Source organism: Oenanthe melanoleuca, chromosome 5 (genome assembly GCF_029582105.1).
Source record: "Oenanthe melanoleuca isolate GR-GAL-2019-014 chromosome 5, OMel1.0, whole genome shotgun sequence".
In the NCBI taxonomy this organism is placed as follows: Eukaryota; Metazoa; Chordata; class Aves; order Passeriformes; family Muscicapidae; genus Oenanthe; species Oenanthe melanoleuca.
In genome coordinates this window covers 47,020,864-47,302,142 of record NC_079339.1, presented here as the reverse complement: position 1 = coordinate 47,302,142, position 281,279 = coordinate 47,020,864, and the positions used below count along the sequence as shown (strand labels likewise).

General features: G+C 38.4%; 6 protein-coding genes across 17 annotated transcripts; 1 reads left to right on the top strand and 5 right to left on the bottom strand.

Moving 5' to 3' along the window:
• Window positions 1–79,117: 79,117 nt before the first annotated feature.
• On the bottom strand, window positions 79,118–122,471 carry PAPOLA (poly(A) polymerase alpha). 4 transcript variants are annotated; one of them, XM_056492690.1, is made up of 22 exons: window positions 122,186–122,471; window positions 113,646–113,816; window positions 112,986–113,052; window positions 111,743–111,824; window positions 111,153–111,262; window positions 109,150–109,203; window positions 105,943–106,054; window positions 104,623–104,712; window positions 104,389–104,527; window positions 102,848–102,920; window positions 101,259–101,379; window positions 100,237–100,321; window positions 95,774–95,827; window positions 94,901–95,020; window positions 93,361–93,470; window positions 90,655–90,776; window positions 89,514–89,656; window positions 88,098–88,198; window positions 85,439–85,659; window positions 85,003–85,068; window positions 83,392–83,466; window positions 79,118–81,307 (listed from the first exon to the last, which is right to left on the bottom strand). In XM_056492690.1, exons 1-22 carry the CDS (start codon window positions 122,191–122,193, stop codon window positions 81,212–81,214), a joined length of 2,220 nt encoding a protein of 739 aa, XP_056348665.1. In that variant the 5' UTR covers window positions 122,194–122,471; the 3' UTR covers window positions 79,118–81,211. The 4 variants fall into 4 exon arrangements, with proteins under 4 accessions (XP_056348665.1, XP_056348666.1, XP_056348667.1 ...); XM_056492691.1 differs by having other exon boundaries at window positions 85,003–85,065; XM_056492692.1 differs by having other exon boundaries at window positions 88,098–88,195.
• Window positions 122,472–123,005: 534 nt separating this feature from the next.
• AK7 (adenylate kinase 7) lies at window positions 123,006–151,422 on the bottom strand. Its single transcript, XM_056492700.1, has 18 exons — window positions 151,279–151,422; window positions 150,550–150,732; window positions 149,326–149,434; window positions 148,256–148,350; window positions 147,425–147,535; window positions 142,690–142,773; window positions 142,014–142,102; window positions 141,413–141,503; window positions 139,201–139,278; window positions 138,319–138,468; window positions 136,770–136,898; window positions 136,298–136,460; window positions 134,248–134,376; window positions 133,133–133,210; window positions 132,242–132,439; window positions 128,169–128,389; window positions 125,946–126,104; window positions 123,006–124,225 (listed from the first exon to the last, which is right to left on the bottom strand). Exons 1-18 carry the CDS (start codon window positions 151,351–151,353, stop codon window positions 124,172–124,174), a joined length of 2,196 nt encoding a protein of 731 aa, XP_056348675.1. The 5' UTR covers window positions 151,354–151,422; the 3' UTR covers window positions 123,006–124,171.
• Window positions 151,423–152,194: 772 nt separating this feature from the next.
• On the bottom strand, window positions 152,195–156,066 carry GSKIP (GSK3B interacting protein). 3 transcript variants are annotated; one of them, XM_056492255.1, is made up of 3 exons: window positions 155,798–156,066; window positions 154,716–154,974; window positions 152,195–154,100 (listed from the first exon to the last, which is right to left on the bottom strand). In XM_056492255.1, exons 2-3 carry the CDS (start codon window positions 154,971–154,973, stop codon window positions 153,939–153,941), a joined length of 420 nt encoding a protein of 139 aa, XP_056348230.1. In that variant the 5' UTR covers window position 154,974; window positions 155,798–156,066; the 3' UTR covers window positions 152,195–153,938. The 3 variants fall into 3 exon arrangements, with proteins under 3 accessions (XP_056348230.1, XP_056348232.1, XP_056348231.1); XM_056492257.1 differs by having other exon boundaries at window positions 155,911–156,066; XM_056492256.1 differs by having other exon boundaries at window positions 155,915–156,001.
• A 427-nt stretch (window positions 156,067–156,493) lies between these two features.
• Window positions 156,494–197,359, top strand: ATG2B (autophagy related 2B). Of its 5 annotated transcripts, none has more exons than XM_056492254.1 (42): window positions 156,494–156,739; window positions 160,216–160,378; window positions 162,225–162,377; window positions 163,336–163,438; window positions 164,300–164,462; window positions 164,791–164,970; window positions 165,902–165,998; window positions 166,993–167,175; window positions 167,837–167,991; window positions 168,669–168,780; window positions 168,933–169,194; window positions 170,074–170,224; window positions 170,764–170,856; window positions 171,024–171,212; window positions 172,335–172,608; window positions 173,724–173,829; window positions 174,885–175,077; window positions 175,249–175,391; window positions 176,475–176,632; window positions 176,884–177,056; window positions 177,363–177,510; window positions 178,288–178,487; window positions 179,229–179,309; window positions 180,955–181,061; window positions 181,307–181,399; window positions 182,207–182,277; window positions 183,236–183,312; window positions 183,544–183,714; window positions 184,214–184,355; window positions 185,086–185,288; window positions 186,218–186,444; window positions 187,070–187,178; window positions 188,053–188,247; window positions 188,771–188,872; window positions 190,486–190,564; window positions 191,393–191,597; window positions 192,499–192,568; window positions 193,415–193,497; window positions 193,941–194,062; window positions 194,235–194,389; window positions 195,420–195,569; window positions 196,388–197,359. In XM_056492254.1, the coding sequence occupies exons 1-42, from the start codon at window positions 156,578–156,580 to the stop codon at window positions 196,616–196,618; spliced, it is 6,234 nt and encodes a 2,077-aa protein (XP_056348229.1). In that variant the 5' UTR covers window positions 156,494–156,577; the 3' UTR covers window positions 196,619–197,359. The 5 variants fall into 5 exon arrangements, with proteins under 5 accessions (XP_056348229.1, XP_056348227.1, XP_056348223.1 ...); XM_056492252.1 differs by having other exon boundaries at window positions 177,360–177,510; window positions 187,073–187,178; XM_056492248.1 differs by having other exon boundaries at window positions 177,360–177,510.
• Window positions 197,360–222,418: 25,059 nt separating this feature from the next.
• On the bottom strand, window positions 222,419–230,198 carry BDKRB1 (bradykinin receptor B1). Of its 3 annotated transcripts, XM_056493455.1 has the most exons (3): window positions 226,930–230,198; window positions 225,187–225,342; window positions 222,419–224,377 (listed from the first exon to the last, which is right to left on the bottom strand). In XM_056493455.1, the coding sequence occupies exon 3, from the start codon at window positions 224,321–224,323 to the stop codon at window positions 223,238–223,240; it is 1,086 nt and encodes a 361-aa protein (XP_056349430.1). In that variant the 5' UTR covers window positions 224,324–224,377; window positions 225,187–225,342; window positions 226,930–230,198; the 3' UTR covers window positions 222,419–223,237. The 3 variants fall into 3 exon arrangements, with proteins under 3 accessions (XP_056349430.1, XP_056349428.1, XP_056349429.1); XM_056493453.1 differs by lacking the exon at window positions 225,187–225,342; XM_056493454.1 differs by lacking the exon at window positions 226,930–230,198 and having other exon boundaries at window positions 225,187–225,993.
• Window positions 230,199–230,208: 10 nt separating this feature from the next.
• On the bottom strand, window positions 230,209–253,868 carry BDKRB2 (bradykinin receptor B2). The gene is made up of 2 exons (XM_056493452.1): window positions 253,766–253,868; window positions 230,209–233,616 (listed from the first exon to the last, which is right to left on the bottom strand). The coding sequence occupies exon 2, from the start codon at window positions 233,612–233,614 to the stop codon at window positions 232,472–232,474; it is 1,143 nt and encodes a 380-aa protein (XP_056349427.1). The 5' UTR covers window positions 233,615–233,616; window positions 253,766–253,868; the 3' UTR covers window positions 230,209–232,471.
• Window positions 253,869–281,279: the final 27,411 nt, after the last annotated feature.

Sequence of the window (281,279 nt, the reverse complement as noted above, 5' to 3'; positions counted from 1 at the left end):
AAGGAAGGGGGGGAAAGAAAGAAGAGGAGGGAAAGAAAAGAAGACAAGAGAGCTGTGTTGTGTTATCAAATTTCAGTTACTTGGATGCAGCTGATATGGACTTTTCATCATGTACATGAAGCATGTAGTAAAGTTAGGAGCACTGTGATTTAAGAAAATCTCAGAGAACATCATCCTTTTATATGCCTTGTTCCTATCATATCAGCATGATTGATGCTTCAGTGCATTGTACCTAACACAATGCTTCCAAAAATCAAAGACTAACTGTAATTCTTTTAGATTTGTTCTTTTACCTTGATCATAGGTACAAAAAAATTCTGAAATGCGCAAAAATGTGCAAGACTATAACTGTGGAAAAATAGCACAGTGCTCTTTGCCACTGTTTACTTTTGAAGTTTTCCCAAACAAGCACAGAAATTTAGCAGTCAACTTCAGTTAATAAAGCTACTTATAAACAGCATAAAACATGCAGCTATGGATTTGTGCATGCAAGGATAATCTATGACATCCATCCTGATTTTGCTTAGAGTAGTAGTCAAAACATTTTTGCTTCTTGCAGGTCATGCTGATCTGTGGCATAATTTGAATTCTCAAGCTGTTATCCATACATCATCCCCAACAACTTTCCAAAATAGAAAATAATTTCCACTTCTTTAATTAATACATGGAGCTACAGTGTGCATTTGGCTGGGTCCTGAGTTGCTGCTGGGAAGAGACTCGAGTTTAGGGGTCAGATCCTCAAGATCCTCAGCTGAGATAAACTGGTAAGGCTCAGCTGGAATTAATAGGGCTATCTCAGTTCACCTAACTGAGGATATAGTCGTTCTGAATTTCTAGCATCAAGCACTGCCAACTGTTTTCAAATACACCTGAAGTGCCTGAGTGTCATTTTTCCTAATTGGTATCTATACAGCACCTTTGATGCAGATGGATATAAAGCTCTTTACATATTTTTTGTGCCAGATTCCACCCACAGGAAAACTAGATTAAATCAGGAGGAATGCTACCAAAAAAAGGCAGAGTGAAGAGAGGGAGCAGCACATCTTGAAACAGAAAGTGCATCTGGCTGTTAGCAGAGTGGGTTTTTGAACACTGTTTGCAAATATAACCAGTTCTAGGGTAGAACAAGGCAGCAGTTCAACTGTATCCATGTACAACTAAACAAGTTGTGCATGGTAATAATTCCTTGATTTTACTTATGACAAACAGTAATTAGCTGGTGATTATGTAAATATATTCTTATCCAGGTAACATTTTTCACTGCTTGTATTGCAGACAGGAGCTCTGCAGCTAAGAAATGTGCACAATTAGTAGGAAAAAAAGTTTTAAATGATGATAAAGAGCTTCTAAGATTTACTGTGTCACAAAACCTCCCAGTGTTTCTCCCAGTTTCCCGTTACCTATACAGTTAATCAAGCAATAATTGATCTGTAAAAAAGCCACAAGGCATACTGCAGTATGATCAGAGTGAGACTTTCTGCTGAGAAAGATTTTTCTGTCCTGGAAGAGAGGTTCTTCATCATAACCCAGAATGGCTGTATCCATTTCCCACGCAATTTATTCAGAAAGGACTTGGCTGCATGATTGAAGAGGTGCATAGCTCTCACTCCCCAAGAGATATTCTTCATACAGAGGAGCATTAGTTGAGGATTTACAGATCAAAGCCTGAGCTGATGCCAACCACAGTCCTAGAGAAAAGAGTGGCTGTACAGAGCCTTGCTACATGTTCCACACTTGTCCTGGTGGAGACCTGGGCCACTGTATTCTGCAGTGCTATAATCTGTGTTGCTACTTCATTTAGCTTTGCATGCAGTGAATGAAAGTAACCCACTTCAGATTTGATAGACTAGTTTCAGTGGCCATATCCTCACTCATGATGGAAGAGGTGCAGCCTTTTGGCAATGTTCTGGGTGTTTCTGTATGACACATGTGCTAGTTCTGCTGCCCTGTGGGCACTCATGTCAGCACAGTCCTGCACATGAGCCAAGGGAGCAAGGAAGTACAGCAAAGAATGCAGTATAGTGTATATGTATATGCATATGTATATGTATATGTATATGTATATGTACATATATTTCTATTTCTATTTCCATTTCCATTTACATTTATATTTATATTTATATTTATATTTATATTTATATTTATATTTATATTTATATTTATATTTATATTTATATTTATATTTATATTTATATTTATATTTATATTTATATTTATATTTATATTTAATCTATATCTATATCTATGTATGCATGCATGCCAGGGATAGTTCAGAGCTGTAATCACCAAAGTCCACGGAGCATTTGGCCAGACACCCTGCATGGATGGTCTGGTTAACCCTCCAGAGTTCTTCCACCCCAGCTAGCTGCATAAACATATTAGTAACACTAATTTTGTGGCTGGCTTAGCAGAAGTTGCAGAGATGGAGTAATGTAGTACAAATGCCTGAGAGCTGACATTTGTACTACAGCTAGAAGCCAGAGGTCAAGAAGTGACACTCAACAGTCAAGAAAAGCTTGGGCCAAGAGCAGAGCAGAGAAGGAGCTGCAAGAGATGGACTGAAAATTATTTCAAAGCTGGTATTTCTGGTGCTATTTTATTTTTGTAAGATATAAATGGAGCCTGACGTTTTAGAAAACACTGTGACAGTAATGGCTGTCAGAGTATGCAGCTGACTATTTTCAATCTATCAGACCCCCGTAGCATCTGTGACTAGTTTAAAAGGCCTGTTGTAGTGTGTAAATGTGGGACACTGTGATGAATGTGTGTCACTTATGAAATGGTGGACTAGCCTGAGAATTATTTCATAGCAGAGGCTTGTGCCAAAGAATCACTGATAAGTAAAGAGCTGTTTTCTGTGTTGAGCTGTCACTTGCTCCAGCATCCTTCTGGAACACAGAGGCAAGTTTACCTCCTTATGAAATAGCCTTTTTTCAAATACTTCCCAGAACTCATAAAGAGCATTACTTTTAACAAAATGCTCAATGATATTGAAAGTAGGAAGCTTGATTCTCCTTATGCTGGGTTGAGCCTTAGGACTAAAGCAACAACACAAAACAATTTGTCTGGTTTGTAAACTGAGAACATTTTCCATGTGACTGACTGGAACAGGAAGCACATGTTGAGAGCCCCCAAGTACCATTTCCGCAGAAGGATTCTGTTCACTGCAATGAGACCTTTAAAAAATATCCAAGATGTGAAAAGATATTTGAGAAATTTTCATGCAGAATTTTTAGTACCCTCTGCTGTAATAAGCAGAAGGTGTTTAATAAACATGATATGCAGCAGTTGCTAAGCAGAATCTGATTTATGTACAGTAGCAGTTCGAAGCATCTACACATCAGGGTTGTACACTTTATTTGACTGTGAATTCTGATTTTCTGATGGAAGCAATTCTGCTGAACTTTATTTATAATCAGCTTACAACATGGGTAGCAGTATTATAAATGCTTCTCAAATTACATAGCAAATCTTGTTGTCTTCTTGGGCAAATAATCATGAGCTTTAATTGTAATACAGGTCGTTGTCAAGGGTATAACACTTTCCAAACCCTTCTGATAGTTGAAATCATACAGCATTTTTAAACAGAATGCATGTCAACTCGGTGTACCTGAGATGGCATGGCATCTGCTCAGTTCATATATTTCAAAACAAATTGTTCCTAATTTTTAATTCCCCCCATTTAAATTAATTATTAAAATTCAGTGGATTGCTATATGGATCACATTTGGGTTTGTGCAAGTGAGGAAGAGGGAGCCAGGAGCCCTAGTCTCTGCTCCATCTGTGTAAACAGAGCACAGTTTCCACACCAACATAAACCTGTTAGCTGTGTATCAGGGAACAGAGATCAGAGCCTGACCCAGAAAGAGAGCAAGGGACAGAAGTACAGGTTCAGTTAGTGGTGTTCAAGAATCAAACATACGTTTTGTCTGTAGACAGAACAAAAATGAGGATGTAAGCTGTGCCTCATATGGTGCTCTATCTTTATCTTACTAGAAGTCAGTTAAATCAATGGAATAATGTTTACTTGCATCAGATTAAAAATCTGACAAAGAGAAAGCAGACTTATTATAGGGAAGTCTCCAAACCTCTCTTCCTCTTCCACTTCCCTTTCCAATTTCCTTTTCCTTCCTCAATATATCAGAATTTCTTTAATGAAAGGAGACTTAATAGAGCCCCACAATGAATTTTCAGTGCCAGCAAGTAGATAATGACATTCATATTACTCAAGTCAAACAGACAAAAAATTCTGCTTTAGAAAGGTTCCTAAACCCAGTGAAAACATTTCTAGGCATGAATCTGTTTGGCATGTTGGAAATAAAGAAGTAACAGAACCCTATCAAGGAATAATTTCATCTGAATTAATTTGATGTTTTCAGATGGCTATCATAATAATATTATATGTAAATATATATACACATGCTGGTTTACCCTTCTAGACTATCTTTCTTTTTTTGGTTTCTTTCCATTCATAAGATTCCCCAAATTTTCCAAGTAGGCCACTCCTGTAAGCCAATTGATGCACAGACCCTAGCAAGCCAAACTCTCCCAATTGAGGGACTATTCAAAAAGCAAGGGTTCTGCAGCAGAGCACTTGCACACTGCTACTTCTCAGGGTCACAACACCATGGACAGAAATAAAAATTAAGGGGCTTCAGGAGACAGAATATGAGGGAGTGGAAAGGATTCTTGCTTGAAGTGACCTGAGGTTGAATCTTAGGTCTGTGGCCAAGTGTTCTGTTTTCCTTTGTAGATGCAGAAACTCAGATGTTCCCTGCATCCTGCAGGCTCCAGGAAAATCTGTTCTAATGCAGTGACATGAATGAACACATCCACAGCCATGGGAGAAGAGCACTCCTGTCTAAACCCAGCCAGACCTAACTATGGCACATGCAAAGGTATCACACATCCCTCTCTGACAAGGGCACCAGTGCTGCCACACTATACAGGAGACAGACAAGGATCTTGCCCCATACTTTTCCTGAGTTAGAGGATGTTTATTTCTTGAGCAAAATGTTTCCCCTGTCAAAATCTGCAGGATGGCCATTGATGAGGACACCTCCTTCTTGCACATGCAAGGTGTGCTGGTGTTCCACCTGTGCACACACAGTGTAGTCCCCTCTGTTGGTGTCCCACACCAGGACAGATCCTGCTCTACAGCACACAGTGGTTGTACATAATAACCTTCAAAGTCCACTTTGTTTACAGTGTTAATGTGTTATGTCAAGCTAAATTCTCACCCTTTTTCCTACCAGCCTGAGTCTGTGAGGTTTGTATTTCCCTCTCTCAATCAATAATTTCTTAAGTAGCAAATAGAGTTCCCATCCCCCAGCACTAATAGACTCTCATGCAGTCAGGAAGCATCAGAATGAACCCTCAGTTACCACTGTGCACCCTGTTTAATGTATGCATTTTTATAGCCTCTGATGTATATGGTTCCATTACTGTCTGTGAATTCAGAGTACTGGAGCTAGTTAATGTATTATTTATTTTATTACCCCTTTGTATAAGCTGGTATTTGCAATTTGGAATTTTATATACTTTGGTTCTATAATGGTTTCATAATGTGTACACAGCTCAATAATTAAAAAAATATATCTTACCACCTCACCTCCAGAGCCAAGTGTGTTTGTGCTGCTAACTGCACATTCTGCACCAGTCCCACATCATCTGCCAGTCCCTCTGCTCCTGGCCCCAAAGCCTTGCCAGTCCCACTGACAGGACACAGCCCTAACCTCACCCTGAGAAATGCAGCACCATTTTGTTCTTCCTCTTTGGGACCAGAGGGAAGTGTTTTAGAATTTTAGAATTTTCAGATTTTTAGACCTAATATGGGGTTGTCTGGCACGTTCCTAGGATGGAGCCCCACAAGCACAAGGGCTGCCTGTCTGCCCCAGGCTCAGCCCCATGCAGGATTTCACCTGAGCAGCAGCAGAGCCAGTTTCCCTCACCAACAAAGCAAGTTCCTGCCAGTGCAAGCCATCATGCAGCACTGGGAACAAGGACTGAAAAGAAGAGGCAATTTCTTTCTCCTGACAGGGTGATCAGCATGTCCTACACCCAGCTCCAGCTGCTCATTCCTAGCCTGGGACTCCTGCAGCACTGCTGGTTTTCCTGCAGGCTTAGGATGAGGAGCTTGTCACTCCTCCAAGTATCCTGGAAGTTCACTTTCAAAGTTTACAGCCATACCCATTGAGATATCACAGCCTTGCTGCACAATTGTGGTTATGAATTTGATTAAGTACTTTTTGCCTGGTTGGAATTTTCAAGCTAAACTATGACTTGTCCAAATACATATGTATAAGAAAGCATAGCACACTATTATTTTCTATCTTCTTCCTCATGGATGCCAGCCATAGAACATGGCATCTGCACAGGAGCCCTTTGGTTTCAATATTGGGTCTGCAAAATGCCACTCTGCTACCACAAAGGGTCTCTACCAGCTCCTTGGCTGGTACAGGTCCTGCCCTAAAACCAGCTTGTCCACTGGACAGGGAGTTAAATATTAAGGATTGTTTGATTGTGGTTCTCTGCAGCAGCACAAGCAGATGTTGGCTTTGGCTAAAAAGGCACCAGTAATTCAATGTCTGCAGAGGATTGTGCTGGGAGCAATTGGAGGCATTGTGAAGCTCTGTGACAACATATTTAAGAGGGGGGTAAAAAAGAGAAGTTATTGCACAGAAGTAATTGTGGCCAGAGAGGAGAGGAGTAAGAGTATATGAGAGGAACAGCTCTGCAGGCACTCAGGTTAGTGGAGAAGTGGGAGGAAAGGCTCCAGGTGCTGGAGTGTGCTTCCCCTGCAGTCTGAGGTGAAGACCTTGGTGGAGCAGCTGTGCCCCTGCAGCTCATGAAGGTGCACAGGGGTGCCTGCAGCCCCTGGAGGGTCCACAGAGATCACCCACAGCCCCTGAGCAGTTCCTGGAGGGCTGTCTCCTGTGTGAGGGACCCCACACTGGAGCAGGGGAGACTCCTGAGCAGGAAGCAGCTGCAGAAATAACAGGTGATGAACTGACCATAACCTGCATTCCCTTGCACCATTGAGAGGGGAGAAGGTGGAGAATTGGGAATAAAGTCAACTCTAGAAAGGAGGGAAGGGTAGGGAGAAGGTGTTTTTAATAACCATTTTACTCCTCATTATCCTGCTCTGATTTGATTGGTAATAAATTCAATTAAGTCAGTTTTGTCCATGATGGTAATCAGTGACTGATTTCTCCCTGTCTTCATCTCAACCCATGAACCATTCATGAAATTTTTTCTCCCCTCTCCAGATGAGAAGTGGTAGAGCAGCTTTGGTGGGCAGCTGGCCTCCAGCCAGGGTCCAACCAGCACAGATACAATCCTAAAAACACCAAACTGACACAGAAAAGATTAAGGAGCATCAGGATCAGACAGCCTGGCACAGGTCCTTGCACCAAGGCAGGTCACCAGGGGCCACTTTACCCCAACAAAGACATCAACAGTGCCCCTGTGCATGCACAGAGCAGGGGCCAGAGGAGGGAGCTGAGGTGCTCAGAGCACAGCTCAAATCTGAGGAAGAGCTGTGGGCAAGTAATGAGACTGGGAAAGATTGAAATGAAGAAGCCTCAATCGTGTCAGTGTTCAGCACACAGAGAAGTGTGAACACTCACTTTTTTCTCTCCATTGAATAAAATAGCAAAGTTAACAGTACTCATACAAAAGGAAGAAAAAACCAAACCAAACTTAATTATGCAGGTCTTTAGGAGAAAGAAAAAATGACGATGGAGTGAGGAGAGTTCCAGGGTATATGGCACCAAAACAGGGAAAGATATGAATCCAGACCCCATAAGCCATAAAAAAGGACTGACAACACCTGGTAGAGAGGGTTAGACAGCAGAAAGGATAACACTCTGTCACAACTATCAATATTTGTGTCAGAGTATTATGTGGAAAGAGGACTGGATGAACTGAAGCAGAGGACTGGTTTTGTGCTGAAACCCGTGGGTAGGAGCTGTGGGTTCAGTGTCTCCTGTACCCTTCCTGTGTGAGCCTGGCCTCGTTCTCTCTCTGCTCACCTTCTCCCTGGCTCAGATGGTGAGTGCCACAGCACAGAGCTTGCCTTCTGTGTGTGTTTACAGTCCTGACAGAGCCCACTCTGCTGTCAGGTGGGGCCAGCAAGCACAGCAGCTCAAAGAGCTATTGCCAGCCATTAATTGTTTTAAACCAGTTTCTACACCACAAAACTGAGTGGATGTAAATAACCAGTGCTAGTAACAGGTGATAGAAGCAGCAGAGTGTTTCAGAAAGAAAGCAGCTTTCCCTGTTTAATTTCACCAAGTACACACACACACATGCAAACGAGACAGTTTTTCAAAAATGAGGATGCAGATGAGAGACTCAAGGACAGTTCTAACTTGCCCTCTGTCAATTTACAAGAGAATTTATTCCAGACTATTCATACATGAATATTTAGCATGGCAACAATTACATCCAATGACACCCATGAGATACATAGTACTGAAGACCCTCTCCAAGGAACATGCACAATGCTTTAACTGGACTGAACATTTGATTTTTAAGAATTATTTTTCTTTAGACCTTTCAATAATATTTCCTTTAACTATTATATTAATTTCATATATATTGCTGCCATATTTTATAAATGAGAGGTATGATTGATTCACATGAGTAGAAATGGATATGTGACAGGAAGTAAAGGGGAGAGACAGTGGCTGCTGAGGCATGTTAAAATAGCCTGTGGTCAATCTTATTCTTAATGCAAAGACCTTGTTTTTGTTGTATAAAGGAAAAAGGAGGGGGAAGGGAGAGAGTCAGTTAGGAGCAATCACTCAGGGCTTAAATAGCACAAACCTAAAGACATATAAAAAAGAAAAGTCACTTCAAGTCCACAAATAAGACTTAACACCAAAACCACAAAATAGCAAACATAAGGTCTATATATGGCCATGCAGAATGCTTTTCTGTATAGATAATTCGTTTATTTTCAATATGAAGCTCTCTGATTATCAAGCCCTATTATAAGCTCTTGCTGTGGAGCACATTATTAGTTAGGGAGAAGAAAAAAAAAGGCAATGAATATTCATGCTAACATTCCAAATACAAACTCTGACAAATCCAGTAAAATGGAAACCAGGGAATACTGAGGTCACAACACATGCAACTAGAGTTGCAATGGCTTATCTTGAGAGCTTATTTAATTCAGGGTCTACATTAAACTGGACACCATTCCAAAGAAAATGTTTACCCAGATTTGAGATGTCCTTTGCTGACCATGGAGCGTGCTTCCAAAGCAGGCAGTACAGTGTGTGTGATCTTTAATTTCCATGGGTGCTGACTCCACTGCAGAAATAAATGCAACAGGCACAGTCCCAGACCAACACCTGGAATCAGCTTTCTGGTTAAAGTAGAACCTTTCTCACTCCCAAGAGTTTTCTGGTAACCCCTAAAAGTGCCATCCAGAGCCTGGATGTCCACCCATCTCTTTTACATTGTGCCAAGGAGAAAAGGTTTTGCCAGGAACAAAGTGGATTTTAGCAGTTTTGCTAAGTACTGGCATGCAGTGAAAGAGGCATCTTAATCTTCTGCTGGCCCACATAACTTGGTAAAAGACATTTATGGTAGCCCACTTGATGTTTTTCACAAAACACAGAAAACTTTATAACAATAATCCTTGGTTTAGAACAATTAAATTTCATTAAACTCTCTAATGAGGTTTTACAGCCTTCTGAAAATGTGTTCTTTAGGGGAATGACAAGTTGCTTTACCTAAAAAAAGTGGTCCTGGAATCCTTTCACAACGCATGGGAGTGTATCTGCATCTGTGGCCTGAGAAGTACAATCCTCAGAGAAATCCACTCAAAAGTCCACCTGCCAGGTGCATGGTTGAATTTGATAGTGTAAACCCCAGATGCTATGGGACTGTCTCCTAGGCAAAAGTATTAGGTTGCAGCACACTATTCACTGAGTTAGAAAAGAACAAACATTTAATTATTGCAAATTTAAAAGCAAAATTCTGTAGGACTGGGATAAGGAGAGAAATCATTAAGGGATTAGATACTGCTGAACAGAATAATGCAACGAGGTCAGGAGATGAAACTAAGCCTTTGGCTCATCAGCATTCCCCTAAAAAAGCAATGGCATTTTCTCTCTGAAATTAATTTAGCCCTGTCCATGCCACCACTTAGACATTGTGGGAGAAGTCAGATATTTTCCTCTGTTCACTCATTTCTAAAAGAGTTTGTTTGGTAAAAAGTCTGCATCTCTGGCCTGTCCATCTGAGAACCATGAGATTGGTGGCACCATTTACCAAAAATATTCAGTAACATTCTCTTCACACATTACAACTAGTTTCTTGTTTTCCCACTAATAGTCCAGATGGTGAACACTCCTTGAAAGAGGACTCTTTCTTAGTTTTCTGCAGGCAAAGCTTTCGTCTGTGGTGGACATTTGAATTTGGGACTATGTTACCTGTAGACTGTTTGCCACTTACAGTTTAGCCAAGGCAGCAGAGACAAACATGAATATTTCAGGATTAGACTTGTCTCCTGCCTCCCTAAAACCTGACAACTTATCCTACAGCATGCAAGCCTTAAAAACTTTAAAAATATCACAGCAACAATCAGGACTAGCTGAAGTCTCAGTTCTTATTGGGGCAATACCATGAAGTCATACCATGAGGCAAAGGAGCAGCTGATTTGGGCTCAGCAGCAGCACCACCCTTTCCCAATCAGGCTAATAACAGTGTCGATAAGGTCAGAAGACAGAGATAGAAAATTATATAAATTTAAAGAATTCCTGTCTAATGAGGATTATGCAATTCTGCCCACTATCTGTGAGCTCTCCACTTTAAATGGTTATTGTTTTCCTGAGCAGGCATTAATCCAAGATTGGAAAAAATACAAAACGCAGTTTATTTTTAATATGATGTTTTCCTATCAGTCAAAAAAGTCCCCTCTGAGGTGAGACTCTATTAACACTTGCAACTCTTTTTGAGGTGCTGTGGCCAACCATGTGCATTGTGGCTTTTGATGTCCTGAAGGAGAGATGCCAGGGATGATTAGGTATTTTGAGGCACATTGAAGCTTTCACAGAGAAGCCTAAAATAAGGCCAGAGCCTATTCCTGGCTCATTCTGGGTTGTGGAGGAAGGGGATTTGGGAAGTGCCTCCCAAATGTAATTTATCCCTTGAGATCTCAGCCACTCTATAGAATTGTGTGTCTGTTTCCACTTGGTTACTTAGAGTGCCTTTGGCAATTAGGCTCTTTCTGTAACTCAGATGTGTAAATTTAGGGACCAACTCAAGGCTTTGTGCCTCAGGGAAGAAGGTTAATGTATGCAAATGAGATTTACTTGAACTGTTTTGTCAGAATTTTCATTTGGGCAATCAAAATATAATAAGGTTTTACTGGGCACTTAGGTTACAATTCTGGGAAGTTTACAACTGCCTGAATATAGAGAAATATTTGTGTATTTGTGCTATTATGGTGCACAGAAGCTTTCTGATTTTGTTGCATAACCCTGACCCTATTACATCATTTTGAGGTTTTATCTCTCTGCTCAGCATTTCCTCCTCTCATGGAGCATTAGCACTCTTGATTCACTCCCTCAGTGACAGCTCACTCTGCTCAGTACAATTCCTGGTCTTGTACACTTTATATTGCTTCTTCTTTCTTAACAGAACTTCTCTATTTATTTCTAATCCTGAATAAATGTCAAATAACTTGAGCTATTCTGGACAAATAAACGATGAAGTCTTCAAAAGTCAAATAAAACCTTCTTATCTCTTCATCTATTACTGTAAGGAAATTGAGATTATTTTATTTTTATTTTTGGAGCTGCAATGTTGTGCTGTGCTGACAATCATCTTTCTCAATTATGTTTGAAATACTGATTTCCTTGACTGTAAAACACAGATTCAGATCCTGTTGAATTCACTTAGAGGAGTGGCTGAGGGAACCATTTGGTGCAGCGTCTTTCGTGACTCATGCCAGGTCACCCTCCTTCCCAGTTGTAACCACAATCCTGCAACCACTTAGGCAGGCTCCTTAATCTTCATGAAAGCTCACTGAAGACCTGTTTTCAAATGAGGAATTTTCCTGTGCACTGCTGTTTGTAAGATTGGGGCCACTGTGAAGCTCAGCAAGTCCTATTCGCTTTCTGTGCTTCAAAATTTCCTGGATTTATGTTATCAGATAGAGAACAGCTTCTCAAGTACAGCTCTTGTGTGCTGAAATTACACACTCATACACAAAGCCATCACTCATACAATGAATTCAGGAAAATTATGATTTAAAAAAAAAACACTCTCAAAAATATTTTGAATACACAACAAAATAACAATTCCACTGGTAAAAGAAAGGTCATAAAACAGGGCAGGGATTCAAGGCAAGAGTCAAGAAGTAAGAAGTTATACAATTAAATTCAGAGGTTTACATATGTCTCTGCAAATGCAAAAATTTGCATCCAAATATTTTTTTGAATACAGCATACTGACAAGAACAGCTATTTCAAGGAGCACATCAGTTTTTTCTCCTCCTTTTCTTAAGAAACCTTTCAGTTCAGGAACATTGCACTAAAGTTCTTACCCATGAAAATAATCCACTCACACCCAAACAGCTGATGGGGAATCAGAAAGGGAGGACCACTTTCCTTTGGCTCACCTCTCTCTGAAGGTCCTTGCATTCCCACAAAAGGCCCTTTATTTTCCATCTCACTTCTCAGCAAATCCATATCCACAGTCACTCCAGCCCAGCACCATCCTGGCTTCATCCCAAGCATGAAGTTCCTGTCCAGCTGCTGTAATTGGACATACTCTCCCTCCCTTATCTCAGCATTAAAAAAAGAAAGCCCTCCAAAAGTATACCCTCTGCTTTCTTTAGGTCAGGTAGACAATTGAAGATTTGCTGATGGTATTTCCAGCAATTCCCCCTCCCCCCATACCGTGAAAACAATTACAAGTGAACAAGAGGTACCAACCAGCTCACACTGAAACCTGTGATTCAGGCAGACAGCGTCCTTCCAGAAGTCTGTGGACTGTAAAAGCACACGTGCAGTGATTCAATAGAGCCATGCTGTGAATAGCTGGCATTGTAAATATGGAATGCATGGCCTTTCTAGCTATGATTTTTCTAACAAGCCTTTAGCAGTGGTTACTCATGCTTTCTTTGCATCTTTCAGTCTGGATTTATCTCAAAGGCAGAAAAAGGCTGGGGAAATTAAAAACTGGGGCATCACTAGGCAGCCTCTTGTGAGACCACAGGTTGGAAAGCCAGGTGCAAAGGCAGTGGGTGGAAGCATTTGCTGTGTGAGAGGAGAGCTGGATAAAGCAGCTCAGCATGTCAGAGGTGGGGATGTCCCCACTGCCATGAGTGGCAATTATCACAATTGTGAAAAGTGAGGCAGAGATACAGAGTGCTATTTCTTGCTCTGTCCTTTGTATGAGGTAGGCAGAAAAATTAGTCCTTGCAGATATATTTGTGCTGAATCTCTTTCTCTGTAGTGTTTTCTTTCTGGCAGGGACCCTGGCAGTCAGCAGCATGTGGAATTCCTCTGGCTCAGAGGGGCAGCAAGCAGCAGGCACTGCTCTGAGAGGCCTGGATGTGTCCCCTCTGCCTCCCTACCTGACAGGAAACCTGCATCAGCAGGGCTCTGCATTCCTGTGCCTCATCCTGCCCTGACCTGGGAGCTTGAAGGACCCACCACTGTCTTGGCTTGCAAAGCAGGATGTAACCAAAAGTATGTATTCTATCACCACCTGTGGAAACCAGGTGGTGCAGGGGTCCTTATCTTTTCCAGAACCCCTCCTTCCTCCAGGAAGATATCCTCTGTTAATGGGCCATTGATTCCCACTGTATGACTGACAAAATCACATCTTCCCATCGGGAGATGCTCCAGCCAGAGGGAGGAGCCAAACATTTCCTACCTAGATAACAACTGAGATTTGGAACATCAGGGCAGCCTTTTTCCACTGGATTCCAGGGGAAAACCAGACCCTTCTACACCATCACTAGACCTTTGGAGGAAAACTGCACCTTCTACAGGAGCTCTGCTTCAGCTGAACCACATCTGCCACTGCAGGAGGATGCAGCCACCGTTGAATGGGACTGCTGCCAACACCCTGACTGACTGACAGGGTGTCAGGCTGTATTCTGACTCTGTCAGTGTTTCAGGTTTGTGTTTTTCCTCTATTACTGTATTTCTATTTTAACTTTTCCTAGTAAAGAACTGCTATTCCTATTCCCATATCTTTGCCTGAGAGCTCCTTAATTTCAAAATTATAATAATTTTGAGGGACGGGGTTTACATTGTCCATTTCAAGAAAGGCTCCTGCCTTTCTTAACAAACATCTGTCTTTCAAACCAAGACAGCCTCCTTCTTGGCATGTTTTGCCAGAAGTCTTGCTGTGTACAGCATGGCAGTATCCAGGCAGCATGTGGCACCTTCAGCTTCACCCCAATCCCCTAGATATCTGCCCAAATCTCAAGGCCCATTAAGTTCTCTGGTTGCCCAGCTCTTTGCTCTCTACCTCTTTACACCATCACTAATTTTGCTCCCATTTCTGCCAGATTTGTGTCAGAAAGGGAAGGAGACAAGATTTCTGAGCCCCTCAAAGATCCCAATGATTGATGCTACAAAAATCATATTAAAAATAAAAATGTGTACTGTACATGCATTCTAAATATTGTCCAGCACTGGATCAATGTAAGTATATTTTTCCTGATTAAAATTATTGGGAAAAGAACAGCCTTTTATTGGAGCTATAATGATTTACACCAACTGATGTTCTGTCGCTTTATGCTCTTCTTATTTTCAGAACAGCAGGGAAAATTTCACTATTATAGAAAACCCCACAGATGCTGTTATTAATTTCCTGTAAGTTCTGGGGGCTAGTAGTTGTGTTTTCTTCTCTTTTGCTCTCTCACTCTCTCTCTCCCAAGAACAATCAGAATAATAGAAAAATATACAATGTTGTTATGATTACATCTTTTTTTCTTGCCTTGGTCTAATTTTTCCTACACTTTTGTTTATACTCCTCTGGAAGAAGGAATTCTTTGAGCAAGAATCCTTACAAAGAGAAATTATAGTCATCTTACACCTAATGTATCACTGAAGAAGAAAGAGGATTTATTATCCTTCAAGTATCTTTTCATGAAGAATTTATCTCAGCAGGTGGACTCAATCTTTGTAGGGTAGGTAAACATAAAATATGGTCCACAGATTTTAGAACTGCTTTAAAATAGCTATTTATGCTGTTACCTTTACTAATAAGTGTTTCACTTTGTACTGAAAGAGATTAAATTGAAGTTCCTCTACTCCTTGATGAAGTATACTGTGGCAAATAAGTATTAAAACTATTCTGTGGCCGGAAAGGCTTATTTTCTTACACAAAACTAATAAATGAAAAAATATTTTTCCTTTTTGCATTTCATTTTCTTCCTCTGTTCCTTCATCTTTCATTCTTCTTAAATTCTCCTCTGCCCTAATTTTCACACACACTCTGTTAGCTTCACATTTTTTAGATTATCATCTATAAGCAGAAGTAGCTTACATGTTTGAAATACTGGTCAAGGATAACATTCATACCCTTGACAAGAGACTCTCTCAGCTATAATCTACTTCAATTCTAATTGCTGAGTTATTAAAGCCAGAGACCCTCTTGTGCTCTGTCAGTACCTACCACTGCTGAAATACCAGCAGTGATGATGCTGCTGCCAGCTTTGGGTTGCATCACATCTGCCTTGGAATTGTTTGGGAAGGGTCAGCAATTTCACATGAGCATGAAGAGACTCCCTTTGTTTGAAACAGTTAGGGGAAAATTCTATGTCTTCCAAACAGTGTGTCTGCTATGAAGGAATAGCTGGTGTAAAATATTAAGTACTCTTCAGCTACCAAAAAAAAAAAAAAAATACCTCTTATAAGGAAAATTGAGCTATCTACTTACTTGAGCTATTAAATAGCCTCCTCATTGATTTGAAAGTGCCTGACAATAAACATGACTATCTGAGGATAGTGTGTCCTTCTCATATCCAAGCAATACTCAGATGGGCCCAGGATTGCAGGATCTGGGTGTGGTCAAACCTGGTTTTCATACCCAGGAGAGCCATTCCTCATCGTGCTCTTGCATGTGCACTGGAGTAAAGCACAGACTGGAAGGAAGCCAAGGGGGCCATGGATGTGCCACTCCTGCAGCCTGCTCATAAAGGCCCCTGCAAGAGCTCAAACTGCTCAGCATCTCCTCTGTCTTCAGAGCTTGCAACTGATCTAAAACAACAGAGACCAAACAGTGTAGTTTGTTTGCCTGGTGCTTGACTTTCAGTCCCTTCTGGACCCATTCATGGTAGCTGGAACAGCAGTGAAATTTGTGATATCACATTATCTGTAGGCATTGTAGGAAATGCATTTGTGCCATGGTATTGTGTGGCAAGAGCATTCTCACCACCCTGGTGACCTTTCAAGTGTAAACCAAAATTACCTTAGTCTTAGCAAAGCTAATGTTAGTATTGCAAAAACTGTTTTAAGCTTATTGTTTCTATGTTTATTTATTTTTTATTTTTTTAAAGTGTTTTCTGCTGGCCTTAGCACCAGAAAGCACTTTTTTTTTTAATGAAACCTATAATTTGAGTCTAATTTGACCTGACAGAGTCAACTGACCATGCAGTTACTCGGCACCTGCTGAATGCCTCCCCATTAAGCCAAATTTACATTAATAAACAGCAGTCATCACCATTCACTGTCACTGGCACAAATGAGTTACCTGAGACACCTCCCAATCAACATAAATCTTGAGGAGGTACATTCCAGTTGAGAGCCAAATTCTCCATCTCATCCCTTTTCACTGCCCATGCCCACCTGGCAGGTGGGATGCTCTCGTGGCTCCTCTCTCCTGGTGGATGGGGGCAGAGGGAAGGATGTGCTGCTGACACACCAACAGCAAACTGGGATGGTTTTCTGGCCTTGCCAACCTCATCTGTGCTGCCCTGCATCCCCACCATGTGCAGAAAAGTGGGATCCATTGCAGACTTAGTTAGAGCCTTCCTTTTCCTTTTCCTTTTTTTCCTTTTCATTTTTTCCTTTTCCTTTTCCATTTCCTTTCCCTTTCCCTTTCCCTTTTCCCATTCTTATTTTGTATAGGAGTATAGAACGTGTTCTTATTTTGTATAGAAGTATTTTGAGCTCATTTATATTTCCAAAAGTTCTGAAACCTACCTGCTTAGACTACAGTGATATTTTATTTCAAGATTATTTTTGCATTACTTTAGGACATGCCAGAAGTAGAAATGCATAATATGATTTATACAGTTCAAAGCTGTTCTGCTGTATTCTGTCCCAACATGATACAATTGTTAAAATGTTAACATAATTTATTTTATGATTTATTGGTTTTAGCTTACTGTAAGAATAATGAAGTCTAACTACTGCATAGTACAGTTTGAAATGCTGCAATTTGCTGATGAAGATGTGCCTTATTGGATGGCAAGGACATTGCCTGACAATTTGCTTATATTTTGTTTGGAAGTCAAATGGTTTGCAGGATAAGTTAATGTAAAACTTTTGTTTCAACACAAAATTTGATGTAGGAAAGAAATATTTATATAGGTATTATATAATTTAAATTGCCTTAATTATTTAAAAAATAAAATAGAGGAAAACATGATATAAAGTGGCAGAATGTTTCAGCTATCTTCAAGTTAATATTGCATCAGAATTAGCAAGGAACTCTGACTTAACAAAGTGACAATAAATTTTAGTGTTTTGGGGTTTTTTTCCATAACACTAAGTCCTACGAGAGGAAAAAAAATTCAAAACATTAGCTTAGATGCAAAACTTTGTTGAAAGTGACACCAAACACTCAGAAAACACATATGTTTCCCAAAAGACTTTTTCTCCCAGTCAAAGATTTACAGGCACCTCCAAAATCTTTCCCTTACATGGAGATAGAAAGAGGCTTTTTACTCTTACTCTTTACTAATATTCTTATGTTTTGACTGAGACACCCAGTGGTACAGGCCCACATCTCCCTCCTCTAGGTGACAGTGTTGGAGTTGGCACCATCTATCCCCTTCAGTAACTCAATGAACTGGTTGGAGTTGAAATTTTTCAATCACATACAGCTGGGGAGATGGTTCACTGAGGTGGGAGAAAGCAGCTGGAGTCAAACACATGTGAATTCATCATGCATGTGCAGGAGGGGCTTTGCTGGGTTATGGAGACACAGTGATAAGCACTAAGCATGTGGTCTCTGTTCCCAGGGGAAATCTTTGCCAAGAGTCATCAGATGGTTTGGACTGGAAGGAACCTTCAAAGGTCATCTAGTCCAGCCCCCCTGGTACAGGCTGGGACACCTTTCACAAGATCTTGTTCCTCTCAGTCCCATCCAATCTCACCTTGAACACTTCTAGCTATGGGACAGCCACAGATTCTCTGGGCAACCCTTTTCAATGTCTCATCATCATCATTGCAAAAAAATTTCTTCCTTAAATCCAGTCAAAATCTATTTTCATTCTAAAACTATTGTCCCTTATGCCCTGCAGGCAGTAGTATAAAATCCCCCTCCATCAATCCTCTAAGCCTTCTTTAAGCCTTCAAAGGTCACAATAAGTGCTCCACAGAGTCTTCTCTCCACCAGGTGTTAAAGACCTCAGCTCTCTCAGCCTTTTCTTCACAGACAAGGTGTTCCAGCCTTCTGACAGTCATCACCAAATCTGTATCTCTGCAAGTTAGTGGTAAGAATGTGGGGGGCTATATCAAAGGCCCTGCAGAAGCCCAATTAGATGCTATCAGTAATCCTTCATTTATCCAGTGATGCAGTCACTCCACTCCTATGCAAGGCATGGGAAAAACAAATCCTAAATTCTTTGTCTTTGTCAATATGGATTTTCAGATACGCAGGAGATTTTTTTTTATCTTGAGTCTGAGGAATTTTTTTCCATCATCCAAGACTTCCCATGGGCTAGCCAGAGAATAGGTGTTGTGTGTTCACTAAAAAAGTGCAACACCTCAGAAACACTGAACCTAATGATGTGGCATGGGCATGTTTCTTTCCAAAGAAATCTTTGATATAGATATGGAGGCCCTTAGCACAGGCATGTTTCTAGTAGCACCATCTCATCATGTTTTTCCAGGTAACCAAGCAGTTTGAAATGACAAAGCCTCTTCCCTAATGACCCAATTAGCACACAGGACCACAGTAATCCTACAGCTAAACACATGCACCACTTCCATACACAAATTTAAATCCTTTCAGTATTAGCAATAGTACCTGGCTCCTAGGATATCAGATCTCTGCATGCTTTACAAAGGAGCAGTATCCATCTCACAGCTTTTTGGATGGTGAAACAAAGGTATGTATCACAGGGCAAGATGACTTGTCCCAATTCACCCTCAAGGCCAGGAGCAGAGCTGGGAACAACAATTCAAGTCCTTTTGATGCTAAGATTCCCACCTTCTCAAACAAAGCAAATGACCTCATTGCCATTTGTGAAGAATACCTCATTTATTGTATACAACGAATGGAGCATTACAGCAACAAAAATCTGTCATTTTCCCCTGTAGTGGATTCCTCTTGGGCTGTCATGAAGAGTCGCTTGAAAATGCTTTTTTTTTTTTACCCAAATGTGTACCCAGGGTTAAAATTCTCTGTATGCAGATGTTTATTTTTAGGTATCTTCTGTATGCATTGCTAGTGAATGCTTAACTTTCATAGAGGGTCACAAAAGGTCATCACTATAGTAAAGCTTTGTATAAACTAACAACACTGTTTCTTATTTAAAGGGAATAATATATTGCACAAAAAATACTCTGAAAGTGTTCTGTTACAAAAAGAGATGAAAAATCTATGTTTATTCAAGCCTGCAGCATGCCATAAAAATTTGGGGGTTTTGAATATGCTGAATGACAACACCCATAGACATCAGATAATTTACACAGTATGTAATGGGAGCAATAATGATCTTACATCCTCAGAAAAAAAGCTTTGTTAAAGCAAAGTGCATGCATAGATCACAATTGAACTAAAGAGCAAGCCTGGCTCTGGTTTTAAAAAGAAAACATTGGCATACATGGAAATTCCCTGTTAATGCTCAATTCAAATTTTTAATATTTGTAGGTCAGGCAGTTCATTCTTTAGGTTCTGCTGTCAGTGAGTGTCCCTTCCTGCCTGGCACTGATCTCCACAAGGCATTTAGCTCACTGTAGACAAAGGCCAGACTTCGACTTTGCAAATGCAGAATATCACAATCACACATGAACTTGATTCCTAGTAACTGCCTGCTTGTTGTGTGTTGCCTGATATTCTTACAATCCCACCAGGAGGGTGTCTTGAGCTGCTGGGGGCATGGAAAGACATTTTATTAGTATAAACTCTTCCAACACGTCTGGAGAAGGACTTTACAAATTTCTTTAGAAAATAAATGGAAATGCCATTTGTGGGCAAGCTTATTTGGAACCTACAGGTCATGAGTCTCTTCTACAAAGGGACTCTGTACTGAGCTGGAAATTTCTATCCTCTTCTATATGTGGTGGTAGGGCTTTCTAGACCATTCTGGATCTTGAAGCCAAAGGCTTCAAGTTTCCAAATTACCTACTCAGATATCTGTGCACACTGCAGCTGCATGCACTGACATTCTGAAGGATAAAAAGTGAATTATTAATAGCAGCTTAAGTCTCAACAACAACTAAAATATGAACACGCTTTTGTGGTCCTTGTGTGAGATGAAGGAGAGAATATGGTTCTGTGATCTGGAAGATGGTTATTTGGAGTAAGTAGAAAAAAAATTCATGGAGGTTCAGGATTAGGCAATCCCTGGAGTTGTCTTTATGGTTGCAGGTTTATACTGTTGTGCTTATTCAGGGCATTGCTTTTGAAGAGGCTTGAATGATCAATAAGTTCAGTTTAGGTGACATGTGGCTGAGCAGTTCTATGTCAGCTTGGAAGGAGCAGGGACAAAGGCACAGAAAGTCAAACCAAGGAGAGTTATTTGGTGTAGGGCATCATTTGCACTAGAGTTACTCAGATTGAAGGAACTTCTAGAATTATACCCAGTCCTATTCTAGTTTCTCAGATTCCCCACTCAAAAGCATTTTATACTGCTGCAGCTGAATGCTTTTCAGAGGAATCAGACAATTTTGGACACAGTTGGACAAAGTAATTTTCTAGTTTATACTTCTGTACAAGAACACTTGGAATGTACATGACTTAGAAGAAGGCATGTTGTTCAGTGTTCCTTTAAGGAAGGGGAGGAAGAAAAATAAACCTTGTCAGTGCTGAGGATTTTAAAACACTTAGATTTAACTGACAAAAAGAAGTTATTTTTAAATGTTGCCTTTTGTGAAATCTCTAGTTTTTTCTTCAAGCTGTGTCAAGTGGCATAATAAAGTTGCCTCAGACATGAGAGGCTGTAGCAATTTCCCCCAGCTTTTCTTTTCCTTTCTATAGCAGCCCTGGGCACTGTTAGTTGTGCTCATTTTGTAGCAAAGCTTCTTGCAGTGGGAGGGAAATTGTGGGAGAGCACTTGTGGAACAAGAAAATTAAAATAACAATGGAGTCATGTTGTGAGGTGCAACCTTCTGTCACTGACTCAGCACGTTCTTGTACATGTGGGTGTTGGTCTGCATGACCTGTACTGACCTAGTTGACTCAGTCAAGGAATTTGAAATAAAATGTTACTAACAACTTTTGGATTTCAAGGGTTATTAAATGTGTCTACAAAAATTTTGGGCACATTGGGCTGGAAAAGGAAGGAAATAAATGTAGAAGCACAATGTGAAAGAAGGATTCAAGAGAGAATTATAGAATAAGCATGAATACTGTTTAGTATTTCTAATTTTAAAAATTAGAAATAATGGTTAGACAAAAACTTGTTAGAACTCATAATTTTAGTATGGCTCAATGTGTAAAATTTTTTTAACAAGGATTAGGTTCTTCAGTTGCCTGAAACTTTAGCAGAAAGTATGGGGCAATGGATACCTTTTCTCCACACCAATCAACAGCAGAAAAAACAAGTTGGGGAAACATCTGGAATGGTGGGACTGTGAAGAAGGGATGTGGTATTAACAAAAGACAACAAGCAAGCACATAATATAGGAAAAACACTCCATCAGTTTGAAAACATGGTGAAACAAAGCAACAGGAGAATATTGGTTTTGGAATAGTCTTCTTCTCCTGCCTCCTTCAGCATTCTGATTTTCTCTGTCTCTCTCAGTCCTTCTTCTCTTACAGTGCTGTGTTTATCTGACTTTAGTAGGAGGCACAGGGAGAGGCAAAGAAGGGAGTTTACCCTGTTCTGTGAAACCAGGCAGTCATCTGTCCCCAGTAGTCTAGAGAAACACACAGCCCAGTGCACTGCAACACACCTACATTGTATTGGGGGAAAAAAAGGTGGAAATCACACTTCCCAAGCATCCCAAAGTAAGGGCAGGTTGGGATGGCCATTCCTTGTAGTGCTGGCAGAGGGTGCTCAGCCACCATCCCACACAGACCTGTTTGGTGTCACGGCACAGAGGGCAGGGGGAGGAGCACAGAAGCAGCTGTAAGATTTCCATCAGCTTTGCCCCTCTGCAGCCTTGCAGTGGTGAAAGGAAGGCTGGAGGTGTGCAGAGAGCTGGGCAATGCAGAGCCACACTGAGACCTGTCCTCCCCCTGCTTTGCTAGCAGCCCCCTTGAGCAGCATAATGCCAGGTCCTGCTGTGCCTGTGCACGCTGGGGGTGAGCACTGAAATCCTCAGGCATTCACAGGGCAGTGTGAGCCAGAAAAGAGAATCTTTAATTGCACCTCTCTTCCAGAAGCTACCTAGCTTGCCTTGAGGAAATTGTCTGTAGAAGCATGCACAGTACATACCTGTCTCCTTGCTCAGAGAGAACGTGTAGGGAAGGATGTAGGATTTGTGGGAAAGGGGAAGGAAAACATCAGTGTGACTTTATCAGTCACTTTTATGAGTTTAAAGGGAACAGATTTGGATTAAATACAAAAATTATTCAGGTAAGGGAGAAATGTACCTTTCACCAAACTTATATTTTTAGCTGCTCTTAGATTCAATTCTTAGTCTGGCTGGGGCATGTGAAAACAGAGATAGAGAGTCTGTCCTGAGTTCTGTTTGTAAGGTTTCACTGCAGCCAGGAATAGATGGGTTTTTTTGTTTGTTTGTTTGTTTAGTTGGTTGAGGTTTTTTGTTTTGTTTTGTTGTTTTCTTTGGTAAGGAAAAGAGAAACACTGTGAAAATTACTAGGCTTCTAAGGAAGTGTAGCTAGTGGAATACAGTTATCAGCAGATTGCATGCTTTGATTTGGTCTGAATAAGTTAGGTGCATGAAAAAAAAGTGATTTACAGATTTCTCTGCAGTTTGCCTCTTTTGTGAGGTTGACTCATGTGCAGCAGATTAGGTTGGCTTGGAATAATCACTCTGGAAAAACAAGTTACATCTTTAAAATACCTCACTTTGAAAAAACACTGTACAATACACAAGTTGGAGCTGAACTAAGTGTTCATTCTGAGTAAATCATTGTTAATTAGATGTATCCTTTAGTTTTGTGGATTAGTGACCAACAGAAGGACATTTCTCTTCATACAATTTTTTCTTAAGCTTCCATTTTTTGTAAATGTATTTCAATCTTGATTTTGCTTTGCTGAGATCATTGCTGTTAGGAAGCATTTGATATCTGCAGCTCTAAATTCTAAATTGGGCTGTCAGAGACTCAGGCTATTGTTTATATTCTCTGAATGTAAAACAGCACATTTAAAGCTGACCTAGTATTCTGTAACATTCATACCCTTCCCTATTCTGAACCCTTGTATAAAATAGATTATTACTATATACATGTATTTCAGAGTTTCATACATCCTGTGGTCCTTCCAGCCATTCCCTGGCTTCCATCCTCATCTAGAATCTTTCCCTCTCTGTTAAATGGCCAAACAATTGCATTTATTTTCCAATTATTTTTTTGCAATGGTTGATTCTTAGACAGATACTCCAGGAACTATAAACAGGGGCTCCAGGACTAAATGAACTGGTTTAGCATATGGCTGAGAGCTCAGACCTTGCCAATTCCCATCCTCTACAGATCTCAACAGGGCTTTCAATTCACCTGAGGGTTTTATTCTCTCTCATCCCACTTTCAATATCATTATTCTTTGATATATCTTCATTGTCTCTGAAAATACATGTGGTCTGTTTCTATTAACAGGAGCCTTGCACCACAGGTGCCTTCCACCACATCTGCCCTTGTGTATTTCTGTAGTGGATTGACCCTGGCTGCATGCCAGATGCCCACCAAAGCAACTCTGTCAGCTGGAAAGCTGCTTCCTCAGTTGGATAGGGAAAAGAAAATATAAAGAAATTATGATGGTCGAGATAAGAACAGGGAGAGATCCCTCACTACCTACTGTGACAGGCAAAGCAGACTCAGGGAAATCAGTCTAACTTATCAACAATCAAATCTGGATAAGGTAATGAGAAAACCAAACCTTAAAAACAACTTATTCCAAACCCCCCCTTCTTCCTGTGCTTAACTTCACTTCCAAATCCAAAGTGGCTCAGGGGACCAAGGACTGGGGGATGTGGCCAGTTCATCACATGCTGTGTATGCTGCTCCTTCCTCTTAAATGGGACAATCCTGCTCCAGCACAGGACCCCTTCTACAGGAGACAATCCTCCACAAACTGGCATGGGTGCTTTCCACAGGATGCATCCTTCCTTCAGGCACAGGCTGCTCCAGCACAATCCCTTCCACAGGATGGAGTCCTTCCTTCAGGCACAGGTTGCTCCAGCACAGCCCCTTCTACAGGATGGAGTCCTTCCTTCAGGCACAGGTTGCTCCAGCACAATCCCTTCCACAGGATGCATCCTTCCTTCAGGCACAGGCTGCTCCAGCACAGCCCCTTCTACAGGATGCAGTCCTTCCTTCAGGCACAGGCTGCTCCAGCACAATCCCTTCCACAGGATGCAGTCCTTCCTTCAGGCACAGGTTGCTCCAGCATGGGTCCTCCACATGGTCACAAGCCCAGGTAGCAAACCTGCTCTAGAGTGGGCTCCTCTCTTCATGGATGTATAGGTCCTGCTCCAGTGTGAGCTTCCCATGGGGTCACAGCCTCCCTCAGCCATCCCCCTGCCCATGTGGGGTGCTCCATAGGCTGCAGGTGGATCTCTGCATCCCGTGGATCTCCATGGCTGCAGGGTGCAGCTGCCTCACCATGGCTGCACCGTGGGCTGCAGGGGAATCTCAGCTCTGGAGCACCTCCTGCCTCTTCTACACTGACCTGAGTGTATGTGTTTCTCTCACAGATCCTCACTCCTCTTTTCTGCTGCAGATGTGAAATGTTTTTCTCCCCTTTTTAACTGAATTATCCCAGAGACACTATTGGTGTCACTGAGTGGCTCAGCCTTGACCAGTGGCAGGTCCTTCGTGTCTGGCACAGAAGCCACCCCTACTACTAAACCTTGTCATGCAAACCAAACAGAATTTGGCATGACAGCAATCTAATGAGGCATTTGAGTCTGATTTGAGCCTGGGGGTGCCATTTGACAGCAGCTGGACATGAGCCAGCTGTGCCCAGGTGGCCAAGAAGGCCAATGGCATCCTGGCTGTGTCAGCAATAGTGTGGCCAGCAGGAGCAGGGCAGGGATTGTCCCCCTGTACCCAGCACTGGTGAGGCCACACCTTGAACCTCTGCTGTCCACCCTGGGCAGTGAAATCTGTCCAGTGGAGCTGTGAAGGGTCTGGAATTCCTTATGAGGAGCAGCTGAAGGAGCTGGGGGTGTTTCTCCTGGAGAAAAGGAGGCTCAGGGGGGACCTTATTGTACTCTACAGACACCTGAAAGGAGGCTGTAGCCACATGGGGATTGGTCTCCTCTCCCAAGTACCAAGCAAAAGAACAAGAGGAAATGGCCTTAGACTGCACCAGGAAAGGTTTAAATTGGATCTAAATTAAGAAAAAATTCTTCACTGGAAGGGTTGTCAAGAACAGGTTTCCAGGGAAATGGTGGAATCACCATCCCTGGAGGTATTTGAAAGATGCATGGGTCTTAGGGGCAAGGTGCTTAGGAACATGGTTTAGCATTGGACTTGGCAGTGCTGGGTTAATGGTTGCACTTGATGGTCCTAAAACATTCTTTTCCAATCTAAAAGATTCTATGAGTCTATTCTATATGTGATTTTATGATATCCTGGTTGTCTCTTAAAGAGAAGAAAATGATGAGACATTTTCTAAGACAAGACCCTTTGTGCCAGAAGGTGAAAGTTGACCTTTGGATGCTAGAAACTTTATTCACAGATAACATTCATATTGTATTTGCCCATGAACAGGTTTTCCCTATTTTGGAAAAAAATCTTTTCTATCTCAGTATTTTCTGAATTTATACAGTTCTTTTGTTAATGTAAAAGCTTTAGCAGGGGCTCACACACTTTAGTGTAAACACTCAGTGCAAGTGAGGACCAGAGGTGTATGCTTCCATGAAACTGCCCTCTTCAGTTTTCACTTTATCAAATAAATTAAAGGTGCTTCATCTATACTTATAAGTACATCATTACTTCTAAGTGCTATATTATTATTATCGAAGTGTTCTTAACACAGTCACAGGGAGACCTTGACATGCTGTAAATAACTTTGCCTCTCGCTTTGATACTACACAGACTCCTGCAATTGTGTTTATTGTCTGCAGGCATTATGGAAACCTAATATGAAAGAACTGGAGAGCTCACACTCAAAATGAATGGATATACATTCTCTTTCTATTTAAGCTGATTTGCTACCTCAAGGAATGTTTGATACATCATCTTGGGCTTTGGGACTGAAAAGGCAGAAAGGGAAAGGGAAAAAAGCCCATAAACTGAGACTTTCAGAGATTATTTTTCTTTACCACTCCTTCAGTAAAAGAAGGAGAGGCAAAGTATTATGGAGTTAGCAGTGGTTGAACTTCAAAAGCTTCTTAGGTACAGGGTGGATGTTTAATTATCCACTCTTGTGGAGGAAACCCTCTGATCACTAATCTTGTACTAAACTCTCATGATTTGTGGTAGTTGCTGTGTTGATCTGGGCAAGGCAGCCTGCAACAAGCATTTGAAATATTACAGTAATTCTGATTTTGGTGTCCAGTACAAGAGCAGAGAAACAAATAAACAAAAGTCACACCACACAAATGACACAATAGCAGATCAAATTGCAAGATACATTAAATATCAAATAAATTTTAATCTGTGAGTACAGTGTCTTTAGCTCTAAACAAAATCTATGGCAGCAGAAGAAAGAATGCCCATAACCATGGTGTCTAACTAGGGAACAAAACAGAGAATGCACAAATGAAAAGCCACATCATCTTCCACAAAAGTCTGAAAACTTTTCTTGGGGAAAGAGCTTCTTCCTAGCACTGAAACTTGCATCTATTCCCACAACTGCAGCCAGAGACTTATGAAGCCTGTAAAAGCCTTTATTGTACTGCACACTGTTTGCAAACGAGACAGATATACAGAAAAACAATGACATAAAATCCCTAGAAAGAGAGTTTGCATTATTTCCAGCAACCAGAAAATTTTCACAAGATATTCTGTAATAAGCTGTACATTATAATGGAATCATGTTCCAGCTATTGAGAAATCAGATATTTATATGGAGTGACACAAAATCCTTGAACCTGTTTCTTTCACCAGCTGTTGTTGCTATCTCTTCCTATTAATGGCTGAGTTTCTGTTATAACCATTCCTATATTTTAGCTTCCATATAAACCAGATGTTGAGAGAAAGACTGAAAACAACAACAGCATTAGATGTAAGAGAAATATCCATGCTGGCTTTATATATAAAGCCACCCTCCCCACTGCATCAAGAAAAGGCTACATTTACAACTGACAGTGATTAAAATACCCAAATGATATATAAAGAATATGAAAGAAGTTGCTTATAGTGACTTCTAGCTGCCAGCTCTAGAATAACTTTCCAGTATAAGAATCATGTACAAAACCTCCAGGCAATTAGTTTTCTAATGAAGCTTGATACATACAAGAACAGGATTATACAGCTTCACTGCTTGTAACTGGGGGCCTGCTGATGACCTGAAGGGTCCCTTCTGGTGCTGTATCCTAATTTGCAACTAGGTTTGTTTCTGCTCAGATAGCAGAGCCAACCCAGGGCTTGAAAAGTTGGCTGGTTCAGATCTGCTTTCCTTTATCAAACAGCAGTTGCAGAATTTTTGTTGTTACTGAGATGTGAGCCAGAAAGAAGTCCCCTTAGGAAAAAGAAAAAGGCCACTGTGCTTTTACTTCTGTTTCACTTACTGTGTGTGTGGGCAAAAGCTGCTCCTAGAATATTTTTTATTGAAATGTACTGATTTATTAGATTATGTGTTGGATTGAAGTTTAAGAAGTGTAATTAGTTTAATCCTACCTTTATCCACCTTTAATTGCTGTGCCCATCACAGGGGTATCTGTGCACTTTGGTAACTGAGTTGCAAGCTAGAAATCATCATCAAAAAATGCTGACTTTGACTTGCCACTCCAAAAGATGCCACAATTTATTAGGAAGTTTGTCTGAGGAAAACCTGAGTGACATCATTAGAATTTGGTATCTCTCCCGCTGATTAATGTAGAGAACAAAACTTAATTTTTATGTGAATAGAGGATCATCTGCTTTCAAAAGTGAATATGCCTGAGCTGCACTGAAAGTAGCTGGAGTTTGTGGTCACATTGGACAGAAAAAATTATGCTGCTCAGAGGTATATTGATCACACTAAACAAATATCTAAAATATTGCCTTTTTCAGAGCCAAAATTTTAATTCCATGCACTAATGAGGTACAAATCTCTGTTCCAAAAGACTTAAATGACTTCCTCTGTAATGCCTGCTGGAGTGGTGGGTTTTTCAGATTGAAGGAGGTAGAGTGCAAACCTCTGCATGGCCTTCATAGGTCTATGGAAAATAATTTCAAATTTCAATGGCAATGCACATTATATGATCACTACCACCTAGGCAATGACATTAGTTGCCATGGTAACCTCAGGTTGCATCATTAAGAATTTTAAATGTTGACAGTTGGGAAGCATAGCTTGAAACACTGGGAGAAGAGCAGGAAAGAGGCAGGTTTGACAGAAGTGTACAAAGCAATCAGGGGCATGAGTGCTTTCTGTTGTGCCAGGCCTGGAGAGGGAACAATGGAGGAAACCAGTGGCATGGGTATATCCAGTGTCTTTTCTGTTTTCTTCCCAGATCATTGAAACAGAGAGAAGAAAAGCTGTTTTCCAACTTGCTTATTCCTCTCCTTTTCAAGGAAAAAAAAAAAGAAAGGCAGCATGTCCATTTGAAACTGGTTTCTGATTATCTCATTTTTAATTTTAGACAGGCTAGAGGTACATGTCTGTCTGGCTAGGGAACCACATCTGGCTTCTCTGGACATGGTGTTGTTTTTTAGAACTTGGTTATTCTGAGTCACAGATCTTTTGCACTGGTGTTGCTGTGTTGGTTCAGATCACTAATACAGTAAACTCTCCTTTAACCAGGGCATTTACACCATTCCCTTTGCCAGTAAGTGTCAGGAATATCTAGCTGTCACTTATAATAAGCCATCTCTCCATCAAATCTCTCTTCAGCTACTAATTCACACAAGCATCTGAGATTTTAGAAGTACATTCCATCTAAACTATAAGTGAACAGATCCAAATTAGTGTTTTCAGATGTAATCCCATTTGATCCCTCATTCCAAAGCTCTGCTTTTCCCAGTGGTTTTGTGGTGAAATAGGGGAACATCAAGATGAGAGCCAGAGGAGCTGAATGAGGAGCTGGTGTTGCAGTGTTCAGACCCTTATTATACCCTGTCCCTCCTGGCTTTTTCTCCTGTAGAACTCAATAACTGTTAGTAACAGACTGACTTTGGAAAAGTATACTGGAACTTGAGTGTTTGTCCAGGAAAACCCTGAAAGAGGTCAAGGGCAGCAGGAAAGTTTCATGTTTTCATTCTTGAGTTACTTGGCAAACAGGAATGTGATTATGTTTGAAAGCTATAATAAACATGTGAAAGATTGTCCAAGTTCCAAACACAATTTCTGGATGAAATATGAACAGCTCTCATAGCTTACTGGGGCATGTCATACAGAATGTACTTCAATTCTTCTTATTTATTTATTTATTCATTCCTTTTTATTTCTGCATCTTTTTTTCCTATCTGTGTTCCAAGTATCTGTCTGTCCTGGTGAATAGGAACCTCTCACCTCACCTAGCCCTAAAACTTTCCACATGACAAGGAATAAATGTCTTCCATGAAGCTTCCTGATACAGCATTACCTCCTGTATCAGAGAATGAAGTGCCCTGTTGTCAAGACCAGCTGTTTTAGGTGCAGATGTCAAACTCCCACGCCATGTCCCCAGCTCACAGCACAGACAAGGCTCTCTGAGTGCATCACTGCCTGCATGCCTTCAGGAAGGTTCCAGCACTCTGCCAGCCTTGCTCAGAGCTGGCTCTAACCCATTAAAGTAAACTACTTTTAAGCATACTTTTGTCTTGGCATGAGCAAAAGAGTGCTCGTGTTCCTTTACCAACTCCCATAAAAACTGGGCACTTCTGCTAAAGATTTATGGTGAAAGACAGACCCTCCCCCAGGTATCTGCACAAGTGTTTCCTGTAACCACCACTAGTCATTTGCAGTTGTTCACACAGCTGAAGTCACACTTCATTTTGATGCTTTAGGACTATAAAATATAAATTTCCACCCTTGATTTATCACTAATTTGGGATATAAGAATCCAAATGGGACATTAGACAAGCATATCAGTGCAAAACCTAGGTGCTATGAAACGGCTATTAGAGATTACCTTTAAAATATATTTTACAGCAGATATGCTCATCTTGTTGTTGAATAATCAATATCTGCACCTCTGTGTTTAATTTATTAGCATATCTAAAAGGTGCAAGTGAACTTTCATTACAGAAAAATATACTGGATGGCTATTTTCAAATAAAGAATAATCACATGGTGAGATATATTAAGCAAAATGGAATTGGTATTATCACTGATGTGTCACATACACCACCATTTGGTTTTGCATTAGAAAATACATTTCTTTGCTGTTGGTTGAGGGTTTTTTAAACACTAAATTGGCTGAAAAGCATATGCATTTCTATGAGTCCTAATAAATTATAAAATCTCCCCTGGTCAAAGTAATTCTTGACTTTGTGTGTTTGCAAATAAGCTATATACAACTGAATCAGAAAATCAGGAATTTTGTGCTATTCCTGACAGACAAACATGTATTGTGACTAAGTCAACATATTCCACCATAGGTACAAATGTGCAAGTTCACTTTAATAATTGAGGTCTTAATTGAAATTGTTCAGATTAAAGGCTAAAGAAATAAAGCAATCCTGTCAATTGTTTGCTGTTAATAATGACTAATGTTTACCATGGAAGTGTAACACACTGAATGAAGATGTGTTTCTCATCAGATTCTGCTTTAAAACTCTACCAGTCTCTTACAAGAAAGTGCCTATGAAGAATGGCAACATCCCTGTGACTCTTGTCCCAGTCCAGCAACCCCCTGGGCTATGCACAGCATTTTTCTGGGAGCTATCCAAGCCTCTCATGTCCAGGAATGGGATAGTGTGACTCACATGCCAGCACTGTCCTAAGTATGGTCCACAACAGCCATATCCAAAGGCCAGTGGGAAGTGGTTCTTCAGCTGGCTGAGCCCACATATGGCACATGGCCTTACCTCACCCCATGGACCCTGGCAAGGCAGGTCTCTGGGCCTGGGTCCCATGGTCCGTGGGACCAGCCTTGCCCTGGTGGCCAGACAAGAGCATGTCCTTTCTGGTCCCTTCAAGCAGCTAGGACAAGGAAGAATCCTAGAAGAGCTCCCAGATACATTTTCACATCAATAGGCAGGAGGTTTCTCAGTGGGCTTAGTAAGAAATTACTTCCTGATGTGTGTCAGACCTGTGTCTGAAGGAATGCAGATAACTGTTGAGGGTCTACACATCAGATTCCTCATTCTTCAGTTTTGTTGTAAGGCAGTGTTTCTTCCACACTTTGAGAAAGTGTGGACTAGACTTCAGGGTCCACTCTCTGACAGCTGGCTCTTCCCCTTGCTGCTTGCAAATGACAACAGGAAAGCAGCAGCAAAGTAGTTGTTGGATGGGTTTTTGGGGGGTGGGAGGATATAGTGTGATATCTATTTAGTGTTATTCATGGGACCTCTACAACCAATAAGAACACCCCTCCCAGGACCCTCTGTATGTGTTCCCTACTTATCCAGATTAAAGATGTCTTTCTGTGGTGTCTTTACAGCATCTAGCACAATGAGATCTCATGGACCATGACCCCAGGTCTGTGGGCATGCAGCTGAAGGACACCTTGATCCTTGAGCTGAGGTTCATGCACAGTGCTGCCACTTGCACCATTTCCATTACAGGGACCATGTCCAGAGAGCCTGAAGGCACTCCTTCTAGAAGGACTCTGATTCTCAGCCTCATGTGATGACTACTGTGACATCTTCTTCAGTAGTCAGTGATGACAAACTGATAATCTAGGTATCACAAAAAGACGAACTGATGGAAGGGAGTTGAGAATGCAACTCCTTGTGAGCACTGTGGTTACTGAGATAATGCTGGATACAGGAGCATCTTGTGAAGCCATGCCCCGTTAATGCACAGTGGGTGCAACAGGGCACAGTGCTCTGAAATCTGAGATGAAGTCTGTGGTAGAGTGAAGGATGCAGGAGAATGGTGGCTTTCCAGATCTTCTTTGTACAGGTCAAACTGTGGATGGCCATCACTGGGAGTGGTCTAACAGAGAAGTATAGAGGCACCAGCAGCAACTGAGCTCTTGAACAGACTTGGTGTTGGGCCCTGACACAAGGACTGGAGAGCTGGCCCAGTGCTCCAGTACACAGGGCACTAATATAAATGTAAAAATACTGTGATGGGAGAATAAATATTATCTGAGGGATATGGCTGACCCTGCCCTGACAGACACTCCTGAAACCATCTCTCCAGGCAGGAGAGCTCTTGTACTTGGCTCTGCCTTGGGAAGACAGTTCAGTTCTCACACTGTTTTTTTTTTAGTCTGTTAATGAAAGTGCTTTCCTAGGGTGCAAAAAGTACAAGGCAACAGGACATAATAACATCTATTAGCAGTCTCTGATATTAATAGTACAGATTGTCACATGATATGACAGTGATTAAAGTGGGCATGGATGGAGGTCTCCCTTTCTTCTGGGAGGCACTATTCCCCTTTGCAAACAGAAAATAAACACAGCCCTTCCAGAGCATAAATGCCAATAACTGTGAAATTTTGATTAAATAATAGATATGTGTTCAGAAGCACTTTTTATAGTATGTGATTAAGAAAGATAACTAGACATCCTTACAGCTATAATGATAATAATTACTGCAATGTATAAAGTGCAGAATATGACACTGGAAAGGCCACTATTAACCTTTCCAAGGGTTATTTTTGTTGTGGTTTTGACACCATGGACAGCAGTGTTCAGAGAACTAAATAAAACTGTAGCTGTGACAGTTCTTTCCAGGCATTCTCTGGTATGTTAAAAGGGAAGTGTAGAGGGGAGTGAAATACCTTCTATTCAAAACAGATGTTTGTTTAATATCTAACATCTGTGTAGTCTTAGAAAAACTGTTTTGCTAAGACTTCTGCAACTCTTGGTAATTCAGAAGACTGACAGCAGTGTTTCCCTCTTTAAAAGAAGCAATAAATAAATAACAGCCCCATGCCCTGGACCAAAGGCTTTTTTACTCCTAGCAAGCAAATTTGCTGTCCCTAAAGTGTGATGTCACATTGTCCAGCAGATCACATCCATTATCAGGTAATGCTAATCTGTGAATCCCATGTTGAGACATCTCTGTGCCTTGCAGCTCTGGTGGAGAATTACATCTTACCACAATTACTTGGTGTCAAAGGGCTGTAGGTTGGGAAAGGCAGAAGAGATGGGCTGTGATGGCATCAGGTTTTCCTGTAATAACAGAGAGAGTGGGTAAATTCCAGAAGTCTAAACATGAGTCAAAGCAGAACATGTTAGCAGAATGAGTAAGTAATATTGGTAAAAATCCCCTCAAAATTCCTGTAGCTGGAAGAGGGGAGTTGGCTCTGGAGCTTTGTAATTCACCTATCTGTAATAGAGTCTGGTCTCTGTACATCAGTCAAGCTTGCAAACATGCCACTGATGTTCAGTTCTGCTTTCTATATGATAAAAAAGTCCCTATTAGTCAGAGTCTCCACAGCTGCAAAAATTATTTTGTATGAAGGCGAGAGGAGGCCATTATTTCAAATGATGGCATTGCAATGTAATAGATGGTGTGAAAGAAGGCTGTAAATTCTGGGTCACTGCTCTCTGTAAAGGCCTGCAAATAACATAAGCAGACCAGTAGTCCAAGCTGCTCAGGATACAGTTTTTTAAACACATTAATTAAATCATATTAAAGTAAATTCAGCTAAGCCAAGATTTCTTCAACAATTTATTATTGAAAACACAATTAGCTGGAGGCATTTGGAGGAGTTTTGTGAAATCAAAGGCTGCACTGCAACTGAGAGTAAGTTCTCCAACCATCAACTCATTAATAGCAGAAAATGGATGTGCTGCTGCAAGGCACCAAATCAGAAGTAAAAATATGGAACTTGTTTCTGTGATTTCAAGAACAAATTCTTTATGTTTGAATATTTTCAAGCTGCTGTTGCCACTTCCCTAACTTCATTCTTAAAGCTGAAACTCAGAACCCTTATACCCAAAATTGTCTTTAGGGCAGATTAAGGAGTTAATGGATACAGCTACTGGGTTCAAATCTTTTTTGGCAACAGAATTGATTTTTCAGGGCTGATTTTTCAAGATCACTTTCCTGACTGCAATTTCTCTCAATTTCACTATGATTTCCCATGTTAATCACATTTTGCTGGATGCATCAAAAATAACTGTTACTGGAATAAGGGCATGTTAGCCAAACTCAGGCCATAAGAAAGGAACCTGCTGCTCTCATGCTTGCCACCCTGGGAACCAGGTACTCTGGCAGCACGACTTCTCTGTGAAAGGAGCTGAGAGTTCAGTCCACAATAGCTGCTGAAAGGAGCAAATAGCAGAGGCAGCAAAATGTTCTTTAACCAGCAGAGCAGGGCCTGACACTCTCTGCAGGAGAGAGTAGCTGCCTGGGCACAAAGGAAGAGCAATTTTGCATTAAATATCTGTGGGTAGTGAGGACTGAAACCACCATTCCCATGTTAAGGCTGTAAGAGTGCTCCAAATATCCATGGTCTCATGAAACATTTGTCCAAATAGGAAGAAAATTTAAACTCAACTGACCCATTAGTATCCAAACCAAATTTTTTCCATTCATGCTCAGAATGTAAAGGAAATCTTGTCCATGTAGACATGGATCCTACTTCATTTAAAGCTGGGAATTCTCCTCTGTGCTGCTTCCTTGGCTGTATTACATTGAAATCAGAAGTAACATGATTAAGGAATTTTGCCTTCCCACCTTCAGATGCTCTTAAATGAATCAACCCAGAACAAAAACCCAGAACAAAAACATAAAAGTACTTTACTTTTAAGTCCTACTGACTTTCACTGCTATTTGCTTTCAGAATAGATGCAGAAATGCAAATGTAATTTAAGGAACTCAAAAGATTGCCTCAAATGACTGAGTAGGAAGTACTAGAAATTACAGGCAAGGCCTGATAAGGTTATATTTATTTAATTATTTTGTTGAGTTCTGTTCTAAGTTCTCTTATTGAATCCCAGCTTAACATCAGCTTTGGGGTCATAGCAATGCAGGATTTGTCTTAGTCTGATTTGCCAAGGAAATTAGAGTTAAGGTGTTTGTGACATGGCAACTTAGAGGTCAGTTTCAAGCAAAATTACTTAAAAGATCTTATCAACTATACTCTCAATGAGTTCTGTGGAAATAGCTGATCAGAGAGAGGAACAACACTCATGCATATTCCAACAGGATATAACAGGATAGTCCTCCCACCAAAGGACAGATACTTTTTACTGCCATGGATGTGTGGGCTCCCCTCACTGATTTGGGTTATGCTGTAGTTATATGTGAATCTCTAACACACTCAATTCTCAGAATAGGTGGTTTAGCACATTTAAGCAGGCATCTGCTACTACCCAGGGCTCTGGGTACTTTCCTGTAGTTTATACAAGGAATCAGGATGAAACAGGCAAAGACATCAAAGACAGCAGGTGAAAAGGATATATTAACTTTTAATGGGGTCCTATAGAAAGCACCATGCATGTGAAAAGTTAGGAATTACATAGTTCAGCAAACACACATACATGTAACTTATTTTTCAGTCACAGATGGTGATGATTGCATTAAGCACTTATGAAATGGCCCTCACCAAATCATCCATGACTATTTGCAGAGGTGCCTCACAGCCTGCAGATGATACAAGTCACATTTAGGAGCCAGCTGAAGTAAGCTAAAACAAACTGGATGCATGGCAATGATTGGTTACAGAGCTCTTCTAAATTTCACTGCTCACACACCCACCTGATAAAGCATTTTTTGATATGTCACAATGAAACCATCAATTTTCACTGATACAATACACAGAAACTGCTCTGATCTCTGAAACATCCAAAAAGCAGTTAAGAAACTTCTAAGAGCACATCCATGAACTTTAGGCAACCCCATAAAAAGCAAAGCCTGAGCAATAAAGAGTAAAAATTAGCCTGGAATTATTTTCATGTTTTCACTGGTCTCAATTCTGACCCCCTGGAAGCTGCTAGAAATATTGTCACTGGCAGTATTGAAACATGAGAAGACCTCAAGCTGCTCTTGAAATATTACTACTGATTTCCTGATGTGAACTCCCTGACTTTACAGGCAGCAATGGAATTTAGTTATATGTGTTTAAGCTGCATTTAAAATTTCTAAATGTGAGGTACATCTGGAAAAGAATACATCCACATATGTACACACAGGTATATATCTCAATTTGTAATGGAAAAATTTGCTTTTTTGGCAAAGTTCAGCATGGTGAGACTTTTCTGTCTCCTTTATCAAATTCTAAAATGTCCACATAAAATGTATCAGTTTATGCCAGGATGTGGCATTTACAATACATTATACAGGTGTTTTCCCTGGGCAGAAAATGGGGTGGAACAGTAGCCATGCCTATTCTTTGTTACTCCTTAGGTCAGATTTCAACTCCTGAAAGTGTGTTGTGTTGACAGCATTGTTGTTGGAAAGACAGCTGTAACAGAATTTTCATATTTAGAGGAAAAGTTTTCTGCTGTCTAATTTCAAGAGTTTGAAAACCTCAAGATCCAAACAAGCAGATGAGAACCGTTGTGTATGAAGTATGTACATGATATATAAAATAATTTGGGCAATGTTTTCTTGCTAGAAAAGTGGTTGTGGTTTTTTGCCCAGCTGGAAAAAAGCATCCCAAAGCTGCTTGCTCACTTACCCTCATTCTGCTGGGAGAAAAAGTGAGAAAACTAAGAGATTGAAGTAGGAACAAGTAAAGAATAGAAATAAATAACAGCAACAAGAACAATATTAATCATAATAAGAAAAATTAACTATACAATATAATAAAATAGTAATATAATGAATAATAAAATAATAACAATGTAAAGGAACATAACACAGAAAGAAATCAAACCTAAGAAGAACAAGGGGTGCAAATGAAAACAATTGGTCGTCACCAACAGGCTGATGCCCAGACAGACCCTCAGCAGCACCTCCCAGCTGACCATCCCTACAGTTTTGTTACTGAGCATGGCATCATTTGGTGTGGGACATTCTTTTGGTCAGTTTGGGTCGGCCATCCAAGCTGTGTCCCCTCCCAAATCCTTTGCACCCCCAGCCCACTTGCTGGGGGGATGAGAGGGAGAAAAGCTCTGCTCAGCAAGAGCTAAAACATCTCTGTATTATCAACAGTTTCCAGCACAAATCCATAGCACAGCCCCATGCCAGCTACTGTGAAGAAATTTAACTCTACCCCAGCCAAAACCATCACAAAAAGCAGCCTAAGTTTGACAACTCCCTTTTGTGAACTCCAACAAAATTGTTAAGAAATTGTATTGCTAAAAGGCTCTAATTGTTCATGACTTGTGAGCTTGCCAGCTTTGGGTCCTGCAGTCATGGAGAGGATCCTGCCCTGCACAGCTGCTCTGGTACCCATGGCCTCTTTCACCAGCACACTGCACGTGTGCTCAGAGGGTAGGTGCTGTGAAATTAGACAGGATTTTCTGATCTATGTACAGGATATATTTCCTGATATGTAGAGGAGAGTATGAGCACTCTCCCTTATTTCATGGTTTGCATTTCTAATGACAGACAGTGAGCACTGCTGAGTGTATTGACATCACTTTTAACAAAACTCAAACTGAAAACCTTCTGACCTGAACCTCAGTTGTGGAGTTAGTTTGGATCCAGGCAGACCCCCAGAGCACTTGGGTGTTTGTTTAGAACAGTCCTGGACACTTGACTGTGTGAGATTCCAAAAATATCACAAAGCATCAAACTGACTTAAAATTTCCATTGGGGACCTATTGCTCCCTTGTCTAAGATATTCATAACAAAACAACAACATCAACAACAAAACCCTACCCAAAAAAAGTCCTGCAGGGATGACTAAGTTGCATTAGTTCTCCCAGAGGTATAACATATACAAATCAAATCAAAATATAAACCATTCCACCCTGTTGTGGGGTTTATGCACAGTTTCTTTTAATAAAATATGCAAATATTTTGCAGTAAATTGATTTCCCAGTTTCAGTTCTCTTATCTCCATATTTATTATTCATGATTCTTCTACTCCCCTACTTGAGCAGATAAAAAAGAGGGGAAAAAAAGGGGGGAAAAAAGCTGTGTAGAGTTCACTTGCTTTTAGGAACTAGCTTTATTATTGTTATTATTAGCACAATTTTATACTCCTAGGAGTGAAAGATAAATGTAGATATTACTTCTAATCTCAGCCAAAGCTAAGAGGTAATACAATGACACTCTTTAATGCAAATCACTGCAATAAATGACTACACAGCCCAAGTGTTCTGCTGCATTACAAATTGTAATGAAAGTTTGAATTGCTGAGCAAAATGACTGTTGTTTAACCTGTGACCAAGCTGGATGCTATCAGTTCTGTTGTTAAAGGTGTACACACCATGACTGTACAGGAAATAAACCCAAATATTTCAGATATCTAAAGTTGCTGCCAAATAGGCTTTATGGTTAAAAAAAGTGAATTGCTGGTCAGTTTTCTATTAGCCAATGCATGCAATTGGTGTTTTCCACCACTCTGTGGTTTACAAGTTCTGCAGCACAGAATCAAAACTGATGAAAGGTGGGTGCATTGTTGTGGTGCTGGAGGTCTCTGTGGGGTAAAGGACACAGAGAGGAGGAATCTGCAAAGGTCAGGGCAGCAGAGCAGACACAGCTCATCACATGCCAAGAGAAGGTCAAAGACAAAGTCAAGACAAGGGAGAATGAGGCTCCAGCACCAAGCAAGTGTTGGGTTTCACTCCTGTGCAGAGAAGATTCTGTCACAGGACAGGTATAAATTATTGCAAGCATATGCTCCAAGTAAGCTCCATTTTCCTGCTACTTTCAATTTAATTAGGTATAATGATTTCTTTCCATTAAGATCCTCAGTGGATTACAGGTCTCATTTTTAAAAATGTGTCTGAGATTTAGCAATCCAATTGCTTTTTGAAGGATTTAAAAGTTTTATTCCTTTATGAATGAAGAATCAGGCCTGTAAATATTCCAATAGGAATTACCATTGAGTAACAAGCCCTAGAGGAGAAGAAAGAATTTTTTGCAGATATTCTAGGTTTGTTGGACAGGCTGAAGAATTAAACTACATTTTGTTCTGATAGTACACTGCTTTACAGGAGTTTGGGTGACTATAACCATGAATTTTGATCTTCATAGAAACAACATATTCATCTAAAAATTCCTCAGAAGAAAAATTCCCAACAAGACCCTAAGGTGGGCTATTTGTGAGAAGAGGGTTCTGCAAGATTTGGCCCAAAGGGCTGAAGATCAAATTCTCTCTCAAGTCAAAGAAATTGTGTCAGCACAGAATCTGGCCTTAGGTATAAGCAGTGAAAAGAGACTGCATTGCAACTGCATTGGCATTGCAAATCAGATGGGGAAAGAAGGAAAATTCACAGAAAGACCTTCGATTTCTTACTAATTATTCCATTTCTTCTCTGCTTAAAAAAAAAAAAAAATTTGGTTTGTCTCTGCACTTCAGCATCACCTTTCACCTGGCATAAATCCCTCTTTAAATGCAATAACATCATTAAACTAACATGATGACATGAAAAGCTGCATTCCTATCTCCAGAAAAGACTTGCAGGTTTATTCAACAGTAGAAAAACAAAGTAGGCTGAAAGCAAGTTATTTTCTGTAGGCAGGTTTTTCAATGTTTACTTTCTTGACAAGCAAGTAAGATAGTTTTTCATCAGAGAACCTGACACATTATTAGAAATTATGATTGGCCATCTGCTTGCTCTCTTCAGTCTCACTCATAATGCTTCCAAGGTTTGTCTTCTCTGTTTGGTGCATGCCAGGACCTAAAGCAGAGGTCAGCATGGCAATGGGTCAGGGTGGAAGGGGGCACAGACTGCTGGATTTCCTACTGCAGCCAACTATTACTCACTGCTGCTTGGTTACATCCAGTGCAGTGGTTTTTTATTATTATTTTATTAAGATGTAAATTAAATCTAAAAAACTCTGGGAAAGAAAAGTCTGCTTGAAAAAGTTTGTTCATGTTGCAGAGTATTATCTGTAAGTCCTCCAGCTAGGCTAAAAGCCTATCCCACTGCTCCTTGGGATTTCTAGTGAATTAATAATGTCACTGATGAATATTCAAAAGTAGGCAGCTATTGTGCCTCCAAGCACATAATTAATTATTCATTACACATTTTTATTCACTGAATTAAAAAACACAGGGTGCTCTGGGAAATGAAGTGTAGTTCACTGCAGGGGCATGAAATTCTACACTGCCCCTTTAAGGATTATTACTCTGTATTTATAGTTGCCAGGGCAACATAAATGCTGGGCAATTAGATCATGGGTTGTCCCCGAAGACTGATGGGATAATAAGCAGTAGTCAAGTATTAAGTTGACCCAGTAAATGTCCCACATGAATAAACCTGGGCTAGGACCACAGCTGGCATCTTTCAAATAAAACTTTTACATTAATATAGTTTAAAAGGTGCATTTATCCGGGAATCGAGCATGCATCCACAGTGGGAAGGCTGCACACAGGACTAATGCCACTTCCCAGGGGTGGTCCACAGGCTTTGTTCCTCAGGATGGGCTTTGTGCAAAGTTAGGAGCACATTCAGCTCTGAAAAGCTCAGAAATGGGGAGAGCCCCACATTTACCCCCTAAGAGCCAATGTTCTGTGTTGGTGGAAGGTATTTTTTTATCCTTACTTATTCTGAAAAACTCACCAGCAGGGGAGGAAAACCAGTTTGGTTCTGAGCTGTGAAAAAACAGGTATTAAAATTTGACAAAAAAGCAAAAAACAAAAAACAACCCTACAACTATTTAACTGGGTATGATTTTGCCTTAAAAACAGTTTAACAGAAACATAGCAACAAGATAACCCCTGTAAATTATTACCTGTGAAATGTGTTACCAAGGGCATTTTCCAGACAGTAAAGGGCAATCTAAAAATATGAAATTAAAAGGATCAGAGAGATTCCCTTAAACTACTTTTTTTTTTTCTTATTTTTTCACAAATATAAGCTTCAAATTCTTGCTGGCTACTGGCCATGCCTTTTTTCACTGAATTAATTTTCTGTGAATCCTGCTCCAGAAGCTCAGAAATTTATCTTTCTCTCAAAACTATTTTCAAGTTTAAAAAATCCCCCACAAACCATGGAAAACACACACACATATATTAATATATTATTCAATTTTCCATCATTAATACTTGTTATATTAATATTTTTTTAACTTAATTCTTTCCACTATCCCTGCTGGTGACTTGAGGTGATGGTTTTATTGTGCTTTTAGATCACTAATTTTGTAGAGAAAAATGGGAAATCATAGCTTATCTCTGCCTGCAGACACTTGGCCATGCTAAAGCATGAAATAGTTCTCAGCTAGAGATATAGTAATGCTTTCTATATTTTTGTAATACAGAGGAGGAATATACATCCCTCAGTGTAAGAGAAAAGACACATCAGTGTGTGTGTGCATAGATTTATCCTAACATATAGATACACATCACACTGCCCCAGACAGCTGAATGCATTTGGTCATTCATTAAAATTATGGTTGTATATAATGAAATTACTAGCTTTGTAGAGAAAATATTTTGAGGAAGAAAGTAAGTGCTTAGACACAATTTTTCTATGATAGTATTATTTGTCACAGCTTTCAGCAGGCTACACATTTTAAACTTAATTATTTGGGGCATAATTCTGGCTGGCAAGCAGAGAAATGAACTTTTAGTCTAAAGGAGAAAAGGATGGGCAGCATAAAGAGCTGAGGGGACAAACATGCACAGATTGCTTGGTCAGACACTGGACAATGTGTGCTTGAGACAGTAGGACTTTCATGCTTAAAGTCAAGCATGTGCTTAATTATTTTTATGGCATCAGATCCTGGAACCTGAGCAGTTTATCAGAACCCTGAGCCTGGTCACAGGTGTGGGTCACCTCTGCCATTTGGGATGACATTTGGGACACCATTCTCATGTGTTCAGGCAGGAATTTGTTCAGAGGATTGCCCCTCAGCACAGCCAAAACCCTTGAGCTGCAGGTTCAGGACACATTCAAGGACATTCACCCTGCCAGGGCTCCCCTCCACATAACCAGTCTTAGGATATCACCTCTGCTGCTTTTACTCCTCACTGTTGAGCACTGTGTCTATTTCTCAATGACAAGTCAAAAGGTACGTGGGAATATTCCTAGGTACAAAATATATTCATTTTCATACTTATAAATATGGATGTGGTTATATTTTATATATGTGTGTACAGACACTAAAATGGAAAATGTCTAGTGCGAATTAATTCGTTTGCATTTGTGGATTTGAAATATCAGCAAAATATCATTTCTAGCAATTATTTTTAGCTACAGGTAAATGATAGAGGACTGGCTGCTTCAGCAGCTTGTATCTGTTTATTAATTATGAGAATGCAAAAAATTGACAAAAGCAATTGAGATTTCTTTCATGGCATTGTGAATCTCAGGACAATATCCTGCAGAATTAGTCAGTAATTCTCCACTTGGACATAGGCCATGAGAAACCTGACAAAAATCAGCTGCAATGGATGTTTCAGCAGCATTCTGGACTGGTCTGCCATTGTAGGAAAATGCAAAACAATACAATTCATGGGGAATCTCTGTCTTACTTAATAGTTAGAAAAATTAGGAACTGTCCTAGCTGCAAGACCTAGCTAGAAAAACAGCATGATCAAATAGAGATGTTGATTTTGCTGGAAGGAACACACTATCCAAAGTTCAAAGTAGGCTCATGAGGAGATAATCAATCACTGCACTAACAGCAGCACCAAGAGAAGTGATTTACAAGGCTGCAGCTTTGGCCAGAGAGGTTAAAACGAGAAATCTCCCAAAGGTTACATTTTAGCTTCATGACCTAGCAGATCTCACCCCAAAGTCCCAAAAAATTCAGCTCTAAATGAGGAGACATTTTCACCACTATTTCTAGATTTCCTCCAAGAAGGGATGGGTTTTGTGGATAACACTTCATTGCTGGTGAAACACATAGATGGGCATTGAGTTCTCCTGGTAACATTCAGCTCAAGACAAATTTCTTGGCATTTACACTTTCTGCATCAGAAAGAAAATCCTCTTTCAAGGCTGATATACCCATTCTTTGGTCCTTCTCCCACAGCAGTGCACCTGAATTAATTTTAATTTATATTAATTCCTCTGCCACTTCAAGGAGTTCGAGAATTTAACTGGGCAGGTTATTGTGGGGTGATGTGTGGGCAGATTTGCTCCATTGAAGACAATCTTGATTTACAAAGGAGGAGTTTACAAAGGATACTGAGAAAATTGCATCCCACAGTCACTGTGTTATATAGATTAAAGCAAAAATGGTTCTGGAGATGCACATTTGCCTTCTAGGGCATCCACAGTGCAGCATAAAGGGGGCAGAGGATAGAAAGAACAGGAGGAAAGACTGAACAAGGGAAGGGTAAATTCTGCTGTACTAAAACAGCATTACAAAAATTATCAGGAAGGTATATTTATATTCCAGGCAATGTAGAGCAGTCAATTTAGTTCATATAGTTGGTTAGGAGCACTTGATGAAATACTCTACTGAAGTGTCTATTATATGATTTAACAGACCTGGTTATGTACAATCTAATGCTAAATATATAGACATATATGTGTGCATGTACCTCTATATGTATATTGAGAGAATAATAAGACATTTTTTACCATCTGTTTCAAGCAATGCATCTATATTAAACACTAGAAAAATGAAGTGGAGAGAAGAAAAGAATGGGAAAAGAAAGTGTTATCTCCCTCAACTCCCAATCTTTAATTACAATACACAGGTAAATAAGGAGACAGGCAGACGAGCAGGCAGAAGGGCACAGATAAAAGGCCATGTATGTTCAAAGGAAACATAATTACCTGCTATTCCCTTGCTCTCTGGAAAAAAGTTCAGAGTTTCAATACTGACAGAAGCTAAAAATTGATCCACAGAAAAATGTTCACTTCACTAGAGGCTGCAAAAGAGCCTTAGCAACTGACACAGAGGAAAGTTGTTCTGAATTCCTTCAGGCGGGTTGGAAGGCAGCTCTGACTTGAATAACGCAAGAGGCCTTTGAGGCATACAGATGCCCTCCTTTCTGAAAAGTTTTTCTTGGAAAGCAAACTTCCTCCTCTCAACTCACACTTGGCAGAGAGGATTGCAGTCCAGACTTGATGTGCACGTTGTTTCCTTCCAGTATCAGTGGACACAGCTCAACAAAATTAACATCTCTTTCCTGCTTAGAGCTTTTTATATCAAACACAAGTAATCAGCCAATCTGCCCCCTTCCCCCTTCCATTCTTCTTAATCTCTATTTCCTGCCCATGCTAAGTAAATTCTCCTTCTCTACTCTACCTTCAGACAAACTCAGCCTGAGAAAATTAAATATTTATTCCTTTCCAAGACCCCTCATAACGTGAAGGATGCAATGCAGCTGGAGGTGAACAGACTACAAACTTTCATCTCTGCAGTGTAAAGTGGTATTAATCCTTCTGCCCCTCCCCATAAATCTCTCAATGGGACAGGGAATAGCTCTTTCCCCATGTTTCATCAACACCCAGCAAGATGAAATCCCGACTGCGTCTTTGGGTGTATTGGTGGACCCAGGGCTGGGACAGAGCGTGCAGTCAGCAGAGCCCTGCTAGCCCTGCATGTGCTCCTGCTGCTCCTCCTCTCCTCCAGCTCAGCACCAAGCTTCTCCTAGCTGTCAATGTTCAGGGACAACTTCTACAAGGTAGTATTAGAGGTTCTTCTCCGTCATCATCTTCAGCCACGTCCATATTTTCTTTAGAGCAATAATTAAAACAACATATTCAGCAGCTGGGTTATTTTTTTCCCTAGATTTAATCTGTTCAGGCTCTGATTTACATATTAAAAGCACTAATTAGCCCCTCAGAGTGTCTGAGCACGGATAGTGCAATAACTGGTCATGTAGTCACTGGAGACCACTCCCTGGTGCTTTTGGTGAGATCTCATGTATACAGCCTCAGTCTCTGGATGGCAGGAGTGGCCATGTGTACAGGGTTGTCTGCTTTGTTTCACAGCATTGAGGGACCCGAGTGCTGGATTGCTTCATTCTTGCGTTTTCTCTTCTCTTTGAAGTGCTGTGTTTGATCTGTCTGCCTGTCTGTCAGGTTCCCCTTCCCCCACTCCCCATTGCGTCATTGCAAGAGGATGGACTGCCTTTGGCCAATGCTGGTGCAGGAAATTCCAATCCAATCAAAGGCACAATGGCCTTTTCTCTCAGCTTCCATGCAGCATTCAAATAAACAAGAACTGTGCATTCAAAAAGAAAAAAAAAATCCAATAACCCTCTGAGCCATTCTTCTGGCTAAGGATATTCGAAGGAATCGTTTAATTTTCTTTGCATGTTTAGAAGTCACCTACAAAATTGCTCAGTGGTCTGGAAGCAATGTTGCATAGCCCCAGGTGAGAGGCCTGAGACTGAATCCTGATTGAGCTTGTTTCCAAAGCTGCCAGAAGCTATGAAGCCTCCAGGGTGGGAAGAAAGGCTCTCCAAACCCAACTAACAGAGTTTTGATACACAGCTTCTTCCTGGAAACGTGTAAAGGCAAGACAAATACCTCATCCCCAGCAATCACTGTGAACACCCCATGTTTTTGGGAGACACAGAGGGTCCCTTTACTCTGGAAAAGGTACAGGGCTTTTTCCTCACATGTGATGCTGCAAAATGAACAAGACATTTTTGCTTGGGCACTGGGAGATGGTATCACCACATAGCATTGAACTGAATGAAGGTGCATTGCCTTGTAGCACCTGGCCCCTGGGAGGGATGTTTGCACCGTGTTTCCTCAGTAAATTCCTTTGGGAAGCACAGCAGAGCAATTGGGCACCAGGCAGGGGCACTTCCCCCTCTTCTGAAGAAGCTGTGCCATGGATCAAAGCGGTTTTTTGAACCAAGGCTAGGGAGGAAGCAAGAGCAAACCACCTAAATCAGTGCCAAGGGGCTCAAGAAGAGATTAAATTCTCCCCATTGCTCCACTCATGCATCTTAAATAATCTTACATGAATATCCTAACTCCATCACAAGGAAAACCAGGCAAATGATTTTCAGAGCAAGAAACACTTGAACATCAGTTTGAACAAGCCTTATAGAATCATAGAACCATTAGGGTTGTAAAAGACCTCCAAAATCATTGAGTCCAACTAGGAAAGTGATTATTGGACAATATTCTCCTTGCTCTCTTTGCCAGCTAACCATAGAAAGACAGTGTTGTTGTTGTGGTCCCCTAAAGCAGGTAAGTCAATGTGAATGGGACTCCTGGGCACAAGAGCCCAGCTCAGCACAGCAATGTTACAAGCCAGGGGAAGGTTGCATTTAGGTAGGAAACAAGCCTGGGAAGAACAGAAGAGGAAAAATGAGTATTCCTTGAAGTTGTTGTCCTGAATGAAAGTTAGGGCTGTGATTCAAGTAATGATTTTTTGCAATTATGTTTCTGTGCCTAGAAGAACCTAAAGCCTAGGAGGAGTTGCAATACCATAGAGAAAAGATACAGATGGCATCTACATAAGTACCAAAGGGTTTGGCCAAAAACCAAGGGGAAATTGTCTTGGATGTGCAACCATCTTTGCTAACTCTTTGCTCCATAACAACACTATACTTTTCCAAGACTCCCATTTCAGAACAGGTTTTTTAAAAAGCTTGGATTCCTCTGTTACCAGGAGCCAAACCTGCAAGAGAGCCCAGGAGATGGTAAAACTATAGCTTCTAAAACTGTTGACTTCTCTTCAGGTTAAAGAGAGGAAATCACAGTGGGATGTGGTCTGGTGACACAACTGTGTAAACCACCCACCCCCTGCTTCCAGCAGAGGCAGATACCTCTGACATATTTAGAAACTTCACACACAGAAAACGAGTCAACAAAATCCATTTGATTTAAACTATAGGCTCCCTGAGGCTATCAGAACAGACCCTCTGTCTACTGAGGGGAGGGAGCTGCTTGGCTAATGCCAGCTCTTGTGAGATGCCTCTCCAACCTTTAAATGGGTTGGGAATGCTCACAGGTGCACTGTTCTGATTAGAGCTTTGAAATTACAACTGACTTTGGCAAACACCATCATCCACAGTGTGTCTCAGTGATTTCAGTAAGAAAGTCCCAGTCACAGCTGGCCATAGCTCACAAAGAAGTAGAGAATGATTGTATTTAGGAACTCCTTCTTCAGGACACAGCAAATATTGTCTTGAATAGATGAGAGCTGATGAGGGCTTTCCAAGAACATCCCACAGTTTTGCTGTCAAATCTTTGTAAAGCAGTAGCTCAGAGACCTCTAGAGGAGAGAAGACCTTCAGTCCTCAAAAGACATAATTTCTTATTCAAATTTCCTTTTAAAGAGTGTCTCAAGAATTGTTTGTCAGGTCCTCTGATAATCCAGGCAACTAATTTTTCCCAGACTTCTCAATAACTGAAGCCATATGTTTTGCTTTGATGCAAGTTCTACCAAATGAAGATTTCTCAAGAAACATAATTATGGCCAATATTTGCTGTTAACTAGAGAACAGCTGAAATTCAGAGTTTTTAGTATGTGCATTCAGTTTGTATTGGTCTGCTAGAGCAGTAGGCTGGAGTGTTCTGTGTAGCCAATTCCATTTGCTGGTGCAAAAACTCCAGGAAGCAGAATCACAGACTCATAGAATGGTTTGGGTTGGAAGGGACTTGAAAGATCATATAGTTCCAATCCCTGCCATAGGCAAGGACACTCTCCACTAGACCAGGTGGCTCAGGGCCCCATCCAATAATAATTTTCTTCTTTAAGAAAAAAAGCACCTTTGTGCTTGTCTGTGCACCTGCCTCAGAAGCTCATGGTCTCGTGCTTCCTCCTTCCTCTCCTTCCCTCATGCTTTTATCACCTCCAGCTGTCAAATGAGATATCCTCTCCATTCACAGACCATTTAAATAACTTCTCCACTTCTTCCCTGCTCTTTAGATCTTTCTGCAGTCACTCTACTAATATCCTCTCTTCTTCCCTCTGATTTCCCACATAGAATATATCTGGATTTCCCCTAATTTCTCTATATTCCAAGCCTCTGCAATCTCAGTGTTCATTTTCAGTGTCCAGATGCTTTGTGAGACTCAGTATTTCATGCCCTTTTTTCAGTCTTCATAAATGCTGGACTTCAGGAGACAATAAAATAAACAGAAAAGCATGTTCCATTTCCCATTGCCAAGGTGTCACAGCAGGCTGTCCTTCCCTGCTGTGCATCAGGTCATCATTCTTGGTGTACTGTTGTCTGTAAGCACATTATGGGTGTGTAACTTTGAGAGGGTAGAGGACAGAGGCTCATTAAAGGCTTCTGTGCTTCTTGTGGAGCCCAGTACAGAAGCAGCAATCATCAAGTTTCATTTTATAGCCATACTTTCAGTCTTCCTAAACTGGCAAAGCAAAACTCAGCTGCCACCATCAAAACCACACAAATTCTTGCCTTAATGGTATAATAGTACAAATTCTCAGCTCCCAGACTCACAAACTGCATCAATGTGACTTACTGCAAAGAATCCACAACAGCCACCACTGTCTTGGCAGAGCTGGCCTGACTGTGATGTTTGTGTTCAAGTAAGACCAGCTGAGCATCCTGTGATGTGAACTGTGCTGGGAATATTTTCCCAACAAATGAGCTCTGTGGTCTCACAACCTTCTCTAGATCTGCAGAACTGTTTCTCCATGAAATTTTCTCTTTGCTGTGTTAATGGAAGTCCATGCACATCCAAAATTGGGATAACTAAAACCTTGAATCCCATCACCTGTTTGTAGTCTCGTCCTGAAGAATGCAAGGCTTTTCTTCAACTGCTTACTGAAGTTACATGCAGCATGTGTGGAATTTGGTTAAAATAAAACTTGGGCTTAACCACTACCACTGCTAATTGCTGGTTGAGACACAGCCCTGTGCTGATGACCAGGGCTCTCCTGATACCCTGCTCTCCATGCTGTGCAGGTCTGTTTCAAGGCTTGCTGTCTGGACTGTGCTCATCACTGAGCTCACTGTGCATTTCTCACCAAGCAGGCCAAAGTCCACACTGACACATTTTGGTAACAGAAAGATGTTGCTGAAAATAATTGGGCCTGGCAGCACTTAATTGTTTTCCAAAACCAGTCCATTAGTTCCAAAGCTCACTGAGTGTTTGGTTGCTCTGTAAACCAGCCACATGCCTAGATTTTGTGCCCAATTCATCTGGAATGAGTTTGATTTAACAATGTGTATTTGAGTCAAGCTGCTTCTGTTAAAAAAAAAAAAAAAATCCTTTGTTTTATCCCAGTTACACCTTTTTCCCTTTCTCTCAGCTGTGTGGCTGCCAGTGCCCACAGGTATTCCTCAGGGATGTGGCAGGAGACAACAGAACAACTGGCTTCTTGACAAGGAAGAGGTGGCTTGCCAACTGCTACCCATTGACTGGAGTGTGTGCTTGGCTCTGGGAGGCAAACACTGCTGCAATATGCTCTCCCTGGAGAAATCCATCCTCAAAAATCATGACTTTTGCTGAAATATTCAGAGACCTCACTGTGATTTTAAAGCATGGAAGTTGAGCACCAGACGAACCAGATAAAAAGTGTGCATTTAAGTTGTTGGAAACAGTTATGCTGTGCTTCCTCCCAACACCATTTCTGCAGGTTTTGGGTTGGTTTTCTCTGCACTGAGCCCTCCATCACCAGAAACTGCACAGGTAGGGTAGATCCAGGGTCCAGGTGAATGCAGTGTCCTGCTTGGATTTAAAACATACTCTCCTTGGAGGAATAAGAGTCTCCATTAAAATAAGTTTGCAGATATGTGGCAATGCAACCTTTTTGCTGTTGCTTTGCTGGACACCTCCTGCCCATAAGTTCAGTCACCTGTAAATCAGTTCTGCTAGCATTACACATCCACTCAAGATGTGCAAACAAGCACATCCTCTATAACTTGGAACATGGACTTAATGGTGTTAGAGGTGTCTGATTTAGTCTAGTGACCACATTCATCAGGCTGTGGGTAGCACAGACGCCCTGATGTAGCTGCAAGCCCACCGCCCCACTGGATATAGAGAAATCCGAGCTAGTTACTAACACGAGTTGTTTCTGAAAGGAGCTTATGGTTACAATGATTCCTAATAGTCTCCAGCGTTGAAACAGGCAGAATCTACCTGCATGAGAGAGGTTGAAGGATGCCAGAACACAAACACTGGGCAGCATTCTTGCATCTCAAGTGCACTATGTTTCAGCAGCAGGGCTGCACAGGCTTTGCTCATCGCCTCTATGACCTTGAGAACAAAACAGAGGAAAGTAGATTTAGTTTCTCACTCAAGAGGACACTAAATTCAGGCTCTATTTTTCCCTAGCCTACTTCACCTTGCACTTTTAGATGGAAGTATTGGTCAGAAAAAGCAAGAATATTGCATTACTGAGAGCATAAAAGAATTAAATTACTTAATGCGTTATGCCTCATGAGACATCAGCAACTTTTAATCAGCATGTGAGATATTTCTTTGCACTTGCTAACTAGTTTGGGAGGAAGGAAGCTGGATTTAAATACAACTGTCTAAGTTCAGCCTGCCAGCCTTAATTTCTGAGCAGCATTACCAACCCCTCCCAGTCAATGCTCAAGGAGTTTTGTAAATTGGCTGCTTCCAAATCCTACATGCTCCAAACAGCCCCCACTTTCCTTCCAGCAGACAAAGTCTGGAGTGGGGAGTTTGCTTCTATCGTTTGGCTTGCACTGTAGCCAAAAGAGACAGCACAGAGCACACACCACCTCCAGGCACCAAAAGTCTCCTTCTCTGTGCAAGTGGGACTGGAGCAGAAAGGGGCTGGCTTTTGCATGATTTCCAGACCAGAATTTCCTTGCAAGGGAGGGGGATGACAGTGCTGGCACACAGTTATCCTCTTGGAGCATTTTATCCTTTCACAAAGCCCTCCCCAAGCTGTGCATGATCCAGCCCTCCAGGACAGCTCACATTTCTGACCAGATTGTGCACGAGGTTCCAGCAACCGCCTGGAAAGTCACTCCAGCAATTAAGTGTTGGTAGATTTTTTTTTTTCTAATACGAAGGATATGGCCCACTGTGCAGGGTATTGCAGCCACCCTCCCTGTCAGGCCGTTTCACAGTAGTATTGTGGCGCCATGGAGAGGAGCTAATTGGATTTGTTGTCACCTCCCAAAGCTGCCAGGAGCTCACGTCTGCTCTGGTTACAGATGAAGACATCACGGTGACAGGCTTAGAGATGGCTCAGCTGGCATCCTAGGGCCACTAATAGAGCCATGTTGATTTAATGTCCGAGTGGAGAGGTGCAGACAAGCTGTTCAAGTTTTCTATTCCAAACAAAGCAGAGATCTGTTATCAGTTGTCTGTGGATCAGTAAATAAACTTCCATGTGGCTCTCACAGCACCTAACCATCGCTGAAGAAGAATGACAAAGTATTTTAACATTGAGATGGTACTTTTAAATGAGAGCACTGTCTCTATGGTTTATATTGCCCTCAGGGAAATCAGTTAATTCCTTCATACATAAATTTTACTTAACTATGTAATTATGGATGAATCCTATTAGTCTTTAAATTGCTCACTAGTTAAAAGGTGTGTGTGTGTGTTTTCTACAGCTCTTTTTTGTAGAATGTACAGATCATCTGCACTTATGAAGATTAAAAGCCTATTTGGGGATTTTTGTTTGGTTGGTTGGTTTTTCTGCTTTTAAGTAAAAGTATAAAATTTATTAGAAGACTCAAGCATAATTTTTTTGCCTTTTCTGTATAGTGCTATCTACTCAGAGCACAAAACTGGGCTCAGGCAGCGTTCCCTTTATCCTCAGCACTCTCAGTATCTGTCAGCACTCACCCTGGCCCCTGGCTGCTTCACGTGGTATCACCCACCTCTCTGCTGTGCTCCATATTAAGTGATCACTCGTGCCAGCGTGATGAGCCTGTGAAAGACAGCTCAGACACAACAGTGTCCTTTGATGCCCATTTTCACAGCTCTGAGCCACGGCTGAAGCACAGCTCTGAGTCACATTTTCTCCTTCTCAGCACCCAGTGCCACATCAGACTGTCTCCCAGCAGCACTCAGGTGCTATTCATACATTTCAGGATTAGGTTTCTTGAGAGCACCAGAAGTCCTGCTCTTCCCACAGCCACATTTGCAGCCAGAGTTTCAAAGGAGCTCAGCATCTCCCATCTTAGTGCCAAAATGAGAATTTTCCTTGATGACTTAAGGCTAGTGGGACACTTTGAATAATCCCCTCCTGCCTAAATCAGCAGAGATATAGGAAACAGGTCTGTGTTTGTTAACATTTCTGGCACTTCCATTGGTCCTTGCATACTCCAAGGTCACTTAGGTCTGAACAGTCCAGTTCCTGCCCAAGTGATGACTCCATAAGAGAAGGAACCACAGTCCTGCAGGCAAGGGTGGGAAGTACGGCTGCCTATGTACCCTCAAAGATGACAAATATGCAGCTTTTGTGGTGGTTTAACCCCAGACAGCAGCCACTTCCCCCACCAGTGGCACTGGGCAGAGAATCAGAAGGGAAAAAGGTAGGAAACCCATGGGCTGAGATAAAGACAGTTTAATAGGGAAAGCAAGAGCCATGCACACAGACAAAGCAAAACAAGGAATGAGGCAGGTGTTCAGCCATCTCCCTGAGAGCAGAGCCCTGTCACATGTAATGGTGAAGACAAACTCCATCACTCCAAATGTCTCTCCCTTCATCCTTCTTACCCCACTTTATAAACTGAGCATGATGATCATATGGAATATCCCTTTGTCAGTTTGAGTCTCCTGTCCTGCCTGTGTCTCTGCCCAACCTCCCAGGCAGCCCCAGTCTCCCCCCAGCATCACAGCACAAAAAGCAAAATAGACCTTGGCTCTGTGTAAGCCCTGCTCAGCAAAAACAAAAACATCTCTTTGTTATCTAGATGTTATCAAACATCTCTTTGTTATTTGTTCAGCACAAATCTGAAACACATCCCTGTGAAGAAAATTACTCCAGCCAAAATCAGCACAATATTTAATTTGGTACTGCTCAGACCATGTCCCACAGACTCCAGTCAGATTATGGGGCCAGTGAGTGGTGGAAGGTTGGAGAAGCTCAGAGATGCAAACACAGGGGAGATGAATGGTCACCAAATGAGGGCTAGCACCTCTTGTTAGTGAGGATCTGCCTCTTTGCAGAGACAGCTGGGCAATTACTTATCCAACAGACATATGGAGATAATGGAGGAAGAGGCCCACTGGAAAACCATTCTGAAAATTTACATCTGATTAAAACAAGGTTGTCCTCTGCATGTTGTCTTCTGAGGTATGGATGGAGATTCCACATAGCATGGAAATGCTACAACATGAAAATAAAGGAAAGCCAAGCAAGTCCATGCCAGAAGCCATTTCAGGAATGGTTTGAAGGGCATGAGCACAAGCAGGTTTTGATGGCTTTGAAAACTCAGCTGTGTTCCTTCATTTCTAAGGAATGCAGACTGAGTTTTTCTAACTCAAGGAGGGACACTTTAGATTTGGGTCATGAGGATAGGACAGGCTTAGACTGAATCCTCCTCACCCAGTGGGCAACTGCTGCCTAAAGCCTGTGGAAAGTCATCCCCTCCCACAAGCTGACCTCTTACACTTGCAAAGTGCCCTTTTCATGTGGTATTAGAAGCATCTTTTACTGGCCAGGCAATAAATTTTCATCTTGAACACATTTTCATTTTTCTGGCACAGTAAAATCTGTACTTAGAGAAGTCTCCAAAGAAGGGACACCACTTCCTTTTTTTTTCTAGAGGGAAACCTCCTATGGTTACCACAGTCAGTAATTTCCACTGACAGTGATAGTCTGGAGAATTTGGACAGATTTTCCTTCTTTTCCCTCTAGGCTCCAGTTCTAGTTCTTTTTGATAATCTCCCCCAAAGCTGTTAGGACAAATGATTCCAGCTTCCTCTACATTGCCTGATATTAAGTGAGCTAATTTGTGTATTGTAGAGTCACTGAGCAGATTAAACAAAGCCACCCGGCTGGAGATATGGTGCAGCACTCCAGATTTTTCAGGCTAACCATTTCTTCTGAAAAAAATAATTCAAAAGAATTTGGACTGAGGTTTGGACTAACTGAGTTAAGATAATTCTGGCTCCCAAGGGCTATATGAGATGTCTCCTTTTCAGGTGTAAGGAAAAAAGAGTTTTAAAAAGAAAATGTTATGAAAACTACAATTCTAGATATAGTACACAGGAAGAAGGGCAAGACATAGGGAATGTAAAATTAGTATTTCAGCATCTGCTTACTGGTCACCACAGCAGATGTAGACTTAGCTGAGAGAACAGTTAGTAGTATAAACCTTTTCCAGGGCTGCAGTATTACCTCTATTTGCTGTTGCTTTATTCTTGGAGCTGACCCCATACTCCCAGTGTCACCTGTGTCCAACCAGTCTCTGTCTTGGACAAATGGCCAGCACAATCCCTCACTGCAGGGGACACCTTGCTCTCCTTTCATTTGTGCCCACTAAACCCCAAAAATCTTAGCAGGGAGCAATTAACACCTAGAAAGTAACTGTTTGTATGTGTGCTGGCACAGACTGTGCTGGCTGTGTCTGGAATTTGGTTCAAAGTCCAGTAAGCCAACTTCACCAGTGAGAAGGCAGGACATGAGGAACACTGAATGAACAAAATGACCCAATATCATTCCTCATGCTACAGGACAGCATTTCCACATATTGACAAGGAAGGTGAAACCAGTTCATTTCCAACTTCCCAACTTTAATTCTATTAAAAAAGCAGTGAAACAAAAGACCATGTGGTCTTCTGTCCTAGCTATGCTATTTCATGTCTATCTAGATTAACTTGCTTTTATTCCAGTGATGTCTGGCTCCAGAGCTCTGCCTCGTAATGCTGCACCATTGTTCCTCCCTTCTCCTGGGGATTTATCACTCAGGGCTCCCCTAAATTTCTCTTCCCTACTATCACAAAGGGCAGGCACACTTTGCCAAAAACTAGGACAAGTCTAAAAAGAGACTGTTTCTTTTCTACCCAGGTGGTTCAAACAAGTGGGTTAAGATTTAATCACAGCAATAGCCAAGTATATTTCATGCATTTACTCCTACAAGTTCACTCTAGAGCCAGAAGCAACAAAAAGTTGCCTCTCTTAAACAAAAATGGGTTTTCACCTCCCCAGATGCTTTTATCTCAGATTTAGCAATTAATCCAGTGTTCACCAGGATAAGGTCCCAGTGGATCTTGTAGCCACTGACATTTTGCTATCCACTCCAAAGAAGTCAGACCTGTCTGCAAAGAGAATAAATGTAGTAACCAAGAGCTCACTGTAGCAGCCAGCACTCACAGTGTGCAAGAAGCAGGCTAGGGCAGCTCATCAAAGCACATCACTAAGTGTAAGTGATCATGAGCTGAAGCCTTGAATAACAATTACTAAGATGAAAATCATGGGGAAAAGTATCCCCATGGTGGTGGTGGCAGAAGAGCACAGTGCACCCCACTAGAGTGTTCAAATGTAGGCTGGTAGATTTTCTTACAATAACAAATGACATAAAATTTGGATCTTTAGCCAAATCATGCTCAGTAAACTGAAGTTCAATTTCAAACACTTGCAATTCATCCATCACTGAAATGGAGTCGTTAGTGCCAGTGAAGATCAATGTCCAAACAGGGCAGAGCAGCATGGCACAGCAACATGCCACAGAACACCAGGAGTATGTTTCATATATGCTCAGCATGGTTACCTGAATCAGTGGCCAGGAGAAGGATGCAGCAAAAGTCCCTGTTCTTACAAGAAAAACCATAAACTGTCAGTGCCAAAGGGCCTGGCTGTGCCTCACACAGACACCTGACTCTGAGTCCTTTCTGCCATGAGGGAGAATTAGAAGGTTCTAAATGGGTAGAGTGCCCTTGCTAAGCACCAAAGCCAGTGTATATCACCCTGGGAGCCTTTCTGTGTCTTGCCACAGGGATTTGATCAGGTCACAACTTGAGCTGTCACAGCACCAGTCAGTTCCAGTCTGACTTTCTGTGCCACAAATGCTCTAACCCTGCCATTGTTGATTATCATCTTTATATAATGGCAGAAATATGCATGTTTTTCATATTTGGGGACACTAATCCTAAACTGAGTCATCAAATAATTTATGGCCGAAATAAAAATGTGAGAGCCAGTAACACAGGGGGTGTAAAAGAAACCCCTATCCTACTCCAGCTGTTATTTATCTTTATAGATCACCTTTAAGCAAAGTTCATTCATGATATTTCACAGTCAGGACCTCTGTGCAAGCATTCACATGCTCACCTCTAAGCCAGGAGTCATTTTATATCAGACCCAGCACTGACAGTGCAGTGAAATATGAGAAAAATGCTGCACTTCACCTTCACAGGCACAACCTCTGGGCTTACTAAGCCTCTTCCAAAAGTCAGAAACCTGTTTTTCTCTGCAGAGAAGGACACCTGACAGCAAGCCCAGCTGCTCTGAGAGCACCTCAATAACTTTGGGAATGGGACACAGCAAGGCCCTCTGTGGCTAGGAGAGGTCTGGGTGTAGCAGCTCCAGCTAAGCTGAACTTTTGCCTTTCTACTTTTAAACTTCTGCCTTTTTAAACTTTTGTCTTTAACGTAGTGGAAGTGAACAATGCTGGGAAAGGGCAAGGACAAGCCTGGCTTTCCCTCCCTGCTGACCAGCTGCTCATATGGAGCAGCTGAGCAGCACCTGAGGCTTTTTGTCTCTCAAGGTCCAAGGTGTCCAGCACAGACCTGCCCTTGGCCCTGGTGCTTCCCACCCAGTCTGAGCACTGCTGGGAGTGGCAGGATAAGTCCCTGCATGCCTCTGGCTGCCCCAAGGCCACAGATGTGCCTGCACAGACCTCAGCACTCCTTTCACCACGCCCAGCTTTGGTGAAGCTTGCAGAGAAATTAAGGATTTCATAATTACACTTTGTTTCTCTGTCAAAAAAGGTGAATTTCAGCTCCATAACTCACATCCTCTCCCACTTCACTCAATTGTTCTGCACCTCAGAATGGGCAACAAACATCCCTGATTAAATTGAAAGGCAGGCCCTAAGGAAATGCTCAAATTAGTCCTGGCCAGTCTGAGAAGCTGTTCTTGTTGTGCAAAATCCTTATACCTGACACTTGACCCAAATCTCCACTTAAATGTGACTATGACTGTTATTTCAGTGCCCTGAGCCTTCTGGTGGTTATTTTGAAGAAAATACTCAGACTTTTATAAATGTATATATTGTATGTATAATATCTAATATATCCACTTTTTCCCAGTGTTAAAAAGAGAAACTTTTGAAACTCAGTTCTAGCAATATGGCTTTGTGAAGCCTAAACAACAGAACCTGAACTCTTATGCTGACATTTGTATCTGTAACTACAGCCAGTTAGAAGTAACAACACACACACACAATATCATGCTGTTCTGTTATGTCACCAAAGGCTCCCAGTAACCTCATTTACCTCAACTTTTATTTTACCACTCCTCTCATCCCCCCTTCATATCCACATGTGACCTGGCATCACGCTGTTCAGTGCCACCGTTTCCCTTCTGCAATGTTGCAGTGTCCAGAGCAATCATAAGAAACCTTTGAGCTGTTTAGCAAACAAAGAGAAGTCCAATGCAAAAGTCTTTCTCATGTCTTTACTCTTCAGTGGGTTTCCCTTAGCTCCAGAAAGTGAGTTTGCTTTCAGTAGTACAGCTATCCCTGGCAAAGCTGTGTTTTCTGTGCTTTGCTGAACTCCTGAAGACAGATGTCCCATTTGTGTTTCATTAGTACATCAGCCTCTCTGAGGCTTTCGACCTCTGCACCAGGCAATAATTACCTGGCGCAGACCCATTCCCTCGCCAGCTGGCCTGGGAGCTGCTCTGCTCAGACCAGGGCTCTCTCTGCTGTCAGCCCTTTCCAGTCAACTGGACAGCTCAATCAGCAGAAAATATCAAATATGGTTGTTGTTTAAGCTCAGCCAGCACTATTTCTAGTTGATCTGACAATCTCCAAAGGAAGATTATGCTTCCCAAGGTCTACCCATGAGACAGCAGAGTTAAGGTGTCTGACAGACTTTGATGAGTTTAGAAGCTCTTCTGCCAGCACTTTGGGCTAATCATGTCCTTCCCTTTCTGCAAGTGGTGTTGTAGATGCCTCCCTCTCCCAGGCCCAATGACTATTTAATTATTTGTACAAAGCAGAACAGCTCTGAGGAGAGCAAGAGAGGTGGATGAGCCTGACTTTAGTCTGGGGCTGAGGGCACTTGCCTGGGATGTAAGCAGGCAGTTTGCCTCTGGTCCAAGTTTTTGTCCCCTCCCACATATTCAGGGTGATAGGCATAATTTTGCTTTTTCAAGGGAGTTGCAGACTTGTCTCATCACAGAAATTAAAATGTTGGCATTGGTCCCAAGCAATCCTTGCCTGCTGCACCAGAAACTACACACCATAGCAAAGGGAAATCCTGAGCCCAAACCAGAGCATTGCTGGTCTCCCTGTCATGCCTATGGCACAGCAGCCCTCATTTTAAGGGCTCTGCTACATGTACCCAGGGAACTTGTAGGAGTCAGGATTAAGGATCAGTTTTTATTGAACAGTCATGTTTTCTGCCACAGGACAGTGTAGACTAAGAGACAGGAACAGATGAAATGATGGAGTAGCCGACACAGAGTCACAGACAAACCTACATTCCAAGACATGCTCCCAGTACATTTTAGGGCATATGAGACTGAGCAGCACCCAAAACCAGAATGAGAACCGTGGCTGAAAGGGGAAAAGAAACAAGAAAAAAAGCAGTAGGGCTGACTGGAGACTGTGCTCAAAGAGTACATTAAACACACTGTCAATTCAGTTGAAAGGAATAACAAGGCATGGTACTTCCTGACTTGCATGATAGCAGCACTGCAGGAAGAGTTTCTGGATGAGCTGAAACATTCTGGGGAATTCCTATTTCTTGTTTCACTCAGCAAATCCACTGCCATCCATAGAAGCAAAGGAAGATTTCATAGAATCAAAGAAAACTGCTAAAAGAAGGCAAAAATATAGTTCATGATGGTGATCCAACAAGAGAGGGGTATTGGAGGCCAGGTGGTCAGGTAACTTCTGCTGAGGGTTCTGCTGTGTTCAGCAGGTAAAGCCACAGACTTTAAAGCAGATTTTACTTCAGCTAAAGAATCAGGAACTGTCACCTTGCTCAAAGACTGTTGTGTACTCTAAATTTTAATATTAAAAAAGAAGGAAACATTCTCAAACAAAAAGTGAATCCTTTATTTATAGAAATATATGGTGTTTATGTGAGTATCCTCAAAAGCAGAAAGGCAGAAATAAGCCAGAGGAACAAGAGGGGAGAGTGAGTGATGGATAAAATTATCTAGTCAAATTAATTGAAAAATGGTAGGGTGAGATTTATAATTGAAGTACTGATATTGATGAGTTCAATCTGTACAGTATAAGAACAACAATAATATTTAGCAATGATGCAGCACTTTTCATCTTTAGAGCTCATTAACTAATTAATCTTCACAACACCCCTGAGAGGCAGGTAAGTATTATTATTATTATACCATAAGAAAGATAAATCCACAACAGAATCAGAGGAAGGTAGAATTAAGAGCTAGAAGTGACTTTGTAAGGGGGAGGAGGGTGGAAAATAACTCCCTTGTTCAGTCACAGTAAGGGGCAATTCCATTACCAGAGGAAGGTGGCCTGGCACAGGAAATATTCATATAGGAGAACCATCCTTTATTCCACACCAGAGTAAAAGGCAGAAAAGATGAGGCAGGAGCTCAATCAGTGAAATAAAATTCATAAAAGGAAAGTAAGGTGAGTCCAAAGGCAGCAGAATGAGAATGCAAGCCAAGAATGGCAAAAGGCAACAAGAAACTTTGAAACCTAATGCCAAAGCAGTGCTATTTCATGCTGGAACTGAGCTATTGGACAGTATTGGAGTAGGAAAAATAACAACAAGGACTGTGTTTGTAGACACTGAAGAATTAGCAAAGGCCTTGTTGATAAAGCTAGTGATAAAACACAGGAACTTGGCTGTGCTGAATGGCAGGCTGGCAGTAGGCTCCAGTCACAGAACCCCACATATTAAAATGAGATAATTCTTGACATTTAATTCTTATTCTTCTGTGTGACAGAAAACAGAAATATTAATAGGAATCAGGCATAACAGTAATCTCCCAAAGAAGGTAGGAGCTTGTGTGAGCAAGATTGGAAGAGCCCTGGATCGAACTGATTTGTCTTGGTTTTTGTGTGCTGAGGGCCTTGTATTTTAGAAGTTAGAGCAAGCACAGATACAGTTGGAAGTAACAAAAATGCGCAATGCATCGAAATTTTGCCATAGAGATCTGCCCAATTTTGGCAGTTAGAAAAACAAAATTTAAAAGTCACTAAATTGTTTGACCAATTTGAAGAAGTTCTTCTTATTACTTCTCTGCACTTTTCTGTCAGTAAAAAGGATACAGATCCAAATCTAACTTGAAGTTTAACTTGATGGTTACTATGGTGTTCCTGTGAGCCTACAAATTACCAGTCATATTATTTTAAAACACAGAGTTTCTCAAATTTACAAATGGGTATTTGCTGAGGCCAGGATTTCTGTTACAAACAAACCAGAGAGCATAAAGACTGGCAAATGACCATAAGGATAAGAGGAAATCTAATGAGATAACAGGACCTCTCTAGAAAGTTTGGCAGTATTTAGTCTGTAGGTCAGAGCAAACTGGGTGATTCATTAAATTTTTCTATCAAAGCAGGAAAAGAGTGTGATGAGGAATTCCACAATTACTTATAGAGATAGTTAGGGGAGAGACCTGGGAGACTGCAGGTTCTCCTTCACATTGACATCAGGACTGGATTTTTCCACATCCTTTTTGTACATTTTCCATCTTAAACCTAGTTGAAGCCCTATATATGCTTTTTCGATACTGTGGTTAACAAGGAAAAAAAAAAATTGCACTTTTTTTTTCCACAGAAAATCATATGCATATTTTATTTACATGCAGATCTTATTTCTTGTCACTCTACCTCATGCACAGAGGGGTCACCTAAGATTTTTTTAAAAAGCAAAACTTTCCCTGGGATGTATCCAAAGCAAAAGGCCTGGTTTGGACCAAAGGCATATATAACATACAGCCTTGCAATTTTCTCCTTTAGATGTTAAAATCTAGCTCTTGAACTCCTTTAGCTTTTTGGGTTTTGTGGGGTTTTTTTGTTGTTGTTGTTGTTGGTTTGTTTTTTTTGTTATTGTTGTTGGTGGGTTTTTGTTGTTGTTGTTGTTTTTGTTGGTTTTGTTTTGGTTTTTTTTTTTTTTTTGAAGGAAAAACTGAGTACTGATTTGTTTTGAAGCAGCAGGGGAGGAAGTTCCTCCCCGTACACGAGAAGAATCACAGCTGGGGCCAGCAGTTAGAGGTCTCCACAAAGGCTGGAGCCTTTTGCACAGTAAAGGTGTGCCACCAAGATGCCCACAGTGTTTTTTCAATCCACGTGTTTTCGTGGCTGTGTCAGAGATGTTATAAACCCTGACACGTGGCTTATGCAGCAAATTCACAACTTCACAGCGAGTGTGGTCACCCAGAGTGAGAAGCAGAACTCCTGCCCTCGAAATGAAGCTGTTTTAAAGGTTCATGGAACTCTCACCACTGTCTGCTTCTCCCAGGGGTCTCATTGTTCTGCCCTTGTTTCCCTGAAATATAAAAAATGCTTAAAAGAACGTTTGTGTTTTTCGTTGCAAGAGCCAGACTTTGGAAGTGAATTTGTCTTTAGGAACACTTTGGCACCCTCACTACAGGGCTGATCCTGGCAGTGTGCAGTTGTATCCTTGCTGTGCCATGACACCTGCAGAGCAGCTGGAATAAGTTTCTGCTAGAGTAAGAAACTGTGCAACCACTCACAGAATATGTAATTTCCACAAAGCATGCTTTTAAAAAGTGGAGGAAAAAAAGGAAAAACACACTATCCTGTGTGCTTTGGCCCTCTATGGGACATGGTTTGTTTATTCCTGAACCAAGGATGGCAAAGAAATCTTTCTGCTTTATTCCAGAATTTCCATGTTTCTTACTCATTATGAGAATGACTTTTCATTTAATAAGCTCTTTTGCTCTGCAACAGAAATCTTTCTGCTAAAGAAGAAGGAATGGGGGGAGGCATTTCTGTGCTTTTTATTGAGTAAGCCACATGTAAAAGATCTGAATAATCTTTGGAGGGGAAAAAAAAAACAGGACATGAATTTCAGAGCATGTGCTTTTGTGTTATTCAATATGACTGATAAAGAAGGATAAGGTTGAAGTTCAAGGCAAGTATGGAAAGTAATTTCTCTCTGCACAGTCACAAATAAAATGAGTCACAGCTCTATAGGATTAAATTAATTAAAGATGGATCTTGTGCTTGATGCTAGTTTGATAGAACTAGAGTTTGTAGTGGTTGTATCATGAGCATAAGTGGATATCTCTAGTGGTTAGCTACTATTTTCTTTATACTCATGAGTGTTTACTATGGCACACAAATGCTAACCGGTTTTATCACACCATCATTATCATATCTTCTTCCCTTTCTCTCTACTCTTCAGGTGTTGCTGCTACAAAATGATTTCATATCAATTAGGAATTGCATTTCCTTCAAGGGGCTACTGAAAGAACAGCACCTGTAATGCATGCTGTTAGACTTCAGGTGCTCTCTCTCCTTACATCAAGATCAGTGATTTTAAAATCTATGTTCCAAAATGCAAGCATTAGCGGAGTATTTTTCCTATTAAAAAGAAAATGAAAAAAATCACATTTTCTCCAGAAAATTTAGTTCTTATGTTCTTTAGTTCTTATGCAATATACATTGCAAGAAAAATCTAAGATTACTTTAACAATAAAAAGTTAAAAATATATCAGACTTTTCATTCAAAGTGAAACAATAGCAATGAAGTACTACAAAGTTTCAGCATTTCTGCTGAAAGCAAAGGCATTTCATTAAGCACAGTGTAAAGATGACAACTGCTTGTCTAGGGAACAGTGAGAAGAAACCAAACCAAAAAAACAAGTTTCAAATTATTTTTAGGGGGGGACCTCTAGTTTCTGTGTAATTTCACAGAATAAAAACTATTTTTTTTCCTTCACTTACATAAAAAAAATCCATTTGAGAACAAGCATTCCAAGCGTACCTTAGCACCAATTCCTAAGTAACATTAAGGGGATCTGGCATTTGGAAGGTTAATTTTCTTATCAAAACTATACAAAATCCTAATTTTGCAGAGTAGCAATTTGGAAAAAAAAATCAGCAATGGGAAAATGTTGGTTATGCAGCACTAGACATTCAGTACTCAGGGGATCAATTATAAAAACACTCATTCAGCTATTTCTATTCAAATGAACACCTGAAGAGGAGGTCTCAATGGTTTTAAAAGTGTGTGGATATTAGTGGATAAATGTTAGTCCAATAAAAGAGATCATCATCTGCTATTTGTGTGCATTTAAGTTGACACTAAAAAGATCTTTGTGGAATATTGCTGCTTCTTTTTCTTTTTGTGTGTGTGCATCTTTTATCTCATATTCCCTTAACACTTTGTGAACTGAAGAAAATAGACCAAATGAGCTGTTCTTTAAGATTAAAGGGGTAGCATTTAGTTGAACACACCTGAAATGTGGAAGGAGTCTATTTTCCTCACACTTATGAATATGTAATGATGTGCTTGGAGGCACAGTCACGAACCCCTAATAAGAATGCACGAGTCTGTGTTTGAAAACAGACATTTGCATTTGCCCTCTGGTCACAGTACATGGGTCATTCTTATTCAAAAATTTATTTGCTTTATTTTTCTACTCCCCCTCCCTTTCCTACCCACCTCAAAATATTTTTTCATTTCTAGGTTTTGTTTAGAGAAAAATTAAAAAGGGAGGGCTAAATCCCTCCAGAATGGTCAGGATTCAATTAGAGTGAGCTTACTCAGTGATATATACATTCATTTGTGCAACTGAAAAGCTCCATTGTCTGCTTTGAGGAAGGAGTATTTTTCAGTCTCACAAATCTTTTGCTTTAGCAGAAGATTTTGGCAGGATTCGAGAAGAAATGAAAAAAAAATCCAACATAGGTGCGTAATACAACATTTTAAAAAGTGAAAAGTGGGAATAAGGTAATAGAAATAAAGTGATCTAGACAATAATGCATTAAATTGTAAAATAGTTCAGGAAAGCTACTGACAAGAAAGAAAGAACAAAGCATCATAAATGTTAATACAGGGAGCAATCAGTGTCATGCACCACACTACCAGTGTTGAAGGCATGGTATCCAGGTGGGGAAGAACAGGCTGTGGAGATTGGTACTTAATGAGAATATTGCATTTCTCTTAAAATTTCGTTTAAAAAGCTATTGAGGAGCTACTCCAAAATACACTCAGAATTGTTGTGTTTTTTCGCTGCTTTCTAAACAATACAGTAGCTTCAAATTAGGCATCAAAGAAGAGTTTGCTAAGTTTATAATTCCCTTTCTTCAGTTCTTTCTCACTCCCTCCTTTTCTCTTCAAAGAAGAGTGAAGGGGAAAAAAAGGAAAAGTAATTAAAAAAAAGAGAAAGTAAACTTGCAGCACTTTATTTGTTATCTGAATAAAAATGCTGGGAGAATCAGGCCTGTTCACTCAAAAACAAGTAAGAAAAATAAAAATAAATAAACAGAAAAAAAAAATCAGAATTATTTAGCTACTGCAAATCACAGTAAACAATTTCAGCTGCTGACTATATTAAAGATTTCATCATCACTTTGCTAAGGGTCAGAGAAGTTAAGTATCTCTTCTTAAGCACGAAAGGAATCCAAAACATTCGGAACAAAAGTTGTGAGCCGGATTTGCAGGGGTGTGTGAGCTCGTTGCGGCTGGGACGGCTCCCGGGGGTGTGCAGGGCAGAGGTGCCCTGCCAGGGCCGGTGTGCAGGCGCACACACCGGCACTCACACAGCCGGAGCCCGTCACACCTCGCTACACACTTTCCAGATTTTACATCGCATCTCAAGTGCGACTTCGGTAAGGAAGAAGAGCCCATTGTGACTGCAGCCGCAGCCACGAGCAGCCCATTATTTGAGATCTAACAGTGACACCTGCAGCTGAGCCCCGCGCACTGACACCAGCATCTCCCTTAGAGAAACTGGCTTTGAACCCAGCGCATCTCCTGCTTCATTATCCTCGTGTACCTCAAATTTGCCTCTCCCACTGGCAGCACAATCAGCTTCCACACCAGCATGAATCAGCTTTTCCACTGCAAAAGCAAGCAGCCTGCCATAAAGTACATAAATAGCCCGCAAAATCTTCCTAGGTCTGCTTGGTGGGAGTAGAGCTGCCCGTGCAAATACACACACACAGATCTCTCCTCCACAAACAGGCATTTCAAAAGAACCACCTGCAAGTGTGAAAGGCTCACCTCCATGTTTCAAATATTTAAACACTTTTATGTAAATTGCAATACAAAATTTTATGTTTGATATGAATAAATACCAGATAACCTGGCGATTTGGACGAATCCCTTTGTTGTCACTGCTCCCTCCTTGATTTTGGTTACCAGCTTGTGAGCATCTGCAAAATGGTCATTCTGTCTCCCTTCAGTCCCAGATAATCCATGAGTTTCCACACTTTCACCATTATTTAAAGCACTTTGTTTTGTTCAGTTTGTTTGTTTGCTTTAAGAGAAGCAGTGTTGTACTTTGATTGCTGCTCTGAAGGCTACTTTGAGAGGCCTGACTTTCCAGTCAAAAGAAATAATATGTAAAGGTCTATAATTTTTTCCTTTTCACTATTCTCACAATTTACCACTTCTTCAGCTTCCTTCAATATACTAGAAAACAAACTCCTCTTTCTCTCTTATTAGCAGAAACTACAACTGTAAGTTCTTCTTTGCTGTAAGACAATTTTTTGTATCACCAAATCTTTTGACCCACTACAACAATTTCTAACCAAGATCAGTACTGGTACTTCATGCAAGCACAGTATGAATTTGTTTTTTAACTTACAACTCTTGGAGATACTTCTTTTGTCATATAAGTTTTTAGGCCTCAGATATAAACACGTGTTCACTTGAAAAAAAAAAAAAAAAAAGATTTCTTTATAACTTTTGTCAATATTCTGCTGATTGCTAGTTCAGTACCAGATGTGCTATGCTTAATGGTGCATATACAAGAAGCATTCCCTAATCCCTAAATGAACTTCTTATCTCTAAATATATACAGGATAAGCTATCTAAACTCAATTTAGCAACTACACTATTAAATCTACCAGAACCAAATAGTGAAAGAATATTGCTAAAGCCAAGTGCCTGTTAGCAAAAAACCAAAGAATCCTCCTGAAACAAAACATGGCTAACCATAGATCAAAATCAATCAGACACAGATTAATTTCTCCTACCACAGCATCTTGAACCCCCACATCTTCATTTTACCAGTGCATACACCCAGTTTTAAATGCCTCTTGTTTTGTTAGTACCACACTCTGTCAGTCACAATTTACTGCAGAGAAATGAGTTGTCATCAGATCAGACTTTTTAGCTGCATACAAATGCAGATGGATCCATTATGGGATTTAAGAGAAGTGCACCAAACCAAAAAAAAACCAAACCAAACCAAAAAAACCACCTGTTATCTGCTGGTTGGATTACAGCACCAGAAGCATTGAATCACCAATTCCCTTTGTGACCCTGGGACACAGGTTGATACAGCACCTGGATACCTTCACTGATGAAACTACAGCATTTTCACCTTCATTCACAGCCACACTCCAGCCTGGCCCACCAGGTCCTCAGCAATAGCCCCTCCTGTCCCTAGACTGTGCAGAAGAGAAGGCAGGGGATGCTGGTGACAAAAGGGAAAAACTCCCATTCATACTTCTGATGTCCCTGACCCCAAAAAACCTGGACACATCTATTTTACACCACACAAGGTTTCTTAAAATAGATCACTATCTGTGAAGGCAACAAAAGTAAGAAAGTACACATGAAGCAAGAAGGGGAAAGTTGCACTCAGGCCCACAAAAGAGATGACTCCTGGTGTTTTCTGCCTATTGGATGTTACATGCTGTGGTGGATAACTCCATGACAGTCCACAGGGTTGTCTTCTACTTTCCCTGCACTCCCTTATTCCCTATTATTTCTCCTTCTCTCACCATGAAGGGTACCCAGTATCAGCTGGGTATACCCAGTATACAATGGACCTTAAAAATCCACTTTTTCAACCTTTGGGACTGAAAAGGAGCACAGGAACTTTTAGGTTTGCAGAGTTTAGTCTAAAGTACAACAAAATACTAAGCAAAATGGTTGACTGTCTTCTCAGAAAAAGTTGCACCTGGAAGAACAGAATCTCATGTCAGTAAAAGAAGAGTTTGGAATCAGAGAAACGGATGGAAAGTTGTCACAGAGGTGCACATTCAAGATGCATTTTGTGGCATCTGCCTATGTTTTCCTCCACTTTCGTTCATGTTATTGTTTTATTACCTTGGGAAAAGTGTTACAAAATCACTGCATTAAAAAAAAAAAAAATAGAAAAGAAAAAGAATGAAAGAAAGAAAGGAGAGGGGTGAAAAAAACAGGGGAAAAAACCAAGGAAAAATATGATTTTAAAAGAAAAGGCTATGCATATGCAAAGTTGATTCAAATGCTTTCAGATTGCGCCATAGAAAAGCTGTGGCCTAGTTTTGGAAATACATATTTCACTTTATTTTGCACACAGCTGGGTTTATATTGGCACTCACACTAATATGCAAAATGCAGTATCTTATATTCATGAATGACTCTTTATAAAATGCCAGGAGGGCACCTGCTTTCTTTTCTTTAAGTCTATATCATGACAAAGAAGCAGCCTGTATAAATGGCCAGCTTCCAGCTCTGACCACAGCCTGGAGGGATTTATGCCAGCTGTACACAGGTTTGGAAGTAAACAACATGCCCCGGTCAAAAGGAGTTTCTTACACTCCACGGAAAGAGACTGCTAATGAGATGCAACGGACTGAAGGAGGGAGCACCCGGCAGCACTGGCTGTGCAGGGAGCTCTCACAAACCAGTCCATGAGCTCTCAGGTGTGCTGCATCCTGTCCCCTCCACAGCACCAGCCCAGTATCTTACATGCAGCATCCAGCCCTTGTAGCATTGCTGCAGACACAGTAGCCAAACACCTTCCCCTTCCAGTGGCTCTCAAGCTCAGGCTCAGTAAGTGCCAGAGCATTCAGCAAACTAATAGAATGTACCCTGGCCAGTAGTAGGTGTTGGCATTTCTCTCTTTTCAAATAGATGTATCACGTCTCCGTGGTTTAGAAGGGAGCCTGTTGAAACTACTCCTCATCTTAGGAAGTTGCTTTGTCTGCCATCCAAATCTGACAGGATCTGTATGCTTTGAACTTCAGATCATGATGCAAAACTCATCTCTCAGGATTTTGCCCCCCAAAACAGAATAAGATATATGAGACAGCTTGATAAAGACTTTTCTTTCATGCACTTCAGAAAAAATAAGTATCTAAATGAGACATGGACAACAAACATAAGATAAATTTCACAGATATTTCTGCAGGTAATTAGAACTTCAAATCAGAATTTTTTTAATTAGATTGATGTATACTCATTATATGGTCATGTTAAGAAAAAACCAGATATTTAATTCTAGTTTACGAACTAGAGTTGGTTAAAAACATATTAAAATCTTTATTTCTTTTACTATACAAGATTATTCCTACCACATACTTTCTGGGTCTGATTAGGGTTAATTCAAGGCCACCACAATAACTTTCGTGTGCACTTCTGAGTTAAGAAAGGTACTGTAAAGTCAAATCAGCCTGAGTTTGCACAGGATGTTATTGACCTAATAGCTTTCCATCATTACTGCACTGCACTTGATATACTGTTTGATTGCCATACTAGAAATAGCTGTGTTTTGCCACATATCAACTTTGCCAAGTGTTAAAAGAAACTGAAAAGTAACAACAGACACAATGCACCTATAATGAAACAAGTATGTGCATAATACTACATCAAATTCCTTAACCAAACCTTCAAGAAAATTATATGAAGACAGAAGTGTATCTGTGATAGAAAATATTCTTTCTTCCACTTCCCAACACCAGACTTAAGCTATGTCCCTATTCCTGCACCAGGAATAGGCAGAACCAAAAAGCAAGAGAATCACTGACTGGAGAACAAAACTTGTTAAATTGAGCTGTGTTCACACATTTACCTTTGTCTCCCAAGGTCCCGCAGCAGCCTACAAAATGCTTGTCACCAAATGCTTTGCCATTTTCAGCAAGTATCAGAACAATTGGAGGTGTTTATTCCTGGACTGGTACACTGCATACCAAGTATGAATCTTCCTGCAGAAGCTAATTTGTAACTGCTTGGAGATCTCCCTCTGCAGTCTGCACTGCAAGGTGCGAGTTTAGCAGCACAGCACCTACAGTGATCTCTTCAGAAACACAGCAGCAGAGCTAGGACACTGTTCACTTGTTCTTACTGATGCAGAAAGCAAAAATTTATTGATGAATTAAGTTATCACAGAATTAACTAGCAGCATTAACTATTCTACTAGTAACAAGAAGGATCAAACCAGAGGCTACAAGTCTGACACATCCCAAAAGGACATTTCATGCACTGAAAAAGCTATAAGAAATAAAGTCACCCTGCTCAAGGCAAGAGCAGTGTCCTGTGTGAAGGTAATGCTGTGACCTGCTGTATCATTCTGTACATACAGTGTTTGCACATACTGTAAACTGCAAGCCAGATTTCTGCCTTCAAACTAGCAGCAAAAGTAGGTACATGCTTTCTGTATTCAGGTGACAAGGTAGTTCCAATAAAGTTCTGATGAGAAACTAACTCACTGCAAGTACTAAGCTTAAGGTCCTCCGAGTTCTATCTCCATTTTTGTTTATTTCCTCATTCCTCTTTCATATTCCTGCTAGTCCCATTCTTGGTATGAAATGTTTGTAAAGGATTGGATAGCCTCCTCTTAGATGCAGATGAGCAAGTCATGAAGAGACATGTTTTACACGCCTTAAGAGATATTAGATAAAAACAGGAAATATTAAACACAGAGAACTACAGTTTTGAGTCATGACTTTTTTAAATTGCTATTTAATTCTTTCACTGGGCTACTTGCACAAGGAATATAATTGTTTTTGCAAAGACTAGGAACAATTTAGTATTGTAGAAAAGCTCTGGTCATTGTCAGAATACAAATTACAATGAGGGTGCTGTATGTGTCTTTCTCTGTGTGAAAGTCTGGTTGTTGTTTGCATTTATCTAGAGAATCTGATTTAACCCTAGCAATAGCAAAGGGGAGTCAGGCAGACAGTTCCCACCCCTGAGCTCCACTGCTGGATTAGCAGGCGACCTTGCACAAATCAACTACCCTGTACCTTCGTTTACCCACCTAAACCACAACTATTGTATTTATTTAGCTCACAGGGGCATCAACAGGCTTAATTAATATTTGCAGAAAGCTTTGAGATCATCAGATGAAAGGTCCAAAATATTTTAAAGTCAATGAGAAAAAAATGGGTAGGTGCCAAGAGAGTCAATTGGACTCTCCTATCAGTATTGTCCATATTTCAGTTTCCAGTTTATCAGTGGAATATACACGGCTGTTTAAATAAAGTCTCACCCATGTTCCATTGTGTACAGAACCAGCCACCACAGTTCGTAGATCCGAAAACAGAAAGCTCTAAAGAAGACATGTATTGGGAAGATATATATTTCAACTCCAACACAAAAGAAGTCCTTTCTCCAGAGTGTTTCTGTACTCTGTAGAAAAATTCCCAGGGGCAGTTAGCAGCACATACATGGAGTTTGATTTAATATTTTTATATACTGTAATTTTTTTATCAATGGAGACTGAGAAGCATCTTCTCTTGACTGTTTTATGAAGTAGAGCTTGAATTTAGTATCTGCAGACATATAACCAGTGCTTAAATAAATAAGAAACTCCCCTTTCCCCAAGGATCCTAATGCTATAGCATCTAGGTCACTGCTATTAACCTCTTCCCTAAGGATTTAGAAATAAATCCAAGATCCCAAGTAAACTATATTCCTCAGCTGACTGCATCCCCATCAGATGACACTGTTTTCATAATTTTTCTTCTAACCTGGTGATAAGCAGTTTTAGCTTAGAAATTGCTCACAGAAGAGATCTAAGATATTGCAAGACTGTCCTATTCCAGGAGGACCAGGCCAGAGGAAGATGGACTTGCTGTATTCATGGCATATCCCCTCCCACCCACTCTGAAGCCAAGCCCATCTTTTGTATTCATAGGTTTTAACTGCAACCTGCCTCCCAGAAACAAAGCTTTTAGACACACTCATGTAGGAAGGGCAAATGCTGTGTTAACCTCCCCCACAAAAATATGCCTAAAGAGGCCAAGCTTTGCACTTTGTGGTGCATCTTACTGAGACAAGCTAGGATGATAAGAAAAAAGACATGGATATCAAGCAAAGCATTACTGGCAATTAACATAACTCCCACTAGGTTTAGTTTTTGCAGCCTCAGTTCAGTTTTCCAGGTAGAATAATGTAGGAAAAGTTATATCAAAATACCAGGACTAGTTAGAAGAGTGCTGAAAGCAAACAACAAAAAATTGGAAGGTGTTCAGAAGACCTGAGGGAAAATGGGACCACCATAGGGCACGTCTTATTTGCTAGTACAGGAGTACTGACACTTGTTTCTGGATTAAGTCAGCCAGCCTACACCTTGTTGTCAAAATGACAGAGGAATCCCTGTGTCACTTCCAGATCTTCTTCCATGGTGCTGCGCAGGCTAACCCTCAAAAGGTGGTGGGTTTGAACTTCCAATCTTTGCTTAGGCTAACGTCTATATAAACCAAGGTAGTGCAGTGGCACAGTGGTGGGGAGCAAAGCACTGCTGCTCTGACATTCTACATTAGAAAACATATGGGCTTGAGTTTTCCTTCTTTTTATCAACAGAAAAAAATAGAAATGGTAGGTTCTTTTAATATTTGCTATGTAAATTGCATTTCAAAATTAAGCAGGCCTTAAAAAATATAAAACCCTTTACATTGTGAAGTACCTAAACACAAGCAGTGAACAGACTCATACAATAATGCCTTCTCCAATTTTCAGACATATGCTTCCATATGAAAAAAAACTAAGCTTGGACAACTAAAAAAACTTGTAAGTTGAACATGAGAAGCCAGTCTTCCAAAGACATCCACAACAACTTCACTGGATGGGTTTACAAGATCACAGATCTGCATCTGTAAGGAAAGGGTTAATAACATTTGGAGTACTGCCTCAAACACCCACTGGTGGTGAAAGTTTTTGCAGAACACATTGACCTTTATGGGGAAACTTGTTGCAGAGACAGAGAAACAAAGTTTCAGCTTTGGCCTTGATACTTCTTGCAGCAACCTTCCACTGGGTGTGTCATCAGACAAGCGCAAACCTCAACAAGTAGGACACTTGACTTCGGGGGAATTGGCCTTGTACGACCATTTCCTGCTTGCTCTCTCTTGCTTTCTCTTCTCCCTACACATTCATCATTACAAATAAAGTCGGTATCATAAAGCTGGTATTTAGTCTCATTTGCTCCTTAATTTGGGCAGAGGACTTTAACATCAAATCACAGTAACATCTTCAGTTTGTATTATCAGAAGCTGAAAAAGGAAGTAGCTAAAATTTATTTTCACATAAGTTACACTCAATACACATCACACCAATGTATCAGTGAGCCAGAGAGCCTTCAGACCATACACATGCAAATGGAAAGAGGATAAGATCAAGTAGCTGACGATCAGAATGGAAAACACAGAGCTTTTAGGATCTAAACCTCTATTTTTCCTGGGGAAAAACCACTAAATGTGAGTGTGCTTATATTAAAATACTTTTTTTTGAAAGGCAAAATAGGATGCAGTGTGTCTTCAAAAAACATCACCCAGTCACCAAATTCCTGTATTGGAAGACTGTTCTAATAGCATGCACAGGAACCCTTTCTCCTTCATGTTCGTTACATGAATTTACAGCAGGATATAAAGATGATATATCCACTACAAAACAAAGATTGGAAAACTAGTGTACGAGCTTCAAGTGGTGTATGATTCATGCCTACAGGAGAATCCAGTGGAACAAAGTATCTACTATACGAAAATCCCAAGACATTCTCAAATGGTAATAGACAGTCTCTGAAATTTCTGATAACCACTAATCTCATTTCTTATATAAAAACGTTGGAGCAAAGAGTCACTAGCCCTTCCAAGGTCACACACACTCAAGTCAGGATCAGAATTTAGGTTTGGCTTTGCTGTGAGCCAGCCCTTCGAACACACTGCTTTGAACTACTGTAGTGATGAGTTATTTTTGGGATTTGTGTATTTGCTGACACATTATGTAATACTTCTTATACAGGAAAAATAGTTTCACCTTTAAAACAACATGCGTATGTTCCTTTTAATTTTAAAGGAAATAAACCATTAGAATTATTTCATAAGAGGAAGCATCAAAATGAGGCGATACAGCTGAAGAACAAACACACTGATGACACAGGACATTGATGAAATGCACAACAATGGACAATAAATTCTTTGAAAGTTTTTGATATTGTTAGGTAAGGCATGTTTCATTCAGTTTGACACATAATAGTGAGTGCTGAAAATAAAAGTTAATGATACTGGAACACTAAATAATAATAAAAGCTAAAGACATCTCTATTTTAAAAAAACCTAGAAGCCTATTTCTCTAATGAATGCTCAGATTACCCTTGAAAATCTAACAGGCCAGAAAGGAAAAGTCAACACACTAGGGGCGATTGTAACAACCCAAAGTGTGGCTTCCTTGCGTTTTTTAAAATACTGCTTATAGTAAATCATAAAAGCACTCTTTATGCTTTTTTTAAAAAATATCCTAATGGTGCTAGATGAAACTTGTATTTTGACTTTATCTGCAAAGATGCAACATCTGGTGTGCTTCTGGCTAGACAGCTCCTATTCAGAGCAACCACTGTTGAGGCTATCAACCAATTCCTGTACCTTTGAACAAACAAATGCAAGTGTGGTAGCTTATATCCCTACATTAAAACAAACAGACAAACAACCTCCCCACCCCTGTTAAAAAAAAAAAAAAAAAAAAAAAAAAAAAATAGAAAACCAACCCCAAAACCCTAAAAACAACCAACCCTAAAAAGTCTCCTTAGGTCAATTTATTCCCAGACTTTAGATTCTCCAATATTAAGCCTGCATTTTCATGGAACAAAATTTGCTCCTTTAAGTAGCCTAAGTCAAAACTCAAAGTTTAAAAAGTGGGGGGAAAGCCTTTTGCCCATACCAGGCACTAGAAAAATGCTACTAAATTTACTGAACTTTTTATTCACAGCAATTACTATAAATACTATTTCAACCCTATTGAAGTCAAAGGCTCATTGAACAGAAGCAGCTCTTTTCTTAGTGTTTTGCTGTTTGAGAAAGAATACATCATGAATTAATTAGTACACTACTAAAAAAAATTAAAATTATGTCCTGTGGGAACTATCCTGCAAAAAGTCTACACTAATATATTTGTAAAATTTGTCCACAGAAAATTATCTACCACCTCTTTAACTGCCATCAGACCAAAAAGATTGATCTTCCTCCCATAAAAATGTTGAAAAGAAAAACCCTGAAACTGCTTTTTAAGCCATTTTTCTTGACCCAGATTGTGAGGATCTTATCTCACTACCTACAAGGACTAGATGCTACAAGAAAAAAAAGTTCTTCCAGTTGTGATACTGCATTTAGTAATCAGTGAACAGAAAATCCACACACTGTTCTGGGTGATGGTAACAAACAGTAGGAACAATCACTAAGAACTCTAATATACTGTGTGAGCAGATGGCCTAAACTAGCAAACGTTTTATCAGTCTCACTGTTTTTTACATTGTAAGGGATAAAACTTACAGATGATAAACTGTGTCTGAGACAGTGAGTGCTTCCATCCATCATCCTGGGCTTCTTATTCCAACCATGTGACTGAGTTGAATCAAGTTTATGATATCTTGGCAGGAGATTCCTATAGAAGCTAATATCTAGACTGAGTACATGTATAATTCATTTATTCCCCATAAAAGCAAAAAATGTCAATTTTAAGAATCTCCATTTCACTTAATTGAACCAGATCACAATGAAGTATTTTAAAAGGCTTAGAAGATCATCCTCAAAAATTTCAGCCTTTATATCAATGCTAAAACTGTGTTTATTCTCAAGAGGACATCAAGTTGTTTAAAACTTGCATGCTGATCCTAAATAAGAGAAATCTCACTTTAAGAGCAGAGGCTCAAAACCTAATTGAAATCCTTGGTAAAAGCTGCAGCTCCTCTCCCCACGCGCTGAACGGGCTTGGCACAGCGTCCAGGCATGGCCGGCTCTCTGCTGGGGGCAGCATTCTCGGCTGTGAAGGCAGAGCGTGCCCTCTGTCACTCATGGCGAGCAGTCCTGTCCAACTGTCTCTTCCCGACAACTTGATCATCAATCTCTTTATTAACAGCTCCGCTGCAGACTGAGAACGCAAACAAGGACAGCGCGCATGCCAGGTTTCTGGAAGCACACGGCACGGCTCAGGGCAGGGCAGAAAACTCCTCCGTGCTCTTTCAAGAAGTAGCATATTTATTATGCTTACCCAGAACCAAATTTCTATTTGGGGAGAGATGGGGGGACAGGGAAGTTGCTTCTCAAACATCAAGGATTGCCCCCCTTGTCAGCAGTTTTATCTTCATGCCATTTGAAGCCTAATCAATAAAGGGTACTCGAACCAACAATCCATTCAACTTCAGTAATTGTATGTGCTTTAGGTCTGTGTTTTACCCTCACTGAAGCAAGTGCCACAGAAATAACCTCTAAAGTGTAGACTTTAGGCATGCAAAAATTTACTGAACTGAAGTAACCTTATTCAGGCGATTAACTTCTACAAACAGAAAACAGGAATGCTAGATCTTAGACAGGAGAGCAAAACAGGCGTTTGTACTTGTAAGCTGTCCAGTATCTGTTTGGGCCACAGTCATCATGGGGCAGTTTAAATGCATTAGCTAGTTTCTTAAATAAATAAATTCAGCTTTTCTTACCTAATAAGCTGGGGCTTTTATCACCTTACATCAACAATAATTTTCCTCTTTATCCTTTCTTACTACTTTTATGGATTCTAGCTCTTATTTAGAGACAGTAACTTATCTCAAAACCAAAGCTTAATAATATCTACATATACCCTAAAATATTTCTCCCCAGCAATTACTATACTCTTAAATTTGACTTTAATATAGTGTGTAGGGCATTTCTCATTCTTCATTTACTTAAAGCATTGCACTAGAATACAGATCATAAAAATACCAAGGCAATTAAGTTGTCCAGACTTGCTGATAAGACCTGTGATCTGGTTAATTCATTAATATAATTCATAATGAAATGTGGAAGGCAGAAAAATAGTTACCTAAAGACAGCATTCCAGAATTTAGTTAGAACAACAAAAATAAACCTAAACTTTATTTTTAAAAATCCTTACTTTAAATATCCAAACCACAGATGGAATATCCATCAGTGGTTCACCATATTATCTTTTTTCATAAAACGTGCCCTCTGAAGTTTAATACTAAAGTTTGCTTTCTTTTTCTGACAGTATTAGCCAATGTTTGTAGATATTTCAAATTATTAGTTTGAACTTTGTAGATGCTTCAAACTGCATCTGCCTCTACCAACAAAACCAAGATGGTTTGTTTCTACTGAACAGACATGTTACTATGATTATTAAACTAAAAATCACTTTACTGATCTGTATGTCTATTACTGACATTTTTCCAATATGAATACTGGATCTGTAAAAAAAAGAGAATCCACTAAGCATTCAGCTAACATATGTATATTTAGACATCTGACTGTACCATCAAGACCTGCAAAATAAGTGAGGAAATTTGGTAAGTATTGTTCAGCCACAATGAAGGTGGAGAGATTAATCATAGCAAAATACTTGACTAGTGTGTTCATAAACTTACATAAATGATGCCAGCATCACTACAACACGCAAAATACCTTTGGTAGAAATGCACACAACTTCCAAATAATATCTATTATGAGGATAAACATATTCTGCTTCCTCAGTAAGCATCACAGTAGTTTTTTATGCACTAAAGTATAGGTTCTGGCTCAGAATCAATATTAGGTGTTCTTGTTATGATTAATTACTTTTGGTTATTCTAGATGCAGAAGAATTGTTTCATGTTTTAATGTTGATAAAATTCCTTCTCCCATTAAGGTACATTTACTAACAATTGACATTCATTACTAGTCAGTTACCATATACTTGCAGTTACAAGTTTAAAAAAACTGCGGTTTAAGAAAAACCCAAAACAAAGAAAACCCCCACCAAAACTAAGAAATGCACTACTAACTGCTTTTAATAGCAAGTAGCATGTACACACACTACCTACAAGGATGCACAACTTCAGCTAGAACTCATCAACTCAAATGTCTGATTCCAATCAGTATGTCTAAAGCCATCTGTTAAACCATGGCTTATTAATGTTAATTATTTTGGCTACAACAGTAATTTTCAGCTTCTTGTTTGCAGATCCTCATGAGTCAGTGAACTTAATTCAGGAGGTTGATGATGGACAACTCAGAAAAACAAGCTATTGAAACCTATTGCCAATAGCCTGAAAAACATTGAACAGAAATCTGTGTATCTACTAGCAGATTTTTATTGGTCAGAGAAAAATAAAAGACAAATTAAAGCCATAAATATCATCAGCTGTGATGAAAGGGAGATGTGGTGGGCCGGATATAAAAATGATGAATCTGTTTTAAATAAGACAAGCAATTGCATGCTGTGAAAAATACATACAACAGAAAGGTTTATTGTTTTAAGCAGGGCAATTATAATATGAAGACCATAATCATCAGTGATTTTATCAGTTAAAGAAATTTTAGTCAAAAGGAGACTACTTATTAAAGTTAACTCACATCAAGCATTTGGAGGATTGGGCTCATGCTGATACAAAGATCAATCAAGTGATGCACAGCTACTTAGAATTTTTACTTTTATTTCAGGATAACTTAAACTACTTAACAAGAAGAGAAATAGTGCCATCTGCTGACATAAGGAATAGGCACTTGCAAGAAAAGCCCGAGGTGCCAAAACTCTTACAGCCAGTGTTTTTAAAAAATGAAGTTCAAACTTTTGCAGAATATAGTGTAGCCCCAAATTGTTTAGGCACATGTTTCTTCTAGTTTCATCCAATTTAAGAATTTAGGATGGAAAGGTGGAATGGATGCCCTTATAATGTATCGTGTGTTTTTGGCAACTCTACCCCTGGCAAAACAGTGCACAATTAACAAACTTTACCTAGAACCCAACATCCTTCTGAGTGTTACTTCCACTTACTACAGCAAACATAAATGAATGCTCCCTAAAAAAGCATTATCTACTGTATTTCCTTTAGGCAATACTGTATTTTGCCTTAGCAGAAAATTTAAGAGCTGAGTAAGAATTAAGAAAGTAAAACTAATTTATTACATTCAGAAAAATCAGACAACCATGGGATTGTGCTGTTTTTTATTGTGTTTTCAATGGAGAAATACATCATCTGTTTACAAAATAGCTCTTGAAAAATACAAGGAGTACAGATACTATAAAACAAAGCAAACTCCAGTCATGAGACACTACGTACATCATGCGAAAGCAACAGTCTGATCTCCAGGTTATGAAAACTAGAATTAAAAAGTCACTATACAGAAAGGTTCCAAGTTTCCAGCTTGGCAAAACTTGGGTGCAGTTACATGAAACGTTTAATAAAATGAAAAAGATTTTCCGATGTGTAAACAAAATGACAAGACTAAATTTGTGCCTGGCAATTTCGATCTAAACTCCATAGCTACACAAAATACACAGACAGCTTGTACACTTCAACTGTTAAGATATAACCTTCTTTGGGGGGTGGACGACAGCAGGCTGCACAGGGCAAGGAAAAGAGAAATATTGTATACTAGACATCTTAGACAAATGGCAAAAAAAAAAAAAACCCTTCAGTTACTGCACAGCCTAAGTAAAAGATAAGCTACACTCTGACTTTGGAGAATTAATTTAGAAGGATAAGGGGAAGAGTGTAAGTAATTTAACTTGTAACATGAAAGATGCATGTGTAATAGGATGGAGCACAATGGGAGAAGGGAAGTTCATAAAACATGCTAATCAAAGTATGGGAAGTATGATTTGACATCCCACATATTTCAGACTTAAGTAATAGTAACATGAAGTTTGTTATCTACATCTGGTATTACTGTTGGTATCCCTCATGTTCCTCAAATACTGCTGTTCTTTGTCATGAGAGCTTCAGTTCTTTCAAAAGAAAACGTTATTTTTTTAATAGGACTACAAGAACAAAAAAAATAGGAGTAAGAGAGCTTACTAGATGTCAAGTGCTTACTAGAAATATGATTTTTAAAAATTTGGTGTTGTTCAGTATGTAAAACTGCTTGTGATGAACTATCTAAAAATAAAAAGGTTAAAATTCTTAGGGAAAAATCTTTTTGCCTTTATTTAAAACTTTAAGCTTTTTAATGCATACGGGACTTTTATGGAGTGTAGAAAAATCATATTTAGTGATTCAAAGGCCATCAAGACAGGTGGTGTATTTCACAGGCACACAATATTGACCTGAACACTTTAGTCATGGGACAAATTTTGAATTTGTGCCTAGAGGCCACAAGGTATTACAACTAGATAAGGGGGAGGGGGGAACCCAAATGAGTACATGGCTTGTTCTTACTTTGTATAAATAACTACTGTTCTATATGGTGCATACAAGCTGAAAAAATAACTTTAACAAAAAAAAAAAGAAAAAAAAAAAACAAACCCCAACATTAAATGCAAAAGCTTTCCCCAAGAAATGAAGGGATAAAAAAAAGGGAACAAGGAGTTCAATTAGCTCAAAAGAAAATTTACTATTTGATTGCTGATTTGTATGCACCTTAAAACAATCCTATAAATAAAAGTAGACCACATCTTAATCATGTCCCACCAATACCAAAACTTCCCAATTACTTCCTCAACTTGCATCTTATGACCCCAAGATTGACATTTCATTTTAAAGACTTACTGCTGCTTGATGGCAGTTGAACTAAACATACTATACACTTGGTTTTCAGTGTATAGCATATCACAGAATGTCATCCAATTTGCAAATTACTACTATTGAAGAGATTCTTCAATAAAATGAAATTTATCAGCTAAATATCTAAAATTAGTCATACTCCAATAAAAAAGTACATAAAAGTGCATTTAAGGGATTCTTATGCCAGTTTTATCTCAATTTTGAAACAATGCATCAAACAAATTCAATCAGAATGTCAAATATGGCTACAAATAGTGTTCATGTTTTTAAAGGCAGTAATCCTTTGAAATATTTAATGTAACTGTTGCTAACACATTAATTGTACTCCTGGCTTCACATACTAACCTGGACTTCCAATCAAGCGGCGACTTTAGTCCAGAAAGGGAAGTGCACAACATATACCTAAATCCATTTGCGATTATGTTCTAGTCTTGCACCCTCCGTTCTCCTTTTTTTTCTAGCATTAGAAGACAACAGGTTGAGTTGGCAGATACTGTTTATGGACCCCTGAGGTGGTTTTTACCGGTTCAATCTCAATTTTATTGAATTCTTGATAACAGGAATAGGATTTGCAGGAAGAGCAGGGATATCTGAAAGGTCTGTACTGGGTGTTTTCTGAAAAGAAAAAAAAGTTTGCTTCCATTTTAATGTCATAAAATATAAAAAGAAAAATATAGTAGTCATTGGAATTAACTTTCAAAACAAAGATCTTTAGAAGACTTTTTAGGAATATATGAAGATAACTGCAGATTATAAAGAGAGAAACAGGCATTTCCTTTGCCTACACAGTCTTTACTAAGGAAATTTCTGCTAGAATCTTTGTGTGCTTTTCCTTTTCTGACAACTGCAAGAAATTAGCAATTGCTGCAGATAAAGCTGGACCTACTAATAACTGTATTATAGTAGAACACCCACATAATACAGGTGCTTGATCAGTCACATCTACTATCTCATCTACATGTTTAGTATTTAAAAATGTCTCTTAACAATTCAGTGTTAAGTCTCTGTCCCTACAGAAAAGTGATGAAAATCAGTTCCCAATCCAAAGTGTGTCTTCATACATTGACTGTAGTTTTTCAACAGTGTGGAATGTGAAATTTCCAATTTTTCATATTGGTTCAGATTTACATGGAAAAAAAAAAGTATAATAAACTCTAAAAAGGTACTGTATAAATGTGTTAAGAATTCCACCTTAACAATAATCTGAACATTTTTTTCTCACTTAAATACCATTCAGCAAAATTATATCTAAAATAAACAATGAAAACACAGAAAAAAGAAACACTCTCAAGATTCAGTGAGATTTATTAATTTCTCACTTGTCATACATACCTCTAAGGTTGGGGTGGATTTTTTTTTGTTTTTTTAAAGTATTTTCACTTCCACTTTGGCACATTATTTGCCATCCAAATAACCCAGTTATTGTGCAATACTTCACATGTTTTCTCATAAAATGTTTTCTTACATTGCGAATGTTCAAAATTGATTTAAGGTATATTTGATACATGGGGAAAACTGCATCAAAATCACTGCTCTTAATTGATGCTTTATTAAATATAAATCAATCAAGTTAACACTGCAGTAGAAAGCACAAAGTAGCAAGGACCCAGGGCAAAACAGCTCTGAACCTTTCATCACTTCTGCCCTGAGTAACCTGGTTAGTGCTGATCTGCAGTGGGACATGTTTCTATTTTCTGCAGCATGGCAGTGTGTTAAACAAAGCCAACAAGAACACTGAAAAATGACAGAGGAGGCTCACCATCCTTTGTAGCTTCCAGATTACTTTTGTCAAAGTAACAACCACACAATCTGTAAAAAAGCTACAAAGCTTTATACAATCCCTCACAACAGACAAAATAAAATTGATGCACTTACTAAATTATCTAAAAACTTTCCTGAAGCAGTTTAGGAAGTCCATGTAGCGTCTGCAGTTTTTGCCAAACCATTTTGCTATCTTTATTCAGTACTGCTCATACAGTTCAAAACGTCCAGTAACAAATACTGTTATTACTATTACAACAATCTCAGTTTTCAAGCAACACATTCACTACACATATTTTAAGGATTCGAGTGTGCATAAAGTGCTTGACAGTGATACTGTAATCAGGAGAGCACTAAGAGATGGTTAAAAATGCTAGAAAGAAACAGATGTGCTCTCTAAAAGTTGTTACAATACTAGAAACAAAAATTGAAGTGAATGGAACAGAATTCTTACTGTTTTCCAAAGAACCTTACACCGCTAACACCAGCTGACAAGCTTACAACTTGACTCTCATACAAAATATTAGAATCTGAAGCTGCATTTCAGACATCCTCAACCTCTACCTGGATATCTTTGAGCAGCCACTATTTAAAGCATTTGTTTCCTTGTTAGAAAGGATTATTCGGTGATGTGCAAAGCACAAAGGAATAAACTGAGCCCCTTACTTTGAAGGCACAATTCAGAAGAGCGAATCCAGCTTCGGTCAGTTTGTATGGCAAGCCATACATGTTTAGCTACAATGCACATTCAATAAGATCAATGACCATCTAAAACACAAAAATTGTGACAGTAACAACAAGTAGCTTTCCATATAATGGATGTATATTTAAAATTACACATTTATTTTTAACATCTGGACTCATTTCAGTTTCAATTCTTTCACCGCACATTAGCACACGAACACACTGCATGGAAGTATTGCTTTTAAAAACAGTACCTGAGGAGCTTGCAGAGAAGTTGTCTGAAGAGTTTCTGTTTGAGAATTGACATTCACTTCTGTCTCAATCTGCTCCTGAAAAGAAACCAAAAGCATCACCAGTTACATCACTTCCAATGAGCTACTTATATAGAACACCTAGAACTCCAGAATGCTTTATATTGTGTACATACAGCAGAAGAAAAAAGCAATCATCAGTGCTTGCTGCACTAACACCCTTCCTTTTATGATGCAGGAATCACCACACTGAAGAATTATTCACTTATTAGGGATTTGACATCAACACAAGATATATCACTTATCAGTTGTCTCTTGTTTAACCAATTAACACCTCTTATGCAGAATCTATAGCAAAACATTACATATCATTTAACTCACTAAAGGCAAAAAGTGTATTATCAAGGAAGTTCATGTGAAAAGCTACAAAATTTGTTTAAAAATTCAACAGGTTTTCCACAGCTTTTGCCATTTTGCCAGGAAAGTTTTCCTGCTGCTTTAATGGGTTGAATCAGCTTTCTGAATGAATGAGTGTCAAGAGACTGATTTTCAGGTGAACAGTGGGACTACAGGACTAAAGCAGGACAATGACACGTTCTCATTTTACTAAAAGCAGTCTGCTAGTTCCAAGTGTACCATGTAGTAAACACACCCTAAAAAAGCAATGCATTTCAATGGATGAAAACCTATGTTTATTCAAATTGAAAAAATTTAATTCCACTATTTCCTTCCATAAATATTAAGGACAAAGTCTTAGAGGAGACTGTCAATAATAACTAACAGGATTACCTATGTCTTTTTAACAATCTTTATCCAGTGGATCTATTTCTGAAGTGAGGATTAAGTGCTTACATCTATTTCTGCCCTTACCTATCTTAAGTTCAGAGACACTGCAAGGTGACTGCCTAACAAGATACAATTCCTTGCTTAAGGGCGTTGAAGCTATAAACCAAAGAACTTACGTTTAACTTCAAGCATAAGCATAATTTCTAGTGTGTTCCAGAGACAACAGAATGTACCCCATAAAAACTGCAAAATGCCAACTGGAGAGCTGCTATCGTAAGGCTAAAGAGTCTGTCACCCTTTCTGTTCACCACTAAGCAGAAAAATTGCCTGTTAATTACAAGATACTGACGGGGTACATTTAATCTCCAAAGTTCCCTAACAGTATGCTGTAACTTCACACAGTAATTTCACTGCCAGAGAAGATTTACTTACTATCACTTGAAATTTCTTTATCTAAAAAGTGAACAAGGTGGCTGGCTTTAGGATTCTCAGCCCAACGTGCAAACTCCAAATAACATACATAGGACAATTGTTCTTTTACTAATTAACACATCAGATTTGGGATGCAGGAAAAACACAGCATATTGATATACTCTTGATCTAATTTAACAAACTGAAATATAAATATCATGACTAATTTTTTCACCATGCATAATACCATGTGAATGACCAGCAAAGAAATGACTGACATAACCATTAAAAAAATAAGGTATCATTTTGATATATTTACTGGAGAGTTTGTATCTAGACACACTCTTAATCATTCCTAGAGAGAAACACAGTAATTTTCCCAATTAATATTGACAAAAATAGTCTAGGCATAGATACCTTAGTTTCCATTTTTTCATGTTCATTCAAATCTATACAGCTAGTATCTTCACTTATTTCATCCTGCTGAAAAGCAAACACAGAAGCTATAACAAATCATAAAATCATATTTTTAAAAAATCAACAAAAAATAAGGTCTAAGTGTTTAAAAGGACAGAATTAGTTGTAAGACTTAGCATATTATAGGCTTACCAAAATAATTACTTTTAAGACAAGAATTTAGATTCAAGCATTTGTGCTAATGCAGTTCATGTGTCACGTGATCAGTATCAACAACATAAAAATACTAACACCTTGGCAAGCTGAAAACATCAAGCAGCAATGCAATCAGAATACGAAATATCTGATACTTAGAGTACGAGAATCAGCACTCTGGGTGAAATGAATATTCAAAGTTTTGAACATTGCTATGGTATGATCTCAAAATCTCAAATACCTCTTCAATTTTAATTTTCTTAGGAGATTCTTCTTTATGGGGAGAAGATGTCCTTTTCACTGCTGCGACAGGGCTAGGCATTTTTGTTGCAACATTTCCTGAACTTCTTGGTGATGGATTTAATAGATACGCTGAGGGAACAATTCTAGAGATGGTAGGCTTTGGTGGTGGAGAAATGGCTGGTTGTGTGGCAGTTTGAGGAATGCTTTCATTTGAAGTACCTATGAACAAATAATTTAAAGATCTTCAACAAGAGGAGTCGACACAATCATTTCAGTTCAATAACTGGTATTTTTCCTCTCTAATCAAAACCCCTGACATCAAGCAGGCATCAAGGAAGTGGTACAGTTAATGGTGTAAGCATCATGTTTGGAACAGCAAGTGTGCATACATTGCACAGTTTAGCTTCAAGCTCATTCCTGAGCTTGAGTGCACCCTCAGCAAGTTCACTGATGACACCAGGCTGTGTGGTGCAGCTGACACACTGGAGGGATGGGATGCCATCCAGAGGGACCTGCACAGGCTGGACAGTGGGGCAATGCAAACCTCTTGAAGGTCAGTAGAGTGAGTGCAAGGTCCTGTGGCTTGGTTGTGGCAATCCCAAACACACCCACAGACTGGGCAGAGAAGTGACCTTCTCTGAGGAGAAAGACTTGGGGGCAGTGGTTGATAAACTCAACATGAGCTGGCAAATGTGCTCACAGCCCAGAAAGCCAAACGTGTCCTGGGCTGCAGCCAAAGGAGTGTGGGCAGCAGGTCAAGGGAGGGGATTTTGCCCCTCTACTCTGTTCTTGTAAGACCCCACCTGGAGTGCTGTGTACAGTTCTGGTGTCCCCAATGTAAGAAGGGCATGGAACTGTTGGAGCAAGTCTAGAGGAAACCATGAGGTTGACAAGAGGACTGGAGCACCTCCCCTACAAAGACAGGCTGAGAAAATTTGGGCTGGTCAGCCTGGAGAAGAGAAGGTTGCATGGAGAACTCACAACAACCTTCCAATACCTGAAGGAGGCCTACAGGGAAGCCAAAGAGGGGCTCTTTGTCAGAAACTGCAGTGATAGGACAAAGAGCAATGGGTACAAACTGAAAGAGGGGATGTTTAAATTAAACATTAGGAAGAAATTCTTTAGTGTGAGGTAGTGAGATACTGTAACAGGTTGTCCAGGGAGGTTTTGGATGCTCTGACCATGGCAGTATTCAAAGCCAGGTCAGTTAAGGCCTTGAACAAACTGGTCTAGTGGGAAGCGTCCCTGCCCATGACAGGAGGGGTTGGGGTTAGATGATCTTTTAGGTCCATTTCAAGCCCTTTACACATGATTCTGAGAAAGAATTCCTGTACCAGACACAGGGTAGCCATGGCAATGACACTCTACTTAGCCTAATTAACTCTGCTTAAGGCAGGCTATATAAGCCCAGACACAGCTCTGTGTAATACAGCTGTAGTATTTGTGAGACCTGAAGAAATTTTACTGCTTCTGTACTCAGCCACATACATGCATTGCCAAGACTGTATTAAATCAAATCCAAGAGCAATCTGATTCTCCCTTTTTCACTCAAATATAAAGTTTATCACTTCTCAGGCTTAGATTACCCAGTGACAAATATGAAGTTGTCACAGAGCATCAAATAAAGAATTGATATTATATACATCCTTCTGAAAAATGCTCCATATGACAAAGCTCTATCTCATCAATTGCCTACCTCAAACCAATAAGCGCACATAGGGAGATGCTCCAGGATGAGAAAAAATACACTGAGGAAATTTTTCATTAACAACTATCAGGTGATTAACATTTTGATTAACCAAAATATAAGAATGAACAACTTCTGATATGCTTCCAAATCCAAAAACCAGTCACGCCACTTAAGCTCCACTTAGTGCTCATGGACAAACTTACTCATATTGATGCACCTGTGACACGATAAAAATCAGAGAGAAGTAAGACTAAACCATGCCACACATCAAGAGTGAAATGAGAGATTTCATTTTGAAAGGCTAACCAGTCACTCCCCTTTTCCATCTATTTCTGACTTGCTCCTTGTACACAGCTAAAGCTCCATGAAAAAAGAAGAGTAGCTGATTCTAAGAGAATATTTTCACAAGATGCTTTTATTCTTTGACTAAAGACTCAAATTTTTAAATTATTTTTAAGTAAAGTGTACCTCTTCTTGCAGAAAATGGAGGATAAAGTCAGCACATACAGTGGGACATATCTGAACAGACATAAGGAACATGTGTTTCTGCTTACATCTGAGTCTTCTGCATTCTCACGAATCACAAGAGAGCACAGACTACATACAGTACAGAACCACCTTAAGTTTAATTACAAAATGAATTAAAAATAAATATAAAAATTGTTCTTCCAGCTTTAGATAGTTTTTTCCTCATTTAGCTAACCAAACTACAGACCTACATTAGGCCATTGTAACACTGCTGCTCTTGTGAATGGCAAATATAAATTTCGAAGAATAAAAGAAATAAACATCACAGCAAATACTCCTCTGTGATTTTCTGAATCCTTAAGACACTATTGACACGTGTATGAAGAAGAACACATTACAGCATGAGTTAAAGACTAGAAGACTCAAGCTGGAAGAAAAACTGCCATATAAACATTACCAAAAATTCAATAGAAACAATATGCTATGCCATTTTCCTTACCCCCTGAGCTTTCACTGGAATTTATTTGTGGCACAGTGACTTCAGAAGCCTGTGTGTTGGTCACAGATGCTGCTGTTACAGCTGGCGCAGGACTGCTTCTGCTAAAAAGAGAAAAATTATGAAATGCTATGAAGACATTAGTAAAGCTATGGTGTTACATGATCTGCCTTTCATCACATCATATGTGTTACCAGTAATCACAGCTGGAATTTTACCTACATGACAGGTCAGAACTTATGTCAGTAAAATGGCAAAAATGAGCATTGGCAATCTACTGTCAAACTCAAGCAATGGAAGCTATTTCAAATACTTAAATCACTCAATGACAGCCTTGAGACCAGAAAAGGGCTGTATATGAAAGACAGGCAAAAATTAAGGCAGTGTCCACCCAAATAACGTGCACAGGAAAATACAGCAACTATTTACTGAAGGGTGAAACAAAACCAGCGTAGAAGGACTAGAACAAAAAGTTTGTTTTTAATTTACACACACTGTTACAATGATGATTTCAGCCTAAAATCATCCCAAACAAAGGCCTGGGGCTTTAAGTGACCAACCACAAAAATTATTCTTTTTCCATCTTCAAGACATTGGGAGGCACTGTGTGTCTAAAAATCAATCAAGGGCAATTTCTACTTTCCCTGTGATATCCTAGGTAACACAGACTTATTTCAATAGCACAGATAGTGGTATCAACTACTGTTAACCACTTCCCAAGGAACTCTAACTAAATCATTTGTTAAGTCAAGTATTTCACCCTACACAACATCCTATAATATATGTGCAATACTGCTTTATTGTAGGAGACTTGATGATAACTTCTGTGTGTTTATCAAAGAGATGAATATGAGACTCTTGAAAGAGGAGAGTGCACTCATTTATTAGGACAAACTTAACCTTGAGTTAAGGTAGGAAAAGACAATACAAAAGTTCATATTAAGAAATTTAATATGTACACTTTGAAACTACAGTGGGAAATTATGTTCCTAAGCTTAACTTGCATAGGTATCATCAGTAACAGCAGTAGCACCACTGATTTCCCAGACAGAAAATTTAAACCACTCTACTGTCTCACACTCGGATCCAAAACTCACAAAATACTTCCTCACCTTCACAATTATCTGCTCACTACTTCTCATAGCTTCCTACTGCAGGGCCCAAGTTTTCCAATCATTGTGTTCTTCTAAGCATTTTTACCCTACTTTATAATTCCTCATCTCAAGTCCAGCACCATGCTCCCTATCCCCCAGATTTTACTCTAGTGCTCAAACCGAAGTAAGAGTGTTTACAATCTCCATCCAATTTGGAACATTCCCACCTTGGTAACGGTGGTAAGACATGTGTGCAGTATTTGCCATGTGTTTAACATGAGTAACTCAGGAAGAGAGCAGCAACAAGACTGAAAGTCTTCATTACCCCTGAGAACTTCCAGAACTGTTCAATGGACTTGTCTTCATAGCACTGGTAGGCGAAGGCACAGACGTGCTGTTATCACTGTCCATAGACAAGTCTAGGCTGCTGTCATTCAGAGCTGTCAACCTGATCCCTTCTGTCGAGTGCTGCAAGCCACAAGGCAAAGGAAAATTCTGTTAGTCTAATTAAAGGTTTAAAAAGCAACAGAAATTCAAGTTATTTCAAAATGCAAACTAAAATGGACAATTTTCAAATCCTTTTACATGTAAATAATCCACTATCCTCTCACTACAAGCATTTACATTTTCATGTTCACAACTCAGATTTGTCTGACTCAATCATGTTCAAAAATAAACTGTTCAAACTATTACTGTATGTAATGACTATATTTTCAGCTTTATTTCACATTTCTTTGGTGTCGTGGACTTAGAAATACTTTCATTAACTTTAAAGTAACTGATGTACATCAAAACAAACCGATGTACATAAAAAGAACTGAACTTAGTCCGTGGAGAAGAAAAACCCTTTTTTGACATAGTACTACTACTTAAAGAGATTTATATTTACACTGTTCTCTTAAACTGATCTGCACCTGGTGTCAATAATGACTTCCTATTCCTTAAAACAGCATTCAACGTAAAACAGCTATAGAAATAAATGTTGTTCAGCTATACTTAAAGATTACGTAGGAGTGGTTTTGCTATGAAAACATCCAAGCAAACCTGTATTGCTCTCAGATTAAGCTAATACAAAGCAGCAAGGATTTTGAAACAGACTGAATTGTTCAATTCTAAGCTCTATCCCTTCTTCCTCCCTTAAAATTAAACAATAATCCAATGAAGCAACTTAATTAAAATCTAACGCTACTATTCTCATATGGCCACAGGTAAACTAGCCACTCAGACAGCATACTATCCACATTATTGAGAGATTGTTCTGAGAAATGTATTAGATTTAGTGCACCTAATAATACTGCTACACTCAAATGAGATCACTTGAGGATAAAATTAAGATCTCAATATGTGATTATAATTCTTTGATTATTAAACCTAAAAATCTAAGTAAACTTAAATTAGTACACCAAAAAATCAAAATTTAAGAGCAATGGCAATTTTCACTGGTTTCAAATATTAGTGAAGTTTACCTTTTTCTTTTTCTGAAGCACGTGATTAGGTAGCAGTTGGTGAAGTTGCCTACGTTTCACATGCCTTGCAGCAATCTTCATATCCATCTCAAACATCTTGCTGTTTATTGCTTGCCTATAAACTACACAATTAGAATAACATTAAGACATACTGAAGCATTCAGCAAAGTCCACTTACTTGCCCAGGCAGAAACAATTTGCATTTCAGAGCACTTATTACCCTCAAGAACAAGAATAATGTTTCCTTGTTCTGGAGGAAGAAAGGGAACTGCCTACCATGCCAGCACTGATAGTACAAACACAAACATTAGTTTGGAAACAGGTGACCTGTTTTTCAAGAAAAATGTCTTGAATCTACACAGTTCTCTGTATTTCAACCAGTTTTAACTGCAAGAGCTCTGAAGCGAACTCTTCCTTTCATCTCGAAGGGACTACACATAGTAATAAAATTTCCTCATAAGAATTACAGCATTTACATAAAATTATTTTCTTTGCAGTTTTATTTATGCAGCTCCTGAAACAAATGGGTTTTAATTCTGGAGTTAAGTGGTCTTGTGCCACCTAATGTATTAAAGTTATTCTGGCAACTCACATTTTGTTGGGCTTTTTTGTTGCTTTGGTTTTTGTTTGTTTTGTTTTTATTTTTAAATTTTGTATGGTCGTTTTGGTGGTTTTGTTTGGTTGGTTTTTGCTTCTTTTAATTTTGTCTAGTATAACAAAAGAAGTGATTTCTCTTCACCTCAGAACATCTGCTTCTGGTAAGTCACCATAGTAAGTGCTAGCACAAGAACTGTGCTGGAACCCAGGATGCTGGGTTCAATTAAAGTCAGGTAAAAATGAAATTCTTTCACACTGACTGGTCTCCACAACATTGAACAAAAGCTGGGAGAGATGTATGAAGAAAAAAATGGTTCTGTAGCTCTTAAATACAAAAACTCAAGAGGTATCTCTCTTATTCACTGTCTATTCTACAAACACGAAGGAATCTCACTGAATAAGCTCAGGAGAAGCAATTAAAAAGGTGTTAAGAGAGAGGAACACAGAGCCCAATGAATAATGACTATTAAAGTGAGTACCATGCTACTTCTTGATATTGAAGAAGCTCATAAAGCTTCTCTGTAAAAAATTATACAGGCTACAGCTAAAGCAGAAGCATGCTCAGTGAAACCAGACATCGTTAAAGCATTCCATATTCCTGACACTAGGTCTTATCAAAGTTCTCATACATTGAAAACCTAGATCACTCTTCATGTCTCTCTTCCTCCCCTTGTTTCCACTATAAAGCAAGCTATTTTAAATTTCATCCTGGAAAACAGTTAGTTACTTTTGATAAAAATCTTAGGATCTATTCCAAAAGACAAGGCAAAGAAGTCCTTAGGATGCATTAAAAACAATGAAGACAGACCCTCTCTAATTTCAGATACGCAAAAAACCCCGTGACACACAAACAAATTTTTTACTATATTGTTACTTCTGGAAGCATACTCACAAATCAAAAACTCTACAACACAGTCTGTAAGGATCTTGACGAAATGCTACTTCACTTCTAAGTGCATATATTCAGACAAACTTCAGGAATGTAGTGCAAATAAACCACATCAAAAATTGTAAATCCAAGTTTTAGACTTTTCATATGAAAAATTTCTGACAAGTAAACTACTGAAATACCTGTTTATAAACAATCAAAGACCTGAGAACCTAACTTCTGAATTCCTTCACTCTCTCAAAGCAGCATTGTCTTTTCTAAATTCTCAAAAATTAGAATGATTTTCCTATATTTCTCTATCATTAATAATTACAAGAAATATTTCAATTCTCAAGAAAGAGATGCCCCTCTCCAGCTATACACGACAACAAAGAACTTTGAAACCTTGGCATGATTCATAAATATGCCTATATATTTATTGCATTCACAGGTGTGAGGTGGAAGGGTGGGTCAAGGTATTCAATTCCCTTGCTTCCTCAGACTGAGTCTTAGAAATTCAGAGACCACGACTGCATTAGGTAATACCTGAACCTATTCCTTCAAGCATGTAAACACAGAATATTTGAGCCTCAACAGCTGTTTGTTTAAAAAAATAACAACCTGTAAATTTATTAGATAAATCTGTCAAAGCTACTGTTCCTGATACTCAGGTGTCACACTCCATGGCCGTTACCAATTCTTTCCTTACGAAATTTCCTATGTGTATACTAAGCTATTTTTGTGAATCAAAAAGTAAACACCAGAAAGCCAAAAAGCTCTCCTTCACTAAGTGTGGGACATGAAAGTAAAGGTTACTGAACCAATTATCTAGTATGAAACATCACAGAGTAAAAGACTGATAAATTTAGTTCCACCAAGTAACAAAAATATTTCAACTATGCTCAAAACTGAGGATAAACTTGCTAGCTCATGTATGATAAATAATTCATCTGTTTAATAAAGATTACAAACTAACATACCACACTGTTAGTGCGATCTGCAAAATGTGTGTATAATTTTTATCACTTTTAACGAGAACAAACAAAGTGATTAGTCTGAAGTATTTATGAACATTAAAACTCATTGAAAATGTGTTTCACCCTAACTCCTCAGCTGAAACCGTCCATGTTGATACAATTCTGCTATTATTATGAGCATTAGGAATAAAGACTACATTTTGAGCAAAGTCAGTAACTTCAACAAGTTTATTAATATCGGAGCACCTAGAAAGCAAAACTCACCTGTGTCTGTAAAAGACTGAATGTCGTAGGTAAGATCAACACTTAAATTTTCAGAGTTTTCAGTTTTCTTAAACACCAACCCAATCACCCACATCGTACGGTATTCTTCCCTGGAAAATTTTATGCAAAACAGTCATGTAATACTGACAGAATTAAATAGCTTATTAAGTTATTTGTTGCAATAGACAACAGTTGTACTTTTCAGCTCCAGCAGCAACAGGAAACTGGACACAGAAAGACAAAAGCCAAAGCTGACTAACAATATTCCTTTTTCATTAACAATATAAAGGTCATTAAACATTACACATTTACCTCTAGCAAATGAACTAAGATCATCAGTAGATTACTCCATTCAACTGTGCTCCCATATAGATTCTCTCATGTAGCTACTAGCATGAGAGTAAGCAGCTCTCAACCAACCACAGCAAGTATAAAGGCACTGAAAGTAATTAGATTAATTAAGCTATTTCCATTTTGCAACCTAAATGTGTCCTCAACACTCAATTTTCTTAGTTGTAACTGATCTCAAACTGCAGATTTCACTTAAAATCCTCCCTTTTGACAGATCCCCTTCACATGGGATGGTAAAAGAATGTCCTTTGTATACACTGGGAAGACAACCTTTACTGGAAGTATTGCCTGAATCTAGTTCTCTGAAATAAGAGCTAATTGGAGCCTCTGATTATGCAGGCAGTTGTAGCTATACCTCAAAATGATGCTGAGGAGGTACTGCCTGCTTTTGTCCAATTTTATTTGGAACACGCACGTAAGGATTATACAACCTCTTAAAAAAACAAAAGTAGCTCCATACTGTACTTTGAAGCAGTTCATGTGTGGAAAAGACCCTGTGCAAGTCTAAAAAGGCTCTTCCTGTATCTCAGTAAGGACGAACTTCTCTCCCATTCTCAAACCTCACACAAAAATATGATTCCTTACAAATTAATTACGTTATCTTGGAATAAAATCTTAAAAGAGTTTTCAGCCCCCACACACCTGCAATCGCTGTTTTCAGTGGGAGAGGAAAAAGTCAGAAAACATTTCAAATCCTCAACCATCTGAAGCATTTGATATTCACTCCACTGTTTCCACAACCTGATAAATTCTAACCAGTCATTATGATTTCAATTATATTCATCCCAACTGCTAAATTTTGTAAAATTAAATAAACTTAGTTACTCAAGAGCTCTGCTCTACAGTGCCTGATGTTCCCCCAGATTCTCAGTGCTTCCTCACAAATAAAACAGCATTAACTAAGTAGCAGTAACTTATACAGGTTGGAAGGAAATTATGAAATCAATAGTTATTAACAAAAATACATTTCCCCTTATTTTCTGATTTATAGACATTCCAATACAAAATTAAAGGGTACCTAATTTCACAAATAGTACTTAAGGAGAGCTGAGCATCGTTTGCTTGCCTTTAGGTGCTGTCATTAAAAATCAATTAAGATGCTATAAAAACGTCCATTTATTTATTAATGAGATTGTATTTTAGTTGAATTAGATTCTCCCTACTAAATGAAGAAAATGGGTTTGCTTACTTGTCAGGATTCTCCTTGGGTGCTGGGAATGACTGTGGATTCACATGAGCCAGTGTAATGAATTCGTTCTTCTCCAGGTTTCCAACTAGAATACGGATTTTTGATTCCACCAAGCCCACCCTGTATAAATGTCATTTATTAGCAAGATCTCATTAACTGGAAATAATAGAAGTATCTAACATCACGTATCAGGATAAAATCTTCAACATTCTCCTTATACTAATACTTGACACTACTAATGAATTAGTGCATGCCAGATTAATTCAGATCAATAACTTCAGTTAAGGCGTTACAAAAGCTAACAAGGGAAGCTTAAGAATGCCCTGCAGCTCTCTCTGCAGTCTGAATTTACAAATGGAATTAAATACAAGACATTACACATCAAGTAAAAGGCAGTCAAAAGAACCACCATATATTTATCCAATATTGGCTTCAGGTGATGAATTTTAGAGATGAAGAAATTCCCAATACCTGCCAATCTTGAAGTTTCACTAATAAGAGAGAGCAGAAACATGGGAAAGGGGAATTTTAGTTTGGAGAAACAGCACTTCAAGTGACTGAAAACGTACCTCCTCACACTGATTACTAAAAAAAGTGCACAAGGCATTTGTAAAGAAAACCTGATACTGCTATTAAGGAAAAATTCAAGCAACAACCTTCACTCTCCAGTTCTTCACTTTTACTGGTTTTTTTTTCAGAATTCTACAATCTTTATTCATTTAATTTTGAAATGCTGAAGCTCCAATTCCATTCATTAAGATGACACCTGTGTCCAAGATTGATTGGGGTGGGGGGGGGGGGAAGGTGGTGTTCTTGTTCTTTGGCGGGGGGGGGGGCGTGTTTTGGTTTTTTGAAATCTCAAGGATTACTCACCATTCTAGTCGCTGTTTTTCTGTCGGTGCACTTGCTAGGAGTACAATATAATGCCTTTGGAGATAAAGACAATATGCTATTCTATATGTATTTCTAAAACTAGACATTCAAACCTTAATATTAAGACTTTGCAGTAAACTCTACATTGTAAAATACAGATTATTAACTTAAATATATACCTTATATTAAGTTAAGCTTTGCTAATTAGAAAAAGGGGCTATGTCCCAAGTGTATGATTAACAGACTTCAAAACATTTTGGAGTTCAGGGCCATTTGCTGCAATACCAGTAACCTTAATAAAAGGTTAGGAATGTAGCACCAGTTGAAATATTTCAACGCCTGATGAGATCAGGGATTTAATTGATTACAAATCAGGAGAAAAGTTATGCACAACTACCTTTACATGTCAGATGCCTTAGTTGCAACATTATTTCTGAATAGTGAGAAGAGTGGTTAGCACATGCACATTTTGTCAAAATCCGAAATAACGCTATGAAATGTGGCTTAAAAATCTGTATCTGAATTTTGGAATTCTCTGAATACACTTATCTGACACTTCAAAAGAATGTTTCCTTTGATGATAATTCTTAAAGTCTCAGTTATTTTCCGGGATATTCAGTGTATACCCACTGTAAGTAGATTTCAAAGAGACAGTATACAAAACAGAAATGGTATTTTAAACAAAGAAGCCCAAAGACAGCAGAATGGGAAAAGATTACTTTTAACTTGAGTTCAAATGAGGATGCCAAGGCAATCTCACATGCTTACAGGCAGGTTTTTCAGCAGCTTAGCTAGGAAGTCTTTAACATCTAAATCACCCAATGCCACACTATTCTGTACAGGTATGGCATCCCTTCACAGCAGGATTTAAAGAGTAGTAACACAAGAGACTTGTCCCTAGCAAAGAGCTCATGGAGACAAAAGCAAAGTCAGTGACACTGGAAAACTATGGTACAGAGTGCTCTGGCGCCAGAGGCCTTCAAATCACAATAGCAAACCCAAATCAACAGATCAAATTTACAACTACGTGCCTCTCTACTTATCTTTAGGTGGCAAGTGCCAAAATCCTGCTACATGCTACAGTCCTCTGATTTCAGTCAGAGAATGTCAATGAAACAAGAGAACCGCAAGGGAGAAAACTGGAGAAACTTTTTTCCTGTTCTAAACAATACAGAAATAAAATAACCTATTCATTTCACATTTTGGCAGTATTAACTGCTTCACAAGAAAATGTAATGGAAAAAGATAATAAGAGACCTTAATTCTATATGAGAAGTTACTAATTACTAATACTGATTTATTCTAAGGAGCACTACACTTTCAGTAAGATTCCTACACCACACACATTGCATACTTGCAGAACTTTTCATTCACTAGGCAATGTATAAACTTTTTGAAATTTTTAACCATGTCTGAATTGAAAAAGACAAATTTCAAACCTGCAAATATTTGAAGAAACTGATTTTCCAGCTACTTATTAAAATCATTCCTGTGAAACAAACTATTAAAAAAAAGTAATTTGGCTATGTCTAAAAGCCTCAACTAGCTGGTAAGCACCTACAAAAAAAACCTCTAAGCCTTATTTATGAAAAAAGTAAGTGTTGATTAACTATCTCTGCTCAGATAGTGTTCGCTGAAAAAACGGATCCAATTTCTCCTCACTCAACTACCAGCTGTTAGTGCTGAGAGGGAATTATTCTCTAGAAATTTCCTACTAGTATTTTCAATAAAATTGAATAATTTATGTAAAAAACTATGGTTCCCTTAGTTTTAAGAGTCCATGGTCTCACTGCTAAATTTTGCTACGACAAGATTTTTTTTATCAGTGCCTCATTCATAATTTTATCACAAAGCACATGTGTAATTGAGAAGTATCTATCACTACATTATAAAGAAAAAGTGGTCTTAGCTTAAGCTTCTGCCTCTCAATGCTGACTTTTAGATTCTGGGTATTATTCAGAAGTATATCAGAAAATCAGGGGTTTTGTTTGTTTGGGGACTTGGATGTTTTCTCACTGTACTCCTTTCAGCATTCTTTTCATAAAAATAACCTACGTAGAATCTACAGAATTGTAATTCACCACTAACACAAGTACTTCTGAACAAAAATACCCAGTCATATTACTTTTTAGGGTAAAAAAGCCAAAAACAAAACAAAATAAAACCCAACCCAAAACACTAAAAACATCAACTGAGAGCACCTGAATGTGCTGAATGTTCATTTGAATTTTTCTTTATTGCCCATCTGGGAATTATACTTGAATTCAGTACTTTAAAGTCCTATGAAGCCAAGAATTTAAACCAGGGTTTTAAAAGGTGTATCTATATTCTACTTATTTAGCAGAATTCTCTCTTTTAACAACACAGGAAGAATATGCTAGAGCTCATTAAATGAATGCTATTTCTCTCAAAACACTGTTCTCTTGCACTTAAACTGCAACACTTCAAACTTATATTCTTTGAAATTCTTGTCACTTTCCTGTAAAACACTGTATCTACACGTTCTTTGTTGCTGCTTTCCCTTTCTAAAAACTTAAATCTAGACAAAGGGCAGGTAATACATATTTCAACTCTCTAATTCCAAGTAATTGCTGACATTTAAAAAGAAAGAAAAAAAAAAAGTAACTAAAAGCAGATGTCCTAATTTTCCTAGTTTCTAACCTGCTCCTACTATGCAGGTATGCAGTAAGCTCTAGACTTCCTTAGCTACACATCACCGAGGTTTATTTTAAACACAAACTGCAAGTCAGAAGTTCTTATGAACTACAGATATTCAGCAACTAATGGCCATTGAGAGTGATAGATTACTGAAGCTATGCTTGCAGAGATTATAATAAATGTTTGTCTCAGAGCAAGGATCAGATGTTCTTTTATCTGGCAGAGCATTACACACTGCTATGAACTTCAGCAGAACATGCCAAGGCATCTATAACTTAAACAGGAGAAGAGTTTGAAGAGGGGAAAAAAGTTTTTCAAAATACCTTTTAGAGGGAGATCTGACCAAGAGAGCCACATTTACTGCATATAATTATTTACTTTGTAAAGGCTACTAACCAAAAGAGTAAAAGTATCCTACTAAGGGAAAACAGAGAAAATCCTGAGTAATTTAAATTAAAGCAGGCTCCATAATACCATTCCACACTTAAAAAATAAAATTAGAATGAAGACATCTTGTGCAAAACAGAAAACCTGGATATATAATGTTGAGCAAGAGAACCTTTTATTGCTACACCCAGTAAAATGGCTTAAGCTGGTACACAAAAAATCTGCATTAAAATGGAGATTATTTCAAATGACATTAAATGCTTCCTATTTTTTCTCTACTTTTGAAAAAAACAAAGAAAAGTACTAGGGAACTTATTAGGAACCTCTTGAATGGAAACTGATTCATCTGAAGCCCATTTTTTACTTCAAAAAAATAATATAATTTAACAGTGTTTTTTTAAATGTTTTCAATGTTAAGCTCAAAGGAACAACATAAAAGCCATCCAAATGTCTTAAAGCTTTTAACATGCAAAAGGTATAGAAACAAAACACAGACACATTATTAAGGTCATCAGTCTCTTTTAATGGGGGAACTGTATATTTCAATCTTGTTTAGATTAGTACAAAACCAACCAACCACCCAACACAAACAAGTGTAAAATATATTTGATCTTGACTCAAGAAAAATGGGTCTCCAATTTCAACTGAGGGCAAAGAAGATGTAGTCCATATTTTAATAATCCATATTTATTATAAAAATACAGCTTTCAGCAAGTCCATGTACATTTAACAAGCTTCTGCCCCACAAGCATATTACTAGAAACCCTAAAAGTGTGAAGTGTGAATTTCAGTATTTCCCTCAGAGACATTACAAAATTAGAAAAGCTAGGTGTGAGTTAATAAAGATTCAAGAGCCTTAAGCTTTAATGAAAAAAAAAATTTGGTAATAACTAATACAACTGGTAGTTAGTCAACACAATTGCAAAAATATCTTTATTATCAGAGTAAACTGTTGACTATATTGACAGAAGAAAATACAGTTTCAAGTACTTATTCATCTTATGTACTGACCTTCAAAATAAGTTCTTTTAACATCTCTTTTCTTGGGAAGACCCATTTTTAGAACGCTTACGACAGGACTAAAGAATATTTCTATTAGTGAAACCAGATTACACTTCTTCAATGTTACTGGTAGCATACCAATTCTAGAGTTAACTGGTTACATCCTAAATACCTGGTCAGGAGCTAACTGGTTTCTAAAATACAGGTTTAAGACACAAAAAAGTACCTGAGGAGATAATATACTTTCCAAGAGAGGGGACAGTAGCGTATTTTTCCCACACTATACAAAAGTCCTTACAAAACACTTTCTGGACCTCTAATGTATGTATATTTATGATGCTACATATGCTACAGAGCATTATGAGGTAGTTCAACTGATAAACTTAAAATATTCTCCCATGCCATAAAATACATACTTGTACTTCTGAAAGAAGTTTGGAGCTTCAAAAAGTTTGGACCACTCTGCCTTACTCAGCAAAATTTCATCTGTGATAGCAAGACCTAAATTACAAAAAAAAAAAAAAAAAATTTAAACTCTTTTTTTAATACAGTTGAGTTTCTAGAGTAAAGACAGTTTATTAACTTAGCAAAAATGACGACAAATTATTTTCTCCCTACAAACTCACAGCAGTTTATCAACAAGATTTATAATTCAGTCATACTTTTATTGGTCATTAGTTAAACAAACAATATTAAAAAAACGTCATAACCTGTGTAGAAATGTATGCTGATTTATCAGACTGATTATTTCACATATTTTTGCTCTGTGGTATAACACAGCTCATTTAGTTTTTTGCATATGCCACACTAACTATTCGGTTCAAAGATAACAGATCTTTTTCCTTATAGTATTTGAATCACCTCTTGTTCTTGTACAAGGCATTTTACAAGGCAAAAAAATAGTGAGACAATAAGGTACTGCTGTGTCTGAGAAAGCTTCTTGTAGATTCAGTTCTTCTGAATCAAATCCACTTCTTGCTTTGAAAACATCTTCTCTTATCTGCTATAATTTTTCAAGTACATTACTTGGATAAATCCAGGGGGCTCATCCTCAAGAGATGATACTGCCTTATATTAGGCCTAGAAACAGGCATCAGGCAGAACTACTATTGCTAATCCTTCATGTAACATTACACAATCCAAGCCATTAAATAAAGTTATTATACCATTAGTTCTAATTTTCAGAGCACAAGGCATTCTCTTTCATTACCCTCAGTTTCTATGAGTAAACACAGACCTGCAGAAGGATCTACTAAGTCTGCAGTGTTAAGTAACATTAAGTGTAATAGGCCAAGTTTTACCTCCCTCAAAACAGTCTCATGTCAATAAGCTTCTTAACATCCACCCACCTCCCCCTTTCAAAGTGTACTCAATAAAACTATTTCAAATTTGTCTGAAAACATCTACATAGAGAGCTATATAGTAAGATGAGACTTACCTTGTTTAAATTCCTCAACCATGACCATCCGTGTGGAAACGGACACATTGTACGTAGAGTTCTGCTGTGGGTATGCTGGTGTAATTATAGGCATAAGATGGTACCTATCACTGGGGTTTACCTACATATAACAACAGCCAATCAGTTTTCTTCAAGCATACACATCAGTTAACAAATTTGGATTTCTCCCTTTACTACAACCAAGTCTTAAGTTCTAAGAGACCTTAGCTTGCGGACCGAGAGTACAGAGATAACTCAGGAAACAAGAATAATGCTTTTACAATGGACATCTTTCTGAACAACACTGATGTGGGAGGGCTGTAACCTATCAGCACATCAAGATCAACTTGCAGGCATTTCTATATCCAGAAATGCCAACTAAACAGAACAATTTCCCTCTTTAATAGAAACTGGTTTGTGTTCACATGAAACCAAGGACACCTGATCACAATACGAACACCCTCTGCAGAATGACTGTCTTCAGACCTTGTGAAAGGTATTTTATACTTTATTCTGTAACACTACTGAAAACTAAGAGCCATTTTAAGAAAAGAGGCTCTGTGCTACCTGACAAGCATCACTTGCAGTAACATAATTTTATTTAACAGCGACAGGGTAACAAAAAAGAAAGGACACAACATACACACACAAATTACATTAAAATACTATTAGGGTAACAACCCTATAGAAGGATATAGAAGGATAAATCCCTGCCATTATCTTAGCACACTTCGATTAGCTACTACAACAGTTCCTGTCACACACTGACCTCAAATCTCCTATCTCAGGAATAAAAGACTCAAGAATGTGTTTTCAACTGTTTCACATATTTAAATGTGAACTTTTGTCAATCAGAAAAAACAGCTTTGAAGTACAAATGGGAATACATCTCAACCTCTGATGCTTACAGTATTCATCAAAATAAAGATCAGTTGAATATGAACTGTTCTATGATTGACAAAACAGCATTGAGCACACTCATGCTACATCCTATTGAAAGCTCACAGTGGGAGCCACGCATCTGCTGCAAACTGTTTCACTGACTGCCTGAAGGACAATCATGTCCAATGTCCTTAATGTAAGTGCTACAAAGATGGAGATGAAGTATTATAAACAATACACAAAACAACTGAAATACTTAAGTTATTCTCTTCTTAGGTGCAAGATTAAAAGACATTTTACTACAACTGCATCCAAGCCTATCCAGCTGTAACTTGCACTGAAGTGAATTCAAGATACTTGCAAAAGTAATGAGTTTTAAATAATAAGCAAACTGTTTTAAGATTAGCAATTTTCCAAAAATGCATCACTTTAAGACTTAAATATAACTATTTATGCTGAATTTTTATTAAGCTCGCTTATTGCAAAAACTGGGAGAAAAACTACATTGTTTAGCAAGTGTGCTTCAAGAGGTCAATTCAGAAAATTGGAGAAACTTTGTTTTATACAGGAGAATCAGAGGTTACTTATGAAGATATAACACCACAACATCAAGTTCAATAAACCCAAAATGAAGTTCACCTAGAATTTTTTAAGCAACCAAATTTATTGTACAGTGTGACTTAGAGGGGAAAAAATAACACACTAACCCTTGGGTCCCATACAGGCAAATTAAGATTGCATTCTTCTGGCTGTTTCAATAGCACTGGATTTGGCCATTCCCTGTTCAAAAAGATTGTAGCACTGCATAAGACTATTGGATACAACCATGTATGTTACACAAACAATACTTTTGAATGTGATCCTTCTTAAATCTGCTCACATAATAAAGCACCATTTCCTCATGACTATGCTGGTCTAACTGGGGTTGTTTAAATAAGATGTGTTGCTGAACTACAATACAACTGCAATTAGCTTCTCCAGGGCATCAGAACAAGGAATTTTCTGTAGTCTTGAAGGTTTAGAACCACGGTTTAGGTAACTAATTTAAACTCCTCTAAATTCTTCCTGAAATATACCAGTCAAAGAGAAAGTCCTCTGTGAAGATTGACATTCGGTCCATCTTCAAGCTAGCTGTTTCATGGACAAACTACAGAACAAACAGCCAGCACAATTACAGCATATAGCATCATTAAAAATCACATGTATTAAAAGAAAATTATAATCAAGAGAGAAAGAAACCTTGTTGAATTGAACACTAAAAAGTAACACTTGTTCATCAAACCATCCTTCCCCCTGAATAAGTTACCTTCCAATAAAGAGCAGAATTGGAATTTGTAAACTATGTTCCTATGCTATGCATGTACAAACTGGAGAGAAGCCCAAGAAACACATTAAACAGAGACTGCAACCAATTCCCCTCTACTACCTTAGTGTGGCAGAGTATTACTAAACACTACATACCTCAAGGAGGCTATAAAGCCTATGAATACAAGACAGTGAAAGTGTGCAAATTATCTTCACATTAAGAAGACACTATATTTGGAGTAAAGCAACACTATGGTAAATGATTCTTAAAGTCTGTCAGTGTCTAATGAAGAAATCCAAATATGGATTTCCAAGAAAAACTGTATTCATTTGTAATCTGCAAAGTTCACTTTTGTCTCGTTTCTTCTAAATTTACCTGGAATGTTCCCGTTAAGAGTTATTCAAACCATCTTTCTGAGCTAACTAGCTCAATCAAGAGCATGAAATGGCATGTAATTTCAGAAACATCTACCACTCCACACTGACAAGATGAAAACCCAGATTTTTGCCACTGGTCCTCTTAAAATGTATTTAAGCTATGTGCCAAAACCAGATACTGGCACACCTCCTTTATCCATTATCCCGTTATCTGAATATTAAAAGACTTGAAACTTTGGGATATATGCTACTATATTGTACTATGTAAGTATTTTATCTGGAGAGTATTGTTGAATTACAAAAAATACTTGAGAAAATTTTAATTAAAAACTGTGTGGTTTTGGTTTGGATATTTTAAAAACAAGACATGTTGGATAACTTACTGAAAAACTAAACTGACAATTTCTGGTGGCAAGAACAATGCTTCTAATTTATCTTAATCTGGTAACAGCTGAAAATGGTACCATAAAAACAGGACTAAAATTTAGTGTCTACAAACAATTTTATTTTAGTTTAATCTAAATTAAAAACAAACAAAAACAAACAAACAAAAAAAAAAACATACCATTTAGAAAATACCAAGAAAAATTTATGTACAAGAGTTGATGCTATTGCATTTGGATAAAGCTGGCAAGTTCTTGCTACTAGCATAGCCCAGGACACACCGCCAAGGAAACCTAGTATATTGGAATAGATGTTGTGGCCTGTGGATCGAGAAGGAAAGAGACAAAAGGAGAGAAATGTCAGTAACTGAAAGAGGTAGTGAAAACTTGACCAATTTTGTAATAAAACTGCTTACGTTTTGCCCACAGTTTGATAGCTCTCAGTGTTAACCTGAAGTTGTCAATGTTTGGTACTAGATGCAGAATTTCATCGGTTACCCGGCAACCTGCAAAAGAAAGAATTAATTACAGTTGCTGCTTCCAAAGTTTTTTGCTTGCTTATCCTCCCCCACCGTCAACAATACTAAACTTTTTAGATAAGCATGCTGGAAACTCATTTCATATTCTGATCACTTTTGTTTTGGATTAGAAAGTTTAACATATTTTCACAGGCTTTTTCTAATTTTTAGTGTTCTAGGGCAACAATCAGGTAACCAATTAATGATAGCATGATTACAGTTTTGGACAAACACTTGATATTTTTGTTAATATAAGCTCCTGAAGAAACAAACAAGTTCTGCTGTTATATGAATACATGCAGTGTATCACGGCATAAGCAGGCAAACTAAAAAAAGTACAAGTATTCATGAACCTACAGAAAACCTGCCAGCCATAGGTCAAAGCTTTTAAGAACAGACTAAAAAGAATAGTTTTTAAAGATACTAGCTGTACTTCTACTTTGATAGCATATTTTCAGGCTGTAACATTATAGACGGCAATATTAACTGCTTGATTTCATAATAAAGAATAAGTAACACTCCATTGTTTACTAAGTAGCTGCAGAGAGCTGTTTGCAAGAAAACATTATTATCTGAGACTACATTTGAATTAAGAGGCAACTACAAATTCTAGAGATTGCACAGACGGGAAATTCACAGAACACTTTAAGTAGCTGTGATGATCTCAAAATATCAAGTTTTCAGCTTGTAACAACAATCACTGCTCCTCATGCAAACATGCACTTCTTCTCCATCAAGATGCAGCCAGGCTGAAGCCCCTACCAACCTGTATATAAATAACCATTTTTAAGCAAATGTATTATAGAGAAGTTAAGGGTTACACAAGCTAGTAAGCTACTAAAGAACTGACCTAAAATTGACACCATTTTGATATCTCCAATTTATCACTGAAGCAATTTCATATATGTTTATGCAAACCAAATTAAAAAACAAACACAACTTTATTTACAGAAATAGGTAATGCTCCACACAAAAGTCTTGCAAGTCCCATTAATTTCTACAACCATATACCAGCCAAACAAGAGAAAAAAAAAAAAATCAAACAGTCTGGCCAACAAGCAACAATTCTTCTTCTCCAGGAAGGATATACAAAACTGGCAATGACTATTTCCAGATATGAAGTTGCTGTATTTTCAGTCAAATCCACAACTACTGTATCAAAGAACCCAGGACAGTTAAAGATTAGACAAGCTGATATACAAAGCAGTATATACATACCATTAAGACTTCGTATGCATCTAATGTCTAAATTTTTAAGTAGGCTGTCGTCTCGTAGATCTAAGTCCTCAGGAATAGTTTGCAGTGCTAATCTTGCAAACAAAATATCAATCTTAAGAACAAAAAAAAAAAAAAGGGTAAAACATTAGAAAACTGTTCTTTCTTCTGTAGTATTCCGTAAGTCATTTTCATCAAGTTTACTAATAGTAGTCTTACTAGCACAAAGAATCCCTTTTAAAAAATACATACTAACATCCTTCACAGACACTTAAAGAAACACTTTCAGGTGCTTCATCTATCTTACAGCTCCTTTTCCAAGAGGACAAAATACACATTTATAATACCAACCAGCACACACACAAAAGCTATGCTGACTGCCAATGTAAATAAAATCTTTTAGCAAAAAGCATCACTTCTAGGTCCATAATACAAAATCCTACCAACATGAGAACAATATTCTAGAGAAGAATTCTAGAGACAACTGAGGGGAGTCCTCATTGCATCCCCTCAGGAGGAAGTTGAAGATGACGAAGGGGCAGGTACGAATTCCTTCACTCTCGTACCAGTGACAGGACTCAAGGAAACAGCATAAAGCTGAGCCAGGGGAGACTTATATTACATACAAAGGAAAGCTTTTTCACCCAGAGGGTGGTTAGGTACTGAAACAGGCTCCCCAGGTCAGTGATCACAGCCCCAAGCCTGACAGAGTTCAAGAAGTATTTGGAAAACCCTCTCAGGCTCATGATGTGACACTTAGGATGTCCCACACAAGGCAGGAGTTGGACTTCGATGTTCCTGATGGGCCCCTTCCAACCCAGCATATCCTATGATTCCATGAAAATGACCATAGGAAGAGTAGGATACCTTTCTCCATCCCCTGTAAAGCATAAGTGCAATCAGTTGACTGTATGGAACACCAGTGTCTACCTCTGAAGAGTCTACATACCTGATTACAGAAAACGTTCTGAAAATTCAAGCTGCTGAGCAAGCATATACATTTTGAAATCACATCCAATTTCTTTGCTATTACTTCTGCAATACTTAAACATAACAGCTTTTCTAGGCCAAGAAATCTAAAATACTATTCAGCACTGAGTTAGTTTTACATTGCCCCACACACAAGGACACTGCAGAGTGCAGAAGTCAGTTGATGAGAATATCAAGTGCATATCAGCAGACTGTCTGCAAGGCAACAAAGGCACTTCACCAAGTGAGGCTTTTAACCAAAGTTGTTATCACTTGACCTACAAGACGATGAAATACCAAGTACTGTTGCACCAAGAACAAAACTGGTTTAGTTACATTAAAATTATTTCAGATAAAGCAAAGCTGAAGACAACTTAAAGACTTTTTGTAAGTACTTAAAACTTTGCATCCATTTGTTTTAAACTATGAAGCTCTTCTCCACAGAAAAGTATTTCCAAAGTATTCAGTACATTTTGTATTTCGAAGTCCTTAATAGCTGATCTTATCAACAGTCTGGATTACATACAGAAGTTCCTACTTGAGTCAAAAGTACTACTTCTCAGTATAAAACAAGTTTAAAATTAACTTCAGCTTGAAATTCTGCTCTGATCTCTAGAAGATCTAGCACCTCTAAAGATTCAAAGCTCATTGACATTTATTTTCAAATAAAGAAATTAACAGCCTGTCTTATGTAACTTTGGGAGAGGTAGCTGGCAATCAAATATGAAGCACTCTACCCAAAGAGCAAAAAAAAATGAAGAAAGTTATTTATTTTAATCAAAAAAATAAAATGGCCATGTAAAATCTTATTGTCAGAAATTTTTTAAGTTTTAATAACAGGACCACCACAAAACTAAAGTCCTTATCTTCAGTTCGACCTTCTGGCATGTTTTGCCTGGGTTAGCAAAAGGAAAGTTAAATTAAAATCTTTTAACACTGACATACCTGGGCACAAACACAACTACCAGAAACTGTGGCCCAACAACACTGGTATATACAAAGACTGTGCTTATGACATAAGAAAAAGAACTCTCATGTACTGTCAGCAACATGAGTTAAGTCTCTGTAATAAACCTTAGCCCATCAAAGCCCATCATAAATTACTATATTGAACAAGATATTACTTCTTTTAAAGCAGTCATTTTTTCCCCCTATTTGGTCTTATAATTCAAATTTCATTTTTTAAAATGCTTGAATGAGGAAAAAAAAAAAAAAAAAAAAAATCCAACATACAAAAATCAAACTGACCAGAGGACAGCTACGGCAAATTTCAACATCTAGAATGAATACCTAAGCTATGTAAACAGCGAACAGATTCTCCAGAAAAATGTTCCTTAATACCCAACTGCATATGGACAGTATAAAATGGCTAACAGATACAAATTCACGACTGGAAGAAAAGAAATTGCCAGTCTTATGTACAATACTACACCATATCATTTGCCAGAAGATAAGCACAGGAATTCCTTCCCCTGGCACTTACTGGTTGACATAATCCAACTGTAAGTCTCATTAACTGTGTGTATAAATAGTTAATGTTTTTGTCTTGTCACCAAGAGATGACAGTTTGACTATATAACAGTCTGAGAAGAATAAACAGAGTATCTTTTGAAATCACCATTCCTGTTTCCTTAGCAAAAATCAAATTAAACAAGTTCAGTGCTCCAAGACAGGTGATCCATCAGGCTACAGCCACCAAAACCATTGTTTTGGTCACATGTTTACCAATATGCTAAGAGATCAGGACAAAAGGAATACCCAGCTTGCCTTCAGCAGCACACTTCTGAGAACTAGTTAAAGACACAACTTTCTATAATGTACGAAAACAAAGTAAATCTTTCATGTTTGGACAGTTAATCACTAGCAGTCAAAAAAAAAATTCTGAAGCTGCATTATTTACAAATATAATTTCTATTAAATGTTAAGCCTAAATAATTCCTATACTGGTACTCTACAGGTCAGTAAACTAATTGGTACAAGCGGGTAGCAGGGCCAAAAAAAAAAAAAAAAAAAAAATAACAGGGAGATATTCTGCATACAGCTCTAAGTCCCTCAAGAAAAACAGGTCAATCTTAAATCTCCACCTTCAATTATACGACTGAGGACTGTTGAAAAAAATTAGGTACAAACTCTGGAGAGTCATTTTAATAGCATTCCTATTGATGAATAATGACTTATTAAGATCATAAAAGTTTTGTTTCAATCACATTTTACCAAAACAAATGAAAATAGGATCTTTACCTCTATTCCATCAAAACAAAGTTTAATAACTGGGACAAAAGCTTCTTCAACAGCCTGGGGGGAAAAAAATTGGATTTTATTTTCAGTATAGAGAACATTTATAAAAAATAACTACCATGTCTAGACAATCATAGTGAAATGTTATTTATATCAATGCTTTTCTGTTTTCAGGTTTATTCTTGTCAGAAATATCTTTCTTTCTCCACCACTGAGAACTTATGCAGTAAGCAGTGATCTACCACGTGCTGCAGCTGTCTAGGCGTCAATTATGATCCAAACTTGTACCAACCTGCTCTGATGGTGTTACCTCAGGGTTCAACTCTTTCTCCCTATATACAAGACATGATCAAGCATCTTTTACTTCTCACAAATACCTGTAAGTATTCCAAGCCCAAGCTATGGGGATTCTTGCTCTAAAAGGCCTCATTTCTGCTTCTAGAGTTGACACAAGAAATGAGGAGAAGACTGTGTAACTATGTAGCCTGACATCACCTAAAGCAGTTGCAAGACACCAGTCTCCAGAGGTCGAGTATGTTTTTAAAATGTGGTCAATATCACAGTGTTTTGATGAACAATGTCACAATGCAACTATGGAACTTCACAAGTACTCTGGAATCAGCTATGGATATCATTTTCCTGAACTGAGCATCTGAACTAAATTCAGATCTGCAGCACATTGTTTTAGCAAAAGCAAAGAACACTGCCTACTTCCAAATAAAAAAATACTCTGAATTGTTGGATGATAAATTGTTCCAAGAGTGTTTCAGTTCTTACCAGGAGGAAGAGACAACACTACTGTCCATGCTCAAACCTTATTTAAGGTTACCTTAACATTACTGGTTGTCAGGATGGACCAATCCTAAGCAAAAATCAAATTCACACGAGTCTCATACTCACTACAGCAGCCACTAAAAAAGTCTATGTTTCCCTAGAGATGGAGATGTACAAACTCCTAATACTAGCTGAAATTTAAAAGTATTATGACAACCTGACATAAAAGTTAGTTATTTCACTGCAGAGCTACACTGAATAACATAAATACCTTGCTGCTAAATGAACTACATTACCTTAGAGTTTACAGCAAAGAATGGAAATCTGAAAATTTGAATCCTCACAAATTCAGCATGTCAATTTAAATATTAGTAAATGTGTTCAGACAAATCACTGATAACAGCTGTTTCAGTGCATATAGTGTTACCACCAGATGTTTGCACTACCCTGGTAGTTACCAACTACAGGGTGCATAGACTGGAAGAATACTGCAGAGACAGATCCATTTATTTGATGAAAGCAGGACTAAACCAAATAGATTTGCTACTAACTACCTTAAAAAAAAACAAAAAAAAACAACTGGACCAGAGAAAATTTACTCTGAGCCAATATCAAGATTAAAACTCCCACCAGTTGACTGAGGGAGCCAGCAGTGAGGCTTAACAGAAACAAAATACTGCACTAGTACAGTTTTCCACTACTATAAGGGAAATCTTCATCTTTAGAAGCTAAAAATCATGCACAAGCATTTAGTAACAGGACACACTAAAAAATACAGTTTCCCTTTCCAAATGCACAGTTGACAGACAATATAAAAAGTTCAGTTAATATAAACCACCATTACTGTTTATATAAGCATATGGTTATAAAAAAGCAGCATAAAACCTTCATTAAAACCAAACAAGCTTGGTCCTGAACCCTATCAGGCTAACATTTACATTTGCACCTGTCTGCTTCTAGTGAGTAACCAGAAATTTTGCCATACTAACATATATGCTAGGAGATCATTCTGCCATCCAAATTTTTGAGTGTACCTGTTAACTGAGAGCAGAGAAAATCTGGAAGAATCTCAATTTATTTCAACTCTTACGACAGGTTTTGCTGCAGGTTAACAAAAAATCCTTCGCAATTCTTAACAATAAAGTTATAGTTACTTATTTAATGCATCATCTTTCACTACTGAATTTTCCTAATCCTCATGTCAGTAAGTTGTTATCAGGTGCTTCACATACCCTCAGATCTTTCACTTCTTCTTGTTGTTTTAGCTTCTCATAAAATGATGTGAAAAAATCACTTCTTTCAACATGTCTTGGTGCAACACACAGGGCATCAATATCAGCACCTGAAATTGTTAATTAGCAGAAGTAAATTATTCAATATTTCACATGTAGGAATGCCAGCAATAGACATTTTTATTATATTTTTATTATATTTTTATTAATAATAATTAAGCAGGAAAATTTAGTTTTTTATCATGTGGAATAGTGTTTTTTTTTTTAAAATACTAAGTCAAACCAAACAAAAAAATTCACGGCCATTAAACATACAGAACACATACATACACTCTTGCATCAGTTGTGGAACACTAACTTTCAGAGAACAAAACATGAAATTTAAGATTACAACTTTTTCTTTCAATAAATTTCAACTTTTTGTTTCCAATCCATGATGAAAATATAATATAGGAATATATTTCTTTTATTTAGAATGAAGACTAGATATGGTTAACCAAAAAAATTAAGAAATCTAACCCCACTCCAAATACAGCAAGATCAATAATTAGCTCAAACACATGGATTTTTATAACAAAAGGAAATGTTACCTTTTGTATGAACCCCTAATCTATAGGATCCAAATGTAAAAATTTTTCCTCCAACGTTTTCTATTACCGATTGTGGAAGATTCTAAACGGAGCGAAAAAAGATGGTTATTTTACCTTAACAACTTATAACAACACAACCATTTATTTTCAAACAACAGGAAAAATATAGCACAAAATTTATGCTGCTGAACTACTGAAATAATCTCAGTATTTACAGAAAAGACTGAGATACATTTGCCACTTGGATTATTTGTAACATTTCAACTACATTACCACCTCAAAGCTGGTAATTGTTGCAGTAATTCTACATTTTAGGTGCAACAGTTTTATAACATTACAGAGCTCAAACTTTGCTTACCACTCAGGCATTTTAGACTGACACACACAAAATAGATGATGGATTCAAATTTTGAGCAACACAAAACACAGTCTACTGTATTACCTTCAGAGACAATCATACCACAGCCTTTAAACGAAAATTTGTGTTTGGGAAAGGTATTTATTTTATCATTAAATTGTTTAAGTACATCTACTAAAGTTCCTAGTCTTTAGAAAAAAACTATTGAATCCACAGTAATGTGGGGAAAGTGGGCTATCCTCTCATAACAGGATGCAATGCTACAATCTGAAACTCTATGTGAATGTTTGATTTATTTTGTCTTCTGCTGTGTAAACAAAATATTTTGCAATGTACATGAGATTAACTTAAGCAGCTTTCAATCCTACACCAGTTGTGATATTCTCACTATTTTGTTTTCAAGGATCAAGACAGATAGCAGGGCTGTCCCTGCCCATAATCTTGTTCATATATAAATTCTCATTGCATAAAAACGTACAGAAAACATACGATCCCCAATACACAAAGCAAAATAGCTTAAAATATTAGGGGTGTCCTCTAAAAAAAATATATATAATCATGCAAGTTTCAAAGATGTGTGGGGACAGGGATTACTACAACCTTAAAGAAGGCCACAGACCACAAAGATGCAGGAAGTACCTTTTAAGTTCTAGCACTGTTTCACAAAGGCAAATAATCCAAGTCTACAACTAATACAGTAATATATGCATGAATTTTGAGGAAAAAGTCAAGTTCCATAAATCAGTTTCTTTGACAAGGTTCTACTATGAAGGGTACACAAGGATGGTATTTAAGTCTAAGGTTCAGGAATGTATTATGGAATAATCTTTGTACAGCACTCTGAGAATCACAATATAGGCGACACTATGTTAAGGACATCCATACCTTGCTTTCACTGATTTCCCGTATCCATTCCTTTACCAAGTTATTTAATTTTCCCAAAATTAGAATCCTATTAATAAAACAGCAGAATAAGGTTACAAACTTAGACAAAACTAGTAGAATTTAAGACTGTGATCATCATTACACAGTAAGTCAACTAGAGTAACATTACAGATCTAATTAGAGATCTTGTTATATATACATACATACTGAAGGAAAGTTACTCCTATAACATTCCCACTATTTTTCACCCCTTAGAGATTTAAGTTCCAAAAAAAATGAAAGCATGCAAGGCATACACACATCAATTCAACTAATTTTCAAAATGAAACTTTAATTCATTTGGCACATGCATCTAAAAGAACAGTGATAAGTAGCACTGAGAGGAAAAAAAACACTCTATCAGGTTTAATATGGAAAAATAAAAATTTAAGGTCCATTACAACCAAGTAGAAATGAAGGGGAAAAAATGCAAGCCAGCCTCTGAAATTTAAAGGCCATTTTAATGCCTCTGTATTTTGAGTTATTACCCTTAACTGAGAAAAATTAAGCTTACAATTTCACTAGGCTTTTAAGAAAGCATTGTAAGAACACAAACACACTTGGTCTTCAGTAGCCTCATATGAGCCTCATGACAAGTCATAAAACAGATTATTCACTCACCTGCGTTGCAGCTCTTCTTCCTCTTCAAATACACCATAAGGTTTCAGGGTTTCGATTAATTTCTGGGTAAGCATGCAGTCAATCTCCTTGGGGGCAGCTAAACTGATAGGTGAGGTAATGCCATAATGCTTCTGTAGTTGCTGTGTTTGTGATCCCTGGGTTGTAACGGGACTAATAAAGGCAATTAGATAAAGTTACTGACAGAAACAAAACAAACAAAAAAAATTTCTTTTTCTCTCATCACAATAGCAGATGAGATATATACCACGAAAAGAAAAAAAGTTAAGCCTAATGTTTGCATTTTCATCCCAAATCACTGTGTTAAATCTGTCCTATTAAGGACATCAATAGAATTACCTTTCACCAACTCTGAACATGCATTAACGTTTTTACCCCCTTAATTATTTTTTTTCATTCTACTAGGGCAAAAGCTATATCAGTTTATGCTCCTTCCCTTTCATAAAGTCTAAAGTAAAAAGAACCCCTCACGTCAAAAAGTTAAGCTGATAACAAAAGTCAAAGTCCTACTCTTGGCAGACATAACATTCCTTGGTATACTGCTGTAGCAGCAGTCCTGCATGTTTATACCTATTATATACTATTTCTCTCATACAAAATGAGAAATATTTTCATAAGGCTAACTACCTATTACATTTGGAAAAAACTACAGCACTACTTCAATTTTACTTCCATTATTTCATCATCATCTCAAGATTTCATTCCTCATTGCCATAAAGACAACTAAAAAAAAGAACACCTAAACTGAAAATTGACAAGAATTCACAAAACATGATATAGTCTTCTACAAGTTAAACCCATTTTATAACAATTCTAAGTACTATACTTTGTTTACAATCAAGAGTTTAGTCACCATGAAAGCTTGAGCACATCTGTCCCTTTGCTCATCAGCAAAAAAAAAAATAAAAGGCACATCAGGAAAAATATATTAAAAAGTGTACATTCAAAAAAATTTACCTTCAAGTAATTGTGGGGACTGAGGCAGTATCTGGGAAAATTATTTTATACTGTTTCCTTCCGCTATGAGATTTTAATCAACTAATGAAGAATCTGATAGCAGTGCCATAAATCATGTAGATCTTAGGACCTTAGATGTCAATTAAAATTTTTTTTTAAAACAGCTGTTCAGATGAATTACATAAAACAGTAATTCAAATTAAGGACAAAGAAGTGCCTAAAACTTTTTTTCTTCTCCTAAAAGAAAAAACTTTAGGAATGTCAACAAAAATAGTAGCTTCAGCCACTTAACTGCCTCTAAAAAAAGCAATCAGAAAACAAAGTGTCAATATATAAACATTCTCAGAATATTTTAACTTATACCACAAGTTGTTTGAACAATTTGAAAATAAATGTATGATTTTTAATTTGACAGTCTTTCAGCTTACTTGTGCAGGTTTTTTAAAGCAGCAATACAAAATAATCTATATTTTAGCTTTGTGCAACAATTTCCTGATGGTCTAACTGTAATTTTCACCCATTCATAGCAAGAAACTGAATCCAATTCAACAGATATTAGACTTCATTTAAAGGGCTGGCAAAATAGCCCGGCACATGCTACTACTAGACTTCAAAAAAGACTCAATGTCACTCAAAACCAGATTCTGCTAATTCCTGAAGTCAGCAGTGCTGACAGAGGCCTCTGTATTTCCCCTACTTGTAAAGACCATGATTCACAAATTCAAGAACTAACAACTTAAACTTAATCCTTTACACTGCCTATAAAATTACAGCCCATAAATCCCAGCCAAACATCAGATCTCTTCCCTAGTCTGGTTTACACACAGCCCTGGCACTGCAATGTGTAACTCTACCTTCGAAACACCACACTGCAATGACCTAAACCAGCGCTCCTCCAGCCACTACAGACCACCAGAGCATGGCCACAGGACACAAACAAGCTTTGAAACTGCTCAATAAAACAACAGCTTCAAACAACCAATTAAATCGATCACCAGATATACATCTTACACATAAACTAGCTACAGTTCTTCCATTTACTTTTGTAATAGAAATAACGATGGTATCATCAGCACAGGACCTCCCCAACACAAGTGTTTCACATCTTTTTGAGCATTGAAGAGTTAGTAAGTACCCTTTCACTGGGTTAGTGTGTACCAATCCTCAGCACAACTGTCTTCAAGATTTTACAGCTGCAGGACACAGTTAATATATATTAACGCTAAGGAGAATATAGATTATTTCCAGATAAAAACATTTAAATTGAAGGTTTGCCGTTAACTCCTGCTAAGCTAACTCTAGTCTAAGGTTCCTGTAGCACAACAAAGAATATGAAAAGAATTCCTTTGGAAAATTAAAGAAAAAATGGTATGGAGGGAAAGTTTGCTAAACATAATGAAGGACAGGATAAAGTAACTTATTCTGTTCATCTATTCATTTAAAAGGCAGCATTATTGTTAATACAAACAAACAAGTAAAGGTATATCCTCTCCCTGCCTCCCACCTTGCATAAAACCAAGAAACACCAGGTAAAGCATTTGCTACCTGTCTTTTAAAGTAAAAGTAAACTATCTCTGAGAAATAAACTTTAGGTGCTCATAAGCCCAACTTTTATGCTGTTTTTAAATGTTCCATTTTAGCCAATGATAAATGCTCCTAGACTTTACTTTTTTTCTAAAATCATGAAGATCATACTCATACTCCAACATCTTTCCTTAGTCACATATGCGCATATGGACATTCTACCTTTTACTTGTGACATGTCCAGAGAAGAGCTTAAACTACCAAATTTATTCAAAGAGAAAAGTGAAAAGCCAGGGAGGTATCAGTGCTAACCTTCTACCCTAATGGACTAGAGACTGGTCTTGCTGGGGAGCCAATACCTTGATGGTATGTCACATCTGGGACTCACTAAAGTTAAACATTAACAAAAAGCAGAATAGTAAACAGCAACTGAAAGTTCCATCTCAGCCACACACCCTTGAAAACAGCAGAGACAGATTTGGCAGATCATATCTGACAACTGAAAGCATGTTCAGGGCTTGTTGGATTGTGGGGTTTTTTGTGTGGTTTTTGTTGTTATTGGGTTTTTTGCTTTTTTATAAAAAAAGGAAAAAACAAAAATACCAAATATACAAACCAAACAAAAAATCAACAACAACAACAAAAAACCTAAGTTTTTCTTTTTAAGATCACAAAGAAAATTAAGATACAGTAGGAGGTTTTTGGGTTTGTTTCTTGTCAACCACATAAAAACATAAAATCATCTCATCACTCTGAGATGACCATGAGCTATCTGCCAATTGCACAAATATAAAATAAAGTTACAGAAAATGACGTAGAGTTAAATTTAACATGCTATAGTTGCAGCTATGATTTAATCCGAAATTTTGAAGAACATATACTATTCACCATGTGCAAATCAGACAACAGCTACAGTAGATTTATTCTAGAGTGTTATGATGCAGTATTTCATATTCAAATATTAATTTAATCAGTAAGAAATGAGCATGTCCTTTTTCTCCATATAAAAACATAGACACAAAGCACTAGTCTGTGCTAAGCTGAAGGCAGTGCAGCCAAACAACTTTTTCCTCAGAACCTTAAGTTTTGGTAGGCAGTATCTTTTTACAATGTTACCAGTAACAACCAAACTAAAAGAACAGAATACGGTCACTGCTAAAATCCATTTTAAAACAGAGTGCAGAAGTGGAAGGGAAAAAAAAAAAAAAAGTTTGTAAGAAGCTTTACAGTTTCCAGAGCATACACCTCTAAACTCCTTTATATGGAAATGACTAAATCTTGCTCTAAGGTAGAGGAGAAGCTACACCTATATAACGCTGTCCAGTACATACCTTACAAGACTTGGATACTAATTCCAAGTTCTGTATTATTGTTTGCTTTTACAACACTAAAACCCTTTATCCATCCTCAGAAAAACCTACAATCCTGTAATGAAGCTCTTTTCAGATGTGCTTTGTATTTAAACAAAAAATTCCTACCCCTACACAAAAACCTGTCATTCAAAACACTTGTTCCTCTTCTCTCCCAGTATTCCATCTCCATTCTAACAGAAGTATTTTTAGTGCTATTTGTGTTAAGATTTTAGATTTTTTTATCACAAAATACAGTTCCTATCAGCACCGCACTATCAAAATATCATGCTCCTGAAATTCGGGAAGCATCGCAAAAATAAAAGACAACATAAAAACTGATATATTAAAAATACATAGTATAATGCAGAACAAATCCTGAGAATTTAAATCCCCCTAAGTCTCAAACTCATCCAGATACTAAGACAAAATACACAACTTAAGGATGCTCTCAATGATTAGCCTCACTTCTCTATTTGCCTCTACTGATTACCTCAGCAAAATTTATTCCTTTTTATTTGCTGATGTAAGACACCCAAGTCAGATTCCTGAAACAATACTGGTCATCACACCATCTGGTTAACCACCTGGAGCTAAAGTCATGGAGCTCAAGCTCCACTTTTTCCACATTCAGAGAAACTCTGCAGAGGGGTTTTGCTTCTTTTTACGTTTTCTTCAGCAAGCAGTGACTGGCAATTTAGACTGAAGAGTCTAGATTTGCACTAATGCCATTATTCCACATGAAGCTTCAAAAATCTAGGCAGGAAACATCAATGAATTCTGTGCAAATCAGTTACTGGGGAACATGTTTTAAATGGTTAAGACAATACAGCTGTCCCTCCTGAATGAAAGTTTGAGTATCAGAGTATCACTGGACCATTCAAGCCATAAATTAAGTCTTCAACTGTCAATATGAGGTGTTCAAGATACACAAAACTGATTTGAGCACAGGTATTGGAGCAACAGCAGGCAACAGGGCTACAGAAAAGTCTCACCTATGGCAAAATGAAGGTCATTCATACACATCCTGCTAACCTTGGAGACTCTCCTGAGCTCTCTGGCTCTTCTGTTCACACATAAGAATAGGGAAGGCAGCATGTGCAAAAAAAAACCCATCCACAATAGTGTTACTAACACAGCTGAAGGAAAAGTTTCTCAAGTTTAAAGAAAAGAAAGTGCTAATCAACTGCACAGGCAGCAGTTGAATCAAAAATTATTTTTCTTGCTATATGGGAAACAAAAAAAACTGAAGAGCAATTTAAGAAATTCAGTAAGGCTGAATCAAAAAATAACAGACTATAAAGTAAGAACTAGGAATCCCCTAAAGTGTTTCACTGTTCAGAGGTTAATTTGTCTCAGTGGTGAAATCTGCTCAGCCCAAAATAAGTGGGTTTCCAAGTTCTGAGCAGTACCTTTACAGTAACAGGTATAAACTCATTTCTTTTTTTGAGTGATACTGGAAGACTGAAAACTATTGCAAAACCACATATCCTTGCCATCTAACAAGCTAATCCTCAGCACAGATTTTTATATTAATTTCTTCTCTCAACTAAGAAAGCTATAATTATATGTTATGGCAACTATTCTTCTAAAGTCAGTCCATTGCTTTGCAAAGTTAGGAATAATTTAATACCTTTCCCAACAGCCTACAAAATTCTCAACTCACTCTGTTCAGAAACACACTACTTTATCCACTCCCAATCAGTACAAGCCATTTAAATACAATGCTGTATTTCTGGCACTAAGCTGACAGTGTCTAATGAAAAGTGAAGAAAACAATGACTTTGCCTATGTCTACAGCAAAGTTCAGTGAAAGAAAAAACCAAAAGTCTTATTTCAAAAGTGAGAATCAGCTTGACTGTCCACTGAAAAGAATAACTTTTAATGACATTCCAAAAATCTAATATAGAAGTTACCAATATGAACAATACTTAAAAGTTATAAATCTTGTAACACTTTTAAATGTTTATGTATATGACTCAATGTCCTTTTCCATTTTATGCTTACAGAATAAAACAAAACATTTCAAAAGTGTTTTGCCATGAATTCAGCAGACACAGACGTCCAGTAGCTTACTAAGAAACAGATTCATGTTTTCACTATTTGGAGGATTAGAAAGCCCCAGGTAACACGAAAAAGACTAAATCATCACTCCCATAAACACAGCTCCAGCTTCACTGAATCAGTAGCCTTTCTGTATAAGCCCCAGATCCAACCAAAACATATGAACAGCTTAGTGAGCTTCATTCTTTCCTGGCATCTTATATTTCAGATAATGCACAGGAACATTCTATACCTCACCATGCACTAAAATATATCTTTATGATAGGGGAAGTAGTCATCTTTGTTCCTAATCAGCTTTTTTTTTAGACTTCTTCCTTATACAGCTGCTAGTGCTTCCCACAAGAGAATTTTAACGAAGAATCACGTAAGTTTCTAGGATAAATTTTAATATTAAAAAAAAATATAGTTTCTGCAAATGTCAGATATCAGCATCAGCAGTCTTACTACTGATGTAGCATGTACAGAAAGAATTTGCTTGGTTTTATACTTTTATACCATACTGTTAGTAAGCACAACATGAACACTGGTGGACAACTCTGGAGAACCTGGAACTCCCAAGTCAAGAACAACAATCTCTGGTTGTATGGGAAATCAGTTTTGACAAGGCCTGTCAGTTGTAAACACCAAGGCTGAAAATGAAGTTTGAACAACATATTGAAAGGCCAAAAAAATACCCAAAAACATTCCATCACCATGAAAGTTTGGCAGTAACATAGGGTTGTTCCACTTTCACTCAAAAAGATTATCATCCAGGAGCACCAGGAGCTTCCCAAGCATCTCTTTCTTTCTCTAAAGCCAGAGGTATCATATCACATACTCAAGAAGTAGCATTACTACTATGCATTTCTGCTTACTGGCACTAGAATACTGTGAAGTCTTGAACTGGATGATACCATGTCAACAATGTCGAACATACAAATGACAGAAAAAAAAAGCATAATCTGAGAAAGCTTCATTTTTGCTAACTACAATAAATCACCTGTACTAGTTAAGTTGTCAATTAATGTTTATATGGAAAATAGCAATATATTGGTAACATTGTAACTATGTACTATTATTTAAGTGTTTCTAGTTAAAGTATCATAGTACCTACATGGAGAGAAATTATCAAATCATTCCAAACTTTTCCAAGTTGAAGATCACTACTATTGCAAGTCATAAAAGTAGCCCATACTTTTAAATGTTGTTACTAAGCCTTTGGAATTTATGGAGTCACAACACAACAAACTAAGAATGAAAGCAAGCAGGATAAACACCCTCCCATTTTTCTGGGGCTGAAAAGCCTAGCCAACTTCAAAGCTGACTGCTGGTAACTTTTCATTGACATAATGAACATGGGCAAAACTATAACGATATTGGCGCCTCGTTATACAAGCATTAGAACCTACTTGGCACAACCATCTTCCTTCCTGCATTCACCCACTGGTCCTCTCCCTGCCATAAACCCTTTCAGATAAGTTTCTATCATGTTATCCACCCCATGACTAACTTTGCAGTACTTTAGACTGAATTAACAACCACAACAGACAACGATGGCTATTCTTCACTTAAAAGTTGACATATTTAAAATCACAGTGAGTAAAAAAACAAACAAACAAACAAACAAAAAAAAAAAAAAAAAAAAAAAAACCAAAAAAATTCTTTGTATTTCACCTTCAATGAAAAAAAAAACCCACATAAAATACCGAGAAACCGATCAAAATATATAAACACGCCTTATTCTGAAAAGTCACTTGAATATCTAGACGCCACTGTTTCCCTCGATTTGTATAACGTAAGAAAATACTAAGATTATGAACTTCAAAAGGGGCTGCAAGTTTTGTCGTCTCAATCAGAATTCAGAAGAACGACAGCGATGGGAAGGAAAAAAAAAAAAAAAAAAAAAAAAAAAAAAAAAAAAAAAAAAAAGCAAGGTGGGGTGAAAGAAACCAGCGAACAAACTGTGATGAATAAGGTCACACTCGGTTATTCCTGACCGCCAGCAGGGTCACGGCACAGCACGTCCAGTGCCCAAGCGGCGCGGGTTCCCGGACACACGGGCTCAGCCCGCTCCGCCGGCCGGGGGCGCTGCCCGCAGCACCGGCACCGGGGGGCTCCAAGGGCAGCGCGCCGCCCTCGGGGCGCCCCCCGCCACCAGCGGCCCAGGGCCTCCTGCCCCCGGAAGGCGGAAAACTGCCCCCGTGGTCACCGAGGCAGAGCCTTCGCCGGGGCTCCTGGGGGAGAGAGCGCTTCACCCTCAGCGGCCGGCCGGCGAGGGGAAGGGACAACACGCGGGTCTCGCCCCTTCGTGCGCCCTGACCCAGCGGCGGGAGCGGAGGCCGCCGCACGCGACCGCCCCGTCCCGCACGTTGCCGCTGCGAGATCGCAGAGGCGGCGACAACAACGCAAAAGCCACATCACCATCACCTCCGGGGCTCGCGGCGATGGAGGGCGAGAAACACAGCGTGGAGCTGCCGGCGGCGCGGGCAGTGGCGCCAGGGCCGCACACTGCGGCAGCGGAAGCGCCCGGGCCAGAGGAGCGCGAAGGGGGAAGGGCCCGAGCCCCGGCAAGAAAGGCCCGAGCATGCGGGGGGCGCCGGGCCGGCACAACGCGAGCCCCGAGCGCGCCCCGCGAGCTCCCGGACTTACAACGGCATCGTCTCCCCGGCCCCTCCTCCTCCTCCTCCGCCGCCGCCACCACCGCCGCCGCGTCGTCCCCTTCTCCCTCCTCTTCTTCCTCCTCCCCCACCGCTGCCGCCTGCGGACCGGTCACTCGTCCCGCGGAGCGGCGGGAGCCGCGACCATGGCACGGGCCGGGGCCAGGCCCCGGGAGAGGAGGGAGCGGCTGTGCCGGGCCCGGCCGCCGCCGCTGCCGCTTCACTCGCCTCTTCCCCTCCGGCCTTCTAACATGGCGCCCGGACGCTACCACAGCAACGTCCCGGGGCGGGGGGGGCCTGACGCAGCGCTGCGGACACCCCCGCACGCCGCGCACGCTCGTCCTGCCGCGCGTGCGCAAGCGGAGGCGGGGCCGCGGAGCACGCTGGGGAATGTAGTCACGGCGGCGGCAGCAGCGCCGGCTGGGGTTTGAAAACAAAGCGCCAACGGCCGCGGGGCGACGCGTGCGCGGGGCCGGGCCGGGCGGGACGGAGCTCGGCTCGGCTCGGCTCGGCTCGGCTCGGCTCGGCTCGGCTCGGCTCGGCTCGGCTCGGCTCGGCTCGGCTCGGCGCTGGCCCCGGCACCCCGCAGTCCCCGGGAGCCGCCCGGGCGCTCTGGGCGCCGCTCGCTGCGGGCGCGGAAGGGACTCGTTCAAACGGAGCCCCGAGCGTGGCTCTGGCTGCCCGCGTCGGGCTCAAGGTGCCCGGCGGAAAGCAAACGGATCCTTTTCCAAAAATTCTTCTTGAAACACCTGCCTGGAGTAGGCTGCATAAACTTTCAGAATACAGAAAAAAAATTAAAAGTCCCACTCTTTACAGATTAGCTCAAAACTTTATTCTTAGAAAAGTAAATGCACTACAGTAACTGTAGAGAAAACCCGGTTTACCCTGTCTTTTTAAGTGTCCAGGTTTCATCTTTATTCTGAAAAACAGCACTTTCAAACTAAAAAATTGTCTATAACTACCAATTATTTCACCTTCAACTCCCTCACAGTACAAATAGTAACGGGCTGACAGCATAAAGGACATACAGATCACAAAAATATATATTTCTTTAGAGTAGGAGGTAGTTCTGAGCTCTAATCCTGACTTGTCTCTGTGACTATGAAAACAGATGAATTGAGATACTCTATAAAAACACTAATATATCTGAATGAAAACTTTGGGCACTAACACATCCAAAATTCTGATACTCAAAGTTACAAACAAAATAGCTGTAAAACGTTTCTGTATCATTTTATCTATATCAGCTCTTCCACTTTTTGTCCCCCTCCTTTTGCACAAAGGGTCCTTGCCTTCTATTCTGACAAAATCCTGTATTTTACACCAAGTTGTACACCAAGTATCAGTTTCAGCTCAGTCAGTGTAGATACAGTTCCTGTGACAGCTGGATGAAGTCAACAAAATTGAGGACAGCCATGTGCTGGAAAGTCTAGATTCTTCAGGAATCTCGAAAAAAATATGTATCTAGTGTTGAATGCTGAAGATTATTAAATGAGTTCTACAGCCATGTGTTTAACACCAAAGTGAAACACGGTTTTATGACATACCTGTGCTGGGTAACTGTTTACTAGTCAATCTTCAGTGCAGCATAAGATGACTGTATTGTGTGACTTTTTGCATCTTTGTAGCTGGGAGGGGAAATAAGAGAGCTTGCTGCTCCTATCTATTTCCTTTTTCAGTAGAAACACTTTTTTTTTTATATATATATAAAAGATTTTCTCAGGCTAGCCTACATTCACTAAGGATTAGGAAAATAATATACTGACATGGAAGTGTGTCAATCAATACATGCAACAAATGGAGATGATGTAGAAAAGTATTAAAAACCCATTACAAAATAGTAATGAAGTATGAGAAATAAAAATGAAGATTTCATAGTAAGCCTCAACAAAAATAACATCAGAAATTCAGTATTTGTATCTGGAATGTATTGGAATTTTCTCCCTTTTTGTTTCACAATTCCTATTGCTTCTAGGATTTAATATTGTTTATTCCAGTCGATATCAGGACTGTTCTTGAAGATATATTCTGCCTATAAACAAAAGAGTTTCAAAATTATAGTTATGTTTACATCTCCAACATTGAAATACATGCAAAATAAAAAAGATACAGTAGATAACATTGCTTTAAACAAAACTGCAGAACTTATTAAATGGCCATAAAATGTAACTTATGGCAGAAAATGTCTCTATGTCAGTGTAATCTCTTTCCCCCAAATGCTATCCAAAATACCATCAACCTCACTCTCCCTCTTCATAGCAGTCAGCCTGTTTCTATCATGGGCACCAGAAGGAAGTGAGCCATTTATAACAGTTTTTGTCACTCCATGGAAATGTCTAGGGAGTACCCTAGAGCCTGGTTTCTAGACCCACTGATGCTGATCTTTAAAAGTTATGCAGTTATTAGGGAAGATCTCATACTCCTACAGCTACAAGTAGTTGTCACTCACCAGCAGGCAAAAAAAGTTAAACCAAGAAAACATTCCTTAGTGTCTGAAGTGGGATTGTAACCATTGCCTTCATTTCAGGCTTTTGCTTGATTAATAAAATGCTCTGTTTTAGCTTGTAAACAGCTTGGTTAGGATGTGCAGGCAGAGCAGCAGCACAATAATGTTACAGCACCTGGATTCCTGCCTGAATGCAATGCTGACCCTGCTTGCAGCCAAAAGTTGAGCTGGATAACATCCTGAGGTCATTTGCAACTGGAATTAGTCTGTGAATGTCCTACAGGATTTTCTCCTTTATTTATGTCTGTGTTGTGAAGGGAATTACCCAAGAGCTTGCATTTATCATTATGACGATGTGTTCAGTTGTGCCTGAGTGATGTCCTGCCTCCTGAAGAGTTAAAAATTTTAAATCATTTGAGAGTAGGCATAAGTAGCTAGAATTTTAAGGCCACAGGTTGAACTTTATCTGAACCATTTGGTTATGTTTTTAAGTCAAAGATGGATTACAGTGAAACCTGGCACTAATGTTAATCTGAACATTAATAATAGAATAGACAAAGCTGCAGCTTAAACATTACTTAAAAATTAATAGCTGGAATGGACAGTCCATAGATCATGGTATACGAACCGTAACAACCACATTATTGTAACAACCAGAACCAACCACAAGCCCACGGAAACAGACCTAAGGGGGTGTGGAGGTGACCCTTTAGCAAACTCCTGGTAACAGACAGCAAACCAATGAAGGGCAACCAGACAGACCCTCCTAGAGCTCCTGGTCCCATGAGGGATGTCCTGTGAGGAATGGGGAGTCTAGATTAGAAGGATGTAATCTCCCATGGACTTCTTTGTTTGTGGACCTCTTTTGAGGCACCTAATTCCAACTATCAGATACCATAATAGGTTCATTGGCACAAATCAATCAAATGGAAATGAAAGCCTAACGTATAAAAGTTCTTTAGCTTGTAGTCCTCTAAGGAACAGCAGAATTGTCAGGGTACGTTAAATGTGCAGAGTGCACACACTAAAGGGAAACAAATTCCCCTAGAGATTTTTGAACCACTACTGTTGTACTACACTGGATACTTCCTTTGATACACAGTATCAACTGATACTATAAAGAGTAGTTTCTGGGTTTTAATTTTCACTATAATTGCTGATGACAAGAACTGCAAATTCTAATAATTAATTAGTTGCTATCCTGAAAGTGGGGAGGAAATTTAAGTCCTTTCATTAACAGGGATTCTTTCGGTCTGTATGAATTTTCAAAAGTATTTAAGAAACATAACATCAACAATCACCTTACCAAAAAATTGACTGGATCATCTGGCCTGATCCTACAACACTCATTTATCCCTTGCATAAGTGTTGGCATGACATTCTTCATTAAATAGTTTCGCAGTGGAACAGACTGAGCCTCCAGTAACTCTAGTTCTTGTTTTTTCACTTCCTCTTGCTGTTTATTCTACAAGTGATAAAGAAAAAAAATTATGTTTATATCATCTATTAAACAGCATTTGGCTAAAAAGTAGTGCTCACCTAGAGGGAAAAAATAGTGTTAGAAGCTGTGGACAGAACTTTAAAGAACAAGTTGACAGGAAAAAATATTAACTGCCTATTAAATTTAGATCACACAACACACTGAGAACAAAGAATTGAACATAATAAGGGCTGTCATAATCTCCTTACTAAAACAATTTTCTTTTTCATCTTTAACACCTAAAAGGAGTTTTATTCTCAAGTCTTCCTGTGGTCCTGTTTCCATAAAGTATTTGGCAAAATGGTCGGAACAGACTGTAGTACTTCAAAAATTAGTTCTATTGCAAAAGCAGGTGGTTTCTTGAGCTTCTTTGAACTGGAGGGAGAGTGTTTTTACTCAGTAGAGAGCCCTGGCTTTCTACATTTTTAATTTGCTAATTGTGTTGGGTTTTTCTTTGGTTTCCTTGGTTTGTTTTATTCTTATTTCATTGATGTTTTTGAGGGGCTTGAGAGTCAAATAGATTAAAACCACAGCGAATTATATCTGTTTCCACCAGCTAAATTTGTTTCTGAAGTCAGACTAAATCAAATGCATTTTTTACACTCAAAAAGAGGGATGAGGAAATAAAACTGCTGCAAGCTTTTCTTACTTCCATGAAAACTTGCAGCACCTTTACCCAGAAGATAATTCCAATTCATTTTCATTGTCCTCTCTTCACTCATTTAATTCATCAGTAGCCTGAGTCATATATAGATGCAGCAAACAGATGATACTCTGAACACCGCTTTTCTATACAAAAGCAATGTTCAGATGGAACAGATAGACCAATTTTAACCTTCTTCACTCCATACAGGATTGCTGTTGAATAAATCTTGCAAGTGGTCTTGTCCCACTACTCAGAGACAGCAGTTAATCTTCAGTGTCAAGGGCAAATGAACAGTTGCTTAGATTTCCTGATCATCTGCCTATTTTAAAGGATAACCTTAAACACACGTTTTATTTAAGAACCTACTTCAGCTTTGATTAATATGCAGTTTGCACTTTTGAAGGTAGATGGCTTGGATTGAATCTAGCTAAAATGTGTTAGCTATCTTTATGAATGTCACAGGGTACAAATGCTGTTTAATGTTGAATAAAACTGTAAATAATCAGAGATTAAAACCCCCTTATATTCAAGCCAACATCAGAGGAATATAAATGCTACTTTAAAAGTCAGTAATTTCAGCATATTATTACCTCATAGATGTGTAAGGGCATTCAGATATAAAAAAGGACTTCTCTGTGGAATGATCAGTTTGTTTCTAAAGAGCTCTGAAAGAAGACAATAGGTTTGCCTTCTGGTGAAATGGCCTGACTTTGGGTGTGAACAGGAATGTTCTTACAGTATGCATTTCAGGTCATTTAACGAAAATGTTCTCGGGTGTGGCAAAGTAAATAAGGAAGAAGCATCACATGCAAGTCTTCTGGGGTCAGGTAACCTAAATACCAAGTACTTATTAGATTATTAACAAATAAAAACCATCCTTCTGACTGCATCAGGTAGTCCTTACTGAACCCAGTACTCAGTTCTTACATATGTTCTTGTTCTCGCAGGCTCAGAAACCTTTCTGCAATGTAGGCTGGAAGATTGGGTCAGTGTTGAGTTAAAAATCTAGTTTGATAATTAAGATTTAGGTGCTTAGAAGTAAACTGAGCAAAATGCAAAAGTCCTATTAGACTTGGAAAGAAAAAACCTCCATTGATAGTAGTAGATATTTCTAAATGGTAAAATAGAAGAGTTATAACATAGCAGCAACAAGAGTACCATAAAATTGTTTTTAAGACATGCTGATACCAAAATGCAAACAAATGTAATTAAAAAAAACATTATATTCTGTAAGATGGGCTTCAAAACGCACTATGAAGACAGCCTAACCCAGACCTAAAGCACAGTATAAGGGAATGAGAGAATTTATGCTATACTTCCCGAGTGTATTTACATAACAGACTACTTGAAGCCATCTAAAACACATAAATAATAATGTTTTCCCAAAAATATGTGTCACCTACCCACTCTTCCCATCTTGCCATTCTTTCTTCCCTTTCCTTAGCTTCTTTATACTCTTGTTCAGCTTTTTCTTGAGCTTCTTTGACAAGGCGATCCTCAGCTGCTTGGCGTTCCAAAGCCTCCTTTTCTTCATCTGTCAAACCATAATTCCGAGGTTCTCCAATTTCTTTGATGATCTTTGGTACAGTAAGGCTGTTCTCAGGATCTTCATATACAGCTATATCTTTTAAACAATACAAGAGAGAACAATTTCAGAGCTTTTGTCAACTATCGTCAATTGCTATGCAAGACCCAAAAATATATTATGTTCATGTTGTTTGAATTTTCAAGATATTATTTTCAATTGCTTATGTCAATTTTTTGTTACATACAGTGAAGTCATCCAAATCTAATTTTCTTCTCCAGTTTCAGCTAAAATAGTTTGCTTTTTAACATGATGTAAGGAAGAAACATACTAAAATAATTTTTGCAACTATTGTTTACCAACTGCAGCTTGCCCAGATTTTGAAACCCAAAAAAAGAGGTCAACTACCAACTCCCAGAGACGTTCCTGACACCAATCTTGTGTCAACTTATCCAGCTGCACAAAACCATCAGTTTTGTCCTTCTTTCCCTGAATGCTGCACAGTAGGTTGTTAGAATGTGGCCCAAACTCCAGTGTTTTCACTCATACTGATTTACAAATACACAGACCTTTTCTTCGGACAATCTCTTACTGTGTTATATTTATAAAACAAATTTGTAGCTTCATGTGGTAACATAAAGACTGAACAAGATCTTCTCTTTCATTTTATTCCTTCTCTCCTTTTAATTGCTTGAAGTTACTTGCACATTAAACTTGACAAGAAAGAAAAAAATAAAAAATACAGAGGAATGAAGACTTACTCCAGGGCTGTCTAGGTTCTGTAATTATTCAGTGTGGGGAGGCAGAAACTGTACAGGAATGGACATGGAAAAGAGGAAAAGTGGGTGTTTGAGGTAGAGAATACTGAGGTAAAGGGCGTATTCAGGGGCATGAAATGGAAGGTGTGAAAGCACAGAAATGGGTGAGGAGAGCACACAGATGAAGGGAAAATGGATCATTAGAATGCAGAATTTAGATAAGAATCCAATGGCCTCTGCTTCACAGTTCTTTAGGAAGTTATTTTGCAAGTCATTGGCAAAGCTTTTTTCCCAGACCTTTCTAATCACTGATTCAGGCAGAATCAACTCAAATACCAACACCATTTTTCTAAGAGTTAAAGTGTTTGTGATTTGGACCTCAAATCTAAACTCTTACCATGAATTGAGGGTACTAATAATTCTACATGATCAAATTTATTTTACAGCTTCTTCTTTCAAAAAATCAGGAATGACATTACTGAAATATTCCAAATTAAAGCAATACATTTGCTATGGCAAGTGGCCCATAATTTCTGCCATTTTAGCTGTACCTAGACATACAAATTACAATGAAAATCACTTTTTTAGTAATTTAAAGTATTTCTAAGAATGGTATCAATATTGAATTTCAGGTCTCAAACACTGCATTTTTTTCCTAGATGGCCACAGAAGAGTACAATGTACATTTTACAGCAATCATAATTAACTACATTTATCTTCAAAAACTAATGCTTTTTAAATGAAAAAATGAAGTTATCACTGATGTTAGCTGAGAGGAAAGATCACTACAGAAGTTCATAAATTAAGGTCTTCAAAGGAAATTGTTGTTGTAATTTTAACATGCCTGTCTCCATTCCCAATTTGTAAATGAGAAAAATGAGACACAAGATAACCAATTTGCAGTCTTCATTCAGTGAGTCATCAAAGCAAAGTTGAGTTTCCAGAATCTTGAAGCCCACTGCTTTGTACTAATTGTATTTCAGACTTAGAAAAAATAATAGTCATAAAACTGATACATTAAAACATATGTTAAGTAGGGTAGAAGAAAACCTCTATTATTTCAAAATAATGTTTCATTTTTAGCCCATTCTTCTGGATATGATTGAGAAGCCAGTTGATTAAATCCATTGCTACTTAATTCTATGCATCTGAAAATCCAGCTGGAACATCAACTAGAATGGAGGGGTATTGGCTGAGCTGAAGGTCCTCAGAGTTATCTTTGTAATCTGTTCCTACCACTTTACAGCAGAAGCAACTTACCTGCATACTTCTGTGGTAACAACAGGAATCTGAACATGGGTAAAGAGACAGTTCTGAGACAAATGGGACCTAAATATGATGCTCATTTGAACATGAGAATCAGTGCTATACCCTCAATGTGAAAATCATTTGCAACATGATAGTTGTGAAACTGCAATAATTAAGATCACTAGACAAATGAGTTTCTGTATTTTGAATGGGCCAGAGTTTGAGAATTATCTTTAGGCATAATTCTTTGACAGTGCCTCTACTTGTATATCTAGAAATGTATAAGCTAAGAATGTGACCAAATGATGGCATCAGACCTTAATATTTACCATTCCATACATTTACTTTCCATAGTAGAATTTCCTCAATTCTAAAATAATTATACTGCCTCACTGTTTTTTCCCACTACTACAGTTCCTAACAACACATATATCTTATTATTTTCAAAATAATCTCCATGACTGACTATAAATAAAAAACTTGGAAAGTCAGTTATGGCTAAGGAGTTTGAACAATTAACTTTTCATAATTCATCTCAAATAGGCATTTCAAATAGTTTGATTTTAGTTGCAGAGTGTCACCCTTCTTTCTTTCTCTCCTCTCCTCTCCCCCACAAAAATCGACCTTTTCTTTAGAATCCTGTCACTCTTATCTCACTGGCATTGAATAATCAGATTATAGTGATCACAATTTTCTAGATAGTATGTAGGGAAGACAAATTTTCTCACATACAGATATAACATAAAACAGATTCAGTCCCAGCATTTCCACTTCCAATTTCTAATAATTTTCTAAAATGCTTCTTAATATAGAGATAACCCACATATTGTCATGGTGTTGAAAAACATGGAAAATGTAAAACTTTTCTTAAGAAATTATGTTCTTTGATGTTTTATCTTTGTATACTTTCAAGCTTGATCAACAAGAAGGCAGGTTTAAACCATGAAGCAGACAGCAAGCTCTAAATGATGTCCAGGTGTTAAAAAAACAAATTACTTGTTTATAGAATTACGTTGTTAGGTTTAGGCGTGGACAAGACTCAGTGATCTCGGACCAAAATGGGCCATTAACAAAGCTCGGGAAGAAGGATGTACCACTGATAGCCAACACAAAGAGTGCAGAATTTACAGGCCATAAGGACATTTGGCAGAACACCAAAGATAAGGAAGAAACTAATAAAGTCAACTCAGAAGCTCAGTCAGCTCTAGCTGGGTAAAAATTGATGCCAGAAGTGAGGAAATCACAACCACAACCAAGGACCAACAACTCAAGAAACCCACTGATCCAAAAGAAGAGAAACACTAAGCATGGGAAGCAAGAGAATAATTATCCAATAAAACATGGAACACTAATTAGTAAGATAACTATGTAATATTTAGCCAATAAATACTAATCCTTTTGTTTGGTAAGATGTATAAATACTGAAAAGCTTTGATAGTAGGGGTGTTTGATTTGTGGGGTACCACCAAGCACAGAGGTTAGCACAACTCTGAAATAAACAATCAATGCCTCTCTTCAGGGTGTAATTATTAGCTTGTTGCCCACCAGGTAACAAATCTGATTTTTGTGGACAACAATAGCATCTGAAGATAAGTCTAAAGAAAAAAGTATAAGGAACCATAATGTTTATGTCCATGAAAATGTACTCTCTCACACACCTATCTGAAAGGATGCCAGTGCCAGTGTAACCTAAGGTCATAAAATTATTTTAATAATTAACCTTAGAAAAATGAACAATTAACACCCCAAATTTTAGAAACAAGTTATCTGTAAAAGAACATTTTTTGCAGGTATATAATTAAATGCTTGTTGTATATGTATTCTGCAATGTTAATAAAAATATTATGTATTTATGGACATTCTCTATTTGATTTTTGCAATGTTAAATTTGTAAGAACAATATTTTTTTATTCATGTTATATCTTCTAATTTTATTATTCCATACCAATAAACTGAGGATGTATTTCAAGTTCATCAAAATAATTGAGAACCGTCACATCATCGGTATTTAACTTGCGGAAGTGTGCCAGGCTTTGCACGAACTGGTCCTCAGTATAACGAGTTCCAGCAACTTTCATCTCTGGAAGATTTATTATTCTGTTTGTAAGGAATTCATCAGATGCAGCCAAAGAAAAAATAAATTCTGTAAAGAAGAACATATTGTTTGAATATATACAAAATTTCCAAAGGAATCAAGCAAAAACAGCAGGACAAAGCAATTTCTACATAGATGAAAACCACTCTATTTTAATTCCTGGCATAACCAATGTATTACATTTTTATTCCATTAAGCTGCTGTAATCACAACAAGACAGCCACTACTGTTGTTATCAGCCAACTGTTGATGGCATTTTCACAAACAAACATAAACAAACAAACAAACAAACAATCCAGAAACTTAATCAAACCCTTCCTTTTAATTAAGAAAACCTTCTTCAACAAAGAAATGGTCAAGCATTGGAACAGGTTGTCTGGAGAAGTGATTGACTCCCCATTGCTGGAGGTATTCAAGAGATATGGATGTGGCACTTATGGACATGGTTTAGTAGTGGACTTGGAACTGCTGGGTTAACAGTTTAACTTGATGCTCTTAGTGGTCTTTTCCAAGCTAAATGATTCTATGATTAATTGTTCATTTTTAAATAAGAGGGCAGCAGCATTACATGAAATACACAATTTTTTAAAGTTAAATTAAATAGGAACAGATGGAATTACATTTTAGATTTCTTGTTGGTGGCAGCAATATTTCCTTTAATTAGTTTATTTAATTAATTAGTTTATTTAATTAGAAACTAAAACTCCTTGGTTTATTTAAAAAGAAATCTATCAAAATTACCAGGTATGATTATTTGATTAAATTTAGGCATTTTGCCTTTTGCTTCTTCCTCTTCTTCTGCTTCTTCTGCTTCATCTTCTACAAAAACAAAAGTAAGAAATTATTGACATTTTCATTTGAAGCAACAATATCACTATATTTGCTAAAAATGTGCCCAGTAAAACAAAGGTTTGACAATATCCAAATTATACTAATAATTGGAAATTATTCTAACCTTGACACCAGTTTAGAGAGTTCAGGAAGTAATTTATGTTGCCAGGCACCACAGAATTGTATCTGGGATACTAATAGTTGTTTGCCTATACTACAGACCTATGTCTTTGGACACACAAGTTTTAAATATGTCCAGTTTTAAAACTGCTGTCTTATCTTTGGCCTCTCCTTCTACCCAATAAATTATTCTGCAAAAAACTAGAGACATGGCTCAGAAAAGTGAATAGAAATATTTTACAAGTCTATGGTTAAAATGGTTTGCCACCTGGTTTTGCCAGGGTCAGCTGTTATGAGTAGACAGTAAAACTGCCTGTAGAGCATCAGCTGAGCATGACCTGAGCAGAACAGCATACTAAGCTGAGCAAGACTGTTTTTTCTGTACCTTCAAACCTCAGTTGTACCTTAAACATGAAAATTATTCTTGCTCTTAATGTATGAACAGTGCTTGCTCACAAATCAAAATGTTTGTTGCAGAGCTTCTCTGACATCATATCTACTGTAGCTCATCTAATAAATACACTCTAATTTAGTTCACAAAATATGTATTGGTGCACTGGCTGGATCCCCTCATTCAGTAGCCTTTAAACATTATGAAGAAATTCTGCTGTAGAGCTTGCTTAAGTGGAGTAGATCAACACTGGACAAGAAAGCATCTTCCATGTTTGTGCATCTATTTTTTAACAGGAAAGATAGTCTAAAAATTAAATATGGTGCATTACAGTCCTTCTTACATTCTAATAATCACACATCACAAAACTTTGCTTTATATCTTGCACTGCAAGATACAAAGTCATTGCAGTGCTGATGCACTCAAGAAATATGGGTCTGAGAATAATGATAATGACAATATCATCACCAATAAAAACAAAGGCAGCAACAAAACCAAACTAAGCAGTACATACCTTTAAAAAGATCAACTGCCTGTTCATAGGTCTCTGGGAATCCATCTAAAACATATCCTTGATTCCTACAAGGCATAGACATGAGCTTGTCCTTCATAATTTTAATACGAAACTCATCATCTAGATGGCCTAAGACAAAGAAGGTTAATAGGTATCTAGCTTATAGAAACAAGAGATCTGAAATTATTTTACTAACATTTAATGCATTTTAGTACACTTTTCTTCTACTTAGACCTTAAAAAGTCAAGCATTTTGAGTTACTATTTGTACTTTATGCATTGTCAGCGATCCATGGAATATTGAAATGTAGATAAAAAATAAAATTACCATTGTGTTTACACAATATATATAATAATATAAGGATATAAATATTAGTACTTTAATGATCTAAACATGAAGTTAGCTTTATTTTGAATAGTACAATCAGATTTTAATGAAAGCAGTAAAGAAATACTTATAGAAAAAAATCACAAGAAAGCAATTTTCTATTTTCATTTTACAATGAGACTTAAAAATAGTCTTGCAAAAAAGAGGTAGGGTCTACAAATTTCATTTTCAGACAGGTTGAGATAAAAATTGGTTTATTTATTTGTCCTACTTTGTTGAGAAAATACATAGAAGCATAAGTCAAGTTTGGCCTGATTTTTTGTCCTTTTGCAGACATTAACTCCAGTTTTCTACTTTATTTTGCTTTGGCTATTAAAAGTCTTAGATATTTATAAACCATTCTAACAATAAAAGTATGTAAGTATTTTAAAAGGCATTGTTATTTTAAACAACACATCAAAGCATGCAGAAGACATGCTGCTATAGATCTCATGACTGAAGCTTCCAGGTGTGTTAGAAGTTTGTTTCTTTGCAAATACACAAGATCCAAATCAGGTAAACCCTTAGCAACAGAATGCATTTTTAAGGGGGATCCCTTTATATCATATGAAAAGGGTTAAGCACTAAGACTGAAACTACATGGCATCTTTCATATATAGATGGTAGTTAATACTTTTCAGCAAGGAACCTTATTTCAGTCTGCAGACTTTAAAATTCTTTCCTGGCTTCTATAAGCGGTATTTACTTTCTAATGATGTATGAGGTTTTTAAATAACCCCCACAATTTCATATGACCATGTACTTATTTTTACTAGAATACTTTTATTTTTGCAAGTTTAAGAAAGGTATATTTCACCAGCTTTTTACTTTCTCTTATAGAAATTTATGCTCTCTGCTCTGAGAAGAAAACATGACATTATAAAAAAAATCTGAAGTAGAAAGTGCTACAATTAAAGAAGCACCAAAATGTTTTAAAAATATATCACTTTAAATTCACTAGGTGTATAGTTGCATTAGATTTGTGTGTACAGGTTTTGTTAGCAAGGGGACCTACAGAAGTGTCTTCTCTGAGAAGCTGGTAGAAGCTTCCCCCATGTCCAAAAGAGCCAGTGCCAGATGGCTCCAAGATGGATCTGCTGCTGACTAAATTTAAGCCAATCAGTGATGGTAGTAATATCTCTGTGACAAAACATCTGTGCATCCTGTGGAAGGGGCTGTGCTAGAGCAGCTAATTAAAAACTGTAGTCCATGAGAAGGACTCACACTGGAGAAGTTTGTGGAGGACTGTCTCCTGCATGAGGGACCCCACACTGGCATGGGGAAAAGATTCCTCTCCCTGAGGAGCAGCAGAAACAACATGTGATGAACTGACCATAACCCCTATTCTCCATCTCCCTGTGCTGCTGGTGGGAGGAAGTAGAGAAATGTGACTAAAGTTAAATTCAGGAGATAAGGGAGGAGTGGGTTCTCTGTTTTTGATCAGTAATATATTTAAGTAATTTCCTTAAGTCACGTCTGTTTACCCATGACAGTACTTGGTTTGTGATCGTTCCCTGTCTTTATCTCAACTCATAAACTCTTCATTATATTTCCTCTCCCTTGTCCAATTGATTCTTGATTTTAATAGGAAGAAAAAGTCTAGACCAAGTTTATTCCCTGATTTCCATTTGCATAGGGTTGCATTAGCTACCTGAATCCCACCATCATACTTTGTATTTCCTACCGTTATTCTGCTCCAAGTTTTCTTTTATTGCATCTAATAATTCCTTTGCTTCTTCTATATTTTCACCCTCCTCCTGTTCATTATCTCCTTCTCCTTCTCCTTCTTCTTCTCCTTCTTCTGCTTTTTCTTCCAACCTGTCAGCTTCCTTAGCCACAATTCTCTCCTGATGACAAAAACAGAAATATCAATTGGCTCAGAAATTCCATAACCAAATTTATTTTATATACAATTGTAACCAAAAAAAAAAAAAAAAAAAAAAAAAAAATTTGTTTTGTGTGTGCCCACGAACAGTGGGATACTGAGCAACTTTCATTTTCTAAAAAGATTTCAGTGCAACCACCAGAGATGGTCAGTATGTTGAATTATATTTCCATTCTAAAATAATAGGATTATAAGTAATTTTTAAATGCTGTCAAACATTTTAAAATCAGAGAAATTAAAATAACAGGAATACTAGAAAACAGCAACACACCAGATCTGCAATTTTTTCAGAAATCACATCATTTATCCAAACATAATGTAGCTTGTAGTGTTTGCAGAGCTCCTTAGCAATGGTAGATTTGCCAGACCCGGGAGGACCATGAATGTAAACTTTGAGAGGCTGGAAAAAAGGGATAAAGATATGACATAATTCAAACAGCATAGATGGTTTTATGTAAAAGCAACAATATTTTTAATATGACTAATAGGAAATAGCCATTATACTTAAAACTAAAAATATATTTTTGTTTAACTCATTTATTTATTTCTTGCTGAATATCTTCTCTATCACCTACAGGTCTCGAGTAACATAGTTATCTAAAAGAAGAAATTTACTGTTGGAGAAAAATCATGCATCTATTTAGTAGACTTACAGTCCAATTTGTTCCTAGTTAATGTCTGAATAATCCAAAGAGATGAAATACAATACCACAGATAGGATGTAGTGAATTTTGGAATGTGGTAGCAGATATTCTACTAGAAACATGCAATAGTTCTACTTCCCAGCTGAGATAGAGTTGCTGTCATCAAAATTATTATTTTGACCTCAGAAACTCCAGATCATCACAATCTTAAGTGATGTCTCATTTCAGCCTACCTAGCCTGAGGATGAGTAAGTGCAATTAGGATTCCAGTATACACGTATTAAATATGTTATGCAATAAACTCATACATAATTAAGTGCCTGTCTTAATTTTGTAGATCTGACAGTACAAACTCTGCAATAGAGAAGTGACAGAGACAGTCTAGCTGGCCTCCCTTCTCCTTGCTACCTGGTATGTACTGGTTTTCTTAGTTAGATGCATATGCACTTAATTGCAATCATCATTTAACCCAGAAGCAGAGCTGATAATCCTTCAGTGCTATGAAAGGACTTCCAATAAATCACTTTTAATAGTAGCTTAATCTTGTTTTACATGCCCTGAACTCTTATTCAAAGTTTGAACCAGATATCGATATTTGAATGTAAACAAGCATTCTTCTGCACCTTTCAGTAACCTATACATTTGAATACAGAATTTCTAAATATCAAGCTAACATAGGAAATAGTGAAATTGTCCAGTTAATTACACAACAGAGCAGGGTAGAATGAAGGCTATATTGCACTGAAATATCCACATTCACTGAATATATATAAAAGGCACAAAATACTCACCTAACTGTTGACTATGATAAAAAAAGGTTAAATAAAAGATACACTTATTGTGTTCCTGAGGCAAAATATACCAAGAGTGCCATATACTACATATAAAGAAAATAGCTTCAGAATAGCAGCTTTCCATCATTTAGCTCATTTGCATTTACAGAATTTCAGTTTTAGGCATAAAGAAAAGAAAACTCAGTCGTTATTTTTAAACTTATATTGCCTCTTATTTAATTTCTTCAATTTAATTTTAAGTTTTTCTGTTCACTTATTTTGTATCTATATCCACATTCTATGTATTTTTACTTAGTTAATTTAAGCCATGCATTTATATAATCATTTATATTTGGGATAAAGAGGGAAAGGCAGTTTAAAATACTATATACAAAAGCATTACCATTAATCCTCGAGTTTGCTTGTATTCCATGATGACTTGTGCAATGTTCTCTATCAGTCCTGCCTCAGCAACCCACTTAACATTGAAATTCTCTTTCACATACAGAGGATCCATTCGCAGGTTCACAAACAACATATCCAATTGCATTTGCTGAGGGAACAAAGTTACATTTATTTACAGATTTAAGCTATACATGTTAAAAGAATCAGGTGGAACAAGAGACTAGAATGGATGGAGAGAATAAAAAGAAAGTATTGGGAAAGAAGGTTTGCATACAAAGCAAAACAAATATTTTAAGCTTTTAAAAATATTAATGGTCAATGTATATTTGTATTTGAGTGTTCTCGTGATCTGTTAGGACATGCAACACGAAACAATTATTCTGTACAATGAAGTTTTCATGTAATTGCAAGGAATGGCCTCTTTCATAAATTTTTTGAGTACCATCTTAAAACTATCTGGGTTGTATTTTGTTTATTTCTCATATTAACAGTTTATTCCAGATAAACAGATGAATAAAACATAATTTGTGCATTCTGTGTTGACCAACCTTAGCAGAATTGCACTACTAATTTTTTTTTTTGTTATTTTTATAATTTTATTTAGGTTTTGTTAGAGTGCTCCCGAATGCTAAGGGGAAAAGTCACATCAGAGCTTCAGTATTTTATTCTTTTAAATGAGGCTGTAACTCTTCAAAATTCTGTGTTTTATGATGGCTAGATATTACTTTGTTTATTTATCAAATTTAAACTAATTTTAAAAATTTTTAGACATATTTGGGAGCTAAATTGTTCTGGTGAAAAAAAGAAAAAATAAATTATATATTTCATTATATTATACTTTTAAGTTTCCTGAAGTAATAAAAGAAAGAATAGTACTAACTGTTAGCTCTTTGCTCAGGAATGCATCTTCTTTAGGAACCTTCTCAATTTTTCCTGGTCCAATATTTTTACTGATACCCTATCAGAAAAACAAACAAATAAATAAACAAAAACGCCACACCTAAACCACTTAACAAATCAGATTCTTAGAAAAAAATTGAACAGAATTTCTGTGGAGAAAATATGTGCATTAAATTTTATGTTACACTATGCCTGGAAAATCAGGCATAGTGTAACAAAATTCGATGTCAATCAATGTTCTTAGGTCGATTTGAAATAGATCTAAGAACAATACATTTGTGCCTCAAAAATCAGGATAGTGATTTGAAATGGATCTAAAAACAATATATTAACTTTAATGTTAATATCAAATAGCTTTTGATTGCTAAGTAACACTTCTTCTTTAGTACCTGCGATTAAAAAAATAATAATAATAAAACAAAGAAACAACCCAAAACCACAGAAGATTTTATAAAGCTCTTAAATGTATGAATAAATTCCTAGTGCTTAACATCTATATGGAGATCTTTATTTTCCCAGCACTTTCACTTCAGGTTCCTGAGGTATTTAATTCCATTAACAATTGGGAAGGGTTTTCAGATCAATGCCACTGATAGCTCTCTATATATCATTTACATTTCATCATTAGGCAGAAATTGTTAGTTACTCCTACAGCCCTTTAAAGTAGATTTAAATCCCATTACATTCCATAAAATCATAAACATTTGTATAGACCATTGTCGGAGAATGAAATATTACAGTTTATGATTTAAACATTTCATGAAGGACTTTTGCATATTATACAAAAACTGTCTTACAAAGGCTGCAGAGAAGACCACCACACCCTGAATGGGGCTCTGCCTGAGCCCCCGGACCGCGAGCTAATGCGGATAAGATAAAGTAACAGCTCAGGGCTGGGGGAAAAGGATCCATTCACAGAGCACAAGCCTAACACCTTCTGAGTGGTGACCGCAGCCCCAGGGCTATCAGCTGCCAGGCTTCTCACAGACCCTCGCACCGAAACCTGGAGAGGGGGGAGATGTTCAGGGCGTGTACCGAGAAAGCCTCGGGTGAGAGGCAGTGAACGCCCATCCTCCCCTGCACAGACCAGCCCAGTCGAGGGGCCCTTCACCTCTGCCTCTCTCTCCCTTTCTCTCTCTCTTTGCCTCTTTTCTATTAAAAAAAAAAAAAAAAAACAAAAACCAAAACACCAATTTTTTGGCACCAACATCTACCCTCATTTGGTTTTAATCAGGTTTTTGGGATATATTTTGAATCTTCAAAGTTCTTTCCATTTTATACACAGAGACTTAGTTTTCTTTGCTCTTCTGGGTTTAAACTGGACCATAAATCAAATAATCCAGAATTCTGGTTTCAATGTTAGTGGACACCCAAATTAAAGTAAGCATAGAAAAGGCATATGATACTCCTTCCAAACACTCTTCTAAACTTTAGCTGTTTTCAGCTATAACTCTCAAGGTGTTTCTTTCCCATGCACCTTTCCAGTCTTCCCCTGGGCTGGTACAGCTCCCTGCCAAGACAACTCTCTGTAGCACCCTCTCCACTGGCAACTTCCTGTCCCCAAAAACTGTCCACTTACTCCTGCCTTCTATTTCACATTTCTAAACATCCACATACCGGTGAAAGGACACCAACCACTCTCCTTGGGGTGCCTACCTGAACCAAAGTACAGATTTCATTTTCTAGTGAGCACCCTGTATCATTGAACTCTCTTATGTTTGGTCCTTACATAGCATTTGCTCAATCCACATAAGCAAGTGTCCCATGAGTTGACTCTCACTATTACAGTTATAATTTACCAGCATCATTCAGACTTCTTCTAGTCTTCATTTCAAAACTCTTGGAAAAATAAGATATCTTCCACAGCATGAAGAGAAACACATGGTAAAGACTGAGTATCTAATCCCAGTTCTGTGAATCCCATAACAATTCTCCATAACTTTCTTAGGTAAAAGGTCTATTTAAGTTAATGATATTACTGCAAAAGTGAGTTCTGCAAGATCAAGTAAACTATTTTGTTTAAATCTTTGAGGATTTCAAAGTAATCTTCCAAATAATTTCCTACACAAGATAATTCAGGAAGACCTAGGAACTGCTTCAGTAAAATGCATAGTTGTTTTAAAACCTTACATACAGATATACTAAAAAAAAGAAACAAAAAAGAACCTCAAATCTCTTATCAGCTCTCTTACCTTGACTAACTCTCCAAGTGTGTGCATCGATGTATCTACTGCAAGTACATACTGAAAGTCTGGCTTGTGCTCTGCTACATTTTGCAACACTCTGAAACATATAAATTACAGCCCGGGCTGGTACTGGGCTTTCCTTGTCAAATGCATTTGATAAAACAGTACCAAATTCTTGCAGAACATTTCAGAGCATGACATTTTCATATATACTTTGCTTAATATATATTTTACTTAATAAAGAAGCCCAGCTACACTACTAAAATAGCTATAGCTATTTTATTTGGAAAGATGTTAAAAGAATAAAAAACTGTATTTGTAGAAGGTATTATCTTAACCTGCTGCAGGGCCCACAATCCATTTCCAGTTCTGTGCCAGTTAACTGATATCACACTCTAGACTGAGCATAATTGGTCATTTATTAAAAGCAAAGCACCTGGCACACTTACTTTTAAAGAAACTGGAGGCTCTGACTCAGTTAAAAGGGCCCAAGAGTGACCTTAAACCAACCCACCCAATTTAAAAGATTCAGTACTGTCTAGTGGATTTAGATTTGTTATCTAGCTAGGTATCAATTATTGCTCAGAGAATTTTTTTTTCCACTGACGCTGCTAAATCACGAATATGAATGGTTGGAATAATATTTTTTCCATCTCCAAAAACAGGTATTGCAGGAGTCTCACCAAGCCAACACATCTGAAAATACAGAGAATAAAGTGAGAAAAAAAGGTTATTTTTAACTAGAGCTATAAAAGGAATATTTGATTACTAGGCAAATCTGTATATTCAGGATTTAAAGTTCAGTTTATTGAATAAGTAATATAACTGCAGTAAAGGAGACCATTCTTGAGAAATGCTGATTGTCAGCCTACTAAAAACAGGAGGGCTTTGGTTTTTTAAACATTATTCTTTAATCTTGACAAATATTGCTTTGTATCACTCAAAAACACAAATGCCTTGGAGAAAAGGGAAAAACAAAAAAAAGAGACTAATGTTGAGAAGAAATAAATTTCCCTGGATTCCATTTACATGACAAACATGTTCTCACTGGAAAGTACATATGGAAATACTGTTAAAAAACCAGAGAAATATCTAAGAAAAAATAGAGCCAAAAAAAGAAAAACACTTCCACTGTAGCTAAAATATTTCAGAAGGACCAAATAAACAGTTCTGCTCATGAAAGCATTGAGCATACAATACCAAGGCTGCTAAAAATGGATTCAATTCCAGTGCAGTTTGTCTCTGCAAATTAAATGATCTTTCAAATGTAGTTGGATATCTACCTTAAAAAAGTAGTGGAAGAATTCTTCCTCAGCTCCATATTGATGTCCTGAGGCAACAATGTAAGTTAAAAACTTTTTTTTGTTCTGTAAAGTGAAATCAGCAAGAATATTTTCATTAAAATCTGGTACTGTAATTGGGATACAGGTTTACAGTGACTCTTGAATACATCTTCACTAAATATACATAGTGTACAAACTATATCACTTCCAATTGTTGCATACCCTGTAGCTTCCTGAATCATATTATTATTAGCTCCTTCAAAAAAAGCTGTCTATAGATGTCTTAAAAAAAAAGTCTGTCTACATTTGAACAAAAATTATAAGATTAAGATAAAATTAAGAGGTAAAATTTGGAAGTTATGTGAATCAATTAAGTGAACAGGATAACTCATGCTTCTACTTTCTATTTTCAAAAAAAAAAAAAAACCCTCTGAAATTCATTGTAGCTACTTCTTCAATGTGTTCTACTTGCATTTGGCTGTCTAAAGTAGCAGAATATGCTGGATTAATGCTTCCATGATTTCTTTACTTTCACTTTGATGCACAATTAAAAAAAAAATCTTTGAACTGTTTAAATGTTTTTCTAACCGCACATCATGATTAACCCACATATTTTTAACTGATCATTATTGTGTAATGTCATAAATTTTCCTGTCTGCTTGGACAAACATGTTACTGTTTGTATCAATGGTGAGGATGGTTATACAGAAAAAAAATTAAATCATCTGAAAAGAAAAAAAAAACTCTCAAATAATTTTTTAATTAGTCACTTTGAAATTTTTAAGATGAGACAAAATTATTAAATAATTCTCATGTTGTAAAGATCCTAGGCATTATATATCTCCATCCTACAATGTAAAAAAACCCGCCTTTATCATTAGTGGGAATACATATACAGATTTGGAATCTATTATTTTGGGGGGCGAGAGGAGGGGATTGGACCTTTTGTTATCATCTTTATAATATTTTAGAAACTGAAAAATAAGGCAGGTCTTAGCCAATCTTTGATTATATAAGCAAAGCACAGTATAACAGGACGACAAGTTGCAAAGTCAGTGCATTGTATCTATGTGGTTTTTTCACTTACAAAGTGAAACTCTATTATAAAAACTACTTCAACTCAACTGAATTCCACAGCTTGCTATTAAGCATAAGAAATACTAAAATTAGAAGACATTACAGATAGCAGAAGAGCTTCCCCATTGTAAGGACAGCTGCTTGTTTCAGATACTGCTGGGGCCACAGAAGGACTTTGCCATGGGATAAACACAGAAGGGAGCTACAGCAGAATAACACTAATGCCTATAACTGTATGGCAGGTTAGTACATGCATGATCTGCTTAGTACATCCTGGTAAACACATCTGGACAAAAATTCCCACTGTGGCATAATGAAGCAACTGCTCATATGTGCCAAACAAAGATTGCCTCTAGTTATGGGTCAGATGGTGACCACCAACCATCACTGAAGTCTCCCTGAATATGCCTCTGTGGATGCCTTTAACTTGAACTGTAAGACTGGCCACCACAGTGGCAACTTGAGATAAGAAAAGATAAAGGTGGTACTTTTGTCTGGGTGTTATCCCAGGGGGACATTAACAAACCTTGGGGATAAGAATGTTTGGCTGATAATGATCAAAAGGAATGCAGAATTTACAGGACAAAAGGAAAGCCAGCTCAGCAAGTGTGCTGTAATCAGCTCCAACTGAATAAAAGGAAGCTCTGGCAGGGGGGAAGTGATGACCAGCAACTCATGGCCTTCTGATCCAAGAAACCCAAAAGAAGAGAAAGACTGAGCATGGGACTAATTAGTATTAGATGTGAAGGAATAATTTAACCAATAGATTAAGAGAACTGAGTAGCCAATGAACATTAATTCCTTTGTTTGCTAAAATGTATAAATATGAAAAGTTTTGAACTCTCTTGGGACCTCTATCACTGAGAAGCCCAGTATGAGAAAGGACCAACACGATGCCGCTGGATCCTTGGGTAGTGGCTATCTTCTGCTTGATCTCTCTCCTCTGTTTTCTATTTCTTTCTATCTCTCTACCTCACATTCATTGTTAAATAAAATCTGTATAATTGACTTCAGTTTATGATCTAGTTTGCATCTTAATTTGGGCAGAGATATCTCTTACTACTCAGATCTTAACACACACTGAGTTTGCTTGGGTAATACCACGGCAGATACTGTTTGTACCTAAGAGCAGCAGCTCCCAGGGCTGCTCTGGACAGACTGCAGATATGTTCCAGAAGACACATAGTAATTTCTGCCTCCTAGCACTAAAAAACACCTCTTCTGAATGCACAGGAGGTTCTATTTCTCATTTCCCTTAAAAGGATTTTCTTCCATGTACCTTGTGCTAACTCCTGCCTCGCGTGAAGAAAACCATAGTTTTCCACTGAGTGCTGTATTTCACTGAACCAGATTCAATTCCTCTAACAATAGTTACTTAGTGCCACAAGACACCCATTGAGAAGGTACTACTTGACGTTACTCCGCTATAGGCAATTTTAAAGATACAGCAATTCTTAGGCAAGTTGCTGCTCCTCGTGGCATGTTTTAGTCCCGGGTAAGGAATGTCGCGTTCCTGTGTATTGTCCATGAGAGCCACTAGGTGTCACTTTCTAGCTGGGATCGTCAGTTCCAGGTTGTGGTTTTACGCTTGTTTGCTTGTACGCTTTGTCCTAATAAATTGCTTGAAGCGAGAAACAGGTCTACTTGGATTCGGGAGCTGTGATATCACTGAGAACAGAGTTAGGGGATGAAGAGCTTTTCTGCCTTTGGTAGACAGGAATTTCTCCAAAGATTCTGAATTTGACAGGACCCAAGAAATTGCAATTTCTGAGAAAAGTGACACAGCCTCAATGCCCTGAATGCCACAAAGGTAAAGGTAAAAAATTGTTAGTGATATAAAAACAAATACTCTTAAACTCTCAAGCTGTTACTGAATTTTAATCAAAAATCTCTACTAATGTAGAGAAATGAAATCTTGCTTTAAGAAGCAACTTCCATTAAATTGCACTCTGAACAGGCAACAAGGTTTGGGAAACCTTATATTCTTGGTGCAAGAGCTTTTTACCTGGCTGACAAGACTGATGAATCCTAGTGTCTGAGTTCTTTGCAGGGAACAATTAAACTGTAATTTCTTTCACTGATGGCACATTCCCTAGATACCAGTGAATTTGGAAACGAGTAAAGACTGCAATCCAGAAGTCTCCAGCCATCACAGGAAGCCAAAACTGATTTCATGGGAAGAACAGATGCTTTGGAGCCTTCCTGTTCCCAATTGCTGACAGAAACCATCCAGGGGCAGTGATACCCATTGGTGCTGACACTGGAGGTCTGGAGGAGAAAGACTTCTTTTGAAAGGGTTACAGCAGGTAGGTTTTGAAAATAATCAAGCTGCTTTATCATGTACTGCTACATATCTGTCTTCTCAAGAGATGTTCAGCCTGACAAACACTTAGAAGCTAATTATATAAATATTTTGGCATGCAGTGCCTCAGTGCTTTGGACTAGTCAGAAAAATAGTCAATAATTCATCTGGATATTAAGTGGTGGCAGAAGTTAGCACAAGGTTTGATGGATGCTGTTTAAAATTTTCTTCTTTTTAACATCACAGGTTTAAAACTTATCCCATGGTCTTATGGGATCCCTGTTAGCACAGTAAAAGAAAAAACAATTTACCACTGCTTTTTCAAGCTGTCAACCAAGTTTTTCACTTGTATTCTGTACTATTAGATCTACATTAGAACAGAATATAATTTCTAGTGCTATTTTCTCAGCAGACCATAATATGGCAAATGTATGCTCAAATCAGACAGAAGTTTTTATCACAAACTCTGTTATTAGCTGGATAAATCTCTACAATGCACAATGAGTTATATTGATTATGGAAGACTCCTAACACAGACAAAGAATGACCAAATGATACCTTCATCATCCAGTGTATTTTGTTGTCTTTCTAATCTCCTCACTACTGTACCACCACTAATGACCACAGCTTCCATTTTCCTGAATTATAAGCTGAGCCACTGTTGGTATTTATTTAATAATAGTTCTTAAACACAAACAGAGGCATAGTCTGTTCTCTAGTAAGATGAATTGTCTAATCAGAATAAAGCAAGCAAAACTGAAGGAGGGGATTTTAAAACATATAAGTGGTAACATATTTTAGCTATTCTGTGTCAGCTCTATGGCTGTGATTTTAAAGTGAATTACAGCATGGAACAAAAGTCAACAAGGCCTCTGCTCCAAGAACACAAATTATCCAGGGACATGCTAGGTGTGGCCAGAACATCTAAGTATTTAAATGAGATGCAATACTAACATAGCTTGCTAATATTTAAAGATGTTGCTTTTCTTTAGAGCGATACTAATACCCCATTCCTCTACAATCTTTCTTCCGCAAATCTTTCCACACAGACCCCAGATTTGATTGTCTCTGGCACAATGAAAAAAAAGGATTTTTTCAAAATAAGCATGATTAACTTCCTACCTAAGAACAAGAAAAAGAAATTGGGCATTATACTAGGCATACACTTCGGTTGCAAAAGACTTTATAGTATTTTCTATACTACTATATTTTATTAATAATTTATATCATTCATATTTATAAAGACAATAATATATTTTTAAAACTTATTCAAATAGTTGATAATTTCTGTTACTATGATAAAGCTCTAAATAAGAAGACAAACTAATTTTTTTCATAAAAAAGTTCTATACATACAGTTCTCCCAAGTCTTGCAATTTGCTTTTCAGCATTTATGTAATCCATAAAACTAGGATGAGATTTTCTTCTGCGAAAATCTTCATCATTAAAAGCAATCTCAGGATTTTCCTATGAAGAGAAAAACGTAACTGATATACATTTCCTACAACAGAATAATTTTTAAAGGTCTAGATGGTTAAAGGAAGTTCTTTAAAAGTATTTTAAAATCTCTTTCAACTTTGTCATCATTTGAAATCCTTCAAGGTTCTGAATCTGATGCTTGAGGTTCAGCATTTTGAAAATGTCATTAGTTCAATTTCAAATTTTGCAGTAAAAGATTTTAACTACTTTTTATATTTTAAAAAACATTAGTTTTTATTATATATAGCATTACACAAAGTTGAAAAACTCTATGTCTGTAGCATTGAATTTGAGAACTGCAATTGCATACTACAAAGCACCTGACACTGTTCCTGAAAACACTTTACATATATCAATATAAAGATGTATGGATTTTAATGATGTATTTCATTAAATATGCAGTTAACATGGGATTTTTTTAATGACTGAAAGACAATGCATATTGTGGTTAGCATTTGTCTTGCCTCTTGACCTAGCAACTCCTTGTGTCTTTCTGTATCATTGTAGCCCAATGCCTAAAACTTTTGTGTCAGGGAATTACATTTAGTAATTTTGGCAGTAAGTAGTGAGTAAGGGTAAAAGAATCCTGAAAACCCGCTCACTTTAGTAGCTATCATTGAAGTACACACCTGAACTATATTGTTTTATTTAATGTAACAAGTATTTTCCATTAAACGGCAACAAAATTAATGTTTTGATATTACTTACAGGGTCAGGGGGTTTGCTATTTGCCCAGGTCATTATTGTTGAAATGAGGATGAATAACTTTCTTTTTGCAAAAGTCTCTATTTCCGCATGTAGGGCTGTAAAATGAAAGAAAGGATTTTATTTTAAACTGTATTAATCAAACTACATTTTTGCTATTATATAAAGGTCCTGTATAGACACTCATACCAATGTTCTGTGTGATGTCTTTTTAAGCAAATGATCTTTGAGTTAATATAAAACAAAGATAAAAAATCAGGAAAGAGAACAAATAGAGAAATAATGGTAATAAAGAATCAAATTATTGGGAATCAACATAATTGCCACACAGCTACATATTATGGGGAAAAAAATCCCAAGCAAAATAATCTATACTAGGAAATGATTCATTTTTATTGACTTCTGAAATACTGAAAGAAAATTATAAAGTGTGGGGTTTACATAGGGGAAAAAACTACTGGATACAAAGTTTATTTTAATATCAAAAAAGATAATGATTTTTTGCTATGTGAATTATTTTGTTGTCTGAGTGTTCATACTATAAAGAGGAAAGCATAATTTATTTTAGTTGTCATATAAAGAATGATATTACATTCTCGACATAAAAGGATTCTAGTTGTCTATTAGAATTTGGGTGTAACAATAAACAGAAAGTTTCCAAAAGACTGTTACCAATATTTTTATTGGACTTCTAAGAAAAATAAACTTAAAATAATTCTATAAAATATTGAAACATTCTTTGAATATCACAGGAGCAAATTTTCTACCCACCTCCCAATGGAAATAGATGAGATGATAGTTGACAGTTATTTAGGGAAATTACTGCCTACACAGACGTGTCATTTAAAAAGAGTTTGACCATTCCATGTCAGCTTCTCTCCCTTCTGAATGTGACAGTGCATCCCATGGTTCCTTGCTATTTAACCAAACAATTTGTACAGCATTTCCCCATCAAGGAACCCAATTTTATATGAAAGTGAACTATGAATCCCTGATAATTTCATTATACATTTATGGCACATTTTGATGGCTACATAGAAACCAAATTTCTGTTCAGACATAGCTATACTAACCAGAAGCAGCCCACATTGCTTCCTCAATTTGGGTTGCATCCTCAGTGATGTTATATAAAACAATTTCACACTCAAGCAAGTGGCTTAAGAGTTCATTTTGAGGAGAGACCTGAGGGAAAAACAGTTAGATTCTGTCATTAGGGGGAAAAAAAAAATCCTTTTCAAGTTCAATTTCTGGATAGAATGTGGTTTTCTAACACTGGATGTTGGAATTATTCATAGGATAGCTATCAAGCTTTTATCTGTCAGATACAAGAAAGCTGATGAAATTGAAATTAAATGCTGAAATTTCTGATTTACAGTACACATTAATATAGGTAAAAAAAACGGACTTCCAATTGTATTTTAGGATCCATATTTTTGGTGCACTTGTGAGTATCAAAAATATCTAGTACTTATCCAGGTATTTTAAACAACTATCTATTAGCAGAATAGAAGAAATAAAAAAAATGTCCACTACCTTGCAAGATAGCATCCTGTAATTTTTATTATGTGCAAATTGTCTGTATCACTTGAGCAAATATAGCAAACACTTTGGGCAAAAGCAGTGGTTAAAACTAAACACTGCCAGCCATAATTTCCTGATTGAACAGTTCAGCTGCATAGACATCTGAATCAAAATTCAAATGTTGGAAGAGATTCTTCAATAATAATAATAAGAATAATTAAGTTTATAACAAGCAGTTGGAGACAGAGGCAATTCTAGTTTCAGAAAACTAATCAAGCAATAAGCAATCACATTCATAAAAGCAAGCCTTCTTTAGTTAAATAAACTCTGGACATACACATCTTCATAAGATGTAATATATTCAGAACAATTAGCTGCTAGTGAAAGCTGTGATTTCAGTGAACAGTTAAGGGGTACAGTAACTTTGATTCCAGCACCACTGTTTTCAAAATGGTGATAAAAGACAAAAAGAGATACTTGAAGTGCAAGCTTTGAGAGAAAAAGAAAGCAGAACAATGGACCATCAAGATAGATTTTTTTTTAATATGTTAGGAAGAGGACGTGATCTATTTTCTGATTTCCTTGCTTTTACTATTTGCTGTGCCAGACCTAGTAGACAGGAAGCCAGAGCCCATTTAGGAAGCAGAAGGAATAAAACAGGCATATACAGCTTTCAGCAGGAACAGAAGACCATTTCATTAGTGCAGATCATTTCACATGACCTGCAATATTTCTAATGCTGTCTAAAGGCAATCTAAAATCAGACTCATACTTACTGCATAAATTTCCTTTGCAAAGCGTGGATGAGTACTCTCTGGCTTAGAAAGAGTACCCACTATTTCATAGACTTGCCGCTTTGGGTCTGTGGAATCCTCAAAAACGGAATAATTTTCATCTCCCTCCTCTTCTTCGTCTTCTGGGCTTTCAAGGGTCGCCCCAACAACACAAGAGGATAAATACTGCAATATACAAGACACATAGTTTGTAAACAAATATCTATTGAGCCCTACACTGCCGTTGTGATCTCCAGAAGGCGCTAGCACCGGCTGACCAGCCCTGCCCCTGTCGCTGGTAATGCGCTTCAGAAACAGCTTCCCATTGAAGGGAAAACCTTCGGGACTGCTCAGCCTCAGCTGCAATGTTTTGTCTCGGCTTGTGTCCTCGGCCTCAAAGCCGAAGGTGCTGCCGAGTCCCTGGAGTCCTCAGGCAGGGGTTACCTCACAGGAAAGTTGTTATCGCCCTCCACAGCGACCAGCTGCTGCCTGAACTCTCCCGACCGGCTTTCTCCACACCTCCTGCTCCTAACTCTTTATTTTTCTCCTCATTTTTACTCCATCTTATCCCTTTAATTGCTCCGGTGCCTCTCCTCAGCAGCTGTTTCAGCCGACCCTCCCGCCCGCCAGGCCGAGCTCCCCGGGGGGCAGCCGCGGCTCGCCGGCGGGCGGAGGTGCCCGAGCAGAAAGGAGCCGCGGCCGGGAGCAGCCGCGGGCCGGCCCCGCGGTCACCTGGCCGATGTTGCGGCCGCAGTAGGAGTCGAGGTGGTTGAGGAAGACGCGGGGTCTCGGCGGCGCCTCCTCCATGGCCGCAGCCCGGGACGCGGCCCGTTGCCCCGCGACCGGCGGGGGCGCACTTCCCCCGGCCGCCGCTGGGGGCGCAGCCGCCCGGGCACCGGCGGGGCGGGGACACGCGGCCGCTCCGTGCGGGACGTCGTCCCGAGCGGCCCCGCGCTGTGCGGCACTGCCGAGACCAAAATAGATTTTAATTCGGCTGTCAGCGTCCTTTCCGACAGCAGGCAGCCTGTGCCGTGCTCCGGCGATTCACGGACTAACAGCTACATTAGCAGCTCTTACTGAGAGCTGCGGAGAACGGAAAACAACTGGCGGCTGAAGGAGACCTGAAATTGTCCCTCCTCAGTGCTGCAGAGACGTTCCCTCCATAGCGGCAGCAATGCCCCGGGACGAGCACTGGAGCTCATCCTCAGTACCCCAGAAGTGGTGGAATAACACTGTCGTCCCACTTTTGGGTTAACACTGCAATGCAGTTTAAGAAACGGCACAAGTTTCTTCTACACCTTCTAAACACCTACAAAATACCTGTTTTTAAAGTGTGCTTATAATAAGCACACAGAATAATGGTTAATACCTCTAAGATTAAAAAAAAAAAAAAGAACCCAAAACAACAAAACACCCAAAAATTCAGTAAAGAAACATTATTTTAACATTTTTCCACTTGCATTTCTAACACTCCAAGTCCTTCACAATCACATACCTTACCATGTTGTTTCATGACTAAGTTTCAGCTGATACAAGTTTGCAATCAGTTTTCCAAATACTGAACAGCTATTTAAGATTTTTCTAAGGGCATGATGATTTCAGCTGTTCACTTCCCACTCTACAGTAGCTCCACCCCACAAAAGAAAACTTCAATGCACCAGTCCATTTATTTAATTCTTTAGTCATTGAAATTGAACAAATAAATCAGTTGCAAGGAAAAATATTCAAATATAAATTTGCAAAAGTACATTCTCCTCACAGAGGACTATCCACATGCCACAGACCTGTGTGCAAAAGAGAGCCTATGAACAATTTTTGGAGCATGGAAGCATACCCTAGGGCAGTGGACTAGTTTCAGAAGTTTCAACCCAAAAAGATAATAATAATGAAATTAAGCTCTTGAAAACAGAAGCACTAATTACAGTTGTCTTGTCATAGTTGCACATTGCTAAACCAAAGCCATTACAAAAGCTCTACTAGGCTTGTCTGATCCATATGACTAACCTATAGCAGGTAAAAATCAACACAGCCCTACTGAAGTCACTGGAATCTGACAGAACCTATAAATCCCTAAGTGTGACTCCAAAAAGCTACTGAATGTACAAAAGCATCGAAGAATAATGGCAGGATTGTTTAAATAAAGACACAAATACAGAATAATAGAAGAATACAAAAAGCATGAATGTCACAGAACATCAGTTCAACTGTACGAGCATTTCTATCCAACTCTAATTTTTAAAAAGTCTACCATTCAGTACATACTTGAAAAGTTATAGCAGAACAATAGATTTATAAAGAGAGTTGTACCAGTTTTTAAGTAGAAAATACAAGTTATATCTTCCAGCTTGTATTAGTCTTAGCAAATTTCATACAGCCTTTGGTTTCAAACCAATACAATGCAATTAACGTTACAGTGCTTATTTTAGTATTCATTAGGAGAGGATACTGTACATTAAGGGAGAAAACGTGAGAATTGGGAGTACCAAAGTACTGTATTATAGAAAGTAAAGACTGAAGCAAAAATACTCTTGAGTATATCCTGTACATCATGTAAACACACATTCAAAATAGTAAACAATCCTTCCAAGCCTCTCAAACTGTTGCAGTATAGTATACATATTTATAGGATAGATAACTTCATTTTTAGGAAATGTGTAGCCCATTAATTCTGTGCTTAATCATTTGTGGTTCAGACCATATACATTCATATATAAGCAGTTCATCTCGTGTATTATTTGGAGCTTGCTGGTTGCCATAGACAAGGACAGATCAATTAATGCTGAGCCTTACTTTTAACTCGAATGCCACCACTATATAAGCAATGCTCAACTATTGAAGAATCATCTTTCTAGCTACAAAGCTGACAACTTTCAGATTTATGTACAGCAAATCAGCAGGAATTCTTTGCAGAAGTTTTCCAGTCATTTTTTCATTAACTGGGTAGAGGATGTAGTTACTTTCTATTTTAAAAAGAAGGCATGAAAATTATCAGTATTATCAGTAAGCACACACACAAAGAATTACAACTTATATCTATAACATTCAGTCTCTATTTTTTTTAGTTTTGAATACTAAGACTTGGAAAAGAGACCAAGGTTTTTGAACACTGTATGGAGCAACTTACACGCTCATTTACAACAAAAGGTAAAATTAAGAATTTTTTTCTGCAATTTATCAAAGTGGCTTTTAATAACAGTATGATATATGCAAATCCACGGTAGCAAAATGTTATATAATATACTTATTATAACATGTAAATGTTATATAATAATGTACTAGCACGAAGTAGACTTTAATGCAAGAAATGAAGCTTCAGATGTTTGTAAGGAAGATCTCAGTGCTTCATACTAAGAATTCCTTCTGGCACTAAATCTTCCTCATATCTGGGTAAATCATGACTGACTTTCTTTCTTCAAAGCTTCTAGTCTTTGTAGTAATGCATTTCCAAACACCTGTCGATATGCAGGGCTGAGAGAGTCCAACAAGGAATAGACAGTTTCATGATATGGAGTTTGCAGTCTGTCATCAGTCTGATCAAAATCATAAGCTACTACCTGCAACAAAGAATTGGGTGGTTAAATTTCTGTGGTGATGATCACCTTGGCACCTGAAGCACAACATTTAATTTTGCCTGTCAGGGTAGTACAGTAACGTCAGAACAAAAAATACTGGATTTAAATCGCAGTCTCTGCTTTCTGCTATGGAGATTACTGGTTATACAGTATTTAAGACAATTTCAAATACCTTTTGTGCAAAACTCAGAATATTAGTAAAATACATCCTTTGAAAAGAAGTCTCACATCTATACTCCTGTACAAAAATTACAAATGGTGCAAAAAAATTTGTATAGATGTTGCTGACTTCTTTGGGTACCTGAGAAACCCAAAGATTGACATACCTGTACCAAATTGCTGATTCTACCATCACCATTTTGTGTCTTAAATAAATTCCTGGTTTTTTATTAACTTCCCTTCTTGCTTTGTTGGAATATACTAGCTAAAGTTCCCTCTTCTAGAAGAAAACAAGTAGATCAGGCTTTCATAAAAGGGGACTTTCATTTTCTATCATATTATGTATGGCTGTCAGTGAAGCATTTTTCTAGGCACCTTTTCAATATAGTCATTTTCCTAAACAAAGAAGTTTAAGAAATTATAAACAAATTAGTTTACCCTGAGTCCTGCTTCAGTGAGTTCCAGACAGTATCTGTTCCTTTCCCTGGTTTCCACGTTGATATATGCCACATCCTCTGCACAGGGAAGGGTTTTTGACACAAACATGTTGCTGACGGCAAACAAAACATCATTTACAACAGCTTCAGCTTCTAGTCTCATATCTTTCACATCTGTTCCTTCGAAGTCTCTATAATCAGAATCCTCTTCAAATCCTGTATTATTGGGCAACTCCATAGGATTGCAGTCAGTCTCCATTCTGCATACAGAAACATTTATTTTAGATTTATTATGCCACTGCACTCAATATATATTAACACCATAAAACACAAGCAGTATTTTAAACAGATATATTTAACATTGTCCAAAACAAAAGCAGACTATGAGACCCACTGACTTTCATAAGCCCTGAAATGACAGTCTAGAGAACTCAAACCCAAGGTACACAGAACAAACGCTGAAGAAGATTCCATGAACATTTAAAAGTGGTATCAGTATCACTGAAGCTAGTTTTTCTTAGGCAAGTTAACTTGCATTCTGTGGTATAAGACTCCGTTACGATTCAGAAGTCATTAAGTCTGCCTTTTGCTGATCCAGAATATAGGAGGAAGACAAGTCACGCCTGGAAAAAGTGAAATCAACAGCAGCAGAAACCAAAAACCTACTGTTGGTGAACTTAAGGAAGACTTAATAAAGTCTGTGAAACTAAAACAGTTATCAGAGACTTTAGGGGTTAATGGCAAATGTTTGTTACAGCCACTAAAGAATAAAACCCCTGTTCATCTTAAACGCACAGCAGCCGATACATTTCAGAGATCCAGGCTGCTGTGTTTGCGAGCAGCTGGTACCAAAACGGGGCAGCCCCGGGGGTTATGGCCGGGCTCCGGCAGTGCCCCGCGGGCACCGGTGTGGCCAGGAGGCCCCAGCTGACCTGGAACCCGCCTGGGCAGCGGGGAAAGCCCCGGGGACGCTGCCCGAGAGCTCCGGTGGCTGAGCGCTGCTGCCAGGAGGAAATGGGGGCTGCCAATCACCGACCCGCAACGTGCGGGACATTCACTACACCGCCTCGTGCCAAACCCCACCTTCGCCCTACAAACAAATTCCGAAGAAGCCGAAGGCAGCAGGGGAGCTGGACACCGAGCTGCGCAGCCTCCCGCTCCCGCGGACCGCAGCCCCGCCGCGCCCCGGAGCGCACCCACCAGCGCCGGCGGGCGGCCGAGGCTCCGCCGCCCGACCCCGCACGGCTCCGGACGCGCCGCCGCCCCGCCCCGCTCGCGGACAGCGCCTCCCCGCCGCTTCCCGGGCCGCTCCCCGGAGAGGCGGCCCCGGCGCCACCGGCTGCGCGACGCCTTCCGGCCGCACCGCCCCCTCCCGCGGCCGCTTCCGCCCCCGCCTCCTCCGCCCGCAACGCCACTTCCCGCACGTCACGGTGCCGGTGGTCGGCGGGGCGCCGCTGGGAGGAGGGAGGCGAGCGGCCGCGATCGGCCCGGCCGCGCTCGCCGGCGGCGCACAGCTGACGGGGAGGGGCTGCCCTCCCGCCGCACCCCGGCGCCCTCGCAGCGCGGCTGCAGCGGCCCCTCCGCGCCCGCGCCGCCGAGAAGATGGCGGCGGTGTCCGAGTGAGGATGGAGCTGCCTGTCAGCGCCTCTGCGCCCTAGGGCGGGCAGTGCCGCCCCGCCGGGGCGTGAGGGGCGGCGGCGGTGCCGCCCGGCAGCGGGGAGCCCCCGCCACAGCCCGCGCCGAGGGGCCAGGCTCGGCCCGGCGGCCCCGCTGCGCTCCCTCGCGCCTCCGCTCTCCCTCTGCCCGGCCCCGGCCCCGGCCCCGTCCCGCCGCCCGGCCTCGCGGGCCCGGCCAGCAGCCGCCATGCCGTGGCCTTTCTCGGAGTCCATCAAGAAGAGAGCCTGCAGGTACCTGCTGCAGAGGTACCTGGGCCACTTCTTGCAGGAGAAGCTCAGCCTGGAACAGCTCAGCCTGGATCTTTACCAGGGCACCGGCTCCTTGACGCAGGTCCCTCTGGATAAATGGGTAAGAGATGCTGGCGCTTCACCCCCTCGGCTCCTGCTGCGTCTGAGGGACCAGCTGATTCCCTGCCCCCGGCTGCCACCCACTTTATTTTCAATACCCAGCCTCTTTTATGCAAAGAGTTATAGCCATAATTGGCATTTAATCCAAGGAACTGTTGTCTGATATGCTAGCACTTAAGTAAAAAAAAAAAAAAAAAAAAAAAAAAAAAAAAAAAAAAAAAAAAATCTTCGCATTTATTACACTTACATTTTTTTCTAGCCATACTTCGGTTGCATAATTTTTGACTATGAGAAAGGAAACAAAAACTGGAAGAAGGCAGTAGCTGCTGATATTTCAGGGAGAACGAGCTAGTGTAGCCCAAACTGCTGGAAATCCCTGTAGTTAATGAGGAGTATGTTTACTGGCTGCTAGAGATGGTGAAAACAAAGTAATCCCCGTGGTATCTATGCTTTGTCTTGGAGATATCTTGGTTCTTAATGATAGTGTTATGCTGACCTTAGTCTGTGTAGTGTAGATCTCTAAAGATTGTCCCCTCGTCTTGTAGTGGAGAAAGTACTTGTTGACAAAAAGAAAGCTGATTTCAGCTGGAGTTTGCTCAGCAGGTGGCTTGCCATACTCTAGTCCTGGTGTGTATGGTTTTTTTATATGTATGTATCTGTACACGGGTGTGTATGTTTCCAACAGACTGTAGAGATAGATAGACCTTTGGATTACTGTGTTTGTAGCATTTTGTAAATGTTCTTGGTTTAATTGCCAGTGTTACTGAATTCTTACCTCAGTCGAGTGTCTGTCATGAGGAGACAAGCACTGTAGTGAATCAGTCACTGACTTGCAGGGTAGCGTAGATGATGATCTAGGTCCTTTGCTTTAATGTTTTCCAAACCACATTTTTGCTAGAGCATGTACTGGTATTAGGCCACACAGGGTACATTTTAAAATACTTGTGAATATATGATGTTTTCAGGCAATGCTTTTTTGTGTGAAATGCAGGTAATGTTGTTTGTGTGAAAATACGTTTGAAAGTGGTAGGGCACAGACACTTGCAGAAATGCTCAATGTTACCAGTGTTTGAGAGTGGTCTTGTTTTGTTGTATGCTTGTTTGTTCCTTTCTTTTCTTTCCTGGCTGTGTCTGCAGCTTGTTTTCTGTGGCAGGCTTGCGGTGAGGCTGCCTCGCTTTAATTGAATTGTTATGCCCTCTAGTGGGCATCGAGCGCTCTTTGCGAGTCAAAGCGATGGTATTTAAAATGTAAAATACTTAGTAACAAAGCAGCTACGGGCCGGTACTAAATGAAGTGTGAATAACGTATACACAGTGATGAAATGAATGTGCTGTAATACTTAGGTGGTCTTCCCCATTTGTGGATCAACATCTTTCTGTTCCACTTGTAAACAATTATATGTTTGAGGTTCTCTGCACGTGACTCTCACGTATGACAGATTGCAAAAGCAGATGTCACGGAAGTACTACAGCTCTTTTTTTCCCCCTAGTCATTGTAACCTTGTTCTCAATGAATCACCAGGATGACTGCATTTTTACATGGCATCCATTTTTGCAGATACTTTCTGTTCATCTCAGCACTGTAGATACTTTAGCTAACGTTGTGTGTGTTTAGATTGTAGCGATATGTAGGAATTCCTGGGACTATTAATGTAATGCCTTTGTCTTTTGGGGCTGGGGATGTTCAGAAGAATCAAAATGTAATGCATGATGTTTGTGGTTGAATTTTAGTGTACATTAAATACTACTTTTGTGGTCAATAATATGGAAACAAGTCCTGATGTGAAGGCTGTGCTTCAGTTCTAAAATTTCACTTGGAATGCTCTAATTACTTCCTTCCAGGAACAGCTGGCCTATTTATGAAGCAATTTAGCTCAAGAGTGCTTTAGATTTTTGCTTTTAGATAGTAAATTTCTATTTTAAAATAATAAGCAGTGTACTAAAATACATTATTTTTTAGCATTATGCATATGGATAGCAAAAAGACATCTGAGTCAGATTTATTCAAAGTATAGTAGCTAGCTTGCTTTCAGCTATAGCAAATGACTTTGTAAATTCATTCAAGTAATTTAAGTGAACCTGTGGTATTTTGAAATGCAGTTTTCATCTCTTATAATTATTTTTGCCTTATGCTATTGCCACGTGTATAATACTTAAATATAAATTCAGATATGTTTGAGCTTTTATTTATTTTATAGAATTTTAATGTCACTGAATTTTAGTTGAATATTTGATTCCTAAATCATTTCCCTGTAGAGCTGTTCATGTTCTGTTTCTTTAAAGTTGATGTATTTTTTTACTGCTTGAGTGGACTTTGGAACAGAAACTAGAAAAGCTGAACATGCAAGGCAAACAAAATTGTAAAAGCAAGGTTATTAAGAGCATAAGGAGAGCAACAAGTTAATATGATGGGAAAATTGCACCTGGAGACATAAGAATTAAAATTTAATTTTCTGAAAAGTTATTTTCTTTATTTTTAAATTATTCTATATAATTGGAATATCATTTTAAATACAATTAAAATGGCAAACAACTTTTAAATACTTATTTTTTTTAAAACTTAGGATGTTGAATTTATGCATTTTCTCAGGTAAAATCAGTGGCCTTGTTCAAAACCCAGGAAGGTCAAACCCACACTTTTTCTTGCCAGTTAAAGATTGCATCCTATTACAACCACAATCTTTAGTAGAGTCTTGTTTACATTGGAAAGTTGCACTCAGTGAATTTGGTATGTGCATAATATTGGGATTTATTTCTTTAAAGCAGCCTAAGTACTTCCTAAGAACTTAAGTTTTAACTACATTTTAAAATCAAAGCACAGACAGGAACTCACTTTTTTATTAGCCTAAGTGTGAAGAATATGTTTCATGTGTATGGATGTAATGAAACCTATATAGAGCAACAAGGGAGTCTTCTGAGGATTGTGGAAAACTTGAAAATCCTAAATTAGGACATTAGAGCTGGTATGATACTTTGAGCAACTTGATGCTAGCAGTGTTTATAATGCCACTATAAAGATACAGTTTAGAAATGGAAATATGACACAGCAAGGGAGGATTGTTTGGCTCCATTGTTCCATCACAGAGAAGTCAAAAATGAACTTTACTTTGAAATTGGATACTGTATTCCTATCATAGAAACTAGCTACTTTTTGTGCTTTTACTGTCAGCTTGTTTTCAATTTTCTTTAAGTACTGCCAAAGAAGGAACAGATTAACTTTTGCTAGTATTCTAGTATTTATAAGAGAAGTTAGCAGATTTTTTTTTAATAGTGCAAAAATACAGATTATACAGCCACCACAGAGAAATTCTGAAAGCTAAGTAGTGTGAAATTGCAATGGAATTGAAATACTTGAAGATGTCTATTTTTTGTCTAATTTTCTAGTATCATCAAAGTGTTTTATTTGTTAGATGTAAAATTATGGATGTGATTTTAAAAATTGTTAAGATTTTGAAATGTGATTTTGTTGTTTTCTAGTGTCTTAACGAGATCCTGGAGTCTGCTGATGCACCTCTGGAAGTCACAGATGGATTTATCCAATCAATTTCTTTATCTGTCCCGTGGGGGTCGTTGCTGCAGGATAACTGTGCATTAGAAGTAAAAGGATTAGAGATGGTCTTCAGGCCAAGACCAAGGCTAGGTAGGCTTATTTTTTGATTTTAGAAAAGAAGATTCTTTACAGTTTTTCAGAGTCAAAAGTCTACTCTTGCTTTAGTCATTTCTTAGCCTTACTTAAAATATAATTTAGCTTTCGTGCATTAATGATAGAGAATTAATAAAAAAAGAAACTGTCAGGTGTTTGTGAGTTGGTTGTCAATTAGTTTTTGCTGTGTTAAATAACTTGAAATGCTTTGCTGTTCCTACTGTTGTATGTCTTCCAAGTTGTTTCAGACCCATTGAAATAGAAGTGTGGGAAGGAGTTTTTGCAGTTTTTGGGTTTTGTTTGTGCAGTGCTCTGAGTCAGTGTTAGTAGATGGCTGTTGGGTGGCAGCAAGACAGCATCATGGTGTAAGACTGGAGGGGGAAGTTATGGGTTCTGGCTTTCTTTGTCTACTCTAGGCTAAAAGTTGCATCTTCTTGTATATTTAGAGAACAACAAGTGCAATTTAATTGCTATTACTGTTTGAAATAATGACTTTTAAGCATTCTAAATACATACTAACTTTGATTATAATGTTGAGAGGATTGTCTTGAGGTCTTCTAGCTTGTCTGTATCCAGATGCTTGTTACTGATGTAGTTTAGATTGCCCTGGTGATAAATTTTTACTGGTCATCAAACTTCCACAAATTCTGTGGAACACAGTGCATTTTTAGTTGTGAAAGTTGTTTGAATGTCTGAAGGATTTTGATTTGCTATACTTCTTGTAGTGTAGAGAAGATGGAAGATATCTTTTTTTTTTTTTTAACATAAAAAGAAGAAAAAAATGCATAAAATCTCTCTCATCTTTTGCATGTTACCTTAAATGACTTACTTGCTTACGTGTACTCTACATTTCATCCTTAGTTGTTTAACTGGAATTAAGTTTTGAGCTATGTTATTTTCTGATGTAAGATTATTACTTTGAAGGAATGGTAGTATTAGGAAGAAACTTTTATTTCTTCACCTGCATCCAATCAGTTCTCTTTGATGTACAGTGTTTTATAATAGACCAAACAGTCTAGAAAAAGCCCCACAGTGCTGGTTTTATCACACATCTAATAGCCATGTGGATGTTTCCAGACTTGAATGCTTAACTCAAATGTTTTGCCTGTTTAACACATTTGTATTTGAGCTAGTTTTATTTTTGTCTGCCTATATTAGAGTGTGATAGTTTAATTTGATTAAGTTTTCTAATCCATAGTTTTATAGTATTTGCTCACAATGGCCTTGGCATTAGCTGATAGGAATGTGCTGTCAATTAAGTTAATCTGGCTGTTGAAAAACTTGTTCAGCTTAATACCTGCTGTACTCTTGGATTTTATTGTGTTTTACTTACTATGCCAGGTCTGTATTAGGTATTTAAAACATATTTTAAATATGTTAAGGTAACGTTTTAAATCTTGCTTAGTGTTTCTCCATGCAGGATATGTTTCAAGAGGAATAAGAAAATTTGAAATAATTCTTAGAAATAGGATTTACATTGTTTTGCCAATTATGCCTACAAAGACATACCAATATAGTAAAAAAAACCTCCAGAAATTATTTAAGTGGTTAAATTACTTAAACCACTTCTGAAAATTGATTACACTGTTGATTACCTGATTTCATCTTGTTTATACTGAGTTTTCATATACCAGAATTTTACCAGTGCAGTATAAATAGATTATGTTAATTTTAAAGTAGTAAAGTCTATAATGAGAGATTGTAACTAAATTTGTTTCTGAGTATAACTTCTTACTAAGCTGTAGAAACTCTTTTCTGTATGTACCAAATGTACTGCTCTGTTTTGTTTTTATAGTTTCATAAAGTTCATGTTTAATTTATTAAGACTTATTTTACTCCACAGCATCTGGTTCTGAGCCTATGTATTGGTCAAGTTTTATGACCAGTAGTATGCAGCTTGCAAAAGAGTGTCTTAGCCAAAAATTGACAGATGAACAAGGAGAAGGGTCCCAGCCTTTTGAAGGACTTGAGAAGTTTGCAGAAACTATTGAAACAGGTATGAATCAATTACTGAGATCTGAATTAACATCTGAGATTTAATTTATGTTGTGTCTCAGTTTTACAAAATGGCATTTCAACTGTCCTGACTTATGTGACTAATTTTCACTTGCTAGCATTGCTTGTAAAATCTAAAGAGGAATGCAGAACAAGTGATCTTGATTTTGAAGTGGGGCAAAAAGCCCCATTTACTTCCTAAAATATTTGTATACTTCCTTCAGTGGACAGATTGAACTCTGCTTCAGGGCAAGTTGGTGTTTGTTTTCACCAGAATAAATCCAGCTAAATTTGTGCCTGAGGGATTGATGGCATGTCTTGGTTTTGGAGATGGCTGTGTAATTAATCAATTGCTAATAGTGATGCTGTTGAAGGAGAAATGGAGAATGTATTTTCAGCTGTGTTTATGCAAAGCTGACCTGTTACATTGTATGCATCTCCATAATCACACCATGTTGATAGAAATATTTCAGAAACTGTTTTTTGTTGGAGGTGATTTTTCTAAGTGGATAAAATTAAGGGCTTATGACTGCATTATGTGGTGGAGAACCTCGTGCAGAAATGTCTGAGCTAAGTGAAATGTTTAAAGTCCCATTTAGAGGTGGAATTACTCAGTCCAGGCAGCAGTTTAGACACAGTGCACAGTGAAGGTGTTACTTTCCTTGAGGATCATCCACACTGAGCTACGGGAAAACTTGGTTTGAACTGTCACTCGCTCAAATGTCTGAGCCTTGGAGAGCAGTTGTATGCTATGGATGTACATATTGGTTTTTCAATAGGGGTTTATATTGTCTGTTGAAGTCTTGTTACCTTATTAAACTCAATTGATAATTTGAAATAGAACTGAAATAAATATTGAGAGCTTAAAATAAAAAAAAAATTTAATAAGGTTACGAAAGTAATCATTCAGTAACTTGACTTAATAGTCTACACTGTATTTTTTTGTTTTCTCTTTTAAGTTCTAAGAAGAGTGAAAGTTACCTTTTTGGATACTGTGTTACGAATAGAGCATGTGCCAGAAAACTCGAAAAGTGGAACTGCACTTGAAATTAGAGTTGAAAGGTAATATTTTTTTTTTCGGAGGCACTTTCTGCCATTTCATGTAAAATGCATTTTACCCATACACACAAGTTCTTAGTATATATTTAGACACTCACTCTTGAGCACCTCTTTTGTAATGCTAGAGGGCATTGTCTTCCCTCAGGTTCCACTTAGCATGTTTAAGCTAAAGTTATTTAACCATCAAATTAGAAGAGTTGTGTTTTTTCCCAATATATATTTTCATCACCCTCTACTGTTAATGAATAACATTTCTTGGACATTCAACAGCCAGTTGAACAGCCAGTGTATATTGTTGGCCAGTCAGGCCATGTGTGCAGTTGGAAAAGGGAACTGACTCTATTGAATAAGACACTTTAAATCTTTTTAGAAAATAAGGTACAGTCCTGAAAAAATCCCAAACCCTGATGGAATTTAGGTTCTATATGAGCTTTCAAAAGAGCCTATGTCAATTCTCATAATACTTTGAACATGAATACATGTTCTTAATATAGATTATTTTCAACCTATGGGAGAGTGTAATCATACTTTTTTGCAAAGCATTGAGATCAGCATCAAATAAAACTGATGTATAACAAGAATTGCTAATGGAATACATTTGGTTTTAAACATTTGTAAACTTCAGGTTATTGTGTGCTCTGAGGTATGTTCACATTGGAAGCACATCTTGGTTTTCTGGTGGTGTCCCATAGAAAAGTTAAGATTTCCACCCATTCCCAGAGCGTGGTGGGTTTTCATTTCATGACAGTGAACTGCACTGTAAAGGTATGAAGAGAGAGACCACATACAAACTTAAAGGCTAAAAGACACAAGTAACAATTTGCATGCACCCACTGTCCTTATTTCCTTTCTTTTGCCTTCCAGAACTATGTACTGTGATGAAACTGCAGATGAGTGCTCTGGAATTAATGTACATCAGCCCACAGCTTTTGCTCACAAATTACTGCAGCTCTCAGGTGTCTCTTTCTTCTGGGATGAGTTTCCTGCATCGGCCAAGTCCTCCCCAGTGTGTTCAACTACACAGCTGGTAAAAAAAAAATACATTATATAAGATGTAAAATGATGAAATCATGTATGTTACACTAATATATTTGATTTTAAGGACTAGAAATTTAAGAATCCTGTAATTCACTATTCTGTGGTAACTTGCTGTTCTTTTTTCAAAGACCTAATGTATCACATTCTATGTGCCTTGTTCTTTCAGTTATCAATACATGTTTTTAATGTCTTTGTCAAATTTATAGTTTGTAAAGTGATCATTTGTGTGATAGGCTTATTTAAAATGCTTGTGTTTTGCATTTTTTTTCTTAAGAAATGGGATGCTTTCTTATTCCTTTATCTGTAACTTTTTTAAGGCAACTGAACCAAAGCTTTCACCTAGCTGGAATCCAAAAATCATTTATGAGCCACATCCACAATTAACAAGAAACTTGCCAGAATTTACTCCTTCTGACCCTGTACAGATCTGTAAGCTGATTGGTAGAATGGAGTTAAGCCTAACATTAAAGCAAAATGAAGTACTTCCTGGAGCTAAGGTTAGTCATGCTGTCCTGGTCTTTAACTAAATGAATAGTTCTGTGGAATTTTTTTTTCAAGTGCATATGAAAAGAGTATAATATTCTCAGGAGAACAGAATTGCCATAGTTTTCATGTTGATTCTTTACATTCTAACCTAATAAATACGTGTAAAAAGACATCTTTATAATAGCCAGATGAGTCAGGGCACACTGAAACCTGTTAAATGAGAATTCCTGCATGTTAGAGAGAGACTGAATTTAAGTGTTCAAAAAAGTAGTAGACATGGTAGTGAGTGTATAAGTAAAGCTGTGTAATATATTCCCCTTTTCTCCAGTTTTTAAATTGGCTGACCTTTTTTGTATAGTGTGCCATATTTTATAGAAAAAATGAAGTTTCTACTGCAGTGGAGAAGGTTTTTCTTTTTTTATGTCCAGCAATTTCTAGTCAATCTTTAACTGTTCTTGTTTATTCAGTTAAGAAGAGTCCTTCAAAAGTAAAATAACATTTTCCTTGGTGTGAAATAGAGAAATGCTGCCAATTTCCAAAGTATAAATATACAAAACAGAAGACCTTTATTGTTTTAAGGTCTATTTCAAAAGGTACTTTCTTGAGTATCTAATAATTAATAAGTAAAACTAACTTTATTTTTTAATACTTTGGGAATTATTAAAGAAAAAAGTTAGCAGTTTAATGGAATTCTTGATTTTTTTCTTTTATGGGATTGTGTATTTATTTTAATTTAGTAGTCACTGTCACATCTACATTTATCCTGCCAAGCTAAAGGTTGGAATAAACAAGAAATTACATTTCTAGTTGTATAGATGGTGAAGATACTGGTGGAATGATTGTATTCTCTCCAGCATAAAAATAAATTATCCAAATAATTGATTCAAGTTGTGTAAACAAAAAATGAGTGTTCTTGACAGCATTCTTTCTTTTTCTTTTTAGTTGGATATAGATGGACAAATAGATTCTGTACATCTCTTCCTGTCACCAAGGCAGGTTCATCTTCTATTGGACATGGTAGCAGCTATTGCTGGACCAGGCAAGTGAACGTTCTGCAAAAGTTAAATATGTATTACAAGAAACAAAAAAATTATTTTTGCAAGATAAAAAAGTTCCTTCTGTTGGAAAAAATTTGTGGTGATACATTATTATGAGTTTTTATCTGATATTAGTAAAATGCTTTATAGCTGCTGTGAGTTAGAACTATGATTAATTTATTGTCTTGAACTGCAAATTTTACATCAAGCAATGAAGAAAGCCCAGAAATAAGGCTCGATACATGACTGCATAATAATACAAGAAATGAGGAAATTCTCTATGGGGGAAAACCAGGAGACCAAACAAATTCTGGTTCTTGTAGCTTGTGTTTTACAGGAGGAACTTAGCTTCTCTGTCCTGTGTTTTAGTGACAGGCACAGAAAATACAGAACAGACTGTAATTGTGAAGAATTAAGAGCAGTGTTTCAACTAGTGCAGTAGAAGTATGAGAGTAGTTTGTTTGTTCTCCTCATCAGCATTTATTAGGGTAGATATGTTTTTGAAAGATGTGTCATATCCTGGGTAAATGCTTAATTCTTCTAATACTGATGTACTTTTTTTATTGGATGTGTTCATTGTTTTTGGACAACTGGAGAAGTATTACATACAGTTTCCCATGTGTCATCTTCAAACCTGAAATTTTTATAATTCTTTAATAATAAAACCTTTAACAGAGGTTGTGGCCTTAGTCCTGAGCTGAGTGAGAAGGGAAATGTATGCATATTATATGCCAACACACTGCATATATAACCTTGAAATATTTTCATTGGATGTGAAGTTAATAAAGGCTTGAAGAGAGTAATCTGTTCTGAATAAGTAAAACCTTCAAACCAACAAAATACACAAATGTACACGTCTGATACATAACAGACATGTCTATAAATACACATGCAAATATATGCATCAATTATTAATTTTCAGATTAATTTTTGAATTTTGTTAGGCCTACTGTTAAGGAGATTACAGTAGGGTTTCTGTCCTTTTTTTGAATTCAGAGAGTCTAAGCAGGATAGACTTGTCAAATAAGGATAGGAAGAACCGGCCAATGCAACAGGAGGATGAGTATCGGATTCAGATGGAGTTGAAACGTTACTTAAGGAAAGAGTCTTTATCTGCAGGAGCATCATCTGAACAAAGCTTCTATGAGACAGAGAGTGCCAGAACGCCTTCTAGTCGTGGCAAGTATAAAAGATGATGCAAAATAGCAAATAACCTGTTGTTAAGATTGTTTAAATTGATTGTTCGTCTTTTTATCTTACTAATTTTTGTATTAAAATAGCTTTGACCTAAAGTAATAATATGCCATTAATTGTAAAGTTCAGTAAAAAAATAACTAGTTCAGGTATCAGGCTAGACTTGGTTCAGTATTTCCTTAAAACTGTTCAGTTTATGTTACCGTGCAACATGCTAAAAACACATAGAGCATGGCATCTTTTCAGATGTGTGGTTGAGGAAATTGTATCTAGAATAATAGTTGTGTTTATCCGATTTTATGTGAGTACTTTTTTGCTAATTATTTTTAATGTGAAATACTTTGTCAAAAGGAGAATGTATTAATTTATAGAAATTATACCAATTTGAATATGAAAGTGATATATTTAACTGTTTTAATATTCATGAGGTTTTTTGTCTTTTTATTTTTATTTAAATCTCTCCCCACAGACACTACTAGTCTCATGTCAATAAAACTGGGAACTTCTGTAAATGATGTATTTAGCTGGTTGTTCTATCTAGCAGTTAGATTTCTGGACCTAAGAATGCATTTCTGTTAGAAATAAAGTTGATTTTTTTTTTTCTTTTTTAATTAGTAAATAACTCTTTACTATGATTCTCTACTAGAGGAAGAAGTTTTCTTCTCAATGGCTGAAATGGACATGTCCCACAGCCTTTCCTCCCTTCCACCTCTTGGAGATCCTCCAACCATGGATCTAGACTTGTCTTTAACCAGTACATACACAACTACACCAGCAGGATCTCCACTGAGCACTACAGTGGTATAGTATTAACTGCATTCGGGATCTTTTAGAAATTAACACTTCTGTCTGAAACTGTTGCATAATTGCTGCATTCTTTAGAATGTCAGGAACTATTGCAAAATTCTAGAACAATTGGAATGTTTAAAGCTGATAGTATTCCTTTTCTGCTATGGAAATGGTATTGGAATTATTCTCATTTATTTGGCTACTAAGCTAGGAAATGTTTTCAAATGCCTTGAAGCTTATATAGGATACTTTGATTTATTTACTTTTAATTACTGCATGTGTACCACTTGGTTTTCTTTGAAAATAGACTACACAGGCAACGTTGTATGTAATTGTTGTGTTAAATTTTCCCTCAAACAATATAAAAACTATGCGGTTGCTATCACCATCTTTCCCAAATCTGTTGTGTACCTTAATGTTGAAAACCACAGAGAGTAGTTGTGGAACTAGAAAATATGTGCTTATTGGGAATGCATCTTTAGCTTTAAAGACTTGTGGAATTAAAAAGCATATCTCAAAAGTAAAGCATACCTGCATTGATAAGTTGAGCACTAATTCTCCATGGAATGGAATGCTGTTGATTGTTTATGCATGTTGGAGTTTTTTGTTCATTTACCTTAGTATTAATGTTTGATTTCATGTCTAACAACTCTTTGCAAATTTGAAGTCATATATATTTTTTGTTTTAGCTGCAACCAACTTGGGGTGATTTTCTTGATCGTAACAAACAAGAATTACAGCCTCCGAGAGGTTCCTCACTAACAGCCAATATGGTTCACCAGACTTCCTTAAGAAGGACATGTAAGTAAGAATAGATGGATAATTCTCCCTAGATAATTATGCAAATGAATTGTTATGCAGCAACTTGGTAAAAGAAATGAAAATCTAAAGTAAGATGATTTTATAAATGTGTTATTACTGAAAAATTACGTGAACTTAATTTTGTATTTCAGCTATTCCATCCAGATCTGTTTCTGTGGATGAATCCAGACCTGAGCTACTTTTTAGACTGGCAGTTGGAACTTTCTCAGTGTCTGTACTTCATATTGACCCTTTACCCCCACCTGAAAGTTCACTGAACCTTAACCCATTGACACCAATGGCTCGGGATTTCTTTGCCCGAATAGAAAAGATTGAGCCAGTTAAGTTTTCAACAGAAGATTTTCTGTCCTTCCGAGAAGTATTTGCAGAAGCTTGTTCTCATGATCACCTTAGGTATAACTTTGCTTATTAATAAATATAATTAACAAAAATATATTTTAAGTAAATTTAAATAAAGTAAGTTTATTTCCATAAGAATTGTGTCACTTGGTATTCGAATTGCATTTGACTGCTGTATTAATTTCAAAATAGTCTTGAATTTTGAGATCTGTTGTCCAAGACATCTTTTTTAAAAAAGAAATTAAAGCAGAAGAGGAAGGGAGAATAAACATTAAAATCACCTAGCTTTTTAATAGATGAACTAAGTTAGGTACAGTTTCTACAACAGAAGCCTAGAGAGTCAAGAATCATCAAGTAAATTATTTCTTCAGGAATAGCTGTGTTTTACAGACCTATTGTTATTCCAGTATAGTGAGTACTGCTTGAAGAAGCTTAGGGTTTTACTTAGTGCAAAATATGGTATCGGTAGGGAAAAAGCCTAAGTGTGAACAGGATAATAAAGTCAGGCAAAAGTTTTTTTGCAGAAATTTTTTACCATCCCAGTACCGTGTAAGAAGTCAAGTATTTTAAGATGTATATACCTTTTTTTTTTTTTACCTTACATATGTAATTTAGGCTTTGAGAGACATTTGACTTCTTCATTGTCTATCTAAGGATGTTAGTTTTCTATGAACCACACCTCAGGTTAGATGCCTAAAATGTTCTTTACAAATTTTTCTATGCTGACTATTGTTGATTGTGTAACATGAGCTTCATTGTCTTTGTTGCTAAATCTGTTATAATTAGATATTTTCATATATTTGGAGAAATTATGTGTTTTAATGACTTTAAAAGGATTGTAGTGATGCTTTTTTTTGCATACTTAAGTCTTGACTTTTCATCATTGTTTTTGATTTATGCTACTTTTAATATTTCATAATTTTAATAATCCAGGTTTATAGGTATTGGCATCAAAGTGTCTTATGAGCAAAGACAAAGGACTGCCTCTCGAAGTTTTAGTACTGACTTATCCATTGGAAATATGGAGTTCCTGGAATGCCTTTTTTCTACTGACTCTCATTCCATGCAGCCTCACTATACAGAGGTATGTTAAAAATAAAGGGAGTTCCATAATAAAGAAATGTTATTTGTGTAACTGAGAATGCTAGATTTTTAAAATTGTTGTAATTTAAATGTTTCTTGATACTTCTTAGTTTCTTAAAATATGTTACAGTTTTAAGATAAAATTTATGTTTTAATTCTCAGCTGAAATAGTGAACCCAACTCCTGTCGTACATGACAGGAACAGCACCAAGTAGCCAAACTTTGTTAGTTACTTCTTTTAAATATGCTTAACATGGTTTGGGCATTAGAGTAAATGCTTTCCAAAAATTAAGCAATGGAGTTGAGCAATGCAACGGTTTCTTGTGTTGGTGATTATTCTTGCAGCTCTTTTAATGGTCAAAGGCATCCAGTAAGGTAGCTGAATATGTGGATTGAGTAAGCAGTTGAGCTGGGGCTCTGTTCACTGACTTCAGTGTGGGGGTTACCTGTCTGTTCTAGGTAAAATGTTATAAATATATTTTCCTGTTGCAAATCTTTCCTTCTTATTTATTAAGCATTTTAAATTTTTTTTTTCTGAAGCTGCTGACGTTTCATTCTGAAGAAAGAAATGATTCTCATTCTATGCCATGCCTTCAGCTACATTATAAACATTTAGATAATAGAGGACCTCAGGTAAGATGGGAGATTAAAAAGACCAAGTTTCTGTACAATAACCTTTGTGTCATTTGGTTCATTTAAACAGAAAATTGACTGTAAAAGAGAGTTCTTAACTCCTACTTATTATAATTTGTTTCACTGTGTTGTGTTGGAGATGTTAGTTTTTTTCTCTTTCTTTCCAGGGTAGTCAAGGGAGACTCAGTTCTGTTCCACAGAAAGCAGAGTTACAAATAAAGTTAAGTCCAGTGTTTTGTGAGCTGGATATTAGTATTGTAGACAGATTGAATTCTTTACTTCAACCCCAGAAACTAACTACAGTGGAGATGATGGCATCTCACATGTATGCTTCTTACAATAAGCACATAAGTCTGGTAAGTTTAAAGTGAAATTGATTAAAAAACTTGCTGGGTTTTTTTGCAGGAGGAAGTCAGGGTGACATTAAGCCTGAGATTGCTGGTTCTGATTGATTTGTGGTGACTGAGGTGCTTTTTTTGGTGTCAGTTTTTTTGTTTGGTTGGTTGACTGTGGTCTGTTTGGTTTTTTTCCAACTTCTGCTACAGAGCAGTAGCCATCTGACACAATCTCATTTTGCAGTCAGTGATTGTGTGCTTGAAAACAGACTGAAAGACAGTGGTAGATGCTTACAAACTGTATAAGTTCTCAACTTTTCGAAGCAAGGAGAACCGCGCAAAAAAAGAGTAATCTTGAGTGACTTAGCATCCCTAAGCTGTCCCATCATGCTCTTGAGCAGCTGATATGAAGTGTTGCTAACAATTCCACTTCTATGTTGAAATCCTTAGTTGTCACAGTCAGTCCAGTTGCCTCTGCTGTGCATTACCAGCTTTTGGGGTAGGTGACAGAGAGAAGGGGAGGCATATGCTTTGCATTCTAGTGATTTGGGACCAACAGAAACAAGTTGAAGCTCGTTCGCTTTGGTTTGGGTTGTCACAATAGCATTAAACTTAATGACTTTTCTTAAAACACTTGAGGAGTGATTAATGCAATTAGCTGATTTTCTACACAGCAACAAAAATCTTCATGTAATTTTATGCTACATTTACTGATTACAGAAAAATCAGCTTTCAAAACTATTTAAGAGAATCCTTATTTAAAAAATTGTAAGACGTCAATCATTTCTGTAAATATAATTGTCAGGCAAGTTTGATTCCTTTCAATGATCAGCAAAAACAGGAGGATATGAAGGACATGAAAGTAATAGGAGCTATATAGCTGGACTTCCTGAAAGGGATAAATACACATAATAGTAACTCCTACTTTTTCTACAACAGTAGTTTTTAATCAAGTGTGTGAGACATGGTATTTCCTAACTGCAGCTGGGTATTTTTTGGTACTCTCACTATCTAATTTAAGAGGAAAAAAAAAATCTCAATAGTCATTTTCACAAACATAGTCACTTTTAATGCTATTTTCTGTAATTCAGAGGATTTTTTTATTCACTCTGGCTTGTGTTTTTTGTTGTTTTATTGTTTTAGCACAAAGCATTTACTGAAGTTTTTCTGGATGATTCACATACTCCTGCAAACTGTAGAGTTTCAGTTCAAGTCACTGCCCCAGCCTTAAAGCTCTCTGTTCGCTTCCCAATACCTGATCTACGGTCAGATCAGGAAAGAGGACCATGGTTTAAGAAATCACTTCAGAAGGAGATTCTTCATCTTGAATTTACAGATATGGAATTTAAAACTGAATTTATAGGAGGGTCAACTCCAGAACAAATTAAATTAGAGCTTACCTTTAAAGAGCTAACTGGTAAGAATGTTAATAATATATTCAAAAGTCCTTTATTCTTTTCCTAGGTACTGTATAGTTGAGAAAAAGGTCCTCTCATGGAGTAACCCAGGGAATGTCTTTCCACCTGAATTTTGCGGTAGATATGATATCTCTACTGTAGTTTTGTGTTCTGTACTAAATATCAACAAAAGCCCAAACAATACTGCTAGGAGGAGAGGCTGTGTGTGTCCAGTTCTGGGCTCCTCAGTACAAGAAAGACAAGGAGCTTCTGGAGAGGGTCCAGTGAAGGCCACAAAGATATTGAAGGGTCTGGAGCATCTTTCATATGATGAGAGACGGCAGGAGCTGGGCCTGTTCTATCTGGAGAAGACTTAGAGAGGATCTCATAAATGTATAAATATCTCAAGGACAGATGCCAAGAGGATGGTGCCAGACTCTCTTCAGTAGTGCCCAGAGACAGGATGAGGAGCAATGGCCATAAACTGAAACACAGGAAGTTTCACATTAACATGAGGAAGAACTTCTATACATTGAGGGTAGCAGAGCACTGGGACAGGTGCCCAGGAAGGTTGTAGAGTCTCCCTGCCTGGAGACATTCAGAACCTTGGATGTGCTCCTGTGTAACCTGCTCTAGATGACCCTGCCTTGGCAGAGGGGTTGGGCTAGATAATATCCAGAGGTCCTTTTCAACCCTAAGAGTACTATGATGCCAAGATTGAGTCTCTAAATAACTGTCATTGAAAAACTTCAATAATTTCATGCCTCTAATATCTTTCAAAGTAATAAATCTATGAGACTGGTTTATATTTGCAGTCTTCTCTGCTGTCTTATTTTGTGTACTTAATCAAGGCTGTAACAAAAGATAATGATGTTATAAATGTAAATGCAGATATGTATGCATTAGAAGCATCTGGTTTTCTAAGTACTGCTAGCTAGAAAATAATGTGAAATAATTTTTGTTTCTAAAAGTTAATATTAATTTTTTGGAAGAAGAGATAACAAAATTTGCTTAAGTAGCTTAGTATATAGCATTGACTAGTTAGTCTTTTTAGACGCCAACCTGAGGAGTGGCTAACCTGAAGTTAGCAGTTGTCATTCATCTGTTAATTTCTAAAAAATCTCTTTCTGTTCAGGTTCATTTGAAGAAGATAATGCAGAAACACCGGTAAAGTTTTTTCAGGTGTCAGGTGGCACAGATGGAGATATAACATCGTCATCAGATAATTTTGACTGGCCTCGGTAAAATACATTTTCGTGTTTTTAATTGATAGTGTGGATTGATACAATTTTTATTAAGCACTATTGGTTTTCTAATTTTAATCTAGAATGCTTGTGTGGTAAATGATTGAAAATATTTTGCACAGAAAGAGCATGTAACTATTGCAAAGACCCCAAGAATTTATAAAGAAACCCTGGAGCTTCTACATTTATGATAGTACAGTATAGTTTTTTAATGAAAGATGGCTTCTGAGTGGACTTGAGTAAATTTCAGTGAAAGTTAGGTAAATTATTAGGGACTTGAAATTTTTTCCCATTTTTTTTTTTTTTTTACTTTACCTTTCTTCCTGCATTCATGACTGAATACCAATTAACCCATCCTAGCTTAATTTCACCTTAAAATAATATAAGCCATTAAGAATAGTAAGAATAATTATATTGTGACTGAATTATTGCAGCTTTTATCACATGTAAGGCAATACAGTACTTCAGACTTACTGAAGAGAAAGACCTGGCAGCTGAAGCATATAGTAAGATGTTTAAAGAGGCAATTTTAGATTTGCTACAGAACTTGCTGTGTACACTTTTTGCCACAAAATTCAGTGGCTTTCTGACAGCAAGTTTATATGGACATTTTTTCTTTTATAATGGCACAAATAAATTCTTCTATAACAGTGTTTACATGTAAGAAGCTACACCATGCAGTAGGGCATTTTTAATAGTTGTTAATGGTCTAGTGAAGCAAGCTTTATTTTGGGAGACTGCTAGGTTTTTCTTAGGTCACCTATATGGTCACCTGATGGAGTTGAAAAAAGTGTGCATGTAACATTTTTTTCACCTGGTGGTACCTTTTCCATGTCCATTTGTGTGTATAAGTTAGGTTTTTCTCTTAGCAGTATTGCTTTGGGTAATAAAATATGTTATTATCTAATAAAAAAGTCCCTGGTCTTTTGAGCTATTTTGTCTATGTGCATTTAAAGGCAAGACAGTAGAATTAGTGGACACATGACAGAGCATAAATATAAACATTATAAGCATCTCTAATGGCTTATTCTGCATAACTTCTCTAATGTCAGGATTGTATTGAAAATAAACCCTCTGGCTGTGCACTCTATTCTGGAAAGGATAGCAGCTGAGGAGGAAGAAGGTGATAATAACTTTCAAGAGGAAGAAGAAGGAGGGTCTCATTCTTTGAAGGATGTATGTGATATTAGAAGACCAGAGCCTTCTCCATTTTCTTCCCGTAGGGTCATGTTTGAAAATGAAGAGGTACTATACAATTTTGTTACTGCTTTCTGCTTATGATAGACTGTATACCTTCTCACTACTTTACTTGCAACTTCTGGCTTCCACTTTTGGTTTTGCTTTGGGGTTTTTGTGGTGTTTTTAAGGTGTTTTTGGGTTTTTTTAACTTGAGAATTTTTTTCTTTTTTCTCTCAGATGGTGATGCCAGGAGATGTAGTTGAAATGACTGAGTTTCAGGATAAAACAATTAGCAATTCTCATTATGTACTGGAACTCATGTTACCAAACATTCACTTAACACTACCAAGCAAAAGCTTTTATGAAAAACTTTACAACAGGCAAGTATAATTGTTTTGCTTGGTTATCGTGACCTGTACTCTCAGTTCTGTGTCACTTGTGATAAAAGCAATTGTCTAAGCAGGTATAGCAGAAACTCATTTGTATAGTTTATTTAAAAACACAAAGTGCTATATAAATATTTTTCCAGGTTAATATGACACCATTGTGTTATGCATCTGATTGGTGCCATGGCAGCTGTCTGCTAAAAAGTGTGTTGCAGATTTTGTTCACAAAGGGTGAAGCTAAATTGTCTTTGGCTCTCAGTGAATACTTTGTTCAGATCTTTCTGCAGTGCTATATTTTACTCTAGTCTTTCTGATTTCTTCTTTAAACAGATTATTATACTTCAAAAGCTTGTGCTCAATTTTATTCTTTCCATCTAAAATTCTAGTGCTTGCAAGGCAGTCAGAAAAAAACCCCTAATCCAGTTTTGTAAGGCTCGCAAAAAATGTAGAGAGCCCAATTTACAGCTGGGTGTTCACCATTTATTTCTGGTAGTTTGCTGTCTGAAAAAACAAAATGCTTCTGGATTGTTACTGTTCTATGCAATATGCAAGAGAGATGCTGATCTGTTTTAATCTCTGACAGATATTACTTTACTTCGAGTATTTTCACTTCCAAAGTGACAAAGCAGAACCTTCCCTTGACTATTCTGTTGAAGTATTCAGTATGTACTGAATGTCACATATGTCTTTACCCTGACAGACATAGTCACTTGAGATCAAAAGAATTAATGTTTCCTGCAACTTGGTTGAAAATTGATGTGATCACAATCAGGGTTTCTCAACTCTTCCTCCAACCTACTGAGCTAACAGATACCTACTTATAGAGGGTTTTGTGTCACAATCACATGATAGACTTTGATATGTGCATACCATAATTACAGAATAAAAGTTACTTCCATTTTTAATTGCTTTTACTCATGAATATATTATTGTTTCTTGTGGTTGTGAACTTTATTTTCTTTACTTGTTTGTGGAATCTGTTACATAAAGTCTGCAAAGGAATTGTGCTTGACTGACTTAATACAAAATGAGAATATAGTCATATATTTTGTGTGATGATAGTGTATTTTTTCCTAGGATCAGCAATGATTTATTGTTATGGGAACCCACAGCTCCATCTCCTGTAGAAACATTTGAAAACCTTTCTTACGGTGTTGGACTATCCGTGGCCAGCCAGCTCATCAACACTTTCAGCAAAGACAGCTTTAGTCAGTTTAAATCTGCAGTTCATTATGGTAATACACTTAATAAATCATCTAGAACTATAGTACTTTGGAAGCATAATTGGCTGAAGTGCTTAAGGTGTTAGGGGAAAGATTTTTGTAAACTTATGGGAAAACATAAACCAAGAAAAAGAAAAGGTAGATTATGTTTAATTGGGTAAAATAAGTGTGAAATTGAATTGAATTACTAATGGAGAAACAGTGAGTTATTGGCATAATATGTGTACTAGTTAGAGAATGTTGTTCTTCATTTTATCTATTAGATGATGAAAGTGGATCTGAGGAAGAGACACTACAGTATTATTCCACTGTTGATCCAAACTATCGTTCGCGCAGAAGGAAAAAGCTTGACTCACAGAATAAGAACTCACAAAGCTTTCTGTCTGTTCTGCTAAATGTGACACATGGATTAGTGTCAATATTCACAGATGTAAAGGTGAGACACTCGGGCTGGAATAAGTTTTTTGTTGTTTTGACCATGGATCCCCTTCATGCTGTATGTACTTACCTGGAAGGAGGTAGTGTTTTTAACAGTAATTCTGTAATCTTTATACTACTATAACTATGCAGTAATGCAACACAGTATTTTGCAAAATCTATTTGTTTTGCTTCTTGTGAGAATAACTGAAATGGAAGCAGGAAAACATGTATTAGTAGCAAGTGTTGTGTTAGTTTAGACTGCCTAAATGCAGCAAACTGTCAGCAAACAATAATTTTATAATTTTTGTTCTTCCTTCAGCAGGATGATGGAAATACACTGGAAGGAAAATATGGTGAATTTTGGTTGGAATTCAACAATGGTTTGCTTTTCAGTGTGACTAAATATGAAGGCTTTGAGGACAGACACTATGTTTGTCTCCATTCTAGCAGCCTCAATTTATATCATCAAGGTAGGGGTTGGATTGAGGTGGCTTTGGGACTAAATTTGAAATTAACAAGCTTGAAGCTTTTTAGGGAAAAGGCTGTATTTTTTTCTCTTTTCTCTTGTAGTGCATCATTTGGCACAATTAGTATAATTTATGGCTAATGTTTCTAAATATTACAATAATGCAACTTCATTGCAGCTGTATTTAGTTACAGTTTAGCTCCAACTTTACAGACAACTGCTGGTCTTTAGAGATATTTTGATCCTCTAGGAAAGTAGCTGTACAGCCTATTCTTTGCTATGAAAATACACCCTTCCTGCATGTTATTGGTTGATTAATTGAAAAAGCTACAGGTTACCAGTGGCTGCTGTATTTTTCCTGAGTAGCTAGTTGTAGTCTGCAGGTGAAGCATTTTGATTGCGTAATTTGTTTGTGTCTGGTAACCCCTATGTAGCTAAAGCTTTTAAGGTTTTCCCCTTGAGTGCCTCTGCATCAGTGTTACTCATGTTTCAGTGCAAGGCTGTGTGTTTAGACACTAGGCTGGCACTGTTACATAAAATGAAGAGGAGATACGTTCCTTCATGTAACCTGTAGGAGATTTCTGACCTTTGTTTCAACTTTGCTATTTTGTTGGGCAAATAAAAAACTCAATCCCTAATAGTCACGTTGTAGATTATAGCTAGAACTGTGGTTTTGAATATTAGGTCACCCATAAACTTCCCTTCACAGTTCTTGGTTGTGCATGGCTAGCTTTGGTAATTAAAATAATTTTGGGTAATTGATTCCCAAATCTCTTTTCAGGTTTGGTAGATGGAGTTGTCCCTTCCTCTGAAGTACGATTGCCCAGCACAATACGTCCCCATTGGTTAGAGCCTACTATTTGTTTTTCTGAAGAAGATGGTCTTAGTAGGACCACTTCAGATGGTGTAGGAGTGGATAGTCCAAGTATGCTGACCGTTGCAGTCAAAATCCAATCGGATAAAATAGAGAGCAATACAAAGGTTTGTGTTATTTGTATTTTTACAAGTTGAGTTATCTGTTTCTATGGAAGCATCTAGACATGGAGTTAGAAGGGTTAGAGATGAAGAAACCATTAAGACATTAATTTTCAAACTATAATTTTATATTAGAATCTTTTGGGTGGATTATAAAATTTAAGCAGCAGCTTAATTTATTAGTTCTTCCAGTGCTTCACTTTGACCTTTTTTGTTTATTTTTGTTGAGTTTCTCTGGTGACAAAATAGATGAGAACAAATACAGAGTTACCCTGCAGTTAACTAGCAGTGTCATCTAATAGGCTTACCTATTTGGAATGGGACTGGTGAATGACAGTAGCATTCATTAGTGTGGCTGAAAGATGACCTCTTAGGTGGCATAGTGGTGACAAACAGGTTGGCTGAGTTACCTAAAGAAGGGTTCTGCAGACCAGCAAAATGCTGTGGGGATTGAGTTGTCTCACATGTAAACTACTTTGGGTTGGTACTCCTAGTAGTAATTAATGCTGAATCCCAGAGTATATGTACAGGCAGCCTTCCTTCAAGCACCACACTGCTGCCATTTCTACACTATCCTGTTGCAATATGTATGATACTGTATTTTCCAGGGTTTCTGTATTGGGAAGTAGGGTTTTTCTAGGCACCAGGAGATTTTTGGGTGCAGAAGGATGACACTATTTTATAATCTAGATGTGACATAGTTACATGTGTTTCATGTAAGCCCAGTCAAGTAACTTTGTTGTGCAGGAGTTTTTGGTTGCTGTTGGACTACGAGGAGCCACCCTTCAGCACCGAGTACTGCCTTCAGGTTTAAGCTGGCATGAACAGGTCAGGTTACTACTGGTTTATTGGCTACATCTTCAATTTTAGTCTCATTGCCTTAACTATCAAACTAAATCTTGATTGAAAATCTTTGTGTTAGGCTGTGCCATATTGTCATACTCTGCTCTTGAAAGTATTCTTTCTTTCCTGTTTCTCTTTGAGGCCATTGACAGATGATAATCTTACTTTTAAATTATTTCTTGTCTCTTCACTTGGTACTGTTCCTCTCGTCATCCTAACTTTCTGCCCATAACATGTCAGGGAGGCTGTTGGTAGGGGCTTGCTTCATTCTTTTGGGATTTGGGTTTTGTTTAAAATTCAGACGAAAAGTCTCAGTAGTGCAATACCATTCAAGTACGTAAATAATCCTTAAGTTAAAAATACCCTCAGAACAAGCAAATGTGTTTGCAATACTGAAAGTATTTCTGAATTTTCCTTTCTGCTCACTTTATCCCTAAAATCTCATTTCTCAGTTGTACATTTCCTGTTTTGTATTGCTGGAATAGCAGTGGTAAAGGACTTTGGGGAGGCAGTGAGTAGCAGTTTGCACAAACACTTCAGAGTAAGAAGGGTTGTAGTCATAGGTGTGGATGCAGAGGTAGAGCGCAGCAAACAGGGCTGAAGCCCCTTTATCTGTGTGTGCACGAGACAAGAAGTGCCATTAGCACAGGAGCAGTGTCCTTGCATGTACCTGCCCCATATTGGGTTACAGATAGTAACCCTTGACACTCAAGCTTCTCTTGTTTATCCTCCATCTGTATAATACACTGATTTTTACATGCATTTTTACTGTGTAAATATGTGGAGCTGAACTTGAGACTTTGGACACTGCTGTGCTGTTGTTTTCTCGTCAGCATAATATTCCATTGGGTTTGTGTAGCCTGCTTTACACCATGTTTCTGCTTTGCTCTATGAAATTTTTCTCAAGTTAAATTCCCAAGTGAATCATGGGCAATCTTTTTTGGAGGGGGAGGGATCAAATAAAAAATTGTCCCAAGAGGTAGTTAGAAGAAGGAAAAAACTAAAAGACTAGCAGCAATGGTATGTCCCAGGCTTGGAATATTTTAAGAACTTCTATAGTGTAACATATTTGAGAGGGAGCTATGACAGATTTTATAGAGGAGGATAGCAGCTATTTTATGTGGTAGTACATGAAAAAGCTGTTTATACAATGAATGTGTACATGGTTCTGGGTGTATTTCCCATACCCACCCCTCAAGAAAGACTTGAAGATGACTTGAACAATGTAGAGTGTTGCAAGAAAAGTTAATTTTCAGAGAGAGAGCAAGGAAAATGCAAACACTGTAATAACAGCTACAAAGAGGGATGAATAACACTGTATTTGGGCAGTGTTTTAAAAATGCATTGTGAAGCCTTGTTACAAGGAGCCACTTGAGTGTATGTGGATTAGTCTTTTCCATACCTTTGAAACTGCAGTTTTTATGGGTTTTTTTGGTGTTGTTTGCATTCCATACTTCTCTCTATAAAGATATTGAGTAAGCTATCTGAAACTATTCACAACTTTTCCTTCTACTAATCTAAGATTTTATTGTCATACCTATTACAGATTTAAATTTTTGCTCTTTTGTGATGTGTAGTTGTTTGTTAATTTGACAGATATTGAAGTATTAATATGTTTGTGATTTTTTAGATTTTATATTTTTTGAATATTTCTGATGAGCCTGTTTTGGGATATAACCCTCCAGCTACAATTACAACTTTTCATGTACATCTGTGGAGTTGTGCCCTTGATTACAGGTAAGCAAAATTCAAGTGTGTCACTTGGCACTGCAGCTATATACTTCAGGAATCTTTGAGTACTATAAATAATACTTAGGCATTTTGTGGCAAAGGTACTTTACAGAGTTCCCTTAACTGGAAGGAATTTAAAGCAGGATATGACTTGTCTAGGTCTGGGAAGATGGAGTTAGGTAACCTGTAAGGCTTTAAGTGAACTTCAGATAGGTACAGAGCACTAATTTGTTTTTCCTATTTGTTATTAGGCCCTTGTTTTTACCAGTCAGATCTCTACTTACTGTTGAAACTTTCAGCATTTCCAGCAGTGTTGCAGTAGATAAATCCTCTTCTACTCTCAGGTATGGTTTAAATGATTGTGAATCATTTAAGCTCCTGTAAAACTTGTAATGCCTGTTGGTTTTTTTGACCTCAGAGCCATTCATGCTGTGTAAATGATCACACTGGTTTCCATCTTTCTTAATACACTTTGCTCACATGTAATCCTTCTGTTTTATTATGTTAAATAATCTTGTTTATTTATACTTTTTAGTTGGCTTGTTTCCTTTACCAACAAGCAATTCTGCACTTTTAATAATGTCCTGAAATGAAGTTAGGTCTATTTTATAAATTAGTAAGATAGGACCTTAAGATTGCTTATAATTTGTTACTTGGAGATAGTGTATTAATTAATTGAATATTTAATGACTAATGAAAATACCTGTAACTTCTAATAATTTTCTTACACCTTCAGTTGAATATTCGTTCTGTTTTACCTCTTCTGTTGTGAAATAACTACCAAATTGATTGTTTTTATTGTTAAAACCTTTTAAGTGACTTTTGAAACAAGTGTTCTGTTAATTTTATTAGGAAGAGAAAAAGATAAAAATAGAAATAAGTGTTAAGGGTTAAGGCATTATTTCCTATTCTAGGAAGGACAAATAAATAAATTGAAATGTAAGAAGTACTAAATTAACAATGGGGAAAATATCTTACAGTGGTTAATTGTCAATAGATTTGAAAATTATGAAAGGTTAAAGTGAAGAGTTTGGATTTAAGATATGCTAGGTATATTTGTGTTTTAAAATATTTTGTATATACTAATTTCTTTTGACTTATTGCACAGCATTTGTCTAGCATTTTTATTTCATCTTGTTTTTGTCTTTTAGAATAATTTTAGATGAAGCTGCTTTGCATTTGTCTGACAAGTGCAACACTGTCATGGTGAACCTCCATAGAGGTAAGGGTGGTTTAGATGTGACTAATCAATTGCAGAGCCTAAGGAAACAACATTATTGGCATATTCAGCATATGTAAAGGTTATTGAAGAAGAGGACTGAGGAGATAAGGAGCAGCAAGTCTAGTATGAGAGGATAGTGCAGTGCTGATAGAAGTCTGAGTGCTCTGGTTTGGATTTGGGGATCCAGAAGTATGTCAGAGAAAAGCATCTAGCAATTCCTCTAGTATCTTGTTACGGTTTAATGGGTATTTGAAAAAGCATATACTTAAAAATCTGAAGTTTCACAGAAATTTTCTTGGAAAAGAGATCTCATGAGACATATATTCTAAATAGTTGAACTTGGAAGTTGCTATATGGCACAGAGTTGTAGGTTCTGAAAAGAGTCATACCAGCTGGGTTGTCTCATTGAAACAGTAAGAACCTTTAAGGACTGAGAAACTTGAATCAATATTTAACAAATGAGTTGGAGAAATAACAAAACCTTGTGCCCACAAATGTGTTTTTAGCTTAGGTAAGAGATCTCTAGTAGGGGGTACAGTAAAGGTGGGCCTGTTTTGTTAAAAGAGGACAAATAAGTTATTCACAGCACTGAAAGATTAGTACAGTATGAACATGTGTTCTCTCTCACTTCAGCTAAAAAACTGATAGAATGTTTAGTCATTCAGCTTCTGTGTGCATTGATTTCTCTAACTCACACAGATTGGATGAAGATAAATATCTTAAAAGATTACACTGCACACAGATGGTGGTGGGAGTGATACATTGGACTGAGAAGATTCAGGTTCTTGATTTTAGTAGCTGAAACTTGAACTCTGAAAGTAATCCTCATAAAAGGAGATGCAGAGATATAAAAGGTTTTTATTCCTTTACAGCTCATGCTGGTTTTAATGGTTTCATAACTATAGGTATGTAGGGTTTTGTTATTTTCTTAGTGATTTTTTAAATTATTGTATTTCAGATTATGTTCGTGTTATGGATATGGGACTCCTGGAACTAACCATTACAGCAGTAAAATCTGATTCTGAGGGAGAAAGAGTAAGTATTTAATCACAAACAAAATAAAATATAAAATCTTCATGAGAGATTGTGATTTGAAATTTACTTCATTATACTTAAAATCAAAGAAGGTTTTTCAATTTACTTGTATTTTTTTAAACTCCTTTTTTGACTTAAGTAAATAATTTTAAAACAACTGTATATATACCTTTTTATGGAACTTTAGGATAATTTGAAGTTTATTCTTGTTTTTTCATTGTTGCTATCTAGACTAAACCACGTTTTGAGCTGCACTGTTCCAGTGATGTAATCCATATTCGTACCTGCTCTGATTCGTGTGCTGCACTAATGAATCTCATACAGTATATTGCAAGTTATGGTGATTTGCATCCACCTGCTAAGACAGAGGTTAAACGTGGAGTTAGCAAGCCAAAAATGAAGGTATAAAATGGCAAAATTATAGCAGCTTAACTTTCTGCTCCTTGATAATATATTTTAATTTTAATCCCCATTATATTTACAAATAATTAGATTTTCTGCAAAGAAATTAACAAAATTTCTAATAAATAAATTTCTAATATCTAATTTTAAATATATTTACAGAGTTTAATATTAATATAAATATAATAATTTTTTCTGCTTTGGTAACTAAATATTTTAAAACATTACGCTGTTTACCTCTTGTACTTTATTCTTATCTAAAGAGGAAAATTCCAGGACATATGAGCTGTCCAGGTACTCTGATCTAAATACCCTGAACCATAATGTTCTAACCTACTTTATGAATCATCCGACTTGGTGTTTCAGATCACTTGACTATTTAACAAGTTAAGATGTTTTTTCTCACAGTTTAGGAGCTGTGAATCAAGCTGTTCTAGCAAAATCTTTTTTGACATTTGTTGCTTTTGGTATGTAACTATGTATAGTTCCTCTCCCACAGGTAGAGACCTTTAGCCAACCATCTTCCCACGGACCAGGCCTTGCTGAATCAGAGCAGCAGATTTTACGGGATTTGATGAGTGATGCAATGGAAGAAATTGAGACTCAACAGACTGCTTCTGCCATGAAGCAAGAGTCTAATGGTGAGAATCCTCTGAAGGCCTAACTACATGTAAAGTACAACTTTTCTGGAAAGAAAGCGGGATTGAAAGTTTGATGTAGAGATGCTGCAATAAGAATGGGGGCAGTTACTTAGGATGTCTCAAATCTTCAAACTGTGGAACAGATTCTTGCTTTTAATAGTACCAATGCAGAAGTACTTTGAGATCCTAGTCAAATACACATTACTGAGGTATTGAAAGCAGTAGGGAAGAAATCTGTCTCTGGGACTCTGTGGAATCCAAGACCTCTCTTCTGTGCATGAAGGAGATCCAGGAAGATGGTACAGTTCCAAGACACAGGAAGAACTTTTAGCTAGAAAGATTTTTTTCAATTAGCAGATAGTTAATTTTATTACAGGATTATGGCTTCTGTATCATGGCTGGAGTGTAATTTGGCTTTAAATTTGATAAGGATTTTATGCTGTAAGTGGATTTTTATTCCATTACTATTTCCATGCTGTCTGGTCTTCTTTTCTGTGATGAAAGGTGAGCAGTCACTGTAGTACTGAAAGGTTGTGATGCTGTAATCTTACTACCAGAATGAGAAACCTGAGAATTTTGTATTAGTTGTAGTAGAAATTGATTCAAGATAAAATAAGCAAATTTCTTTGATAACAACTGAAGTAACAATATTAGTTTACATAATTTTAGTATTTTGCAAGGATTTATACACTGAAACATGTTTTTTCTTCACCCTCCTTTTAACTCCCAGGAGTTTTGGATGACAGATCTCAAACTCAGGAACCCTCTTGCTCAGATCTCTTCCTGTTTCCAGATGAAAGTGGAAATGCCTCACAAGAGCCAAGTCCCACTTATTCTTCATTTACTCATCACCTGTTAAGCGAGGCCATGGGAGATGTTCCAGCAGAAAGTGATGATTTCTGTATTCTTTTTGCTCCTAAAGTCGCTGTTGCTGTAAGATCCTTTGAAAATTACTTATAAAAAAAAAATCCATAAATGAGCTGTATTAGAGAAAAGCCTATGTAAAACCTGGACAAATAAGATATCATAGATTTCTGTGATTGCTTAGTGATGTTTTTCTGTTTGAAAGCAATTATGCATTGTTACTGTTAGGAATGAGTGCAGGTATTTTCACGTAGATACAGCTTTTCTGTATCTCCGCACTGTGTAATTGTTCTTATGTAGATGTCAGTTTAAGCTGTATTGGCAGTCTTCCTACATTTTAGTCATGTTTAATCATTGTTATGTTGACTTACAATAATGGCATTGTTAGGAAAAGTATTAAGCAAAAACCAGCATTTATCACAACAGCAGCTTTGGAGATCTTCTAATCTTTTGTTCATTTCTCTCTTAATCTGAACTCTGTGTTTCTAAGGTCTTAAGATCCTTGCCAAACCTCAGAGAAAAGCTTGTGTGTCACTTTACAACAATGTCTGTCCTTTGCATGTTGTCTGGTGGTATTCTTCTTAATATAGAGAAGCAGTTCCTGGATCTTCTAATCTTCCTGATGAGAAGCTGCATTTTCCCAGTTATAGTAGTTGAGCTTGTTTGTTTCCAAAAGTGCTAAATGGGGTAGCCTGGACTCTTCTGTGGTTTTCTGTTTGCTTTCAGCTACCACTTTGTTTTGTTTGTAATTTGAGTGGGCAACTTTTTTGTTTTGATTTGTGTTTTTTTATTGTTGTTTTTAACTACTTCACAGTTTCTACTTTTTTTCATATACTTTTGTCTGTACTTTACAAGGAACATTTCTGAACTGATCATGTGTTGTGTAAGCTTTAGAAGACAGTACAGAAAGGTTATGCGTTTCATAGCAGGGAATTAGACATCTTAATAAAGATAGCAGATTTCACCTTTTCAATGCTATATGCTTTTTTTTATATTAGGAAAAAGAGGAAGAGCCAGTTATAAAAATAATGGTTGATGATGCAATTATCATAAAGGAAAATCATTTCAGTCAACCTATAAAAAAAACAGATACAAGCAAAGCTCCCCTTCATTTTCCTGTTCCTCTGGTACGCTATGTTGTAAAGGAAATATCTCTTATTTGGCATCTTTATGGTGGAAGGGATTTTGGGACTGCTCCACCAACTTCTCCAGCTAAAAGTTTCATGTAAGTATTTGATGTGATTATGTGAATTATAAAATTTAGAAATACTTTGTGTTCTTTTGATTTGGAATAATCTTAATGTTCAATCTCAAGTCTCCCTTGCTTGCTTCTTGACTCCCTTCTCACAAGGAATCAGTCACAGAATGGTTTGGGTTGGAAGAGATCCTAAAAATCATTTAGATTCTTATTCAGTTTAACTCCACATATCAGATTGTATTTTTCCTGTGTCTTAAGCTGGACAAGCTGGGTTTGATTTTGCTGATTTTTGGAGGGGAGTGGAGGGATAGATTTTGTTTTAGGGTAGTATTAGTAGTCAGATTTTCCTAAAGAGATCAGGACTTAAAGACCATAAGAGTCAGATTTACAGGATGTCAGAGAATAAAATTATTACAGCCAAAATTTAGGAAATGTTTTATGACTGTTGATTTGGTGGGATGCACACACCTGGCGTTCCGCTTAGATGCGTATTACTTGAACAAAAATAAATTATTTAGTTAACAGTAACATAATTTTGCTGTTTTGTTGAATAAATTAAAGTATTAAGAGGTTACATCCGGTGCATTTAGTTCTAGATTAACAGTGATAACTGTAATCTGCAAAAATGTATTTTTCCTTTTTATTGCCCCAGAAGTCCCCATAGTTCTCCTTCTCATACACCTACAAGGCATGGACGGAATACAGCATGTGGAGGAAGAGGAAGAAACCCAGACTTCCTAATGGAAATACAATTAAGCAAGGTGAGTAACAGAAACCAGCTTCAGCCATGACTCTGTGTGTGGATATCTTTACATGTTATACTCCTTTGGTAACACCTTTCCTTTAGAGTTAGTACTATTTCTTTCAACAGTATCTATATTTAAGCAATCACTTTGATGGTGATGAATGTAGAATTTGTTCAACAAAAACTGTTAGTATTAGCATAGTATTTATTTGCTGAATAAGCTTGTTTCTAAAGATGGCGGATATCAAACGTTTCCATAAACATGAAAGGCACTACATAAGAATAAAGGCCTTTTTATAGTCTATGTGCATTTCTAAAACTTAAAATTCATCCCATTAACACTTCAAGCTTGCCAGAAATACATGATACTTAAGGTAACCTTTTCTAGGAAAAACATGACATTGCAATAAAAAAGAGGAAAAAGGGAAGCATTTAATATTCCACCTGGAAAACTTCATATGTGGTATTATAGCCATGTCTCAATTTGCAGATATTTAATGAGAGTTGGTGTTTGAAGTAGTATAAAGGTTTTTTTCTCCTAACTTGGTACAAGACTGAAGCAGTGTTGCTTTGTGGCCGGCAGGGGCCGCTGCCGCGCTCACAGTGCGCGCTCAGCAGCGTTCCGCTGCCGGCCGGGACGCGGCGCCGTTGGGGAGCAGCGGATGATAGAAATCGGAAGATTTCTACTGCTAGATATGTAAAAACCTGAATACTGTTCGGAAATAGTAATAGTGTTTCTGTAAATTTAAAATAGAAGACAGTTTTAAAAGTTCATATACTTCCCTGATTTTTTTTTTTTTTTTTTTTTTAATTTTTTAAGGAACTATTCTGCTGTTAAATGGTGTTTTTCAATGAAATTGATTATGTTGGTTTTCTTTCCTTTTTAAAAGGTGAAATTTCAGCATGAGGTGTATCCTCCAGGTGGTGCAGAAGGTGAATCCTGTCTGTTGGAACAGCCAGTGTCACGACAAGTTTTTATTGTGCAAGACCTGGAGATTAGAGATCGCTTAGCTACATCACAAATGAATAAATTTCTCTATCTCTACTGCAGTAAGGAGATGCCCAGAAAAGCACATTCAAACATGGTATAGTTATGAAATGTTAATTTCTTAGAATTACAGTGGTTGAATTATCATTATTTGGGCTATGTGCATTCTTAATCTTGCAAAAGCAGAAACATGAGTTTGTGGAACATTGAAGTAATATAATTTGTTAATAGTTATTTGCTGGACTCTATATGGCTATTAAGACTAATTCAAATATAAGTTTGAATGTCAGCATCTTAGGTATTAATGGATTTGAGATTGTTAGTACAAAAATAGATGTGCAGGACTATTTTGATAGTTTTCACAATTTGGTTTTGAGCAAAATGCTCAGTGATGAGACTTTTCACTACACATGCAGATTTGTATTTTTATGGTATACAGTAGTCTTACTGGCTCTATAAAGAATTTAATAAGTTTTCAGGGGGTTTCTTTTAACTTTATTTTTTTATGACATTCAGAGTAAGTTTTTATTCAATACTGTAATTGCTAAGTAGAATTGTACTAGTAGATTTAATAATTGTGAATGTTAGTGCATTTATTTACCTTGCTGTTTTTTTTTCAGTTAACAGTTAAAGCGTTACATGTCCGTCCAGAGTCTGGCAGATCCCCACAGGAATGTTGTTTACGTGTTTCACTAATGCCCCTTCGCCTCAATATTGACCAGGTTGGTTGTGCCACTGCAAAAAGTAATTTTTTTTACTGAACAATACCTGGGGTTTCTTTTAACCAGATACTTTAGCCATCATACATATTTTGTTTTACATTTTCTTGATGTGATACCTTTTCTGTTTACTCCTTGGATCTCTGTTGTTGCATTTATATCTGTGCTAGAACTTGCCTTCTACTCCAGCTGTTACAAAGACTAGATCTTTTAAATTTAAAAACTAAGAATATCTTTAGGCAAAACTATTTTCTCAGTAAATTTTCTTCCTGAAGCTTGCAATAATCTCTAAGTATTTGAGATCACAGCTTTTAAAAATATCTACTTACTCTTGAATGATCAGTTTTGTTTGTTCATGAAGTGACTTCATTGTTTTTAATTGCAAAAGGTTAATCATTAATCCAGAGGTGGTTCACAACATCTTGGTCAAGGGCACCTTACACTCGAGAAGTGCTTCTATAATCTGAAGGCTTTGTCTTGCTATCAAAGGTAGTGTCAGGAAGAGCAGAAATACTTTCACTTTCTTTAGCAGGCCTTTGTGCAAGGTATTTTGATATATTCAAGAAACTTTTGGGTTTTTTCTATATATATTTGTGTATTTTATGTATATATTTGTATATTTTTCTATATATATGTTTGTGCTGGCAAATGTGAAGTGCAGTTATTGCCCCTTGTTAATGCATTTCTTTCCTAATTTGTCACCTTCAGAGAGCTACGTGGTATTTGGGTTTTTAGGAGCATAATCAGGGTTTCCATACTTTTTTCTTTCTTTCTTTCACCACACATTAGAGACCAGGTTTTCATTTCACTCTTAGCAAAACTGAGCTCTGTCTAGTTTGCAATAATTTCATTTATAAACAAATGGCCTGGAAATGCTGCCATCTAGGGAGGAAATATATCCCCTCTCGGTTACTTTTAAAAGTTCTGTTTTGTACCATAAGTCGCCTTTACAATTTCTATGAAATTAACCACAGCTTTTTTGTAAGCACAGGGATGCATGTCATCATTAGAAATGCTTGTTATTACTATTTAAGCTGTCCTTACCAGCTGGAAGTGAAAATGGAAAAGAAAGTCCAGTTGTCTTTAATGATAGGATGAATAAGGCACCAATGTGATGAATCTGTCTGAAAAAGAAGCTGGGATGTAATAGCTTTATGACATTATTAAGACATTAAACTGTAGATATTAATGACTTTTAATGAAGCAGTGTTTAGCCCTGATTTGTAATGATTTGACTGACAGTACTAGAGAAGAATATAAACTATATTTAAATACCTTCTACTGCAAATTAGTGAAAAGTTTATAGCCATTTAAAACACCTATTCTGAAACAGTCTCCAAAAGGAGAGCAGGAATCATGAAAATAATCCTGAATTTTTAAGACAGAGCTAGATAGATCATGAAATCCTGTTATATGGAGCCAGGGTGCAGTGGCTAAGAGGGTCTTCCTTGTTTCTGTCCTAGATTTCTATGTGGTTTGTGCATATGTTAAAGGATCAAAAAGAGAGTTTTTTTCATATTTGCATAGAAATAGATCTGGAATGGTAGATAATGTTTTTAGAGAATTAGGTCTTTGTATTTATTTTAACCTGATTGTATTTTACTTTTTGCCATTAGGATGCCTTGTTTTTCCTGAAGGACTTTTTCACTAGCCTTTCTACAGAAGTAGAACTCTTAGTTACTCCAGATCCTGAAGGTATATTTCCAAAAAAACCCATCTTTTACATTAAAGTACTGCTTCTTTATATTTTAATTTTGTGTACATGTCCATAAATTCACATGTTACTCTTGTGTGTATAAAAACCTGTGCTGGGGTTTAAGCAGTAGCATTAATGACTGATTTTTTTTTAGAACTCAAAAGCCTTAGGTATTTAAGCTTTTTATTTTAGAAATATGAACAAAGGTCTTCAACACCTGGAATCTTAATTTATACAAGGTTTAACCAAAATTGGAGCATATTTAGTACGAGCTTCTGGAAAAATGGTGGACTGTATATATGCTATTGGGAGTTATTATTAGATAAAACTAATACATTGTGCTGCTTATTTATAAATTTGAGTTGTGTTATACAACTTCAAGCTATTAAATATAATATTTTATGCAAGGGGTATTAAATAATATATATATGCAGTTGAAGCAGTACTTCTTATCAGTTACATTATCTGATGCAAAAGCAGTATATATTGAAAAGCATATTTCCACTATTAACTGTATCTGGATATTTCTTAGCAGCTATACTTTACCTGTTTCTGTTGAGATGTCATGCTGAAATGCATAGGTGATGAAGCACCTGCAGTACTGCCTTTAGAACCAGACACATTATTTATGCAGATTCACTAACCTCAACTTCAGCTGCACATAATTACTTCTATCAAAAACTAAGAGAATCTAAATATTGCCCTACTAGTAATTCCTACTAATAAGCATTAGAACTTACTAAGGACACAGCAATTGTATAAATATAATCTCTCTGTAATTACTGTGAAAAATGAGTCACTTTTCTGTGTAAAACTTCTTTTCCTAGTTAAAAAGTCTCCTGGTGCTGAAGTTACTTGTAGTTTGCCCAGGCATGTCAGCAACCTTAAGGAACCAAGTCCAGTCATTTCTTTTGCATCACACAAGCAAGCAAATGAAAATGGCAGCATTGATTCTATGGATGTGGTTAATGGAGATGATGATAATTTCTCACAAGAAACAACATCATACAGCGATCAGCCAGTATTTTTCAGGTAAACTTTTGATACAAAATTTCCTGTGACACATAGCTGAATGTTTTAAGAAAGCGGGGTTATAAACTATTCAGACCTTCAGACAAGGTGCATTTTTTTGATTTATTGGCTGCTTGTAGAAAGCAAGTATATTTGCTTCTATCACTAGAGAGTCACCAGTGATTATTAACTTTTGCACGCTACTCTGCACAAGGAAATAAAAATTAAATCTCTGCCCCATACAGAGCCAGTAATGAGATGTTTTACAAGTGCTTTACAAGTATTTTAAAAAGAGTAATGTTTGTATTCTTTTGTCTATCTATAAATTATCTAATATAATCAGAGATGAGAGTATATAAAGGAAGAGGATATAAGGATATAATGGAAGAGAGGTATGAAATTAAAATATCACAAGAGAAACTCTAATGTAACCCTGAATGGGAAGTGACTATGAAAATTGTAGCTTGTTATGTAAGAGTTTTTTCATGTGCATTCAGATCATGAGTGTCTCTAACAATAGATGTGTGCTATGGTAAGCAGTGCAGAGTTAAGTTGTAATAGCATGGCTGTGAACTAAATTTTGCCTACAGAACCATAATTTTGTGGGTGTTTACTTGTTTATTTGTTTTTTTTAACAAAAAGATACTCACTTGAAGGATTAGTAGCACATTTGCAGGACTTCTAAATTTATTACAAATGCTGACCTGAAATAGATATGAATAAACAAAGAAAAGCTGAATATGCCACTGTATTTTGTATATTTTTTCTGAAGTACTAACATGGTAGCTAGAAGATTTATGGTTCACAGAAATGGGTATGACATCCTATCCCAGGAGAATGGGAAACCATGAGTTTCTTTTGAGAAGGATAATTTAATTTCCTTTTCAAGTTTCTCACTATAATATTTTCTTCTATGTCCCAGAGAATTTCGCTTTACATCAGAAGTTCCAATACGGCTTGATTATCATGGCAAGCATGTATCAATGGATCAGGTTTGTGTATAACGCTGATGCTATACAACAAAAATTTGATGATGTTTGTTTTGCTTTCACCTCCCTGCTCCCCATTAATGGGGCTATGTTTTTATGCCCCCTGTTCATTAATGATGTGATCCTGACAAATGTAAAACACCTTTTTTCCCCCCACTTAGTTTTAGTAAAGCTTAACCTTGTTTCACTCTTAATTGGAAAAATAGGAGGTGGATCCCCCACAGATGATTAACCCAGGATGGACCTTGAATGTGAAATTTATGAACTCAAAAGAACAAAATATTGTTGTTTGTTCTTGTTTCCTTTCCAGGAAAGTAACAGTCTAGTAACATATGGGCCTCAGTGGCAATTGCAGAATGTATTACAAATGAAAAAATGCTCATGGTTCTTGTTAAAATATGCATTCTTTATCACACTGAGTTTAGAAGCCGACATGAAAAATTCCCATTTGCACAACAAGACTTGTACTTTGTCAGGGCAAGTCAATAAGAAAATATGGAAAGCAGCAACTTCTTCAATTTGCCTGGGTATCAGAAATCAAAACATGAAATATGGTAGCTTTAGAATGCCTGGAACACACTAAAGCCAGAACTATGTTTACATAATTTATTATAGCTTATTTCTGAAGAAGCTTTATTTATTGAGGTGTCTTTCTTTGAGTAGCAGGTTAAGTCAAATTTCCTATTTTGCAAGTTTCAATGTAACATGATTCGTAGCACTGTAACGAATTGCATTTGGTAGAATGTTTAGACAGAATACTTGTAAGTAAGTGTTGAGATGATGAAATTATTTCTCACTGATTATACAGGTTGAGTAAATGCGTGTGATAACAAAATATTTGACTTACAGGGCACATTAGCTGGGATTCTTATTGGGCTTGCTCAGTTGAACTGCTCAGAACTAAAACTGAAGAGGCTTTGTTACAGACACGGGTAAGTTTCCTCAAAATATGGATCAGCATTGCTATTGCAAATTTAACAAGTTTATGGGGAATAACTGTACATTGCAAATGCAATGCAAATGCCCCTCTAAAATCCGAAATACTTTTTGACTTTACAAATATTTCTTGATTCTAGGTTTTTTTCAAATGTGTAATTCAAGAACTTCTAACTCAGAACAGAATTTAATATACGTGCTATTCTTGATGATAAACTCTTCATTTTAGTTTCATGTTCGCTTCCTGTGTTATACAGTTTTGAGTTTGTTTTATGAAGCATATACATTTGAAATACTTGGCTTAGCCAACAGCAACAAAAGATGTCATTTGAAGAAGCTTTGCTTTTGTTTAAATGACACATTTTACTTCAGTGAATGATGAATGCATTTATCTCATTAGGAATTGTTTGTTAAAAAATAATAATTGTATTCACTTCAGTTTATTAGGTGTGGATAAATTGTTCTCCTATGCTATCAGTGAATGGCTTAACGATATAAAGAAAAACCAGCTGCCTGGAATTTTGGGAGGAGTAGGGCCTATGCATTCACTTGTGCAGTTAGGTAAGTTAATTCTTACTTGTGTTCAGCTACATATCAATGTGTTTGTTTCTTTAAAACTCAAACAACACCTTTCCCCGCTCAAAAAACCAACACAAACCATGTTGACTCTTGTTTTCACTTCCTTTCAAGGCATTCTGCATATCTGACTCTGCTGTTGTGTCTTCATTTTCAGTGCAAGGTCTGAAAGACCTGGTGTGGTTGCCAATAGAGCAGTACCGCAAGGATGGTCGTATTGTCAGAGGCTTTCAAAGAGGAGCAGCTTCTTTTGGTACTTCCACTGCCATGGCAGCGCTGGAGCTAACAAACAGAATGGTTCAGACTATACAGGTAGAGTGTATTACTTCTGAAGTTAGATGTAAAATGAGAGATGTGGCTAGTAAGTTCTCTGATTATGCTAATATCTTAGTGCGATAGATTTAAGGTTGGGAATATCTATTAAAAAGGAAAAGGCAGCTATATAAATAGGAGAGCAGAGACTGGGCAAAGTTTGCAGCAGCCTGTGAGGTGAGAAGTATGGCATCAAATGCAATGGTTAGAAATTGTGTTAAAATACTGCTGAACACCCAAGCTGCTGCTTGTTTCTTAATGCCTTTAATGTCCTACAATCTACAATTTAATACGAAAATGTTCAGCTTCACTAAACAAATCACTGATGCTGAGAAAGATGAGTTCTTTGTGCATGTATGTTATCCAGTAGTGGTTTATTACCTTTTTTAAAAAATGTCGGCTTATCTATGCTTATTAAAAAAAAAACCAAGTCCACAAAACCAACCAACCAAAAAAAAACCCCAAAAAAACACCAAACAAAAACCCAAACCAATACTATTTCTGTAGATCTATACAAAGTCTATAAAGCTTCCTGGATTTAACCCTAAGGCAATCTTGATTAAAGTGTAAATGAATTTTTGTTTCTTAATATAAAATATATAAAAATACAATGAAAATACACTTTTACCACCTAATCTTGCAAAAATAGTATGTATGCCTAAGCTTGAACATGTGCTATTAATCACAAGTGGGATTATATGTGTGCTTTTGTGTTTGTAAGAAATACCATTGATCAAATGTTCAGTTTCTGTCTTGAGATTTTATGCAGTTTAGAGGATGCCTTTGAAGAAAAAGCAATTAGGAGGGGAGAAAACCCCACCCAAACCTACAACATTAATTCTTTCATTATGGAATTTGTATAGTTAGAGCTGCACATTCCAGAAGTTCTTGTACAAAACTGTAATCTGATGCAAATGAATATTATTTGTGGAATGTGAATTCTTTTTCATGACATCACCCTACTAGTAGTTGAAATTTGTGACCAGGTGCTGTAACACTTAGGTGTTTTGCATTTGTTCCTGATGTGCAGGCAGCTGCAGAAACTGCTTATGACATGGTATCACCAGGGCCTACCTTCATTGAAGCAAAAAAGATCAAACGGTTCCCTCGCCACCGCTTGGCTCATCAGCCGGTCGACCTGCGGGAGGGTGTAGCCAAAGCGTACAGCGTTGTGAAAGAGGTGAGTGCAGGAGCAATTGCTGGGAACCAAAGTTAAGAATTATTTCCTAAAATGGTGAATAAAATAACAGGTGTTAGTTTAGACCAAATGGAGGAGGAGATTTCAGCTTTGAACAAGACTGTCTTCATCAAGAATCTTAGACCAACAGAAATATTGAATGGAAAAAGCAGGAAAAAACCTAAAATGTCATGCAGATGAATGTGAATAGGGCTTGACTGCTTTATGGTTGGGATGGTTTACAATTATTCTGAGCCACATAAACTTGATTTCCTGTGCTGTATCATCCATCATTTCCTTCCCTTTCTGCTCAACCACCTTTGCAGTTACTGTTAATTCTGAAGGAGTTAGAGTTTAAGCAATAATACAGGATTTAAAAGATGTGGAACCTTTCTCTACTATGACAGTGTATTATAAATTAGAATGCTGACATGTTTTTCTTGTATTTTGTATTATACTTAGTTGCACCGTATGTAGTGTCTGTAAAGTAAGATATCAGCTGAGTTTGCAGTGAATGTTGTCATTTTTTCAATAGTTCACAGCTACTGAAATTGCAGTACCCCAAAGCTTCTTCCCCTATGCACAAGATTTGCTACCAAAAGTTGCATGAAACATTTACATCTTTGAGTCCATAGGAGTGTTATTTTAAGCCTCATTAGAAGAACTAAATCATATTTATATCAGTATTGTTTTACTACAGTTATAATACAAATCAAAAGAAGAAAAATGCTGAGCAGTTTAAAATTTCCCTTAAAACTAGAAGTGGTTGCTTTTTCTTTTTCAGTGTAACTGATTTTCTTTGTTCCTTTATTTTCTTAAAGGGGATTACAGATACAGCCCAAACCATCTATGAGACTGCTGCTCGTGAGCATGAGAACAGAGGAGTCACTGGAGCAGTAGGAGGAGTCCTCCGCCAAATCCCACCAACTGTGGTGAAACCTTTCATCGTTGCAACAGAGGCCACCTCAAATGTTCTGGGTGGAATGAGAAACCAGATTAGGCCAGATGTGCGTCAAGAAGAGTCTCAGAAGTGGCGCCTGGGGGAGGATTGAGATTGTAAATCTGGCTCAGCAGGCAGGTAGCAAGGCTGGAAATGCAGAAGAATGTCCTGTTGGCAGCTTTAGATGGAGCTCACTTTGTTTTGTCATGCTCATCTCAGGAACAAATGAGCTTTTCCAACTGTTACTAGCAAAACATCCAACCAAAAATATTTATGAAGTGAAAAGCAAATTGGTACGTGCTTATACTGTGTGTTACCAATACATTTGGTCCATAGTGCCAAACATAGTGAAGCATGCGCTGCCAACTCAGAGACATGCTTGCTCTGTTCCATTTACCATATTTTTCTTGGTAGATTTGACATCTGAAACAGTAGCCTTTAAGGTGAAGCTAAATGGACTTTAAAGAGGTTTTCTGAGAATAGTCAAAGAACTGTCTTCATTAAAGGGCTCTGCATATGCTCTTCACTGACTAAAGGATAAAAGCTTTCATTGTGGACATGAGACGTGAGGCTGTCTAATATGGAAGCAGATAAGATAATACTGTTTAGTGGTTATAAGCATCGCTTTTAGCGTGGCACTTACAGCAAGGACAAACTTGATAACCATTCAGAGTTTAGATTCAGTGTCAATACACCTACGAACAGAATTTGTTCCTAAATATTAAATACCTACTTTTGTGGGTTTTTTGAAGAACCTGAATGTTGCAGAAATGTTCTGTTGTGTTGCACTTTAAAGGACATGGCCTGTATATTGTGCTTTTTTTATAGTGTGAATAAAATGTAATGTGCATTATCCTTTATGTGGTTTAGAAGCTTACACAGATTATTGAAAAGAGCATCATTTGATGATGATCCTACAGAAAAGTGTCTTAAATTTATTTAAACTCATATGTAAAAACATTTTTTGTCTACTGTTACACTAATTACAATGCTAAAAATACCTACTCTTCAGGAAAACAATTAATTATAATTGTCGCCAACAGTTCTTTGTAAGAATGAAAAATCATAAGTAAAAACAAATTATTTCATAATTTCATAGTTAAAAGGCTATACAGACTTTATTTTAGTAATCTGCTTTTGTTTAAAGTTGTAAAGTTGCTGCTCTCACAAGGTATTCTTATTTAGATTGCGTGTCTTCAGTTATTTGACAGTGAGTATTTGGGGTCCTTTAACTGAAACGAGGAATGGGAAGAGGTTTTTAAAAAAAGGACAGCAAAACTTCAAAAATCAAAGTTGATACTAACATTATTTACCATTTAGTAGGTGACATGTGTCTCCACAGAGCTTTATTAAGCACCTGACATTGCACCATTTTGGGGCACTTAAAAGTCTTGGTTATAAATGTGCAATAATGAACTTTTTTGTCTTGTATTAGAAAAAACTGGATAATAAAAAGTAAAGATTCTTTTGAATAGAAAAATACTCATTTTGAATTTCAGAAGATTAAACTTTAAATGACTAGCTGGTATGTAAGTTTGTTGTAGTTCTGTGCTAGTTCTAAGTAGAACTCCTACCCATATGCCATATGGGAAACCCACCCACCCCCCCACCCCTGAAAGGGGGACATCAGATGCTATTGATCAGACTTCAGTCTCAAAGGGTGATGAGGAAATATTTTCACTATCTTTGTTCAATTAACCTGCCTCTAGCAGAAACTTTGCTGATGGGCCTTAAGGGACAAGGAGTGTATGAAGGAAAAAAATTGCTGCTTGTTCATGCTGATACTATACTAGCTATTCCTGAGCACCAAAGAATCTGGCTGGACAGTAAATGATGTGAAAATGTTCCCTCTGTTGGGGAGACATCTGCAGTCTGCTTTATTATTTTTCACAAAACAAAGCTCCAGATAAATCCAAATTCCTGCATAGGGTGGCAGGTGATAGTAAAAAGTTTTGTTTCAATTCACTGGAATCATGGAAGTTGTAGTACACTTTGAAGACCTGGTTATTTCAGCTAAATGTCTTGCTGCAAGCAGGAGGAGATGCTTTTGAGAGGAAAAATACCTGCAGATTTAGTAACATAAAATATTTTCTGATGTAAAAATATTTGCTGTAGTGCATACTTCTGTTCAGTAATTAGTGATCTCTGCTTTAGTGAGAGCTCAAAGCATGAGCATTTTGTACAGGAATGAGTTCCGTGTTTGAAATGTGGCACCTCCTGAATGCCTTCTCAAGAAGTGGTGGTGGATCAATGCAAGTAAGTAGCAAAGCACCTTTTTCATTTGCAATTCCTATACTAGTGATTAGCTGTTACTATTGAGTAGCTAATCCCGTTCATCCACTTACAGTACACTGCAGGAGCATCAATCTACATATTTTCTGCCTTTCAGACACTGCTGAAAATAAGTGACATTTCAGTGTTCTTTTCTTTTTCAATTCTGTCAAGATCTGATTTTACTGCAATGCAATTAGAATATATTTTTATATGAGGGCATGATATTAAGGTAAAACATTTTTTGTAGCGTGTCTCATTGTCAGCAATACAGATTATACAAATTTGTCAAACTTCACTTTTCACTATGTAAATCCTCTCATTTACTGCACTTTATTGAGTCTTTTCAGTGAAATTGATTCTAAATTTTTTGCAACATTTTATTTTTTAAATGTTTTTTTAATTTTTGGGTGTATATTCTGCATTGTTGCAGTGTTTGAAATGTTTAAAAAAACTAATAAATCACAAAACTTATCAAACTAGTCTTTACATTAAGATTAGTTGGCAGAATGTGTCTTGTAGGGCTCGGCTTCTTTAAAATCAAAAAGTATCATGCATGAGAAGGGATTCATCAAATGCTCTGCTCAGTGCTGTAAGAGTTTTCAAGCACTTCAAAAATACACAAAATGAGATTTTACTCTGGACATATTTCCTGGAAATGGAAGCTTTTGGATAACATTACTGTATTTTCCATTAGGACAAGATTGGCAAAAATATTCTTGAATCAGTTGCTATAAATATGGGCAGTTTTCATATTTGTACAGGCTGTAAGCTGGCATAGACAATGTTTTAATTCTCTCCAAATACTCTTAACACTACTACTGCTTTTCCTGTTACTTAGCCTAGCACCATCCTAATAGACAGAACTGTCATCCTGGGTTTTCTTAAATATCCAGGTGTTTCAAATAGTACATTGGTGAGTGCCTCAGAAGTACCTGAAAAGAAGACAGCCATCCTTGTAAAACAAACAATTCATTCTTGCTAAGGATCTTAGCAGTGACTGAGAGCAGCAAATCATCACATCAATGCAAAGGCAGCTTCCATTTTCTTTCCACCATCTCTTCTAACTCCTGCAGGTTTTCAGCAGTGCAGTGTACCCTATGTGGACTTGCCTAATGATCAGCATTGTCAGTGACTCACTGGATAATCCCCCGTGAGTTCATCTGTGCTTAAGGGATGTGTCTGCTTCTATTTGCTCACTAAGTGGCTGATTGTGAACATCCATTGCTTGCTTTCATTTACTGTTCCTTAATTGAGTTGCCGAGAAAGGTTTCTTAATGAACCAAAAAGGTTTCCAACTGTTATGAAGACACTCTTACCAAACATGAAACATATGCCTGCAAATGTGATACTGATTTTCCTTTAAATATTGAAATATATGCATTTTGTAAAATAATGAAATCAAATAATTTGTTTAGAGTAGATGAATACTTCTAAGTCTTTAAGCACCCTAAATGCCCCTGCAAGATAAGTCAGAAGATCTGTGGGTATGTGCATCAGTTTGGATCCTAGTGTGCACAGTTCTTCAGTCTCCAGGCCTCATGATTTAAGCTTCTGACAACTGTTTTAAGTTGCTCTACATGCTGAATCTTGTTTACAATTAAATATTAGATACTTACAAGTCAAATACATAAATACAAATCATGCATTTGTACTGGATTTCTTAACTGTGAGGTAGCTCAGACAGAAACACGGCAATTTGTGTACATGTTTGTGTATATTTTCTACATTTTTGCACTTACAGTAGTTTTGTGGTATGGTTTGTATATAGTTTGCTAGTGTAAAGAATATAATCTCATGAAATAGAAACCACTGTTGAAGGGAATTGACTATTTCAACTTGAGTTATTTTGCTTAAAGTTCTTGTCCCCTCAGTATGTCCTTGAGAATTATTTTTAACCATAATTTTTATGGCACCAAAAGTATATATTTTAGCGTATTAAAATGCTGAAAGGCCTGAGTGCAAATGGGTTGTCTGTTCAATACATTTAATGGAAAATCCCCCCACAAATTTGTAACAATGCAAAAAATAAATATCTTAATTTGTTCCTTGAGTTGGTTTTCTCTACCTGTGAATATAACTAATACAGAAAAATGTCTCCCAAAGTACCAGAATTAACTGTTAAAGCTAAGAGTTGTACCTAAAAAAAAAAATAAAAAATCACCAACTCTAAAAGAGAAAGTTTTAAAATTGCATGGAGGTCAAAAGGTAGGAAATCAATTAAGCAGGCTGATAAAACGTGAAATCACTTCTGTTGTGCATCAACAAAGTTCTCTTTACCTTAATGATCAGATTTTATGTCCCCCATAGGCCTGTTGCTGCATTTAGTGGAGGCTTTTAAAGCTTTATCAGCTTCCAAACCCTGTGAAGAATGCAAAACAATTCCCTTCAGGATTCTTCTCTCATGCCCACTTCATGCATGTTTAGTTAAAAGTATCTGAAAAGAGATCTTAGAATTCTGAGTACTGGGCAATATTGATGGTGCCAGTGCCAGGTCTCTGAATAATGTGACAGGTGGAAACAATTTTCTGCTTTGTTTTGCAATCATGTTGTAATTTGGGGGCTGAGGGGTGGTCACTGGATAAGGCTGGATAACTATTCTAGCAAACAGTGACCCTTCATTTAAGACAGGAGCTGATTCCCACCCAGTGTAGCTTCTCTTCCCCCAACCATTGTGGGGTTTTTTTTTAACAAGACAAGACCTCATGGTGGATGGTAGATTAAAGGAAAGTATCCAAATTCTTTATCTCTTTGCATTACTAGGGTATACCAGGGATAATCCAGGTTAGCCCCCACCCAGCAAAACAGAGGAGACTAATGACACTCCAACTACCATGAGAATTTATGGAGAGTCACCAGGAAATCATACCAACCCAGACCAACATAAGCTGGTATCCTTGATCTCTATTCCTGAATGAGGTTGATCCAGGCTCAAGTGATCCATTTTTTTCCTCCCGTTAGTGAATTTTGTTAGCAACATTTGAAATGTGATATTAAATAATGGAATATTTTCTACCAATTCATATTTCTAGGAAATAGTATCTTAAACTATCTCTATTGTCAGAGATCATAAAAGTAATAAAGCTGCCTTTTTATGACAGATAACTGAGGTTTCAGAGCTGTTTCATCCTGAAACTGATTAGAAAGCAGAACTTAGTGAAGGGCAACAATGAGGTATTCATAGGCAAGGAAGCAGTTCAAGCTTCTTAGGTATTAGTCGTAACAGCAGTGTGCTTCTGTTTTCAGGCTTTTATTTGTGTATCTAATTACTTGCTCTTTGTTGATTTCTAACTTTATTAAGAGCACAAGTGTTAAATTTGGCTCTTGCAGGTTGAAGATTGAGGAAGAAGGCCTCCAAGGTAGAAGAGATGTGAAAGCATTAGAGCAGTTTTGGAGATACAGCACAGAACTCAGTAAGATGGATCTTGGTCCACTGTAGCTCATGAGCACGAAGATAAAATAAGTAGGAGCTTTTTCCATTAGAAACCTTTAACTTGCAGCTTTAGACTTTAACATTTGGTTGTTGTTTGGTCCTTAAGATTTGTTGTGGTCCCAACAACTCTACGAATCTCTCAGGATAACTTCCTTTCTTTCCCTTCTCCCCTGATGAGTTTGAAAATGCTTCCTGCTGTGTGTACAGTACAGTCTCAGGGAGACTTCAGGTTGTGAGTTTGAGGGTGTTTGACAGTTCTGCACTGTCATTGCAACACTGGCAGTCCTTGGCTGAATGGCAGGTGCAGGCTCAGTGAGCTGAGCCACAGGAGATGAATTGGTGCAGGGTGTGCTCTGAGAGTGCTGAGACCACAGCATGGGTGTGTATGCTTTGCTATGCTGAGCATTGTAGGATCTGGATTCATTGCGGCTGATGGAAAGATAGCACAGAGACCTGGCAGTACAGATATGTACATAACTCTTGGTGGATGGAAAAGTGGTAGAAAAGCAGAGTATGCCATGAGAGGATGGCAAAAGCAGTGCTCAGTTTTATAAGCAGGTTATTTATATTGATACAAGTTTTTAAGTTACAATTCCCAGTATCATTTATCTCTTTAGTAATATTTAACAAGACCTGAAACATTTCCTGGAATTATTCAATAAAATGAAATCCTTCTCCTTCATTATGGCCTGTCTCTGTGAACTCAGTGCCAGAAATGTCTTTTAGAGCCTTAAAAGTATTTGTTTTAGATATGAGGGTTCTGTTGTTGCTCAAGTTCCATTTTTTCTTGGCCTTTCAATTACTTTGTTGTAATAGTGTTTGCTCCTTTTCTTATTTTCCATGCCCTTTCTGTCTTTGAGGGCTTCTTTTCCTCAGAACAGTTGTCAGGCCAAATGCAACAAATGTAAATGAGGGGGAGCAATTTTACCAATTCCATTAGTGGAAAACCCTCTAACTTGATAGCTGAATTCTGTTTACACCAGCCAGAAGAATTGTCCCAGGTAATGGCTTTCTGTTTTTCTACTGTTCTTTCCAAAGAATTTTGACTTATTGGCAAGAAGGCTCTTTTTCCTTTTCCCAACCAGAGGTGGTGCCCCTTCAGGTAAATTTGTTTACAATGGAGTTTGACAGTTCATCCAAAAAGAAAAATTACCTCAGAGTTTGAGAAGATCCATTGACGTGGGATTGCAAAATGGGCTCTGTCTCTTCACAGTATCTCACAGGCACTGCAGCAATGACAGGAGGCAATTACAAGAGAGTGTGTCCCACTACATTAACCATTAATGCCTCTACATGGTTGCCCTAAGCCTCTCGTATAATTTAATGTGAAGATCCACACTGACGTTAAGAGAGAAGGTTTTCAGATGCAATTTTCATCATAACCATCTTGCCTTGTTGTCCTCGACCTGAATTTTTACTTATGCTGCCTCCTATTAAGCATGAAGCCACAAGAATAGTTTTAGCAGATATTTGTGAAGATGCAGAAAAAGCAAGGAAGGTTGATGAATAAACTTGAGCAGTGTTGTTATTTCTGCCACCCCTGAGATTTGCTGGTAAGTGCTTTTGTGTCTGAATTTCTTGATCAATCCAGCTACTCCAGGGGCAATCACATGAATTTAAGCTTGCCATGCAGATAGGATAAAGAGATAATAGATTTTCCAGAGTAACTTTGAATATCTGAAAAATGTTTGAGGTTTGTTTGATTTTTTTTCCACTACACGTTTTAGGGGTAGCTATACAAACACGTTCACTGGAGTCCTCTTTGTGTTGCTGAGTAACAGCTCTTGATACTTGTTGCTTTTGCAAAACTCATCTCTGCAGCTAAGTCAGTGTAAAGAAAGGACAGTGAGGTGAGTTCACCTGTCTGAGCAGAGCCTGCTAGCTAAGGAGGAAGCTAGATTTAGCATCCAACCATCCTGAGGAGGGACAGAGGTGTTTGTTTCCAAGGCACAGTCAGTGTCCTTTTCTGAGCTTCCTGTGTGATTTAGGGAGCCAGCCCTGAGTGCTCTGCAGTGGGTAGGGCCATCAGGTGCAGGGAGACAGGCACACAGCTTTCTCCTTCCTCTCTGTAACATACTGATATCACCCCTTTTTCCAAGGAGTTTCAGCCAATTTGTGGTGTGCATCAGGGGAAGTCTGAACTGCCAGAGAACACTAAGGAAAACCAGCTACTCAGAACACCTTGTTTTTACTGCAAAAAACAAATTGTTTTTGTACTACTCTTGTTTAAATATATAACTGCACTGAAGTTCCTACCCTGTAAAGACAATACTGCAGCAAGTTTGTGCTTTCTCTGGATACTTTTCAGTTCTTAATTTGCAAAGATGTTGCAGGTCACTTTTACCCAGCCACTGAGGAAATGGGGGGGTTGTTTTACAAACGTGAAGTTTTTGTTGAGATGCTGTTCTACTAGAAATAGATGTTATTGTCCATATCTATAACTGGAAAAAACATGTTCATAATGATGCATTGAAATACCTTGATTTGATGATAAAACAATTATTTCCAGAAAAATCCCATCTCTAAGAAAGAGGCAGGAGACATGATTTTTTCTGAGAAGAAGAAGAAGTTGTATCTCTGTAATTCCTGTGACATTGTACTGCATTTTCAATGCATTACATTTAGGTCACAGAGTGGCTTAAGGTGTCCTTCACCCCTCTTTCCAGTAGCTACTTCATCCCTGTCCTGCTTTGCCTCCTAAGCTGGGCCTGGATACCTGGTTTTGTGCTTACATGGTGCATTAGAACTGGATAATTAACAGATCTTAATCTGGAACACTTTCCTGATTCAGTTCATCACACATCTACAGATCTCTCTGTCCTGCCTCAGCTAAAGGAGAAAGAACAAATGAGTGGAGAAAAAGTTCATCTGGGGCAGGATACATCAACAGAGCCCTTGAAAAAAATACATGGGAAACTGTGGCCTCAGCAAAGATCAGTTCCCTTTATGTCTCAATTTGCTCTCTGGGAAAAATTAAAGAGAATTTACCAACTTGTAAGCAGACTGCCTATGAACACTTGGATCTGTTGTTATCTGTCAGAGCAGGATATGACTTTTTACTGCTTTTGGTAATACAGTCTGACATTTGTTTCTCAAACCCATTCTCTCTGTTAACCAAAGCACAATTAAAATATCTTTTCCTCATTTTCTTCTCTTTTTATGAAATGCAAGAGCTCTCATCTTGCTGTTCTCTGACTTGAGGTTTACTAGTCAATGCTGACATGCATGTGTTTATTTGTATTGAAGTATGTGAATTGGCCTTGACAGAAATCTTGCATTGTATGATCTCTTTTCTTTGTATTCCTTTTGCTACATTAATTTAGTAGAAAAGGCCTTGATATTTAGCAACTTGCAACAATGCTTTTTATTCTGCCTGCATCTCCATTTGTGCTGGGATAAGTAATACTCTGCTATCTCAGTGAGATGACACCAATGCAGTTTTTATGCCAATTGTGATAGTAGTCTAATTGGTCTAAATGCCAGATTCAGGGGGTAGTGTGGAAACTGGTAAAGACTCAATAACATTTAAATATGTAACTTGCTTTGCCTAACCACAGGTAACTCAGAAAGTGCATTTTATGTGCTGTTATTGTTTCTACATGGTTAAACCCCCAAAATTTTAAGCACACACCAGGCCTGACTGTGAGTAATCTTGTCTAATGTTTAGATTTAGCAGAACAGTTAAACAGAAGTCAACTGAAGTTAGCAATAGATGTAAACATGTAAGTGGCTTTTGTAATGAAGAAAAATGTCCTTTAGTGTTTGCTTGAAAATGGATTTAGATTTCTACACAATTAACTGAAATTCACAGCAGTGTGTGGAGTGTGACACATTGAAGGCCACGAACTGTTTAAAGCAATGAATGATTCACCTTCTCAGATACCTGATTTTATGAAGTGGCACTTTTGGATCTTCACTAAAATTCAGCTTAATAGATGATTTTCTGGAATGTGGTTTTAAATCCCTTCAGATTTTCACTGACAGCATGGTAAAGAGTTAGACAACAACTTAGTTGCAGTGACTGTAGCTGTAGCTGGAATTATACACCATGAATTTCAATTCTTCTGGAAAAGCAGTAATTCACTTCTACCAGGAGGGGCTGCTCAGCAACTGTTCTTTGGTTGCAAAATGAGTCCAAGGAAAAAAGCCTTGTTGGGCTCCAGATCTGTGTATGTCAGATGTTCACACGTGCCTCCCAAATTTCAGGCAGCTTGTAGGAAATGTTCCTTCCCTGTCTGTGTGTGTGAACATGCATACTCTTATCAAGCCTTGTATGATGTACTGAAACTTCTATCATAGGGTAGATTTCTCTCAATAATAGCAATGGCTCTGATTTGGGTCTTCATGCCTCTGTGCCACAGCTTTCATTAATCTAAATAGTAAAAATGATCAATAACTAATCTTTTGAAGTATTATTATTATAATAAATGAAAGAGTAATTTAAAAAAACCCTTTTCATACCATTTTGGCTCTTCTTATTAGGAGTGATTTACAGTTTTGGCAGAGAAGAGGAAGTGAGAATTCAAAACATTGCAATACTTCCAAAAAACCCCACACTGATTTTGTTTCACATTGCCCTACCCATGTACCAGAGATGACCTTACTCTTGAAACACTGAAGGAAAAGTGCCTTAGACATCCATAACAGTGGTGTTTGAAATGTTGTCAGACTTCTTGGCTTTCACAGATTTGTTCACAAAGTCTGCTCTGATATTTTTGGTCATGCTCCAAAGCAACCTGAGCCTCCTCATCTGGCAGCCTGGACCAGCCAAGCTCCCTGCATGGCCACTTGCCCTTCAAAGCTGTTGATCACGACTGCAGCCAGCTCCTGGCAAGGCAGGCACATCTCCTCAGCACCCAGGAGCAGATGAACTCACATTTGGGTGGAGTTCTGCATCATCTCTGTCTGAGAACTTCTTAGGTAAAGGATTTCTAGCTGTGCTCTTCCAGACAGAATACATTTGTTTTTCTTGCACAATTGTCTTGGATGGTGTCTTATCTTTGGTGCTTGGCCCTGGCAGCCATGGTGATTCCCTGTGATGTCTGCTCAGTTGGAGTAAGGCACCCACCTTCTGGAGGTGAATGGAGATGGGAGAGCTGTGCTGCCTGGTCTCCAACCAAGGATGGAAGAGAGAGATGGTGAGTTTGATGGGAGTGTTTTTGTGGGAGAGCTAGGCAGGAGGGGATGTAGGTCAGTGGTGACTTTTGTCACCTGTGTCAGCTGGCGACCCGTGTTCTCCCTTGTGGCACAGAGGGGGGCAGGGGCTCTCTCCACTTTGTCCTACCCTGCTGCAGCTGCACAACACAAACCTCTCCTCAGCCACACTTTTCTCTGCTGTGCTCTTGGAGGACTCCCAGCTCTGGATCTGTCCTGGGGCCATAGGTTCACACTGAGGGAGACCCTCCAAGTGCCAGTGGCAGGAGCCCGTGGGGAGTGTCTGTGCCCAGACTCTGGAGCAGGGCACAGGAAGGATCCTCTGTCAGCAGCCTGGTCCAGAGGAAGTGATGACAGCCAGCTGTGAGGATTACCCTCTTGCCAGAGCTGTAGACAAGATTTGAGACTGAGCAGGGATTTGGCTCCTGCTTGACAGAGTCAGAAGTGCTAAAGCATTAGTAAAAAAGGTAGTTGTAACATCCCAGACCTCTGTGGGAGTGCAGGTTTAGTGGTTGCTGTTGGTCCACACACAGCAGGAAGGAACTTGACTGGCCAAGGTGTTAAACTTATGAACATGCTCTTGAGAGGAGATGATTTTGATTTATACTGTCAAAGCATATAAAGTAGAGAAGTCTTGTGTGTCCACATGTCATGAGTTATAAAAGAGACAGTTCATTCATTCACTGTCTTTAATGAATGCAAACTAGAACACAGTAGTGAAAAAAATTCTCTTTGTGTCACCAGGAACCTGGGCCTGACTTGTTTCAAAACTTCTGAGCAAAAAGTGTGCATTACTCTCTGGCTGCATGAAAAAATGATGTAGCTTTCATCCTGTTTTATTCCCTTTTTAGCTACAGCCCCTCTTATGTTTGGATTTTGTTGTTTTGGGGTTTTTTTTTGCCTCAGGGACCTTTCCTTTCTAGAACACCTGGCTCTTTATCTGTAAGACTTCTGCTTACTGCTTCCATGATCACTATGCTGAGTCAAGACTAAGCATAAGATACAAAAGTCTAAACTTCAATTTTTTATTCTCAGATGTTTCTCACAGAAAATCAATGAGCTCACACTTTGCAAGTGTGTTAAAGATGACCATCTTCAGCTGTCCAAGGCCTCTTTTATTACCCTTCAGCTGCAGAGGTGTGGTGAAGGCTGTGTTTACATGACAGCTTTCTTTTCCAACTCTAAATGGTGCCTTAAACTCCAAGCCACCTGTAAGAGCTTCCAGCTTTCTCTAAATGGGTGTCTTGTGCTCAGTTACTATCTATCCAAGAGACTGGGTCAGGGTTTGCAATCCATACAATGTTGTGTGGATGTGAAAATCAGGCTGGATGCTGGTCTAGAAATACCTCCTGAGCACACTTAATTCCCATAAAACCAGTCAAATAGTTACCATCATTCTCCACCTCTCAGAGACATGCTCTCCACAGGCTGTTTCACTCCCTATGATCTCACTTTTAGTGTCCATTTGCAGTTCTGAGTTTTGCAGTGATTATTTTAGAATCCTTTGCATGTATTTCCATATCCATTTGCATTAGCAGGACTTGTTGGTAAGACAACAACAAGTCAAAACAACAAGAAGGGAAATGCAGTCATTAGTGTTCTGATAATGTTTCATGGTGTTGGATTCCAGAGCTCCTGCTTCATAGATTATTTGTCCATTCATGTAGACACTGGCAATTCTGGGTTCTCTTTCTTGTTAGACTTGCTCTGGAATGATTCTGGGACAGTGCAGACAGGACAGAGTAGTCTCTACTGCTGTTCTTCCATAGGAGATATGGCAGCTAAGGGCTTGGGAAGCAGGTCAGTGAGTTCTTCATGGTATTAGAAACCATCAGCATCCAGCTCTGTGTTGCCAAGCACTGCTTCCTGGAGTGCTTCTTTTTGAGTAGAGAGTGCATGGCAAGGTAATAAATGTATTTTTAAAAACTGTTTTGGAATGTTTGAGAGTAACCAAGCAACACAGGTAACATGCATTAAAAATGTAGTACACAAAAGGACAAAGCAGCAAGAATTCTTCCACTAACATCCAAGTGACATGATTTATTCTCTGTGTCCTCACAGAGGTGTGAACCAGACTGGCCTTGTTGCAGACAAAGGATCTGTGCTGTTGGAGATTGAGGCTGTAGCCTTCAAGTTTGCCATGCTCATACCTGGCAATGCCTGTAGTTAGAGCTGAGTCTGTAATAGATCACCCCTTGGAAAAGGCAATTAACAGGCAGCAGTGCTTTGGAAGAAATGTTTTTGCAATCCTTCACTGTTGCCTGGGCAACCTGTGTTTCTGCCAAAAGAACTTTAAAAATGCCATGGCATTCTGCCCCAGGGTCTTCTAGAGCTGAGCAAGGGTGCAAACCACATTCCAAGTGAAGTGACTTAAGCAAGCTGTTTGCCATCACCTTAGGTCTGTTCCAGTTTTCTTAAATTGGCTGTGCTGCTGAGAAGAAAAAGGCAAATGAGATTAAAGCAATTGTATTGGTGAGAGAACAGACCATCCACAGGGATAATTTGGCCTTTAGTTTCATGAGCTCAAGGTACAGTCACCACTGTCACAGATACTGCTTTGCTGACTAATAGGTAGAGTACAGGTCTCTAAACTTCTGCTCCTAAAAATCCCATGGGAATTGGTGACTCATCAGTGAACTCACAGAGTCACACAGCCCTTGGCAGAGCCTAACTCTTGGGAGGATATCTTGATGCTGAGTTCTGCTGGGAGCCTCAGGACAGGAGTTTCCAACCTGTGCAGGAGGTCAGGAGCCTGCCCAGAGTGGCATGTCTCCAGAGCCCTGGAAAGGGCCCTTCCTCCTGCCAGCTCTTGGGTTAGGTGTGGCACATGTTCATGTCTTCTCCTTCAGCTAACACAGACTGGAAACCCAAACTAGGTGATCTCAGGGAGTCTCTTCCAACATAAATTATTCTGTGATTTCATAATGTGAACTTTAGTCCCGGGTACAAATTCCTTGGAAGCAATCTGTCTATGGCTACAGAATATTTATAAAGCAGAATACTGAAATCTCAGGAGATTACTAACATTAATTTTGGCAGTGTTTTTCCTTCATCTTTTATCTGTGAACGGGGATAAAATACTTAAAAATATTTAAGCTAAACAAGTCTAAGGATTTGCTTCATGCAAAATATGCACTTAGCAAAGCAATGCAAAACAATTTATGTTGCCACAAAATTCTGCATAAGTATCCCTAGGAGCTTTTTCAGGCTTCTTCAGTTGTTTGGAGGCATTCCCATCTCTCTTTCTTGGCAGCAGCATTTCTGAGTGTGTTTCTGCAGGAAGGACATTAACTGTTACCTGTTACCAGGTGAGCTAACCATGTATCCTTAGAAGTTTTCAGTCCCCCAGCTCCTCTCCCATGCATGCTCATGACACAGCCTTTCTGCTTCCCTCTGTCCTGTTTCTGGAGGACTCCCATGCACATCTCCTGTAAAAGACAATGTTTCCACTGTGGTCCACTGATGTTGTCCCTGAAGCAGCTCAATTATGGCTGATAAATTAAATGTATTCCTCTTTCCTGAGGAGTTGACAGCATTGTCACTTCACCCCTGGGAAGGCAATAAACCCCTCAGTTACCTGGCAGCCTCTCAAGTCATCTTGCACTGGTTGTTTTTATTTCAGTGCCATGTGGCACAAAAATTCACTGGCCCACAGCAATATCATTGTCTGCTGCATTGATGGAAAGAAATGGGCATCCTGAGGATCTCCTAAAATCACAGGACTTAGGAGGTTGTTTACAGACAGTATGTGACAGGTAGGTCTCTCTCAAGCCTTTGAAAAGAGCAGGGGCTGTTCAGTCTGTACCTGTTCAGTGAGCACACCTTGCTTTGAATCACAAGCTTCTGCTTTCAGTTTTGCTTTTGTGTTTTAACAGAGCTCTGCTTTCCATTTGTGGGCCTAAGTAATAATGCCAGAAGTTTCTCAGGCAACAGAGAGAGAGAGAGAGGAAGGCAGAATGCAAATGCTCTTTAGAGGACAGAGATGGAGTGCAGGTGTTTACTGCCTGGATACTGCCTGCTAGGTCAAGCCCTTCAGAACAATCACATTGGCCCAAAACAGATGGTAATTAGAAAGGGATTTGCAACAGCTGAGAAGAGGAGAAGCAGGAGTTTTCCTCTAATCTTAAAGAAAAATATGGGTATTGCACTTCCCCAACATGCCTATACCCATCCCCAGCAACTGCCTCTGCACTTCAACTAATTTCAGGAAAGCTTCTTTACCTTGTCCTTCAATCCTTTGATGCAAATGAGAGATGGGTGAGCAAGCAGGCTAGAGGACCCCTAAGACAAGGGCCATCTAACAAAGCAGGTGACATTGGGAGCTGCCTGTTGCTCCAGTTTTTTTTTTTCTAATACAGGCCATCAAGGTGAGCAAAGCAGAATCACATTTCTGGTCCCTCTACTTTGCTATTTAAGTGCAATTCCCCTTCATTTTTCTCTCAGGTGTATTAGCTCTAATGGTATGTTCTGTATATAATCTACTGGTGATTTCACTGCTGAAATAGGCACCTCTGGTCATGGTTCCATCAGTGTGCACATAGCTGGGGACCTGGCTTGCCCTGTGGCACTGTCATGTCTGGTACTGCTAGCCTCTAATCTAAGCTGTCAGTTGCTACAGTGACAGCCTGTGTGCTCTGTGATTGATGTGAAGGTGTGCAGAAGAATTGGGATGGAGCAAGGAGGCCATGTCAGCATTGCTGCACCCTTTAATTTGGTGACAGGCTGTTCTGGGAAGGGCTGGTGTTTGGGGGCACTGCCCACAGTGGCAGGGCACACGGTGTGGTTCTAGCTTGTCAGTTCACACAGGGCAAAAACTGATATGGATCAACACTCCTTGCACAGGGTTCTGCAGCAGTGGTCTAGGTTGCAACACAAGAGACCTGCTGTGACAGCTTCTGAAATTCTGTCTATGTGCTGTAAATTGCAGTTGTAAATTTGTATAAGTTACAACTGCAATTTTAAAAGGTTTAGAGAAATTAGGTATTCATGAAGCTCTATATTGCTTTACCAATCATATTCACAAGGAGATTTTTTTTTTTTTTCTCAGAGAAGGCCAGCTCATGGGGTGGTCTGAATCCTAGATTAAATTATCATGAAAATATTGTGTTCAAATGTGGATGAAGCACTGTAAATACCATTAGTCTTTCAGAGACACACTTGGCAGGCAGCACAGTAAGCTGCATAGAGCAGCAAGCAGAATGTGCAGCATGGCCTTTTCTTGAGACTGAAGAGATGCATTTCAACAAAAGCCCCTAAAACCTGTCAATATGTCAATAGCTCAGGCTAACAGCTGCTGCTAAAACTATGCTGCAGGTTCTTTAGGACACAACACTGCACTGTGTGTGCAGCTTGCCACTGTTTAAGCTGTTCTCTTGAGATGGTCTCCTCCAGCTTGGTAAGTGCTGCTGCAAAAACCAGACCTAAACTCTGAATTAATTTCCATATATGTAGACTGAGTGGAGACACAGAAATTGCTTCAAAGAGGCTGGGTGCAAGAAATCTGGATAGGTTCTGATAGGAGTGTCCAGCTGAACCACAGAGGCAGAGCAGTTTTAGGGGCTGCTACTAATCCAGCAAAGCAAAAGAGCCACTTTTCTTCTTTCCCATATTCACATATCCCTTCCCCCAGTTCCCCAACATTTCTGTCACATGCTGAACAAAGTGACTTGACTGTTCCTGTGCAAGGATGCTCCTGTCAAAAGAGGCTCTGCTTAGTTGGTTCTGATGGAAGAGGAAGGAAAGTAGGTGCTTTGGATGACTGTCCACACCAAAAATCAGCATCTGAAACTTCCAGAAGCAAGATAAAAGACTTAATAATTCTTCAGCTTACTGCAATATATACCGTCTACTGCATAATTCCAAACAATGAGCATTCAAAACACATAAAGCACATTCATTCTCTAGATATTTAGCATGGAAAAAAGTGGCTGTATTTTTCAAATAAAATGCTAGTCTAGGAACAGTTCACCAACCCTAATCAAACCCATCTATCTTCATATAACTCAGTGTCAGACAGTAATTACAGTCAGTTATGTTAGCAGATACTAAGAACAAATTTGCTGAAAGGAAAATTTAGGGTATTTATTGTAGTGCATATGTGGAGGGAGGAAGAGCTAATGCCCCAGAATAATGCAAATGGTAAATTGATGGGTTTTAGACCACATGAATTAGAAAATATTTGCCTTACAGAGTGCTGTAGCTTCTCCCCATTTTCCTGTAGAAGTAGGAATGGATTATTAAACAGTAAAAGGTATTTTAGTCCTAGTTCCATATGTATACAAAAACACAGAAACTATTCATAGCAAAATAATGCAAATAACACTGACAAGACAAATAGCAGAAAGCAACCAAATGCAACAGCCTCCTCTGTCTGCCCTGCCTTCATTTTCCTCCCTTAATGGGCTCATGCTGTGAGCTGAACTCTGTTCACATGACTAAATTATTATTGCCACACAATCTATTTAGTGCTGTCACTCTCAGGGCCTAGACTGACAAGGGAGGGCAAGTCCTCTAGTTTTCTGACTCCTCAGCTTCTTTCAACAAGGAAACACAGCTGTAAATCCCATGTCAGATGGAGTAGCCCATCTGCCTTCCACCAATACCCCTCCTCCCACAGTCATGTTATGAGATATTTAACTTTCCCTTCCATGATACCTTTTTTTTCCCAAACATTGAACTATCTTGCTGTCCTTGCAATGAGTTTAGCACTAATATTCATTGATCTAATTTGGGCTAATAGCATCAGAGCTGTCTTTCTCAGGAGAACATTCACAGAACTGTGTGTCCCAGTTCAGAGTACTGAGTGTGCCTTGCTGCCTTGTTTGCTCCTTAAAGGTGGACAGAAAACATCACTTCACATAGCAATAGCCTTGGCCAAACAAAGGGATTTCCCTATTAGCCTGTGTGAAAAAAAATAAAAATATTTTGGTCATCTAAGAAGATGTTGCTGGTGATTCCTAGAAGGAAGATGGCCTGACTAGTCCATCACATGTGCCTTGTGCCTGTTGGCTCCTGTCTCCCAGCTCTCTGCCCTCAGACTAGTTCCTTACTGCAGAATTCAGGGGCTTTCCTGCTTTGGACCAGCCTGTTCTGGATCAGCTGGTTCATGGAGAGAGGCTGTGGGACATAATCTGCCATTATCTACTGATTTCCACTGGTGACCAGGGACCCCAGACAAGCCTTTGACCACATGAATTGATATGATATTCCACAATACCTCAGAAAACAACATATTGAACTGAAAAGGGAAGTGTTTCACTAAAATCAGGGCACAGGATAACTCCACTGATATTAGTCTGAGTGGTTAGAATTTGACAAAAAAGCAGACAAAGAGTCCAGTGCCTGAAGGGAGTTGTATTTTACAACAGTATTCCAAAAGTCTGGGACAGTATCCCAAAATAACTCTTCCAGTCCCTTCACACCTCATCTGAATAAACAGGATGGGTTGTGCAGAATGCCTGGAAGTGAAGCAGAGCAGGGGCAGGAAGAACAATGCATGTCTAGCATCATACATCTAATTTTGTTCTGCTGAAACTGTGCCCTTACTTTACATGTTTTCTCCATGGACTACTCCTTTTAACATGATCCATCGCTGGTGTTTTGTGCAGTTTCTCAGGGACATCAATGCTGTTTAGAGGACTTCTTGTTCTTTGGACAACGTGCAGTGTATTTGTAGGATATCTGATTTTTGGCAGAGCATGAAAGATGGAATATGTATAACTGTAACAAAACTCATCTTTCTCCTGCTTTTCCAAATAAGTGGTTATTCTTACAGCAACATGTATGAATACTTCTTTTACAGAAAATATTTTACTAGCAAACACAAACCTATACCTTTACCTAAAACACAGGTAGGAAAACAACAGTGATGCAGCCACCTCTGAGGATGCAACAACCAGCAAGACAGGTATTGTGGAAAAATTTGGGGTAAGTGTTCTGCATTTAAAGTAAGTGCCATATACTCACAGACAATAGGTGGAATGCCTTTTGCTGTCTTGATGAAGCACTTGGTAATCTCTGTTGTTATAATATCTGATATCAGACAATGCCCTCAGGCACATGGTGTGACTCTTGGGGTGTCCTTGGGGTGCAAGTCAGAGCTGGACTCCATGATTCTGATGGGTCCCTTCCCATCAGCACATTCTATCATTCTGTGATCATATGCCTATTTTATTTTGAGATGTCACAAGAGATCAAGACATCTGTGAAATTTGGAAGCCTTATTATATTGGTGGTTACCTGACACATATTGGTGGCAGTGATCCTGCTATGTGTAGGGCAGATCACAGCACCCCCAAAACAAGAGTGCCCCTTGACTACACTCTTTGGTCCAGGGCTCATCTCTGGGTTACTACTGGAACATTTAGGAGCAAACCCAGGTCTGCACACACACTGCACAACAAGGCTGCAATTAGAGCCTCATCTACCCCATCTGCTGATTTAAAAATAAAGGCTATACAAGGGGGAAGAGCTGAAACAGTCTCTCAGAAACCCCCCTTGTGCCTTAGTCACTGGAATGCTTGTGACCACAATCTTGCTGCTGAAAGCCAGCCCTCAAGGGCAGCTGAGGAGTGCTAATAGAGCTGCTGCAGAAAGCCAAAGGGCTGAGTAGGAATAGCTGGAACCAGAGCTGGTGCACTCTGCTTTTAGGGAACTTAGATGCTGGATGTACAATTGGTGGTTAGACCACTGTCTTCCCTCCTCGGGCTACCAAGTGTATGTATTGGCCTACAAAGACACCAAGTCTTGGTTTAAATAGGGCCATGTGTGAAGGAAAGTGTGTCTAATGCATCACTGAGCACCTGAAAGTTGCTCTTGATCTGCAGTGACAATTTAGCAAGGACTTGCCTTGAAGTTCAGGATGTGTGAAGTCTCAGTAGTCAACACACCTAGGAGTTCTTTCAGAAAAGCAATACTTTTTCTTTTCTGAACTGGCTTCTGTTAAGTATTTCCCCATTAGCTTGAATTTGTTTCTCTTCCCCCTTTATGATCCAGTCATGGAGAGCACACCAGGGCTGGCTGTAGGGATTTTAATACCATTGAGAGATGGAATGTTCCTCATGTTCCATATACCTGCAAGTCAGTTTGCTGCATTAATCTACCATCATTAGTTCCCTGTTTTCTTAACTGGGCAATGATAACCATTTCCATGATATTCTGATAGTGATGTTTTATTATTTAACACCTCTGCAGTTGCTGCTGAACGAAGCAGAGCATTTCTATTCTCCCAAACCATGGGAAGAAGAAAGTGTGCTGAAGGTTTTTGGACAGTTGTAAACTGTATTTAGCTGACCCAATGGTGCTTTGCAGCCCTTCACAGTCAAAAGACTGAGGCAAGGAAGGAGACAAAACTCTGCTAGACTTCATAACACCTTAAAAATAGTTTTAGTTATTTTAGCAGATTACTATTTATCTGCAATAAATGTCTGCCTTAGAAGGATATTTGCAGGGTGTTAAGCCCCATCAGATGTACCATCATCCATTTTCTGACAGCCACTTGCCACGTCAGAGACATTCTGTGTTCTGGCTGTGGGTGATTTTCCTTGTGAATTCCTGGCATCCATGCTGGGGAGCTGGCATGCCACCAGCAGATAAGAGTTGAGCAATGCTGGCAAGAGGCCTCACTCAGGGGCTCAGTGCTTCTGATTCATCAGAGACTGACTAAAGTTTTGTGGAATAGGCAGCCTAATCTTTAAATTTTCTTGAGTTTCTCATTTTTGGAAAATGTCTTAGCTGCTTTTTAACTTGTTAAATATAGTATCTTACCTTTTTAAAAAAAATTGCTTATCTTTTTCAAATCTGAGCTTTCCAAGTGTCTCACTTTATCATCGGAGGCTGAACTTTCTTGTCATGGTTTGTCCTGGACCAATCCCCATCACCCCCAATAACTTCTACAGTGAAAAATATAATTATCAGAAGCTTAATAGTTAAAGAGCATAACAGAAAAAAAATAGACAGACTATTCATAATTAGCTAACTATAAGATGATGCAATTTCTTTGTCTCTGAAAAGATTACAATAACTTCATTTTGATATAATGATCAGCACTCAGGGTCACTACCTCTGTTCAGGACTAGCCCTTTGTCTGCTACAAATATGCACAGCTTTCAATTACTGTGATGTACATTTGGTGAGGTTTTGGCCTCTAACCTGTTATTCACAGCACAGTTCTGTCACTCAGATAAGGAATGCTTGGGGCATTAAATATTTTTAGTTATCCTCCTTCCAGTGCTGAAGAGCACTTCTCACTCAGTGATGCTCCAGAGCTACATAGCAAATACATTTATCCATGTAATAAAAATGGGACAATTTGAAAAGTTTTTTCAGGATTTGGACCTTGCAGGTTGTCTCTTGAATTAGTCTTGTGTGATGGATGTGAGATTTATTCCAGCTCTTCCTGTGGGAAATGGTGGCGCCTGGTTTCATTCCTAATGTGTGCCTGGAGATTTTCTGTGCAGGAGCTGAAAGCCAGATGTGAACTTTTCTATGTGTGAATTACTTCCCATAGGAGAACCTCTCTTCCAGCAGTAGCTGTACATTGCAGTGATAATGGAAAATAAGCCCCAACTCCTGGAAGAAAATATCACTAGCAGACAGGGAAGATTTTTCTGGAACAAACCAGAAGTGCACAATGTTAGGATGGCAGCAGAGAGTTTTCTAGAGCAGCTGCTTCATGTTTTCTTCCTAATGTGTTTTCCTGTAGAATGCACTGCAACCAACCACACATATGCATAAAACTAGGAAGTTTTGGATTCATGGATTCTTTATACTGCCATGTCACTTAATAACTCTCCATGAGCAGCGCTTGATAGCAAAAGGGACTTACTGAGTTTGTGGCAGCAGCGTGGCCAAAGTAGGTTGTGTGGACAAAGTTCTCCTGCCAGAAGTGGAGGGGCTCTGCTAAAGCAGGCTTCTTCCCTCTTACTATTCACACAAGGTAGTATGATGTAATTTTGATTTAATCCCAGCAGGCAACTGGAGACCCTACTGACAGTGTGAGGAGAATCAGGAAAGAAGATAAAAATCATAGACTGAGATAATAACAGTGATAATTGAAGCAAAGTAAAATGTAATAATACAAATGATAATAGTAATAGAAATAACAGTAATGAAAAGGGGAGAGAGAGAGAGAAATAAACTCCAAGAAAAACAAATGATGCACAGTAAGTTGTTCACAACTCATTGAGCAATGCCCAGCATGTCCCCTGGCTGCAATCAATTTGATATCAATATTGTTCTTAAAGCTAAGCACAGCACTGTGCCAGCTGCTAAGAAGAAAACAAACTCTATCCCAGCCAAAATCTGGGCAGATGCATTGCTACACATGGATTGAGCCAGAGAAGAAGATGGATCTGTTCAAGCCATGCTTACTAACCAAGCTGAAACTCAAGAATGGGCTTTGCTAGCATTTTCTCTGACCCACCATGATGGGTAATTGCAGTGCAATATCCTCTGGAGAATTCAAATAGAACATGGCAATTGTGACCAAATGGGTCCATGGCCATTCTCCATCAGGGATGAACATACTCTGAGTTGTGTGTGAAATAAAAGTCTTGACAATGAACAGCAACTACTGAAAACTCAAAGGAAAAAAACAGCTAAAATACTAAAGTAAACTGTCTTACTCAGAGGGATTTGTTTTGCAGGAGAGTTTCAAATTCTCTCATGAAAAAGGACAAAACAAGCCCAAGCCAAACTGCTCTTGCTTGGTCCAATCCCAGGATGTGTGTTCTTTGAGCTTTGAGCTCCCAGAGTAGGATTTCATCTGAAACCCCAGTTTTTCTCATCTGCCCTCCTGACAGACCCAAAGCCCTGCCCTGCTCTTTTGTGAGGAAGGTGTTTTGACAAATCCTTTCCAGTGATCAAAAGGAGTGTCTACTCATTGTCAGGAGTCCTACTGTGCTACAAGGAAGGGGTGCTATTTCTTACTGCATTTTTGATAATGACAATATTCTTCCTATCTTCTTTTATTTTACAATGTCTTCTAATATTTTCAGTTGTGATGAAACATGACTATTAGACTCATTTCCTTCTAGATAATCTTACTGAAATTAATTTTTCACTTTCATTATCTGTTGTCTCAAAGATTTTTTAGTGTAAAATTCAAGGCAGTATTGTGTTATCAATACCACTGTTTTTATCTAATATACAGGATGGATGATTTAATTTCTTGAGGGTATTGTTTGGTTTATGTAAGTGAGTTCCTCTACTACATAAGGCAGGGTGATACAAGGCTAAATCAGTAGTGGATGAATTGCAATGTTGGAAATTCAAAGCTTAGTCATAGGACAATAAGACTGTATTATAACTCATACCCTGAAGGAGACCACACTGAGATTCCAGGGACAGTCTTAGGTCAAATATCTCTTGGCCCTTGGATGTTTGGTTTCCTAAACTCAATTTTTTTAAACTTCTTTTAGTGCTTTCAATCCTGACAGGGATTTTTTAAGGGAATGCAATATTCCAAGTCCCATCCTGAGATATCTACTGCTTCTTCCCTTTATTTACACTTTGCTCTGTCCTCCTTGCCATCAGGTCCCAACTCTGTTCCAGCTCATTGTCAAAGTCATTTTACTTTCACATGCACATTGCTGTCCCTGGTCCAGCCAGTCCTTGTCTTCTTCTCCATCAATGTTTTCTTTTGGTCACTGTGACCTCCCTGCTTGTCCCCACACTCCAGCATTGGGAAGGTGCTGAAAGAGGCACTGGTGGGTTATTTCTTCTCTTGCCTCAGCCTTTTCCTCAGTTTCCTGACTCCCAATCTGTAATCAGGTATTTTTCTCTGTTCTCCTTTAAACTCCACCCATTTCCCCAGTATGACTTTGGTCCTTGGTGCAGCTTTTGTCACTTGTTCCTGTCCTGTTGTTGGGAGTGCACCAAAAGCTCACTGGGACAAGGAATGAGCAGTTTCTTTGACACCCTCCACCCCTGACCCAGTGAAGTGGGTCCTGTTGCTCTGTGACCAGATCTCCTGTGAAACTTTGTCAGAGGCCACTGCAGAGGTGTAAGCATCTCTGTGAGGATTTGAAAAGCTGTAGTACCTGTGACCTGTGAGCAAAGTGCTTTTTTCCATCCAAGGGTCAACACTTTTACTTGATGTGGTATGATTCTGAGCTCATTTAGTCCATGACTTTGGGCTCCTTCTCTTCTGGAGACAGCTCTCCTTGAACTTCTCCAGTGTGGGTCCTTCTCAAGGGCTGCAGTGTTTCATTAACTGCTCCAGTGTGGGTCCCCCATGAGATTACAGTCCTGCCATAAAACCAACTCCAGCAGAGGCATCTCACAGGGTCACGCCACATTCTCCTTCAGGCATCCACCTGCTCTAGCCTGGGCTCCTCCAAGGGCTGCAGGTGAATCTCTGCTCCATCACAGGCTCATCCACATCCCTTCAACTCAAGATCACACTGGCCTTCCTCCAGCCTGTCCAGTGCACAGAAACAGCAGCAATGCCCTGGCACCTGCAGCCCAGCAGCATCACCATGGCTGTCACCAGAACCTTCCTGGGCACACTTCAGTGAGGGGACAGCAGCACAGCTCCACAGCAAAAAGTGGCCACTAATGAGAACCAGACTCTACACACAGTCAGAAATGCATATGTTTACAGACATTTATACTGGAGAGCAAATCCATTGATTTGCAAGACCCTGTTTAGTGGTTTAAAGCAGTATTTAATCTACAGATGGTTTTCCTGACAGCTGAGCATATAAAAGAAGCAGTGCTTTCATGAAAACCCTTGTCACTTGCTCATGGGTGGAAACAGGAAGTTTTCCATTAAATTCAGATTTCATACTGATTTTCAAACTATTATCTCATAGCCTAAATATGCCACCACACTCGAGAAATGTTTTTCCTTTATTTGTGTACATTGCATAACATGGACAAGTGTTAGTCAGAAAAGACAAGATATTTTCCCCTTTAAAGGTCCTCATCTGTAGTGGGAAAATGGAACTTCTCTTTCTACACCTTTTCATTATTTCAGCCTCTCCTCTCCTCTCCTCTCCTCTCCTCTCCTCTCCTCTCCTCTCCTCTCCTCTCCTCTCCTCTCCTCTCCTCTCCTCTCCTCTCCTCTCCTCTCCTCTCCTCTCCTCTCCTCTCCTCTCCTCTCCTCTCCTCTCCTCTCCTCTCCTCTCCTCTCCTCTCCTCTCCTCTCCTCTCCTCTCCTCTCCTCTCCTCTCCTCTCCTCTCCTCTCCTCTCCTCTCCTCTCCTCTCCTCTTCTTTTTTCCCTTTTTCCCCCCAGAAAATATCTTTGCTTGGAAGTTTTTTGAATTAAAGATTCAGCTGGGGATGTGTTAAACAGATGCAGCATTCAACAGTTTACAATAGATGGAAATTAGGAATTTTATTTCAGATGAGTCAGGGGACTTCTGATGCTGTTGTTACTACTGGTGTTTAAGCCTGCTATTTATTTTAAAAACATCTATCACAGAAAGAGTGGAAGTAGCAAACCTATGAGAGATTCTTCCTCCCTGATCCTTTAATCCACCCTTAATTCTTAAACCATCATTGCAGGAAGATAAGTCATCACAAGGCTTCCACTGTTCAGACTTAAAAAGTTTGAAAGAAAATTAAAAATTAACACTAATCTTACTGCAATGAAGTTGAATAGACAGATTTCTATAATCAAATAAGAGATTAAATACACATTCAAAATGGAAACACTAAAAAGAAGCACAGAAAATGCAGTGCTGTTACAGTGAGTACAAGACTGAACAGGTTTTACAATGAGTAGTTAAATGAATTGTTATAGAAATGATGTGTCTGGATGTTTCCCTTCTGCAACAATGTCTTTCTGGCTGAATGGGCTGCAGTATCTTCTTCCAAGTCTGTCCATACACATAATTTTAGAGTTATGGAAACAGATATCAGTTGCCTTACATCTCCTCTTCCATTGTAGCTGTGATGGAAAAGAAGTTTTTCTTCTACTACCAGAGTTTGTGTTCTGGTAGCAACATGGATTTTTTAATCACAGAACTATATATTTGTTCTTCCCCAAAGGAATAAGGGGAAAGAGATAAAATATAAAAATAAATATAAGAAAGAACAAGACTATGAAGTAAAATGTTATGTAGTTTATTAATTTTGATCCATAAAAACATAAATATCCAAAGATTTGCCTCAAAACAATACAGTATCAATGGCCATAATAGATATATTCACATATAAAAATAAAAAGGATCTTTACAGTACTTGATGAGCAATTTTGTAGTACTTTACTGGATCAGCAAAAGTCAGCTTTTGAGGAGGCTACCTTGCATTTTTTACAATTTATGTACCCTGTCTTTGTGTTACATCATCTTGTACAATAGTTATGCACTGTATATAATTAAAGTGCACAAAAAAGAATTAAAATTCTCTATATCTTACTGTGAAAATGCAAAAATAGTTAAAATATTGTTCAAAATAACCACAGTTAGTCTATACCTGCTCAAGTGCATTTATCAGCCAAAGATGAAGCTCATATTTGCTCTGTAATACCTGTTGTAATTTTATGAATAGGGTTATAGGTGGAGTAGCAGCTGTCATCAACAGATACCATGCAGCAAAATATTCAGCTGGCTTATGGCTTTCTGCAAATGAACCTTATTTCTGGTATTTTGTCAAAAAGTTTTCTTTTAAGCCACTGTTAATAGGTCAGACAGGTTAGATCATTTGGTATAAAATTCTGGTATTGCATGTTATGCATTTGGATGGATAGCACAGAACTAGAAAAGCAAACCTGAGGAAAAATAAGCAATCAACCAAGTGATTTACTTTAATAGATAATTAGCTTTGTCTGTGAGGCCAGATCAGAGCATTTAATATTAATTTTTAATGCCATTTGCAGTGACATAAAACAAGTTGAAATACCAAAATGAAGATGGAACTGAGAACCATTATGTTAAACTACTCTTGACTGGAAACACTTTGAAATTTGAAGACATTTCTTTGAAAGATACCCATCTCAAAGGAAATCCACAGGGAATAAACTGTGAAAAAACTTCTAAAGCCTTTTGCCTGAAGTATTTCCCAACAAAGACATAAATCACGGGGTTAATGCAGCTGTTGGTGGTAGCCAACATAAAAGAAAACTGCTCCCCAAAGTTGATCAGTTCCTCCCAGAAGCAGCCTTTGATCACTTCTGTATGGAATAATGTATCAAGGAATACAAAGAAATGGTGAGGGGTCCAGCAGAAAAGGAACATCAGTACCACAGTGAAGATCAGCCGGGTTGCCTTTGTGCCCTTGTGCCACTTGCAGCCCTTGGCTCCGAGCGCTCTTCGTGCCCTTGCTGTTGCTCGTAGGGAGCGAATGGTGGAGAAATTGAGGAAGGTGATTGCTGAGGATGGCAGCACAAACCCCACCACGTTGAGTACCAGGCTTTCAGCTGTTTGCCACCACGGGGTGGGGAAGTCCAAGGTGCACGCTGTAATATTCCACTGGGGAAAGTCTTTCACTGTCCTGAACAGGAAAGCTGGGATGCTCAGAAGGATGCAAAAGAACCAGATGAGCAAGCAGATCCTTTTGGTCATAGTTTTGCTCCATATCTCTCTGTGGTTCAAGGTATGGACAAAAGTCAAGTAGCGGTCCACGCTGACGGCCACCAGCAGGTAGATGCTGGTGTACATGTTCAGGGTGATGGAGGCACTGATGCTGCTGCACAGGAAAGTGCCAAAGGGCCAGTTAAACTCTTTGCTGATGTTCTCTGCCCAGAAAGGGAGGCACACGAGGAAGATAAGATCAGCAACAGCCAGGTTCATAAGGTAGATTTCAGCTATCTTCAGGGGGCCTTTGTGCAGTGAATAAATGAAGAGAACAAACACGTTTCCAAGCATACCAATAACACAGATGGTGTTGAGGTACTTGGGTACTATATAGTACACTATGTTCCACCAGCTTACCAGCTCTGGGCAAGCAGTTGAGTTGCTCTGATTTTCACTGTCATTAGAGGAGAGGATATTCAGTAGAGGAGTTTCAGTCATTCTTTAAAAAATTCGGAAGCAAACAGGAGATGTCTTTGGAATGAGAGAAAATGACTGCAAAAGAAAAGCATAAAAATGCAAAAGTTGCCTCCCATGAGTGGTGTAACAAACATTTAACTGCTGCAAATTCTTTATTAGTCCTTACTGATTTTTACAGTCTAGATCAATCCATACTTAATACGTGCAGCAGTGGCAGATGTTCCCACTACTAGCAAGGATAGAATTTCCTCTACATCCCATGAAGTTTCCTCTCCTTGCTTCAATTGTTTAGGGTAGCACAGAGGAGGGAAAGTGACAAATCAGTGTAAGTAGTTCTGTACATCTCCTCTAGACACAAATATGGGAGAATTCTGTCTCCCAGGGAGTAGTGGAAGTCATGCTGGTGACACAAAGCCAGTTTTGCATCCTTCCCTGCACCTTCTCTTACTCTTATTTACCATGCTATGTACATTATTATATTACTGCATTATATACTGTGTTATATATAAATTAATATATTATTATATTCTCTTATCCTGCTGAAGGAGGATCACTCCTGTTTCCCTGAACTGGGAAAGCTGCTCACTCTCACTTGCTGCCTGATCTTTGCATTCTTTTGTTCCTTCTCATTTCCTCCCACCCTGAATTTTGGGTTCAAAGTTGCTATTAGATTAGACAGCTTACTGCTTTCAAACGTCAGCAGTTGGAATAATAAAACATAGACTCCTCTAAAATATTATGCTAAAAACCATGCCTGAAGGGAAGGCTTCTGCAGCTCTAAATTTACAGCACTCTTCTCCAGTTCAAAAGTTTAATTTGAGTTCAGCTGGAGAGAGGCTGTCCCAGGTTCCAAAGTACTTAGTCCATCACAGCATTGGCAATACCTTTATTTCTTTCTGGTAACTCCATGTGAGATCATGCAGGAGTAAGAACTTATCCTCCATGAAAATCCACTGGACTTTCTGTCAGAGATCCACTGTCAGAGCTGCCTCCTGCTTCATTCTTCTGGTGCTGCCACGCATGATGATAGTACCTGGATCCTGGTTTTTACAGGCATTCAGTCTCAGAACATTATAGCAAGTTATTATTGAGCCTGTTCTGCCATCTGACATTTCAGTATTTCATATGCAAGTGAAGCATGTCAATCACAAAAAAGGATGAACTTGAAAAAAATCAATATTTTTCAATCAGTCATTCTAAATGTTGACTTTCTGCTGCAGCTATTTAACTCTGCCCTTTCAGCCTCTGTATTTTACACCTAGCAGACAGCTAATGATGGAATTTCTGAAGAAAGAATTTAGGACCATCATTCATCTCTTTTACACATATGTACAGCCTCAGTGATGTCTGTACATGAGCACTTTGCAGTACCTATTTTTGGGGTGCCTCTAGGAATAAGTTAAGTATTTCACATCAGGCTATCTGCTACTAATACAAAGAACATTTTTCATCACTGCAGAATTAGGTGAGCAGCAAAGTCTTATCTGAGTTCATAAACTCATTCAAGCTGGCAGCCTTAACGGGGAGCTGAGCTACAATTCAAGTTAGCACAACTCCCTGGATTTCCCTCACAACAGTCTGAATGTTACCCAGTTCACAGACCTCTCATGCAAACTAAGATAACTTGAGAGGATCTAAAACTACAAATAAAATACATATAGCAAATACATGGCTGATTAGCATCAAAGAGGCTCTTTGTGAGACAGCAGAAATCTAATGCTGTTACAGCAGGAAGCTGGCTAAGCCATGAAAGAGCAATAGCAGGAAATCTGTAACTTCGTATTTAAAAAATAATGTAGAAGAAACATAAAAGTTAAACCTAAACAGAATTATTTATTTTACTAAATATAGAATAAAAAGAAATGCTTATTGTCCTTGCTTGCCCTTTTCCTGGTGACTTCTTGCTATCAGTTTATGCCAGTCACTCTGCACACTTCAGATACCATCTCTCAGCTGGAGATGCAAATTCATTCATGATGGGCTCAGCTAAAAACACCAGGAAGTTTTATTTCTCATTGCAACTCAAAGTTCATTCACAGCTAAATCCAAATTCTTGTTCAGCTAGCAACGGTACCTGAGGATTCTGTAGAGTTTTTCATTGCAAAAATTTCTTCATAGTCTACTAATCAGTGTCTCAGCACTACCACAAACCTTTTATAAATTGAGCTCCAAATGTTCTCTTGACAGAAAATTCACATTTCTGTAAGTATTTTGAATTATTAAGTACTAATATGTATCATTACTAATTATCCATTGCATAATTAATGGTCAATTAGCCACATGAGTGGTTTTCAATTTCTGTCCTTAACATATTCCAGTCATCTTTTATACAAATAATCACTATTTTTGCTTACTTTTACCTGGTTTCTGATGAATTTCCATGCACAGTGCATCTATCACCCTTTTTACTATTAATACTGATTAGCCAGTTAGAACAATTAGGTAAAATGCATCGTGGCTTTACACATAAACTAATACTGACCTTCAGAATTACTTTCATGGTGAAAAAGAAAGGGAAAGTCTTACTAGACTGCACAGATCAGAACTGAGAGCACAAAAGATTATTTTTCAGATAAAATATAGAAATTATTTTAATAAAAATAATACAGTTAAAAAGATAGGCATACCTACTCCTTGTCCTTCCTGGCAATCCAGTTAAAGTTTCAAATCCGTAAACAGTTGATAAACAGCAGTGCAGAGGTTACTGAGAAAATTCAAAGATGCATCCTGAGGCACAACTGAGCGACTGAGGGCTGTCCTGAGTGTTTTGTTGGCCATAGACCATGTGTATGATGTTATATTTTGGAAGAAAGCCACAGGATTTTTTTTCAAACTTTCCCAAATGTCAGCGGTAGTAATCTTTCAAGACATGAAATATTTCATTCTCATTGTGACATAATACAAGCCATATGCCGTGACTATTGTCATCCTTTGACCACTAATTAAAGCTCTCAAATTGTCCTTGGCAATTAAAAGTTCCATTGTGTGAATGTCTGTAAAAATAATAACTTCATTAACAGCTCTGAATTGCCTTCTCTGTGCCAATGCTCACAGGGACAAACTTAGAACTAGATTTTTGTTGTGTTGAGAGCTCCTTTCCCTGCTGGACATGAGGGAAAACCACGCCAAGGAGCTGGGGCTAAAGCAATACAGATAGGTGGGAATGGATGCTGAAACATGAACTGTGCTGAACTCCATTTCCATTCCTATTGAATGTTTTTTGCATCCCACTATAGGTGTCCAGGGCCTGAATGTCTGTGAATATTACTTCTCAGTAATATTCATGATGACTGCTGTATTTTCTCAGGCTTGCACCCAAATAAGCTTCTTATTTTTGTGATTACTTTCTGGGACCAAGTAGACTGAGAGTGGTTGTTTATAAATTATTTTTAACTTTTTCATTCTGATTGTCCACTGGTTTAGAGCAATATTTTAAAAAGATAATATCTTGCATCTTGGACTTTACATGCAAATCTGTCCTAAGTATAGCCATGTAAACAATGTGGGTTTTCAATTAAAAAAAAAAAAAACCAAACAAAACAATGAGAAATTATCAAGGGAGTGGAATGCTGATTACTTATAGGAAAACATTCTTCTCATTGGCTACTTAACCACCACATGCACCATCTATCTCAATTCTTATTCAATTGTGTCCATTTTTGTTTGATAAGTAAGTGAAAATGAAAAGGCAGGGGAGGCTGAATGGTGATACCTTATTATGAACTTCCCTATCATGAAAAATACTTCTCTTCCAAATTTTTATTCATTAAAGGATAGCAAATTAGTTATGGAAACAGTGCTAAAATTGATAAACAAAAAATGTGCCAGTTAGCACCATCACAATGGAGAAAACTCTAAATGGCTCAAGATTCATTTATTTATTTTTTTAATATCTTGTAAAATTTGTGAATTACACATTATGCAAGTAATCCTCACAAATTACAGGAGAAAAATCTTGAAGCAACCCATCTCACACTGACTCACAAAGGTAAGTGCAATATGACAGGAGATCTTCGTCACAGACTTTCCAAAGGATCCTCTTTGCTTACATTACTGCATTTCCGTGTTTAAGTGATTTTTTCCATAATGAAGAACATTTGAGCAATAACAAGAAGTTTGGAATTTTTCCTTGCTTGGACATAAATCTCCAGGATCTGCCAAGTTCCACATTTACTCACAGACTGAATAAAAAACTGCAGCTGCCTCTAAAATTTGTATGACAAATAACAAGTCTAACAAAACTTGGGATCAAAATACTGGTTTTGCAAATCCAACTCCTCTTTGCAAACCTAGTTTCTTGTTTTTTGTTGTTTTTCATTGCTTTATTTGGAACATTTTTCAGTAATGGAGAGAGATTCAAAATTGGAAGTCTATGCATTTAGTAGAAAAAGTGAATAGGCACTGCAATAGCTCCAGCATTTAAAGATCTTTGAATAAATCTACAGAAGAAGCTGTAACTTTATACAGAAAGGGGATTCAATTTATTATGTCTTTACAATTTCATTCTTCATTTCAGCTTATAGAAAGTATATGAAGATCTTGTAATATTTCAGATTTTGCACAGAGGTAATGGACCATGAATTGAAGGAATGTGAAGGATTAGTTTAAAAATACCTGTAAGAGTCAATAGTTAAGGTTTGTTTACCATAAAAAAGCCTTTCTGTCTATTGGCACCTTCAGCTCAGGATACTCACAGCATGTTGGTTTGTTTTAAGCTTGAATGATCTTCAGTAACACTGTCTAGGCACACTTTCTGCACAAAATAAACACTTTCTAGAGCTGCATAAGAGTTTACAAATGCTGAGACACTTTGATCAGAATGATTAATCAAACATGTTGATGAGCTTAGAGGTAAGACTCTTTGCTTAATTATCACACACATTACAAGGTAGACAAATGTCAAAAATCCCAAAGGTCTCCAAAGTTCTAGCTCTTTGTCCAACAGTTCAGCCATTACAAATCTTCCTTTTAAGATGGCTGGAGCCTTTAATGATCGGGACAAAATATCTTTTTGGATCAATATGTTTTAACTATTTCATTTTATTTATTAAAATGTTTGGCAAATCAGCTTAATTTTCTACTATAACTGTTCGTTTGTCCTGAAACAGCAGGAAAGGTTTTTAATATGATCTTTTGATGTAAAATTCTTCGTTCAGCTTAGTTGGATTTCATCACATACACTATAGAAATTGTTAAGGATAGCTTAAACTCTGGTGCAGTTATTTACAATTCCTAAAGAATGATCCTGGTACCACCACAGTGTAGTAATAATCAAGCCCTACTAACTACAGTTTACAGAGCTTGAAACAGCAAAATATGAAGGAGCAAATATGGGTTGAAAAACCAGCAATGTGAAAATGGAAGAATGGAATGGAAAGATGATTTAATGGCTAAAGACTCCTTGGGGATTTGGGAGACCTGAATAAAGATCTTAACTCCTCCACTGAAACCCTGTCTTAAAAAGAGCAACCTTCTCCTGTCTGCAGTGAGCACCAGAGGGTTGTGTAGCAGCTTCTAAACTCTTAATTTTTCAAGTGAAGCCAATAATCCACTTAAAAAAAAAGAGAGTAGAGAAATGAGAATGATTCCTGCTTGTAAACACTGATGGTCAGAATTATCATCTGGCTGTTGATACCCTTGCCATGACCCTGGCCATGGCCCCCACCTCTGCCAGGCTGAATAGGGAGTGAGCTCTTTGCTTGGCCAAAGTCTTGATAACAGTTGTGGCAACCTCAGTGAAAGAGAAGATAGGAGCAGAGGTGAGAGGGGGGCAGGATAAAGAAGAATAAAAAGACATGATTACTATTTGGCACCTTCAGCTCTGAAATTCTCAGGATGAGGTCTGACCTCATTTTACCAAAAAACCTTCTCATATTTTGTCGTGCTTCTGTAAGAACAGAACTGGAGATTGTCAGTAGGTCAGATGTCTTGGATGCTGCACTTTATTTCTTGGGTTTTCTTTGCTGAGTGTATAAATGGTGCATGTGAATACCACAAATGTGTCATCACCCTGCAGAGTCAGTAAAATGGGAATTAAACAGCCTGTGAGCTGATACTCTCTGTTCTGTGATGTGCAGAAGCTGCTGCAGGGGCTTTTCATTGTTGTTGGTGTCTGCATAGAACCTTGAGTTATCAGCAGGCAGAGGAAAGCTACCAAAAATATTTCAGTACCCTTAGCTGCCTTAATCCTGATTTAAACTTCCAAAGACTCCAGGGTGGTCAACAGCACTCAGAAACGGGTCCTGGAAAGAAAGAGCTCAAAGTAACTAAAATTCTGTTGTTTCAGCTCACTTTCCTTTGGTGTAACAAGAAGTGAGGCAAGCATCTGGAACAGCTGAACTTCTGGCAAATCATTCCTTAGTAACAGGATACAGCCTAGAGAAGAAAATGCCAGGAAATTGCATTTCTCAAAGTACTTTATTTTCTTTTGTACATGCTTACTTGATAGAAAAAAAAAAAAAAAAAAAAGTGCCTGTATATTTACATTATTTAAATTAATGTGATATTAACATAGTAACATTTTTATATTTTACTTCTCAGTACCAAATACTCAGAAATAATTTCTGTTGCCTAAATAACCTCTGTATGGACTTCCTTTTGTGTAAGGATTGCATGAACAGCATGCTTATGGATGAGACAGTATGATAACACTGGATATAACAAAAAGCCTTGTAGTGTTTCATCATGGTTGTCCCTGTTGTTTAAAACATTTAAAAGGATGGGCAATAGAAGTATTTATGACATAGGGTTATACTGGATTATCAAAGAAAAACCATGGAAATTGCCTATAAATCATATACAGTGATCTAAATCCCATAGTCTTTAAGACACATCTGCACACTTCTATTTTGCAGCTCAGTTTTTTGAAGGATTAACACAAATTTCCCACCTTAAATGAACTTTATTGTTCTATTCAAGCTCTGACGGATAAAGACCATGTAGCTGTCATCTGAGGTTACTCATGTCACCAAACTCCATTTCCCTTGGTAGCTTTAAAAGCTGTTACCTTAAGTGCCTTGAAAAGAACAGAGACTCTTAGCTTTCTTAGATCACCTTCCACTCACTTTTGATCAAGGTTCCTAGAGGTTAAAGTGCATACAGACAATTCAGTACACTATGAGTTTTTTAATGCATATAATCAACTTAGTTCAAAAATATAGACAATAGGGGAAAAGTGATCTTGTATTAAAATCTCACAGATTAATTCTACAAATAAAATGTATGTATGACTAGAATCTGAAAAGGCCATTATTGAATTCTCTAAGCTTTTAAGACCCCTGTTATCTTCAGTTAGATTTCTAATGTAGTTAGGGGATGCTCTCCTTCATTTTCTCAGTTTCTTCTGTTTGTGAGATTATACCAGCTGTGCTGAGGTTTTATACATCCATTGAATAATATTAATTATGCCCTGTGAATATTAAAAACCTGAGTCTCTGAGCTGAAGTGTAAGCATGAATATAAATAGCATTCACTCACTCAGAAGGAGTAAGTGAATGCTTTCACTCCAAGGTAGAAGGGGTAAAGAATCTTCTGTGGAGAAAACTCAGATAACTTCATGCAGGTGGATGCAGGTTCACTCCCACTACTGCTTTACCTTTTTTTCAGCCACTTTTCATACATACTTGCTCATGTAAATCTGTAACTGGCCAGAGCAGTTGCAAAAAGCCACTGCTTGTCAATGAAAGAATCAGATAGTTTCTAATGACTGAAGAGAGAAATTAAAACCCCAAAAGACGGACACATCTAAAAATGCATCCTACAGGATTCACTTAACAGAACTTACTCACATACAAGCCCCTCCCAAATCAAAAATCTTATCTAACACACTTTTATGGCTGCCATATGTAGCTGCACAGTTCTGACAATGATTTTTGTACTGGGGCTCTGTTCAGAAATTGTATGCACACCTTAGAAAAACATTCCAAATGATCTATGTGCCTGGTATCGTTCAGCCATAAAAATGAAAGTAACCTAAAAAATAGGATTCAATCATGAAAAATATCCAATAACATTAGAAGCAGGTGTCTTTATGGAATTTCCATTAAGATAAAACCATTGTTTTCCCTCATGTAAGGAACACACGTGTTTATTCTGTGGACTTGTAGCAGACGGATATGGAGACTGATCAGTTGGAAGGCTTTCTTCCTTTAAGGATTTCCTAAAATTATGCTACTGGGGTAATGACATAACAGACTTTTTCCTTGTGTATTCACTTGAGATGGAAGTTCTTAAAGTGTCCAGGGAGTTTTCCATCTGCACAGACTGTAATTTTCTGCACCTCTTTGTGAACAAGCCCTTGTAGAACTCCACAGCCTTCTTCTGGAAGTTTTTCCCAACAATCACATACAAGACTGGGTTCAGGCAGCTGTTGCTGAAGGAGCAGTATGTGGCTATCTGGGTCAGTAAGTCATTGATGTCTTCCAGGCACTTGAGAGTGGGTGAGAAGTAGCGGATTGTGTCGATGAAAGTGCTGATCTGGAAGGGAAGCCAGCAGATGATGAACAGCAGGAGCACAGCCAGGACCAGCACGGTGGCTCTCCTCTCTGTCTGGACTACCTTCATGCTCCGGAGCTCACTGCTTCGTAAGGCTTTGATGATTTGCACAGTGCAATAGGTGATTACACAGAACGGGATCACGAACCCCACAATATTCAGCAAGCTGTTGTTTGTGGGCTCCCAGTAGCTGGCTGGGTAAAGAAGAACACAGGCTGTGATGTTGTACTCCTCAAAGGAGCGCAGATTTCGGAACACCATTGTAGGTGAGCACAAGAGCAGGGCACATGCCCAAATCACAAAACAATTCCATTTGGCACAGACGGTTCGTCTCATCCGTCCAAGGGACATGGTTTTCACCAGGGCCAGGTAGCGGTCAATGCTCACTAGGGTCAGGAAATAAATGCTAGAATACAAGTTCATGGAACTCATAATATTGACAGCTTTACAGAGAAACAGGCCAAAAGGCCAATGATAATCATTGGAAATATTAATGGCCCAGAAAGGTAAAGTGCAGACCAACATTAGGTCAGCAAATGCCATGTTTGCTAGGTAAATTTCAGCCACTGTGCAGCTGCTCTTGTGGAAACACAGGACAGTGAGCACAAAGGAATTTTCTATTGATCCCAGAATAAATATAAACCAGAGAAATCCAGGCTGAAAATCCTGTATCCATTTCCATACATCTGCACTAACACATCCATTTTGACCTATCTGATGCACTCCTGAATTATTGTGGAAATATTCTGGACTGACTGTGAGCTCCTGGGTGGTCATGTTGTACAGCTGTGTATCATTTTCAGTTGTGATGGAAACCATTTCTGTGAAGACAAAAATAGGTAACATAAGATTGCTACATCTAGCTCATTGCTGCAAAAGACACAATAAGAAAAGCTGTCTTTTGCTTTTCCTAATGTCCTAGAAGAATAGATTTTGAACAGGCTTACAGTTCCCTGGGTTTCTTTTCACAGACACTGGGTGTGTCTGTGGAATGTTTTACAGACTGCATTGCTATGGACAGCATATATCATTTATGGCCTGCATTGCAATTTTAGGCAAGTAAAACAGAGGGGATGTAGCAACAACAGATGCTGTTATGAATGGGTTAATTGAAGAGAACATTTAGAAGCCTTTGTTCACTAGAACTGATCTGCAGGAAGTCTTTGTTAATTCTTTGAGGATATTCATCATTAGTTTGTCTTCTTATCTTTTTATCTCATTATCCATGTTCTCCTAAAGGACAGGTGTACCTTGTGTCTCAGGTAAAGCTGCTAGTTCTGTGTCACATCCTGCAACATTCTACACCCTCCCCTGTAGAGCAAGAATTGAGTGGAATTCAGTGGTGCTTCCTCCCCAAAGAACAGCATATATTTTCTCAAATGTCATGACTGGACAAGACATTTAGTTTGCAGCTGTAGTTTGCAGTGAGAACACTGAGGGATCAGTGTTTGCCAGCAGTTGCCTTTCTCAGCTTCTCACAGAAATTGTCTGTGTATTTGTCTCTGTTACAGTCTCTTTCTGCAGCCAAGTCACAGAAGAGATAAATGGTACAATCTTCATGAGGGAGTTTTAAGAGGTGCTCAGAGGGTGGGTTGGCAATTTGGTAGAGACAGAACCATCCTATAAGCCAGGATCTGTCTGCAGTCAGCCAACTTGGGTGCAAGAGCAGTCTGAAAACCAGAACACTGTAAACATTCTACAGACAGAACAGCCTGGGATTGTACAGGGAGCTATTTATGGGCAGAAATGTCAGATGTGTACTTAAATGTTACTAGAACCAAACAGAGGTTGAGTGTGCAGCATCATTCACTGCTGATAAAATGTTTACTGTGTTTTCTTGTTCTATGTTCTTGGATAATAAATGCTGAGATATTATTCAAATGCAAGATTAGCTTCCCTGTACATATGATTCTCTGAACTGTTGGACAGAAATAGTATTGATCTTTTTTCAAGTCTTTATAATAACCACTGTTTATATTATCATTTGATTGGAGCTTTTCAAATATATTTTTAATTAAGACATTTGTCCTATTCAATTGTTAACTTGGCAGTGAAAAGGGACACTTGCAATTCCTGAAAGGATGAGAGTTTTCACTTGTTTTCTGGTTGCTGGAATTGTTGGCTGGTAAGTGCTTAATATTCATACAGAAATTTGGCTACTGGTTGCAGAATTGATGAAAAATGATGGTCATATTTTGTGTACTTTGTGTTAATAAAGCACTGTAGCACTTGAATATCTCAAAGTTCAGCTTGTGTGGATGTGAGAGCTGCCACTAACGAAATGCAAACAGCAGTTTCAAGTCTCCCTTTCTTTCTGTGCTGGCACTTTTCACTGTAAAACACAGAAGTGAAATACTAATGGATGGCCAACAAGAGGGCATCTGAGAATAGAGAAGTTCTGTTGTCTGATGCAATTATCAGAAACTGTTTCTTCTGCTGGTAGGCAGTGAACCAGCAGAAAAAAGTAAATTGTAAGTGCATTATTTTACACTTTGAGGATGGATGTAGGCACCTATTTAATAAGATGAGCATTAGTAATTCAGACAGTGGTCATAAAGGCCATGTTGGCTTTTTCTGTGATTTTCTCTCATTACCTTAATTTACAGAATTTAATTTACACCAAATAGTAGCTCCAAAACTGCATATTGATTTGTCTGTATTTTTCTCTGCAATTAATCTCTTCCAGATTTTGGTTTTAGAAGGGAAAGACTTAGAATACTTTAAAATAAATTAGTTATATAATATTACTGTGGTCAAGGAACAGTGTGCAGGGACTAGTTAGGATGTCACCAATTCCATGACATGGGGCTTCTGGCAACGTGCCTCCTTGATCCTGAGCTCAAGTCCTTCCATAATGAATTGTGGGCATGAACAAGGCAAAATGTGTTAATTACCAATTTACAAACCCTAATGTTTAGGGTTAAAATGATCTGCTTGATGCTATTCTATAGCACACAGGAGACTCATTTAAAGTATGTGACTGCTGAATGGGTTGTGATTGACAAAGCCACAGCTTAGAGAAGGCAGTGATTTGCTGTTTTCTTGTCATATTTTGATAAAAATAAATGTGATCCTTTTACACATTCTCTACAAACACTTTCTGTGTAATGCAAGACAAGCCTGATATCTCAGCAGAGACTTTAAATAAGATTTCATGTGCAGTCTTGATTGAAATACTACCCAGCTGAGATAATCTATTAGTACTGATTCATAGGGATCCCTGTGAAGGCTGAATTTGGACCTGATGTTCAAATCCTGCTGTGAGCTTCTCCCTGACAGTCTATAAAACCCACTGTCAGTCATTATCTCAGGCTGTTCTGGAGTATTTTTTTTAATAGCATTGGGAACAAATGATGGTGGCAACCAGCCCTGTGCCTCTTGCAGGCACTGCCCTCACCAAGGCAGGAAGGCTTTGGGGTTGGCTCATGGGGGATATTTTGGATGTTGGCAAGACCCTGCCAATGCTGCAGACAACAAACCCTTGCAGAGGGAGTGTGAGCAAGGGTTTAATCAACATCTGGGTTGTCATTACAGGCAGGTGGAGAAGGACTCCAAAAGGGTGGTGGTGACCTGTGCCATAGCCTGAAACTCTGAGGGCTGGGCAGTCACCAGGGCACCTTGGTGTCACCTGCCAAACTTATGGGATGTCCTGCTGCTCAAGGAATGACCCACACATATGGCACTGGAGGGAGCATGCCAGAAAACAGCATGAGTTGATCAGCAAGCCAAGGATAACACCCAGAGCCCAGAGAGTGGTTAATCCTAGAATGTGGAGGGAAATCTCCATGTTACAGCAATCCATGCTGGGCCTATGGAAGTTCTTGAAAGAAAAGGAGGGGAATATGTTGAATTGGATCAAAAAGTCCTCAAAGGATCAAGAGATACGAGCTAAGGAATGGAAGGATAGGGGAAAAAAGGTCAGAGCACACTTAATGCTGCTGCTGGGTTAATGCAAGCTCTGGCACAGCTTTACTCCACAGGTGGGATGTGCTGCTTCAGGTGAATGTTTTTCACATCTCTCTTGAGTCTGGATGAAGCCCCAGAGCTACTGAGCTCATGACTATTAGTACTGCTGCTGGTGTTAATCTTTTCTTGTACTATTCTAAACATTTTCATACAGTGAATAAATAAATGTCTCATGATGGGCTTAGTCATGTGTTATACAAGGACAAGTTCTGAAACATGCAATAGGTGTTCAGGTTATTTCAAAGTTACCTGCAGTGATCTGCTTGGTGGGAGTAAGAGAGAGAGAGACTTTGTATTGTGTATTTTACAGCTGTTGTGACTTGGCTGATTACATGTTTTGCAGAAACAATGTGTGGAATTTGTAATTAGTAAATATTAATTAATTAATTAGTAAATATTCTGAGATTGTCATAATATTAACCTTGCTAATTTAGTCCTCAGAGATAAGAGGTAGACCCTAAAAAAAGGTAAATGCTGTTATGATGGCAACTGCTGTAATATTTTTTGCTGGAGCAAAAGAGAATATCAAAAAGCATAGGTATACAGTTCTGATGTTTTCCAATACAGTGTAATTTGCAAGGACAAAGGATAGAGTGGGCTGAAGGCCCCACTAGTCTTCTCCCAATGGAGAATTTCTTTGATAGATGATCATCCATGATGAAAGTTGCCTAGAAAGCAGCCTTATTTTCCATTTATTTCAGGGGCTTCTTAGCAAGGCCATGTGAAGGATAGATATGCTACACCCAAACAGTAGCACTCTTAACAGAATTTTACAACTATTTGGTTTGCTTTAAGTTCTGTTAGTGGCCAGAAAGGTTTTCAGATTCACAGAGCTGGCTTGCCATACATTTATACAGCTTCACATACAGCTGGGGGTCAGGGGCACAGAGGGGAGAAAAAACTGGGAGCAAAAATATGAGTTTGAATGAGTAGTTGCAAACTGGCTGACTTCTGACACGGTGATATTTTACAAGATATGTTAGTCACAGGAAGAAATATCAAGGGCTGCCCCAGCCTCTCCTCCGGCTGTTTCTCTGCAGAGCCCAGCCTGCTTTAACACATTTTATTTTTTCTGTGAGTTTGTTCACCTGAACAACTCTAGCCCAGCTTGGGCAGCCAAGTGTCCACAGTGTAGCAACTATGTCAAGATGGACACAACTGGCATCATCACCAATCCTTTATTAAAAACTTTTCATGCCTTCTCTCAGACAACTTTACACAGCACTGACTCCTTCCCTCACAGGCAGCTCCACACAGCTCTGATTCCATCTCTCCACAAGTTCCCTCCTTCCTTTTGCATGGCTGGCTAAACCCAAACCTGGCCCTTACCCAGCCACCTAACCCTGTCTGTCCCTTGCACAACATCTTACCTTTTCTGTCCCTTGCACAACCACATGTCCTGGCCTCCTCAAAACAAAGCCAGCACACTCCATCCCAAACTGCAGCAGTCTCTGGGTTTCAAACTCCAACTAACTCTAGCCCAGTTGACCCAGTCATTTATAACCTCCATCCCCATTGGCAGGCAAGGCTGTTTCCAGTTCTCAGTAATTGGTACAGCTGTAATTCATTGAGGAAAATTTCCTTCTGCACTATCCTTACAAACCATTCTCCTACACCCTGGTGGTGCCTATTTGCCAGGCAGCCTTGCTTCTTCATGCCAACATAAAAGCCACAGTAAATGTAACACAGGAGCTGCCAGAGCCATGAGAGGAAAAAGGGTATTTGCCTGACAGATCTGCTGTGACTGAAATGGGAAATAGCAGGAGTTTAAAAGCTGCTGTAGGTAAGGGAGGTCTTCTACTGAGTGTGGTCTGTGCAAGGAAGCCTGGAAGTCCTGCTGACTCCATGGAAGTACCACTGCTCTCAGGAGCTTGGAGTGTAAACCTGACAGCCTCAGCAAGTTGTTAGGATGCTGTGGTGATGTCCCCTAACCTGCCTCATTTGTGACCATCAGACAGGTTTTTGCTGATCAAGGAGAGAGAAGTTTAATTTTAACAGCTTTGGAGGATTTGGTTCCAGGACAACGTCTATTTGTGAGGAAGGCGAGTATTTTTGTTTAGTAATAGATTATAACAAAACAATCTCAGTGCCTAATTTCTCCCTCAACCATTCCAGCAGGTCTAGCAGTCCTGGGGCACACATGATGGGATGGCATAAGCAGAAGCTTTGCTCAGCAAGAAGCCAAAGGTGTGCTGGAAGATTGAGCTTCAGTGGTGGACTCTTACATTCAGAATCTAGTATAAATCCACAAAAATACAGGCAAACCATCCTGTTTATAAATCCTATACCCTCTCCATAAGGTTTATTTTCAAAGCTCCTATTTCAACATGGTCTTCTTGCAACCTTTACTCCTGAAAACATCACCTTTGTCATCTTTCCCAAGTTCACAGGGACTCTTGTTTCCACCTAATCCAAGCCCAGTGGGACTGCTCACACCCCTCTCTTTGGCCTCAGAATGGGTTGGGTTTGTATCTTTAGATGGACAAATATTGGAAGGTAAAATTACATCACTCTTGCAGCATCTCTGAAACATGTTCTGAAACATTCTCTGAATTTCCTTTTAATTCTGTGTTACTGTGGAGGCATTAGTTATTTTGGAGAGGTAGAGGAAGCTTGGGAATCATTCCTAAAATGTTCTGCTTTTACGGATCCCGCAACATTAATTTTTAATTTCCAATCTTTGTATAATGAATCTCTAATGGGCTTTACTACATTTGAGGTTGTAGATCAGTGGACACTTCCTGGGCAGTGTTAACTTAAAGGTTTCCTGCTTTTCATTCACTCTTCACTGTCCCTTTTGCCTTATGGCTGCCCTTGCTGTTCATGAAGCTTCATGTTGGACCAGATTCAGCAACTTGCCTGGGAAAAAGTAACCTTGTAAAAGAAAAAATTCTTTTAAACACAAATCAGGCCCATACTTTAACAGTAAAGAAACATTTCTTTACATCTTTTCTGTACAGAGGAGGTACCTCTCAAAAGTCTAATTTTAAGATATTATTTGTTGTGTAAGCTTGAAGCTCACCATGGAAAGAAACTGTTGCTCTGCAATTACCACTAAAGGTATTTACATCAACTATGTTAGGAAAAATGAGGGGGGAAAAGCTGTTCAGTTAAAGTAGTTATTTTAATAACAATGAAACTAAGGTGAGAAGAGGCTACTAATTTTTCTCCCTGTGTGGGAGATGAAGCCACTCAATTCTATCTAAAGAAAGGTGTGGAGAGAGCAAAGTCTAATCAAGTGCAATGCATAGCATATTTTTGATATATAACTTTTATGCAAAGAACTTTGCATAGCGTATTTTTTTCTAAGTGGAAATCTTGAATATTTGAACTTTAAGCTCTCCAGGGTTACAATTTCCTAAAAAAAAAAAATCCTATACTTTTCAGCTTTAGAAACCTAGTATGTTATTTTTTTCAATACTCTTTATAAAACCCAGTCAATAACTGTGATGACTCTGACAAAAATGTATTATTTCTGTGTACAGTAGTTATAACTGAAATGGAGAAGAACAGCATGGCTGGACTGTGGTGAGAACTGGAAGCAGAAGGAAAATATGAACTGGTTCAGAGAGAAGTACTGTCCTTTTCACAGGGCCTTTGTATAAGGGAAAGGGCTCGTCTCATTATAAAGTTTTGATTTAGTTCAGATTTGGTGGTGATGTTTGAGTCAGTCCATGTTTGACCTCTGACTTGCTGCCATCAATATTTTAGAAACTTTTCTATTAAGATAACCTCCAAAATATTGCAAATGTTACCAAAGCAGGATTTCACTGTCATTCTGAAAAAGCAGATTTATTACAAGAGTTCTATTTAATCTAAAGTGAGAAATATCACTTTCAACATTAGAGGCTGTTTCAGCCTCTAATTCAAAATACAGAATCTGCAAATTTCTCCAACAACTATATCATTAAATTTCAGCCTTGTAATCCTCAGAACTTTCAAAGACCCAGCTGAAAAAGCCCAGAGTAGCATAGTTGATCTTGTAGCTGACCCAGCTTTGAGCAAGCAAGAGGTTGGCCTACAGACCTTCCTACCCACATTATCCTAAATTCCTTAATTTGCACTTCTTGTGCTAATAAATTAAAATTCCAGTTGGATTAAGGCCAACAACAACAAAAAAAATCCTAGAATCATAGAATGTCTTGGGTTGTAAAGCACCTTAAATATCTTCCAATTCCAACCCCTCTGGAATAGGTCTGATCACCTATCATTCCCATTGTAATATTTATGAATGCCATGTGTTATTGTGATAAGTAAGCAGTAATTTTACTAAGATTGCTTTATGAAAGTGAGTGGGTTCAGTATCTCCTGTGAAAATTTGTCAGACAGGCTGTTAGGGGAGGCTACATGGGCACATCCAGTTGTGATGAGCACAAGGACTAGATGGAGCACTCTTGCCATAAGGATGTAGTTGCAGGTTTGTTGCTTGTGTTAACTTGCTGGGCTGTTCTTTGGAGCTATGTAACTCATCTTGTATGGAAATCTGTCACAAATCTCAGCCAGTAGAAAATATCCCAGTAAAATATTGCTCCTGGTGAGGATATTCCTTTTGCAGAGAAAGACTGCAACAAAGCATCATTAAAATAAAATGGGAAGGGTATAAGCAAATAAGGAATAGGGAATGCCAAATTGAACACTGCTCTGGAGTTGTGATGAAGCATGTCATAGCAAGGCACAGCTTGGATGAAAGAATGAAATATGAGGATAAACAATAAACCCTCTGCTAATATTAGAGAGGGCTTATCAATAAAATAAAGGAGGTCTGCAACTGTGGGGCCATCAAGAACTGAAAATGTGAGACATAGAAAACATGTGCATGGTGATGTGATCACAGCAGTACTTCCCTAAGTTAAATTTAGGTCTGAATAGACCTGGTTTGGCATTTAGTTTTCCTGAAGATTTCTGTTATGTTTATGCTGTGTTGCTTTTCCCTTCCCTTTTGTTCATGATGGATTAGTAAATGCAGTAGAACTACCCTGAAGTAGAACTTCCTGTACTTCTCAGCCACTGTTATAATTCTAATTCACAAGCAGAGAAAAGTTTAATTCCAAAACTAACTGCTCTGAAAACAGGTATCACTTTTAAATCCTCCCAGCACACACTTCAATTTCTGCTGTTCGAACAGCTTAGAAAGTTTCAGCTGTTCTGATTCACAGAGTTATTTTTCCCCCACCTCCATCTTCCTCAAGACAGTATATTTCTTTGAAAAAATTAAGAATATGAAGGTCTTAAATAGAAGTGTTAAACAAATATAAGCCAGTTTGTTCCACTCTTTGTAGTCATTGGGCAGATGAAAGATACATTTCCAAATCTCTATTCTGTTTATCTTGGAATAAAATCTGGAAATTGGGTGATTCACATGCCTGTATACCAAGAGGCCAGATGCTTATTGGATAATGTTGATTGAGAGTATTTATCTTTATGAAGCTATTTCCATTTAGAATAAATACTTAAATAAATATTGAATCTGGGTCTTCCATCTTTGGAAATATCATCAGTTTTGAGGTTTATAATGTCAACCTCACAGCTCCTTCTCCCTCTCCTTGTGAATACTGCTCTTCTCTTTAATTCTCCAGGATTTTGATCTTCTTGGACCCACCCAGCTCCTGCTCCCTTAGGCTTAATGTGACTCTGCTCCATGGCCTGCTGTCCCTGAACCAAGATGATAACTTTCTGACCCTAACAGCAAAGCACATTAATCTTGTGCAACACAAGTCACAGCTGGATCTACACTTTTTGTGTGTATTGTAGTGTGTTTGTTCAAAACGTTTTGACAACTGAGAAGGAAAATATTCAAACAGGAGAAAACTGACCACAAGCTCACTCTGCAAGGCTGGCAGGATAGTTTGGTTTGTTTCTTTAGGCATTTCCCATATGAGAACAGGTAAGGTTAACCATGAGTGCTCATTGTCCAAAGCTCAGTCAACAACTGGCACTTAGGTTAGTGTCAGGAGAGTGAGAAATCCAGGAGCTGCAGCAGGAGTGGGACTGCAAGAGGGCTGCAGGGATGCAGAACCCTCATCCATGTGACTTCATCCTTGAGAACATTTTCATGAGAACCATGCATAGAGTAAGATTCAGCCCACACCTGGAGTTTGGTTAGGGCTGGGGGAGTGACAGGCTATGCCTGCTCCTTCAGAGATAGGGTGAGCCCTGTCAGGCCCATGCATGTGTTAGAAACCCTTCTGACACTGAGTCTTACCAGTCCTCTGTGTTCTCCCATGTATGTGATATTGGGTCAGCCTACCTTTGTATACTGCTATCTTGAAATTCATTGTTAGCATTTGCTTTCAGAGAGCGCTGAGCATAACACTGAGCTTCAGGTCTGCAGCCATGTCTGACTTGTGATCTTTTGGGCTTTGTTTACTTGATTTTCATATTTCGTTCAAAATGATGTTTCATATTTTCTGTTGTTAGCTGGGAGGCCTCCTGCAAGCAGGAGATATGATCAGACTGTGGTTTGCTTACATTTTTAAGATTTGCAGAGTTTATGCTTGGCACTGGATCTGTTGCTCAGAAGATGACATATATTAACATAATTTATTCCTGTTCCTAGCTGGTTCACTGCCTAGTTTGATAATATCTCCCCCCATTGAACTGTCCTGCAAGCTGAACTGTACAGTGAGAGAAGCAGCCAAAGCAGTGCTTGGAGAGAAAGCAACATGCCTTGGTCCCAGGAGCCTCACAGGGCTCCCTGTTGGGTGTCAGTGACTGCTGGAACCCTGACCTTGTCCTGGGGCAGAAATCTTGCATGTCCCTTAACACTCCTGCACTCATGGTGTCTGATTAGAAAGCTGAGTGATCACAGCTTGCATGAATTAACTGAAGCACAAAGACAAATAAAAGACTATAAACCAAACTAAACTAAAAGTTTTATAATGTGACATGTAGATTTACAAGCTGGGACAATGTCAAAGCTGGTTGTATCTACTCCCTGAGCTCTGCAGGCACAACAAAAATTCTCTGCTGTAGACAAGGGATTTCTGTACCCCATCACCACTACAAAATTAAGTGCTTAACAAACTAGTGCTGTGAGATCAATTTAATATCCACTGCAGGACTCTGATACCGTGTGAAATGGCAGGTCTGATGGTATCAAACAGTACAATGTGTCTCTCAAATGGCAGACAATACCCTGAGCCCAGTGAATAGCTAAGGCATCCAGTGATAAAGAAATGAAATGCTAGTGATCATATCAGGAGTGGCTTGTGCACTTAGATTATATTTCTTTCTTAAAGTGAGGATTTCCTGCTTTAGAAACCAGTCTTTCCTGAAACCCAGATAGCTCAAGAACAAGGCCAAAACCAGCTAAGCTGGAAAAGAAAAAGGTGAATTTTCACCTGGCTGATAACAGCTTTAGGGACATGGGCTGGGGGAGCTGAGCCATTCCTAGTGTGGGTTCTCAAAACTGGTCTTGGGGTTTTCATCTAGTTTGGTTACAGTCTTGTACAGTATGAGAGACAGGAGAACACTGATGAACCATGCCAGTGACATAAATTGCTCAGTATCTTCATTACAGAGAACAATAGGAATATCCTGCAGAGAGAAGTGGATGATATTAGTAAAGTCTCAGAGGTGGAATGGTAAGAGGAAAAGGCTCTAAGTCCTGAAGCATATCAGTTCCCCAAGAATATTAGTTAGTGATGCTCTTTTATTTGTCTTGCTGCAGTGGAAGCACAGAAGAGCTGTTCAGAAGTGAACCTCCAGTCAAGGCTCCTCACTGATGTGCACATGAATGTTTTCTAAAGCTTTGTTCTTTGATGCATTGCTCCCACCAGACCTCTTCAGCTCAGTTTAGCCACACCTTTCTCTTAGCAATTGAAACACTTCTTTTCCCTGGGTAACAGCATTAGGTTCTCATGACTATGTAAAATGTGAAGGTCTAATGGCCTAATAGTAATTTTCAGTATTGGTCCCTCTGAGCATTAAATATTTAATGAAGAGATTTGCCTTTCATATGAACTGGCTGTGTGCCCTGAAAGCACTTTACTTCCAGCACCTTGAGGACATTTTGGCAGCCATTTAGGAAAAAAGAAGAGGTTTGCCATCTCAAGTGCCTGCAGCCACTACAATAGTTCCACTGTTGTCATGTATTTGCAGTAATGCAGCATTTCCCAAACGTTTTCACTACTGTCTTTCACAGGTGTGGCCTTTGAGGAAAGCCCAAGTGTTCTCCAACAGCAAAGAGCTCCCAAAGAAGCTCACAGTATGTGTGGCTGAATTGCTGTTGTCACAAAGTCTAATAATGGTTTCTTTGAAAGCTACTAAAGCTGCTTTCCTCATTTCTTACCATATAGGTGACTAATGATTTTACTCCTCTGTAACTAGCAAAAACATAAAAGACATTTTAACCTGCCACATCTGCAACTACACAGTCATGCCTGCCAGCAGCTGGACATGTTTCAGTCACTTCTGTTTCCATTGCTGAGCTACATACTGATGGCTCTGCAAGCAGAGGAGCCTCAGCACAGGACTGTAAGTCAGAAATAATGCCTTGTGTATCTTAATGCCTTTCACCACAGGATGTATGGATGCTTCACTGAGTAATGGCACAGTTTTTAAACAGCACTTCAGGCTCTGACAACAGAATAGGCTAGAAAGTATCAAACAATAACTATGTAATGCCTAGGTGAAATTATAGCTTTAATTTTGAGCAGGTGAAATCCAGAAGAGATAACATTTACCCAGGTTGTTCAGGTTAGCACGTCTAATGTGTGGGTTTCTGAAGATGGTCCTAGTTTAATTTAGAACTTCTGACAACAGCTACACCAAACTATAAACTCAGATTTCAACCTCCTGACTCTGTTTTCTTGTGGATCATGGCAGAGAATGGTCCCTAGCATGGCTGATTTGTGTCATGGAAGGCAATACAAATGTGACATGATACTCATTGTCTAAATGACAGGTTGTCTTTATAAAAGAATTTGAGGGTTTATTTTAAATTTCATGTTCTTTTAAAAACTAAAATCAGAGTGTGGCAGTGCAAGTAATGGTGAGTTCCCTTCTCATGGAGAAGCCTAGTCTGTAATGTCCTTCACTTCTTAAATTATAAATTTCAGAAAGCCATTTTGCCTTGTCCTTCCTAGGTCAAACACATCCTCCCACATTGTTGTTTCTTGAGCAGCTGGGACAGTCATTTCATATTATTTTCGTGTATCTGCTCCTCACTTTGCCAGTGCATGAAGTATTTGCAAAGGGAAGGAGGTCAGTTTTCAGACAGTATAGTTAGAAATCATCATACTTTATATATTGTAGAGAAAATCTCAAAACCAGAGGTACCTGTTAGAAATGCTGTATAATTCACATTATAGTGAACTTCAAACTCTATTGCAATTTTCTTGATAGTAACAGCAGATAAAAATTAGATATAATCCAAATGGAGCCTATTTTTCTACTGAAAACCCAGGGGAAATCTAATGGCAACAGTTCTTTTAGTGGAATACACTCTACCTCTATTAGAACTTAAGTGTTCAAATACATGGTGATAGGGATTTGGTGATTGAACTGTACAAACATGGATGTGACTTTCAACACTGAGAGATCTAGAAGATTCAGGGCACTTCTCTAGCCAAGAAGCAGTATAATTTACAATGCTGATTTACAACAGTCAGTGTTTGGATTACCATTTTAATTTTGCCTTTTCATGCTTTGCCAGTGTTGAAATTAAATTGTGTATTAATTTATTGTTATCCTTTTGTTAGCAACAGGAGATGACAGAGCCCTGCTGGAACCTGGTGCAGACAGTTTGTTTTTCACTCTGTTTCTGAGCACTGGTGTTCACAAAAAAGATATGTTCTATCTGCTCTTTCCAGAATGTCAGACCCAACAAAAAAATACAGGATAACAATTAAGTTAGAGAGACAGATTCCCTTAGTATATGCCACAGATTCTTCAAAGAACTATTGTACCCAAAGCAAACAAAAAGATAAGGTTTAATGTCTTTGGTATTGACACAGACATTGACTCAGCAAGTTTGCCAGTGACCCAAGTTGTGTGGTGCAGGTGACTGACACACTGGAGGGAAGGGATTTCATCCAGAGGGAAGGAATTCCACCCAGAGAGAAGAGATGCTTGAGAGGTGAGCCTACACAAACCTCAGGAGGTTCAACAAGCCAAGTGCAAGATGCTGGCCCTGGGTTGGGGCAACCCCTGATATCAACACAAGCTGGGATGGAGAGCAGCCCTGCCAAGGAGGGCTTGGGGTGCTGGTGGATGAGAGCTGGACATGAGCCAGCAGTGTTCACCTGCAGTCCAGAGTGTTCCAGACTGATCCAAAGCAGAATGGCCAGCAGGGCAAGGCTGCAGTTGCTGGACCATAGCTTCTGGTACCTTAACCTCACATTTACTACAGCTACGTAGGAGATAGTTTTTAAAGTGTTGGAGGAGGGGAAATTTCATTTCCTATTAAAATGACTATCAAAACAGAAAATTCCTGGAGAAACTGATTTTAAAAGAAAGATTTTTCACAAAAGATTTGGGCAATATAACAGAAAATATTTTAAAGTTGTAATTTTTTTTTTTGAGCAAAGGAGAAGATGTCCTGACTGCTCTCAGGTGACCCAGATCCACTTTTGCTCTCTCTGGCCAAATAAGAGTTTAATATCTCTATAGTTAATAACAAAGTAGAGTAGTTCCAAAAAACCCCAAAAAAACAGAGCCTGATTCACTACAGTTTATGCCTCAGGCACTTGCTTAAGAAGGAAGATGCCTCTTTCAAAATCCATTATCAGTGCTCCCCATTCCCAGGCAGATTTATTCTCTGCATGTGATTTATTCTGTGGTTTGTTTTCTTGCTTTTGTTAAAAATGTCAAGACCCTTCACCAATTTTTCTCTGGAACAGAAATATCTTCTGACCAGCTTTGTTAATTTTGAAAAACATTGTGATTTAAGTTAACCACATCACTGTTTGCCCCCACTGTAGAAGAGAAAGCACAGTGCAGAATTGTGTGACAGTTTTCTGCAGCAGGCAGCAAAGGCTCATGGCAGGATGTCAGGGCAGGAGCAAGTGAAGGGGAAATGAGTGGAGGTCTGGAGGGGAACATAATGCTGCTAAAGGAGAAGCACTGCTGTTGGGAAGAAGCAAAGGATGGAGAAGGAGAAATGTTAAGTTGAAATGGAAAGAAGGAAAGAAGGGAAAAAGAGGGGTTTAATTTTCCAAGAGAGTAAAGAGCAAAAACCAGTATTTGGTAAAACCAAATAATGAATAAGGATTTTTGCCTAAGTCAGGTATATGCCAGGCTATTGGGAGCTTTATCTGGGATTTTCATTTAAAATGTTAGAAAACTTAGGTAGTATACACAGTTTGGATCTGTATTTTATCCAGCTTCCAAATAGCCCAAAATCTGAAATTGTTTGATTCTTTTATTGAAAGTCAAAAACTTTTCTTTGATTTTTTAAAGTCATTTGACCAGAGTACATTTATTCTAAGGCAAAATTTATTAAGGTATTCCACTGAATCCTTTTTTAAAACCAGAGAGAAGTGTGCAGTGGAAACCTGTCTTTAGAAATACATGATGCAAAAAGTAGAAGGCTGGAACTCCAGATGTCTCACACTGCTCAGTTATGAGCTGTAGTATGATTTAAATGCCAATTTGGAGCCTACATCTATTGTAGAAGAAAATGAATTGCTGTCTTCTTACATTTCCAAAAAAGACGGTTCCTGAAGTATTGCAGGAAGCTCTTACACAAAACTGACTCCACTTTGTTACTTCCTTCTACTTCTGGGAAATGTTCCTTTTTCTGGCCCAGCTGACTGGAACTTATGAGCTATAAGGTGACTATTGTAAAGAAAAAAAAGAAAAGTTTCTCAGAGGAAAGACAGAAGGTGAGGGCACAAAGTTGCCTTATGAGATCTGCCTCCACATGCTGATTTAAAAAAAAATGTGTATAAGTTGAAACTTCTGTGGCAGATATCCCAGCCATTCATGAACTGCATTCACATCTGATTCATCATGACTGCTTTAGTCAGACTGCACTAGTATAATTTTGAAAATGAACTTGCAACTCACAGAGGAGAAGGAAGAAAACAGGTATGGAGAAAGCTCTTAAGTTTTAAGCTGGTTCCCTTGTTCTGGCAAATTCTGTCTTATTCAAATTTGCTATTTACTGTAAATCTGTACAGATTACAGTCTTGGAAGCAGATAACATTTTTTGCTTATCTGTCTGCCCGTGAGGCATGGTTCCAGTTCCTTATGACTTGGAAATTTAGTCATTAACTGCAAGAAGAAAAAAGCAAAAAACTGATTTTGCCCAGCAAAGGAAAATAAATAAATAAATAAATAAATAAACAAATAAATAAATAAATAAATTCAAAAATGCAGCTGGTGTGTTGATCCAAACAGATGCACACATCAGAAATGTCTGATGAAAATATTTGATAGTTGTTTTGAGTAATGTAAAAAATCTGTGAGGAAAGTTATGGAAGTTCCATGTAGGATTGTCCCCTAGCAATGGGTAGGACAGGGCTGCATGGATATGCAAAGAACATGTGTTTTATTTCCCTGACAAGATTCTAATAACTCTAAATCTGTGTTTGTGAGTGTACATATATATATATATATATATATATATATGTATGTATGTATGTATGTAATGTATGTATGTATGTATGTATGTATCTGTGCATAGAGAGAGAGAAGAGAGAATTTTCACAAAGCAGACATTTCCTGGTCACCTTCAGTGCCTCACACCTTTTGCCTGCTCCTTTGCTGTTTACTCAGGGAGAAAATTGCTTGTGTGCACTCCTAGCACCAGTAGAACAAGGCATAGGAAACCTTTCTAGGTGATGCCAAGGTGAACAGCCATCTGAGAGCTGGTCTTGAACAGGTGTAACAGGATTCTGCATGAGGAGCACGTGGGAGGGCTCCCCAGAGTACAAACAGTGTCAGGTGGGTTTGTGTTAAAGGATTCAATCTGAAGAAATAAATAAAGAAAAATTCATCCTTGAGCTCAGGTATCAGACAGATGAGACTGTTATAACAAACAACCTGATGACAGCAGGCTGAATGTAAGATTCATTGGCTGAATTCAGGGTGAATGAAGCTGTGCAGTTACAAAGGCTGATTTTTGATTTGGAGCATATTATGTGTCCCACAGCTGGGTTCATCTGTTCTGATAGGTAAAGGAACAGGTATGGTGAACATTTCTTTGTAATCTCCTAATTCCACAGCTAGGAAAATCAGCCTTCCACAGACTTTTCCCTCTGGAGACTGAGGCCAGAACAAGAGAATGTGTCAATGATATGTTTGTTAAGCAGGCTACCAGTGAGCAAGTCACTCATGTCTGCATAAAACCTTATCTTCTATAATCTGTCATTATTCTGCTTATGCTGATTTGGAGGGCACTGCATTCAGTCCAGCTGAGGATTTAGCCTGTGTAATTTCTTGTATCTCTTTTTTCTGTGCCTCCATCTGCTTGTTTTCTTGGTGAGCTGTTTGCTGCTGCCTAGCAGGTAGGAGCAGGAGCTCTGGAGACACTGCCATGCTGTCTGTGTTACACTGATGGGCAGAGGCTTTGGGGGTAACCAGTGTGCAAAAGTCTTGTAAGCACAGAGACAGACTGTGCCTCAATTAACTTCTAATCTAAGCAAAATCCAAATATAACACAGAATGTAGAATATGCTTTATTATAGAGAAAGTCTGCTGCAGAATGAGGTGAGAAGTGCATGCAGAGCTGAGCCAAAATCTAGCAACAAGTACTGCAATATTTCTGTTGTCCTGCTTGTTTAAGGATCAGGGCCCAGCTTTGAATTAAGAAGGCTTCACAGCTGCTTTTTGTAAAAATGCTGAAGGTACCTGATGAAACACTTCCAGTTTATTGGCCTGCCCACCACCTGTATGGAGTTCATCCTCCACATCAGGAAAGGGCCACATGGCTGTGCTCCATGTGTGGGCAGAGGGACCTGCTGTCCTTGTGTCATCCAGGCACTTCAGAGCAGCCCTTCAGCTGGTAGGAAATAGGAAATCCCACAACCACGGCAGAGGGACAGACCACCCCCGCACCGGGTGTGTCCCAAAGGATTATTCCTTTCTGCCAAGGCAGGAACACTGCAGGAGGAAAAGCACCTATGACCAGTTCTGCCTCTGGGCATGCATGCCTCAATCCTGCTAATGTTAAAAAGACCTGGCCCTCTTCATGGATCACTCGCCTTTTTTTTTTTTTTTTTGTGGCATTTAACTGTAATCTCAGATAAAACAGATGGGAAAAATGGATTTCTGCATTTTGTCAACTCACTTCTCTGCAAATAACCATAGTCCGAACTGTGTCTGTGCAATGCTATCACTATTCTGGCAAAACTTAGTGTGCAAAGCTACTGAATCTGCAAACCTGCATGATCAGATTTGTTTGCAGGGATCACACAAACCAACCCGACCTTGCTGAATCAAGTTGAGGAGTTAGCATGTAGAGGATTTAAATATAGCATAGCAATAAAAGTAACTCAAATCCAGCCTTTCAGAGAACATCAAAAGTCCTGAAGTTTTGCAGCAGCTTTGCTACAATGTCTGCGTGCTTTGGACTTGCCTATCATCAGAGTGAAGATAAGAGCTTTCAGCAGGCAACTTTGCTCCTTGTGTTGTTCTGGTCTGTGTCCCATCTGTGCCTGTTGTCCAGCATGTAACTCCTAAGTGGAGTGTTGGACCATGGCCAGAGCCCCTCAGCCCCAGTTCATTAGCTTTATTTCTAAGTAAACGAGGTGTCACCACTGGGGTGGTCACAAGCAGTCACAGCCTGATGTGTGTGAAGCCACCCTGCGGTGGCCAGATTTAAAGGGCTGCCCTGCCTCGGGGCTGCCACAGCTCTGGGATGCTCTCTCCTCCCTCTGCGCCTCTCAGAGCCCCCAGCCAGGGAGAGGCTGGTTCAGCCATGTGCCTGCCCCCCTTTGTGAGTCAGCACCCCAAGGCTGTGATTAAAGCCCAGGAAAGGCTGGCAAGGGACAGCTTGGGTCTCCTCTAAAGTACCTGTTCCTTTACAGCTGTGCCAGCCAGGCAGAGGCACAACTTTCCATCCTGATGTATGCAGGATGCTAAATGCAAGATAGAGGGAAGATAAGGTAGGGGGCACCTCATCTGTGTGGAGTTCTTGAGAGGGAAGTTTAAAAAACCATGAGTGACAAGAGAAAAAGGCTAATGAATAATTTTAAAGAAAAGTGGACATTTTGGCCAAACTACATTTTTCTCTGTGTTTTTTTTTCATTTTAAACTTTATACTGATTAGCACTGCTAATGGGTTCAGGTGTACTTTTGCAGTTGATTTGGTTACTGAAAGGAAATTTGTTTTGAAAGCAAAGCTCTACTTCTGATAAGTATTCCAAGACTTGCAATATGAATTTTTTTTCCTACTGTGACTTTAAAAACAGTGGCATTTGAGTGTCTAAGAGATTTTTACATCCTTCTTTTAATTAAAAACAGATTATCAAACACTGGCCTTTCTTAATAAATTTTAGGGTCTTCATAATGAATGTACTGAAATTCACCCAAATTCCTTTTGTTTTCTGCCTGAGAAATACTTGAAATATTAAATAGCTACAAGAATTTTTAAAGCTGTTTTCCTGTGCAAGGATGGGATACTTATTTCAGGAAGCTCTAACTCAGTAGGAAAGGCAGTTCTTTTGTTAGACTGTTGGTACAAAATGTTCAGGTAACACTGAGTAACTCAATTAATCTTGTTCCCACATGTACTCAGGGGCCAGTGGAAAACCTGACAAAGATTTACTGGAGGTGTCTCTGATCTGCTATTCCAAGGTCTTTATTAACTTTGGTGTATTTATCCCTTCTGTTTGTGTTTTCACTGTTCACACTGAAAATGAGACAAATACATTGGGAAGTCTATAAATGAACCTGGAGTGCTAAGACACTTCTCTTAATTTTTTTCTTAATGATTGCATATTATCAGAGACAGAAGTCATATGACTGATATTACTCAGTATGCTGATACTTCCATCTTAGACACTCATATGTGAAAATAGAGATTTCTTTTGCCTAGATAACTGTCCTCTAGTTTCTAAGAAAAAGATGTACAGCTGTTTAAGATAAAAGTGTACCCCTATCTTAGGAGATGGCATCTCAGATTACATACAAAATGTTAAAACAAGAATTCTAATGGCTAACTATTTGAACACTCTTGGTTTTTTGGCTATTACACTAAGAAGGCTGCTTAGGATACAGAATAATGGAAAATGAATAGGTAAAAGTATAGCATGTATTTCAACTCTTGTGGTTTTTTTGTTATTCTAATTACAGTACTAGCACTAAGCTCTTTGTTTTCATCAGCACCTTAAAAGTCAAGCTCCTACTGATTTTTTAAAAAATTCGTACAGATTTTAAAAAGAAATTAATAATGTAGCTTAAATGTCATCAAAAACCTTTCTTCTTTGTAGTATAAGTTTCAAAGGCTTAGCCTTTGCCTTTCGATGAGCACAGATGAGACATTAGCAGTGTAAGGTACACACACATGCACTTCCACATCCTGCCCAACAAAGTTTACAATCAAAATAATAAACAGAGAAAAAATTATCGCTATGTACAGAAAATAATTGACTCTTCTTTCTCCCTACTATTTTGTAGGTAATTTCTCAGCTAAAACTAAAGTTAGCTGCTTGTACTTTCTGATTATTTTTGTGCGATGAAAGAAACGATGCCTTGGTGGGATTATAGACATGAAGTGTCACCTGGACAGGAGAAATCCTTACTCTCCAGCACATGAGACAGTATCTATGGCAGGTCAAGTACCCTGTGGCTTTGATAGCGTATCAAAGTGTATACTTTGAAATAAGGAATTTTTTTTTCTGTAAATATTATAACTCTGCAAAACTCAACAAGTTACAAAATCACATTAGCAAGAATCATTTTTCTCCTCTGTTTTCCTGGAACAGTAATAATATCAGCTCTCTTGTCTCTGAACCATTAACATATTAAGAATTCAATAAGTGGTTTCCAAGAAGCAACAAACCACACTGAATTTAAATAGTAAGAGCTTTTCATATAAAAGGGAAGTGAAAAACATACCTTGACTGAAAAATTCACCTCTGAGCAGATACAAAGGAGTGAAGTGAAACACGTCTCTGGCAACAGCTCCTTCTCTAGTATGAATGAGTCTAACTTATGATTTTACTGCCCCTCCCTGAACACAGCAGAATCATCACTCTGTTGATGACATCACATTCCTGGATTTTCTCCCATACTATATTTTAAAAACAGTGTTTATCTACTGTATCCAGTGTGAGACCACTGATATTTTAATATGGGTGGCAAACAACACAAACACAGCTAAGATACTGATGTTCCCCAGTGTGTGTGTATAAAACAGTCATGTGTTTGTACAACATCCTCCAGAACTGTGCATGAGCATGCACGCACAAACACACAGCTCTTATCCTGATTTGGGGCAATGACGAGAGCATTTTTAATTTTACTGGTGTTACAGCTAAACAAGCCAGCTTTCTGGAGGACTTGGAGCTTTAAAACAGAAAAGATCAAATATCTCTTTTACAGTCTAAGATATCTTTTTTCCATGGGAAAAAAATTTACTGTTTGTATTCTGCTCTTCTCTGACTACTTGGTCTGCTGAGAACAAGTACAGAATCAAAATACCTCTTAAAGATTAATTGGACCAACATTTCTTCAAGGCTATGGGTGAAATTTCTGTATGAATCAGAATTATAGCCAGACAATACATACCCTTTTACTTACTACATTGACTTTTATTCTGGATATCAGATAATTAACGGAAAACTAATTTTAGACTGTTATTAGAGGCATAGCTGGTTTTCCTGTAATATTAATGCAATTAAACTGAAATCTGAAATGGCAACCATGGTTGCAGAATTCAGCACAAAGGACTTGTCTCCAATCAAAGGAGACTTTAAAAGAGAAAAGAACAGCCCACTCCCTGAATTTGCCACAAAATTCTAATTCTGAAAGTGAACAATTCAGGAAAAACGCTGGTCTATATTGTGATTGGTGATATCTACCAGTGAGCACATCTGGCTCCCACTCTCCACTGGTTTGTCATTTACAGTTCTCATGCAATACACTTCCTTGGTGTGTATTCTGACAGGAATTGCTGCTTGGCTTTCCAGAACTTTTTCTTTTCTTTGTCTTTCTCGGAATCTGTCATAATAGACTCTTGGTACATTTTCAGTCTTTATTGGAACTAGTTGAGTCATGCTCTATAATCAGCAATACCTCTCCCTAGTCTGTCCCTGATTTCCCTGCACCAATTCCAGTTTGGTTGTGTATTCTTGAGACTCATAATCTCAAAGATCTTCAGTCCACATGGATTTTTTTCCGTACTTTTTTTAACTCCTTATGCACTTGAATAAAAATTTTAGGACTACCTCTATATTTTGGTTTTTTTGTCTGGTCACATATTTAATATTAAATATTAAAATAATTTTACAAATTCAGTGCCTCAAAATTCTGCTTTGATTTTAAGAAAAATTTTATGTGTTCATAGGAGGGACTCTACTGGCTCAATTGTAATGATGTAATAAAACCCAGCTATGGCCAGATCTACTCAGCTGCACCTGAGGAATGTGGATAAGTTCTGGAAGAGCAGGTGAGGAGTACTTTACAGCTTTTTCAGGAGGCTGAGGCTGGTGCTGCCAGCAGCCAGCCTGCCATGGAGGCTTGCTGAATGGTGAAATAAATGTATGCAGTCATCTCAAATGCTTTGGAAAGGCAAAGTTCTGCAAGGCAGGAACTATTAATCTATACATACAACCAGGGTTGCCCCATCCCAGATGCAGAATCCAGCACTTTCCCTTGTTGAACTTCATACAATTGGTGATTCCCCATCTCTTTAATTTGTCAAGGTCTCTCTGCAGGGCCCCTCTGCCCTTGAGAGAGTTGGCAGCTCCTCCCAATTTAGTGTTGGCAAACTTAGTATCCCTTCCAGTCCTGTGTTCAAGCCATAAATGAAGATGTTGTAGAGCACAGGGCTGAGGATGGAGCCCTGTGGAACCCACTAGGGACAAGTCCCCAGGCTGATGTCACCCCAGTCACCACAACCCTTTGTACTGACCTGTGGGCCAATTGCTCACCCAAGGTGCAACCTGATTATCCAGCTGTGGATGGACATTTTGTTTAGAAGGATGTTGTGACAGTAGTAAAAACTTTGCTGAAGCCCAAAGAGATTATGCTTACTGACTTTTCTAGGCCAAGCAGGTGGGTTAGTCTGTTGTGAAGGGAAATGAGGTTTGATAAGCAGGATTTTCCTCTCATGAAGTCATGCTGGCTGTGACCAAGGACTGTCTTGTCTTTCAGGTGTTTTTCAATACCACCTAAGAAATCTTCTCTGTAACTTTACCAGATACTGAAATGAGACTGACAAGCCTGTAGTTTCTGAAATCCTCCTTCTTGCCCTTCTTGAAAACTGGGACAACATTCACCAACTTCAGTTTTGGCTTCCAGTCAGCTCCAAATTCCCGTTTTCAAGTCACTTGAAAATGATTGAGAGACACTTTGCAATTACATCAGCCAGCTCTTTGAGGACTTAGACTGACCCCATCAGGCTCCATGGATTTATAGAGACCCAGCTGGAGCAGCAGATCCCATGAAATTTCAGGGTCGACTGGGAGTTGATCATTCTTGCAGCCAGCTCAGGGCTCTAAGAACCCCTTGGTTCATCACTGGAGCTGAAGACAGAGGTAAAGAATGCATTAAACATCTCTGCCTTGTTTCTGTCCATTTGTGAGGTGACCATCCTCACCCCAGAATGGGCTGACGTTTTTACACTGATTATCGCCATTAATATATTTGGAAAAGCTTTTTTTCCCCCCTCCCACATTTCTGGCAGCTTCAACTCCAGTTGAGCTTTGGCCACATGGATTTTCTCCCTCCAGTGGTGAGCAGCATCTCTGTATTCCTCTGTCACCTGACCTTGCTGCCACCAGGCATGCACTCTGAACTGGGTTACATGGGAGCACTGCTGCCCAGTTAGCCTTTATTTAAGGAACTGAGAGGGAATGTATGCAAACACCAACTCAGGACAACAAACAGTGCATAAAGAGTAAATATAAGGGAGGAATTGGTTGCCTAGGTAGTTGTTCAGAACTGTTGCAAGCACTTTATAGGGAAGGAAAAAACCTACTACATAATTTTACTTACTGGTTTCTGACCTTTTCCAAGGATGCCCTTTGCTCTTTTTGGCCTACCAAGTCTGCAGGTTTGGAAGAAGGAGGCAGTCCTTGGCTTTTTGACAGGGACTTAGAACTTTGATTGTTGGTGTTTGAGCTGGAGTCCCCAGTCCCCATGTGAACAGGTGACCTGCACTATTGGCCATGCAAGGGATAAATGCTGTGTTCAGCTAAGTGCAGCTCTTTGAATCTCTCTGTGTATGTACACACTGATCAGTCTCCTAGAAGAAGTTATTTTTGCAGCTATATCTGTGTATTACTTCCCTTACAAACCCAGTATTTTTCTAAGACTCACTAATTAAACTTAGCAACTGAAGATATTTGGGTAACTTTCTCTAAAGAGGATGCTGATTAATTTCCTTTTCCTTGTCCTGAACTGATCTGATTCTCCTAAATAAATTGTATCAGGACAGTTTTATGGCATTTGTAAGGGTCTCATGTTGTGACTGAGCCTTGGCTTCTTGGGATGTCTTCCAGTTTAAACAACCATTCATTTTGGTTAGTTATATTTTTCTAGAATGAGAACAGCTTTTTTTGTCTCCTTGTGTTTTCTGGTCCTTCAATGTGTTGCATTTATTTTAAAATCTCTTTTCAATAATTTGTAAATACACAGTTTTTTCGTTTTCTACAATTAAGAATTATGGTACTTAATGGGATGGGGGATTGAATTAATCAGGATCTAGAATGTGTATGAGCTACTGAATGACTGTACAATCAGTTCAGTTCTAAAAGACCTCTAAGGAGATAAAGTCTAACTACAGATGCACAGAATATCAACAGAGAAGCAAAGACAATTCTGATGGAAATACTTGCAGCTTACTTACCAGGAGAAAACCCCTTTTCCTCAAAAACTGGATCTTCTATACATTGTATTGTAGAGGTACACAGCCAGAATTAAACTTCTTCAGTTCTGTGCAAGTTCTGTGCATTCATCTTTGTTAGTAGCTAAATGGATCTCATGCTATCCCTCAGCAAGCATATACAGAAAATCACAAGGACAAATTAATGTTGTGGTGCTCTTTTAGCAATAAAGGTCAGATGAGCAGCCAGAAGTTGAATCTGTGCTGGATGAGATGAAGGAAATGACACTGGAACGAGCAGAGGAGGCTTTTCTGTACCAGAGGAGGCTTTTCTGTACCTTTTAGGGGTCTGCACAACTTGCAGCACGAAATGCTGCTGGGATGAGAATGATTTTTATCAGTACATCCAGAAGTATTGGAAGGAATATCACTGTAACCACAACATTTTGCCCAGCTTCTTCTATAGCATTAATCACAGGTTGGCTGCACCTCCAAGGAAAGGGGTGATTACCTGCTCAAGGAGCTGGCAGTCCAGAGTTATGTACACTTATCCTCACAGTAATGCCACTGAGTGGTAACTCTATAGCTCTTCATCAAATGTACAAACAGAATTGCCTCTCTTTCTTGCTTCCTGATCAGCTTTACCTCTCCAAGCTTCTCCTAAGGGTGCCACTGCATGCTAATGTATGGGATTGGCTCTGACATACAGTGCCACAGGGTGTCACAGTTTGGGTTATTCCTTTTCTGCTGTTTTGCATCAAGTGTTTTTCCTTTTCTCCTTTGTAGACGTTGGGTGGGATTAATTGCAACCACTAAGCACCAGGAAAAAGATTCAATATCCCCTAAGTACAAACAACACTAAAAAAATCCCTAACTGATGTCCTGGATTGTGTGCCTATCCTCACAGTTACTGAAATCCTGTAAACAGTTACAGATGTATTTCAAATTAAGTCCCCCCATTCAGGAAGGAAATTTGCTGATTCTCCTTGTTAGAATCAGACTCTTTTTCACTCCTATTGGAAGTGCTAAGATTGCTGGGTTCCTCTTGTCCTGAGACAACTTTGCAAAGGAAGCATGCTGCTGTCTGCATCCAACCCTGCAAGCACAGAAGTTATGTTGCATGAGCTAAGCAAACATCCTATTTCTAAAATATCCCTTGGACTGAACATGCCCAAATTAACTGTTGTAGCTCAACACTACACTGTGTTGAACTTCCAGCTAGAGATTGAGGAGACTTTTATTTTTCATGTGCCTCCTTAGTTGCACTGGGCTTTGTTAAAATTGCCAATGCACACTGCTCCTTTCCAGATTTCCCCAGGCAAAATTTTACCAGTTGGTTCATTTCTTAGTTCTTTTTGTGCTAATCCATTAAGTTCCACTAAGAGAGACTTACTGCAAGCACAGGAGCCAAGGTTTCTTGGTGCATGAAGGTGAGGTGCAGCAGTAACCATTTAAGTTAGCTGATGAAAATTGTATATATGGCAATGGCTGTGGTTACAGCCACATGTGAATGTCCAGACATGAGGGTAGCTGTATGAGCTGCCTTTTACTATCAGAGGTGATAGCAGTGAAGCAGTGTGGCACAGAAGGCACTGTCAGAATTTGGCAGTTTGGTAGGGCAAAAATAAGAGAGCCATGTCCCCTGGTTCTTTGTAGCCTGCCTTCCCTGCAGGTGGTGATGGGTGGATGAAAAACTCTGGTTCTCATATGCTTAAATGGCAGTATGGAGAATTTCTGCACAAACTCAAATAGCCTGTGTTTTCTGTGAAAATCTGCCAAAACAAAGACTGCTGTGACTGCAGTTGGGATGTTGTGATGATTGGACTCTTTATATTTTATTTATTATTTTTATTTTGAAAAGCTAATGGATTTTCAGTCAAAAGCAGCCCTATACCTCAGGGAACAATACTTTCTGTTTATGCCTGGGTCTTGTATTGTTTATATAAAAACTGTCCTGACTTTCCAGATTTGGTGAGCTGCAGCCTGGTAGGATAATGCAGATGCCCAAGGCAATCTTTACAGACATTTAGGTCCATACAGGCTGAACCTAAGGGAAATTAAGATTTAGGTACAAATATTCTAACACAAGTTTATCTGCACTTTGAAGGCAGTTGATGTTTTTGTAGTACACACCATAAAACAGCTTATTTTATTTGCAACTTATTTTTGTAACTTTGCACAGCTAATTTTATTCTGATGATCTTTGCTTTGCTCTCATCATCATGTAGGTTCTGCTGTCTCCTTATGGCATTGTTTTGCTGACAGGGGACACTGCAATGCTGATTGATGCAATCTACTGAACTTTAAAGTGTCACACACTGATCCTCCAGGTGCTGGAAGGACACAGCTCCTCTTGTTGTCTCTTTCTTGGAGATGCATTTAAATAGTACAGTCTCAAGCTGAAATTCTAAGACATACTACAATTCCAGACAAACTGTACCCAGGAGCTGTTAGCATTGGGTTTATCCACACATCTACCAAGTGTTAATACAAACCACTTATTATAGGGGAAGGGATGGGTCTGACTTTTATAACACTTCCAAAACAATTTGCTTAGTAGAGGATTTTGAAATTGGTCCAAAGGTGTTTTCCTGCAAGTATGTAACTGATTAGTGCTAAAATCAAATGTGGAAAATTGAAGCTTCAACTGGGGACTTTGTTGAACCAGAAGAGTGGCAGGGGATTTTACTCTTGGCAGCAGGGTGGTCATGAGCTGCTCACTTTTTCTTTGTTAGTATGCAATAAAAATTAAACAGATGTGGCATCATAATTCAGCAATATCCAAATTCTCTTTCTAAAGATACAGAAGGCAAGGATTTGATGATCATAGTAATGAAATCCTTAAGAGGAGTAGCTCTAAGTAGTCCTGGAGCTTCAACTGAAAATTGTAATATTTGTAAAGTTCTTATAGTGACAATAGTTCTCATAGTGATAATTGCCTGACAGGGACTAATTCCTGCTACAAATTGTGATATGTGTAAATAATTTTCAGCTTTTCCTCAGTATCCAATAATAGCCCCTGCAATAGAATGCTTGATTTCATTCTAAGCATTTATTTTCTTCTGGAGTAGGATGGGGAAAAGGACACAAGACATTGGATTGCAAGAAAACTGTGTGAGACTGGAGAAGGGAGAGTTTATTTTTCTTTCTGGATAAAGTGACTCTTTGGTTTCATATTCATAAACTCCTAGATACCTGTGTCCAAGTAGTCTGATGGGGATGACTCGTGTGTGACACTGAGGATGATGTGTTGTTTTCTTGGTTTGGGCATCTTCAGGCTACAGAGTATATTCTTGTTTGAATAACAGGAAGAGAAATGGCACTGGGCTATAAACTCATTAAATCCCCTTCCTCTACCAGAGCACAGGCCTACAGCTAATGAGTCATCCCTGCCATGATCTTGGTATGAGCAGCACATTCTTCAGCATTCACCACTTTTACCAGTGTTAATTTTGCCCTGTCTATTTGTTGCACGTCATGCTTAATCCCTGCTCTGTTGTTCCTTTTTCCTCATGTTTACAAACATGTCTTTGAATTTATATTTATTTCATCCCAACCTTAACAGTGCTGTTGCAACCCTCTCCAGGGCTAAGTTGATGTAAGAGTAAGACTGAACCAATAGAGTGGAACCATATCCTTCACATTTGGCTGAAATAAGAGATGATAGTCCTCTGTCCTAGAGGTGCCTGCCCTAACTCTAACAGAAAAGTGATTTACTAAATATTCTTTGTGAACTATTGTAGAAAAAAATGTGTTTCCACTCCTTACTATAATACCATGGGGCCTGCTTGTTTATTTATTTATGAGAATTAATAGGATACAGAAACCAAATAATTGCTTGTGTGTATTTTTCCACACCAAGTGCTTGGTAGTAATAACAGATAGGATAGCAAAGAAGAGTACTGGAAGAAACAGTGAAGTACTGACATAAAAGGGATTGTAGGAGCAAGAGAAAATAAGCAAATGCACCTCCATACCATTTTGTTGCCCTTCCCCAGTCTGACCATAGCCTGGATTTCACAGCAGCAAAGATAAAATTTGCCCAAAATAATTATATTGTCTATTTCCTTTTTCACTGCTACCCTGTATGAGTAGACAAGGAAAATTAAGGATTGAATTTGTTCTTATCCACCTTGATTTTAAGTGAGGCCACAAGAATGGATTTATTTTTTATTGATTCAACGTCCTTTTTTAATGTTTGTAGCTAAATGGTTATTGGGTGGACAATCCATATTAAGCATAGCAAAAGAACCAAAGGGAAAGACAGGATCAGATAAATTGCATGCTGCTTATCTTTACCTTAGTCCTGAGAGTACTGTGGAGAAAATTCAATTGTTTCCAAGCACACTAATAAGAAAGTGGTTGGGAATATCTAACACAGGCATACCAAGGGCAAATGATGCCTGATGATCTGGATTGCCTTCTCTGAAGAAATGGCAGCTGGCTGAGTGAAAAAGGAAGTATAGTGGATGTTATCTTGACTTTATCAGGTTATTTGATCCTAAGTCTATGAACTATATTCTTGTACATGAGATGAGTAGATACAGATTTGTTGAGGGACCTACAGACTACATGAAAATCTGGATGGGCCATTGGGCTCAGAAGGTAATGGGCATTTCTTCAATATCAGTGTTCTGCCATTGTTTGATGTGTTCATGGACAACCTGAATGATAGAAAAGAGCTCCTGCCAAGCTTGAGGATTGACACCAAGCTGGGGGAGGGCCAGACTATGATAAAGAGCACAGAGACCTCAAAAAGCTAGAGGAGCTGGCTGAGGGAAACTTGTCCAATTCACAAAGACATGAGCGTCTGGGATAAACAGCCCCATGCTCAGTATGGGCTGTGGGGGAGCTAAGCAGGTTACAGCCCTGCAGGAGAAGATCTGGAGAGTCCTGGAGAGCAGCAGGTCCAGCAGGAATCAGCAGTGTGTCCTTCAGCAATGAAGCCTTGCAGCACACTGCTCAGTTAGCAAGAGCAGAAGCAGCAGGTTGATGCAATCCTTCTCCTCTGCCCTGCAATTCTGAGGCTGCCTCTAGAGTCATGTATCCACTTCCACCCACTCCTACCCACAAGGGAGATTTACCAACTGGAAGCTAGAAGGAGTCCAAGGAAGGGCCACTGAGATGACAAAGGAGTAGAAATATGTGACATTCTTAGAGGAAGCTGGCGGAAGTGGTTTTCTTAATCCAGAAGAAAAGGACTTTGAGAGGGACTGCTTGACACATTAAACAGTGTGGTGTGTGGTTGCTAGAAAATAGAAACCAAGACTCTTCTCACATGTCAATGCTAAAGGACACAAAGGGAGGGATGAGAAATGCATCACAGAAAGTTCCTATTTCCTACTGGGAAAATAAAATCTCTTTATGTCTTGCTGAACAGTGGATCATGTCACAGAGAGAGCTTGTGAAATTTCTGTCCTTGAAGATATTCAAAACTCATCTAGACAGAGCTCTGAGCAATCTGATATAACTTTGAAGTTATCCTGCCTTGAGCAGAGGGTTGGGGTAGCTGACCTTCAGACTATTTTTAACAAAATTTAGTAATTCTGTGAAATTCTGGCAGTTCCAGAGAGGAGGATCCTATGAAAATGTGAAAAGTTTTTAGGACTGCTTCCTTTGCAGACCTGGTGTCTATGTGCATGTCTTCCAGGCATTGTAAGTTCTTACACTTTTGTCTGCTCTACTGTAGAAAAACCTTCACTGAAGTTTAGTTCTCCATGTAAGTAGCTGTATTCTGTGATGCAGCTATTTCTGCACCTCTTGAGAAGTTATAAAGACAGAGCTATGAAGCAGATTTCCCACTATTTAACAACTCTTTTCTAAGCCTTCTCTGATCAGCTATTCCATTATCTTCAGGCAGGCTCTTCCATTAGTAAAAGCAGTCATTTTCTTTCAGAGGCTAACTTTAGAGGAATAGGTCACTCTGCACTTTTTGAGAATTTGACACAAGTCAGAACAGGGAGAAGTTTCTAAAAGTCAGCAAAAAAATTAGCCACAGCTTCTTTTTCTTTCCTGTCCTAACATTTCCCCTTTTCCCCCACCTTATATCTAGGAGAAGCTTGATTTAGAATCAAGGAGCAGTTTTAAAGATCTGTTGCAAGAATCCTGATTTCACTATTGAATACTGCATCTCTGCAGGAAATTCAGTGTGTTCAACAATAAATTCAATACTCAGCAGCATTTATTTATCATAAATGGAAATTATACATGCTTTCTGCCAAATTAAATTTCTAAGTGGAAGTGCAAGAAGAGGAAATACACACACAGACATGGAATCAGAGTCATAGAATGATTTGGAAATGACTTTAGAGACCATCTAGTTCTAACCTCCTTGCCATCAACAGGGACACCTGTGACTAGACCAGGTTGCTCAAAGCCCCATCCAGCTTGGCTTTGAACACTTCCAGGGATGGAGCATCTAAAACTCCTCTGGGCAACCTGTTCCAGTGCCTTTCCACCTTTACAATCAAGGATTTCTTCCTCATATCTAATGTAAATCTCCATTTTTTCAGTTTAAAGCCACTCCCCCTTGTCCTATCTCTACATGTACTTGTGTTAAGAATAAACCTCTCATTTTTTCATGATTTAATCTGTATGAGTAGCAAACTTGGGCATTTCTAAAAATCAAACTCACTATTTTTTCACTTTTTAAAAGCTGATTATCAACTGTCCAGCACTTTCACCAGTTTCTTTCTGATCACTCCTCTCTTACTTTATGAAATAGGAATTGTTTATCATCTTTGCAATCAGTTCTAATGACAAAAATATGTGCAACCATAAACATGCAAGACAAATAACAACTGAGCTGTAGCAAGAATAGTCTGAAGGACAAAGATGAGATGAGTTCATCCTTTTGCATGTTCCCTTCACAAGTGTCATTGGAACAAAAGCTGCTTGAGCTGTTTTACTGTTGTTTGTTCTTAGATTTTTACAGAGCTCAGAGTGTAAGAAGCCTTTTGACTGTGGTATGAGATGTAGCCTTAGAAGGAGTAAAAATGCTGCCTGCAGCCTGTCTGGTCATCCTGCTGGCTGCTGGAATGTAGGGACACCTTCCCTGAACTGCCTGCTGGCTGTGCAAAGGCAGGAAAAGGGATTATCCCTTTCTTTACTCTGAGAGTGAGGGGACTTCAGCTCTGAAAGGATGGCAAGCAGATATGGGAATATTACACCTAACTGTTAATACAGCAGTGAGTGGAATGATATATAGTACTTCAGGGGATGATGGAATTTTCCTTAAAAAAACATAAATAAAACCCTCACATTTCTGCTCTTTAGATTTCATTGCCTTCATACAAATGCAGCAGTATCACTCTAATTCTATGATATATGACAGCTTTAATAACCAGCTCAACAAATCTCTGGAAGATCCAGGGAAATGTCTCAGATATTCTCAGTGCAAGTGTGGAGACTCTAAAATCCTTTAATCTATGGAAAAATGTTTGTAATGTTTCCCTTGTGCTTTTTGCTTTTTACAAGTAACTTGAGTGCCTCATTCCAAATACATGTGCCTCTGTCTGTGTGTCTGTGCATGTTTAAATAAACTTTAGCTGATTCTTCACAAGAATGAAGGTATAAATTGCTGGCATATTGTATCTCAGTTGATTTTTCATCACTAAATATTGCAGTTTCTCTGTATTATTTTGGTATCACCAGAGTAGCAGTTCTTCTCCAACCTCCTCTCTAAAGTTTCATTTCTCTTCAGCCCTGCATGATGCCATCTCCAGTTCAGCCTTTGCTTGGAGTATTTAGTTTCCCTAATGATTTACATTTATTTCTTTAGGTTCCCATCTCTTTATTGTATCCATGTTTTAACATTTGGATAATTGTGTTAAATAAAAGTTTCTTAATGATTTCCACAGTAGCCTTCTCTGACCCAGTCAAACAACTTTTACCAAAAACAGTGAGAATACTGGGTCTGTTGATGGCTGTGGGATGCTCTTGTGCATGAACTGTGTGTGGAAGGGGTGGAGGGGAAATCAAAGTCTTTTGTACTGTATCTGGAAAGTATTGGCTGAGTTGCATCTTTTTCTTCATGAGTCTACATCAGAATAATTCCAATGATCCAATCTTAGCCCCAGACTTAGTCAACAGTTTATGTCTAGGGGATTTTATTGGTGTAATTGAGTCTTTACTTGGCTTTGTTACATAGGAATAAGGATGAAAAATCATAGATATTCATGATGATAATGCTTAGGCTAAAATGTATTATTCAATATTATTACACAGATAGCTATAGCTACTAATATAGTGTTATTAAAGCAATACCCAAGCCATGATATCAAAGTCAGCAAAGTAATTATATAGAGATTTATGTTACACACCCATTCCAATTCCTGTGAGCAAACCTCTTTTGCCCAGCCTCAAGGAGTGACCTGGAGAAGGGTCTCCACTCCAGGGAGGAATCTCCAGACACACTCCAAGAGGTGATATGTTAGAATACCCTATGTTTAAAAAGAAGTTTCATAATGTGAAGTGATTGCCAGTCCTATGTCTCTAGGCCATCTGTGTCAGTTCAGCAGCTTTAGATAAATTATCAGCATTACAACTTGGTTTCTCTATCAGGAACTTTCTCTGCCACATGCTCACTGGTGCCAGTTTCTGTCAGGAAATGTTGCTCTTCCTCTGAGTGTTGGGCTTCAGATTGATGGTTCAGACTGGTCTCAGCATTTTTCAACACCAAAGCAGCATGATCTCCTTCATTCAGCAGTGGTAAATTCTGCAAATATTGTATAGTTCCAGCTCTTTTCCCTCCAATTAGGCAAAGCATCATGCTACACCATGTATGTGTGCACATATGTAAGAAAGGGAAAAGAGACAAGGCAGAACAGGGAAAACTCCTCAGCACACTGGGAGAAAGACACCTGAATTGCAGATCACCTTCTCACTTCAGCTAGGCAAAGAAAAGGAATCTAGAGCTGCTCAGCCAATTGTTCCCTCTAACCAGCAGTTTTATGAGATAAAATAGAAGGCAGAGACTATTGGTGTTTTCATAAGAAAGATAAAATCACATGGTTTGAAATATATGTGACTATATTGGGGTTTATTAAAGAAAACCATATCTAGCAAGACATGTAAAAAATAGCCATTCATTGTTCAGGCAGTGGTAAAGCTTGAAGCAGAGTAGTGTCAAGTTAGGGTGGTACAATCAAAAGCCAAAAATCAGAGATCTGGAAAAAATTGTCTGTACAGAAAAAATGAAGGAATTTGGGTTCTTCAGTTTTAGGAAGAGAAGTCTGACCTCTCAGGTGAATAAATGGAGATTCTCCCAATTTTAGGCAATCAATAAATCATGAATGTAAATTGCAGCAAGAAACATCCTGGCCAAATGTCAGAAAATTTCTTGTGGTAGTAAAGACAGTGAAACATTGACATGTTTTTCATAGGAAGCTTTCATCCTTTTAGGAACAGCTGTGTCTGATGGGCTGAGAAGGAAAAGGATTTTCTAGGTGGTTTCTGGAGGTGCCCTCCAGTCCCCCGACACAGAAATTCGAAGACATTTGATTAGTTTCCTGTTTTATAGCAACAAAGAGAATGTAGGCTACTTGACCCAAAATCAGAACCATCTTTTAAACACTTTCAGCTGATCCTAGAGTGCTATGCCTCTATTAGCTTATAAAGTTGAAATTAAAGGCAGTGGTAAGAAAACATGCTTTGTTTTTTTTAATGCTTAAAACTATTTTAAAAAAATTAAAAACTCTACTAATTGCATTAAAATATAGGGACTAAATGACACTGTAAGTGAATTCTTCAGCACCATCTTTTAAGTAGAAAGTAAGTTTATTCTGAGATACTGCATTTCCCACTTTAACTCCTGTCTGTTCTAGCAGGGCTGAAGCTCTGACTGAGAGATGAAGTCTGACAATTGCTAGGGCTGCAATACACTCTTTTTCAAGCATCTTTCAGTATTGTTAAAATATGAGCATCTCCTGTAACTAGACAAATATTGTCATCTTGCACAATGACTTCTTTGTAAGGCAAAAATAAAATATACCCTGTTGTACCAGCTATTGAGGGAAACACAAACATTTAGATGACAGTGTACATGGGGGCATCTGGAAGCCCTTCTGTAAGTCATGGAAAGGACCTGGATATGGGTGGTAGATGTTAACCAGATTGTCAGCATTTTGGTAGGGGTAAGGAAAGCCTGTAGAAGTGATGTTCTAAAGTGTTGCCATTCTTTCTGACACTGATGTAATTCTTTGAGATGTATTTTTGTCACTTATTTAAGAGATAAGGGATCTTTTCTAATAAAATTGTAGCTCTTACTTTTTTTTTTTCCACCATGGAAGGATGCAGTAATTCCTGTGGAGAAATAAACTACCATATTGAGTGAAAATCAGTTTTGGCAGGTGGCACTGTTGCTGGGAGAGTACTGCTAAAGGAAAGTAGTTTTATCATTGGGCATAAAAGGATTTTATCAAGTTACACCCACTGCTGTGATATCTGTGATCTTTTGTGGTTTTTTCCCCACAATAGTTATTATCATGCACCTATTTTGTAATACAGGATTTGTCTGTAGCTTTTCCTGTGGAAGCAGGTGGAATTAAACAGCAGGAGAGATTGCTCTGAAAATAGAGTGCAGAGTGGCTTGTTTCCTAGGTGAAGTTATATTTGAACACCATAATGACCCTCTCTCTGCATTCACTTGAGCTCTAGGACAGCCAGGTCACTTTAGCAAGCAGGACAAATTATAGCAATCCTCTGAGATTGTCTCTTCCTGCCAGGCATGAAGGAGCTGTGTCATTGATGATGTCTAGGTCAGACTGAGCTGAGGGTGCCCAGCAGGGCTAACTCATGTTTCAGCAGGTTTTCAAGTGCATGGACATCCCACAAATGTGGGGTAAATGGCCTCACTCCTCTCGTTTCCTATGATCACAGCATAAGTGACAATCCCCCACCAAAGGATGCCATTTGTAGCTAAAGCACTGCACTGATAATTTGGACCCTGTCTGAATCTACTATAGCTCCTGCAAGACAGTCATTATTTCTCTTGCTCTGAATTTCCCCTCGTATTTTTCTCCCTTTGTAACTATGGATGATGGTGGAGTTTGTAGAAAGACTGTGAATTCAACACTGACAAAAGTTGTGAAGTAGTTTAGAGATGCCTCCTAAACATGTAAAAAGTTGTGACAGAAAAGCTGCAGGTTTGGCCTGGCACCGTTTGGCAATGAAAAGAAAAATCCACTGATTGTGCAGTATCTGCTAATTCCTGCCCCTTTACCATTGGAGACATGATTAATAATGGACAAAAAGCAAGTTCACAAGCATGCACTGGCTGTAGGCTACAGCCAGCTGGTCTGAAGCACTCATATTTCAGATAGACATCTGCTATGACTGAGATGTTCAAAAAGGTGGCTGCATTTCACATGAAGATGTTTGATTAGTAATAATTTCAGTTCTGGCATAGTTAACTTATCCTCCTACTTCTGGATGCTAATTAGTGGGAGACAAATAACACCTGAAAAAAGAACATCTGTTTAAGGACAAATAAAATACAGGTCAGTGTATGAGTGCTTCAGAAGGATGCTTGCATTTTTACCACCCCAGGAATTTGGGGTATGAAAGGAAGGACTGCTAGAACAGACTTTTAACTGCACACACACAGGGCTGAACAGATTTGTGCTTCCATTCAGCACATGGTGCTCAGGCTGTTTGCTCTGCCTGTACCATTCTCAGGAGACTGAAAAGTGTGCCTTTCTCATTGTTGCACAGATGCTTTCTGAGTCTTGGAGGAAGAAGTTATTTTAGGACATGGTAGCTCACCAGGTGAGACTGAATGAATTTACATATTACCATCTTGACTTCCTCCTTTCCCTGGATGGTTTTGACTAAATCATTTGTCCTTCTAAATCTTCACAATAGTTTTTAGACTCTCCATCACACAAGGCTGTGATGAATTTGAAAGTTATAAGCAGTCAGTTCTTGTTACAAATAAGAGCAGCTTGAATCTGGAGCAAATAAGAACAGTTACTTGAATCTGGGGCACCAAACCACCCAGCACAAATTGCAGAGTATATGTGGGATACTTGAAACCTACCAAGTCCCTTCTAAAAAAAGATAAAAAAAAGAAGTTCTCTTGGCTTCTGTTGATGTCAGTATTAAACTGGTTCATATTTCTGAGGCAGAATGATTTATAATGACCATAATAGTGCAGAGGGTAGACATACAGCAATATAGCAACCTCCATCTAAGCCAAAGGCAGAACCTGGTTGAACAGATTTCTTCCTCTAATAACAAATGTGTTTAAACAACCCCCCAAAAAAATAAGATATTAAGGTAAAACAATATCAACTTTATTTATTTTTATTCTAGCTGTGTAGGCAAATCTATTCTTCTCACTTCAGGAACATGTGCTCAGGAAAGGGGTATTAGGTAAAATAAGGACAGACAAATAACACTGTCAGAGTGAATGGTGTTTGGAGATGGATTCAATTATCCAGTGTATAATAACTTCCCTTAAGTGCTATCTGTTTTGTTGGCTTATTAAGGAATATCTGATATTCAAAGTGCCCTGTCCTATATTATCATCATTTTAGCCATGTGTTAAGGAAGGTAATGAAATTTTGGATCTTCAGGTTATTGTTTTATGCCTGAGGGCCCACAGATTTCAGGAACAAAACTCATTCAAGGCAAAATCCCATATCAAGGAAGGAAGCACAGGGTGTGTGGGAGTGAGGCTTGTTGGACTACATGTCCTTCAAAAATCCCTTCCAACCAAATATATTCTATAACCCTGTGAAATTGAATCCTAATCCAAACCTCATGATGACCAGATCCTGGACCTGTCTGGCTGGGACACATCTGCCCCAAGGCTGAGGTTTGACATCCTGTCACTTACAGCTTATCCACTCCTTCAAACATCCCCTGCTTACTCCTGCTCCTGTAACAGACAGTGCTGCCTTCTGTTGTTCAGGAACAGCTGTTTGCAGCAAGTGGGACTGAAATATTTTGGAGAACCAGCCTGGTTGAAGGGCTACAAACCCCATACATGGGTATTTTATTTTAATTCCTTCTCCACAGTGCAGTATGAATGATGGAACTGCATTTGCCATCCCCTTGGCTGCCTCAGTGCAGTAGTGCAGGGCAACATGGAGACTCTGCCTTTTGCTCCAGTTAACAAGTTCATTTATTGCAAATATCTTGGAAGAATGTAAGATTATTAGGAGTGTAGATCAGGCTTGTAAAAAGCTATATAAACTGCCTACAAGACATTGAAATAAACCATTTGACTCACCCTGTAACCACTGCTGCTGCTGACTCCTCTTCTGGTGGTTGACACAACAGCATTAAACAACACCATGACAACCTGTAAACACTACTTTGAAGCAAACCCAGATGGAATTTATTCACCTCACAAAAGTCCTGGCTCTCATATGGCAATCTCAAATTACAAGGGTTACTTTTTCACACAGCAGGTATTAGTCTGAAAATTGGATAGCTTAAATCTCCATGTTGCTACTGTAAGTGAAATACCAAATTCATGGTTAACAGGGATTTGTACTTCTGAATGTTCTTAAAACCAAGAACATGCTCATGTACATCTGTTTGTATATTTTTATAAGCAAAAATGTAACATTAGACATAGGCTGCATTTTTCTGATTTTATTGCCAGAAATGTATGCATGCTCTGATTCTTTTGCTCCTATCACTTTCCTTTTACCATTAATCTGATCTTTTTCCTGTCCTCTTCTAGTTGGATTTGATGCACAAAATCTAGAAAAACATCCTGAACATCTCTAAGAACTAGATCAAACTTCAGCCTCTGGAAAGTGATACTTCTGCCCACAACTTGTTCTGGTGACAAGTCTTAGAGCACAGCTGCAGGAACTGAAGCTGAATCTGCACTTGCTAACCCAGCTCTCAGAAAACAAAATTGCTTATACTGGATAAAAAAGTGCTCCTGCCAAACTGCTGAGTCCTGCTAAGGCTGGAAGTGCATCTGAATTCCTGGTTTGCCTGCATGTGTCTTCATCAAACACTGTGGTTTCAGTAGGTCTGAGCTAACAGGTGGGGGCTTTTGCCACAGCTTTTTTTTTTTTTTTTTTTTTTGCTTTTTTTTTTTTTTTGCTTTTTTTTTGCCACTGGTTTCCTTGTGATTTTCTGGACATGGGAGTCGGAGGTGGGTGAATGTTTGAGTGAGAAGGACTGAAAGGCATTTCTTTTGGTTTTGTTTATATTGCTCATGTTTATACAGATGACATAACCTCCTTTTGAAATTCACAGAGAGTATTAGTGCAACTTGTGTATGTGTATAAATGTTTTCAGCTACCTCCAAACAGTAATTCAGTACTGATGTTCTGAGATAATGGAAAGTTGAGGTTTGCAGGCAACAGAAGCTGGTGTCCTTGCCCCATCCAGCACTGACAGGTCACTAAAAGTTCAAGTCCTGAATGTGAGGCAGGAGCTTTCTCAGCAGCCTCTGCATGAGCCAAGATCCTCAGCACCTTTGTCTCTCAGAGACAGTGGGCTGCACTCAGACATCCTTGTCTTTTGGCAGGGGCAGTCACTCAAACATCCTTCTGCATGAGTCTGCAGATTTCAAAGTGAAAGCAAGTGTTAGCAAGAATGTTACTGCCATTTTTTGTATTAATTTCTTGTGTTTAATTAATGAGATCTTCTTGTGCTGGGAATATTTTTTTCTTTTTGTTTTGCATGTAGACAAGTAGATAATGATTCTTCCTGGCTTCTGTTTTAAAATGGTTCCGTTGCAAAGGGAACAGATTCAACAGTGAATCAAAATACATTTTATTTACCTACAGATGGGGTTAAGGAAAACAAAAATCTGGTTTTTTTTTCATCTGAAGTGTCTGACTGAGTGATTAACACATTGTGCATTAGCTTTGTCCTGCCTATCCTGTGGGGACATCAAAGCTCCTTGTGAGACACAGCTGGAACTGCTGCAGCTCATATCAACTCCAGAGGTTAAGAAAAATTTGGATTAATAATAGATTGACTACTGGTTAATTAATTGTGGTCAGTTATTAATTTAACTTTTGTTCCTCTTAAAGACAGAGGCAGACAAGAGTTACCTATCACCACTGATGAGCATATCAAGCAGAAAACAGGTAAGGACTTCTTACAGAAGTTCTTGGCAAAACTGCCAAGGTTTTTCCTGGTTCCATTTGAGGAAATGAATATTAGTAAAGCAATGATTATTATCATATCAATGAAAAATTAGTAAAGCAATGATGTCTCTGCTTAGAGAGCTCTCCTAAAGTAGTTTTTAAGCTCAAAAAGGGTATGAATAGTATTGGTAGGAAAGGATCCTTTTATTGATTCTCTTGCTCCTCTCCCATCAGGAGAGCCAGCTGATTATCAGAACTCCATTCAATTCTTGCATCTCCTTTGTTTTTTTAAGACATGATGTTTAACCCCTGGACATCATTTAAAATTTGCACTATACACACATTTCATGAGGAGCCAGGTGCCCCTGATAGTTTCTGATGACAGTGGTAAAAATCACTGTCATCACTTTAGACATAAGACACTGACTCTGAAGTCTCTTTCCAACAGAGAGCAGGTCTGTATCCTGTTTAGCAGTTCTATTTTCCTTCTCACACATTTTTTTCACTGCTCCCTCAGGGTAGAGACCAACAAGCTTCAGTCACTTGGCACTCACCCTTACAATGAGACTGTGACAATGCCTTGATCCTGAGGGACAGGAGTGCCACAGCACCTGGCACACTCAGCATCTCCAACCCAAAGCACCTCAGCCTTTCCTTCAGTCTTTGACTCTCACAAAAGCCCTGCTCCTTACACTTAGTTCAAACACCTGTATAACAGCAGGTTTAGTGAAGGCAAATTAGGTTTTTTTCATTTTCTTGCAAATGTAAAGAGTGGAAGAACACAGAGCAGTTTTACAAGGAGGTATGAGGATGTAATTAATCTGGGATAGAGGCAGAAAAGTGAAACTCATAACTCTTGTGCTGACAACTCTTGCCCTGGTTTCTTGACTGCTAGTGTTTGCCTGAAAGCCATGAGTCCTGGAAATAAGAGGAAAATATACACAAACTTGAAATTTCTTAAGGAAAAAATGTCTCTACCTCCTCTGGAGACAGACCATATCTAGGTCAGATTTTATTATTTAAACTTCAGAAGTGAAAAATCTGGAGGCAAGCAGAAAAGATGTAACTATTTGTTTTAATCCAGATCAGTGACAGCTGTATTTGCCAGCACCATGTTTGTGTGAAGACAAGCCACCATAGATACATGGCCTGTGTTGGAGGGAGGAGGCTCATTTTACATTTTGGGATTGACTCTGCCTTCATTTTGGGTGTGTTCCCTCTTCTCACTGCCTTAAGCAACAGTCAGAACAGGCTACCATAAGCTGATGGTGTTAAGTCAAATGAATTAATTCCTTGGTATTATGCATTTAGTGCAGCAGCTCTTTCAACTAAGTCTTGATTAAAGAGTGCAAATGCCACAGCAGCTTTGAAGATCAGGATACCAAGGCAAAAAGAGCTCAGTATGCCAAGGAAGTGCAAAGCTATTCTTATATTCATGCAAAGCAACAGAGAAATTTTTGAACTGGAAAAAAACTTAACCTAAAATGATATAAAATGTCAGCCTGCTTCATGGTAAGTTGCTCAGGATGAGTCACACAGAGCCCTTAGGGAGGGGGAAGTGGAATCCCCTACTCAGTTTAGGGTGCATAAACAGGCCTGTTGTTTTTTATTGCTTTTTTTCCTCTCACATTGGATTTGTTTGCAGTCATATTGGTGAACCACACATGTTTCCTTATTTAGGCTTCTTTTCCTTATTAGTTTGCTGAGCTGCCCAGAACCCAAGATGGTTGTAGTGGAGACAACAATCTGTGCAAACTAGGGGAAAAAAAAGGCACAACCAAACAAAAAAAAGAGAAAATGGTGGTTAAAAAGAGACTTAAAATGAGTAAGAGAAAGATTGTGAATTCTTAAATCTGTGTATTGCTTCATAGGCAGTGAAATTGTATTGATGGAATGTGTGAGAGCTAAGAGATGGCACTTAAACCAGATTCCTAATGCCACCATAATATTGTTTAAAGGCTTCTGGGAGAAGCAGACCTAGGGAATGAGCAAATTGCTTTTGAGAGGTCGATATGAGCTGCATTAGCTGAAGCTTTTAAATAGTGGAGCCTGTTGTTTCTCATTTCTATGGCTTCATGAGCCTCAGGCTAGATGCTGCAAAGGGGGCACCTTAAGCTCCAAAAAGAATTTCAAGGGCACAGTTACTAGCAAAAGCAGGGAGAGGAAATGTCCTTTCTCCCACTGTTAGGACAGTAGTTTCAGGGCTGTAGAATGGTGGTTTGTTTGTTCAAGCTAGGGACTTTCCCTAATCCAGTGTACTTCACCAGAAGAAGGAGATGAAAATCTGAACTGGATATCAAAAGAAGATAATTCCTCTTTTCCAGGGTGATTGTAAAGATTCTACTTGAAAAGCCTGAGCTGGCTGATGCCAGGAGCCAGGAAACATGGGGGCTGAAAGCACTCCCTACCTTCTGAAATCAGAGCTGAAATATTGCATATTTTACTTCCATTGCCATTCTGATCAGATAATTTAGATGCTTCCTCTCTAAACACTGTTTCAAAGAAATGGGCTGGTCTTCAAGGCAAACCATTTCTGATTATGCATTGAAAAAGCAGAATCTCAACTCCTGGAAACTTGTGGAAGGTAATGAACTGAATTGAGGATATAGAATTGCTCATTAGCAGATACAGACTTAGAACAGCAATTTTCATTACCTTTATTTGTCTCACATCCTCCTTTGTGCTACTGCCTTACTTTTCAAGGCATACATGAATGAAAGAAGAAATGAGGCAAAGAAAGAAGCCTCAAAATTCGAGTTGTCCATGCCAAATAGCAGAGACTAGAAATTAAACAGAAAGGAAAAGGGAAATTTTGCTGATCTGTTATTATAATTAATTGGCCTCATGTATGATTAGAGCAACTGGTATACATCTCCTTCACAGCAGTTTTCATTTGATTTCTCCCCTCCAGCTGCCAGGTCAGAGAGGAATGATGGCTCACTGCACTGTGACAAGTGTGTTTGGGATCTGTGAATAAAGGTACAGGGAGATCTGGGGTCTGGAGAGAATTGCTTGGAAGAAAAACTGACTACTTATTTAGCTATACAGCAGCCAAATACAAAACCATTCCAGGCAATTTATTCAAAAGGCATAAACAGCAAGAAGAAAGAGAAATTTAAGGTGATCTCAAACAACTTTGAAGTACTGGAATGACACAGGTATTTTACATATACACTGTAGAAGCACCAAACCTGAGATTTGTTGTGTTGGTGAAGTCTTTCCATGGCAAGAGAATGATGATCCCCATAGCTGGTTTCAGCTATTTGATACAGTCAGGAGATTTCACACAGCTAATCTACTGCAGTTGGTCTGACCTCTTTGCTTCCTTCTTCCAGCTGTGCAGATCACACTGAACATCAAGATTTTATCTTCACACTTCTCAAACCTGGCTGAGCTGCCTTTTGTGCCAGCCTATGCTGACCACCCACAGCTGATCTAGAGTCCCTTTTGCAACCTGTAACCAAATTATTTCAGATGGGTTTGCTGGGTTTTCAGTGGATCAAGATTCCAAGTTGCTTCCATTAAAATTGACAGTGCCTTAACAGTGGTAAGAACAGAAATCTGGTTTTGTGTCAAATGAGGACACCCTCATTGTGGCCACTCAGTGGCTTTATTGGTGAATTTATTAATTTTATCCAGATTAGGGTGACTTGTATTACATATAGGATCAAGGCAAATACTCAGTATTAACCTTTCTAAGATCTCCTAACTGGCTATTAAATATTCATTAACACAACTTCAGTGCTGCTTTAAGATTCTGTATCTACTTAATTGTTTCTTGTGCCAAGACCACAAGGTCCTTAACAGGGCTTCTGGAAGGAGCCTCAGCAGTCACAAATGGCAGTGTCATAAGGTTGTTTAAACCTGCAGGGCTGTGCTGATTCCTGTGCTCAGGTCCCTCTGAATAGAGCAGCCACTGGACAGTTTCTGCCCAGGGAGAGACTGGTGAAGTGTGAGGGTAAATTTTTGCCTCTCTCTGTTTGCCTGTTTTCCTCTGTGTTTTCCTCAGCTTCAGGTGTCCTATCACATTACAAGTGTATAGTTGAAACGCTGCAAAGGGCAAACAATGACAGGTTAACATTACTTGGGGATAAGCAAGAAAGATGATTGCAGTTGAATATAGTCAAATTAGAAAAGTCAGTGAATAGTATTAAGCCTAGAGGGGAAAAGAAATCTGTTCCTAGTGGAATTCAGTGGAGTGAAATTCCCATCTGAGCACTGAGCAGAGGTACAGGATGGAAAATAGAGGTTAACAGGGAGCACAAAGCTACTGCAAATATAATTGCATTTAATCAGACCAAAGTGAGTTTAATTAGACCAGCTAACTGCTCAATTTTACTTCACATTCCTTTGAACATAAGACCTAGTATTGGAAATTAGTGACTAAATTTTTACATAGTGTCGTGGAACTTTTGTTATTCTTTTGTTAAGGGAAAGAGGGAGAGGGAAGTTGAATTTCTGTTCTCAAATGGAATGAAGCCACAATCATTAAACCAGCAGTTATTGAGAATAACTAGGTGGTAGGGGGAAAATATTCTGGTGTCTGATTAATGGGTAGAGGGGAGATTTTTTAAATTATAGAGCAAGAAGTGTAGGAAATAATACCGTGGCAGTAAAATAAATTGATCCCTAAAGTCTTTGGACTTGTAGGGATTTGAAAGTCCCTCATATGACAAATACATTTGTTGTATTTGCTTCACTGGGGTATGAAAGATGAGTTTCATTGCACCTGTGGGTTAAGTGTCTGCTTCAAACCCTGTGTGGAGGTTGGGAGCTCAGAAAGGCTTTCCAAGGGCTGCATCAATTGTCTTAATGGAATTATAATGACAACTTGTAATGGTAGACCCTCTTGGGTCATTAGAAGGAGCAGTTCTGAATGCTGGAATGAGTGTTCCTGTGCTAGGATAGCTGGGGCTCCTCCTGGTACTCCAAACTGCAAGTGGAAGTGAAAACTGTCTAAAAACAAACAAACAAATATACACACATGCACACATATACATATGTGTATATATATACATATACATATACATATATATTTAGAGAACTTATTATCCTTCTCCAGTGTTTTCAAACAGGCAGTTAAGTTCTGTGTAATCAGTGTAATGACATGGAAGATAAAGATGAATTATTACTTGTAAATACATAGCTAATTATAGAATAAACTGAAGGAGAGATGAACAGGACAAGTCCCAAACATGGAGCTGTTTGGTGCTCATGGAATAAAAGTATCTCATCAGTTGCCTTTACATGGATTTTAAACTGCCATTTTTTCTGAGCTAGGCTGTAAATTAGAATTTGCTGAGAAACAAACTATTTTATCACAAGTATGTGCAGCTTAAAATAAGTTAATTAAGGAAGGGTGCTATGAGGAATTTCCATGTCATGAAACTGCTTTTGTGGTCAGGACACAATCTGACAGGGTCTACTAGCATATGGATAAAAGGAGTGCATCTTGGAGCCTTGCCAATGCTACTTTACATACTTTTTTTCTGTCAAGGGAAATGGCCATTATCACTTACAGTGTAGTAGCCATCACTTTTACTGTGATACATTTAAAAGGTAGTAAAATTGGAAAAAACTTTTGTTCATAGAAAGATAGGGATTTGGAAGAAATGGCCATTGCTCAGAGAGATTTCTGGTCAAAGAAAGAAACATGGTGGGGGATTCTTGTGTCAGGATTCCTCTGGGGCTCCAGCTCTTACAAAGTCATCTGTTGAAAACAACAGATATTACCTTCAGCTTGGGGAACCTTGACATTGCATGAACAGTTGGTAGATTGTCAAAACCAAAATGCCAATGACTTTGATCAGAAGATTACCTGAGATGGGTGGTTGAAGTGGATGAAATTCTGAAGGCAGTAGGAGTTAAAATGAGAACTGCAGTGATGCTCAGTACAAATAGAGATGTACATGGGGAAGGAATGAAATGCCGTTAGAGCTGCCAAGGAATTTCCTTTGGGAAATGATAAGTTGTGGTGGCTTTGGTGGCTTTGGTTCCAAGTAATTGATGGGGTCAGCTTGTAGATAGTGCTGCAGAAGGCAAAACCAAATGACTTGGACTGAAGTAATCAAGTATTTGTTGCCAAGTGTCAGATTAAACAGCTGTTTAAGTTACATTGAACCTCCATATTTTATTTCTTCAGGTACCATCCCTTCAGGACTGAGTTGATTTGATATAACAGACAGCTCTGAGGAATCTTTGTCCTTCTTAAGTCTGACAGGACTGAGTGTCTACCAGGTGTATCACTCAACTTTGTGGGGAAACAACCTCATTAATCACAGCCCTGCCAAAGACAGGATTATGAGCAGGATGCCAATGTGAGGGATCTGAGTGGAACTATCACAAGTCCCACTCCACAGAGCTCAAGGACTAGAGATGAGTGAAGTACTGGGCAAGAAGAGGTGCAGGCAGCAGTAGCCATAAATTTGATTTTTGCTCTATATACTTTCAGAATTGGGAGTGGATCTAGAGTGTGCCTTGCTCAAGTAATTTGGAAAGTTATGAGTGCAAGGTGGGGAGGAAGGTGAAGCACTGTATCTCTTGAAATTGGTGTTAGAAGGCAAGACATGAAAGTCCATAAGACTGGGAGATGTGTGTGTTTGTGCAAATGTGTTGGGGAATAGGTGGGCTTTTCCTTGTTTGATATTTTTCGATTTTTTTTTTCAAGATGTATTATTCTGATTTTGGATCTGTCATACTAGATCACTTGATGAAAGCATGAGGTGAAACCACTTCATAACAAACTTATCAAATAAATCCAAAATTTCCACTTACCCAGGATTGCTCCAGGATGCTTGTTACCTAATATTGGTAACTATGTTTTAAGGGTCTGCATGTGGGAGTTCTGACTCAGACATGTGCTTCCTTGACTTGGGCTTTTATTGCAGTGAGTAATTTAAAAGCTCTTCTTGTGTGTCTCTATTTCTGGACTTGTGTTTAAAGTTCCTGTAATTAAGAGCTGAAATCACATTGCATACAGCAGAAATTCACATTTGTTTACATACAGAGCTGGAGTTACACGGTGTGTGCGTGTGTGAATATTTACTACAAGTCATTTCTCTGCTTTCTCTTTTGAAGAGTACAAGGCAAACAAAACAGAGTGGGAAAACTGATTTCAGACTTTGAACAAAGCATGTTCTAAAGTTCTTTTCTGGTGTTAATTCTCTATTCAGACACAAAACATAGAATATTTCCTTCTAGAAAGATGGAATTGGTTTAAGTCATTGACACTGATTTCATTGGGAAGGAGAGGAAATGAATTAATACTGCATTTAGAAAGAAAGACATTTGTCTGGCATTGCAGACATTATAAATATTGATAAAAGGATGAATTTCAACTTATTGATTATTTTATTGCTCTCTTCCCTTATGTAACCATTGAACACCAGCTAACAAGGATTAATTTGTTGATGAAACCTTTTCATGTGTGTGCTGTCACAATCGACTGTTACAGCATGGCTGTAATTGAAAGAAGTACACAGCTGGTGGTTTGACTTGCAGACAGTCTGATAAATATTGTTTGCTATTCCTTAGTTTAGTCTTGTTGCTTAGCTGTTCTCTGATCCATTGTGTAAAATAAGGATTTTCTGCTGGAAGCCCTAAGACCTGTTAGTATCCTCTTTGCTACAGCACAGTTTGCTCAGCAGCTTGGCCTCCAAGGAATCTACACCTTGAGTAGCTTACTGAAGAGTGAACTCACTCCTAAAGTGAAGCCAAAACATTTTCACACACAGTCACAGAAATTGCTCCTGTTCCAAGGCAGGGCTTGATCTCCCAGTGTGTTCACATGGGGTGTGGGGTGGTGTCCTGGTTTGAAGGACAGGTATCTGCCAATAAAGGCAGAAGCTTCTCTTTGAAATGGAGAATGTGAACCCCCCTCCCTCCAAATTATTATAATTTTGAAATTAAGGGGCTCTCAGGCAAAGATATGGGAATTAGGAATAACAGTTCTTTGCTAGGAAAATTAAAATAGAAATACAGTGTTACAAAGAACAATCCCCAAAACACTGACAGAGTCAGAATCCAAGCTGACACCTGTCAGTCAGTCAGGGTGTTGGCAGCAGTCCCATTAAATGGTGGCTGCATCCCCCTGCAGTGGCAGATGTGGTTCAGCTGGAGCAGTGCTCCTGTAGAAGGTGTAGTTTTCCTGTGAAGGTCGAGAGATGATGTGGAAAGGTCTGGTGTTCCTCTGGAATCCAGTGGAAAGAAAGTAACTTGCTTTTCAAAATCTCAGTTTTTATCTGGGTAGGAAAGGCTTGGCTCCTCCCCCTGGCTGGAGCATTTCCCAGTGGGATGAAGGAATTTTATCAGTCATGCACTGGGACTCAATGGCCCAGCAGCAGATGATATCTTCCTGGAGGGAGGCTGGGTTGTGGAAAAGATAAAGATGATTGCCTCACCTTGTCTTCAAGATGGACCATTAGCAGGTGGTATATCCCACGGAGATAAGGAATCACTGCCCCACCCAGCTTTCAACAGATGGTGACAGAATACACATTTCTGGCCACATCAACCCAAC

What these genes read in the sequence shown, in the direction of transcription:
- PAPOLA (XM_056492690.1), bottom strand. An exon ending in TTCTTGGTATTTTCTAAATG is followed by an intron (nt 102,921 to 104,388) that starts GTATGTTTTTTT and finishes CTTTTTGAACAG; the next exon opens with GGAATGGCCAAATCCAGTGC. An exon ending in TGCCTGTATGGGACCCAAGG is followed by an intron (nt 101,380 to 102,847) that starts GTTAGTGTGTTA and finishes TGTTATATGTAG; the next exon opens with GTAAACCCCAGTGATAGGTA.
- AK7 (XM_056492700.1), bottom strand. Translation starts at nt 151,353, where the DNA reads ATGGAGGAGGCGCCGCCGAGACCCCGCGTCTTCCTCAACCACCTCGAC. An exon ending in AAACTTGGAGCAGAATAACG is followed by an intron (nt 134,377 to 136,297) that starts GTAGGAAATACA and finishes TCTTTGTCTTAG; the next exon opens with GCCATCTAGATGATGAGTTT. An exon ending in TAATCAAATAATCATACCTG is followed by an intron (nt 132,440 to 133,132) that starts GTAATTTTGATA and finishes TCTTCTTTACAG; the next exon opens with AATTTATTTTTTCTTTGGCT.
- GSKIP (XM_056492255.1), bottom strand. Translation starts at nt 154,973, where the DNA reads ATGGAGACTGACTGCAATCCTATGGAGTTGCCCAATAATACAGGATTT. An exon ending in TCACTGAAGCAGGACTCAGG is followed by an intron (nt 154,101 to 154,715) that starts GTAAACTAATTT and finishes TCTTTGTTGCAG; the next exon opens with GTAGTAGCTTATGATTTTGA.
- ATG2B (XM_056492248.1), top strand. Translation starts at nt 156,578, where the DNA reads ATGCCGTGGCCTTTCTCGGAGTCCATCAAGAAGAGAGCCTGCAGGTAC. An exon ending in TGCAGCCTCACTATACAGAG is followed by an intron (nt 170,225 to 170,763) that starts GTATGTTAAAAA and finishes TTTTTTCTGAAG; the next exon opens with CTGCTGACGTTTCATTCTGA. An exon ending in TTCGCCTCAATATTGACCAG is followed by an intron (nt 188,873 to 190,485) that starts GTTGGTTGTGCC and finishes TTTTGCCATTAG; the next exon opens with GATGCCTTGTTTTTCCTGAA.
- BDKRB1 (XM_056493455.1), bottom strand. Translation starts at nt 224,323, where the DNA reads ATGACTGAAACTCCTCTACTGAATATCCTCTCCTCTAATGACAGTGAA.
- BDKRB2 (XM_056493452.1), bottom strand. Translation starts at nt 233,614, where the DNA reads ATGGTTTCCATCACAACTGAAAATGATACACAGCTGTACAACATGACC.